General features: G+C 50.7%; 4 protein-coding genes and 2 long non-coding RNA genes across 29 annotated transcripts; 3 read left to right on the top strand and 3 right to left on the bottom strand.

The window, feature by feature from the left end:
• Positions 1 to 19166: 19166 nt before the first annotated feature.
• LOC138819113 (uncharacterized) lies at positions 19167 to 27567 on the bottom strand. The gene is made up of 3 exons (XR_011369313.1): positions 26891 to 27567; positions 20499 to 20601; positions 19167 to 20416 (listed from the first exon to the last, which is right to left on the bottom strand). It is a non-coding gene; the product is annotated as an uncharacterized lncRNA (long non-coding RNA).
• A 29586-nt stretch (positions 27568 to 57153) lies between these two features.
• LOC138819111 (uncharacterized) lies at positions 57154 to 76366 on the bottom strand. Of its 6 annotated transcripts, XR_011369310.1 has the most exons (6): positions 76279 to 76366; positions 68539 to 68661; positions 65824 to 66027; positions 62513 to 64725; positions 62080 to 62161; positions 57154 to 61514 (listed from the first exon to the last, which is right to left on the bottom strand). It is a non-coding gene; the product is annotated as an uncharacterized lncRNA (long non-coding RNA). The 6 variants fall into 6 exon arrangements; XR_011369307.1 differs by having other exon boundaries at positions 57154 to 62161; positions 65824 to 66030; XR_011369306.1 differs by having other exon boundaries at positions 57154 to 62161.
• Positions 76367 to 76603: 237 nt separating this feature from the next.
• Afdn (afadin, adherens junction formation factor) lies at positions 76604 to 199358 on the top strand. Of its 19 annotated transcripts, none has more exons than XM_070010288.1 (36): positions 76611 to 76853; positions 101193 to 101388; positions 104335 to 104447; positions 106131 to 106294; positions 107024 to 107184; positions 113271 to 113428; positions 119920 to 120031; positions 121533 to 121700; positions 124849 to 124893; positions 127939 to 128033; positions 128847 to 129109; positions 134279 to 134348; positions 139450 to 139568; positions 143946 to 144007; positions 144124 to 144329; positions 146384 to 146404; positions 147125 to 147270; positions 147789 to 147883; positions 148340 to 148605; positions 150220 to 150363; positions 152146 to 152344; positions 157372 to 157475; positions 159280 to 159366; positions 164866 to 164958; positions 174177 to 174242; positions 174428 to 174501; positions 175238 to 175356; positions 177131 to 177325; positions 177637 to 177728; positions 178012 to 178197; positions 179995 to 180993; positions 183041 to 183076; positions 189380 to 189514; positions 192379 to 192898; positions 196109 to 196193; positions 197377 to 199358. In XM_070010288.1, exons 1-36 carry the CDS (start codon positions 76749 to 76751, stop codon positions 197528 to 197530), a joined length of 5853 nt encoding a protein of 1950 aa, XP_069866389.1. In that variant the 5' UTR covers positions 76611 to 76748; the 3' UTR covers positions 197531 to 199358. The 19 variants fall into 19 exon arrangements, with proteins under 19 accessions (XP_069866402.1, XP_069866398.1, XP_069866389.1 ...); XM_070010289.1 differs by having other exon boundaries at positions 76702 to 76853; positions 104332 to 104447; positions 106134 to 106294; XM_070010290.1 differs by having other exon boundaries at positions 76702 to 76853; positions 104332 to 104447; positions 189386 to 189514.
• A 1419-nt stretch (positions 199359 to 200777) lies between these two features.
• Kif25 (kinesin family member 25) lies at positions 200778 to 225629 on the top strand. Its single transcript, XM_070010796.1, has 15 exons — positions 200778 to 200855; positions 202301 to 202366; positions 205031 to 205120; positions 207008 to 207146; positions 208589 to 208692; positions 210463 to 210551; positions 211200 to 211239; positions 217331 to 217398; positions 218326 to 218400; positions 220674 to 220823; positions 221868 to 222044; positions 222517 to 222668; positions 223788 to 223955; positions 224192 to 224347; positions 225415 to 225629. The coding sequence occupies exons 1-15, from the start codon at positions 200778 to 200780 to the stop codon at positions 225627 to 225629; spliced, it is 1767 nt and encodes a 588-aa protein (XP_069866897.1).
• Positions 212443 to 212976, top strand: LOC138819106 (paraneoplastic antigen Ma6E-like; the record flags this gene model as incomplete). The annotated part of the gene is made up of 1 exon (XM_070010377.1): positions 212443 to 212976. A coding segment is annotated over one exon (534 nt), but the record flags the coding sequence as incomplete, so codon positions are not given.
• Positions 225630 to 254111: 28482 nt separating the features above from the next.
• Positions 254112 to 255968, bottom strand: LOC138819337 (protein FAM186A-like). The gene has a single exon (XM_070010795.1). It carries the CDS (start codon positions 255966 to 255968, stop codon positions 254112 to 254114), a length of 1857 nt encoding a protein of 618 aa, XP_069866896.1.
• Between the last annotated feature and the right edge of the window lie 19577 nt (positions 255969 to 275545).

The following is a 275545-nucleotide window of genomic DNA, read 5'->3' as shown; positions in this document are numbered from 1 at the left end:
GGCCGGGCCACTCTGGAGCAACGCTGTTCCAGACGGCCTGGTGGCCACGGGCTTGTCCCCAGGGGCAGCTTTGAGCCCGGGGCACACACAGCACCCTGCCCCGCCCCCGTGCCGGCGTTCCCGGGGGCTGCAGAGCTGCAGGCGGGCCGACCGTCAGGACATGCTCACCGTGAGCCCCACAGGCTCAAGGTACGTGGACCTCCCCCCTTGACAGACCCAAGCTGTTCCTGGGTACTGAAGTTATCTACAGATCAAGCGAGAGGCCTGACGTTGCCTCCTGGGTCTGCAGTGAAGAGGGCTCTTGGTAACTGGGTTATGCTAGATTCTAGGACAATGCAGCACAGTGGGCAGCGTGTCCAGTGACCTCTGAAAGACCGTGTGGTGGGTGTCACCTGGGTGCACCGGGGGCGTTTGGTCTGCAGAGCGGCCTTAACCCCAAGTGGCTGGAGACGGGAGACGGCCCCTCACCCTGGGCCCTCTGCTCCTGGCCCTCCCTCCGGGCAGGCCCTCTGCTCCCGTAGCTGGAATCCCAAGCTGCTGTTGTCAGGTGTGAGGTAGGCCAAAGCCACTTTGGCCTCTGGCCGGGACTACAAGGCCACCGCCTTGAGCTGGGCAGGAGAGGACTCAGCTCCCTTCTGCTCAAGGCAGCCAGAGGTTCACCTATGCAGCGCCCATCTGAGACAGCTTTGCCACGGATGCTTCTTCAGTGGATGGCCCTGCCCACCCTTCAGACAAGGGTCCACCCTGGTGGTCAGTGGATGGCCCTGCCCACCCTTCAGACAAGGGTCCACCCTCGTGGTCAGTGGATGACTCTGTCCTCCCCCACAGACAAGGGTCCACCATCGTGGTCAGTGGATGCCTGGTCTACCTTGCAGGAGGAGAGAGGCCCTGGGCTCCTGCTGACCTGCAATTGGCAGTGAGGGGTCCCTGCCCCTTGCCTCCCGTCCAGGGGAGACCATGTCTTCAGCCCGCTCTGCCCAGGCTGGGCTGCTCGGGGCCATGAGCCGCTGCCAGAGCCCTTCTGGTCCCTTCCGTCTGCGATGCACACAGGCATCCGTGCCCTTGGATCTCCGTGAGTCCCGCCTGCCTTGGCTCTTTGGAGCGGCGTTCCCCGCCCCCCCCAGGGGCACGTGGCAGGAAACGACGGTGCAGCGTTGGCCACAGGACCCAGGAAGCCGTGAGCCTCCGTGTCCTGGGACAGCTGACCACTCGAGGCAGACTCACTCGAGGGGTCCACATCCTGGATGGCGCTCCTCCAACAGCCAGTGAACAAAGGAGGATCGAAAGCCACGCTGCTCTCCAGCGTCATCACTGACCTTTTTGCTCCCGTGTGTTGGGCTTGTGTTGAAATCACTGCTTTCTTTTAGTGGTGTGAGGTGTGGATTTTAGCATTTTCTCTTTGGGGGCGCTGCAGAGTTGACTGGGATCACAGGCTCCGTCCAGGGTCAAACAGCTCTCGTGTGAGGGAGATGACGGGAGAGCCAGGTCCCGTGGCTCAGGGGGCCACGCGGCCAGCTGTGAGGGGCGCCCAGCGCTGCTGCAGGTGAAGGGCAGCTGTGTCCAGCCAGGCCCCTGGCCCCGCGCTGGGAGCTGGTGTGTGCCGTGCCGGGGAGGAGCCTCCCTGCAGAGCCCCGGACAGAGCAGCAGCTCATTGCTTTTAGCTGGAGACACTGGAAGGTTTTCAGAAATGCAAGTCAATACCTGGAAACAAGCTCAGAATAAAAACGCGGCTGTGTGTGGTGAACCTTCCTAGAGCAGTGTCTCCCTGCAGCGAGACCTGCCCCGCCGGAGCGGCTGCCCTGCGGGCGGTGTGTGCTGCTCCGTACCACTGCTGTGGATGAGCACACGTGGAGGCCGGGGAGCCGCGCCGAGCATGCCTGTGGTGCAGACAGAGCCCGCCACCACCTTGAACTTGGCTCTCCCTAGCCGTCACCCCTCCCTGGGGGGGGGGAGCCTCAGCCCGCCACTCTGTTCTCGCTCCCCGGAGCACAGACGCACCCCGGGTCTTCCATCAGGACCAGGGCAGCAGGGGGGCGTCTTCACAGAAGACTCAAGGCTGTCGGGCAGCCGCTGCACACCGCGGGGCTGGCTCTCGGCCGCAGTGACGGTCCCCTCCTCCATGCTGCCCTGCCCTCCTGGGCCTGAGCCCCTCCGCTCTGTCCCGGCTCTCCCGAGGCTTGTCCACCACATCTTAGTGAGGGAACCGGAGGCGAGGGACAGAAGAGGCATTGGGCCTCGGTGGGGGCATCGGAAGCGGTGGGGCCTGAGGGGTGCGGGGTCCTCGCGGGCGGGGAAGCTGGGCCAGGCCAGACTCGGGAGCCACGCAGGTCCCAGCTGCACCTTCTCCCCACAGGCCTCGTGTGCCAGGAAACACTGGTCCCGTGGCTCCCAGGACCCAGGACACTGGGGTATAAAGAGGAGTTCCACTGCCTTTCCCAGGCCGGCTTGTCTGAGTCAACGCACGGCCACCAGCTGCCTCTGCGGGTTTCTCACCAAATCACCCTGTTTCCTTAAGAGCTCTCAGCGCAGCAGGCGGCTGAAGCCCTTGTGACACAAATCAGTGTCACAGAAGACCTCTCCTCTGTCTCAGGACTTCCACGAGCTTCAGGGAGAGGCTCTGTGCCCACCAAAGCCCAGGATTGCAGGCTCAACACTTTGAAGGAGGGGAACCGCAAGTTCGCAAAACCCGCAGGCTTCCGTTCATATTTCCGGGAGCCACGAGCCACAGCTCAGCCGCTGTGGAAGTGTACAGTGCCGGCGGGTGGCTGTGTCTGTGCTCTGTGCCCAGAAATGAATTCATACCTCTCCTGGTGTCACTCCTGATGGGGGACACCTGGAACCCAGCACAGCCTCCCCAGGACGAAGGGTAGAGGCTGAGCTCCCAGAAAACTTCCCGGCAGTGTGTCCCCACCGGCCCTTGCTGGCCTGTGGGTCAGTCTCAGGCAGGACTTAGCCCACGCTGAGCATCACGGGCTGGGGGGGGGCGGGGAGATCCGAGGGGCAGCCTTCGCCAGCTCAGCTTCCTGTGGATCTTACTGCTGCCACCCGCACACAGGACATTGTGCCAACTGTCTCCATTGATCAGCTAACCACTCATCAGATGTCTGGGCCGTGGTGAATAAGAAGCTTGAAAGAGGAAGTCCCTGCTTGTGGTTTTGAAGATGTAATTTGGATCCAAGTTTAAATAAAGTCTCTTGACATCTCGCTGGCGGGGAGGAGCAGAGCGGCGCGACGCCCAGGGCTCTGCACCCCTCTCTGGCCGCCCCACACTTCCCGAGACAGCTCCAAAGAACTGCTCACCCCCCAGTGGAGCCTCGGCTCCCTTTCAACACACACGCGCGGTGAGCACCGGCCTGTCCCGCCGTGGGACAGGATTCCACCTGTGCCATTAGGGGAATATATTTAAAGACTCAAAAAGACTGAAGAACTAGTTCTCAGTATCACAGGGCTGCCAGGTTCTCAGCTTAGACGGAGCCTCAGATCGGTGTCCTCATCTTGAATTGTGTTTCCCAGCAACTTCCCTAAATGCCACAGCTCAAATTTAAAATACCACTGCACACGTGGCCTGAAATCACCTTGATAGGATGAAGTTACAGTTGCTGTCTTTAGACTTGAATTACTCCAAACATGAGGCGGGGATATGCGGAGAGGGGCTCCTTGTCCCAGCTTCCCCTCTCCCCGTGTCTCCAGCTTCTAACATCATGTCACCACACTAAGTCAACAAAGTCTCCCAAAAAACCTTCTGCCCTGACCCCCAAGAGGCAGGGAGTTGGGTGGCCTCTGAGTCCACCGGCAGACGGTATGAACTGAGCAGACACGCCAACTCTTGGCTCCTCAAAGAACTGGGAGGCAAAGGCCCAAGTGACTCAGATGTCCACTAAGGAGAGAACTTCAGACCCCAGAGACTCTGATGCCTGCCCCCTGGCTGTCAACCTAGAGGTTTTGTGGCGGCTCTTGATGGAAGAGCTCCAGCACTGCCCCTGGGCCTGCTGGAGCAGATCCCAAGGAAACTCACTCAAAACAGCTTGCAAGTCACGAGCACAGAGCCTGTAAGCCAAGGTTTAAGGGAATGACCCATAGGTGACCCAGCGGAATCAAAACCATCATGGAGAATCCCGCAGTGAACTTGTGAGAGAAGAATTGGCCCAGAACAGAGCTTCTTTATTCAAAGGTGAATGCCCCAGCATATAAAATGTTCTTAATTAGAAAAGGAGAGGGAGGAAAGAGACAGAGACCAACAGAGACAGAGAGAGAGGAGAAAGGAATAAGGGAGGGAGAAAGGAAGAGGCAGAAGAGGAGGGATCGTATGCAGAGGCAGGGAGCCTGGCAGGAAGAAGACATGAAGGTGGAAAGTCAGAGTTCCGAGGGGTCCAGGGAGACGTTGTCAGACGCTGCTGCAGAGAACTCCCGGGGAAGACCACGCAGCTTCACACCTTCCCGAGGTGGTAAGATCCATTGCCTAGAGGCAAAGACACAGAGACATGAGAGGAGACGGAGGGGAATGCAGAGGCTGGGAGGGGAATGCAGAGGCTGAGAGGAGGCGGGGAGGGGAGCTCACACCTTGTGGGGGTAACATTCTCATCTGCTACACAGAAACGGAAAGTAGAGCACTCAGGAAACCTTCCGGAGTCCAATAATCAAACCAAACAAGTGCACTCTCCCACGGTGCTTTCTCCTTAACTTCCCTTAAAAACAGATCTGTCTTCCTTCCTTCCTGTTCTTTTCTTTCTCAAGATGGACAGGGCACACCAGGGAGTGGGTCCAGGATCAGGGCAGGACTCAAGCCCACCACGCCTTCCTGAGAGCCTGGCCCTCTGGGTGGGACTGTGGAGGAGATCCTGTGGGACTGTGGAGATGATCCTGTGGGACTGTGGAGGAGATCCTGTGGGACTGTGGAGGTGATCCTGTGGGACTGTGGAGGTGATCCTGTGGGACTGTGGAGGTGATCCTGTGGGACTACGGGGATGATCCTGTGGGACTGTGGAGGTGATCCTGTGCAACTGTAGAGGTGATCCTGTGGGACTGTGGAGGAGATCCTGTGGGACTGTGGAGGTGATCCTGTGGGACTGTGGAGGAGATCCTTTCCTGTTACATGGGTGTCTGTGTTTGCCTCCAAATCTGTCCCTTCTGCCAGGGTCGTGGAGGCTGTGGAGGGCCTGCTCTCCTCAGCTCTCCTGGAGCCATGGCTGTCACCTGTGCACCTGTCCTGTCGCTGGGGCAGTCATGCTGTTCTCTACACCTGCAGCTCTGAACGGGTCTGGCTGCCTGCTCGCCAAGCGCAGGTCCTGTGCTGCAGCTCTGAACGGGTCTGGCTGCCTGCTCGCCAAGCGCAGGTCCTGTGCTCTGCTCTGAACGGGTCTGGCTGCCTGCTCGCCAAGCGCAGGTCCTGTGCTGCAGCTCTGAATGGGTCTGGCTGCCTGCTACCAAGCGCAGGTCCCGTGCTGCAGCTCTGAACGGGTCTGGCTGCCCGCTACCAAGTGCAGGTCCTGTGCTGCAGCTCTGAACGGGTCTGGCTGCCCGCTCGCTAAGCGCAGGTCCTGTGCTCTGCTCTGAACGGGTCTGGCTGCCTGCTACCAAGTGCAGGTCCTGTGCTCTGCTCTGAATGGGTCTGGCTGCCCACTCGCCAAGCGCAGGTCCTGTGCTGCAGCTCTGAACGGGTCTGGCTGCCCGCTCGCCAAGCGCAGGTCCTGTGCTGCAGCTCTGAACGGGTCTGGCTGCCTGCTACCAAGTGCAGGTCCCGTGCTGCAGCTCTGAACGGATCTGGCTGCCCGCTCGCCAAGCGCAGGTCCTGGGCTCTGCTCTGAACGGGTCTGGCTGCCTGCTACCAAGCGCAGGTCCTGTGCTCTGCTCTGAACGGGTCTGGCTGCCCGCTCGCCAAGTGCAGGTCCTGTGCTGCAGCTCTGGAACGGGTCTGGCTGCCCGCTTGCCAAGCGCAGGTCCTGTGCTCTGCTCTGAACGGGTCTGGCTGCCCGCTCGCCAAGCGCAGGTCCTGTGCTGCAGCTCTGAATGGGTCTGGCTGCCTGCTACCAAGCGCAGGTCCTGTGCTCTGCTCTGAGTGCACCAGTGTGGTCCCTTCGGTCTCTGCACCCCTGAACCTAAGGGACATGCAGCCATCAGCCCCAGCCTTGCTTCTCCACGGGCAGGTGTGCCTTCTCCCCTGAGAACACCTCTGGCTCCACCATCTTCCCCCTGGGTGGAGGTGGATGTGGCTCCTGCTCAGGAGAGCTGGCCAGTTCCGAAGGCTCCGCTCCCACAGCTGCACGGCACTGGGGGTATAGCTCAGCTCCTTTGCTCAGCTGGCTCCTTCACCTGAGCTCCTCCTCAGACTGAGAAGTGAGTGACCACATTCAGAGGTAAGATCGTCACCAAGAAGATAGCACAGAGGGAAAGAAAGTAAGAAACACGCAGAGTTAGGCAAGGTAGAATGAACGGGGCCAATTTATGCATATAAAATAGCCCATCGGAAGATGTGAAGAGAGTGATCACTGGGCACCTACCCAGGACATCACAAGCCCGGGTACCATAAGGACGCGTGCACAGCCAGGTTCACGGCTGCACGGTTTCATGACAGCCTGGCTATGGAAACAGCACAGAGTCTCTACAATAGATGAGTGGATCAAAACACGTGGTACCTACACACAAAGGAATTTTATTCATCAATTAGAAAGAATAAGATTATGTCGTTTTCAGGGAATGGATGGACCTAGAACGAGTCATGTCAAGTGAGGTGAGCCAAGCTCAGAGAGACGGCAATGTGGAAGCTGGCTCTAGGCCTTCACCCACAGTCTGACGGAAGGAGGAACAGTTGAAATACTAATCTCAAAACGAACTCCAGGAAATGGGAGCTTTGGCGGTGGAGGTGGTGGCGGCAGCAGTGTTTCTTTTTACTTTTTTTTTGTCTTTTAGTGTGGCAAGGGACGGTGCGGAAACGGAAGGCGGGTGAACAAGGGCAGTCATGGTATACTCAGTTGACACCACATGGAAAATGAACTGTGCACAACTTGTAGAGGGGGATGGGATGAGGGGCAAAACTGGCAGAAAGCGAGGGGAGGGGAACACTGTCCAAAAAGAAACGGACTCATGACCCGAGTTATGGAATGGTGACCCCTCTGTACAGCATCTTAGTAACAATAAAAGTGTACTTTAAGAAGAGAATAATAAGAGCTTAATGATTAAGAGACGATGGCTAAGAAAGCCTCCAAATCGAAGAATGCCCCGAGTCTCTACATTAGTTATGGTCCTACATGTCAATCAAGATCCACCCAGACGTATCAAGGCAAAGCTAGATAACATTCGTGGCCAAGGGAAAATCCTAAACACAGCCAGAGGAAGGAGAGGCCCTGCCAGCGAAAGGCAGGGATCCCACCGACCACTGCGCCGCCACCAGGCTCCTCATCAAACAAACGAACGGAAACAGCAGCCCACTCACCGTGGAGACAAGCCAGAGGGGGACTGAGACTCCAGTCCGCACGGCTGCGGATGGCGGTCTGCTCTGCCATTCCGGAGTCATTACTAAGAGAAACGAGGAGCTGTGCCTGGTGCTGGTCTCTGGAGGAAGAAGGGAATAAAGGCCGGGCCGTTTGGGGAAGAGGCAAGACACAGAATGCAACAGGAAGCAAGGAAAACTCGAGTGGTTCAAGCTGCACGCGGAGAACGCCGGCCTGCTGCCCGGCGGGGCAGGGGCTGGGCCTCTAGGCTCTGGCCAGGCTGGGCAGGTAGACCCCCGCTGGAACCCCTGGAATCTTCCCGGGGGTCTAGTCAGATGTCTCCACCGTGCCTGGAGAAGCATGGTGGACACGCAAAGAGGAGCGGCAGGTCTTCTCTCACAGCCGCGTGGTGCTTCACGCGGCACGGGACACGTTCGTTCTTGGGCTGACTTCTGAATCTCTCAGCGAGGGGCTAGGCAGCGGCCTGCAGCCTTCGCTGCTCACAGGCCCCAGAGGCAGCCAGAGGCTCCAGACCAGAGGGTGGTCTGCTTCCTTTCCCAGACGGGAATTCCGCCCACTCTCCCGTCTGTGCGGGGCCGGAACTCTCCACCGGTTCACATGCGGGACCCCAAACCACCCTCCTGCCCAGGTTTATCCAGAGGGAGAGCGTCAGACAGGTGGAGAATGTGCGGGCAAGGTGCAAACATTGGGAAGAGCCCAAATGTCAAGTGACCGGGGTTTGGTTTTTTAAAATCCCATTGAGCGGGGCTAGGGAGCTCTTAAGGAACGGTACTCACCTGAAGGTGCAGGTGCAAGGCCTAAGCAAAATGTAAAGGAAGTGGCAGGGCCTGCGTGTGGCGTGATGGGGCTCCGTCCAGCCAGCCCGGTCTCGGGTTTGGTCTCGGAGCAGAGCAGGGAACACAGCAGCCATGCTCGCTGCCGCCATGCTGTCTCCGGGCTGGGCCAGGGTAGAAATTATGGAACTTCTCAGTTAAAAAAAAATCGCTTTGGCCTTTCTGCTGTTTAGTTGCTTTTTTAATACTAGAATATTTACACTTTATAGACAGAAAAAAAGCAATAAAGACATTTTTAACATAAAGTTGTCTTTCCATGAATTTAAAAAATTGAAATGATTTCCCTCGACACCTCGGTAGTCTGCTTGTCTACTCAGATGCTTTGTCCTCGGGGTTATGACTGCTGCGCAGTAAAGAGCTCCAGCCTCTCCCCACCCCCCTTCCCTCCCGGGGTGGTGGGGGAGGGGCGAGGGGCTACGAGAGACATGTTTGGCACAAGATTCCTTTTGTTTTGGCAAAGAATTACTTTTCAGCTTGGCCTCCGTGGTGATTTTACTCATCCAATCGCTCTCTGAAATCCAACACTGACTTCATTCACCACACGGCTAGTGTAGGCGCTGTTTTGCCATAGAAACAAGTAATGGGATCGTTGAAGAAACCTGTCTGTGTCGTTTGCTCTCCTTATCTACCAGCCTTCCAGTGGGGGATTGTGGGCTGTGCTCCGTCGCGCGCACGCGCGTGTGTGAACACCTCGCCTCTCAGTGGCAGGGCCTTGGCGGCCCCCGCCCCTCCCGCCCCCGTTCAGCAGTGCCATCTGCCTGCGTGGCAGCGTCTGCTCCAGTGGCAGCCCCAGGCCCTGCCCCTGCCCGATGACCGCTCTGTCGTTTCCACGTTTCCAGCAGAGAACTTCTGCTCTTCTTCCTACTCAAGCAATGTGCTAGCCAGCTAGCACAGAAATTCTTAGGCTACAAGAAAAGCAGTGTGTTTTTATGCAGATTGGAACCAACAGGCCTGCCCGCCAGCCTCCCTGTTTGGCCTGGGCCTGTGGGACGTTGAAGCCACAGACTTCCTGGGGCACACGGCCGGGCCCTGAGCTCAGACTGCCAGGTGAGGCTGTCCTCGGTCACTCCTCCGGTCACTCCCCGGCACCACAGGAGGTGCGCTCTCAATCTCGGTGCCACACAATCACCTCGTACTGCTTCCCTCCTTCCCGGGTGACCGGACAGAGCCGTGGGGAGGGGGCAAGGACACGTGGCCAGGCAGTCCTGGGCCTGAGATTTGCCCATGGCTGCCCTCCCTGCAGACCAGCGGTGTAACCCCAAGAGCATTCCAGAGGCAGGTTCGGGTTGGTCGGTGTTGGGGGCTGGGGGTTAGAGGAATAACTAGCTCTAATAAAGACACACCTGCCAATGGGCACGGTCTACACCGGATCAGCCAGATTAGCCACTGGCTGTCCCAGCCAGGCCCTCAAGGCATGATGTCACTGCTGCCGCAGGCAGAGACGCCACTGGGAGGGGAGCAGGCAGAGCCACGGGGAAGGAAGAGGAGGAAGAGGGAGAAGGCGAGGGTGCAGGGGAGGAGGAGGGGAGGGGGACGAGGAGCTGGTGAACCCAAGGAAATGCTGCTACTGTGAAAGCGGAAGCAGAGGGCCCCGGAGGGAGAGCAGGGCACTGCCTCTGCCAGGGAGGCGGCCGTGGGGCGTCCCCACCCGTCCCCTCCCCGCCAGCCACACCATGCAGGGGCTTACGGGAGGAGAGGGCTGTCCTGTCTGTCCCCTGGGTTTCCTCCCTGCCCGGAGGGGCTGCCTCTGCTAGTGTGATGCTGGGGCTCACCCCGGCCGGGCACCAGGCGCCAGGGGACCCAGGACTCCATGTGGACAGGCCTGGGTTGCATGCATCACACCCTGCACCCCGGCAGGGCCCTGCTGTGGGTGCACAGCTGCCCAGTGCCTCCCCTGGGAATGGGTGTGGTGGCCAGGACAGGACCTGAGCGTGGCCAGCAGGCCGGGCAGGATCCAGCCCTGTGCTGCGTCCCAGACCCCGGCACCGAGACCGGACAGAGACTCCACGGTCTCCACTCACAGCTCTGACCACAGCAAGGCCAGGCGGGCCTCCACGGTCTCCACTCACAGCTCTGACCACAGCAAGGCCAGGCGGGCCCCGCCTCCCTCCCGGGCAGCCAAGCCCCTGCCATTGTTAGAGGCTGAGTGGCCCCACAGGCCCGCCCTGCTCTTCCTGTTTCCTGGCGGGCTGGACCATCCGCTTCCTCTTCATTTGAAAGCAGGCTTGAGTCAGAGTTTCTGTCCTCACAGCTCAGAGCACCACCTGCTTCCTTTCATTAGCAGAAGATCTGGAACTGTGACCCTTAAAACCAAGCTGGGGTCGGATGAAGCTGAGACACCGTGCCTGGTGACACACACACTGCTCCTGGTAACACACACATACACCACACCTGGTGACACACACAGCATGCCTGGTGGGACACATACACTCACCGCACCTGGTGACATGCACACTGCTCCTGGTGACACACTCACCGCGCCTGGCGACACACACACTGCTCCTGTGACACACACATACACCACACCTGGTGGGACACACACAGCACGCCTGGTGACACAAACACTGCTCCTGGTGACACACACACCACACCTAGTAGGACACCCACAGCGTGCCCAGTGGGACACACACACTGCTCCTGGTGACACACACACTCACCACACACCTGGTGGGACACACAGCACACCTGGTGCTACGCACACAGCATGCCTGGCGGGACATACGCTGCAGGCCTGGCGGGACACACAGCACACCTGACTGCTGCTCCCTAACCCGGCGTCCCCCCCCCCCCCCCGCCAGCCCCGGCCACTCTCAAGGGACAAAGAGCCAGGCATCTGTTTAAAGCCGAACACTGCTGCTTTGAATGTGCAGCTGTAGAACCAGTCGCTGGCTGACGGGTGGTTTCTCAGGCCGGTACCATAGTACGTCCACTATTTTGGGCGTCCCAGGGACATTGTGAATGGAGCTCACTAAGCAAGGCGGGAGTCGTTCAGATGCCGCCCCGCACGCACGCCAGGTGTGACTGCACGTGCTCCAGGTGTGACTGCACGTGCTCCAGGTGTGACTACACACGCTCCAGGTGTGACTGCACATGCTCCAGGTCTGACTGCACGCACGCCAGGTGTGACTGCACGCGCTCCAGGTGTGACTGCACGCGCTCCAGGTGTGCCTGCATGTGCTCCAGGTGTGACTGCACGTGCTCCGGGTGTGACTGCATGCACTCCGGGTGTGACTGCACGCACTCCAGGTGTGCCTGCACGCGCTCCAGGTGTGACTGCACGTGCTCCAGGTGTGACTGCATGCCCTCCACTCCAGGTGTGACTGCATGTGCTCCAGGTGTGACTGCACGTGCTCCTGGTGTGACTGCACGTGCTCCAGGTGTGACTGCACGTGCTTTGAGTGTGACTGCACGTGCTTTGAGTGTGACTGCACGTGCTCCAGGTGTGACTGCATGCACTCCAGGTGTGACTGCACGTGCTCCAGGTGTGACTGCACGCACTCCGGGTGTGACTGCACGTGCTCTAGGTGTGACTGCACGTGCTCCAGGTGTGACTGCACGTGCTCCAGGTGTGACTGCACGCGCTCCAGGAGTGACTGCACGTGCTCTAGGTGTGACTGCACGCACTCCAGGTGTGACTGCACGCACTCCAGGTGTGACTGCACGCGCTCCAGGTGTGACTGCACGTGCTCTGGGTGTGACTGCACGTGCTCTGGGTGTGACTGCATGTGCTCCGGGTGTGACTGCACGTGCTCCAGGTGTGACTGCACGCGCTCCAGGTGTGGCTGCATGTGCTCCAGGTGTGACTGCACGCGCTCCAGGTGTGACTGCATGTGCTCCGGGTGTGACTGCACGCACTCCGAGTGTGACTGCACGCGCTCCGGGTGTGACTGCACGCGCTTCAGGTGTGACTGCACGCGCTCCAGGTGTGACTGCATGCGCTCCGGGTGTGTCTGCACGCGCTCCAGGTGTGACTGCACGCGCTCCGGGTGTGACTGCACGCGCTTCAGGTGTGACTGCACGCGCTCCGGGTGTGTCTGCACGTGCTCCGGGTGTGCCTGCATGTGCTCCGGGTGTGACTGCACGCGCTTCAGGTGTGACCGCACGTGCTCCAGGTGTGACTGCACGCGCTTCAGGTGTGACTGCACGCGCTCCGGGTGTGTCTGCACGTGCTCCGGGTGTGTCTGCACGCGCTCCAGGTGTGCCTGCATGTGCTCCGGGTGTGTCTGCACGCGCTCCAGGTGTGCCTGCATGTGCTCCGGGTGTGACTGCACGCGCTTCAGGTGTGACTGCACGCGCTCCGGGTGTGTCTGCACGTGCTCCGGGTGTGCCTGCATGTGCTCCGGGTGTGACTGCACGCGCTTCAGGTGTGACCGCACGTGCTCCAGGTGTGACTGCACGCGCTTCAGGTGTGACTGCACGCGCTCCGGGTGTGTCTGCACGTGCTCCGGGTGTGTCTGCACGCGCTCCAGGTGTGACTGCACGCACTCCAGGTGTGCCTGCATGTGCTCCGGGTGTGGCTGCACGCGCTCCAGGTGTGACTGCACGCACTCCAGGTGTGCCTGCATGTGCTCCGGGTGTGTCTGCACGCGCTCCAGGTGTGCCTGCATGTGCTCCGGGTGTGACTGCACGCGCTCCGGGTGTGTCTGCACGTGCTCCGGGTGTGTCTGCACGCGCTCCAGGTGTGACTGCACGCACTCCAGGTGTGCCTGCATGTGCTCCGGGTGTGGCTGCACGCGCTCCAGGTGTGACTGCACGCACTCCAGGTGTGACTGCACGTGCTCCAGGTGTGACTGCACGCGCTCTGGGTGTGACTGCACACGCTCCAGGTGTGACTGCACGCGTTCCAGGTGTGACTGCACGCACTCCAGGTGTGCCTGCACGTGCTCTGGGTGTGACTGCACGCACTCCAGGTGTGACTGCACGTGCTCCAGGTGTGACTGCACGCGCTCCAGGTGTGACTGCACGTGCTCCAGGTGTGACTGCATGTGCTCCAGGTGTGACTGCACGTGCTCCAGGTGTGACTGCACGTGCTCCGGGTGTGACTGCACGTGCTCCGGGTGTGACTGCATGCACTCTGGGTGTGACTGCACGCGCTCCGGGTGTGACTGCATGCACTCCGGGTGTGACTGCACGCGCTCCGGGTGTGACTGCACGCGCTCCAGGTGTGACTGCACGCGCTCCAGGTGTGACTGCATGCCCTCCACTCCAGGTGTGACTGCATGTGCTCCAGGTGTGACTGCACGTGCTCCAGGTGTGACTGCACGTGCTCCGGGTGTGACTGCACGTGCTCCGGGTGTGACTGCATGCACTCTGGGTGTGACTGCACGCGCTCCGGGTGTGACTGCATGCACTCCGGGTGTGACTGCACGCGCTCCGGGTGTGACTGCACGCGCTCCACTCCAGGTCTGACTGCACGTGCTCCGGGTGTGACTGCATGCCCTCCACTCCAGGTCTGACTGCACGTGCTTTGAGTGTGGCTACACGCGCCCGGGTATAAGGACAGAGCCCACGCAGCCAGCGGAAGGGAGGCTGCAGGCCCCACGCTCAAACCCAGCCACATCTTTATTCACAGAAAGATAGTGTCTATGCTGAAACTTACATTCTTGCCTGCGGGTCAGAAAAGGTAATTTAGTTAAAGTAACAAGAAATTGTATTGGATATTGAAGAACCTATGAATGGGTAGTGGCCATGTAGAGCTTCTCAAAACCACCGCAGCCACGCCCTGACCAGGCCAGTGTCCTCCAGGAACAGTGAGCTGTTTCCTGGCTCCATCTCTTGCTTGGATTCGGATAATGAGGAATGGGGTGTTGTCCCTGAGTGAGGATGTGCACACTCCCATCCCTGCGACATTCTCCCTAAACCCCCTCCCCCTCCACCATAAAGCCAGAAAATGCTGGAGAGACCGCAGGAGGAGGAACTCGGAGCCAGCCGCCCTTACATGCATTTCAGTAGAATGCCCAAGCTGCAGAGGGTAGACGCCCGGCCACACTGAGGCGAGCGTAACAAAACATGCTTTCGCGGGGGCCAGGAGTGGGACGGGGCGTTGGGGCGGGAGTTCAGAGGCTCTGCACGGCCTCAGAGCCTGCAGCCTGGGAGGGGGGGGTGCTGCGTGGGGCAGGACAGCATGCGGGGGTAATGGGAAGGTGACGGGGGGCGGGGGGTGCTGCATGGGGCAGGACAGCATGCGGGGGTCATGGGAGGGTGACAGGGGGTGCTGCGTGGGGCAGGACAGCATGCGGGGGTCATGGGAGGGTGACAGGGGGTGCTGCGTGGGGCAGGACAGCATGCGGGGGTCATAGGAGGGTGGCCCGCCCTCTTCTTTCACCTGCCGGGGGCCGGGCACCGCCAGTGAGGGTCCCGCCCACATCACACTAGAACGGGGTGACACCAGCACCCAAGACCAGTGCCTAGAAAGGAGACGGGCGCACGGGATTTATCCCCGCGTCCCCTACGGTGCATGCATGAAACGCAGGCCCGCTGCCGTGCCAGGAAGCCATTCCCGTGGTCCACTGAGCCACGTCACAGCCCAGCGCGGCCGCCCGGAGGGTGCGGCAGCTGCAGCCGGGACACCCGCGTCCTCCTCCGGCTGCGTGGCGAGTGGAGGCAGCCTGTGTGAGAAGCGCCCGGCGCCCACATCATCACCTTCACAGCTGTAGAAGAATGACGTCTGAACATCCAAATACCCAGGGTCAGAAGACCATGATGCACATTTTGAGCTACGCAGATCACTCCACAGTGGCAGGTGGAGTGGTTACGCTGCCGTCAAATGCTTCCTAAATGAGAAATTAAAAGCATATGATACACTAGAACACAGAAAGAAGTCACATGTGCAGAGAGAAGGTGTAGTGAGCGCTGGGAGGCGCGGCTGGCAGCACCGAGGAGGTGAAGCCCCACTGCGCGCGGGCGTGGGGGGCGGGGTCCCCGTCACCAGGCTCCTGGGCCAACTCAGCGAGCCGCTCTGACGCCGCCATCCCCCTCCCCATCCGTGATCTGTGGCCAAGCCCATAACCACAGGAAACAACCACAAAACCTCAGTGACTTACAACACAACCTCTGGCTTCAGCACCCAGGCCGGTCCTGTCAGGCTGTTCCCAGACAGAGCCTGGCAGAGCCCGAGCCACGCCCAGGCCGGCGTCGGGCTGGCACAGCTCTGCGGGCTCCCTGGGCTCCTGTGTCTCTGTGTGCTGGTGCAGGAGCCCGCATCCTCTCCCGTGCGGGGATGCCGAGGCTCGGGGCAGAGGGCGATGCCACGCACAGAGCCGCCGTCACACTGCTGTCCCTGGGGACACCCAGAGCCACCTGTGCCCTCAGCCCATGGCCTTCCACCCTTTCCACAGCCTGGAAGCCGGCGCCTCTGCCAGGCTTCTGTTCTAGTAAGGGCGGTCCAGTGCCCAGCGCTGCCCCGGGGGCCCAAGCAGAGGTGAAGAACAGGGGGACTCTGGGAGTGAGTGGCCTCCCTGAGTGGGGAGGAGACGGGAGGGAAGAGGCAAAGTCCACTTAACTAGTACAAAGCTGGAGGTGGAGCTGTGGCTCAAGTCGTGGAGTGCCAGCCTTGAGCAAAAAAAGCCAAAGGAAGCCGGTGCCGGTGGCTCATGCCTGTCATCCTAGCCACTCAGGAGGCTGAGGTCTGAGGATCACGGTTCAAAGCCAGCCCGGCAGGAAAGTCCGTGAGACTCTTATCTCCAATAAACCTCCAGAAAACCAGAAGTGGCGCTGTGGCTCAAGCGTAGAGCGCTCGCCTTGAGCTGAAGAGCTGAGGGACAGCGCCCAGGCCCAGAGCTCAGGCCCTATGACTGACCAAAAAAAAAAAAGTCAAAGGAGAGCATGAAACTGAGTTCTCGCCCCAGTATTCACACACACACACACACACACACGCACACACACACACACACACACACACCAGCTGTGCCCCTCCAGAAGGAAGGTTTAAGGAGGACTTGGGTCCCCGTGTGGCCTTGGTCCACTGGAGGAGGCCTGTTATGTCGGCTCTCCCAACCTCCGTCCAGGTGGCTGCTGGTGTCTCGGGGGCCACAAGCCACCCACGAGCCGGAACCCAGATTCGGAAACAACCAAGAATCTTCAAACACGTCCCAAGGACGGGGGCGGCTCAGCTCTGGGCGTCTCCGGCATCCCCTGGGAGTCCAGGGTGGAGGCGAGGTCTGGGCCCTGGGTTCCACCCCGCCCCTGCTGGCCGGGCCTGGAGAGCCGGGCTCCTCTGTCACAGCACTGCCTGGTGCAGGGCGCCGGCTTCAGTACGGTGGCCCCACAGCAGAACGGGGCCCCGGGGCCCCTCGCGGGCCCCGGGGCCCCTCGCGGGCTGGCACCCGGGCATGGCACCACGTGGTCGGGGTTCGTTCCCTGGGGACAACAATGTCTGTGCTTTCCCTCAGTGTTCTGTGGCCCAGGTCCAGGAACAGATTGAGCAATAGCATAGCTGGCGCCTGTCCAGCGGACCGTGAAGAGCTCACACTTCACCACCCCTGGGACGCCCCGCCTCCCTGGGGACCGTGGGCACGGGTGGGTCTTGTGCAGCCCAGAGGTCAGGAGGGGGAGAGCGGCAGGTGCGCAGACAATGACAGAGTGGCATCTGTCCCTCAAGAGACTTTGCAACTGTCCAGCGTGGTCCCCACCTCTGTGCGTCGACCTGGGGGAGGGAGGAGAGAGGAGAAGCAGGCGGGTGGAAGCTGAGTGTTTCGTGCAACTCACAGCCCCGTCTGACTCCAAAGTCAGTGCCCTTTAAGGTGAAGGGGGAAACATGAACAGGAAAATCGCATCCTTAACGCCACGGACCTGGATTTTCTAAATCCCAAAATGGCACAACTAGACCAAGGTCTACAGATTCCCACCTGCCCCATCACCTGCCCTGTGACCCCCAGACGAGGCGTGTGACACCACCTGGCCCTGTGACCCCCAGACGAGGCGTGTGACACCACCTGGTCCCCTGTGACCTCCCAGACGAGGCGTGTGACACCACCTGGTCCCCTGTGACCCCCCAGACGAGGCGTGTGACACCACCTGCCCTGTGACCCCCAGACGAGGCGTGTGACACCACCTGTCCTTGACCCCCAGACGAGGCGTGTGACACCACCTGGTCCCCTGTGACCCCCAGACGAGGCGTGTGACACCACCTGGTCCCCTGTGGCCCTCAGGCTGATGGAGAGGCGTAGGACAGGAGTGTAAGACATAAGATAGTAAATAATACGGACTCACTCCGAGCTTGTGACTCAGGCCTCGTGAAGAGTCCTTTATCCAACCCTTGAGCTTATTACCATGGCAGTCCTCTACAGATAGAAAATTGTCTTCTTTGTGCTTATTCTAGAGTTTGTCTTCATCAGAAGCACCGGGGCCTGAGACCTGTGGGGCATCCCTGGCTCCTGCCCGGGAGGCTCGGAGCACTGAGAGGGGGCTGTCCTTTGGAGGTGTGGTGCGGTTGAGGAAGTGGGTCCCTGGGGACGCCCTGTCCCCTGCCCCTTCCTGTCTTTCTCTCTACTTCCCAGCTGCTCTAAGGGGAGCCATCTGCTCCACCATGCCCTTCCAGAAAGACCTTCCACCTCCCCAGACCCCAGCTCACCATGGACTGAACCCCATGGAACCGCGAGTCACAGGAACGCCTTCCGCCCTCCAGTCCTGTCCAGCATCTTGTTGCCGGAAACTGGCAGCACAGCCTTCCTTCACACATTTGCTCTGAACAAAGGCATGATCTTGGGACAAAACATCATAACAGGCTAGCATAGAGCTCACCAATGCCTTCCTTCTTATATGGGTGTGTTTTATTTCCCAGACAGGTATGCTAGGGCACACCTGCAATCCCGTCCCTAGGAGGGCAGAAGGCCCCACGTGTCCCTCCCTGAGCGGCCTGCAGTGTGGGGACAGGCCCAAAGCTCCCAGTAAGACTCCCCAGGCAGAAGCGGGGAGGAAAAATGTCCCCTTCCATGACCCCGGCCCCCCGAGGTGAGGTGCCCGCTGAGGGGGGGCGCGTGTCATGGGAAGCTTCCTGGTGTGCGAGACTCCATGGGGGTGAAGGCCCAGAGCAGTCAGGCCTGTGTGGGGTGTTGGGTGGCCCCGGGGTAACCAGCCGTTCCGGGCCATTCCGGGTGCTCCTCTGAGGAGCATGGGGAGGCTCCCCGCGGGGAGCTGGGAGCTGCGTCGGGGAGAAGGTCCGAAGGGCTTCGGAGGGCGCTCGGCCTCCTGTGGTGATGACACTCCGGGCGGAGCCGAGGGGCCGAGAGCACCGCGCTCTGTCCCTCGCAGAAGCGCGCGCCCCGCTGCCCTGGCTGGGCCCGTGTCTGAAGAAGGACCCTGTGCTGTCCCCTGGGACCGGTGGTCAGCACACTGAGCGTCTGGCGCAGTCCTGGGTGCAGACCCACGGTGCTGCGGCGCCTTTCAGAGGAGGCCGGGGCGGGATGCGTGGGTGCCCCTCCGACCCACCGCGCCTCCCACGCTCTCCCACCCGCTCTGTCCCCAGCCCCAGTCTGCGCGGGAGCTTCCTGCGGGCCCGTGTTCCTCCGTGCTCCCTCCGTGTCCCCAGCGGCCACGCGGGCTGTGCACAGCGCAGCCCCAGTAGACCTCGGTCCCGGGACCCGGCCACGGCCCGTGGAAGCTGTGCCCTCGCCCACCCCCCTGGCCCGCACTTCCCTGCTGGTTGGTTGGCTCAGATGCTCCGGCATGTGTTTTCAGTTACTGTTATCATTAGTGTTGGTTATATTAATTTCCAGAGCTGCTACTTTTCTGACAAGTTTAAAATTTAATGCTGACTCTTAGAGCCCAAGTCCAGCGCTTCCTCCGCTTCCCTGGGCGCAGCTCCCGCCTGCCCCACCCTGTCACACCCCACCCCGCCCCGCCCCACCCCGCCCCGCCCTACTGACACCCGCGCACGAGGGACGCAGGGTAAGACGGGAACAGATAGCATTGCCGACTCTTTTAGAATCCACAGAAAGAAGCCACGATGAGAGAAAGCTCTAGAGAAGACCAGCTCCACTGTCGAAAGCCTGCTCTCTGCTCAGCTTTCTCCACTCAGGGCTGGGGCTCTACCTTTCTGCCACACCTCCACTTCCGGCTTCTTTGCGGGTTAATTGGCTGAGCCAGCCTCTTCTGTTCAGCCTTTTCTGGATCGCAGCCTCCTGAGCGGCTAGGATGACAGGTATGAGCTACCGGTGCCCAGCTTGTGGTTTCTCCACAGGTCAGCTGTGGCCTGGGACACTCTGGTGTCTTTGGAGCTTCTGTCCCGCCAGCCAGCCTCCCATCCCTTCCCACTGCCAGACCCTTCCCTAAGGAGCCCGCTCCGTGCTCCTCGAGTGGACTCTGTCCCCAGCAGTAAGGACCACCGTGGCTCTGCGGTAAGGTCCAGCTTGCCCAGGCCCGGCCCGTCTGAGGTGTGGGTGTGGGCGCGGGGCTGGACGCCCGGTCGGCAGCCCTTGCAGTACCCGTGGCCTCACTCTCCGGAAAGGGAAGTCGCAGGGCTGCTTGTAGGTGTTTCCAGAACAAAACCAAGGGTTAGGAAGGCACGCTCAAGCTGAGCAGAGAAGGCAGAGCAGCTGTGGTTTGAGCCGTGGCTCAGGGCCCCACGTAAACCAGCCAGCCCAACCCTGTTTCAATTCCGTGGAGAGAGAGAGTCGGGGGTCAACCTTGTGCTAGAAAGTTCGTTCTTTACGTGGAAGTTAAACATGACTGGATATTCTGTCTCGCTTCATTTTGCTTTGTTGTAAAATCCACCCCTCTTGCCCTGGATCCATCTGAACTTAAAGCCAGCCGTCCCGGGAAGGCGCCGGGCTTGTGCTCAGGGGCGGCTTCAGGAAGGAGTGAGCAGAGAAGAGAAGGGAACCCAGACATCCACCGGCACCACCCGCAAAGGACAATGGCACAGCGCTGCCCGAGGGGCACACGCTGCCCGAGGGGCACACGCTGCCGGAGCCCAGCACAGCACTGCCCGAGGGGCACATGCTGCTAGAGCCCAGCACAGCGCTGCCCAAGGGGCACACGCTGCTGGCGCCTTCTCAGAGATGTCCAGGCTTTAAAAGCCAGAGCCAGGCACAGTGGCACATGTCTGTAATCTCAGCTACAGGCCAAGAGCGTCCACATCTTCAGGCTGGCTGGAGAAGAAATGGCACAATCCCCTTCCAGAGAAGGTCTCCTTTACTGGGCAGGGAGAGCAAAGTCAGGAGGGGCAGAGGTCAGGGGTGGGAGCCGGGGAGGTGGGATATGAGAGGTGGAATCTTACCATGAGTTTCAGGAAAGTGGCTTCTCTGGTTTTTTATCTGCATCTGCTGCCAAAGGGTAGGGTCCTGGGCTCACAGGTCCTCTTCTATCACCGCAGGACGGGGCTGGGGAGAGGAGAGGGGAGAGGAGGTGATTCTGCAGGTCCGCAGCAAAGGCAGTTCTGGCATTTTCCAGACCATGACTGGTGTCCATTTCCAGCACTGGGGAGACGTGGCGCTGTACACCTGTAATCTTAGCCCTCAGGGGACAGAGGTGGGAAGGACGTGAATTGTAGGCCAGGCTACACAGCGCTCCAGGTCCGTCTGAACTGTCTGACAAGACCCTGTCTGCCTTCTGCCTCAAAAATATGTGTCTACACATATATGTGTCTGTCTGTGTGTGTATGTGTTCATTTCATCTGCATCAGAAAAGAAACTTCTGTTTTACGTATAATACCTATTAAACAGAAGTGTCACTGTAGAGTGCTCGCCTTGAGCTGAAGAGCTCAGGGACAGCGCCCAGGCCCAAAGTTCAAGGCTCACTACCGACAAAAAGAAAAATAATACCTATTAAACATTGAATTCATAATTTCAAAACTTCCAACAAAGAAAGCTCCAAGTTCTGATGGCTTTACTGATAAATTCCACCAAATATTTTAAATTGGAATAATGCCAAACTTACAGCCATTTTTATTTTTTTTGGGGGGGGGGTCCAGTCATGGGGCCTGAACTCTGGGCCTGGGCGCTGTCCCTCAGCTCTACAGCTCAAGGCTAGCGCTCTACCACTTGAGCCACAGCGCCACTTCTGGCTGTTTTTCTTTGTGCTTACGTGGTGCTGGGGAATCGAACCCAGGGCCTCGGGCATGCAAGGCTCTACCACTGAGCCACCTTCCCAGCCCCTACAGCCACTTTTAGTACAGAAAAAGATGTAACACTTTCCAACTTGATTTATGAGGCCTACAAAGCCATCAAACTAAACACAGGGAAAGATATTACAAAAACAAAAAGAACAAGCCAGTCTGTCATTCAAACTTAGACACAAGGGAGAAAAAGGAAAAGAGGAAGGGAGGGAGGGGAGGAAGAAAAAAAAGAGAAAGAGAAGAAAGGAAGGAAAAAAGGGAGCAAAGAAGGTGAAAAAAGAGGAAAGAAAGAAAAATAGACAACTATTTTGACACAATGAGATGCTCACCTGCAGAAAACATGTTTGGGTAAAAGCACTTTGCCGTGGGTTCAGCTGCAACTGGGTACTAGAGTCTTAATATCAAACGAGGACCCAAGGCCACAATACCAGCCTTGCTGTTCCCGGGGGGAGTGCTCCGGCCCAGCCCTACCAAGTGCAAACACAGCACTGGCCGACAACCTCCAGGGCCTGGGACCCCGAAAAGCCGAGGACGCACTGCCACCGCGTTCTTTCTCCATCTCTCCAAAAGCAGGTGGATGGGACACAGCTCCTCTCTATGTTCCCGGTGACTGCCCGGAGCAGATTCAACCACCAGAGTCTGCCTGCCCCCAGACAAAATGCAGAGAGAAAATCCGGGGTGATTGACAGAGCAAATTGGATCCCCACTTGCCAATCGGCTTCTCATTTGCAAATATATTAGTAAGAAGCTGCCACAGGCTACTTTCATCTACCCAACTCCCCAGACTCGCAAACAGGGCCTGCAATCATCTTACAACAATAGCGAGGCTGCCGCTGCCCCTTCCTCCCCTGAGCACTGACCGGATTTCACCTACTTCAAAGGGAGAAAATAAAACCAGGCTGAGGAAACAATGTGTTTCAGCCCGGCCCTTCCCAGCTGTAACAAGACAGGACAACAGCAAAAACCCAATGCTCTTTTTTTTTTTTTTTAAATACAGATATGGTTTTTCTGAGGCTAAATCCTTGCTAGGCAGGATAAGAAGAGAAAACATTCTCCACACTGTTAGAAGTCCTTGGTGTCTAGATAATATTGTTAAGATAATTCCATGAAGTGGTTTGTGTGTGTGTGTGTGTGTGTTGGTAGTTTTGTTTTGTGTGCAGATAGTGAGGCTTGAACTCAGGACCTCAGGCTCTGCTTAGCTTTACCACTTGACCCACATCTCCATGTCCAGATTTTTTTGCTGGTTAATTGGAGATAAGCATCGCTCATACTTGTCTGTCCATGCTTGCTTCCAACTTTGACCCTCAGATCTGAACCTCCTGAACAGCTAGGATGACAAGCATGCACCACCAGCACGATATGAAGGATTGTTTGTTTTTTTGTTTGTTCTAACCAGTCCTGGTCCTGAACTCGGGGGCATTGTCCTTGAGTTTCTTCCGCTCAAGGCTGGCACTCTACCACTTGAGCCATAGCACCGCTTCCAACTTCTGTGTATGTGGTACTGAGGAACTGAACCCAGGGCCTCAGGCATGCAAGGCAAGCGCTCTACCACTGAGCCACCTTCCCAGCCACAATATGTGTTTTAAGTAGTAATCAACTGTAAGTCAAGGTAGAAAGGCTTGAAATAGAGTTGCGCTGTGATGTTTAGACTCAGACATCCAAGAATCTCAGTGTCTTCGCAGGCCTGGCAGCAGCAAGCTAGACCGAGCTCCACAGCCACTGAGTAGGTGGAAGAGGGCAGCGGCAGGGTATGGAAGGGGTGGGAGGGGGGGATGGGGGGGACTGTGAGAAGCAGTCAGGCCTTTCTTCCCATTCCTATCTTCCGTTCACTCCCCCTTTCTCATAAAATAGGTCATTAAGTGCGCTCACTGGTAAACAACCACCTGCTCCGTCAGAGGCCCTGTGAACTCCAGAGAGAGCTGGGCTCACTCAGAGGTGACAGAACAGGACAAGCCGGGACAGGCTGTGTCCTGCCGCCCTGAGCTGCCCGCTGCGGGGTCCTGACACAGCCCGTCCTTCCTTTGATCTTGAGAACTATTTGTGACTGTGGAGGAATGTCTTCAAAGGTTTGGGAAGCCAGGCCTCAAGATGGTGTGAAAGTCCTCAGGATGTGCTCTGCGGAAAGCTCCGGGTTATCTCCACGGGCCTTCTGCTCCTTCTTCCTCCGAGGCTGGAGATTTGCAGAGGCTGGCATTGTGTTGTGTAGTACCCCCCCAATCTCCCCAGGGTGGGTGGAGGTTTCAGCTAACCACCGTCCCAGAAGCTCGCATGAGCTCCTGCCCAGCTGCAGCTTGCCGCTACACTCAGTAAGCTAGGGCCGGAAGGGAACACATTCGAGAATGTCTGCGAGAGGGGCTGGGAAGGTGGCTCAGTGGGAGAGTGCTCACCTAGCATGCATGAAGCCCTGGGTTCAATTCCTCAGTACCACATACACAGAAAAAGCCGGAAGTGGTGCTGTGGCTCACAGTGCCCAGGCCCTGAGTTCAAGTCCCAGGACTATCCCCTCCTTCCCACAAAACAGAATGTCTACAAGAGAGCTGGGCATAGGTGCTCACACCTGCAGTCTTAGCTACTCAGGAAGTTGAGATCTGAGGATTGCTTTTTGGAGCCAGTCTGGGCAGGAAAGCCCATGAGACTCATCTCCAATTAAACACTAAAGCACCAGAAGTGGAGCTGTGCCTCAGGTTATAGAGGGTCATACTTGAGCAAAAAGCCAAATTAGAGCCTGAGGTCTGAGTTCAAGCCTCCCACCCCCAGGATATCTACAAGAGCCCTACAACCCCATCAAGATGGACAGCGGCTGGGCAGACAAGCCCCTCCCCCCTTACCAGAGCTTTCTACCTCCTACTGGAAGTCCTCAGGCAGTGAAAAAAGGAAAAAAAATGTGAAGATTAGGAAGAAAGAGATGAAAGTGCTTTTGCCCACAAACCATCAGACTATCTGAATGCACTGACAAATGAACCTGGAACTACTACATGATAACATCTATAAGTCTATCTACCAGTTTACACACACTGCAACAGTGAACATTTGGGACTTGAAGTTTGAAATGTATTTCCATGTATATTAAACACACACACACACACACACACACACACACACACACACACACACACACACACACACACACACACACACACGAAAAAGAGAGCTGTGTGAGGAAAACTACAAAACTCCCAGGAGAGAAATCAAAGGGGACTCAAAGTTCCAAGTCCATGAGTAAGAAAAGTCAATATTGTCAAGATGTCATTTCTTCCAACTTCATATACACAGTCAGTGCAATGCCAACCAAGTTCCCAGAAAGTTAGGTTGTGGATATCAAGTAATGAATCATAAAGAGTATATGGAGAGCCACAAGACCTTGAATAGCCACCACAATATTGAAAAACATAAAGAATAGAATTGTAGGAACGACATTATCCAATCTCAACACTTTCCATAAAGATACAGCCATCAAGAGGATGTGGTGCAAAATCATTGGAACAGAAGAGAAAACCCAGAAATAGACCACAACAATAGCTGACTGATGTCTGGCAAAGGAGCACAGGTCATAGATCGCCTGACCCCATACCAGCCCACTGCCTCACCTGACCCCACCACCTCACCTGACCCCACCACCTCACCTGACCCCACCACCTCACCTGACCCCACCACCTCACCTGACCCCACCACCTCACCTGACCCCACCATCTCACCTGACCCCACCACCTCACCTGACCCCACCATCTCACCTGACCCCCCCACCTCGCCTGACCCCACCACCATCTCACCTGACCCCACCACCTCACCTGACCCCCCACCATCTTACCTGACCCCACCACCTCACCTGACCCTCACCATCTCACCTGACCCCACCATCTCACCTGACCCCACCACCTCACCTGACCTCACCACCATCTCACCTGACCCCACCACCTCACCTAACCCCCCACCATCTTACCTGACCCCACCATCTCACCGGACCCCCCACCATCTTACCTGACCCCCCACCATCTTACCTGACCCCCCACCATCTTACCTGACCCCACCATCTCACCTGACCCTACCATCTCACCTGACCCCACCACCTCACCTGACCCCCCACCATCTCACCTGACCCCACCACCTCACCTGACCCCCCACCATCTCACCTGACCCCCCACCATCTCACCTGACCCCACCATCTTACCTGACCCCACCATCTTACCTGACCCCACCATCTCACCTGACCCCACCACCTCACCTGACCCCACCATCTCACCTGACCCCACCACCTCACCTGACCCCCCACCATCTCACCTGACCCCCCACCACCTCACCTGACCCCACCATCTCACCTGACCCCACCATCTCACCTGACCCCACCACCTCACCTGACCCCACCATCTCACCTGACGCCCCCACCTCGCCTGACCCCACCACCATCTCACCTGACCCCACCACCTCACCTGACCCCCCACCATCTTACCTGACCCCACCACCTCACCTGACCCTCACCATCTCACCTGACCCCACCATCTCACCTGACCCCACCACCTCACCTGACCTCACCACCATCTCACCTGACCCCACCACCTCACCTAACCCCCCACCATCTTACCTGACCCCACCATCTCACCGGACCCCCCACCATCTTACCTGACGCCCCACCATCTTACCTGACCCCCCACCATCTTACCTGACCCCACCATCTCACCTGACCCTACCATCTCACCTGACCCCACCACCTCACCTGACCCCCCACCATCTCACCTGACCCCACCACCTCACCTGACCCCCCACCATCTCACCTGACCCCCCACCACCTCACCTGACCCCACCATCTTACCTGACCCCACCATCTCACCTGACCCCCCACCATCTCACCTGACCCCACCACCTCACCTGACCCCCCACCATCTCACCTGACCCTACCACCTCACCTGACCCCACCATCTCACCTGACCCCCCACCACCTCACCTGACCCCACCATCTTACCTGACCCCACCATCTCACCTGACCCCCCACCATCTCACCTGACCCCACCACCTCACCTGACCCCCCCACCTCACCTGACCCCACCACCTCACCTGACCCCCCCACCTCACCTGACCCCACCATCTTACCTGACCCCCCACCATCTCACCTGACCCTACCACCTCACCTGACCCCACCATCTCACCTGACCCCCCACCATCTCACCTGACCCCACCACCTCACCTGACCCCCCACCACCTCACCTGACCCCACCATCTCATCTGACCCCACCATCTCACCTGACCCCCCCACCTCACCTGACCCCCCACCATCTCACCTGACCCCCCACCATCTCACCTGACCCCACCACCTCACCTGACCCCACCATCTCACCTGACCCCACCACCTCACCTGACCCCACCACCATCTCACCTGACCCCACCATCTCACCTGACCCCCCCACCTCACCTGACCCCCCACCATCTCACCTGACCCCCCACCATCTCACCTGACCCCACCACCTCACCTGACCCCACCACCATCTCACCTGACCCCACCACCTCACCTGACCCCACCATCTCACCTGACCCCACCACCTCACCTGACCCCCCCACCTCACCTGGTGACCTTGATAGCAGTTCCCGTGGGAGGACACAGCTCTGCGCTGGTAGGCCCCTCTCCTCAGCAGGCCCTTGGGTCTTCTGACTCAGCTGGAAGGTGTGTGTGTGAACCTCGCGGTCCAGGAGCCTTTGACCCGGAGCCGGGGACAGTCTTCTAAAGGAAGGTGAGTTCCGGGACCAGCAGCTCCCGACGCTCCCCGGGGGCTCCCAGCCCTCTTTCCCACAGTGTCAGGACAGGAGTGGGTTTTCTGGCTAGATGCTTCGTTGTCAACTGAGGCCCAGATCCCTCTCTAGGAGGCTGACAGCCAGCCTGCTGTCTTCTTTTTCTTTTTGAACTCAGCTGTGTGCTGGACTGGGGCTGGTCATTGTACAACTTCCCGCCGGGAATGCGCCATCACGCTGGGGGAAAGGGCTACCTAAACCCGACTCACAGCCACACCCCTCAGCCACAACAAAACCAGACCTCTGCGCCCCGCTGCTCCCTGCAAAGCCCGGGGTGACTCCGCTGAGTGACAGCTTCGCAGCGCGGCTTCCCAGCGGCCTGGGGCGCGCAGCCTGCCCCCCTCCGGCTTCCTCTCCTGCCCACGCTGCAGCCCAGGCAGTGCCGACCTCCCTGCCACGGGCCCAGCCCAGCTCAGCGTGGAGCTATGGAAGATTACAGGCCTCTCTCTGAGGCTTGATCTACACAGCGTCTTTAGACATCTGGCCCCAGGCCAGAAAGCCTGGCCAGGGCAGAGTAACGCTGCCGTCCCATCCTGCATCTGGACTCCATAGGACAGGCCGGCGGGACCAGCACGCCACCCTGGGCAGGACGGAGGAGGGTCTGATGCCCGGCATGGTGTCCTCATTCCACAACAAGGAAAATATAGCCTGCAGAGCAGACCTGAGTCTCCCGGATCACTGCAGAGCGGAGAGGGAGAAGGCACAGACACCAGACCTCCCGCGGCATCCGCCCGGCGGCCGGCCCACCCCACGGCCGCGCACGCGGGCTGTGTGAAGGAACACCCATCTTAAAGCACTTGGAAACCCCCACAGGGGCCTGCCAGCTGACCCCCGACCCCTTCGAACTTTCTGCCCCCTCTGTTTGTGCAGCCTGGCCTGTCACGTGACCCCCGCCTTGCGCAACCCTGACCTCAGGTCTGTAGAGCCCCTGGGCCCAGTGCTCACACTGCAAAGGAAACTTCCGGAAGGCCGGGCCTATCACACGTTCCCCTGCTCTGCAAGTCCTCTCCAAGGCTGAGGGCTAACTCCCAAACTCCTATCTGCTTATTAAGATCGAAGCTCATTTGGACACACATTTTTCTTGCCTGAAAGAGGCCATTCATCAGAGAACTGAAGGCACCAAATACGAGCAAATGAAAGAGGAAATGGCTGTGAACCAGGGGTGTCTGCATTCCTGTAATCCCAGCTCTCCAGATGTGTGAATTCAAGACCAGCCTGGTCTACAAGGTGAGACTCAGTCTCAACTAAAACAACAACAACAACAACAGTGCTAGTAAATAGATATGCCATGCATGGCAGCCTGAACACTGGAAGAGCATGGAGTTGAAGTGAGGACTGCATAGCTCCAAGGTCAGGTGGTCGAGACCCGGGCAGTCCCCCGAAACCCAGGGAGGGGCGGGAGGCTCCAGGAGGGGTGTCCCGATGTCCAGGAGAGGCCCATGGCCGGGCACCTGCAAACACCACCAACAGGAGCAGGCAGGGTCCCCAGTGTAAATCCTGCAACTGTGTTCTTTTGCCTGTGAAAATGTAGCAGCGAGATCCCCCTCTGAAAAACATACACCAATAAACATTAAATAATGTTTACTGATGGGTCCATGGGAAAACGGAGTAACATTTAGAACCACATGTTCAATTTCTAAAACTTGAAGGAATTTTTATAGACATTTCATTGACTCTATATCAATTTGGGGAAATTATCTTTTTGTTGTTGTTGTTGGTTGTGAGGCTTGAACTCTGGAACTGGGCGCTGTCCCTGAGCTGTTCAGCTTAAGGCAAGTGCTCTACCACTTGAGCCACAGCATCTGGAGGTCCTGGGGTCAGAAACAAGGAGTCACTGGGTCCAGCATGTTCTATAGAGAGGGCAGAGCAAGTCTGGTTTTGTGGTGGTTCATTGGAGATAAGAGTCTCACGGACTTTTCCTGCCGGGGCTGGCTTTGAACTGTGATCCTCACTTCTCAGCCTCGTGAGTAGCTAGGATTACAGGTGTGAGCCACTGGCACCGGGCTTAGGAAATTGTCTTCTTGACAACAGCGAGTCTTCTACCCACTCCTTGGCTCCAACCTCCCTCTTCATTTATACAGGCCTCGTTTGTTATTTACCAGCAATGCTTGCTGGGTTCCCCTGTGACCCACATTGCTTAGATTCATTCCCAGGCTCCTCACACTCTTGATGTGATTTCAGTGGCCGCGCTTTTTATTTTGTCATTCTTCATTACTCATGTGTGAGAATGCATTTAATGTTTATAACCCACAGTGTGTCATGTGACCCATGGCGTTTTTGTCATGTGCCTCAGTGCCCCATGTCAATGGCAGCAGCATTTCTGTGCTTTTGATCTTTGTGTCTGCTACTCTCCGGTGCCATTCTGAACCGGCTACCGCTCCTGATTCGGCTTTTAACAGCAAGGGGGAGGCCTGTGTGGACTTTGATCACCTTGTGGAAGTCCTGTTCTGTTTGCCAACCATTTCTATCATATAGCTGATCAAGTGCTTTGGCCGCATACCTACGGTGAGATCACCCGGCTTTGGTCTTTGTTCTGTGAACATATTTTTCTATTCCAAGTTAAAAATGTGTACTTCTGGTTCTCAGAGAGTCAAGCGAAGTCTTGGGAAGCCCTGAGCATCACATCTACCGTCGGTTGGAAAGGTATTTGCTAAGGAAGGAGACAGGCGTGCCTCCAAGAATGTACTGCCACTGTCATCTGCGCTAAGTGCGCTTTCACCCAGACACCAGGGCCTGAGGCAGTGGCGAGTGGCGGTGTGGAAAACTGTGTGCCTTTCCCTGGAGGTGCTGGGGTCAGAAACAAGGGGACACGGGGGCCAACGTGTCCTGTGGAGCACACGCCATAGAGAGGGGGAGCAAGTCCACAGCAGCACCCCACATCCAAGTGCTGGCAGTGTTTTATTAGTAAATATGTGTTTAATTAATGAATGAGTGAATTAATGAAGGGTTGGGCAAGTGAGTTAGTGACTGAATGAAAGTTCCAGTACGTGTGTGTGTGTGTGTGTGTGTGTGTGTGTGTGTGTGTGTGTGTGTGATGCAGGAGAAAGCAGACATCCAATCTTCATTGGCTCTACAATGCCCACATTTAAATTATTTTTAGTTATCCCTGTCTATTTCTACTTTAAAAATAAAAGATCAAATGTGCTTATCTTCATCTGTGGCCAGAAAACAAAGCACTTCCTTATTTCAAACCGAGAGGGTGACCCTCACTGTTACCCTGAGGCCTCGCTGACAACATGTTTGCTTCGGGCCCCTTGGCCTTGGAGCGGCCAGCCCCGTGGCCGGAGTTCCAGGCAGAGAGCTTCCCAGCAGACAACGACAACGGTTCCATTCAACTGTGAGCTGAGAGGCGCCTGGCCCCTTAGTGGCCAGCGTCCTCCTGCCCGAGTCAGCCAGCAAGGAGGGGGCGCTGTGCCCGTCCACAGCGCCAAGATCACGGAGAGCACAGCGTCAGGGGTGTGGAGATGCATGGGCGAGGCTTGAAGGTCAATGTAGAACCACAACTTGCTGCAGAAGGATCAGGAAAGATCCAGATAGGGCTGGGGGTAGGGCTCATGGGCACCAGGAAGTGAACCAGATAAAGAACAATGTACGAGCACAGGGCCTGGAGTTACACCTCAACAAACCCGGCCTGAGTTGAAAATAGAAGAAGTCAGTGTCTGAAGGGCCCAGCTCGGTGGAAGAGGCCCACCAAGTGCACATGAAGCCTGGGCTCACCGTCTGCACCGAGGATGCGCAGCCCGAGAGGCAGCACCGTGCGCTGGAAAGCTGGCATCTCCCTTGGCACCGGGCAGCTGGGAACTGCAGCCCGAGCCTCGGCCCCCGGCTCAGAGGGAGTCACGGGCCTGGCACCCATCTGCAGCTCAACACTGGAAGTACAGGTTCTGCCAAATGAGTATCGTTTTGACGCCCTTGTACGGCTGGCAAATCGTAAGTCAACCCGTTAAAAGTTGGGGATCATAGGTAGTGACAAATATCAACTGTAACCACGTGACTAGTTATACACAAGAGGTGGAGTGTTGGTATATGCTCATGGATCATCTTGGTTTTCCTCTTTTCTCTCTCTTATCTAACCTAAAAGGCATGACTAGCACTTTACACGGAAGCGTGTCACAGGGGAGTCTGGGATCATGTTGTAGGAGAAAACCCAGTGAAGTTGGGTTGTATGTGATCACCATGGTAGGAAAGAGAGTGATTTCTGGTCATCTTCACTGGGATCAGAAGGGCTTACAGGGTGTGGAGGGGTGTGAGTTGGCCCTGGTTTGTTTTGTCGGCCTGGCTAGGGTGCTGTCCTGGTAGTTTGATCAGACAATTTTGAGGGTTCCTGTGAGCAGGCTGCTGGTAGGTGAGGTCTGTCATCAGCTGCCCTTCAGTCAGGAAGTTGGCATGAGGTAGTGTGGGCGGGCCTGGCTCAATCCTGCGAAGGCCCGGAGGAGAGCCGGGGCTCGGGGAGAGCTCCTCCGTGCTCCCATGCCCAGCCACACAGCCACATAGCCAATTCCTGGCATTTAAATCCCTTCAAACATGCCGGCTGGCTGGTTCCCTGACTGCAGAAATGTGGGGGAAACCAAAAGAACAGACAGCTGAGAGCACAAGGAAGAGAAGGCAGACAAACGCTGGGCAGAGTCCAGGGTTAGGAGCTGGGTCTTCAGGCATTCCTGTGGGGCCAGCGTTCCTGTTACTGAGGCGTGGCATGCATCAGAGAGCAGAGCCAGACGGACAAATGTGACCTCAGAAGTGCTTAAGCCGGTCTTGGTTTCTGACAGGTGATAATTACAGGTTGTGATTACAGTGCCCCTGTGGGAGGGGCCTGTGAAAGGGGCGGGCTACGGGCAGCAGGGATAACATCCACCAGGGCCCCGGCCCCTCCTGCCCTCCCGTCCTCCTTCCTCCCAGGTGACCTCTCACCAGCGATCACCTTGAATCTCCCACTTCAAAGGAAGTGTCCATTGTCACGAATATCCAGCTCTCGTTTTCCCAAAGTCCCCAACTGTTTGGTTTGAATGCAGAGTTTTCTTGTTTATTCATTCACATCAGTACTTGGAGGGATGGATCTCAAGACCTAGGTGCTGTCCCTGAGCTTTTTGCCCAAGGCTGATGCTCTACAGCTTGAACCACAGCTTCACTTCTGGCTTTTTGCTGGTTAATTAGCGATAAGAGTCTCAGGGCCTTTCCTGCCAGGCTGGCATTCCACTGCAATCCTCAGATTTCAGTCTCCCGCATAGCTAGGGTCACAGGGGTGAGCCACCATTTTTATCTCTTTTGGGGGGTCTGCGCTTGGGGCTCTGCTCTTCAGGGCAGGATGTCTCCTTTCTGTGCTTTGGGGTGGGGCAGGTTGACTCTCCTCAGAGTGAGCTGTTGCAGCCCAGGTGGGAAGAATGTGAAGCATGCTGTGTTTGCCCTGGGAGCGTGGCTCCGGGACCCCAAGGCCTCAGCTTTGGAACGCCCTCCACCCAGGCCGCTTAGGATTTCCTGGTCACTGGGACGTCTCCAGCGTGCACAACCTGACTGTGAGGTCCGAAATGAGATCATCAGTGGTTACCTGGCAGCCAGCTTTTGTCCAGGGCCCGGACGGAGTGGAGCCACCGTCGGCAGGGTGAGATGCCCGGCTTTGGAAATGCTGCGAATCTCGGTGAACTGTGACTGGCCTGTCTCACAGATAAGAGGGCCCAGCCCAGTGGAGTTCAACCACCAGCAAAGGTCACAGGGCAACTCGAGGAACGTTGAGCTTGGAATCCGGAAAATAACAATCCTGACTTCTCATTGTAGAAACGCAGAGGGCCAAGAGCTGGGAGCCTGGTCAGTGCCCAGTCTGAGGAGGGGTGTCCCGGTCAGGGCTCTTCCACCAGCGCCCCACCCCCACCCCGGGAGAGAGGGAGAGAGGTCTTACCGGTCACGTGAAGATGTGGGCAGGCTAACGTGAATTCCAAGCACTTCTGGGAGCTTTCCACTGGCCGCCCTTATCAGAGGCTGGCGGGGTCAGTGGGAGTCAGTGTTCTCTTAGTGAGCAGCAGTGATAGACATTTCCATCTGTGCCATGTGGAAAGAATCCGGGGCGTCTGTCAGATGACTCACCTCAGATAGGAGAGGCTGGGGGTGAGGAGGTCACAGAATCTGGAGACACACACATATCCCCAGAACTGTGCTCATCCCCGGGGCAAGTGTGCGTGTGCGTGTGCGTGTGTGTGTGTGTGTGTGTGTGTGCGTGTGTGTGCATGTGTGTGTGCGCGCAGACCACAAGGCCCCAGGGCCTTGGGGATGAGCATTGGGAGCCATGTGCCCCCCTGCCCCCTACACCCCAGCACACAGCGGGAGCAATTCTAGGCACAATGGTTACACCCCAGCGGAAAGACTTGGGAAGGAGCATCCAAACAGAATCTTAGCCCCAGCTCCCTGCGTAGGTGCCATGAGAGTGCGGAACCTTCCAGGGCCCATCCAGGGGGGGCTTAGCACCAAAGAAAGCTTGTGACTACACCCCAAGGGCCAGACTCTGAAATTTAATTTTAGCCCCAGCCCCCCAGTTCTAGCTTTCCTTTTAAAAGGAGATTTAGATGCAGCCCCTGCGCAGCCGAGGCTGAGAGCCTGCTGGAGAAAACACTGGCCAGCGTCAGGGAAGAAGCCGGGAGCTCCACTCCCACAGGAGACACGCACCTCATCTTCTCCACAAGAATCCCACCGGAAGGTTCTGGACCGGCTGATGTTGCCACCAAAGCATGGAAGGAAGGCAGGAAAGCCACCACCGTCCACAGCTCCCGTCCTCCGTCAGGATTGATGTCACCTCCTGGGATTTGCTTTTCGTTGTCTTTTATTTTGGGGTACGGGGGATCGAACCCAGGACATAGCATTCACTGGGCAAGCGCTCTGATACTGAGCAACATCCCAGCCCCACCTGGGACTTGGATGGGGCAGGAATTCCAGAAGGTTCCCTCCGGGGCTGTCTAGCTGACGGCAGCCCGTGCTTGCGCAGGCCGCGCTCCCGTGTGCAGGGCTGGCTCCCACCAGGCCGCCCGCTGCTCCTGTCCCATGGGGCGAGGCCGACGGGTGACACACGGCTCCCCGGCCGTGGCGCCCGCCGCTCCCGGTGCTGGAGGACATTTTGAGGAGTGGCGTTGCAAGGCCTGAGCTCGGGGCTCTTTTCAGCTGGAAGCTTCCATTTTCAAAACAGACTTTAGAAACTCCCTGTGAAAAGGAGCAAGCAGCCCGCCCCGGCTGTGGACGCGGCAGGGCTCCGTGGCCGGCACGCACGTGCCGGTGCCACGCCGGGTCCCTGGTCCCCGGAGCTGGCCTTGCACGCTGCGTCCTTCGGGGTTAGGGCTTCCACGGAGGCCGGGCCGTGGTGCCGCAGGCCAGGAGCCCTGGCAGGATCGAGGTCCCGGCTGGGCGGGAAGCCCGCCTGCCCGGCCTCCTTCCCGAGACCAGACCGGCTCTCAGACACTCCAGGGCAGAGTGTAGAGCACAAAGACGGCTCCAGCCCTCCCCCGGCCGGCCGGGGAACGCTCTCTGCTGGCTTGCATTATTGATGGGCATGCTATAAATTTTTTAAAGACATAAATAATGTATTTATAACAGTGTCAGGTTGTGTGTGTTTACCAATTTGGATGGTGTAAATGTGCCTCAAACAATGTGAAAGCGAACACTGGTTTAAAATTGTTTAAAATGAGCATGATGTTTTAGTATAGAGACAACAGTCTTGCTCTGCAGCACTGCTTATTGTACTGTGTGTAATTTTGCTCACTAGCTTCCTTGCACAGAGAGAGAGAGAGAGAATATGCAATCATGTTGACTTAATCTCTACATTCAGACTTGGTGGTTATGGCGATGGTGGTGGTGTGTGTGCACGCACATGTGCATGCATGCACGTACACACTGGAGAGGAGAGGTCGTGTGAAGGGGTGAGCACGTGACCCTCGGTCCCAGGGGAAGCTCTCCCCCTCACCTGTCAGGGGAGGTCAGGGGCGGACACTCCCCAGCCCCGTGGGAGTTCACGCTCCCAGCTCCCAGGACCTCCTCTGCTTCCATCCCTTGCCCCAGGCACAAACTGAACTCACACCGCACATTGGCAAGGCAGTTCAGTTTCATTCCAGCCCTGAGCACCCCACGCTGGGCCCCGTGCTCCCAGAGGGGAGCATGGGGTCCCCAGGCCAGGCCTGGGAGGTCACCACTGGCACCCATAACGGAAGAGGTTGGTTTCCCACACCATGAAGGCTTGAGGACCCTGCCAGGCGCTGAGGCTGAGGTTGGGGGGTGGGGGAGGGAATTCCCGCTCAAGGCTCCCCGACGGGCGTGGAGAGCTGGGCCGCAGCAACGTGGTCAGGGGCTACAGACTTGGGGTGCCGGTGGCTGGCACGTCCCTGGGAGCCACCTCCCTGGGCCACCCTCTGGGCACAGGCGCAGCCCATCCCAGCCAGGCCCAGGCCCAGTGCTCTAGACTGGAACGGAGCTTGAGCAGCCTGAGCACCAGGGCAGAGCCTGCTGCCAGTGGGCAGCTACGTGGCCGGGTGCCAGAGCCACCGGCCAGCGAGGAGTAGAGGGTCCCTGCCCGTGGAGACGCAGTGAAAAGAACACGCCTTAGCCTGGTTTATGAGTTCACAGCACCGCAGCGGGGTGTGGCTGGTTGTGAAATGCGTGGGCAAGCTGGCTTCCCCGGGCGGGGAGGGGCACACCCAGGCTGAAGCTGCGAGGTCGAATGCCACAGGGCGGAGGGGGGGCGGGGGGGGGGGGTCTGCCAGAAACCTTCCTGCTCAGCACATCGCGCTCCTGCCTGCTTCCGGGGCGAGTCTGAGACCCTGCAGAGTACGCTGTCCTGGACCGCCAGGACGCACCCCGGGGGAAGGAGTTTTAGGCAGCAGGGAACACCTGCATTTTAATTCTGAAGGCGTCTCTCAGCTCCCACAAGGAGGAGGCCCGGCCTCCGGCGCCCAGCCTCACACACAGGGTTTACTCTAAGATCAAGCTCAAAACTTTGAGGGAAAAAAGTTCAAATTTCATGTTTTATTAAATGTTTACATAAACAGCTGCTTGATTTAGTTTTGTACTCACCTTGGCATTCACAATTTCTTGACAATTTCCCCTTCCTTCCTTCCCAGTTGTGGGGCTTTAGCTCTTTTGCTCAATGCTAGCTCTCTACCACTTTGAGCCACAGTGCCACTTCCGTCTTTCAAGTGGCTAGTTGGAGATAAGAGTCTCACAAGGACTTTTCTGCTCAGGCTGGCTTTGAACCGCGATCTTCAGATCTCAGCCTCCCGAGTAGCCAGGATGACAGGCGTGAGCCGCGGCGCCGCTCCTCTCTTCTTCTCTCACAATCTGCATCTCCTCCAGTCCCTGGCAGTTTTCTAGTCTCCAGGTTTCCAGATTGCTGTAGAAAGTTGTGCATCGTATCACATTTCAGTAGAATATCATTTTTGAACCTGTGAAGTCAATCTTAAGTCTCTTTTTTAAAATCAGAAATGCACCGTATTTCAGCAGACACAGCTGAGCCCCTGGGGGCAGTCCTGTCACTTGGGCACATGTCTGTCGTGTAAAGACAGGACATCATGCTGGCTGCCAGCGGCTCATGCCTCCAATCCCAGCTATTCAGAAGGCTGATATCTGAGGACTGAAGTTTGAAGCCAGCCCAGGCAGGAAAGTGCAAGAGACTCTTAGCTCCCAAAGTGGTGGAGTATTAGACTTGAGAGAGAGATAAAAACTCAAGTCAGGGGCTGGGAAGGTGGCTCATGGTAGAGCGCTTGCCTTGCATGTCTGAGGCCCTGGGTTCGATTCCTCAGCACCACATAAGCAAAAAGAAAAAAGCCAGAAGTGGCGCTGTGGCTCAAGTGGTAGAGCGCTAGCCTTGAGCTGAAGAGCTGAGGGACAGCGCCCAGGCCCAGAGTTCAGGCCCCACGACCAGACCCCCCCAAAAAAAAACAAACTCAAGTCAGGCCTTGAGTTCAAGGAGAGAGGCAGAGAGACACAGAGAGAGAAAGTGTGCACAGCTAGTTGCTGCCCTCTTGGGCCAGGGCTATCATGGGCATTGAGCCAGTACACAGTAGGTACCAGAAGTGTTCACGTCACGAACCTCATTCATTTCCACCTTTTTGTCAGGGATCCAGAAACTCAAAAATGCCATACTCACCTGAGGCTTGTAGATTCACCATGCTAGCCTGGGTGGCTGTTACTAAGGGCCATTCATCCCTTCTGAGCTGTGGCAGACCCAGTCCACCCCTGCCTCCCCACATAGGTGGCAAACACTGGTCCCCGCCAGCCAAGTCCTTCCGACTGGCTTCTCCCAGGGGGGTTTTGTTGTTGGTGGTGGCTTTTTGGTTTGCTTGGTCATGAGGCATGAACTCAGGGTCTGGGCGCTGTCCCTGAGCTCTTTTGTTCAAGGCTAGCATTCTACCACTTTGAGCCTCTGAGACACTTTAGGTTTTCTGGTGGTTAATTGGCAGTAAGAGTCTTTCGGACTTTCCTGCCCCGGCCGGCTTTGAACTGAAATTCTCAGATCTTGGCCTCTTGAGTAGTGAGGATTTCAGGTGTGTGCCACTCATTGCCTGGCTTCTCTGAGAGTCTGACAGTAAGTTCCCAGGTGGCCCGGCCACTCTGGAGTGTTGGGATTCCTGCATAACCTGTTTGCCCGCTGCTGGAGAAGCCAGAGGTGTGTTTGTTATTTCAGGAGTAAATTACATAAGAGACTCAGGTTGGCTATTTGGTGTATCGGATGGACAAATCTGGATTCGTGCAGTGATTTTAGCCCTGGTAATAACACAGCTTGAGGAAGAATCGCAGCTACCTCTGTCCAAACTCAGGGAGCAGACTGCCCAGCAGAGGCAGGGCATGGACAGGGCCACGAACTGCCAGAATGCTGAACACCGAACCAGAGCCCCTCCACCAGTCACGGTGCTGGCTGCAAAGCGTGCTGAACACCGAACCAGAGCCCCTCCACCAGTCACGGTGCTGGCTACGAACGTGCTGAACACCGAACCAAAGCCTCCACCAGTCAAGGCGCTGGCTGCGAACGTGCTGAACACCGAACCAGAGCCTCCACCAGTCACGGCGCTGGCTGCGAACGTGCTGAACACCGAACCAGAGCCTCCACCAGTCACGGTGCTGGCTACGAACGTGCTGAACACCGAACCAGAGCCTCCACCAGTCACGGTGCTGGCTGCGAACGTGCTGAACACCGAACCAAAGCCTCCACCAGTCACGGCGCTGGCTGCGAAGCGTGCTGAAGGCCGTGTTTCCTCCTTCTCCTTCTCTTGTCCTTTGCCTTGCACGGGATGCTGCCAAGGGCAGAGGGAGGGCCGGCCGGAGGGACCTAGTGGCCACAGGCCAGCCTGGGTCCGGGAGAAGGGGCTGCCCCAAGAAGGCCTGCAGGTACCCATCCAGATCTCCTCACACCCCACACACACTGCAGGTACACATCCAGATCTCCTCACACCACACCCCACACCCCACACTGCAGGTACACATGCAGATCTCCTCACCCCACACTGCAGGTACACATCCAGATCTCCTCACCCCACACTGCAGGTACACATCCAGATCTCCTCACACCACACACACACTGCAGTACACATCCAGATCTCCTCACACCCCACACCCCACACACTGCAGGTACACATCCAGATCTCCTCACAGCACACACACACTGCAGGTACACATCCAGATCTCCTCACAGCACACACTGCAGGTACACATCCAGATCTCCTCACACCACACCCCACACCCCACACTGCAGGTACACATCCAGATCTCCTTACACCACACACACACTGCAGGTACACATGCAGATCTCCTCACAGCACACACTGCAGGTACACATCTAGATCTCCTCACAGCACACACTGCAGGTACACATCTAGATCTCCTCACAGCACACACTGCAGGTACACATCCAGATCTCACCACACACACTGCAGTACACATCCAGGTCTCCTCACAGCACACACACACTGCAGGTACACATCCAGATCTCCTCACACCACACACACACTGCAGTACACATCCAGATCTCACCACACACACTGCAGGTACACATCCAGATCTAGTTCTCCTGCCCCACAAGTTTTATTGCTCTGTGACCCATTAAGCTTCCACTTCTAATAGTAATTAAGAAAAAAGATATTGCAGGGTACCAGTGGCGCCCACTATAATCCCAGCTAGTCAGGACACTGACATCATGGTTTACAGCCACTCAAGCAGTAAAGTCCTTATCTCCAATTTGTTGCCAAAAAGCTGGGAATGGAGGTGTGACTCAAGTGGTAGAGCACTAGCCTTGAGTGAAAAAAGCTATGGGACAGTACTCTGGCCCCAGGTTCAAGCCTTAGCATCAGCACAAAGGAAAAAGAGAAAAATACAAGCAAGCTGCACACCCATGTCAAGAACTAACTGGAGGGAATGTCAGGCATGCATGGGCGGGGCCCTGGCTGGGTGTGGCGAATCTCAGGGAGATGCCCCACTGCTATTCTGTCACCAGCAGCGTCTCAGCAAGAGCATGAATCACAAAGCCAAAGGCTTAGTGAGAACACAGCCCAGAAATTAGAAGTCTCTTCACGTGGACATGTTTGGGGTAGCAGCTGCGTCATCAGGCAGGGGTGGACCTGGCAGTCTGCACTGGGCCAGGCAGGCGCCGTGCTGGGGACCAGCAGGGCTGCTGTGTGCTCTGGCTCCTATGGCAGGCAGGCAGGAGGGGGCTGGAGCCGCGCCGCTGGCTCAGATGTGAGGGGCATGCAGGAACACAGGCTCCTGCAGGGTCCCAGGCCACGGGGGTCCCACGCACGGGCCAGCTCCCAAACTCGTGTTCTTGCTTCAAAATGGTGAAATCTAATGACTTCGGGGTTTACTATTCAACTTTAAAGCGAAATTCTGGTATGTATTCAGAAGGCTTTTTCCCTTTGGAAAGTTGATCAATACGTACAACTTGGGCTTGGCGTCAGTCTATGAAGTGGAGGGAGTGAAGCAGCACCAGCCCCTCACTCGCTGTGTGGCATGGAGCCAGGCCACGACCCTTGCTGTGCTCGACAGGGCCGCGTCTGGAGTGCAGTTGGGCCTGCTTTAGAGGTTCTGGAAAATCAAATGTATCAGCACACGCAACGATCCATCCATACCAACACACAGCACACCATAGAGGCTTCCCGCAAACATAACAGCTGTTACTTGTTCCCCCTCACCCTCTGCTGGAGCCTGGGAGGGAGAAGATACGGACACAATGACCAAGAGCAGGGACTGCGTCACATTATCTGCTTATTCCTGCCGCCCTAGCTGCATGGGAGGCTGAGATCTAGAGGATCCCAGTTCAAAGCCAGACCAGGCAGGAAACTTTTCAAAATTCCATTTCCAAAATAACCAGCAAAAACACCTGGCAGGACACCAGCCTGCCTAGCAAGCACAAGGCCCTGAGTTCAAATCTCAATACCATAAAAAATAAGAAGAAAGAGGAGGAGAAGGGATGGATTTAGTTGGTAGGTGCAATTTATATGGAAATCACGATAGGACATGGAGAACCCCGGGCTCCCGAGCAGAGCAGCAGGGACAGCAGGCTGGGGGGGGGGGGGGGGGGGCGGGGCGCACTGCTTCCATGCCTGGAAATCCCTCCCAGCTTCAGAGAACTGGAATTCCCAAGCCGCTGAGCTCTCCCTTCCACGGTGCCGGGAACTCTGGTTTTATAGCGCCTCATAGCCAACTCCTTAAGGTGCTAAGGAGCTAGAAGGCTGAAATCGCCCCAAAGGTGCCTGCTCTGAGACCTCAGAGCAGTGCTGTTGGAATGTGAAGCAGAGTCATTGAAAGATCATAAATCTTCGCCCTAGCAAAGCCCTGGTTCAGCTCAGCCTTCCACCTCTCTCAGTCCCAACCCTGCGTGGGCTGACCATGGGCCTTGCTGCCTGGCGCAGCCCTGCCCGGGAGGCCGCTTCCATGAGTGTGTGTGTGTGTGTGTGTGTGTGTGTGTGTGAGAGAGAGAGAGAGAGAGAGAGAGAGAGAGACAGAGACAGAGACAGAGACAGAGACAGAGACAGAGACAGAGACAGAGACAGACAGACAGACAGACAGACAGAGAGACAGACAGAGGGAGGGGAGGGGAGGGAGGGAGGGGGAGAGAGAGAGATCAAACCTAGATCAAGCCACACATGCCCATGTTCGCTGGCTGGACATCGCCCGTGTGCCTGGCTTCGTGGCAGACACACTGGAGAAGCCCTGCGCAGCAGGCCATGCTGTCACCCTCCTGCTCCCGGGACAGGATGGGGCTTGGCCCATGGCAGCGGATCCCAGGGTCCTGGGACAGGCGCCCACCATTTCCCTTACAGCGAGTGGTTAGTATTCCCCTGAGCCAGGCTTCGCGGGGATCCCCTCAATTACTCACTTGCTCATTCAAAAAGTGTTTGTGTTGCTCTCCCCCTGCGAGGGGGGGGCAAGCCCGGTGATGAGAGGAGCAGGCTGTAGAGGCTACAGAGGGCAGCGCCGCGAACCCACTGGTAGCTTCAGGCTGGGCCGGCACAGGAGCGGGGCTTCGAGGATGCTGCGCAGAGAACACAGAGCACGGGAGGGCGCCACGGTGCCCAGCGGACTCCGGATCTCTCACTTGGTGTTTAACTGCATGACAGTTCCCCTGCTCACCGAGGACGCGACGTGGAAAAGTGCATTCAGTAAGAAGTTCCGAGCCCCCGCTGGGGCTCCCTCGGCCCGCTTCCGGGACTGCGGTCAGTCTGTCCTCACGCTTCTTTCTCCACAGAAACGCAGGTGGTAACGGGTAGCATTACCCTCCCTTGACCAGAGTTCCACACGTGAGGTTCCATCTGACGTCCTAGTCGGCTCTTTCCGTTTGTGCGCAGTGACCTTGCGCGCTCTCCGGAAGCGTCCATTAATGATTCAAGCCGCCACAGATGTGTTTACATTGGAGTCATCCTTGATCATCTCCTCCTCTGCAGCTGTCTGCCTGCTTCCGTGGTGGCTCTCCCTCTCACCTGAACTCTTCCTCTTGAGGCTCGGCCGCAGCCTTCAGCCTGAAACAGCCTCCCTCACCCCCCCCCCACCCCGGGGAGGGGGTCAGGTGCTTGGGAGGCCCAAGCTCGGTCTGTCCAGCAGAGACTGCCCTGCCCCACCCATGCCTCTGCCCTCACACAGGACGAGCCCCCCCTCCCCCGCCTCTGCCCTCACACAGGAAGAGCCCCCCCATGCCTCTGCTCTCACACAGGACGAGCCCTGCCCCCCCAAGCCTCTGCCCTCACACAGGACTAGCCCTGCCCCCCCCATGCCTCTGCCCTCACACAGGAAGAGCCCCCCCATGCCTCTGCCCTCACACAGGACGAGGCCCCCCAAGCCTCTGCTCTCACACAGGACGAGCCCTGCCCCCCCATGCCTCTGCCCTCACACAGGACGAGCCCTGCCCCCCTCTCCCTCACACAGGACGAGCCCTCCCACACCACCAGGCTGTTCTCCTGGGTCTCAGTGGATGCCCAGTGTCCCTTCTAGAAACTTCTAGTGCTCCCCCTCCTTCTCATGAAAAGCTCACCAAATCTAGAGTTGGGGAAGAAAGAAATTGGGTCTAAGGGAGAGGGGAGAAGGCAGGAGATCAAGAGCCTTGTGGAATCACCCAGTGAGGGCTCCAGCACGGCTCCGGACGCTTCCTAGCTCACAGCCGCCAAGCCCACACCCAGCTTCCTGACGAGCCCTGGGCTGCAGCCCAGCCAGGGCGGAGGGCCACCGGCACGGCCCGGGCAGAGAAGGGGGCAAGGGCAAAGTCCAGACCGAGCGCGCGCGCGCGCGCGCGCGCGCGCACACACACAGCCGGAGACGCGGGCTGGGCGCCCGGGGCGCAGAGCCGCCCGAGGGAAGCGCTGCAGCTGCTCTAAGACTTCATTCACCCTCCGCCAAGAGGGCCGACAACACAGGGCTCCCGTCCGCCTTCACACGCCAAGGTCAAGGGTGAGGGCGTACTTTTGAAACTATGAACATTTTGGCTCCATCTCTGGCCGCGGAGCCCTCGGTCCAGCGCCCACGTGACCTGCTTCCGCGCGGGAGCACACCGCACTGTCCCGCACCTGGAGCGCCGAGGCCTGGCGCGGCCACCGGTGACGTTCACAGACGCAGAGCGGCCCGTGCGCGCAGGGCCCTGCCTGGCGCACCTGCGCGGGTCGGTCAGCACGGCCCTGCCTGGCGCACCTGCGCGGGTCGGTCAGCACGGCCCTGCCTGGCGCACCTGCGCGGGTCGGTCAGCACGGCCCTGCCTGGCGCACCTGCGCGGCCCCGTGTCCTCACGGCCCTGCCTGGCGCACCTGCGCGGGTCCGTCACGCACGGCCCTGCCTGGCGCACCTGCGCGGGTCGGTCAGCACGGCCCTGCCTGGCGCACCTGCGCGGGTCGGTCACGCACGGCCCTGCCTGGCGCACCTGCGCGGGTCGGTCACGCACGGCCCTGCCTGGCGCACCTGCGCGGGTTGGTGACTCACGGCCCTGCCTGGCACACCTGCGCGGGTCGGTCGGGATCCGCCCAGCCCCCACGGGCAAAGCTGCTCTCCTGTCCCTGCTGCCGCATCTCAATCCGGACCACTTGGTGATAGCTCCCCACTCCACACGTCCCCCCTACACCCTCCCCCACCTTCCCTCTCTTCCTTCATCCATCTCTTTCCATCCATCTCTTTCCCCCATTTATCCCTCCCTTCCTTCTTCTCTCCCTTCCTTCCTCCCCTCACCCATCAAACTGTCTGTGCACCAGTCTAGCACTCACAAGACTCACCCATGCCAGCGGATCAACAGTCTAGAAGGAAGCAACGCAGACCTGCGCCAGTGGGTGTGGCACCAGGAGCGACAAGAGCCTGAGGCTGCCTGGGCCTTCCTGCATCCCGGCCTTCTTGCCAGCTGGTGCTTCTGGCCCTTTCCTACACTTCACCTTAGTTTTGGACAACAGTGCCCCCCCCATTATAAGCCTGATTTATAGAAGGAAAGCAATCAGATTTTCTGTGACAAATTATCCAGACCAGAATGACACAATGGGTTGAGCATGCTGATTAAATGAAATCACAACCAGTCTGTCTTCCACAGGTGTGGCCACTCACCTTTCCACTCAGGTGAAGCCCACTCCTGGGTTAGGCTCTGCTGTAAATACAAAGGCAAACGCAAGCTCCTTCTTAGTTGTGCCTTCATCAGCGTGAAGTCCAGTGTGAGCACGCCGTCACTGCCAGGGCGCGGAGTGCGCTGCGGGGAACAGCGTTGGCTTTGTGCTCTCACTGGTCCCGAAGGAAGGAAGGCGGCTTTGATCAATAAACAACACCCACCGTGCCTGGGCTTCCCCCCACGTGAAGACTGATCGGTATAAAGCCACACGCCTCCTAGTGTCTTCACGGGGCCTCTGTAGAGCCCCTACCACAGAAGCTAAAGGCCAAATAAATAAAAGAACAAAAGCCATAAAGAGCAACCTTGGATTCCCTTCAGATTCCATAACAAAGACACTAGCTTATGCTCTGTCCCTTTAAGTCATGCTGGTCGACAGTGAGCCTCACTGGTGTTAAAGCAGGGTCGTGGTCAGGGCTGACCTCTGCTTGCTTTCCTGCCCTTGTCCCTTGCACTGTCAGGTGGCAATGTCTACGGCACCTGCCAAGTGTGACTTGCCCAAAAGAGCCCCTTCCACACCCTCCTGCTCTTCCTCTGGCCTCCGACGTTGCCAGCTGGGGTCTCATACTAGGTCCGAACAAGCCAGAGAACGCTCTGCTGGCCCCAGCTGGACTTGTGGAACGAGCCGGAACTGTCTGCAGCGGCAGACAGACAATCCCACTAAAAGTGCACATTTGTCCTAAAGTCTTCCCAGTATGAACTCCTTTCTTACCCGGATTCCTGCCGAGGTGGAGTGCCCTCATTCCCAGGAACAATGCAGATCCAGGGTGAGACACAGGGCAAAATACCCGAGACAAACCACTCATTAAGGAGAAAGGCTTGGGGCTGGGAAGGTGGCTCAGTGGTAGAGCAGTTTCCTTGAGCTGAAAAGCTGAGGGACAGCGCCCAGGCCCAGAGTTCAGGCTCCAAGACCAGCAAAAAAAGAAGGAGGAGGAGGAGGAGGAGGAGGAGGAGGGGGGGGGGAGGGGGAGGAGGGGGGCTTATTTTTGCCTAGTGTTCTGGAGGTTTCTGTCCATGGTCAGTTGTCCCAATTATCTCTGGGCCTCCAGAGACACAGTACAGCGCGATGGGGACGTACAGCAGAAGGAACTGCTCACCTCATGTCAGCTAGGAGGCAGAGACAGGAGGAAAACGCCAACACCCCAAGATCCCTTCAAGGGTCCCCCTACCACCCAACTCCCTCCCGTTGGTCTCATCTCCTAAACCAGTACTTCCCACTGGTGTCACAGGCTGATGGCCAAGCTTTGGACGGTGGAGCCTCTGAGGGACGTTCAGATGACAGCCACACTTCCAGTCATTTCTTTAAGATTCTATGTTATGACCTGAAACACTTCACAGTTTTGACACACTACCCTCTTTCTCCAGACTGGCAAGATATTTTAAGATTGCAAAAGGCAGCGGCCACACCTCTGACCAAGAAATAGGGAGCAGGCAAGCTGCAGTTGTCTGGGAAAGGTGGGAAGAGGTCTGGGAGCCCAGCGGGGCGGGGGTTGGGAGTTGGGGCAGGAGGGGTGGGGGACGGGGGTGGGGTGGGGTGGGGGTGAGGGCGTGGGGGGGACACTGCCATGTGCTGGGCCCGGCTGCCGCACTGCATGGGGTCCAAGCTACCAGCGCTGGGTGGTAAGCGATTAGTCTGGCAATGGGCAATGCTGTATGTACGCTTGCCCTGCCCAAGGCCCACAGGGCCCCCCAGAGGCAAACTGGGGTCAAAGGAGCCCAGTCTGCTGGCCAGAGCACTTCCATTGCCGGGGCTCAGAGACCGGACCCCCATCTCCAGTCCTGTTCAAAGACACGGCCCAGGGTCTGGAATTAGGCAGATGGGCTGGTGCTCCCGCTGTTGTCTTCCCAGCTTCTGGCCTAGGTAAGAGGCCTAACTTCCCTATTCCTTCCTCATTTTCAGAAAGTGAAGAGAAACAAGAGTCTAGTCACCTTGTTTTTCAGAGGTATGATCTGAAGACACGGGCCTGCCCGGCGGGGGTGTGCCCTGCTCCGACCTCCAGGTGTGTAAGAGGAGCAGTGTGGTGGACCAACCCAGGAATGGCTACCTTCCTTGGTCCCGGGCACGCTGGGGTGAACGAGGCCTGTGTAAGGCGTCTCCCCATTCACTGGCTGAAGGTGAGCTGCCAGTGTAAACCCCAACAGAATTCTCCAGTGGCTTCCTTCACAGAGCGCAGCACGGAAACACAGATTTCCACTCTGCTGGGCTGTGAATCCGGCCCGCTTCTGGTTGGGGGTCTGCAGTTCCAGAGGGCTCTGACTTCTGTATTAGTTACTTCAAGTGCACCCATCTTCAAAGAATTCACTGGCCCAGGATATTTGAATTAATCATAAAATCCGTCTCTGGGAGAAAAATCATATATTCTTGGTTTTTCCCTCAGCTCCAGGCTTTAAAGCTCTGCTCATCACTCAGGACCAAAAACAAGATTTAAAAATACATCTTGGCCTCGGGGAAGAAGAATAATTCGGGCATGAAAACTGAGCTAAATTGAATAGGGATTCTTCTGTCAGTCTTGCCAATAGAGCTCTCATAAGGAATCTGGGCTCTTTGGAGATAAACAAAGTCTAAGAGTTGATGCCGAGCTTTGACTGGGTACAGATATTCTTTTATTGGTGTTATTATTATCTTTAAGAAGTTTTACAAATTAAGTAATTTTACAAATGCAGTGAATCACTATCAGCCCTCCGTCACTCTCCCGCATCTCTCCCAACCCCTTCCACACCCTTAAGTTACATTCACACATTCTTTTTCTTTGGCAGATGTGGGTCTTGAACTCAGGGCCTGAGCACTGTCTCTGAACTCTTTTGCTCAAGGCCTAGCGCTCTACCACTTTTAGCCACAGCTCCACTTTTTGAGTGGTTCATTGGAGATAAGAGTCTCATGGGAACTTTACTGCCCAGACTGGCCCCCAAGCAGGATCCTCAGATCTCAGCCTCCTGAGTAGCCAGGATGACAGATGTGAGTCACCAGTGCCAGGTTTCAGATATTTTTACTTTTGCTTTTCTCTCCCTTTGACCTACACACAGGCTACAGCAGTGTTCCTGTGGCTCCTGGCACTGTCTCCAGCAGACCATAGATCCTGCTCTGGGGTCAAGGTCCCAGTCTGCTTTCTCCTCTTCAGAGGTGCACATGCATGCTATGAGCAATTGCTCACGCAGCCCCTGACCCCTCCAGGACAGTCATCAATGCCATGCTCGAAAGAATGGGACCTTTGGAAGCACTTACCATAGGTCACATTCAAAAACAGACACTGGCTTTATTATGATATTTCTACACCAAAAGTCCAGCCTCATGGATGCTTCCTTGAGTGGCCATTTCCTTCATTTTACTAAAATGACCTTCCCATTTCCTTTTTCTTCTTCTTCAGGTCAAATGAGGGCTCCCTAGTGAACATGCTGATTATTTCAAACAGTCCTAAGAGAGAGCCTGCTGAGATCATTTTCTATTGAAAAGTCGTGTTTTTTTAAGAGATATTACCTCTTGATACATAACCCTTGTGTGACAAACAGTATGCCAAGGTTTTATTTAGCTCTGTACAGTGACCAAGTTTTAGCTGAATAAACAAAATGAATGACCAAATTCCAACTAGAAAAGTGCACGACTCGGTTCATGTTTAATAGCCATCTGAGTTGGAATCAGGAACCGTGTCTGCCATGGCCTGTGTGAAGCGAATGTTCCCAATGCTGCACTGGCCCGATCCTCTCCACCTCAACGGGCATCTGACCCTGGGTCTCTCAGCAGAGCTCCACGCACCTCAGTGCTTTGACGTGCTTCTCCAAGACTGAAGTGGCCACAAAGACGGCAGTGGAGAGAACGGAAGGCTGCGCTTCACCGTGGACGGATGCAGAGGCCTGGCCTGGGCCAGCACTGAGGGGCAGGCGTCCAGTCCCATGCTGACAAGCCTCCGTGGGACATCTCCAGGCAGGAAGAAACACGGAGTGGTGACAGGGCGTCATGAGCGCGGAGTGCATGGCTACCTAGTCAGCCTTCTCCAATCCAACCTCGGGGGGAACATGAGTCAGGAACTCAGCGAGGCCTCCCCAGAGGGGGCAGAGCCGGAGTCCTGAGGAGTGGGGCCCCACGGGGGCTGTCGGGAGGAGCCTCTGCTGGGAACGAGGCAGCACCGGCGTCTCCCTGGGCGATGGGAACCAAGGCAGGACCGGGCCCTGCAGGGCTGGGGGTTTTGCCGGACGCCCCCACTCCCAGGATTGGGGCTGGCTCTCCTCTGCCCAGCACCTGGCGGCAGCTTTGTTCTGCCCGCCCGCAGCGAGGCAGAGCCCGTTTCCTAGCTCCCCGCTCCAGGCCTCAGGATCACACTCCTCCGATGCAAGCCCAGCTCTTCCCCTGCTGCTCACACCATGGTCTCAGGCCCCTCGCCAGGCCCCTTGCCAACCCCTTTATCACCACTGCGATTTCTGGCCTGGGAGGTGTCCGAAGCCCCCTCCTCCACGTCACCTGCTTCCAAGCTGCTAGGAGAGCCTTCTTCAGGTCTCCCAGCCTCCCTCTGATTCCCAATGCAGCTCAGGCTCTCTGCAGCCGAACTAGCCGTGGGAGCCACTGGATGTGGCTACACCACCATGCCTGGAACGGGAGGCTCAGGCGCAGGCTCCTCGCATCTGGTCAGCTCAGGTGAAGGCCTCGCGATGGGCAGCGCCACAGCAGCCTGCATGCAAAGGAGACCACAAGACAAGACAGGAAGCCAAGAGGCAAGGAGGGACCAGGGCCTTTCTTTATAATGCTCCATTTTTAATGAGGAGGGCAGCTCCGAGGCCAGCCTCTCCATCCCATGACACCAGGGTCACGCTCCGGCTTCTTGCCATCAGCGCGGCACCCACCGCTCAGGGCGGCCGTGGAGCCCCTGCTCGCAGCCCTGCCCTGAGAACAGCCCTGCACCTTCCTCTAAGAACTCCTCCTGCCCATCAGCCTGTTGTACCAGGGCAGCAGCGCTGTGTGTCGTTGGCGAGTTCAGTCTGCAGAGCGTTTCTGGTGGTACTGTCAAGACTATCCCTGAGTCACCCGTGATGTGCTGACGTCAGCTCTGTGTAAGTCTTGTGGCTCTAGTCACTCCAACTGACGTTTCCACATAGCCAGTGTCTGCGCTTGAACTACATCCTAGAACCTGGTTATTAGCCTGTCCTGGTTAATTTGTTGGCTGAATCCACAAGTGCCGCTTGACCTATTTTTGGCTTCCTCTTGTTGCTGGGATGGCAGACCTGGGTCATGCCCAGCTTCCCTCTGCTGGGATGGAGCCTCACTGATTTTCCGGCCGGAGCTGGTCTGGAACGGTGATGTTCCCATTTTCAGCTTCCCGCATGGCTGAGACCACAAGTGTCCATCGCCAGTATCTTCCTTCTTCTTTCTGAGGTGGACTCTCGCTCTGGTGTCCAGGCTGGCGTTCAGGTGATGTCCACCTCTGCCTTCTGAGTAGCTGTCCTACAGCTCTTACCACCATGCCCACAGATACACATGTTCTTTGGCAACTGTGAACCTTCAGCAGAGCAAGATTTAAGTTGTATATGATTGCATATTGCATAGATGATAGAGTATTTTTTTAATTTAATTTAATTTTATTTGTGAACATACTGTACAGAGGGGTTACAATTACATGGGCAGGATAATGCGTACATTTCTTACCAAGCATTGCAGCCTCCTCCTTTGGTTTACCCTTCACATCCCTTCCCAGCCACCCCCCTCCCCCCAAATCACAATCCTTCTCCTTGATAGAGTATTTTTAATTTTTATCATTATTAAAGTTGGTGCCATTTGTTCCTAGCATTTATGCCAATATCAGCAATAGGTATTTTGTTGAAATACCAGAATTGTTTCTGTTTTCAGCCATACCACATTAAAAAAAACACAACTCATTGCTTTAAAAAAAACCAATAAATTCTGTTCCAGGCCAGCCAGCTTGTAGAAAGAGCCAAAAGGTGTTCCAGGCAGTAAATCTTGTGCTTTGTTTGTTCTTTGTTTTCCTATAAACACAAAAGATACAGAAGGTATATGCTAATGGAATATAAAGGAAGCATTAGTAAACTTACACGGGATGGTGTTTGCTTATAATATTCTTCTTTAAATCCACCGCTACTGCTCACACAAGAACTACAATACACCTTAGGGATAACACCAGAAGTTCCTCAGACTGCAGCAAAATAAGGACCCAGGACCGCAACACCTTTGATGGTCTATAATTATTAGCACGGTCTGACGAGTTTACCCGGGGTCTGTTATCACCCAGGCTCAGTTACAGCAGCTGCTCTGGTGCTGAGGACTAACCACGGCAGAGCCCACAGCTCCTCTGGACCCCCCACCAGTAAACACTGCGGTGTGGACACCAGGCCTCACAGAGAACCCTGGGCTGGCGTTAACTGTCATCATCAGGACACGTAGGTGGCGTTTTTGACCATCTTCAGTGGGTTGTGATTGGCACACCAATTATCACTGGTCTTTCCCATGTTTGATGCTGCAGTGGTATCTTACAAATTCACTCAGCTATGCAACTACCAACACCACTCAGCACTTTTGGTGTCCCCCAAACGCCACGCGCCCTTGTAGCCCCTTTCCATCTTCCCGTCCAGCCGGCTCGAGTCTCCTGTCTATGGATCTGCCCGTTCTGAATGCTCCACGCAGACGCAGTTGCCCTGTGCTGGCCTTTGCGTGATTTCTCGCCAAGCATGTTTTCAAGCCTCGCCAAGTCATAGCATATGTGCATATCTCATTCTTTTCTTTAAACACCGAGTTCCATTCAGGGTCCACTGCGAGAATGCACAGGCGGTCCAGAGGCTTCCGGGGCACCCCTGCCCTCACACCCACAGCCTCGCTGCTGCCCACACCCCCTCGGTGGTGCTGCCAGCACCTGGCGGACCCAGCCGCATCGCCACCTGTGCCGGGGTGCGTGTAGCGACGTGGGCCGGGCGGCTGGGCCTCGGTCGCTGCCCTGGGGCCTCGGGTCGTGAGCGCGGCAGGTGGCACCGCCGCCACAGCAGAGTCAGCTGGGTCCCCGCTGACCGCCTCTGGAGTCAGCTGTGCCGCTGCTCCGCGGTCCTGGAGCTGACCCTGTGCTTTGGTGGACCATCTCTCTTGTGCCTCCTTGGGCCCGGCAACCAGGCCCACAGAATGGTCTAGAAAGTCTCCACTAGAACTTCTTAGGACCGGCTCTTTCTGATACCACTATGTATTTGATTAACCTTTTTAGGGAATGGACCAAACTTCTCAAGTCTTTTAGCTTTGTTCCTTGTCTTCAACACAGGCTGAAGGCTGAGCGAGGGAGGCCCCGGGCCTCCAGCCGTGCCAGCAGTGGAGAGGCCTGCAGAGGCCGGGCCGCCAGTGCCCCTCCTCCTCCTCAGGTTTGCTCTCCAGAGGCCAGGACCTCCTGGAGCCGGTGCGGCCTTTGCCTCCCTTCTGTCCTTCAAGCTCTTCTCCCAGGACGTCCTACTTGCCTGCTAAATAGTCAGGTGGGCTATCCCCCACCTTCAATTTGTTCCTTAAAATCCAATTCATTCTCTACTAACCACCTACTAAACCAATATTAGTTAAGAATACACACACACACACACACACACACACACACACACACACACACACACACACACACACACACACACACACACACACACAGCTTCTCTTCTTCCTTTGGTGTTTCCATGTGGACAGTGTCCAGACAGATGCCGGCTCCCAGGGGAGTGGACGGTCAGGCTGCGGCTCGCCTTGCCTTTGCTGGCTCACCTTTGCCAGCAAGTGTCCACAGAGCGCCGTCCTGCCAGCTGCCCGCTGCCTGAGCATTTGGACACATGGTTTCTACATCTCATGTTTCTTGTCCCAGTTACTGAGTTCCGGAGTGGCCACCAATGGCGAATGACCGGCTCTGGTGATGAGGGAGAGGAGAGGCCTGCTCAGGGGTGAGGGTCCTGCACTAGAGGGCTTCCTTATAAATGTGGACACATTCCTGCAAGGGGCAGGTGGGAAGTGGGAGCTGTTCTCAGCAGAGAGGCTCGGGCCCTGAGACCGGAGCGCAGGCCGGTGTTCTCCCCCAGGAGGCTGGCAGCCTCACTGAGCCACACGCAGCCTCAGACCCCCATACGCAGGGCTGAGCCAGAGGCCTGCGTCTGCCAGCCCAGGCGCCGGACCAGGCTGAGCTGGGACAGCCCTGCCCCAGGGAACAGTGACGCGTGGCAGCAGATGTGGCTGCCAGTTAGAGGCTGGGGCTCCAGGCCAATGACAGGACACAGAGCTTACTGCCACAAAGTTTCTAAAACAAAATACATGCAGTTGGCCATGCCACTTCCTGTCTCTCCACTGCATTTCCTAAGTTTTAGAACCACAGATCTGCTTATGGTCAGAAATGCTACAGGAATGATCTCAAGGGAAATACCTGCCTTTGTCAAGTAAAAGACTTCACGGGACTCTGGCTCGGTCATGGCCGCAGCTGCTTCTGTCTGTGCTGACCGACCCTCCTCCGAGCAAAGCTGTTTCCTGCCCTTTCACTACATGGGCCGGTGATGCCAGGATTCATAACCAAAGAGAACCATAAAAGCCTGGCCAACCCAGCCTTCATCTTCAATAGACAGTGAGATATGCAACATGTCAAGGGTGGCCTTGCCCGTCAAGGGTGAGTGTCCTCAGCTCTAATCAAGCCCTGTCATTCTGCTAAGTTACAGTCACTGCTTCTGAACAGAGCCAGTTCCAGTGCCCCTGGGACTGAGTGCCTCTTCCCCACACCCTCTCAGCCCTGGTCTTGAAGCACCATGCAGATGCTAATTAGTGGTTCTCACGCTGCTGTTTGGGTGACCCATTGTCACCAAAGATGAGACAGACAAGGCTCTGAAACAGCATCACCAAACAGGCTGCCCACACCAGCCAGGGCCTCACACTCCTTTTGCCCCAAGCTGTGTCGAGCCTCCTAGCTAGTCAACTGCCGAGAATCTCTAGGCCACCAGTTTTAGAAGCTCATCAGGCCGCGCACTGTCCTCTCTGCATTGTGACTGTGATACACTAAATAGCTCCCTGTTTTCTGGGACCCCTCGTCTGCTGCTCGCCAAGCTCTGGTGGGAGCTGCCTCTAACTCTGCTGTGCTCATGCCCAGCCTACCTTCCCGCCTGCTCCAGCATGCCTCCCTCCCAAAGCTGTGGCCAGACTTATGTCCCAGACGATGCTCAGTTGGTTCTGCTCTGGCTCAGGAATGCACAAAGCCAGTGATTACTGACCACAGCATGTCCCTGGCCCTGAAGACCTCTGTGTGCTCTCGTCCACTGCCACGTAGGCTTCCCCTGAGGGCCATGGTCTCAGGCTGAGCTTCTGAGCTGCCCCTGCCTCACGCCCTGTGCTACTGCTTCCTTAGCAATGGCCCTCCCCACCCCGCCGCGGACGGGGCCTCTGCCTGCTCTTCATGTCACCATTTTCTCTGTGGCCTTGTTCCCATTTCAGATGAGAAACTCCTCACACCGTCGGCTCAGGATCACACAGGGCCAGGCCAAAGCAAGGGGCCGGCTGGGCTAGCTCGGCTCAGAAGTCTGGATCCCTCTCAATCACCTGGTCCAACAGCTCACCAGAGAAAGGCTCACCTCCCGGCTTCCAGGTCCTGGACCAGTCACGTGATGTGCAGAGGTGTTCTGGACAACGCGGCGGGATCTCTGGCCTAAAATGGAGCTCACTAAATCAAATCTGCAGGCAGGCTGTAGCCACTAAAATCAAGAACTGTTCATAGAGCTCAGCAAATGCTCGGTGCCACACAACTGGCACAGGTGGGCTTCTACAGAAGAAAGAAAATACACATTGTGTGCTGACGTTTAATGCTGAGAGCTCCAGGACCAAGCACTGGGCACACCCCATTTTGGATGAGTATGAAAACATGTTTGTCATTGTGAGCAGCCAGCCAGCCCGGGTCCCCAGTGTCCTCCACTCTGTCTGAGCACACTGCCTGGCCGTCCCCGCCCCCAGGCCTCGCCTCTGCCTCGTGGCTGGCTAACACCGGGCTTCCCAGCCACCTCCATGCTGCATCTGCACGCCGTCGGGCCCTCAGTGGTCCTGTAGCCTCTCTGATGCTAAAATGATACCCTCCAAACACATCAAAACTTGAAAGCTGGTGTCTATCTGATCTTCCCCACGAACTACCGGGACACTTTACTTGTATCTCTCTGCAAACACATACTCTTTTCTGCACGCTGAAATGACCGACCATAATCTTCTCTTGATTGCAACATCTATGAAAGCAGATGTCTCCACTCCCAGGAGCCTCCCTGCTGGGGGGGGGGTTGCATTTGTTTACCGTCTAATGAAGGGGTGACAAAATTCCACCCATCTTTTCTTTTGGTATGGACATTTAATTTTATCTTATAGAACTATTTTGCCTTTAAGCCTCCTAAAACAACCATTCTGGGAGGAAATCAATATAAACCAGCAAGACACCCTGGTAAGATCTTTGTTACTTGTGCCAGTTAACCTTCCAGCTGTCCTGCGGAGGGGACGGGCGTCAAAGCAGGCTTAGCCAGGGTGGGCTGCCATGGTGAGCGCGCTCAGTAACCTGTCATGTACAGCTCAGGAAAACCTCCCGGAATGGCTTTCATAGCTTTTATCCTTACAAGTGTTTAATGTTTCAGTGTAGTCTTCTTCTTTTTAATATGTAATTAAACATATTATCTTTAAGTACCTGTACAAAGGAGTTTCAATTCAACATGCCAGCTTATGAGTCTGAGGCATCTTCAGCTTTTTTTTTTTTTTTTCTGTACTGGGGGTTACCCTCAGGAATTCATGATTGTTAGGCTTATCCTTAATAAATATTTATGGACAAAAGAATGGGCTTTGGGCATGTTGTTCAAGCTTTTACGCTCAGTCCCACTTTGCAAAGTAAGAGATTCAGACAAACAATTGTCATGATTATAACAATGTCTTACCTCAGATACTTATTTTTCCCAATTATCTTTCATACAGAATTAAAGTAATTATAATCAAACTTCATTAATTTAGAGTAATGGGAACATTGTCCATCTAACTCACTAAAAAGTTGAATTATACAATTGTAAGAGAAATGTAATTTTTTGAATTTAATAAATGAGGGTATAAGTGCACAAAAGGAGATAAGTTACAGAATAGGATTTCTATGTTCATGCTTTAGCATGATGAACACAAAATTTAAAATATCTGAACAATACAGTGCTGACTTTGGATGCTTAAGGCTTTCCGTGTAGCTGTCTTGTGTTCTGTCATGTCATTCATTCTTGTGTTATGTCATTCATTCTTGAGTTCCATCTCAAAAGGTAGGGAGCATGTTTTAGCGGCTTTGTGAAAAAGCTCTTGGGAAATTCCAGGAACAATCTGGAAGTTTCTACTCAATAGTTAGACTAAATTTTGTGTCCCTATGGGAAAAAAAAAAATCTCTGGTGAAGCCTCAACTGTATTTGGAGTCAAGGCCTTTAAGAAGGTAACTGAGGCTAAGTGGTGTGTGTGTGTGTGTGTGTGTGTGTGTGTGTGTGTGTGTGTGTGTGTGTGTGTGTGTGTGTGTGTGTGTGTGTGTGTGTGTGTGTGTGTGTGTGTGTGTGTGCGCGCGCGCGCGCGAATCCTGGGGCTTGAACTCAGGGCTTGGGTGCTGTCCCTTAGCTTCTTTGCTTAAGGCTAATGGTCTACCATCTGAGCCACAGCTCCGCTTCTGGCATTTTGGTAGTTACTTGGAGATAAGAGTCCCATAGACTTTCCTATCCAGGCTGGCTTTGAACCATGATCCTTAGATATCAGCCTCCCGAGTAGCTAGGATTAGTGTGAACAAGCTATGTGATGTCTTAAGGATTGGGGGCCCAATTTCATAGGGTTAGTGTTCTCAGAAGTGCTGGCTGTCTCCCCACCATGCTCAGAGAAGAGGTCTTGTCAGCACAGGGCAAGCGGATGCCTGCCCACAGGCCAGGAAGAGGCTCCGAGGACGCCTCCCTCCTGGCTTACAGACGTGGGCTTGCAGCCTCCAGACTGTAGGAAATAAATTCATAGGGTTGTGCTTTCGAGTGTTCGCACCAACAGTCTGTGAATGCAGCAGGTCGTAAAGTCATGAGCCTTGGCCTCTGCTTCAGGCTCAGGGGAGGTGGGAACACCAGGCCCCCATTCCTATTCGTTCATCTGCCTCCTCTTCCTCTTCCACTCCATCCCCCTTAGCCCCTCCCACCCTTCCCCACTTACCCCACCCCTTCCCGGCACTGTTAGTTCTGTCGTTGCTTTAAGAGAATGCCCAACAGAACAGCTTCAGGGAGAATGTGTTCTGTGCCCTCGGGGGTAGCAGTCTTTCATGAAGAGGGTGTGGTGGAACAGAGAATCACCCTGGGTGCTCCTCAGTCCAATCAGGTTGACAGCCAAGAACCATCACATCTCCTCTCCTTCGGGTGTCAGGATTAACCTACTGACACTAGAGTGGTTGCCAAGGCCAAAGCCAAGCAGCCAATATGTCAGTTTGGCATATTTCCCATTTAAACTTTGAAAATAGTCAAGAAAGAATCAAAGGTCACACAATGCCTGGCCCTGGATAGCTCTGATTGAGTGCTATCATCATACAGAAGAAGGACAATCTTCATCCATGGGTCCCTGAGGACAGAGCCAAGGCCTCTTTGCTCACCTTGTGCTCCAAGAGCTGGACACAGGTCCTGGGGATGCTGAGCAATGGATCATGGGATGTTTGGTCATATGGGAATGGAGGCGGCATGGAGCCCTGGGCAGCTTTCCTCCTCTTCCTCGTGCTGGGGCCAGGAGAACAGCGGTGAACGCCAGGAAAGACTCACTTATCTTTAACCTTTTGAAGACTGTCAGCGGTGCTTCAAACAGAAAATGTATCTTAGCAGCCAGGCCAGAGATGGTCATTGCCTTGCGATATGGAGCTGTGGTAGGTGACTACCACCGGGAAGGTAGGGAAATATTACCGTGAGGATAACGTTGGCAAATTCCTGATCAACTGGAATATTTCAAAGCGCAGCACTCAATAAAAGACAATCAATGAATCATTTCGTGAAATGTTTATTTGTATGGTTTGCATGTGTCCCCACAAAATTCGTTGGGAAAACAATTCCCCGCCCACATTTTGATAGCATCTTTGGTGGTAAGCGTTTGGGGAGGTGAGCAGGGTCAAAGAGTTCATGAGGGTGGAGCCCGAGCTCGTATTAGCTGCTTTGTTAGAGGGACAGGGGCTGGCCTGCATCCACTCTCTCATCCTGTGGTGTCCATATTGAGACCCGGCACAAGTCCCTCACTCAGTGCTGGCACCAAAGTGGACTTCCCATCCTACAGTGGCCTGTCTGTGGCACTATGCTGTAGCAATGCGAAACAAACCAAGACACTTACACAGCTTGACGATCTTCTTTTAAGGGTGACAGACATCCTATGTCTGTGTGGATCGGGACTGCTCTCTCCCAGTAGACAATGTGCGCCTAGCCTCGTGATAACCTGCTTTTCTCTTCCCTTCGTGGAAATGTTACGCTTGCTGCCTTGTGTCATTTCCACAGGAGCCACTGGAGGAGACCCACACGTTTCAGCAGCTGGAGGATGGCTCTGCTTGTTCTGCTCCTCCATCACTACGGCCTCCGCAGGTGTCTGCACACCGGCTTCCTAGGAAACCTGAGTGGCACATCCATACCCACAGAGTAACCTGGCCCTGTGGGGACTGGCCCTCCCACCCACCTCCTGGGATGGCCGAGAGAGGGCAGTGGCCAAGGGGACCCTGCCCACAGACCGGCAGCCTGCACCCTGCCTCTACTGCTGACCTGGCCAGGTGACGTGTGTGCCCAGCACCTCTTACGAGAGGCTCGGTGTGGGGGGACACACAGGACTACCTGGACTGGCCCGGCACTGCTGGCCTACTGCGGGACTCCATTACTCCAGGTCTGACTCAGTGGCCAGCTGTGCTGTCTCCCTCACCTGATCTGGCCTCCCAGGCAAACACAGTGAGGGGAGCGTGCAGCTGCAGGCACTGATGGCCACTGCAGGGAGTTCCCCACCGCACCTTCTGACAGCACTGGAGGAATTCCAGGCTGAGTGGGCACTGGGAATGCACCGCGCCGCGCTACCGGCCGGGACTCCACCCGACTCCAACCAGACCTGCCCGCACTGTCTAGGCCACACCGTCCAGCTTGCTAGCAATGGCTCCCAGGACACATACTCCTCTTGGATCATTTCTATATATAGTTCTCAAAAGTAGGGAGTTTGTGAGGTGGGAGATCCCCACAAAAGTACAGGGCTGGCCCACCTCCTCTCCAGCCTTCCCCGTCCTCGCTGTCTGCTCCCTACCCTCCTGGCCCAAAGAAAAACACGGGTAGAGCCAGGAGGATGGAACTGACCACACAAACAGGAAGTACAGCCCTCTTCTGGTGGTCTTCTATTTTACCATTTGCTCCGATTCAAGAAATCTCTTTGGGAGGGTGGTTAAGAAAGGAATACGAAATCAAGAATGATAATAGTGATTACCATTCAGATAAGAGGAGAGAAGGGAAAGTTAGGAGAGGGAGGAAACAGGACGAAGCAGTATTGATCGAGCACTTATTCCGTACCATCTTTCTGGACATATTGTTACACTAAATCCTCCTTACTACAGACTTTATCTTCATCTCATAAGCAATTGCAAACTTTTCCTTAAGGCAAAATTCTGCTGGAGTGGCTTCTGGGCCCAGATGCAGGGCCAGGCCTCAGGCTTTGTGTGCGTTCTGCTCTGGTCCCTTCTGTTCTCACGGGGCCCAGGGTCACTGGTGGCCTCTCAAGGGGCATTTTCCAGCAACAGTCCTCAAGAGAGGCAATGCTTCTGATTTGTAATTCCTTAAGTATCTTTTCCTCTGCCTCTCCAGAGGCCTGGGATGCTGTTACCAAGGAAACCTATAGGCCTCAGATGCTTTTGAGACAAAGAGTTCTGACCAGCAAGGCTGGCAGGAGCTGGGTGACGGTCCCCATTGTTTGGATATCGGTCAGCAACCATGGGCAATGTTCAGGAGGGGAAATCCTGAGGGTCTGAGTCCTGAGCGTGTGCGTGTCAAGTTAATGAACAGTCATTAATGAATGTTAACGAGCATGGAATGTTAATGAGCATAATTCTTTGTTATTAAGGAAAAGAATAAAAAGTAGTGCTGTGTGCTATGCTACACAGGAAACAGTGACTCTCGTCATGCAGTAAAAAGTGGAGACTTTAAGACATTCTGGAAATTTCTGGAAAATACTAAAGAACATAAGCCCTGACTGAAATATCCAAAGAATCTCTTCACTTCTCAAGTGACTGCATGCAGTAGTGATATAATCCAGGTGAGAGTTTCAAAGCACATGATTTGGACTTCCCCAAAGAAGATGCTACTCAGAAGGTCTGAGCTGCTTGAATCCGACGAGGAGGCAATGACTGACTCCCCGTGTCGGGGGTGGGGGGGGACGGTGACGATGCCAGGGTCAGCAGGTGAGGGGCGGTGCCGATGCCAGGGTCAGCAGGTGAGGAGACCACAGCGGTGAAGCCAAACCGAGACGCACCAAAAACCTGACCTCAGAAGTGACTTCACAAAGAATGGAGGTTCACTGACAATTCTTACGTTAAATACGTGTTGGCACTATAATGTTTTGGATATATGTATTAAGCAGATGAGTAAGACTAATTTCACCTGTTTCTTTTTTACTTTTTGAAGGCAGCTAAAGTTTCAATCACGTACATGACTCACAGTCCTGGTAGTATGATCAAATTATTTATCATGTTAAAACAAAACCCACTTTCTGAAGGTAACAAATGGTTCTGGTTTTTTTTGTTTTTATTTTTGGGTCCGGTCGTGGGGCCTGAACTCTGGGCCTTGGCGCTGTCCCTCAGCTCTTCAGCTCAAGGTTAGTGCTCTACCACTTGAGCCACAGTGCCACTTCCAGCTTTTTTCTTTTTGCTTATGTGGTGCTGAGGAATTGAACCCAGGGCCTCATGCATCCAAGGCAAGCGCTCGACTTCTGCGCCACCTTCCCAGCCCCCCTTTTTTTGTCTTTGTCATTGTTTTTGTTTTTGAGTAAGGGCCTCACTATTCGTAGTTTAGGTACTTGGAACTCATTCTGCCCAAGCTGGCTTTGAACTTAAGTCCCTCCAGTCTTCAGCCTTTCAAGTGCTGGGATTCTAGGTGTGGACAACCACATCTGGCAAAAATGTGGGATTTTTTAGATGGCAGTACAGGAGGTTGGAGCGGCTTTAATGACTTCCTAGGTTTTCTAAGCTGATTTGTTCTGTGATATTGAAATCAGTGAAAAGATTCTAGAAAGTTCCTATGCAAAACATTCTTACAAAGCAGGAAGAGGTCAGCTTCTGCAGTTAGGAGATGAACACCACCGCCACCTCCACCACGTCTGTGATGTCTGGGGCATCAGGGAGCTGGGGGGAGGGGGAGGAGGAAGGTGCCTGGGTTCAGGCCACCACGCCAGCTCAGAGTTCTACAGGCTAATGCTGCTCACTCAAGCCTCTGCCTGTTTCCACCACTTCTGTACAATGGAGGCAGCGATGGTCCTTCACGGAGAGAACTGAAGGGTTCCATGAAAGAAGAAAGACCTGGGAAGATGCCTTGAAAACTGCACTCTATTAGATACCAGGCCTCTTTCTCCTGTCAACTGAGGCCCACAGAAGGACGCAGGCAACTAAAAACAATGCTGTCCAAAGCCAGCCTGGCAGGAAAGTCGTAAGACTCTTATCTCCAATAAACCACCAGAAAACTGGAAGTGGCGCTGTGGCTCAAGCGGTAGAGCGCTCGCCTTGAGCTGAAGAGCTGAGGGACAGTGCCCAGGCCCAGAGTTTAAGTCCCATAGCTAGCTGACAAACAAACAAACAAAAACCAATGCTATCATTTTAAGTGATAAAGGCAGAATGTTTTCTGAGATGAAATTCCTATAAATTGTAATTGAAAAAATAAAACCTCCTATATTTATCTCACAGAATCAGAGCCCACCTGGTACGTGTGGCTGTGGAAGTAACCCTCCCAACGCAGCTGCCTGTCTGTGTCACGCCCTGACAGCACACACCACAGCACCCACTGCTTATGTTTGCCCTTCACGTATCCAAGTGGGTCAGTCAGGTGCAAACTTGCCAATGAGGGCTCAGCTTAATAAGGAGTTATGTCTTATTTTTCACCTTTGGAATGACTTTACTATGTTCTCTTCTTCTGAGGGCTCAGTATACAGTTACCTGGACAAGTCAGGGTTCCTGGTTTCCAGATGGTTCTACCAGATTAACCATCTCAGGTATCTGGGGGCTAACGGACATCACAGCATGCATGCTTCACACTAGGAGCCAGGAAGCAAGAGGAGGGGAAGGGCAGCACGGTGCCGGGAATTTACATGCCAGACCAGGAACCACCAGCCAGACCAGGGAGCGAAGCTGCAGAGGAAAGGGGACTGTGTGGGCAGTCCTGGGAGGAGGAAGGACTTCCAGGCCCCCATCTTCCCAAGGGCTCCTGACACGGGGCGAGGCTACATCTTTCCTCTCATGCGTACATACCAGGGCAGAGGACAATGAGAAGATAAACCATAGAGATGGGGCGCACTCACCCTTCAATAACTAGATTGTGCTGTAACTAGTTGAGCTGTGTTTAAAGTTTTGAGCTGTGTTTAAAGTCCTATTCTGATTTTGAAGGCTGCTTTAAAAAGAATGTAAGGTGGTTCATTAATTTTTTAGTCCATTAAAACTTCTTATACTAATTATGCATAGGATCTGTACTATTTGAATACACACGTTAAATAATTTTCCCTGCTTTAAAAATATTGTTAAGGTAAAGAAAAATTTAAATCACGAATAAGACTCACCTTGATGCTCTTTGTGTCAAGTATCTGCTAGTAGCCGGGCGCTGGTGGCTCACGCCTGTAATCCTAGCTACTCAGGAAGCTGAAATGTGAGGATCGCAGTTCAAAGCCAGCCCAGGCAAGAAAGTCTGTGAGACTCTTACCTCCAATAAACCACTCATAAAACCAGAAGTGGTGGAGCACTCGCTTTGAGCTGAAGAGATCAGGGACAGCGTCCAGGCCCAACTGACAAAAAATAAATAAAAAAGTATCTGCTAGTGTCAGATACTGCAATCATACCCTTCCTCTCCTGACCAGTCCCCACTGCAACCACAGGCCAGCGCAGCATCTCAAAGCGCAGACTTCTGCCTCCTCCTCACTCCAACCTCCCCCACAGCACTTCTGAAGAAGGCACAGTTCCCTTTCTGCTTCAGCCTCCCAGCTGCCCTTGCGCAGGCTGGTCTGACTCCCACCTGCCCCACAGGTAGAGAGAGGACCCCCCCCGCCCCCACCTCTGTGCAGAAGTCACTCCACGCCCCCTGGGTGCAACCAGGCAACGCCGGTGACCACCTCTGAGAACCGCTGCCATCCACTCACTCTTGGTTCCCAGGACCTGGTCCTCCTTCCTCCTGTATCTTTGGACTCTGTCTCCCATATATGCACGTTCCTCCTCTTCTACCTGCCCTGCCCTTCTTGTGCTGGGACTCCCTGTCCACCCCTTCCTTTCATGGCCTGCTCAGCAAGGGGCACCACTCAGTCCCCTGGCCCTGCTCACACTCCTCCATCCAACTGGTGATCTCCGGTTCTCTTCCTGCACTCAGTTTCCTTCCTGCCAGCGGAATGAGGTTTTTGAGGGTGACAGCGCTGGCCAGGCGGCAGGGGATGAGGTGCTGGGACCGTCCTGAAGATGCCGGGCTGTGGCGAGGGGGCTGAGGAGTGGGGTCCACTAGCTCTGCAGATACAGACGTCCTTACCACGTCCACGGCAAGAGCTGGGCTTCCAGGGAACAAGACCTCCGCCTGCTGTCGCGTCACCAGCTGCAGCCAAAGCTCCCACGAGAGGCTGGGCAGGAGGCAGAGACCAAGCTGCCTGCAAGCCACCGATGTCTGTCTGCACGATCCTAAGTGCCAAGGAGCAGGTGTCAGTACCTCATCTACAGCTGACCACGGCCCTCAGAGTCAGAAAGCTGTCACCTATACAGCGTGCAGAAGCAGCAGGGCTGTGTGTGTCCTGAACTCAGCACACCAGGAGCCATGGTTGATGGGATGCTTGTGTGGACGGAGCCGCGGTCGATGGGACACTTGTGTGGACGGAGCCGCGGTCATCGGGATGCTCGTGTGGATGGAGCCGTGGTCATCGGGATGCTCGTGTGGATGGAGCCGCGGTCATCGGGACGCTCGTGTGGATGGAGCCACGGTCATCGGGACGCTCGTGTGAACGGAGCCGTGGTCATCAGGACGCTCGTGTGGACGGAGCTGTGGTCGATGGGACACTCGTGTGGACAGAGCTGCAGTCATCGGGACGCTTGTGTGGACGGAGCCGCGGTCATCGGGATGCTCGTGTGGATGGAGCCAATGTCGATGGGACACTCGTGTGGATGGAGCCGTGGTCATCGGGACGCTCGTGTGGACGGAGCCATGGTCAATGGGATGTTCGTGTGGGCAGAGCCATGGTCATCGGGATGCTCGTGTGGATGGAGCCGTGGTCATCGGGACGCTTGTGTGGATGGAGCCGTGGTCATCAGGACGCTTGTGTGGATGGAGCCGTGGTCATCAGGACGCTTGTGTGGATGGAGCCGTGGTCATCAGGACGCTTGTGTGGATGGAGCCGTGGTCATCAGGACGCTTGTGTGGATGGAGCCGTGGTCATCAGGACGCTTGTGTGGATGGAGCCAATGTCAATGGGACGTTCGTGTGGATGGAGCCGTGGTCATCGGGACGCTCCTGTGGATGGAGCCAAGGTTGATGGGACGCTCGTGTGGATGGAGCCGTGGTCATCAGGACGCTCGTGTGGACGGAGCCGTGGTCATCAGGACGCTCGTGTGGATGGAGCCGTGGTCACCGGGACGCTCGTGTGGATGGAGCCGTGGTCATCGCGACGCTCCGGTGGACGGAGCCGTGGTCATCGGGACACTCGTGTGGGCGGAGTCACAATCGATGGGACGCTCATGTGGACGGAGCCGTGGTCATCAGGACACTCGTGTGGATGGAGCCGTGGTCATCAGGACACTCGTGTGGGCGGAGCTGTGGTCATCGGGACGCTCGTGTGGATGGAGCCGTGGTCATCGGGACGCTCCGGTGGACGGAGCCGTGGTCATCGGGACACTCGTGTGGGCGGAGTCACAATCGATGGGACGCTCGTGTGGATGGAGCCGTGGTCATCGGGACGCTCGTGTGGATGGAGCCGTGGTCATCGGGATGCTCGTGTGGATGGAGCCACGGTCATCGGGACGCTCGTGTGGATGGAGCCGTGGTCATCGGGATGCTCGTGTGGATGGAGCCACGGTCATCGGGACGCTCGTGTGGATGGAGCCGTGGTCATCGGGATGCTCGTGTGGACGGAGCTGTGGTCATCGGGACGCTCGTGTGGATGGTGGAGCCACAGTCATCGGGACGCTCGTGTGGATGGAGCCGTGGTCATCGGGACACTCGTGTGGATGGAGCCGTGGTCATCGGGACGCTCGTGTGGATGGTGGAGCCACAGTCATCGGGACGCTCGTGTGGGCGGAGCCACGATCGATGGGACGCTCGTGTGGGCGGAGCTGTGGTCATCGGGACGCTCGTGTGGACAGAGCCATGGTCATCAGGACGCTTGTGTGGATGGAGCCACAGTCATCAGGGGACAAAATGCGCCGGCAGACAAAATGCATTATATTACCACAAGTCCTAAATTTACCCCTGCCAGCACACTGGAGATCTAGAAGTTATTTTGAACCCCTTAAACTTTTATATTTTATTTGTTATTGTTTACTGGTACCTGGGTTAGTTTGTTTGGCTGGCACTCTACCACTTGAACTGTGTCTCTACCTGGCTTTTTGCAGGTCATCATGGAGTTGAGGTCTCCTGGACTTTTCTGCCTAACTTCGAACTCTGGTTCTCCTAAACTTAGCCTGCTGAGTAGTTAGGATAGCAGGTGTGAGCCACTGGCTCTCAGATAACCTTTGACTTTGCTGTGAGTCACAATCTGGTATTATAGTCAGATATTTTTTTTGTATGGACATGGGGGTGGGCAGCTGGAAAGCCAGTACTGTTTTGCACTTCATGCTTATCTGTGTGTCTGGTCTACTTTTGGAAGGCTGGCCCAAGCAGGGGCCACCTGCTCTGCATAGTGTGTGACACTTAGATTTGGGCACACTGGGAGGCTTTCTTCTTGGAAAGTCAGTGCTAATATTCACAAAATGTTGATTATTTGGTGATCTACTAAAAAGATAAAGTAGGATTCTAAATAAACTTTAAAGTCTTTGATTTGGGTATGTTCCTATTTCTTACCAGGAAACACTGTTCTTTGAAAAAAATTACATTTAAACCCAAAGATTATAGTTCATTTCTAGACACAGAAAAAGATTTTATACAATTGAAATGTATGGTTTTATCCTCAATGTTGATTAGCTTTTAACTTTATTATTAATAACATATATGTATTCATTAAAAAAAAAGAGGGGAGTAAAATTGCTAAAATCAAATGTCTAAGAAAGGGCCAGGAAGAAAACAGTACCCACATCTTTGCTTAAATCTAACCACTTCAAGAGGATAAAAACCACAGCCGGAAACCACCCCACCCCAGCCCATGACATTCGCTGTAGCTATCCTGTGGGTTACACACAGGGTGAAGTTTTTCTCCAACTTCAATGAGGTTTAGTGAAGGCATAATAAATACAGTGTATCTTGACTATGAGTGGTGGTTCATACCTGTAATCTCAGTACTATCGGGAGGCAGAACCAAGAGGATCAAGAGTTCAAGGCCAGCCTGGGCTGCATGGTAAGACGCTGTCTCATTTAGAGACCCTTGCACATTTGGAGTGTGCACGGTGGAGCTGGGCTGTGGAGGGATCCAGACAGCTCTTTATGTCCTGTATTCTTCTCCCTTCCCCTGCTTACCAGCCGTGGGAATATCTTCTAGGCAAAAACAGAATTTTGCTACGTCACAAAAACTTAGACATTAATATTTCTAATCTTAATGTCAGTCGGGAAGTTTTACGTTCTTAATCTATATTGTTGTAAGGTGAATCATCCCAGAAGCCACATTTTGAAATATAGAATATTGGAGTCTTTATTATACAGTTAACGGGCTGCAGGCCACCCGTTGTTACAAAGGCCTGCAGCACGCAAATCCACATAACACAGCTAGGAAACATGCTCAAGAGGAAAGAAAAGCCAAACAATACCAACAAGACAATTCAGCTCCAATGGAGAGCTGAACTGAACTGGGACGCCATGATGACTGGAGACGAGCCAGGAGACAGGTCACAGAGACACACGTGGCATGGTGTAATGGCGGCTAGGCTGGTCCAGGCCTAAATAGGTCGGCATGGGGGCAGATCCTCAGGAAATTCCCAGTCCCAGGCACTGGACTGACAGACTCAGTAACCTATCAGCCAAGCGCCTGCCCCTGCCTCCAGGGGTCTGGGCATGCCCATCACCTGGGAGGTAGGTGATGGGGGGCGGGAGGGGGGGTTCCTTCCCCCAGCATGAAGACAAGGTACCAGACCTATCATCCACCATGTGGCCAATATGGCACCAGTCAGGCCTGGCCTCCTTACTTCATTATAAAGAAGCAAGATATGTTACTTAGTACTCCTTTTTTTCTTGTCAGGTGTGGGGCTTGAACTCATGGCTTGGGTGCTGTTTGAGCTACAACACCACTTGCAATTTTCTGGGTTTTTGTTGTTGTTTTTCGTTTTTGTTTTTTTAATTGGAGATAAGTCTCATACTTTCCTGCCTAGGCTGGCTTTGAACTGTGATCATCAGATCTCAGCCTGCTGAGTATCTAAGATTATAGGCGTGAGCCATCAGCACCTAGCTACTCCATTTTTGTATGTCTGTTATTGTCCTGCTATCTACACTAGGCTGACCTTGGACTCTTGGTCCTTCTGACTCAGCCTTCTAAGTGCTGGTATTACAGGTATGTCCTACCACACCCAGTTCATATTCCATTTCCAACTCAGGTTTAGTAATTGCATCCTATAAATAGCTTATTATTAAAAATTCTGTTTAACAAATCAGGAACAATCTTCCCCAAAACTAAGCACATATGTTAGAAATATTTATGATGCAAGTAATACTGTCCTTCCTGTCTTCAATGCTTTTCCTTTTAGCAAAAGGAATTGAGAATGTTCACAGCTATACAGCAGCATAGTGCAAAGGAATAACTAAGTCTAATACTATGTTACACTGCTTATTTCATTTTAAAACATATTTGTTCTACAACATGGATGAATCTTGAAAATATGCTAAGTGAAAGAAGTCAATTAAAAAAGATGATCAAGTTTATGTTGTTGGCACATTGGCATCTCCAGAAGAGGCAAGAAAGCAGAGGAAATGTCAGTTATAGTTGCCTCAGCCTGGGCTAGGGACTTGGAAGAGAGCTGGCCAGTGACTGTGGATGAACCTCAGGACATTACTACAAAACAAAAGAATACCTATACTTTGTTTAGACAACAAGCTCCCAGTATAGATTCCCCACACAGGCCCAATAACATTCAAAAGGTTTAAAAGGGTATAGGAAATATCAGGAAGAGCTGGGAATGTGGCTTAGTGGTACAGTGCTTGCCCCACATGCATGAAGGCCTGGGTTTGATTCTCCCGTACCACATAAACAGAAAAAGCTGGAAGTGGTGCTGTGCTAGTTTTGAGCAAAAGAAGCTCAGGTACAGTGCCCAGACCCCTTGAGCTCAAGCCCCAGGATTGGGGAAAAAAGAAGTATCAAGGGCTAGAAAAAGGAAGCACTTCCTCAGATGTGTGTGTGTGTGTGTGTGTGTGTGTGTGTGTGTGTGTGTGTGTGTGTGTGTGTGTGTGTGTGTGTGTGTGTGTGTGTGTGTGTGTGTGTGTGTGTGTGTGTGTGTGTGTGTGTGTGTGTGTGTGTGTGTGTGTGTGTGTGTGTGTGTGTGTGTGTGTGTGTGTATTTCCCCTTCCCCCGCCTTTTTTGCCAGTCTTGGGGCTTGAATTCAGTGCCTGGGCGATGTCCCTGAGCCTCTTGGTGCTCAAGGTGCTTAAGCCACAGCACTTCATGCTTTTTCTGAATGGTTTATTGGAGATAAAGAATCTCCTGGACTTTTCTGCCTGGGCTGGCTTTGAACTGTGATCCTCAGATCTCAGCCTCCTCTGAGTAGCTAGGATTATAGGCGTGAGCCACCCATGTCCAGCTTATATATTTTTATTAGCATACATTCATAGTACAAGAGGGTTTCATTGTAATAATTCCATAGCTGCATATGTTTTGAACAAGCTCACAATGTGTGTTACACCTTTCCTTATCTCTCTCTCCTCCTTCACAGATAGAATTTGGTGGGCTTCATGATGCTATCTTCACATATAATCCTCTTTATCCCCCTAGAATCCTCTCCTCCTCCTCCTCCTCCTTTTTCTTCCCACTCACACCCTTTTGCACTCATACCCCATCATTACCATCAGTAGTAGCAGCAGCAGCAGCATCTTAGGTCTGTATTCCACACATGAACATGTGATCCTTGGCTTTCTGAGCCTGGCTTCTCTTGTTCAACATTATGATCTCCAGTTCCACCCATTTTACTGCAGACAAAAATTTCATTCTTTAGGGCTGAGTAATAATCTATGCTGTACACATTTTGTTCATCCATCCTCTGATTGTTGAACATCTAGGCTGATTCCACAGCTTGGCAACTGTAAATAGTGCTGTGCTAAAAAAGTTTATGAGGCCAAAATAAAGTTTGTAAGACCAGTATAATTTTGGCACCAAATACTAACAAGGATATTATAAAAAGAAAAATTCTTTTTATACATATGGATGCACATTTTATAAAATTAGCAAATCAATAATAATATATAAAAAGAGTGATACATCACGAGATTTTGGGCTCATTCCTGGGAGCAGCAAATTAACATTATAAAAGGAGAAAATGTTAGTCATACAATTAATGATAAAGGTAAAGAATTTAAATCCATTTATGATTTTAAAAAACTCTTAGCTAATGTCAGGTGCCAGTGGCTCACACCTGTAATCCTAGCTATTCAGAAGGCTGAGCTCTGAGGATCACGGTTCAAATCCAGCCCAGGCAGCAAAGTCTGTGAGACTCTTATTTCCAATAAACCACTAGAAAACCAGAAGTGGCACTGTGGCTCCAGCAGTCGAGCACTTGCCTTGAGCTGAAGAGCGCAGGGACATCGCCAAGTCCAGAGTTCAAGCTCCACATCCAAAAAAACCAAAAACCAAAAAACCCCTCTTAGCTAACTGAGAATAAACTGTTACTTCATTATCACAATAAAGAGGATTATTTTAAAGGTAGGAATATAATCATTATTACAGTAGAGAAATTTACAAATTTAATAGTGAAATATTAGTAAATCTTTTTTATTTAAATTAGGAAGTAGATAAGAATGATGATATGTCACCACAGTGATTCAGTATTAAACTGCCAGTCCTAATCAGAGCAATAAAATATAAGGCTTGGTAAGGCAATAAAGTTGCTAAATCTGTGGGTAAAATGATCAGAACTAAAAAGTCAATATAGTTTAGGGAAGTGGCTAGAAACAAAGTAAATATTGTAAAAAATTGATCCTATGCACTAGCAATAGCTGGAAAGGGAAATATTACAACAGATAAAATTTGTAAGAACAGAAAGTATCAGATATGAAAGAATCTAAAAAATTCACAGGGACTATATGGAGAAAATGAGATTACTGAGAAACTTTTAAGATGATCTCATTATGTGGGGGGCTATACCATGTTCATGGATCCAAAATGAGTTAGAAATCATTATACATGTGTAAACGTTCCTCAAATTGATCTAGAAAGGCAATGCTATCTCAAGAAAAACTGTACCAGAGATTCCTGTAGTAATTTAGAGGCTGAAACCAGAACTTGTATGGAAACATGACAAGCCAAGACAATGTTTAACAGAAAGAACAGGGAGCAAGACTTTGTTCACTGGACATCAAAACTTAGTATAAAGCTTCAGGAATCAGGGCAGTGTTTATGTACAATAGACAAGAAGGCTAACGAAACAGAAGCATTAGTTTGGATAGTGACACACCGCAGTTATTTATGGCAAAGGTATACCCACAGAAGAGCAGGGTATGTGTGTGTGTTTCTTTAACACATGCTACTCAGTAAAACAGGGTATCAACATGAAGAATATGAATGGAGCCTCACCCTGAAACTATATCCAAAGTCAATGACAGGTATGCTGTCTGTCTCATGTGAAGGAGCAAACAGTATGACTTGAGCAGATCCTATAAAAGGATATTGGGTAGAGGAAATGTCTCAAATATAAAAGGGAACTAACCATAAAGGTAAAGATAATTAGACTATATTAAAATAAAAACATTTAATAAAAAATTACACAGGCAAGCATGAAGCAATAGACTGCTTATAAAATAGGTAAAGAAGTTTATATCCAAAACATATACATAGTTCCTCCAAATAACTAAGAGAGGCAATTCAACAAGCAAGAGACAAAGATATCTTAAAACAGGACATCCAAATAATCTGCAAGTACATGAAAAGATGGTCATTTTCATTAGGAATGAGAAAAATGTGAACTAAGAAATAAAATACAATTACATATCCACTAGAATACTAAAGACGAATACTAACAGAAGTTTATGATAAAAATGTAAATGGATTCAGGCACTTAGGAAAGGTGGCATTATTTGCTTGTGTGTGTGGTGTGTGCACCTCTGCAATAACAATTCCACGCCTGGGTAGGGACCCAATTTTTTATGTATACGCATGTTATGCATAAGGACATTGCAACACTACTAGATCAGAACTCTTCTTAAAGACAGGCAAAAACTGGAGACCATGCCACTGCTTATGAACAGTGGAAAGACACGAGTCCCCCGAGGAACTGCACAGACACATGGTGTATAGTGTGATTCTATCTTCATAAACTTCATCCAAACTAAGACAAGGTGGCCGTGATGCTGGAGGTCAGGGTGGCATTTGCACTGCGGCAAGGAATGAAGACCAAGGACAGGAGGCAGATGGGCAGGGATTGGGGAGGGGGAGAGGGGAGTAGCATTCTGCTACTGTTTGGCGGGGTTAGGTGTGTTCACAAAGGTGGTCATCAAGTTGCATGCTTCTGTGCTGGGTTCTTTCTTATACAAGAATGTTACAGTTAAGCTAGTCTAATAATCTATTAGTAAAAGGGAGTAAGTAACTGATGGAGAAAGTGCATGTTGCCCAACTTGCCAGTTGTAGTGGGCAGCCTGGCTCCTGGGAAGGAGCACAGGAAACGGACACGAGTTGTGCAAGGACAACTCGTGGGAGCACGCTGCAGAGATGTGAGGATGACACTGCACTGCACACGTGCAGGGTGACGCCGGCCCAAGGCACAGAGCACACATTCCAGCCTGCAGCAAGGTGACCCCGGTTGGAAGCTCTGTAGGTGTGCTGTGAAGACAGGCGACGCACAGGTGACCCCGGCCTAGAGTGTGCTGACCTTCCTAACCTGCTCTCCAACCCCAGACCGGCTGAGGACGCTCGTCAGCTAAGCTGTGGGCTTTTGCAAAAAGAGGAATTCTTTTGCTTTACAACTTACGTGTGAACACTTTTGTGTTGTTGCCCTCATGCTGCCAATCTGTCAGAAAGCTCCTTGGGATGTGCTTTGAGGTGTCAATGTGTAGCCTAACACTTAGTCAGTGGACAGGGAATACAAACCGACACGCTTCACTGGACCTCATCCCCAGCGGCTCACTACACAGGGCAGCCAAGGTACATGGGCGTCACTGTTTTTCACATGAGGAAACTGAGGCATGCAGCAGTACCCAGTGCTGTCTGTCCTGTCTTACAAACGGCACCCACGGTGGAGCTCACTGCTGGGAACATGGCTTCCTGGGCGGTGCTCCCTTCTCTGAGTGTGCTCAGGGAGCCCATCTCCCTGTCAGCTGAGTGGCACAGTGAACTCCCACCCGGAGTAAGATGTGTGATGCCGTCTGTAGTTCAAAAGGCACCTGGATGTTCTCAGCCAGCAATTCTCATGCCTGACTGGCCATCAGACTCGGAGACTTAAACTGTACAGGCTGATGGCCCTGCCCTGGGATAGTGGCACTCTGCTTCTTGAACTGAGTGGAAGAGCTCTGTCCTCGGATTCAGAAATCTTCTGAAATTTGAACAATGGTTCTGGAGTTGATGCTTTTAAGAAATTATTCATCTTCAAGGCATGATAATGATATTAGGGAAAAATACTTTGGAGACAGGATCTCCCTAGTTAGTTCGGGCAAGTTCAAACTGACCATCTTCCTGACCAACCTCCCAAGTGCTGGGATTATTAGGTATGTATCACTGTGCCTGGCTTGTGAGTTCCCATAACTTACCCTCTTTGTGGATGCTATTCTTCCATATATATTTTGTGCTGGTCTTGGGATTGAACTCAAAGCCTGGGCACTATCCCTTAGCTTTTGTGCTCAAAGCTGACACTCTACCACTAGAGCCACAGCTCTACTTCTGTCTTTGTGCTGGTTAATTAATTGGAGATGAGTCCCATGGACTTTTCTTTCTGGATTGGCTTCAAATCGTGATCTACAAATCTCAGCTTCCTAAGTAGCTAGGATTACAGGCATGAGCCAGTAGTGCCCAGCCCCAAATATACCTTAAGGCTTCCAAATGTATTTCAAGCTCTTTTCAGAATGTTCTACTGGTTTTCATCTGGAGCACTTCATTTCTATATTGCTGACTCTAACGGTCTTTTAGCATTTAATGAAGTCAAGTGCACTGGAGTGTTTGTTCTGTCAGCTCATCAGGGGGTCTCGGCATCTCTGCTTACCCTTCTCTCTGGTTCATGAGGACCCTGTCACCGCTGGAGGAATCCCACATGCTTACCAGTTGGCCTAGCATGGTTCCAACCCGACACTGTAGCCTTTGGCACGCTTACCAGGCTCTTGGTTGGATGGCTGTATCAGTGTTTTCTTTCAGGTGCAGGCTGTGCTTGGCTTGCTCCCTGCTAGGAACATGTCTAGCTCAGGGCTCAGCCCATGGCCGTTCCCATCGCCAAGCATGTGCTCTAGACACTGCTCCTCAGCCAGGTCCAGATTGTTTCACACACATTTCCTCTTCACCTCTCAGCCACTGCTGACTCATACACTTTACAGCACATCCACAGCATCTTAGCAGAGGCCTTCCCCAAGAGTTCACTCTCACAGAATCACTGCAAATGTCAAGGGCACTTACTTTTTTTAATATGGAAGACCAGATCACTGATTTGACTTGAGTGTAAAATATTTTTAATTGTTTTTGATGGTCCTGGGGATTGCCCTGCACTTGTCCGTCAAGTGCTCCTGAGTGATCCTCTCAAACCCACAACAGTACTTCTATTTATTTTTTTCATTTTATTTTTGTACTGGGGCTTGAACTCAGGGCCTCGAGCTCTTGTTTCTTTTCCACTCAAGACTGCCACTCTGTCACTTACACCACAACTCCACTCCCAGCTTTTTGCTGGTTAATTGAAGATAAGGGTCCCATGGACTTTCCTATCCAAGCTGGCTTCATACCACAGTGCTCAGATCTCAGCCTTCTAATTAGCTAAGATTACAGCTTGAGCCCCCAGCGCCTGGCATGCGCACCTCTGACATGTTTAAGTTGCCCTGCAGTTTTAAGAGCACTTTCCACCTCCAGAAGGAGGCAGAGGTGTCTGCAGTGCTGAGGAAAGGAAGGAGAGGCAAGACTGGAAAGACCAAGACTCTGCCACAATTCACTGAAGTCTTAATATTTACAAGTGACTTCCATTTTTTACTTAGCCTATCACATGACACTCCACAAATGCAGTGGAAAGCAATTCTCCCACACATTAAAAGCTTTTCCAGGTATGATTCCCTTCTCATGCCTTCTGTAAAGAAACATTTGTTTTCTTTGCATTCCATGGAGATACATTGTTTATGTATTTAAGATTGATATTTTAAAATGTCCCCAGCATCATCTTCAGTTATAAAATGCTGGATAACACAGATGTCTTCCTGGGTTGGTAAACTAGTTTTTTTTTTTTGACACTATGAAAAACAAAAGAAAAAAAATCTATGATTAAATCCCTACTTTAAAAACTTTCTCATTGCTACTTTCCTCTGTAAAACTTTCTTCCAGGAAACTCTACTTAGGTAAATCTAAACTCTATTAGGTAACCTAAACCTACACCTAAATAGTTACAACATGGGAATCTAAGGAAGTGGAGTAGAAAGGTCTGCTCCTCCATTTATCAGGCTAAGTAGAAGACATAGATGGAAATCAAATTTCCTATTGACTTGTACACTACTGTGGGACATGTTATCCTGTGAGCCCACTGGTTGCATGCCCATTATATCCTTTTTTTTGTTTGTTTAAAGAACAGCCTTTGAGTTGACCACCCACTAAAAGGAGTTGTAAGGTGATTTCAAAATTTGATTAATGTACCAAAACATGGAATTTATTGGTGGCTAGAAAATTAAATGGCCTACTGGTCATTAAATATAGTTGCTGTAGGTGGGTTTATGCCTATAATCCTAGGTACTCAGGAAGCTGAAATCTGAGGATTGCAATTTGAAGCCAATCTGGGCAGAAAAGTCCATGAGCCTCTTATCTCCAGTTAACCACCAGGAGCCAGAAAAATCTAATATGAATATAAAATATTAGTTACATATGATTATATACTTATAAATATATAAAATGTTTACGGAGTATATATTATATAACATATAACTAACTTTATGTTATATAATATATATTCGCTGCATTTGTGTCACTTTTTTTTCAACAGGTTTCTTTGTTCTATTTTCATTCAAACTGAAGATCTATCTCAACTACATTCCTCCTCTTCCAAATAGTGTTTGTAATGAATCAGAGGAACAATAGTAATGAATACTCAGAGCCTTTTGTGTGAGCCTAGTATTAACCTAAGCTGGCCTGGAACTCCACATAGAGTCCAAGCTGGCTTCAAACTCTTGACCGTTTGGCTGAGATTACACCCAGCTTTGGGCTCTGCAGGGCATGGCAGGCATTTCATATAAGATAACCCAGAGAGTCCATTTCCATCTTCCGGTGGGTGACACTAAGCTCTCTCTCGGTAATGCTGCAACGATGCCCTGCGGACATCAACTCCTAACTGCAGTTCTGCAAACAAATTCTTGGTGGTCTTTGAGGTGAAGCTCTGGCTCCTGTCATCTGTTCATGTGAGGCTGGTGGTTCTGGAGGCCACCGTGGAGCCCGTGGAGGGGCCTGGAGGCCACTGTGGAGCTGGAGGCCGCCTTGGAGCCCGTGGAGGGGCCTGGCCACCTGTCACAGATGCTCACCACCGGGAGGGCGCCCAGCGCGGGCGGGCAGGCGCAGAGGCCTGGGCGCCGGGGCACGCGGAGGCCTGGGGCGCACAGATGCTGGTTTGTGGGCCGCCGTGTCCTACCATGGGAAGATCGCGACCCCTGGCAGGGCTGCAAAGCGTCCGTGTGTCCGCGCTGGGCAGGGTCCGTGCTGGGCCTGGCGGTGGAGGGTGCCAAGCGGAGCCGGACAGAGCCCTCTGCCTCCCGCAGGGGAGGAAGGGCGCCGCTCGGGCTCCCCAGAGACGGCCTGCACAGGGGTCCCGGGCCCCGACCCCATCCCCTGGCCCCGACGGCTCTCCGCTAATCACGGTGGCGTCTGGCTCTGGCGGGGACAAGGGCACGCGAAACAAGGTCCCGAGAGGGCGCCACACTCGCTCTTCAACCTTGGGATCGCGGGACGCCCTGACACAGATCCACGTGCGGGCGGACCTCGGGCTCCCCGGGCCCCGGACGCAGGCCCACGCCGGGCGGACCTCGGGCTCGCGGGCCCCGGACGCAGGCCCACGCCGGGCGGACCTCGGGCTCCCCGGGCCCCGGGCGCAGGCCCACGCCGGGCGGACCTCAGGCTCGCGGGCCCCGGGCGCAGGCCCTCGCCGGGCGGACCTCGGGCTCGCGGGCCCCGGGCGCAGGCCCACTCGCAGGCGACACACAGGTCGGCAGAGCACTCGGCCGGCCGGTGGATCACCGGCCCCGTGTCTGCAGGCACGCGTGGATGCGGCCCGGGCCGACCTCTCCCGGGACGTGCGGAGGCCCGGGCCCGCGCGGGGGCCTCTGGGCGCTGGCGCCCCCTCTCCGCGCAGCGCACCCCACTTCTGCCCCGCAGGCAGCGCGCCCCCGGCGCGGACCGTGGGACAAGGACGCGGCCCCGCCCGCGCCGGCCACACCCACCTGTCCGTGGTCCCGCGCGTCGGGGGCCCGGCCGCCCCACTCGGGCCCCGCGCCGCCCGAGAGCGCGAGGCGCCGTCTGGACGCGGGCGGGTCGGCACCCAGCCCCCGGCCCGGCCTCCGCGCGGCCCCGCGCGGCGCCGCCCCGCCCGCCCCGCCTCGGCGGCGCAGCAGCACCTAGCGGAGCGGCGCGGAGGTGCGCGCGCGCACGGCGGAGGTGCGGCGCGGGCGCGCGCACGGCGGAGGTGCGGCGGCGGCGGCGCGCACGGCGGGCGCGCACGGCGGCGGGCGGGGCGCGGCGCACGGCGCACCGGCCGCGGCTGAGGCGGGCTGAGGCGGGCTGAGGCGGCGCGGGCCGGACGCGAGAGGACGCGCGGCGGGGAGGCGGCGGCGGCGGCCGGGCGGCGGCGAGGCGGCGGCGGCGGCGGCGGCGAGGCGGCCCGCGAGGCTCGGGCCGGAGCGCGGCCGCGACCATGTCGGCGGGCGGCCGCGACGAGGAGCGGCGGAAGCTGGCAGACATCATCCACCACTGGAACGCCAACCGGCTGGACCTGTTCGAGATCAGCCAGCCGACCGAGGTGAGCGCGGGGCGCCGGGCCGGGCGGCGGGGAGGCGGCGGGCCGCCGCGGGGCGGGGCGGGGCGCGGGTCCGCCGCCCCCTCCCCCTCCCCCGCCGGTTGAGCCCCGCCGCCGGGCGCCGACCCCGCCCTCCCGCCCTCCCGCCCTCCCGCCGCGCCCCCTCCCCGCCGCCGCGCCCTCCCCGCTCCTCGCGCGGCCTCCGCCCGCCGACCGGCACGTTTGTCCCGCGCCTTCCCGCGCCGGCCGCGACCCTCGGGCGGGGGAGTCCCGGGCGGCGTCCGGCCGCGCTCCGGGCCGCAGCCTCGGGCCCGCCCTCCAGCCGGGGCCCGGGCTCCACCTGTGCCCCTACCTGTGTCCCTACCTGTGTCCCAGTGACCGGGGTCCCTACCTGTGTCCCAGGTCCTACCTGTGTCCCCTGGTTCCTACCTGTGTCCCAGGTCCTACCTGTGTCCCAGGTTCCTACCTGTGTCCCCAGGTCCCTATCTGTGTCCCGGGCTCCACCTGTGCCCGGGCTCCACCTGTGTCCCTGGTTCCTACCTGTGTCCCCAGGTCCTACCTGTGTCCCAGGTCCTACCTGTCTCCCCTGGTTCCTACCTGTGTCCCCTGGTTCCTACCTGTGTCCCCTGGTTCCTACCTGTGTCCCAGGTCCTACCTGTGTCCCCTGGTTCCTACCTGTGTCCCAGGTCCTACCTGTGTTCCAGGTTCCTACCTGTGTCCCCAGGTCCCTATCTGTGTCCCGGGCTCCACCTGTGCCCGGGCTCCACCTGTGTCCCTGGTTCCTATCTTTGCCCTGGCTCCTACCTGTGTTCCGGGCTCCATCTGTGCCCCCAGTCCCTACTGGGGTCTCTACCTGTGTTCCAGGTCCTACCTGTGTCCCGGGCTTCACCTGTGTCCCTGGCCCCTACCTGTCCCGGGCTCCTACCTGTGCCCCCGGTCCCTACCTGTGTCCCCAGGTCTCTACCTGTGTTCCAGGCTCCACCTGTGTCCCGGTTCCTACCTGTGTCCTGGCCCCTACTTGTGCTCCTACCTGTGCCCCTGGCCCCTACCTGTGTCCCTGGCTCCTACTTGTGTTCCTGGCCCCTATCTGTGTCCCTGGCCCTTACCTGTGTCCCAGGTCCTACCTGTGTCTTGGCCCCTACCTGTGTTCCTCGCTCCTACCTGTGTCCCAGGTCCTACCTGTGTCCCTGGCTCTTACCTGTGTCCCTGGCCCCTACCTGTGTCTCAGGTCCTGCCTGTGTTCCAGGCTCCACCTGTGTCCCTGGGTCCCTACTTGTGCCCCTAGCCCCTACCTGTGTCCCTGGCTCCTGCCTGTGTCCCGGGTCCATACCTGTGTCCTAGGCTCCACCTGTGTCCCGGGTCCTACCAATGCCCCTGGCCCCTACCTGTGTTCCTGGCCCCTACATGTGCCCCTGGCCCCTACCTGTGTTCCTGGCCCCTACATGTGCCCCTGGCCCCTACCTGTGTTCCTGGCTCCTATCTGTGTCCCTTGTTCCTATCTATGCCCCTGGCTCCTACCTGTGTCCTGGGTCCATACCTGTGTCCCTGGCCCCTGCCTGTGTCCTGGGTCCCTACCTGTGCTCCCATCTGTGTGTCCCGGCCTGCCCGGCCACCTGCCGGTGCCACCCCTGCCCTGGAGCCCCTGGGCCCCAGTTAGTCTCCGAGGGGTGTGTGTGCGTGCGCGCGCGAGTGAGTGTGTGTGTGCGTTCTAGGTGTCTGTGTCTGAGTGTCTGGGTGTCTTGTGTCTGGTCGCTGGCCACAGAGGGCCAAGGGCTTGGACCATTAGCGCTGACCACCGGCAGTTCTCCCACGGCATGGTCTGGGCGTAGGGCCTGGGCCCTAGAGCATGTGGTGGGCCTGGGGCCCGCACTGGATGCGGGGCCCACGGGTCCATACTGGACATGGGGGTCCATACTGGATGCGGGGCCCGCACTGGACACAGGGTCCATACTGGACGCGGGGCCCCACTGGACATGGGGCTCGCACTGGACGCGCGGATCTCGCACAGGACGCGCGGGTCTCGCACTGGACGCGCGGGTCCATACTGGACGCAGGGCCTACACTGGACACGTGGCCGGCGCCCCCGCCCGTCTGGTGCGCTGGCCCTGGAAGTTCGGAGGACCGCACCAGCTGCTGCCCAGGCGGCTGGCCGGGCTGCGGGGAGCGGAGCACCGAGTTCCCGGAGCGGTGGGCGCGGACTGGATTCCAGCGCAGCCGCCGGCTGGTCCAGGAGAGGGTCCCAACTTGGCTGGAACGCGGCGGGAAGTTCATGGGACTGGCGGGGGGGGGGGGGGGGGGGGGGGGGGGGGGGGGGGGGGGGGGGGAAGGGCAGCCTTGTCTCGGGATTATGGGCCTCGGTGGCGCAGGTACAGACTGACCTGGAGACCTGTGGGCCTCCTGCCTGGCCCATGCAAGCTGGCCTGACCGGCCCGCGTCCAGCAGGCCGCCAGCGCGCCCGAGGTGCGGGGACGTGTTCTCCGGGGCTCGTGAGCCCGGTGACGCCCCACGGAGGGCCTCTCTTCAAATGACCATCGTCTGGAGATTTCCCAGGCCCGCCTGAGAAGAGGAAAGAGAGCGCTTGACCTGGTCTTTGGTCTTTTAAAAATGGGCAGTTTAACAACAATTCAGACCAGAAAATTTAATTGGTTAAATTGAATTCTATAAGCATCCACTTGAGACTAACTGATGTCTTAAGAGATAGAAGTAATTATTAAAGTAAAATTGGCCTGCATTTGGAATGCTTTTCAGTTCTACAGGTGAAAAGTTTGTGTTGGCGCTTTCTTTTTTTTTTTTAAAGCTTATATATTTCTTGCTAGTTTTCCTTTTATCTGAAGATTTCTATTTTAAGAATTAACTTTAGAGTTGTATTTGAGGCCTTTCATAATGAATTCTTTTTCCAAAATGTCCACATAAATTTGTCCTATTATCACAACAGTGGCTAGCTCACACTTCCTATTGCTTTTTGGAGGAGCTTTGTGTACTACCAAAATTGCTCTGGTCTTAGAAGTTAAAATTTACATTTAATACACGGTGCCTTTTATTATGATGTAGGTGAACTTAGTAAGGCTCTAAATGAGTATTTCAGGGCCAGTGGTTTCAGTTGGCTTTATATAAGCTTGTTTGTGAATTTTGACATCATCTAATGATTGTTTGCAAATTATTTTTTTAAGTTTTCTACAGTAATCTAGGAGTTACAATAGTCCTTATTAGGTAGGTGCTCTGTAAGTGTTGAACCAGTTACTGTAGAAGTTGATTCACACAAATAAAACTCAAGCCTTGTATTTATTTACTTGGCTAATCTTTCTGTCGATATGAAAGTAAAACACTTTTGGTTGTTTAGGCACAGTGGTCAGTGTCTCTCATCAGAGTTTTAAAAAACCATCGTGTCTGATTGGTGATTGGTATGTTTGATAAATGCTGATAATATTGTGGTTTTCTTGTTTAGAAAAAATGATGAACTCAGTTTTTTGGATTATATTTACTTTAAAAAGTTAGGCATATGTAGCAGCCGCTCTCCTTTGGTTTGCCCTTTTCCCTCAGCTTAACAGAGGGCTTCCTCAAGCACACACGCACCATCGTTTTTCAGCCCTTTCCTTGCTTGGGTCCTGGGTTCTTTCGGAGTTGGAGTTGATTGCATGAGAGTTGACCATCCAAACTGCGTTGACATTTTATCACCAGGAAATTTGTGTTAAGTTGAATTAATTACTACAGGAACCTGTATTTCATAGGCCCTCCTTACAGCTTTATAGTACTCTGGACCTTGTTTTTAGTGTTAAGGCTTTATTTCTTTGGGGCTTCCTCCTTGTTTGATGTCAGAGTACTTCCTGCTGACTATTCTTCCCAGTGCTGCCTCAGAAGAGGGCTTCTCTGGCCACCTACAGGTCTCTGCTGGCCCGACTCCTCCTGGCTGTGGTTGGAGCTTGTCCTGTCCCTCAGCCCACAGAGGCAGGGACTGACAGTCTCCCCCCTTCACATGCTAGGTGCCCTTTTGCGGAAGGACTTCCTCTGTGTGTACCTTTACTCCTGACGACGTAGGCGTACATATTTTTAAAAACATTGAAAACTGGAGGTTAGGCTCATGCAGATTTATGTTTTTATGTTTTATTTAGTTTTGCTTAAATGTAAATTGTGCTAGGAATTGAGTATTTAGCTTTGGATTTTTATAAAAGTCAGTTGTTTATTTAATTTCTTGAGTTCATGGCCTCCTCCTGCCCCAATGTAAAAATAACCCAGCATTTGTGTGGGCTCTTGCATACCTTTTATAAATGGGTGTGTTTTATTTTAATATTTGATGAATCCTGAGAAGTATTGTTGTGAGAGATTAGTATTACTCAGAGATGTGTGTAAAAATAACTTCTCATTTGTCAGTAGAGGTGGAATAGGAAGTTTTCAGGTGAATAGATGATGATTGCATAACTTATTGTACATGAATCCGTATTCCAAACTGATGCTTAGGTTGTAATGATGCTTTATTATTTAGCTTAACTATATTTGAAACAGTTTTTGAAAACAACAGTTGTATCTTGAAGCCCTCATAATGCTGAAAATCTCCTTTTTATTCTTGTGACTGATAAGGAGTGAAATATGTGAATCAGGTGTTTAGTACTCATATGCATCTGTCTTCCCTGTTCTCAGGATCTCAAACTTGCCTGCCTGTCTCAGCCTTCCCAGTGTGCTGGGATTACAGGTCTTAATCACCATACCTGGCTGGCTTGTTTGCTTCCTTCTTTCTTTCCTTTATTTATTGTTGTTAAACTAACTAGTTATAAACTTTTAACATCTCCTTGTCGTAATAACTTTGGTTTGTAAGTGTACGTTCCCACCAGTCTGAGGCATGGCACACCAGATAGTGTTTATATATCTTTAATTGGTGCTGCATCCCTGTACAGTTTCAATTTGTTATTGTGTCAGTGAAAAAATAGTTATATTTTGTGTAACTGTTGACCTAATGATATGTAAAATGTTGTAACCATGGACTTTGGTAGGCTTTTTTTCATTGTAATTAAATTCCCATTGTGATTGAGTAACTGTAGTAGAATATCAGTAAAAAAGGCCTTTCATATTGAAAAATATAGGTACCATATCAGTATATGGTACCTAATTGGTGGGAATCTTAAGTTTGTGGTTAGGTCACTAGGTATTTAATAGAGCAGGTGTAATGTGTTAAGCATTATTGCTTGGCATTCAATGTTAGGTTGTTTCTGAATACTTTTGCTGTGTATGAATTTTGGCATAATGTCTGAAAATGTTAATAAATAGCAGTGATATTGACAGGTATTTACCAATGATGTAAATAGCTTTTGAGAACATAAAATTAGCTAACTCAGGATTAGAGGCATAACTCAATTGGTAGAATGCTAGCCAGTGGGCGAAAACATCAGGTTCCAAGTTTGAGTCTAGGACCAAAAGAAAAGAAAAAGAATTTACCCAAGTTCACATTGGTGGTTGTTTAGGAGTCTTTAGTGCCCCCTCCGGTGCTGCTCATTACGTTGACGAGGCCTCTGATGTATTTGGTTGACCTATGTTTTCACTCATAAGGAAGATACGGGCAGCATTCCACACCTTCCCAGTCCCATCCTTTCTCCTCATGAGTTCTGGAATTGGTGTGGGCTAGCACTGGCATTCTGATGAGGCCTGTAAGGCCTTAGTGGTCTTCCAGTGGGTGATAGAGATGGTGGGTATGTGCATGTGGTTAAAGGTGGGCTTTTTAATTTGTGAGCAGATTTTCTTACTTTCTTTAGTATAGATGAGTACCTGAATCTAAAATGCAAAACCCAAAATGCTCTGTTTTGCATGCCAGAATGATGCCACAAGTGGAAAATTTCACATCTGATCTCATGTGACAGGTCACACTCATACCAAGGCGCTAGAAGAATGTTTAATATAAAGTACGTATAATGTATATGAATCACCAATGAATTTCACGTTCATACTCAGATGCCTTTCCCAAGACTTCTCATTTGTATGTCTATATTACAAAATCAGGAAAAATCCAAACTCAGAAGCTCTCTAGTCCTAGGAATTGTTCATTGGGTTAATGCAGGCTGGGAGGGGGCAAGAGGCAAGTGTGTTTGCTGATCTCACATTGTCTGGCTTCGATTTTATTGTGGCAACAATGAAAACATGAAAGTCGACTCATTATTTTGATATTGGTGAGTGACCAAAACTTCCAATGTCATTTAAATTAGAGAATGAACCTACTTAATGAAATGAAAATAAGTACACAGGTAGAGATTAGTTTCCTCAGTTGATTGCTAAAGTTGAGAAATAGAAAGTTGTGTTCCTACAGATTCACCCATATACATCAGCAATGAAGAGTTGAACTTGGTTGGTTTACTTATGGTTGAAAAAATAAACAAAATTTCTGTATTTGTTCTTGGAAGAAATGTAATATTACAGAAAAGTATGACCTGTAATCCTAGCTATTCAGGAGGCTGAGATCTGAGGATTGCCAGCCTGGCGGAAGTTTGTGAGATTCTTATCTCCAATTAGCCATTCAGGTGGTAGAGTGCTAGCCTTGAGCTGAAGAGCTCAGGGACAGCACCCAGACCCAGAGTTCAAGCCCCATTACCAACAAAAAAAGAGAGAAAAATGTGTCATTTATAAAAAATAATTGAATTTTAGTTATTCTTGATCACCCTTGTGTTGTCAGGTTGACTATACACACTTTGAATAGGACTACCTTATAATGAGGGTGACCATTTGGACTGAAAGTGTGCACTGTTAACTGCAGTGGGAGGGCAGGTATATATCACATCAGGGTTGTCTCCGGTGGCTGTTGGGTACTTTCGGTATGGACTTACTTACACTGTTTTTTTCAGTTTCTGCACTTTTCAGATTTCTCCAAGTTTACTGACTGACCTAGGCAGGCAGAACCAGATCATTTTCACAGAATACTCAGACATGGCTTTCTTTTGGTAGAATGACATCTAAAGTTAGGAACGTATTCCAGGGGAGTGTAGCTCTGTGGTTAAGATGTAGTGGTGTGTCTAAAAGTTAGGAAGATGTGCCTTGCCTCTCACACTCAGTGTCTCTGATTTTCTATAGAGAAGAGTTTGACCCATGAGAAAATGCTCATCAGTTATTCTGGTTTGAGATGTTTTATTGGTTAAGTAGTCCAAGTTGTTTGACTAAAATCTAGAGATCTCTGCTGTTTGGTTTTATAGATGTTCTGTGAAAGAAAACCAGGCAAGTGTTGTCCTTCACAAACTTCTCATTCTGTGGAGAGTGGCCCTTCCCTTGTCTCTTCAAGCTGATGCTTTTCTTAGGGACCTATAATTCTATTCAGTGATTTTTTTTTTCCCCCAGAATGCAAACCATTTTGTCTTGTGGTTCATTTTGTGCTACTGTTACTGGTTTTGTGTTGAGACTTGAGATTGCTGGGTTTTTGCCATCTTGCTTTGAATCTAGTTCTGTATGTTTGGTAGAGAAAAATGAAATGAGAAGAAAAATATTATCACTGAAATCCTCACATATTTAAAACTCATAATATTTTGAGATTTCCTAACTTACTACAAACGTGCTCAGTTTAAAATCCATAGATTGGAGTCCATCTTTCAAATATTTTTTTTAGGTGGATATCTATCACCTGAATAACTTTGGGTGTTCTAGATTCCTAGAACCGTGCTTGTGTGATATATGACAGTTCTCCATAGGTTGTAAAGAACATTTTTCCTTTATAGTAGACTGGAATATATGAACTTTTAAATACGTTTTCAGAATATGTTCTGTTATATTTTCACATCAGTTATATTGTTGACAAAAACTTGAAGTTACTCTTTTTAAGTCATTCGTAAATTCTAGTTTGAACTTAAATACTAGGTTGAGTTTTATTTTTTCCTAAGCTGTCATGACAGACATACAAACAAGACAGTATTTATATTTTTAATTCCAGTTATGCACATTTGGAATTTTAATACTTCAGAATAATCTGTGCGTTTATATTTCAGATTAGCGGCATTTGAGATGAACATATTCAGTAGCAACTTGCTTGGCAGCTAATTCATTGTGTTCTTAATTAATGATGGTATGGATTTAGTTTGACTATTTGGATGATCACTTTATTGAAGTTATGCTTTTTTACCATTTAGTGAAACGTGCTTGTTAGTAAACACATTAATTTGTGAGGGTTAATAAAAATACAGGATTTGTAATGATTCCTCTGTAGAACAGCTAAGCTCTTGCCTATCCAAAAGGAGGAGGAGGCTGCCAGGGGTACCATGGACAGTGATTTCATTGCATTTAATATTTAGAGTTCTGAATGTTTGAAAATGTGGGTTGAATTCAAGTTTGATAGAAGTGACCTTGTTGAGTTGATGGTACAGCTAATGGTGATTTTTATGTCAAGCCTGCTGGTTTTAGTTTAAAAATATTTTTATTACCTTTATGAAATGCTGTTTGGGGACTATCAAGGATAATGAAAATTAAGAGTAGTAAAATAGGAAAGACATAAAAATAAAAAATACGTCATTTTGTTGTAAAAGTATCTTCTTGAAAATGTGGTTGGACATGAAGGAGTCAGTGCATTTTTTTCTACTATAAAGACTACTTTTAGATTATTTAGAAAATTCTAGTAGAAACAAAGGTAGCAGATTACATATTACTTAGTGTTCTGCCATTTAAAGAAAGTCTTCATTGCTTCCAGGCTCTCCTTTTATGATTTTATGATTTTAGAAAAAAAGGTGTAACTATATTGTACCTGGAGAATTATTTGTACTTTAGGCAGTACCAGATTATTTTCTTTTTAAAGATTTTCCTAGTGCACAACAAAAGATGCATGTTGGCTTGTGTTTTAAAAAAAATTAATATATATTAATTGTACAAAGGGGTTTTATGGGGTATTTTTATACAGGCATACATTATGCCTTGATCAAATTCACCCCTTCTGAATCATGTTTCTTAGTCATTGACACTTCTGTCAGGAATCTGCTTATTAAAGCCTACCTGCCATATTTCAGTAACAATTCCAGTACTTCACGTTTACTGGTGCTGCTGTATGTCTGATGCTGTGTAGGTGCTCTGCGTGTGTTATCTTTCATTTCTCATGGCAGCTCTGTGGGGTGGGCACTTATGCTATTCCCAGTTATGGATAAAGAGCCAGAAGCACAGGGAGATTAAATAAATTGCATGAGAGTCTGCAGCTAATCAGCCGTGCACACAGTGATTTGAACCTAGGTAGTCCAACTCTAGAACCTTCTGCTAACTAATGTGTCTGTGAAATCTCAAAATTTAAGGTCACTGTATTGAAAGCAGTGTCTAAAACTTTTCAAGGAAGATATTTTATAAACAAACATTTTAGAACTTAATTCTCAGAAAGAACTACAAGCACCACCCATCTCTTGTTTAGCTCATAATTCATGGCTCATGTACTTACATGCGTTTTGAATATGAATGTTTTGGTTTTCATTTTGACTCCTAAAGCCCTTTAATAATCTTATTTTGAGCTAAATTAGTCTGTGTTTGACATGTTTTGTTTTCTAACCATTGATGCCACCGTTCTTACAGCCATCTGAAGCTCGAGCATGGAGGAAATGTCTGAGGATCTTACTGGCCTTACGGAAGGGCCTCCTGGTGGTGACAGTGATTGTAATTCTTAACGTTGTGAGTTTCAGTGTCTGCCTGTGTAGTATGTCATGCTGGAGGACCCGAGCCTTGCCTGGACCAGACAGACAAAGCCTGTTTGTTTAGTGACTCTGGAGGTAGTGATTCTCCTCTTTGATAGAGCTCAGGTAATATAATTACATGAAGTTTTATTTCATATTAAGTAGCAGTTTTTTCCTAGGTAACATTTCACTTTTAGTAGAATTGCTTATAGGTAATTCCTTGATTATGACTGACTGATCCTTAAAATGTAGTCAGCACATATATGCTACTCCCAAAATGAGAAGGGAATGTCAGATACAAGGGCAGGTGTGGGGTAGACTACTAAACCTTCTTAAATCCTGTAGATTCACTTTTCTGGTATGAGCTATTTTTTTTCTTCTCACAAGAAATAGTAAAGTGAGTGTCTTGGAGGTCAAGTACAGCCATCTGTCCCCTTGTCTGTAGGGATCCACTCCAAGATCCACAGCCATTAACTGAAACAGGGAGTTCAGTGATTAACAGTGGTCATAATACAGTAAATAGTTAAATGATGCATGTATAAAAGCTTGTGCTTTGATGCCATTATTAATGACAGTAGAGTTAACTTACTTGTCAACTTTTTTTTTTTTGGGTCCAGTCGTGGGGCCTGAACTCTGGGCCTGGGCGCTGTCCCTCAGCTCTTCAGCTCAAGGCTAGCGCTGTACCACTTGAGCCACAGCGCCACTTCTGGCTTTTTTCTTTTTGCTTATGTGGTGCTGAGGAATCAAACCCAGGGCCTCATGCATGCAAGGCAAGCACTCTCCCACTGAGCCACCTTCCCAGCCCTTGTTTGTCCACTTGATAAGTGTGTGAACTCATCATTAGGGAGCGAACACCATGGATATATAACAAAAAAGGATGGTTCTCATCCTGGATGGACTTCATTTCTGGGCTTTCCATTGGATATTTTTGGACTACAGTTACTGAAGATAACTGACGTGGTAGAAAATTTCCCAGCTACTTTGGAGGCAGACATTGGGAGGGTAATGGTTCAGAGCCAAGCCAGATAAAAAATTAGCAACACTCAATAAAAAAGACAGGTATAGGGGCTGGGAAGGTGGCTCAGTGGTAGAGCGCTTGCCTTGCATGCCTGAGGCCCTCGGTTCGATTCCTCAGCACCACATAAGCAAAGAGAAAAAAGCCAGAAGTGGCGCTGTGGCTCAAGTGGTAGAGTGCTAGTCGTGAGCTGAAGAGCTGAGGGACAGTGCTCATGCCCAGAGTTCAGGCCCCACGACGGACCCTCCCCCCCCCAAAAAAAAAAAGACAGTATAATGGTCCATATATGCAAACCTGGCTAACCTAGGAGTTGTCCCAAGGGATCTACCTATATTTGGGCAGAAAGTGCAAGATCTTAGCTGAAATATAATGAAAGCAAAAGTGATTTGGAGCATGCCTTCGGTGGTAGAGCACCTGCTTAGAAAGTACGAGGACCCCAGTTCAAATCCCACTACTGTCAAAAAAAAATAAGAGAAACTGTAGCAGTTGAAACCATAAAGGGAGCTTCCATGTTTTTCTTTTATAAATCAAGGACTCAATATTTGATTTTCTGAATCATGTTAGCATACCAAATTATATGATGGGAGGAAAACACATGTACTTACCAAACTAGTGTTAAAATAGAATGTTTAGATGTATATAGCTTTTTTAGTTTAATGTGGCATTTGCTTCTAGATTCATATGTCCAAAATTCTTGTGTAAAGTATATTTTAACTTCAAAAAGTTAACTAATTTTTTTAGAAATGTTTACATTTTTGGTAGAATGATGTTTCAGGTATTTTTATAGTTAGTGATTACTAAATGCACGTGATTGGTATCACCAGTTGATTCTTGAGAAGCACTGAAGATTGTTTATTAAATACAGTGGTCATTGTTTACTTCATGAACTGTTGTCCATGAGCAGTAGAAATGTTAGAGCAGTAATGTGCCTGTATCATAGATTGGGAGTTGTTTCTGAGAAGTTGTTTCTGTTGCTTTTGGGAGGTTATTTTGTCGTGGCTCATCCCTGTTAAAATACAAACATTTAAATGTTTTCTTTGGATTATGGGGATTTATTGTAGGCCAGGACAGTGTTGACTTATTCAGACTAGGCCTTATTGCGGCCCTGTTATGTCTTACTAGCTTTGCTTAGAAGCTGGCTTACAGAGGAAGGGGTGAAATAGCCTGTCCTCTTAAGGAACGAAGCGAGAAGTGGTCCCACTGTGCCCTGAGCGTGCGCGCTCCTGGCAGGATGCTATCCTCGCCTTCTCACGGGGCACGCCCTTCTCTGTCTCGGCTCCATGTTCTCTCATTCTGCTAGCTGCCACTGTACTGTTGAGCATGTGGTAGTTGACACATGCCTTTTTTCTCAAAGGGCTTGAATTTAACATGGAAGATAAATTGAAATAAAATAGGCAAAAATATGGGAAGTGCCTTGTGTGGTGGAGATGTTTATGGATTGCAATCTTCTCCTTCTCCTTCTCCTTCTCCTTCTTCTCCTTCTTCTTCTTCTCCTTCTCCTTCTTCTCCTCCTTCTCGTCCTCCTCGTCCTCCTCGTCCTCGTCCTCCTCGTCCTCGTCCTCCTCGTCCTCGTCCTCCTCGTCCTCCTCGTCCTCCTCCTCGTCCTCCTTCTCCTCGCTTCTTCCTTCTTCCTTCCTTCTTCTTCTTTTTGGCCAGTCCTGGGGCTTGAACTCTGGGCTTGGGCACTGTCCTGAGCTCTTCAGCTCAAGTCGAGCACTCTGCCACTTGAGCCACAGTGCTACTTCCATCATTTTCTGTTTATGTGGTGCTGAGGAATCAAACCCAGGGTCTCGTGTGCTAGGCAAGCACTCTACGACTGAGCCATCTTCCCAGCCCTGAACTACAGTCTTTAAATAGGAGTTATCCCTGGGTTTCAGGTAGGTGCGTACTGTTAGCATCATATGTAGATTTGAGCAAGAGGAGCCCTTGAGCAGATTCCTGTTGGGTGCAAGACAGGTGCAGCCAACAAGGGCCTGTGTCGGCGCTGTGGGGAAGGAAGACCGGTAGAGGCACGCAGTGATCTCCCAGCGAGAGGAAGGCCTTGTCCTGTCTACAGGCTTGACTGTGTGAGTTTTTTCTTTTTTGGCCTGTGACAGATGCTGTTTTTGAGCAGAAACTTGAGTCTTGTGCCAGATTCTATTGGTCTTTGTCTTCTTTGGGCTCATTTTCTCAGCCTCAGTCTCAGCTGCTCATAGCAAAGAACTGCAATCTTACTGTCATAGTGTACTTTCATAATATAGCATGATCACTGGACACAGGGTGTGGCTATGTTTACGTGACTGGCCACGCCGGGAACCAGGGACTGGCTATGCTACTGCAGTGAGTGGGGACCAGTCCTTATGGGCCACACAAACTCACCAGTAGAAAGAGGTGTGGGGAGTTGCCGGGTAGTGTGAGACCTGGCAGTGGTTTGCTGGGGACTGGAGACTTGGCTGTGTTGTAGGTGTCTCTGTGAGGCGCGGGCCTGAGTGAAGCCAACGCGGGAGCTGGGGGTGCGGGGAGAGCGCTAAGCAAGTAAACCTGCACTCGGAGTAATGAGGTTGCTTGAGAAAAGAAAAGTAATCTAGGGAAATCATGCTTCCTGCTACAATATTCGGATTTTTTGTTCTGCTCCTCCTTTTGGTGAAGTCTGTTTTTAACAGTGGGACTATTATCATTAGATTGAGAACACAAAAATGATGTTAATCGGGGCTGGGAAGGTGGCTCAGTGGTAGAGAAGTGGTAGAGCGCTAGCCTTGAGCTGAAGAGCTGAGGGACAGCGCCCAGGCCCAGAGTTCAGGCCCCACGACCGGACCCAAAAAAAAAAAAATGATGTTAATCATAGCTGGCATACTTCCTTAACATTTGTAGACTTCACACTGCCAGTTTACTTAGGTAAGTTTTTAGGTACTTAACATTTGCTGACATTTTGGGTTTACAAGAGGAGTTGGTGGAGAGAGGGCCTGACTCCTGACGGCTGCTTTCTGCAGTGCCTTTATTTTACTGTGGTCTTACTGCTGCCATCACAGACTCTGGATGAAATATAATTTAGGTGATGGTTGGCCCAGGCCAAGGTTCAATACAGATTTTTTAATTTTAGGCTGTGCTATCAGCCAACTGAGAATGGAGTCCAGGCTGCATCGTTTCCCCTTGGCATCTCTCTACAATTGCCAAGACAGGGTGCTATAAGGGAAAATCAACACAAAGCCAGGTCATGACAGTTTTATGTATAGCATAGGTGCAACATATAAGAGCCATTCATTCTTAGGACTAAAAGAATTGGCATTAGAACTTAACTATCTTATCATCCACCAGAGAGGGATTGAAGTAAACTGTTGGGACTAAAGAAAGCTGTTTAAGGATTGGTGGGATATATTTCCTCTGTTGTACCTTTCTTTTTTTTCTTTCTCATTCTCTCTCTTTCTCATTCTCTCTCTTTCTCTTTCTTTCTTTCTTTCTTTCTTTCTTTCTTTCTTTCTTTCTTTCTTTCTTTCTTTCTTTCTTTCTTTGTTTTTCCTCCCTTCCTCCCTCTCCCTCTTTCTCTTTTTCTCTCTTTCATGCTGGTCCTTGGGCTTGAACTTGGGGGTCTAGGTGCTGTCCCTGAGCTTTTTATTTTGGTCAAGGCTAGTGCTCTACCCCTTGAGACACAGCTCCACTTCCAGTGGCATTTTTGTTGTTGTTTCATTCTTTAATGTTTAATTGAAGATTGAGAGTCTCAGATCTCAGCCTCTTGAGTAGCTATGATTAGAAGCGTGAGCCAGCAGCACCGCTCCTTTGTATCTTTCTGAGGCCTCAGAGGAGGACATAATATACAACATGGCTAACTGAAGAATGTGTACGCTTAAGAGACGAATGCATTGTTATGATTTGTTCATTATTTGTTTAGTGCTGTTAGTAGGGCTTGAACTCAGCCTTGTACTCTTGCTTAGTTTTTCACTGAAGCCAGGTACTCTATCACATAAGCCACGTCTGGCTTTTTGCTGGTTAATTGGAAATAAGTCTTTGTAACTTTTCTTCCGGGCTACCTTCAAACTATGATCCTTCAGATATCAGCCTCCTGAATACCTAGGATTACAAGTGTGATTTCAGCATCAGATTTTTCTTTATTCTGGAAGGAAATTCAGATCTGTATGCTTAGCTATATCCTTTGATGTTATTTGTGGAGAAGTTTCCAGCAATATGTTAGGTTTAATTTTGTATGTTTCAGGTTGAATCTGTATTTTATATCTTAAAGTTAAAATTTTCTTGTTGTGCTTTTATTTTATGTATAATTAGTTATATCTAAAAACGGTAGTACCTTCTTCAAAAGCATCTGTGAGTGAGATGTCATGAGCAGTGTAACTGTATAAAAACAGAATCACTGATATTGTGGTTTTGTGTCATGGAATTTAACACTTGATAGCTATCTGTATTCCTGTCCTTTGTGTATAACATTATATCCCAAGACCTTGTTCCAGATCTACTCTTCTTGGCATGTCTGTATGTGTTACCCTGAGCTGTCTACTTTATGGGAGACTTTGAAGAGCGGGAGCTGAGACAATTGTTCTAGTAAAAGAGTCTCTCAACTCCAGTGACTGGCTCCTTTCCTTTCTCAAATTATGTCATTTGAACTGTCAGCTGTTTTCATTGGTTTCAAAATGTTTTGCCCCTAGGTAGAGGCTCTGTGTTCCCCTTGTAAATATTAGCTGTTAAAAATCTTGCTTAGCCACTTGACCTTTCCAAAATTGCTATGTGGAATTGGGCAGCTTACCTCTTTGTTTCCATTTTGCCTGGTACCAGCTGGCATTCCGAGCTGGTGAAATCATTTGGTACACAGTGAAACAGGAGGTAGACAGGGGGTGCTGCACGGCACCAAACGCCAAGTTGTGGCATAGGTTGGTTCTTGATACCACGGCAGGATGTTGAATGCTTGAGGCAAAAGCAGTGATGTTTTTTCCTTTTTTTGGTCTTTGTTTGTAAAATTCCAATTAGAAAGTAGTAATTTCCTGTTTCATGCAAGATTTTTTTTTAAAAAAAGCAAGTAAAAAATTACTTTGCTTTTCACTGCTCTTTTCACTCCTAACCCCCACATGTCTGTCGTATGTCAGATCTGAAATGCCTTAATAGAGTACTTGAGAAACTGCCTAAATTTTAGAATGTCCTGTTTGCTAGTACAAGATAGTAGTAGAGATTTGGAGATATTTTTAATGTAGGTAAGTGGCTTGATTTTTTTTTTTTTTTTTTTTAGTCAAATGTGTTGAGTGCTGTGAGTTCAATTTTGAGTATACTAAAAGGTATAGATGGGAGTGTTTTGATTATAGGAAGTTTCTTTAAGATGCTATTGATTCATTAAGTTTGCTTTGACATCAAAGTTATTGTAAATCTGAATAAATGATAGCCTACCAATTTTTGTGTATATAATTAGTATCATGTATTACTCTTATTCAAACCTAGAAACTTCCACTAATATTTTACGTGCATAAACAAGAATTTTAGCTGGGCACCAGTGGCTCATGTCAGGAATGCTAGCTATTCTGAACGCTGAAATCTGAGGATCCAGGTTTGAATCCAGCCAGGGCAGGAAAATCTGTGAGACTCTTAACTCCAGTTAACCACCAAAAAGCCAGAAGTGGAGTTGTGGTTCAAGTGGTAGAGCATTAACCTTGGGTATAAAAGCTCAGGGACAGTGCCCAGGCCCTGAGTTCAAGCCCCAGGACCAGAACATACACATACACACGCACGCACGCACGCACACACACGAGAATCTGGATTTTTTTTGACATTATAATACTGAGGCAGAGTTCAGGAATATAGTTATTATAACATGAAAACATTTTTTTGGGGCCCGCTTGGAAAAATTTCTGGTTTATAAGGTTGAATGCTCATTTGTATCAACTGCCTTCAATTGCCTTATTTGTGACAGATGGCTTCATATACCATAAATCAGTTAGGAACTATAAAACCACAGCAATATAATGCAGTTCTACCCCTGCTGTATAGATCAGGGACCTTGAGAGAACTCGGGTGTCTTGTCAGGGACACATGGAGTTCTGAGATGTCAGCTGCCCATTCTGTAGCTCTACCTCACTCTCATCTTCTCACATTTTGCACCAGCATTTGTTCTTTGTTCATTGTAAGCCAGATAGCTTTGGCTTAGAAGTTCAGTTTATTGCTTATTTATGGAATCAGATTCTTTGAGTTTTCCTAGAGCATCTTTCATTTTTTTATGAAAATAATTTTATTTTGCTTTTAATGATAGTTTGTAATTATACTTTAATTATTATCATTTTTGATATGAAAATCTATATGCATGTAATTTCATCCTTCAGACTTCAGAATTTTCAAAATTGTATCTTCACAGTGTGTGTGAACTCAAGGGTGTGAACTCAAGGCCTAGGCTCTGTCCTTGAGCCTCTGTGCTCAAGGCTAGTGCTCTACCACTTGAGCCATAGCACCATTTCCAGCCTTTTCTGTTTCTGTGGTACTGAGGAATGGAACCCAGGGCTTCATGCATATGAGGCAAGCACTCTTCCACAAGCCATATTCCCAGCCCATAATTCACTGTTTTGTTGTTTTTAGCTGGTTATGAATCCTAAAACAATATTATTTCTCCCCCAGTATATGTTTCAAGAAATTTACCATAATTCAGAATTCTATCAAGAAAATTAGCCACAATTCTTTGTTCTTATCAAATAACTTGATTCTAACTCAGATTTTCCTTTGTCTCAGGAATTTGAATCGGATCCAAACAAATTCCACATGCTGCAATTATTTTACTTCTCTTTTCATCTTAGGGCATTTGTTTAATGCTGTAGACTTTTTGAGAATACTTGATTAGTTTTTGGGTAGAACATTCCTATTCTTGATTTCCTTTGTCTTGTTCTGAGTAGTGGTGGTTTCCGAAGTGTCTGGCTTTAAAGGCTTCATGTATTCAGGCCAGTTACTTGACCTGCTTTATAAGTAGTGCTGTACATTTCATGTCATACCACGTCAGGTCAAGTGGTAACAGCCTCTCTGTTGTGAGGTTCCTTATCAGCCTTACAATCTGATGGTTCCAGAATTGGCCAGCTGTACCTTTTGACTGGCTAGAGGATTCTTTTGATGAAAACCAGATAGTCTTTGTCAGATTGATTTGTAGCATAACGTGATGTCAACCTCATCTTGTATTTTTTCTGACCTGGACCTAGATAAAAGTGTCTCCCTCCCAGATCCCTGGTTTCTTTAGTGGAAAGTAGAATGGGAGGATCCGGAGCTAAGTATAGAGATGTTTATCTCTACAGGTTTTTGTTTTAGATAAAATCTCATTGAGTAGAGGTTGGTTTTGAATTCCCTATGTAGCTGAAGCTGACCTTGAACTCCAAATCCTCATCTCTCAGTGAGTGCCACTACTTTGGCAGGTTGTCTTTCTTTGTGTAAAAGACTTTTCAGGGATGAAACTAGGAAATGGTGTGTGTATATAAGAATCCATGGGGGCTGGGAAGGTGGCTCAGTGGTAGAGCGCTTGCCTTGCATGCCTAAGGCCCTGGGTTCAATTCCTCAGCACCACATAAGCAAAAAGAAAAAAGCCGAAAGTGGCGCTGTGGCTCAAGTGGTAGAGCGCTAGCCTTGAGCTGAAGAGCTGAGGGACGACGCCCAGGCCCAGAGTTCAGGCCCATGATCAGATTCCCCCCCCCCCCCCCCGAAAAAAAAATCCATATATTTGTGCTGATATTAGAATATCTTTGTGCTAGTATTTCTGATTCAGAGTTGTTACTTAATTTCTTTCATATTATTTTTTATTCACAATATTAAAAATATTTTCAGTGTATTAACCCAACTAATTAATTTTTTCCTATTATTACATAAAATAATGCCCATATTACAACTACAAATAGGATTTTTGAGTGCGGATTAATACTTCTTTGCAGATTTTTTATTTTTTGTGACAATCCTTGGGCTTGAACTCAGGGCTTGGCACTGTTCCTGAGCCTTTTGTACTCAAGGCTAATATGCTACCACTTGAACTAAAGCTTCAGTTTTGGCTTTTTTGGTAGTTAGGTGGAGGTAAGAGTCTCATGAACTTTCCTACTCATGACCCTCAAATCTCAGCTTCCTGAGTTGCTAGGATTACTAATGTGAGTCACTAGCACCTGACTTCTTTACAGATTTTTATCCTTAAAAGAATTAACAGAGAATGTAAAATTTTTAATTGGTTTTTAAATAACTTGGAAAAAAATCTGTTTTCTTTGTAGCAATGTTTCCAGTGTAGTAATACAGATTTCAGTTTGTTATATGTATATATGTATATATATGTATGTATGTGTGTTTGTTTATTTTATTATTATAGAGCTAAAGTACAGAGAGGTTAGATTTATGTGAGTCAGTAATGAGTACATTTCCTTTTGTACAGTGTCATCTGTCTCCTCCCTCTCCACCCATCAGGTGTATAATTCATTTTCGTCAGTGTCCAGTGAGCTGCACTTTTTCAGTCTTCCTCAAGTTCTGTGCCCTCCCCCTAGTTTGTTTTATATTTCCAATGATTGCCTTTGTTAAAATTTAGTTTTTGTTATTTAAAATGATTGCGTGGGTGCAGAGCTGACGTCATCTGATAAAGTGTATGTAGAAGAACTCTGCGCTGTAGGTTGTATTGTGGCTTACACGCTCCTGGAAGGGCTCTCTGGAGGCACAGTGAAGTGTACGTTGCTTTTGTTTCTACCCATGTTGTGCTTCTTCAGTGACAGCATCTCATCCCATGATGCAGGTCTACCAGGATCTGTTTACCTGGTTCCTCATTCTGGATCACGTAACGCAGTAAATAGCATTTTCCATTCAGCATTCACATGTCTATGTATGTATCTTTGGGATAGTGCCACGAAAATGCCAACTATGCACATACATGGGATTTTGCCGAAAGTTCCCCTTGGGTGACACTTTTCCTTGCCAACCCCACCTGTAATATGCAGGCAGACTTCTGGATTTCTGCCACCAGTTGTTGAGGGAAAGCCTCTTATCTTGAGGTGGTTTGCCAGAGATAAACTGATTCCTCTTGTGTATTGAAGGGCACATTCACTGCTTTGGGAACTACTAGAAATTTTTTTTTGTCCATTTTTCTATTAGGTTATTGACCTATTCAAACTTTAGGAACTATTTAGTGTATATTACTATATACCATATTTTAGGAATTTTAGGAACTATCATATATTTTTCTCTGATGCAAGTTGGAAATACTTTTTCCTAGAGTGTTTTTTTTTAAACTTTTGTTGTTGTTGTTGTTTCAGGATTTTGAGTAATGGGTGGGAACTTTCTTGTATTTTCTTGCATGCTTTTGTTTTGTCTCAACAAAGTTGAAAGTTTTGAAAGCTGGGCACTGGTGGCTGTAATCCTAGCTACTCAGGAGGCCGAGATAAGAGAATTGCGGTTCAGAGCCAGCCGGGGCAGGAAAGTCACCGAGACTCTTATCTCCAATAAACTGCTCAGAAAAAGCTAGAAGTGGTACTCTGGCTCAAGTGATAGAGCACCAGCCTTGAGCACAAAGAGACTCAGGGACAGTTATCAGACCCAGAGGTTAGGCCCAAGACCAGGAGAAAAACCAAACGAACAACTTGGAGTTTATCTTGAGGTACAGTACAATGTATGGGCCTAGTTTCATGTTTGCTGCATCTAATTGTGTCAGCATCACTTGAGAAGATGTCTTTTTGACACCAGTTTGGCACCCCCTAAAGCTCTGTCTGTGTGGGGCCTGAACTCTGGGCCTGGGCGCTGTCCCTCAGCTCTTCAGCTCAAGGCTAGCGCTCTACCACTTGAGCCACAGCGCCACTTCCGGCTTTTTTCTTTTTGCTTATGTGGTACTGAGGAATCGAACCCAGGGCCTCAGGCATGCAAGGCAAGCACTCTACCACTGAGCCACCTTCCTAGCCCATTCATTTTTTTTTTTTAATCTTTGGCTTTTCCATATTTTTTTAATTGCTCTTTCTTGTTTGTCTCTTTCCTCATAGGAGAAAAGTAAATAAAGAAATCAATGCCTTTAAATTCCAGAAGAAGAAAAATTCTATGCAGCTTCTTATTTTGATATTTTCTTAAATTTACAAATTAAATCTAAATGAAGCTTTTGTAAGTTTTTTGTTCTGAAGGCAGCTGTCCCAGTGGTGTGGTGTACTTTGACTTCCTGTATGTTTCCATGTCATTGATAAGTCTAATTTTATGTTGATATTAAATTACGCAGCACAGTTTTTTTTAAAGATAGTTTACTTAAGCATTTGAGATGACGTAAACCAGTACTACCATGAAAATAAACATAGGCCTGGTTTTTCATCTGGACCTCTAGAAGATCGTAATCAAGTTAATTTCACAAACTACTTGAAGTGAGCCAAATGATCTTCTAAGAACACTAAATAATGAACATTGTGAAGTTTTTCCCTTAAAGTAATATACTATAATAATATATCAAAAGATAGAATCTCACAAAACTAGTTCTTTAACTCAATAGTGTATGAGGCTGGCCTTGTGCTCCTCCTGCCTCAGCCTCCTCAGTGCCGGGATTACAAGTATTTGGACCGTGTTTGACCATGCTTTTTTTTTTTTTTCCAAGTCATTTTCATTCCCCCAGTATTTATTGAGTACTCATTACTGGACAGAGTTGGCAAGTAGATCTAAGCAGCCCTTGGTTCCAGTGAGTTCACAGTCTGAATTGTACAGAGGCAGGCACAGAAGGCTGTGAGGAAAACCTGTTCATCTTGTAGGGGCCGATTCAGGCCAAGTAGCAGTATCCCCTCTCTTCTTGGAATTAATGGGTGGTAGGAAGTAACATTTTGGGAGTGATCGATCCTTTTTCAACTAAATCTCTTTGCTGGTTATTAGGAAGAGCACAAAGATGTACACTGTCTACGATTTGGGCTAATTAAAATATTGCCATTGAAGAAATAGAGTATATAGAGTCAGTCATGAACAATTTGAAGGGTTTGCGCAAGGTCCCTTTTTCTTTTCCTGTGGCTGGTGCTGGTAGACCCTAAGAGAGGCTGTTTGCCCACTGGACATAGTATTTTGTAGGCAAAGAGAGTGTCACTGTTAGACTAAAAGCTCACTTTTTTTTTTAATAAAGGAGATTTAATTTCATATGATTGTTAAATAACTCAGTCAAAAATGCAACTGTTGAACTGGGCACTAGGATCTCACTCCTATCATCCTAGCTACTCAGGAGGCTGAGATCTGAGGATTGCAGTTCGAAGCCAGCCAGGGCAGGAAAGTCTAAGAGACGCTTGGCTCCACTAAAACTACCAAAAAAGCTAGCCTTGAGCAAAAGAAGCTCAGGGGCCCAGGCCCTGAGTTTGAACCTCAGATCAGCACCAAAACAAACATAAAACTGTTGTGTTGACATTTGTGTCTGTGTTGTATAGCCGACACACATGGACAGGCCTGCGTAGTGGTGAGAGTGGACCTAGCTTCTGGTTCCATTTCGCAAGCGTCCCATTACTTTAGTGCTAGTTCTGTCCCGGTGAGTGTTGGTGGCAGTCACTGAGCTCTGAACCTCTGACTTCTTTCTCCTACCCATCCGTTCACTTCTTCTCAAACCACTCCTGCACCTATTGTAAAGTCAAGTATAATTTCTGTCATCCTCGCTTTAAAAGCACAGTGAGCAGGGTCCAGTGCTGGCAGTTCGTGCTGGCTGGATCTCAGCTCTCCTTGGGAAAGTAGTGTGACTGGTCAGTGTACCTTGGCCTCTGGGTCCTCTTTTTCTCTACTTGGTGATGATAGTACTCATTTCTCAGTTTGGGGAATTAAATGGAGTACTCTTTTTTTTTTTTTTTGGGTACGGTCGTGGGGCCTGAACTCTGGGCCTGGGTGCTGTCCCTCAGCTCTTCAGCTCAAGGCTAGCGCTCTACCACTTGAGCCACAACGCCACTTTTGGCTTTTTTCTTTTTGCTGATGTGGTGCTGAGGAATCGAACCCAGGGCCTCAGACATGCAAGACAATCGCTCTACCACTGAGCCACCTTCCCAGCCCAAATGTAGTACTTTTCATACCTAACATGTAGTAAGTCCTTATTGTGTGTTAACTACAGTATTGTTAGTTTTTAGGATCTGGAACTTTAATTTTTTCAGTCTTAAAGTTGATAAGGTGCTGTGTACTTACATTGATTGGTGAATAATTGACAGTTATTAAGGGAATATTCTTAGGTATACTACATTATTCTCATGTGATATGAAGCTAAATGTTTTATAAACACTTAAGTAGTGTTAGTTGAAATCAAATCAGAGGTAGTTTTTATAGGTTGTTTCTTAGGCTTCTTAGTACCTGGAAAATTTTTGTTATAAACGGCATCATAGGTCCCAGTATAAGGAGTGCTGTGGTGCCGTGGATATGATACCTCTACACCCAGTTCCGCTTGGGTTTGCTGCATTTTGTGTAAGGCTAGCAGGTGAACCATATGGTAAGGGAAAGCATGTTCTTTAGTATCGTTAGGTATATCCAGCCTGTTTTATTTTTACTACAAATGATCTAAACCTTGTTAGCTGAGTGATTGTCATAGAGGTTACTGTGTTCTTTTGTAGTATTTGCTGTGGGGTTGAGTGAGCCTTTGAGGAATCAAGTCATTCCTGTTAACGTTGAGACTGGGGTGATACAATTTTAAAATTTTACACATTTTAAAATTTCTCGATGAAAATACCACTCATAAGTATAAAAACTTAAATTTGTATAAATTTTGTAGTAGTTTTTGTTATATAAAGTCCTTCTTGAGGAGCATGTGCAGGAGGTAGTGGAATTTAAAGTGCAAGATACTTGAATGAATCCCAAAGGAGGGACGCTGGAAGATAATTTTATTTTGTGCCAGTACTCGCATCTTGATAGGCTTTTTCCGCGCAAGCCCGTAGCTGTTCCACTTAGTTATACCTTCCATTCTGGCAAAGGAAGGGAACTCTGGGAAGCAGAAACACAGACCTGGGAAGGAGAGCTGGGAAATACTGCCCAAGAGAATGTTTAGCACAGTGCCTGGCAAGCAGTAGTGTTAATGTTAAATAGAGCTTATTGTGAGGTTCTGGTTCAGAAGCTTCTTTCACACACACGGTTGCAAAGGACTCAGGGTTACCAGGTGAATGTGGTGACGTTTCTAAGACCTGTCAGCTTTGTTTAGCTGTTTCGCCCAGTCAGAGAGGCAGCTGCTGGGATGGCCAGCCCCCACCCTGAGATGTGGCCCCACAACTCCCAGAGGTTGTGGTTTAGTGTTGTGGGATCTATCCCCCTGCCCATCCAACCAGAAATGGGCCTTCCTGCCTTGCTTTCTGCTTTAGCTGTGTATGGCTTAAATGTTTATGTGTTTCCTGTGGTTTATATGTTTACTCCACCCTAATGGACTGAACTTCATGATTCCAATGACTGGACCTCTTCACCTCCCTGGTGCTAGGGATCGAACCAGGACCCACCCCTGCGTGGAATCTCCAGCCCTATGTGGTAGTTTAGACACGGGTGTGGGTATCTACTTCCTCCATGGTTATAAAGACCTACTTAAAGGATGAATGCATGCTGTGGTGTGCCTGGCTCTTGCTGTTGTTGATGCCACTGCTCTATACTCAACTGGTTATAAAACATGAGAGGTGAGGCGAAGAGAAAATGTAACCAACTTGCCTCATATCATGCAATTAAACTTGGAGACTAAAATCCCGTCTCTTAATTTCAGTCTCAGATGTTTGTGAGAAGCATTAAAAAAGTGATAACCCTTTTTTGTTTATTATTGTTATGAAAAGTGAATCTTTTCAAAGTATGTTTTTCCAAAAATGTGTCATTTTGTTTTAGGATTTGGAGTTCCATGGAGTGATGAGATTTTATTTTCAAGATAAAGCTGCTGGAAACTTTGCAACAAAATGTATTCGCGTGTCTAGCACTGCAACCACTCAAGATGTGATCGAGACCCTGGCAGAGAAGTTCCGCCCTGACATGCGCATGCTGTCCTCCCCCAAGTACTCCCTCTACGAAGTCCACGTCAGCGGAGGTATGTGTTCGCAGGGGCCCCTGACCCGGTGGGTCATCGGGGCCCCAGGGCACGCCAACCACTGCCAGAGGGCGTAGTTGACAGGTTGGAAAATTCATGTCTGGGGAGTGTTCCGGAAAGTCCTTGCACCTGCATTTATGGAGCTTAGGACGAATTTATTAGTTTTATGTATGATTATTTCTCCAAAATACATAGCATTACATTTCATAATTAAGATGAACACATCTAGGTGTCCCATTTATAGATGATAGGTCACACTACCTGCTTTTTAGTGTGCAGATAATGTTACAATTGGGATTTGTTATTGTTTTTATGAGTTTGTTTTTTTTTTCTTTTTAACTTTTGGTTGTACTGGGGTTTGAATTCAGGACCTCAAGCTTTCTCGGCTTGCTTGTTCAGATGGCACTCAAGTGTTGAGTGCTTTTTGCTGGCTTTTTGCTGGTTACTTTGGAGATGGAAATGCATGGACTTTTCCTCCCAGACTAGCTTTGAACTGTGATCCTCCAGGTTTCAGACTCAAGTAATAGATTATAGGCATGAGCCATGGGCTCATTCTGAATTAAAAAGGAAAATGAAATGGAACTATTCAAAGGAGAAGGAAGTAGTCTGCCCCCTTACACCCAGGCCCTGTACGCCTTCTGCACACCACACTGGTGTGTCCCCTGAGACCTGGGCCTCGGTGTCAGGAGTGCAAGCATGCAGCTCCTTTCCTTCTTCAGGGTAGTTTCACTGAGCCCCGGCAGCTGTCGTACCTTCCTCCCCCATAATGTTGGGCATGCTAGAGGCAAGCATTAACACTCCAGCCTTGATATCTCAGTACTGTTTAAGGCATCACCCAACCAAGGAAGCCTATTTGTTATTTATTAAGTAGGTAAATTCAGACTATTGGTAAGTATTTAACAGCTAACAATGTGGTAGATGTTTGAAAAAATAGCACATAAAATGAAAGGAAAGCTAAGTTTTCATTTCAGTTTTGATCACAACTGCTACTGACAAGGGCGTGCCTCCTGGGCCTGCTGGAGCCTTCAGTGGTCCTCTCCGTTGGTCTCCCGCCCGCATCCATTCATGACTGTGTCAGGCCACATGGATTGAGAAGCTGCTGCACAGTGCACCAGGAGCCGCTGGGAGCCAGGGTTCCTGAACACTTCATTTCTCCACACATTACCGGGCTTCCTGGCATGTCTTAACTGCCAGCTTACATGGCTAAGGCCTGGATTCCACCCTCATACCAGCTACAGGGAAACTACATGTTTATTCTTTTAGAAAAAGTTTTCCTCTTAGGGATTTGGGTTAGCTGTGGAAGGTAAAGGTGTGTGACATCTCTAAGCAGAAGGCATCGTGGAGTTGGGAGGTTATAGACCGCTCAGAGACCTCCAGTTCACAGGTGACTCTTGGCTCTGCTCCAGGAATAGCCGCCTGGTTTCCTCCATCTTCATGTTCGTTCCTAAAAGTTAGCTATGACTCCCGAGGGGGTTTGATCTTGTATAAATCTTGTGAGAAAACACTCAATAATTTTTTTATGAAATGAATTCAGATTCATTAATTCTGTCCTGCCCCCTCCTATTTATTTATTTTTGCTTTATATGTTTTTATTCAGTTATTTTTAGGTGTTTTTATATAAATGTATTTTATGTTTTTGCCCAGGCTGGCTTCCAGCTGCAGCTCTCCTACCTACCTCTACACATAGCTAGGATTACAGAAGGCTCTCACTATGCCTGGCCTGTATGTTGAGTTGTGGGTCTCACTACTTTTTACTGAGCAGATAACAAGCCACAATCCTGCTGATGTCCACTTCCCAAGTATGTAGGATGATAGGTGGGCCTCAGCACCGTTCTTGGTCTCCTTTTTGTGTTAATGTGTCTCCTATTTTTAGTTAATAGAATAATAATTTTGTTTTATTCTTGTATTTGGTACTTAGCACTGATATTTATATGTAATATTTATTAAGAGCCAGTAAGTCTCCATGTCCTTTTAAATACTGTCCATTCTCTTTTTTTCTTTTTCTTTTTCTTTTCTCTCCTTTTCTTCTCTTTTCTTTCTTTTTTTTTGCCAGTCTTGGGGCTTGAACTTGTGGCCTGGGTGCTGAGCCTTTTTGCTCAAGGCTAGCGCTTTATCACTTGAGCCACAGCTTCATTTCTGGATTTTTAGTGATAAGTTGGGAGAATCCACCTTGGCTTTAAACGGTGATCCTCAGTCTCCTATGTAGTTAGGACTAGAGGCACGAGCCAGCGGTTCTTGGCCTTTGTTCATTCTTGCTTCACCCTTGTTCCTTCTCTATGGTTAACCTGGAACTGCTCTCGCTGCCTGGTCTTATTGGCTTCCTTGTAGCATTTTCTGATAGGTACTTGGACCATATTTGCTAACACTAGTTCATCACCATTAACATTATCAGGTGGATTGTTTGCCTTTTGTTTTGGTAGTGCTCATTTAATATTTAAATTGTGGGTATAGTATTAGAAATGCTAGACCAACTGAGAGAATTCTGGGTCCTCTGTTTGAGATTGTAGTGAGTATCTCTGTGCTCTGTGGTGTGCTTTTCCTCCTGCCTGTCTAGCTGATGTCATAACCATGAAAGGCAAGCTGTCCTGACCTTCATGACATAGGCTGGTTGTACTTCCAATCTTTTCATTGAGTCATCAACTCCAAAGTACTCCTTTGTATTGCCTATCCTAATGATTTCATTGCAGTATATTATTATGCACCACAAAGATGCTTACTCTCTTTAAAAGGCCCCTTAAAAGAAACTTCTGTTATAACTAGAACCACATTAGCAACCAAGTGCCCAGTTAATAAAATCTGATTTAAAGTGATGAACGATTTCAGTGTGTTGGCAGGTTGCTGGAGGACTCACGTCTATACAGTATACATCACAGGACAGGTTATTGTACTCATGCCATGGAATAACCATGCCTTGTGTTTTTTCTTCCACTTCATGTGTTGAAGAAGAAAGAAGATTGGACATTGATGAGAAGCCTCTAGTCGTGCAGTTGAATTGGAACAAAGACGATCGGGAGGGCAGATTTGTCCTGAAGAACGAGAACGACGCAGCCCCTGCTAAGGTGGGAGCCTTCACTCGGGTCTGACATGGCTGTCATCCTGGCCCTGTCTGGCTCTGGTGGAATAAGGCAGGGGCTGTGAGAAGATTGATGTTTTGATGTTTTGTCATAGCAGCTCTTACTCCTTTTTGCTTCCCTTCCTAAATGCCTTTCTAAAAAAGAATGGCTTTTCCTTCTCTTATTCTTTTATTTCACCTGGTAGTCTCAATGTTGCGCCTCATTTTTTCAAAGAAGTTTTCTATCTTAGTTTGGTTTTTGTGTTGGTACTACGACTTGAACTCAGGGCCTGAGCACTGTCCCTTTTTTGCTCAAGGCTAGTACTCTACCACTTGAGCCACAGTTCCACTTACAGCTTTTTAGTGATTAATTGGAGCTAAGAGTCTCATGGGTTTTACCTGTCCAGGCTGGCTTTGAATCATGATCTTTAGATCTCAATCTTCTTAGTAGCTAGGATTACAGTTGTGAGCCACTGGTGCCCAGCTTACAGATATGTAATTGACCTTGCTCACATTTCAACAGATGGATACACACTTGGAATGGTTTCCATTGTTTGCTGGCCATGTTTAATTTCAATTTGTGTCAACTAATGCTGTTCTCTGAGCTTTGCTGTGGACCACAGACCTAGGTGGACAGGCTGGAACCTGAGTAGGGCCATCACAGTGCTGCTAGAGGAGAAAAAAATGGGATATTGATTTTTTTGTTTCCCATTTTGTCATGTAGAGATCACTTTCTCTGAATGGTAACTTTTCTTTCCCAAGACAATGTTCTTTTTCATATTTTTAAACTCTTTACCTGTTAAGTTTTTACATACTGTGGCTCCGTGTCATCTGTTGAAATATAAATTAAGAATAAGTGTATGAATGATTTCTAGAAAAGAAGGCATTTTTGTAGAAGCACAGTGTGTAAGAGCTTTGATTTATAAAAGCCAGCTTATTGTGACTATTCTTAACATTTCCATTGAGCTTAAAAGAAAAATGCCTGTGGAGGAGGTGGTGCTTTAGACTTCCTGTTTTCATATTTTCATTAGGTCCCTTTTACTCAGGTGTTTGATGGTAACTTGTTTGGAATTTTATTTGCTGAAAAATCAAATTTTCATGATTATACTAATTTTGAGGGTTTTTTCATTTTTATTTTTTTGCTTGCTTATTATAAATTGAGACAAAATTTTGATATGATGGAATGCATAGTTTTGGGTTTCTTTGGTGGTGTTGATGGTGCTAGAGGCTTGAACTTAGGGCCTCATGCTTGCTAGGCCTCCCACTTGAGCTATGCCTCAGGCCTAAAATGAGTAGATCTTGACTTTGCAGTTCACTTGGTTTTAGTAAATGCATATATCATCATCACCTCATTGTGGTACAGAACATTGACATCACCTCAAACCTTGTTTCATAGCTTTATGTTTGGCTGTAGCTTGTGAAGTGAACGTAGCTCGGTTATGAGGAGCCTGGGTGATTCCTAGGTAGTGGCCAACAAGATGACAATGTTGGGGGGGGAGGGGAGGATTGGGTGGGGGGACGGGGGGGGGGAGAATGGGAAGGGATGGGAGGGGAAACAAAGGAGGAGGCTACAATGCTTGATAAGAAATGTACTCATTATCTTGCCCATGTAATTGTAACCCCTCTGTACAGTATTTTCATAATAAAAAAAAAAGAAGAAAAAAAAAGATGACAATGTTAATTTTATCAGAAGGTTCAGAGCAATGGACCTGAGAAGCAGGAAAAAGAAGGTGTTATCCAGAACTTCAAGAGAACCCTTTCGAAGAAAGAAAAGAAGGAAAAGAAGAAAAGAGAAAAAGAGGCATTGAGACAGGCATCGGATAAAGAGGATAGACCTTCTCAAGGGGATGATAGGTAACAAATTTGAGAATTGTGCTTTAACATACATTTGCTATATCACCAGGTATATTAAAACATGGACATATATCAGAAGTTTAGGGGATGGAGGCATAACTCAGTTGGTAGAATACTAGCCAGTGAGCAAAAGCATCAGATGCCAAGTTTGAAAACTGGTCTCAGATAAAAAAAAAAAGTTTATTGAACTCTGAGGTCTGGGCACTGTTCCTAAGCTTTGGTGCTTAAGGATAGCACTCCATTTTTAGAAACAGCTCCACTTCTGGCTTTTTGTGAAGATAAGAGCTTCATAGACTTTCCTGCCTGGGCTGGCTTTGAACCTTGATCTTCAGATCTTAGCCACTTGAATAGCCAAGATTACAGGCGTGAGCCACTGGCGCCTGGCTTAAATGGGATTCTTAAGTAAATAAATATTTCTTGTATTTTGAATGTTGTGGTATAGTATCATTTATTTGCTGTTAGGATTAAACTGATGAAAATTATTGAAATGCATAACTTTCTTTTTGAATATACAACCACTAAGTTGTATAAGTTGATGAAGTTTAATTTTAGTTGCTGCTTATATGACTAGCTTTTTTGTTGTTGTTGTGAAATCATGGTAAAAACAGATGATAAATAGTATATAACAGATCTGTCAGGGCACAGATGACATTGTCACTAGTTTTTCTGTGATTTTGTATTTTAATGGGAAAATTTTTTAAATGTCATTGATGCTCTTTTTCCATGTAGTGAGAATTCTCGTCTGGCTGCTGAAGTTTATAAAGACATGCCTGAAACCAGCTTTACTCGAACAATTTCTAATCCTGAGGTAGTAATGAAGCGGCGGAGACAACAGAAATTGGAAAAGAGAATGCAAGAGTTTCGGAGTTCTGATGGGCGGCCTGATTCAGGTACAGGTTGCATCTTTTTTTCCAGATTTTTTGTAAAGAGCATTGATTACACTTGTTGTATATACATCAGTCTTTCTTAACTAAAACAGTGGGTGAGGTAGTATACAGATTTGTGCTGTATGTGTCCTGCAAAGAATTCTGTTCACATAGAAATAACATTGATAAGATGTAGTCCCCCAGGTTGGCCTTTTTTTTTTTTTTTTTTTTTAATGATACATTAGCTGTACAAGTTAGGATATCACTGTGACATTTTCGTATAGGCATGTAGTATATCCTGTTCAAACTAACTTCCTCTGTTGCTCTCACTTAGCCCATTGCTTCTTAAAACAGTTTTAAGGTTTCATTATTCTGTTTTCATATGTGTAAGTAAATGGCTTCAGCCATATTCATCCTTATTTGGCTTATTTGCCCTCTCTACCTCCTGGCCCTCCCTTCATACCCAACAGAACCTGTCTTACTTTTCTGTAGTTCATTTTGTTCTTTGGTCTATATAAATTATACTAAAGGGTTTCACCATGGTATTTCAAACGGGCATACATTGTATTTTAATCAGAATAACTATTTTTTCCCTTTCATCATTCTACTAACTCCTGTTGATCAACAACTTTCATTGAGATTCCTTATATTATCCTCATACTTAGTTTCAATGTATTTTGAACTTATTCATCTCCATCTTTGTTTTCCTTCTGTCTCCCTTCATCCCTCTAAACAGTCCCCAGATGAGAACCATGTTCTATGTAAATGTGTTCTTGTTAACTTATGGATATGTGTGTATATAAATTTTCATGAACATATATGTCTTGTAGGTCTTTCTGGAAAATTTCAAATCTGTACAAAAGAAGATATATATGTATCCTATGTACCCTTCACCAACTAAGGAAGAAACAACTAAGACTTCTTTTCCATTCCAGAATACATTGCTCTCTTATTCTGAAACTTAATATTTTGAAGCACATTACAAACTGTTTCATCTCTAAATGTTTTGGTACATTTTTCTTGAAGGGTGAAGATTCTTAAACAAACAAAGCAAAATTGATCCCAGTACCATTATCATATATAAAAGAATTGACAGTAATTCTTTAATACTATCACATACTTTGTCTTCTTACTTTTGAGTTAAGATCCAAATTAGACCTATGTTGATTTATTTTTTGTCATTCTGAAATTTCCATTTTTACTTTGCTTCTTTGTTTTGTTGGTTTGATTTATCTTCAGAACCAAGATCCTTTGTCTCACTGATTTTACTTCTAGTCCTTTTGATCTATTCACCATTTTCCTATCTTCTCCATTACCTTGATTAAATTTAGATACAGTTGCAGATATAGATACTGGGATAGATGTGTATATCAGTATTTATATCTGTTGGTATACATATAGATATAGAAGGGATGAGATACTTGAGTATCCTCTAAAGGTAGCTCGTGACTGTCAAAAATTCTAATGAACTCATGGATTTAAAACTCTTCATGCTTTTTTGATTTGCTGGGTTAATGTCTAGAGTCTTGGAGAGGCTTCCATTTTGCTCCCAAGTCCTAAATAGTCCCAGTGTTTTTGGGTAGTTTTCTTAGTGGACAGGATTCTGTTCAGCTGCACTTGTAATATCCAGGCTAAGAGAGAGCTACTGGTGTAAGGAGTTCTTCCTTCATTTAACGATTGTGATTTTAGAAGATCTAGATATCCTTTACAATAATAACATTCTTGCTTCCTAACAACCTTAGTATCATTGTTTGCCTTTTTCTTTCTATGCTACATAATAATAGTATCAGCATAAAAATAGAAGTGTTAGAATTCACTTACTGAAAACATTTTAAGATTTTGTGAGATTGTGTATGGGTATAATCTACAAGTACATTGAATTGCTGCCTTTTACAATCACATAATTCTTATTTGTGTGGCAGTATATACATATTGATTTACACTTAGGTTTGTTTTGTTTTTCACTTTAAAGATTTTCTCCTTTAAAATTTAAAGCTGATTGTTTTAAAGTTACATCTCCAGGGTAAAGTATAGAGATAGAGAAGTCAGTGGCAGTGCACAGCACACTGTATTTTTACGCTTTATAAGTGCAAGTACACTGCGTACTGCCTATCCATTGCCAGCATATCTGTATTTGTGTAAATGGCCATACACTGTGTATTGCACTTCACTGGCCCGCATGCACAGTACACAGCACTTCCACTTGCCAGCAATCAAGAGTTACCGAATACATCTCAGTGAGATGGGTATTATAAAAAGAATTGAAAGGCCAGGTGCCGGTGGCTATTCAAGAGGCTGAGATCTGAGGATCACAGTTCAAAGCCAGCCCTGGCAGGAAAATCCATGAGACTCTTTTTTTTTTTTTTTTTGGGTCCGGTCATAGGGCCTGAACTCTGGGCCTGGGCGCTGTCCCTCAGCTCTTCAGCTCAAGGCTAGCGCTCTACCACCTGAGCCACAGCGCCACTTCTGGCTTTTGTTACTTTTTGCTTATGTGGTGCTGAGGAATTGAACCCAGGGCCTCATGCATGCAAGGCAAGCACTCTCCCACTGAGCCACCTTCCCAGCCCTCCATGAGACTCTTATCTCCAATTAACCACCAGAAAAGCAGTAGTGCTATGGCTCAAGTGGTAGAGTGCCATCCTTGAACAGAAGAGCTGAGGGACTGTGCCCAGGAGTTCAAGCCCCATGATTGACAAGGAAAAAAAAAAAAAGAATTGAAATAGTTGACTTTACTGTCTGAACTGGTACTGGTTTTATATATTTTTAGCCATTTAGCATGAAGTTTTTACTTAGAACTAGCTTGTAATTGAACCCAGCAAAGATAATACATATTTTATAGTTAGACATTCACAGTAATGTAGTTTCAGTTGCTTACCAAAAAAAGGGTAACTATTGGGGTTCCAAATAACTCAAGCCCTGTCTTATTGATTTATTCATCCCCAAAAGTTTGATGTCGCCATCAGCTCCATCTTTCTCTTTGTAATGTTAACATTGAAGAAAGTTCTTTAGAATTGGACAGTGCAGTGCTGCCTTTGTACACTTGAGAACTTCTTTGAGAGTTGTAGGAATTTGGGTGTTAGGACTGGTAGACCTTTCTTAGGCCTAATCCTGTAATATGGTGAAGAGGCGTGTTTAATTTGCAACCTCCTCTTTGGAATCCAAGCCTGACTCCAGGGTCATTTTTAATAGTATACATGTGTGTGGCAACAGGTTTGGTCTGTGCAGAGGAGCTGTGCTCATGCTTGTGTTCATGTGTAGACATATGTTTTATCAGCCTATGATCTACATTCAGGAGGCAGAGTCTGTGGACTGTGTGCTATGAGATACATCTGCTTCTGCCACCTAACAGTTTGCTGAGGATTCAGAGCTGTGTAGTGCCTTCCAGAGCAGGTGTGGAGATAGTCTGAGCTGTGAGCAACATTGACCTCACAGCTTGCTTTCTCCTCCAAGACTTATCCCAGCCCTCACGGCCTGAAGCTGAGTCAGTCATTGCACGGAAATTGTGATAGTGTTGGTGACTAAAAAAAAAAAAAAAAATCTTCAGATAGCTGGGTGAAGTGATGCATTCCCGTTACTCTAGCATGCTGAGGCAGAAGGATTGCAGATTTTAGGTCAGCCTGGATTACATAGTAAGACTGTGTCTCAAAAAAAAAAAAAAACAAAAGCAAAAACTAGGAGAGCAAGGGACTTTTGATTTCATTAGTATTGTAGGAGGATAGTTTTGAGACCTCAATGTTTAAATGTATTTTCTTATCCTGTCAAGGATTTGAAAGTACTTACAAATGTATGTATCAAGAAAAAAGAAGAAAAGATTAGGAGAAGCAGAGAAAATATAAACCAAAAAGAAAGAAAGCCAAAATTTTAGAAAGGACAAGTGGAACATTCAAATACCTGTTTGTGCTGAGCACGTACCAGATGTGAAGGGGAAGGAGCCTGTGCCGTCATCACAACCATCCTGGCTTTCTTGAGGAACATGGGAGTCCTGACAGAGACAGCCAGCTCCTTGTGTGCCTTTTTCTAAGTCAGTTAATGTGTTCGTGATGAGATGGATTAGAATGCAGCATTTGAGGGTAGTTTTAAGAAAATAGGATGCTCTTTGAATAGGTGCTGTTTGATAGGCTTTAGAGTTTTAAGCTTGAGGTTGATAAGCTTTCAGTTTGGGGTCAGGTTCAGATCCAGACAGATGACTAGAGGAACAGAGGATGGTCTTGAGGTTTATGATTAGAAGTAGCACATTCACAATTGTATTGTCATGTCCATAAAGAGCACTGGGGTCTCTGGTCTTCCATCTTTTATGAGAGGGCCATAAAGAAGAAACTGAAGAATGTCCACATTGTAGAATATTAGGACCTATGATCGACTGGGTTTTCCCAAAGAGAAATTGGAGAGATGTTATGGGACTGTGAAGTGAGCAGTTACTTTTGAGTAGAAGATGGTTCCATCATGAGACGGTGGCAGGCAGGATGTCCCACGAGTTCTGATGCTGTGACTCACACACTCTTTGTATGTCTGAGAAGCAGGTCAGGCGTCCTGATTCAGAGTGGACTTGTAAAGCTTTCTTAATACACAGGCGTATTCATTCTTTGATATCTTCAAAGTGTGGTTGGCCCAAAGATGCCCTGTCTCAACTGCTGGTGGGCCATTTCTCTTTGGGAAGTGCAATAACAGGAGTGTAAGAGCTGTTGAAGAGTTGGTTCTTGTCTACCACAGTGCTGTACACTGTCTGGTTGTAGCAGGTCACTGCAAGTAGGGAAGGACATGAGTCTTGTGCAGGGGTGCTGTTGGGACCCGGTGTTCTTCCTGACCTCTGTGTGTCTGTCTTCAGAATGGGGTTGGAGTAAGGCATCTGTCGCTTTGGAACTGAAATGTATATTTGTACAGATCGATGTTAGTTAATGCTCTCTTTGGCAATTTATAGGTATGTATCTTTGTTGAGATAGTACCATGATTTTACACTTTAGAACTAGAAGTCTTTTTAATTAGACCCATACCTACTGTATTTTGTATCAGAATGACTTAATGCTCCATATACTAAAACCACATTCCATCAAGTAATAAAAATAATTTCATTTAGTAACCATCATTTGGCCACATGGATGTGAGTTTTATGGCGGCCTCACCTTGATGTACCCTTAAAAGAAGTGCTGCTCAAAATAGAAATACCTATAGAACCCATGCTGATTGTCTTTAGTGACTTTCTAGTAAATTCTGTCCTTAAATCTCTCTGTAGTCTGTAACATTGGGATCACTAAAGTTTTGTCTTAGCATTTAGCACATACCCTTTCTATATTATATCACATGTCCTTAAACATTTTTTATTGTTATTATAAAGATGATATACAAAGGGGTTATGGTTATATAAGTCTGTTAAAGAGTACATTTCTTTTTGGACAATATCATCCCTTCCCTTGCTTTCTTGAGTTTTCCCTCCTTCTTAAAGAATACTTTTTTATGTTTAAATAGTTGTTCAGAGGGGTTTCAATTCAATGTGATAGTTTATATATATATAAAATACATCTTGAATACCAGTTAAGCCAGCAAGCAAACTGATCAAGTTTTGAGTTGCTGGATTCAAACCTCACTATTAACAAAACAAAGAAACCACCAACAACCCAAAAACCAGAACCTCATTCTAGTGGCAAATCCCTCCGGAAGAATCTAGACTTAAGCACCTGAGTTCTTTTGCCCCCTAGTTCGCTTGTTAAAAATAAGCTTCTTTAGCGGGGCTAATCATTAACTTGATTCAGATTAAGGTTCAGAAAGTAGAAGTGGAGGAATTAGGGCTGGGAACATGGGGGTAGAAGAGCGCTACACCACAGAGAAACTCCAAGCCTTCCCTTTCCTTTGGAGGTCAATCAGCTTGCTGTTGTCAAAGCTCTTCTCCATGAAAAGAAGACTGACCTGTCAGTCAGGATTGTTGCCCATAGCAGAGTGTCACTAGGTCCGCAGGTGGCTGCTGATGTGTGTCATCTCACAGGAAATAGCATGGAGTTGGTGGTGTAGAATTTGCTTTTGACCTGATGCAGCTGGCATGCATGCGGTTGTAAATATTAACTATTTCTGTCAACTGTTTACAATAAAGTCATGCTCAAAGACGTTCATTTTTCCAGGGGGAACATTGAGAATTTATGCAGACAGTTTAAAACCAAATATTCCCTACAAGACGATCCTGCTGTCGACTACAGACCCTGCAGATTTTGCGGTGGCTGAAGCTTTAGAGAAGTACGGTCTGGAGAAAGAAAACCCTAAGGACTACTGCATTGCTCGGGTGAGTAACTGCCATGTCAGTTGCTCTTGCCAGTGCACTGTACACTTGCAGCCAAAAAGAGATCCTGTTTTTTTCTTTTCATTTTGTTTGGTTTTGTTTCAGTTTATTTGATTCATTTACTTTTTTAAGATTATCTTTAAGCGGTTGTACAAAGAAGTTTCAAGTCAACGTGTCAGTTTATGAGTACATTGTATTTTGATCAGTGTTACCCCTTCCATCACCCTCCCCGATCTTTTCTAACCTCACCCATTCCTTTAAGACATAAGTACATGGAATAGTACTGTTTGCCTACCCTTTCTCTCTCCATCCGCCGTCCTGAGTTTTTAAAAGTTAAACCTAGACCCAGTTTCTCCCCACATTATCACTGAGAGTCTGAGAAACTGAAGCTATGTGTTAGATATTTATGAAAACAGTGTCTCTTCCTTCACAAAAATAATATATGTTCCTTTATGAAGTAAATATGAAAAGACAAATGAAGAAAACAGGCTAAAGTTCTACTTTGAAAGGAAAGCTACACCATTAGCATTTTGATAGACATCCTTCCAATTCTTATTTTGCTTGTATAGTTTGTTAATCAGGGTTCTGTAAAACCAATGGAATGAAAGAGAGAGAGAGTGAGAGTGTGTGTGTGCATGCATGCACACGTAAATATGTGCACTATATGCTTCAGAGACAGAGAACTAGCAGATGCTTGGTTCATGAAGCTAAAAGCCTCAGAACAGGGTGTTACGCATGAAGTCTGAGTTCATAGCTGAAGGTCTTGAAGTTCTTGGAGAGGTGCTAGTGTGAGTCTCTGCTGAGAGACTGAAGAAACTACAGTCTGAGATTCATGGTTGATGGCCCCACTGGGGAGGCACACGGGTTCACTAAGAGTAGAGCTGTTCTCTCCAGCTGGCTGAGAGTCTGTGAGCCCCTGGAGAGGCAGTGGCATGAGATCATGCTGAAAGGCTGTGGAGTCTGATGTCCATGGGTGATGGTCACAGGAATTGATCCGCTTGTTCAGGAAGAGTGGAGTTTGTACACTGGCTCCTCCTCCTTTCCATACAGGCCCCTAGCCTTTTGGACAACATCACGCACATTCAGGCTCAGTCTTCTTCACTCAGTTACGCAGACATGCTTTACTGATCTCAAGGCTTCTCTTAAGCCAACCAGATTGGAATCACGATTAACCATCTCGCATAGGTAATTTTATTATACTAAAGTCTGTAATACCAATTGTATTGTCTAATAGTTACCTATACGTTCTTAGAGATAAAGATTCCATTTTTTTTTACTCTAGCACTCAAGAAACAGTGGTGTTTTATATTTCAGGAAAGTCTAGCAATATTCTATTGAGTTAGCAAATAATATGGAAAATTTTTAGCTTTAATTCAGTTATAATTACATACTTATTTATTGCAGTTTTTCTGTCAGAATTGCAACTGGCAGTAGCTTTTAAAGCAAAGATATATTCATATCCCTTGTCTTAGCAAGTAATTGTTTAATACTAAAATAGAATAACTATTTAAAATTTTTTCCTACAGTGTAACTGAGGAATAAAGTACAACAGACATTTGAAGCCTATAGTTCCAGGAGTTTTGATATTTCAATTCTATGAACATTTTCTCCATCTTCAGTTTCCTAGTGCTTCTTTGTGACCCATCCCCATTCTGTCCATCACTCTAGCTTAAATTTTCTAAAATTTTTATATGAATAGCATCATATGCTAAGTACTCTTTTTGACTGGTTTCATCCACAAGATGATTTTGAGACTCACATTCACCACTGTTGCTGGTTTTTAAGAATTCCTTGTGTTGTTAACTAGTATTTTAATATATGGATATACCACAGAAGTAAATCACATGCCAGTTGGTGTACTTTTGGGCTGTTTCCACTTTTGAAGTTTTGACTCTTTAGATAAACCGGCTGTGATTGTATGTGTACAAGTGAACGTATATTTTCATGAGTAGTTAACCTAGGACTGTAAGGATGTTCTAACATTATTCTAGATCCATCCATTTCCCTGCAAATCACATAATAATCTTTCTCTTCCTTTTTTTTTGTCGGTCATGGGGCTTGAACTCTGGAGTTGGTCGCTGTCCCTGCGCTCTTCGAGCACTCTACCACTTGATCCACAGCAGTAAATCTATGTGTTCATTGTAGAGGCCCTTATACCTTTTCATTAGCTAAAGATGGAGTTAACACAAGAACTTGCTTGGGGTTTTACTGAAAAAGGAAAAGCTAGTACATCTGTAATCTTATGTTTATAGCTCAATTTTTAGCTGAGAAAGACAGGAAAACAGATGCTTTCCTCACTTTAAAATGACGATAAAGGATAAAACTGATAAAAGGCACAATATCAAAGATACTGCAAGAGATGATGAGGGCAGAGTTTTCCATGGGATTTTGCAGGTGTGATTAGTGGTTGCTGAGTGACTAGATCAGAGAAAGCCTGTAGTGAAGACACCACAGCGAAGCAGGCAGGTGCCTGTGTGGCCCCACCGCAGGGCCACCCCGGAGTTGGAGGCTTGTTACTTGCTAAGGCGTTGATGAGAGTTAGACTGAAAAGAAAAGGGGTTGCAGATTTTTGTAAGAGGTAGCAGCCTTTCTTTTCTATCCCAGCAACATTATCATTGCCCAGCTAGAGGAAGGCTGAGAGCGTGGGGTGTCAGTGGGAAGCCGTAGACAGCTGAAGGCTTTTTTTTCTCAGAAGGAAAAGACTTGAGGTAGACAGACTTCTAGTTCATTTTCTTCCTGGCAGGTCAATACAAAGTACAGAAGAGCCCTAATGTAATACAGGCTTTACCAGATGATGGTGCAGCAGAATACTTGCAAATACTTTCGTGCACATTAGAGACAGAATTTACCTATAAGACCGTGGGTGTGGGGGATGTAACAATATGTTCCCTAAACATAAAATTGGTTCTCAACTGCTATACAAATATTCTAAGTCAAAGTAATATCAATGGATAGTAGTGAAGACAAGATTCTTGGTACTGGCCATCTTCTAGCTGGGTCCCCTATTCAGTTCTAAACACTGAGAGAGAGCGCGTTAAGAATGCCTCACATCACCCCTGAAACCTGGTGTTGTGTGTTTGCCAAGGGAATGTGTTTATATCAGTCTATCTCATCATCAGTTCTGTAAGATTACATATCATTCAGCATATGATAGTGAACTTCCTAACCTAGTTCTCTCTCACTGATGGAAATTTAAAAAAATTAAAGAATACATTGATCCATGTTCTCTCTGATATGTAGAAATTAGATCTAAACTATACTGGGGTGTGATAAATTGTACAGGATTCTAGCTAATTGCACACAGTGAGACCAAGAGAATTCTCTTAAGAGAGAGACACAAGCTCTTAAGACAGACACACAAGCTGGGTGCTAGTGGCTCACACCTGTAATCCTAGCTACTCAGGAGGATGAGATCTAAGGGTCACGGTTCGAAGCCAGCCTGGGCAAGAAAATCGGTGAGACTCTGATCTCCAATTAACAACCAGAAACCCAGAAGTGGCACTGTGGCTCTGAGGTGGCCGGGGGAGGAGGGGGGCGGGAAAGAAGGGAGAGGGAGGAGAGAGGGTCTGGGGGGGGGTGCACACAAAGACAATGCCTATGTACCTCTTCATATTTAATTACATATATATATGTATATATATATATACGTGTATATATATATATATATATATGAACTCCAAGATATAGAAACAAGAGCTTTTTTTAAAAATTATTTTTTGATGATTTGGTATTCTTTTCCTTATGTATGGTGTATTCAAGTGTCTATTTTCAGGAGGGTTGGGAGAAGGTATAGAACTTGAGGGAAAAAGGTTGAAAAATTGTCCAGTGGGGCTGGGAAGGTGGTTCAGTGGTAGAGAGCTTGCCTTGCATGCATGAGGCTCTGGGTTTTATTCCTCAGCATCACATAAAGTAAAAAGAAAAAAAGCCAGAAGTGGTGTGGTGGCTCAAGCGGTAGAGCTCTAGCCTTGAGCTGAAGAGCTGAGGGACAGTGCCCAGGCCCAGAGTTCAGGCCCACGACCGGACCCCCCCCCCCAAAAAAAAAAAAAAAAAAAAGAAAGAAAAATTGTCCAGTGGAGTGTAGCTCACTGGACCTTGATGAAAGTGAAATATACAAATTGTGGGTGGAGACAGGAGGGAGGGACTGGGAGAGATGAGGGAACAGAAGACACTGTATGAAAAGAAATGAACTCATTACCTGACTCATGTAATTGTAATCCCTTTATACATCACCTCTATAATAACAGTGAAATAAATTAATTTAGAAAATGTAATACATTGATTAAGGTCATGAATATGTTAAAGCCCTATGTACTTTGAATCTTTATTGACAGTCACTTTTAGGTTATCTGATTTTTTTCCCCCCTGTAGTGGAGATTGAATTCAGGGCTTCATGTTTGCTAGATAGACACTTGAACTATGTTCCTAGACATTGTTTTTTTTTTTTTTTTCAGGATTTATTATTTTGTTATATGTTTTGTGAACAAAAAACCCCAAAACAACAAACAAAAAAGGAAAAGAAAAGCCCAAACATAGCCAGGTGCCGGTGGCTCATGCCTGTAATCCTAGCTACTAAGGAGGCTGAGATCTGAGGATCATGGTTCAAAGCCAGCCCGGGCAGGAAAGTCTGTGAAACTCTTATCTCCAATAAACTACCAGAAACCCAGAAGTGGCGCTGTAACTCAAGTGGTAGAGCCCTCACCTTGAGCTGGAGAGCTGAGAGACAGCGCCCAGGCCCAGCGTTCAAGCCTCATGACGGACAAAAAAAAAGCCCAAACATGCATGCTACCCACCAGAGGAAGCTCATCTCTTTCTGGTGCAGGCCATACTATGTTAGTGTGCAAAGCCCTATCTACTCCTCACCATTAAATGTTTATGACCTAACTACAAACATGGAAGTCGGGCGCCGGTGGCTCACACCTGTAATCCTAGCTACTCAGGAGGCTGAGATCTGGGGATCACGGTTCAAAGCCAGCCCGGACAGGAAAAGTCTGTGAGACTCTTATTCCAATAAACCACTCAGAAAACCAGAAGTGGCGCTGTGGCTCAAGTGGTAGAGCACTAGCCTTGAGCTGAAGAGCTGAGGACACGCCTAGACCCAGAGTTCAAGCCACATGACTGACCAAAAAAAAAAAAAAAAAAAAAAAAAAAAAAAAAATGGAGCATGAAGGCAAACAGAGGCAACTACCCAGGTCTCAAATTCATGATCCTCCCTCTCTTCTCTCAGGTATTAGGTTACCCTGCTGGATTTCTTCAAGAGTCTCTGTTGTTTTGGTTTACTGCTATATTATTTTCTGATCAGTTTTCTTTGTATGCTGAGATAGTAAAAATAAAGAATTTGTTGTAGTTATTTCCTGAATTAGAATTTTTTTTAATTTTCTTTTTTTTTTGGGGTCCGGTCATGGGGCCTGAACTCAGCTTGGGCACTGTCCTTCAGCTCAAGGCTAGCGCTCTACCACTTGAAACACAGCGCCACTTCCGGCTCTTTTCTTTTTTTGCTTATGTGGTGCTGAGGAATCGAACCCAGGGACTCTGGCATTCAAGGCAAGCACTTTACCACTGAGCCACCTTCCCAGCCTCATTGTTTCATAAATTATAGCTGTTTCATAGTCTTCACTTCTTTTATTCAATTATTTACTAAATATGCTGCTTGGATTCAAAAGTTAGAGCTGTCCCTGAAAGATCTTCCTGTGCAGCTGGAATCGCAGGCAAGATCCACTGTGCCTGGCCCTGCCGTGTCCTTCAGGGCTTGTCCTGGGGCTTCCTTCAACTCAGGGCCTGCATGCCGTCCCTGAGCATTTTTGCTCAAGGTTAGCACTCTAATATTTGAACCACAGTTCTGCTTCTGGGTTTTTTGCTGATTAATTAGAGGTAAGAGTTTCATGGACTTTCTTGCCCTAGATGGCTTTGAACCATGATCCTCAGATCTCAGCCTCCTGACTAGCTAGGATTACAGGTGTGAGCCACCAGCACCTATTTCATTGTACCTTTCGGAAGCTTCAGCAGAGGACACAATGCACACACCATAGCTAAACTGAAGAATATATACATTAAGAAACTAATAAATTTTTAAAAATTATTTATTTTACTGTGCTCGGGCTTGAACTCAGCCTTGAACTCTTGCTTAGCTTTTCATTCAAGCAAAGTGTTCTACTGCTTGAACCACACTTTCTCTTCTGGCTTTGTACTGGTCAGTTGGAAATAAGAGTCTTGGCAGTTTTTCTTCCCAGGCTAGCTTCGAACCATGATCCTCCAATCTCAGCCTCCTTGAGTAGTAGGATTACAGGTGTGGGTGAGCCACTGGCACCCAGCTTCCAGTGACTTTTTAATTCATTCAAAAGTAGTACTTCCAAGCCAAGTAATACATACCTATGATAACAGTAGCACTGCAGAGGTAAGACAGGAGAACCTTGATGCCGAGGCTAGCCTCAGGATGACAGAGTCAAACCACGTTGGCTTTTGGAGTGTATTTACTGTTAATGTGATTTCTCTGTTAGGTCATGCTTCCTCCTGGAGCTCAGCATTCTGACGAGAGAGGTGCTAAAGAAATCATTCTTGATGATGATGAGTGCCCTTTACAAATCTTCAGGGAATGGCCAAGTGACAAAGGTATTGTTTCTCAGATGATATGGAAAATTTGTACCTGAATGTTTTTTGATAGCTCTTTGCTGCACTGTTTCCCACCTCCTTTGTACACTTGGGGTAGTGTCTTGGCAATGGTGCCAGGCTCAGCTCATTTGAGTCTCCTGCCCAGAGGCTGTCACTACAGATGGAAAGCCAGAAGAAGCAGACTTAGCGATTGAAGATAGCTGTTGCCAATTAGCAGTGAAACACTTTACATAGATGCTATATGTTAGTTGGACAAATGTGTTATGATAGGGAAGGTAATCAAGGCTGTAAAGATGGTAATCTATTAAGATAGAGGTTGATTGTTTCTTATGCAAAATGCTTAAGACTAGAAGTGTCTGTGATTTTGGATTTTTTTTTCAGATTTTGGAATATCTTCCCATAAACAATAAGATACCCTGGAGATGAGATCCAAATCTAAATACAGAATTCATTGATGTGATATAGGGTGTTTTTACTGTGAATGCATCTTGCCTGCTACCTGTTTTAGGAGTTAAGTTGTCCATTTGTGTCATGTTTTGGAATTCATTGTGGTGATCAGTTTTGATTTTTGGATGAGGGATGTATGCAGTCTTATAAAGGATTTATACTTGGCACTATTCAGACAATTTTTTTCTGTTTCAAAGCAACAGGAGTTTAAAGCTGTATTTTTGATGAAATACAGTTTTCCTACTGTTGGAGTCATAGCAAAAGTTGACTTGCTCAGTAAGGTGCAGGTGCCTTTGCATTAATGAGGACACAAAAATGGATTGCCAGTTAATCCTATCAATATTGAATACAGATTTTTTGGGGGGGGTTCGGTTGTGGGGCTTGACCTCTGGCCTCAGCTCTTCAGCTCAAGGCTAGCGTTCGACCACTTGAGCCATAGTGCCACTTCCGGCTTTATTCTTTTTGCTTATGTGGTGCTGGGGAATCGAACCCAGGGCCTCAGGCATGCAAGGCAAGTGCTCTACCACTGAGCCACCTTCTCAGCCCTTGAATACAGATTTTTACAGTACCAAAAAATACTAAGTAAGCAGATTGAATACTTGCTTAGCACATTTTCTAGATAGAACAAACTTCATTAAAGAAAAATTGGCTTCAATTCTGAATTCTGTTGTAAAACAAATCACATCAATGAAGAAGTCTTCGAGTATATGAACTTATGTGAGAATATGTTCCATGTGTGGGAATATGTTAACTGACCACCAGGTTATCTATCAGAATAAGCATTCATTTACTCAGAAGCTGATTGTGTGTTGCTTTTAATTATATGATATCTTTGGGTAACTGGCTGTCATTAATTAAAAATAATCTAGGCAAATGGCTTGTTGGAGTTTTTCAGAGTCACCAAAAGACTAGTATTTCCTTCACTGAGTAAAACTATAAATTGGGTGAGCTTTTGCTCAGTTATTCTTTAGCAGATGCTGTTGATAATGTTTGGACTGCTGTGCAGCTGGCCACCCCTACCACTGATTGATGACTGCTACTGTTAACATTCTAGGGATTCTAGTCTTCCAGTTGAAGAGGAGGCCACCTGACTATATCTCAAAGAAAACTAAGAAACACGCCGAAGGGAAGCCACCAAAGGGGAAAGAGAGAGCTGACGGGGCTGGCTATGGCTCCTCTCTTCCCCCTGAGAAACTGCCCTACTTGGTAGAGTTAAGCCCAGGTGAGAAAGCTGGTTACTTATACCGGGAGCATGATGTACAGAGTTTAGTGTGAAATGTTCCTCCTCATATTTCTAATGCATCTTAAGCATTCATTTATTTAGAAAAATATAACTGTCATAGATGGCATTTATTTAAACATATTTAAGTACATGTACTCCTGAGTAAAATTAAATTCACTTGGACAAAAATGAATATTATACAAGATTTAAAAATAATACATGAAAGCTGGGCACCAGTGGCTCATGCCTGTAATCCTAGCTACTCGGGAGGCTGAGATATGAGGATCATGGTTCAAAGCCAGCCCAGGTGGAAAAGTCCATGAGACTCTGATCTCCAATAAACGACTAGAAAACCAGAAGTGGCGCTGTGGCTCAAGAGGTAGAGTGCTCTTCTTGAGCTGAAATGTGCAGGGACAGCGCCCAGGCCCAGAGTTCAAGCCCCATGACTGAAAAAAAAAAAAAAAAAAAGAAGTTTTTAGAGTTTTAAATGTCCAGATTTCTTTTTTAAGGAAAAATGACCAAAATAACTTTGGTACAATAGTTCGTTAAAAATAGTAAACGGGTTGGGCAGGTGGCTCAGTGGTAAAGTGCTTGCCTTACATGCATGAGGCCATGGGTTTGATTCCTCAGCACCACATAAGCAGAAAAAGCCCAAAGTGGTGTTGTAGTTCAAATGGTACAGCACTAGCCTTGAGCTGAAGAGCTGAGGGACAACACTCAGGTCCAGAGTTCAGGCCCTACGACCACCACCACCAACAAAAATAGTAAACAGACTGGCAGAGTGGCTCAGGTCGTAGATTGCTTGACTAACAAGTGTGAGAGCCTGAGCTCAAACTCTGGTACCACCCAAAATACATACATAAATACACACGTACATACATATATATATTCATAATATCATTGAAAAAATAGTGAACAGTAAACTGAAATTTTCTCTTCCTGGGGTATTGTGTACATGAGTGAGTATGGGAGAAGGTATGGAGGACAGGGAATCATACCATTGTCTACAGTGAATATGTCCCAAAGGAGTGTCTTTAAATTTAAACAGTGTGTCTAAGCGATCCATCTTGTGAGCAAACTGTTATTTGATTTTTAAATAATGATTTCATATTAGTCTTCTAAATATATTGTTTTCAGAATATTGCTAGGTTGTCATAATTTAGCCATCAGATAGGGAAATACATTGACATTCTTATATAATATATATACACACACATTCCCATGTAGTGTTTGCATATATGTACTATATGGTGTATTTGCTTATCATTTAGCCAAAATTATATTATTATTTAGTTAAAATGGAATTATGTGGCCTGAACAATTAAATATAATGAAGATAGCACTTTCTTCTCCCTACTTAAAGCCCAATTAGTAACTGTAGAAAAATTACCACAAAAATGAACCAGTTGTGTAGATTATATATAGTTCCTGGGCAGGAATATGTTCTTCTCTTCCTTGGTTTTCAGTGTTAGTTTTACTTCTAAGGTTGGTTAAGTTTCACACAGTTGACTATTAAAATTAGCTGAGGTTAGACCTGGTGTTTGTGATCCCACAGTGCTGGGAAGACTGCGGGCTATACTCAGAAACTAGGGTGGGAGTGTGTCGATTTGGTGTTGATAGCAGTGTGGCTATAGTAGTAAGTAGAGTTACATTCATTTATATCCAGGTCTTTCTTTTCATTGATTAGCAGTTTGTAAGGAATATATCAGTGTTATTTGCTCCTCTCTTTTCTGGCTAGGAGGTTCATTTGAATTTTTGTTTTCTCACTATGTCTCAGTATTACTGTATAAAGTCTGAAAACCACTGGCTCTTGTTTGTCTGAGGGAAGGAAGAGAGCCACTTATTTTTTCAGCTTAATTTTTAGGATCATTTTTGGACATTGGGTACCTTAAGCACTGGAAACTTGGTTTTCTCCCAAATTTGAAGTTATGGAGATTTAATAGTATTGGCCAATAGGGAAATTTATAAATAGAATAGTACAGAATAAATTTCAAGTGAGTAGAAGAAAGTTGATTTTGGTGGGTAGCATCAATAGGCTGAACATTCCTTCGCTCCATTTAGTACTTATATATATCAGACTCTTTTGGGGGTTAGCAATGGAGCACTAAAAATGAGATTTATCCTTAACCTCATATTCTGATGAGTTGCCATTTTGCTACTTATTATATATTTGTTACCTCTCAGGTAGTCAAACACAGAGAAATTTTTTGTAGATGTGGTATACTGTAGTCCATAGGTAAATAATAGTTATGCTTTTTACCAAATATTTGCAACAGCATGTATTACATGCTTACTGATGTATTTCTTGACACTTTGCTACCTTTTCCCATCATTTATTGAGCTCCTTTGTGAGCAGAGCATTAGATGGAAAGGTACATAAAACTATTCCTGTTGACAGGTGATGTATCTACCAGGCAACATTCACAACTCAGGGCCAGTGATGGTCTCTGATCTATACTCCCTCTCAGCTTCTCTGGGCTGCCTGGGGAGAGCGCCCCTCACTGTTGCACAGATGGTGGGCTGCTTAAGGTAGAGGCAGGGACTGGTAGCAGGCCCCAGTGTGAGGCCAAAATCTTTTCACTGGGTTCTGAGACCCTTTTAGGTTATCATTATTACTAAAGCTCCAGTCTGCATGCTGAATAAAATCTGCACACTGGTTTGTCAGGAATGGGGAGGGACTGTACTTCTACTGGGCATATTGTCAGCCAGCTGTGTGTCCTGGGCATGGAGGTCCCAGGATGGGTAGGAGGCATCTGAGGTATGGGTATACTTGCACTGTTTTCTGGAGAAATGGAAGCCTGGGTACTGCTCTGTCCTGCTCTAAACAGAAGTCATTGAGGTGGGATGATGACCTCCTGTATGGCTAACTCACTGTTGCTGTCCTGCTGCTTGGTGACTCACTATTGTCTTGCTGTTTTCCTTAACGGTCTACACTGGTTTCTAAAACACTGACTGGGACACTGCAGTAGTCTCACCTGCACAGCTTTGAAAGCTGATGGGTAAAATGTACCTTTTCTTCCTTTGAAACATCTCACTGAAGCTCACCCTCTGCGTCTCTTCTCCTCCTTTCCTCTCCTGCGTGTTCTGCATGGTCTCTGTCCTGCCGGTGCTGCCTTCACCTGGGTCCTGGCATGTGTCTTAACCCCAGGGAGAAGGAGTCACTTTGCCTACTACAGCTATCACACTTATGAAGGTAATGCTATGCTTAATACTTCATATTTTTGTAACTGGGCTCTAATAGAACCTCATGGGCAAAATAATGTTCTCTGACCACATAGACACTATGTGCCTAGAAATTGAATGTGCTGTCCTTCTCAGCAGTGTCCCCGGTTCAGAGCTCACCTTACCACTGTGCTTCTCCGTGGCGCGCCCCTCAGGCGGAGGAGAGGCTAACTGAAAATGGGGAGGAAGTGGTCTTAGCCTGTCCCTGTGGTCTGTGACCCTTCACACTTGGAGGGTAGACTTGGCATTTCTCATCCAAAAGGCTGCTGAAATTTTGGGATGCTGACATCATGCCAGAAGTAGAAAATTCCATGCTTGGCCTCATGTAGCAGTCAGAAATCCACACTAAATACATTGCATATGACATTCTGCATAGGCTATCTGTGTACATGAATGTGACACATTAATGAAGTTTATGTTTAGATTTGGGTCCCCTCTCCAAAATATCTTACATGTATGCAAACAATCCCTGATCAAATTAAAAAAAAAAAAACAAATAGAACCCAGTTGGAAGTCTGAAACACTTCTGGTCCCATGTCTGCTGTAGAGCTTTGGAGACTGCCTGCCTGGCATCCCTTGCATGGAAATGTCCTCCAGAGATGCCCTGGTTCTCCCCAAAGAAAGGTCTTCAGGGGTCGGGGCTGAGGGCATCTATTTGTAGAGACCTTGTTGGGGATGGAGAATATGTTAAATGAATTTTGAAGGGGATGGTTTTAATATTCCAACCTGTAAGGTAGGTGATCAGTTGCTTCTAGCAGGAGCTAGAGCCGGGCTGCCACGGGGAAGACAGGAGGCACTTAACTGTGACACCTTTCCTTCCTCCCATCCCCTACCCCATCCTGGGCTTTAGCTCTGGTTTTTCTTTCTGTTTTAAAATTTTATTTTTTATTTGTGCCGGCCCTGGGGCTTGAACTTGGGGCCTAGGCACTGTCCCTGAGCTGCTCTTGCTGAGGGCAAGCACTCCCCCACGTGAGCCTCCAGCTTTTTTGTGATTCATTACAGATAAGAGTCTGATGCATGTTTCTTCCTGGGCTTGTTTCAAACCACAATCCTCAGAACTCAGTCTTCCGAATAGCCAGAATTATAGGCATGAGCCACTGGTTTCTAGCTTACCTCTGGTTTTTCTATTGCAGTGAAGTGGTAAGAAAGGAAAGACTGAGAAAGGAGTTTGCATTTCTCCCTTTTTTATTAAGCATCTACTTGCGTACACTAGAGAATATTAATGTGAACTTTCTTCCCACCCCTAAGCAAGCGTGTCACCTTGCATTGAAACAATTGTTCTTGCTGCAACCATGGTTGCTTATTTGCTTTTTTTTCTTTATAAGTTGTGTAATTTATATGACTACGTTCATTATACAGTTTCCTTCCTTTTTAGTGGAATTATTTGTTGCTAATACTTGAGACCGTATACTTGAGTACATTCAGAAAGCCAGGTAAAGCCTAGGCACTGAGTGGTTCAGACACGAGGAAGATTAGTCAGACAGTGGGAATCTCTGTAAGATATAGTACATTAGAGATAAAAGAGGATCACATTCTCTGACTGCCCACGGCAACCAGAAGAGAGGAGTGAACATTCCAGGATGAGGACTCTCTGCCCAGGCCTGGAAAAGCCCGACGGTTTGTTTTGTTTTGGTGTATTTTTTGAGAAAGGGTCTCAGTAGGTGGCCCAGTTTGGTCTTGAACTTATGATCCTCCTTCTTGGTCTCCCAACTGCTGGGATTACATTGTGTATGCTATCATGCCTAGCTTCTCACATGGTTCTCATGCTTTGTTTGGATCAAGAATTTCTAAGGCTAGAGTTGCAGATTAATATTGCAGCACAGAGACCCCATGCTCAGTGAATCCACTTCAGGCATTGGTACTCTGAATTATATCAGTCTCATCTGTCCTTTGCCAGTGTCCCAGACTTCTGAAATGTTTCAGAAACAGAAAATACTACCAAGATGTTACTTTGTATACTCTAAATCTTCAGATTTTTAAAAAAAACTTGCATATTTCTTTGTCTGTAAGAGTTCAGAACACACCATGGCTGAGAAAATTTAGCATTTTAAAACTGTGTATACTCAAAAGCCCTCCAAAATGTTTAATCTCTGAAGCTCTTGCAACTTGTGTTCCTGATTCCAGTTAATCAAAATCTTAATAAGTGGTTCTGAATTTACTTGGGCAGTTATGAACTAGGTCAAGGAGACTCTTGCTTACCTTTTGAGGAGACCTGGCTTAGTACATATATGACTGAATATGTAGTGTGTTACAGCGTGCAAATCTGTGATTGTATCGTAACGCTTGGCTTCTGGAGGTACATTTTCTCGTGTGACCTCTGAAATGAGGAGCCTTCAGTGGACATCCTTTTGCACTAGCTGGGGTGCAGTGAGTGAGAAATAAGTGTGCCCAGTGTAAGTGAAGCTAGAGGCTGGCCGCGCTGCTTCCCTCCTTCCCTCTCCTTCCCCCCCCCCCATCATGCTCATGAAAATTAACTTCCCATAATTCAAAACAGTATAAAATAGCTGAAAAAAGAAACGATAGACCTAGTCTTCTGCCTGTCCTTTATCCCAGGACTGCTTGAAGAAGCCTAGCACGAGTCATAGTTCCGGAGACTCCTCCCTGGCCTCCATCTCAGGACTGTGGTCCGGAAGGTCTGGGCATAGCCAGCCCCTTCCCTGGATGAAGGATCTAAGTGGAGGGGAGGGTCTACATGTCTTCTTTGATCTTCATATTGCCACTGTGACTACATCTCACAACCACTAAAAGGACTCAGGGCAGGGTAGTAGAGTCTAAGATTTGCTTTTATGTAACAAAATGTTGGGACTGATGATTGTCTTGGCAGTGTGTATTAACTGTGCTTACTTGAAGTTTTTCTACCCAGTTTGATGAATTGTATGATGTAACGTAGAGGGTTCTTTGAGAGAGATTCTGAGGAATGAGAACTGAAATGTCACTTAAGGTCACTCTCTGTTCCAGGTAATATGACAAGAATGTTAGACTTTGCAAATGGTGTTCTCTTCTTCCCTTCTCACAGATGGTTCTGACTCCAGAGACAAGCCAAAGCTTTACCGCCTTCAGTTAAGTGTGACTGAAGTTGGGACAGAAAAGTTCGATGACAACTCTATCCAGGTGTGCAGTTATGCTACAGCCTAAGCTTCCTACTGTAGTTATTACCCACAGCAAAGTAGCTCCCACGCAGACCTGTATGTAATTATAAGTGGCTCATTTACTCTGCTTAGTGTGGAGAGGAGTGTGCATTTGTGTTCACACTTGACCCACAGAAGCTCCGCTCGGTTAGGACATTCCTCCCTCGTTTCCTTCTGTGAGGTGGTGGTCACAGCTTGTAGGTGGGTTTCAGGGTGAAGGAGAGAGCATCTGACAGTCCTACGCCTGGGCCCAGTGCAAGGCAGCTGCCTCAGGCAGTGCTGGCTGCACACTGTTCTCACGTACTTAAAGCAGTGGGCATGGTTTATGAAAATGTGAGGACCACATTTGGCACTTGGAACTACCTTCTCTTATTTCATGTCGGTAAAAATGATAGGGGTTTCAGTTTCACTGTTCATTCTTTCCATGGCAGTGAAACAAGTAGGGATTTTTACTCATAGTTGTCTGTAGAGCTTTATACTGTCTTATAAATGATTGAGATAATTAGACACTAGCTTTTTGTTTGTTTTTATGGTGCTGGAGTTCATTTGGTGGGCAAGCACCATATCACAGAACTGCATTTAAAAAAATGCAGATTGTATAAGATGCCTTAAATTACTAGATGCCAAAAATGGGTAAGAATTTTGACAGTATTTTGTACTGTAAGGAGGAAATTCATTTAAGAAAGCAATGGAAACCAGGACTTTGTTGGGTCTTCGTTTCTTATGGATATATTGATTATAGATAGAAGAGAAACTTGCTTTGCGTGTTGAGGATGGGGCTGTCTTCTGTTTTCAGTTGTTTGGTCCAGGAATTCAGCCCCATCACTGTGACCTTACCAACATGGACGGAGTGGTCACTGTGACTCCCAGAAACATGGACGCAGAGACCTATGTGGATGGCCAGCGCATCTCCGAGACCACCATGCTGCAGAGCGGCATGAAGCTGCAGTTCGGCCCCTCACACGTCTTTAAGTTTGTGGACCCCAACCAGGACCACGCTCTGGGGAGGAGGTCTGCAGAGGGAGGCCTGACCATCAAGGGCCCCAGACACAAACCAGGGTGAGTAGGACTATCAGCCGGCAGCGCCACAGTTGGGGCTGCATTTTAGCTGTATTTATGAGGATTTGAGTTAAATGTAAATGCTTTGGCTTTTACTTTTTTTTTTTTTAGATTTCCAGTTTTAAAAATCAGGTAATAAGGACATTTCTTTTATCACAGTGTTGCCTTCCCTTGCTTTCTACAGTTTCTCCTGACCCCCTCAAGTTACAGAGTCTGCTTTCAACTCCGTGTTCAGTGAGCACCACTGCTGCAGTTGGTCACCCTTTCTCCCTCCATTTCTGTGCTCCCCTCTCGCCCTCCCTAGAAAGTGAACTTACATACAAGACAAAAGCCAGAAAACAAAAACAGGGACAAAAGAGAAAAAAAACCACAAAATAATAAAAAACATCTTCTTTCTATTTCTTGGAGTTCATTTTGAAAATATTATTTTATATGATCATATGCACATAGCTATTGAGCTTTTGTGATCCTCTCCTAAGAGTATCCTCCTCTGTTCACACTCTGTATCTAGAATCTTGTATAAATGATCATGTTTAAGTGTATTTTTCTGTCCTTTACCATCCACTGTGTTTACTTATAGATTTATAGGCACATTCTAATTACAACAAATGAAGGAAACCATGCAACCTATGTTTCTTTGGGTCTGACTTACTTCACTTAATATAACTCTTTCCAGGTCTTTCCATTTCTTTTTTTTTTTTCGTTATAAAACATTTAATGTTCACCTACAATACAATGTAAACCTTTATAGGTCTTTCCATTTCTTTACAAATAGTACAATATCATTCTTTCTGATGGATGAGTAGAATTCCAGTGTGCATATCTATCATATTTTCTTGGTACGTTGGTCCATCAAGGGGCATCTGGGTTGATTCTGTATCTTGGCTATAGTAAACAGTGCTAAAACGAACTCTTTCCAGGTCTTTCCATTTCTTTACAAATGGTACAATATCATTCTTCCTGATGGATGAGTAGAATTCCAGTGTGCATATCTATCATATTTTCTTGATACGTTCGTCCATCAAGGGGCATCTGGGTTTATTCTGTATCTTGGCTATAGAAAACAGTGCTGAAATGAATATCATTGTGCTGATCCAAAATCACAGCAAATCAAAGAAAGACTGGATAAATGGGATTGTATCAAACTGAAGAGTTTCTGCATGGCCAGGGACATAGCTAGCAAAATAAATAGAAAGCCTACCAAATAGGAGAAGATTTTTACTAGCTATGCATCAGACAAGGGCCTCATATCTAAAATAAACTCAGAGCTCCAAAAATTAAACGCCCCCAAAATAAACAACCTAATTAATAAATAGAAGAGGAAATAAGAATGGCCAATAGACACATGAAGAAAATGTTCAACGTCTCTGGCCATAAAAAATGCAAATCAGATTGAGATTCCACCTTATCCCAGTTAGAATGGTCATTATCAAGAAATGGTCATTATCAACAACAGATACTGGAGGGGATAGGACCAAAAGAGAATGCTGCTCTGTTGTTGGCGGGAGTGTGAGCTGGTTCAACCACTCTGGAAAGCACTATGGAGGTTCCTCAAAAGACTACACATAGAGCTCCCCTGTGACCCAAGAATCCCACTCCTGGGCATCTATCCAGAAGACCACAAACCAGGCCACACAAAATAGAAGTTTTGAACTGTTTGTCAGGTATTTATACTTAAGTAGTTTTTTAAAGTTAATACACTAAAAACAATACCTGTTCCTTTTTAAAAAAAAAAGAAGAAAAAGAAAGGATATCCTGGGGCTGAGAGTGGGATTCAAGTAGTATAGTGCTTATCTAGCATATGCAAGGCTCTGAGTTCAGCTCTGAGTACATCCATAAGCAAAACAAGAACCCATGATACTCTATATAATGACACTATGTAATAAGCTTTCAAAAATCATGCCCGAGCATGATTCATTGACTGAGGTGAGGGTCTCATGAACTTTTTGCCTTGGCTGGCCTTTTAACAGTGATCCTCCTGAGAAGCTGAGATTACAAGTATGGACCACTGTGCCCATACCTAAGTTTTTTATTGTGGGTTCTTTTCCGCCTTGTAACCACTAACAAAACAGATCTCATTTAAGAATTCAGAATACTTTAGCTCCACCTAGTGCTTTCCTGAGGTCTCACAAGTGTTTTGTGACTAAGAAGCTGAGAATATGACTTCCTTTTTGGTAATGATAATTTTGAAATCCTTTACTGTTCAACCACTTTGTTGCCAATTTGGCAAGTTAGTAAGGTATTAATCTTGGGTAGATAGCTACAGTAGTTCTTCCCTTATGGCAGTTGGTACAACCTAAAACACCAACAGACAGGTTAAGTTTTCTGCCCAGAGAGCACAAACGTAAACCAACAGGTTTGGTGGGCTTTTCTTTCTCTGATATGAATACTTGGTGGATTATTACATGTAGTCACTTAAGTAGGGAAGCAGTTACAAAGTTCATGGGTTGTGTAAGATCTATTTCTAGCTTCTTACTTTGTGCCACACTTAAGCAAATGACCACATCTCCTTATTTTTCTAAAAAAATCAACAATACCTTTACTATGTACTTCCTATGAGAATTCATTCCTTTCTCTTTCTTCCATCCTTAAACTAAATGTGTTTCTGGGCAAATAACCTATATACTCTTAATTTTTTGGTTAATTTATATGATTATATGTGTGGGAGGAGTTTATTATTTTACCATCACACATATTTACACAGTATCCCCATTAGTCTCATTCTATTATATTCTCTCCAAGAAAGCATTCCCTACATTTAAGAGCATGTGCTTTTAAATGGAAATTCCAAGTCTGTCTTCAGATCCTTATTTATGTTCAACAGGAGGTAGCAGAATTTGAGTTATTTTGCTAATTTGATTACTTGTGCATGCAGACTATAGACATTGAGCTTCCATGTCATATATCCTTGTTATGTTCTGAATGCTGAGATAGAGATAGGATTCTTAGAGTCAGAAGTCAAAATTGGATGATAATAAAGTAATTTATAAAGTCACTTTGGACTTGTTTTTTATATGCAGAATGTCAAATTAAAACTTAAGTACTTTTGGAGGAATAAGTTGAAGAGCTTTGTCTGGTATAAATTTGCTATTTTATAGTGTTAGTTATCTATAAGAGGAAGGTAGGGATGATAATGTATATGTTTTAGCTTTGATAAGTGGCAAAGAAGATGAGCCATATCACATTACTTTGTCAGATATTGGCAAATACCTGAAGTAAATCGTATTTAAGCTGATAAAAGCCAGCAGAACATTTCCATGAATATTTAATTTTAAAATTTGGTGATATATTGCAAAAAATTAATTATCTTTTTACTTTTTTAAAAGTTTCAACTCAAAGTTCAGTGCTATTTTGCACTAAAAATGCTCTGTTTTCTTAGTGATAAGGTAGAGAAATTTATACCTGCTTTAATAATTTGAATTTATAGATCACTTCCTTAATGGATTGAGTGTAAATAAGAGTCTTAAGTACCATGTTGCTTTAAAATTAGAGCATCTATGAAGAGATTTAATTCTTTATTATAATTAGAATACTTGCATAGCAGACCAGGACCTTTAATCCTTGCTTTATCCTCATTGCATTCTAGGTAGCTTTAGGTGTTTTTCTTTTTTAGTTAGGACTAGTAGGTTATATTTAACTTTTTTTTTTAATGATTCTTTTTTTTTTTAATTTATTTTTTTGTGAACACACTGTACAGAGGGGTTACAATTACATGGGCAGGTTAATGCGTACATTTCTTATCAAGCATTGCAGCCTTTGTTTACCCTTCACATCCCTTCCCAATCCTCCCCGCCCCCCGCCCCCCCCCCCCCCAACATTGTAAAGCTCGTTTTTGACATGACAACTTGTACTTCTCATTGTTGCAACAGGTCCACCTGTATCCTTAAATGACTTGTTTTTCCCCATCTCCTCTACAAGTTATATAGTGAAAGCAGGGGTTATACTGTGGGGGAGGGACATACAAAGCTACAAAGAGATAATCTTATAAATGCGTTAGAAACAAATGCATGAAAGGAAAAAAAAACATTAAAATACATATCTAAGGATTCATTTTCCTAACATCACATTATCTGACCTTTTCCGCTTGACTCATACATACACTAGATATTGCAAATAAGGGAAACCATGGCACCTATGTTTCTTTGGGCCTGGCTTAAAAAATTATATTGAACTTTTTTAACCAAAAAACTAGTTTGCCTCTACTTTTTTACTATTCAAAATGAGGTTCTGTTTGTATTCCAGGTTTTTCAAAATGATGTGTGTGGAAGTTTTGGTATTTTGAGATATCTAAATAATCTTTAAGACTATGATATCTCTTGATTTGATTACTGGCATTATCAAAAGTTTCCTCTTTCTTTATTGAAGCCTAAGCAGTAATGATCATGTACATTAGCCATTCCGGGCAGGGAAGTCCGTGAGACTCTTATCTCCAATTAACCACCAGAAGACTGGCAGTGGCACTGGGATAGCCTTTAGGAAAAAAGCTCAGGGATAGCACCCAGGCCCCAAGCCCAAGCCCCACCACACACACCCACCACACACACGCACGCGCATACGCACGCACGCAGAAAGACAGGTAGCTTATTATTGGGTTTACCTGTGTAATAGCCATAGATTGGGTCACGAGTACTTCAAGTCCAGCCTTCCCTTATTTATGTGCTATTTGCAGCCTAGATAAACTTAAATGTTCATTCTCATTATTAAATTCTGGTTATGGAAGAAAAAGATCTAGAAAGCTGGTGTGGTAGCTCACACCTATTATTCCAGTTTCTTAGGAAGCAGACATAGGAGGATAGTTGTTTGAAACCAGTTTCGGGGGAAAAAATGGTTATTGAGGTCTCTCTTAAAACAAAAGTTGGGTTTGATGGTGTAAGTATATAATCTCCATTATACGGAAGGCAGACACAGGTGGATTTGGGCCCAAGGTTAGCCTGGACAAAAAAGTAGAACACTTGCTGAAAAATAAAGCAGAAAGGGCTGGGAATCATGTAGATGATCCTAACGAAGAGTGTTTCCACAAACTGACCATAGTTTCTTTCTTCTTGTTCAGCCTGTGTGCTGAAAATGAAGTCACTTATGGACAATCTGGGGTGTTTACCTACTGGCCCCTGCTGCGTTTCATCTGTTATTTGACAGTCTATTCTGTGTGTTTCTTTTTCTTCCCAACAGAGCTGTGCAGGAGACAACCTTTGATTTGGGAGGCGATGTCCTCAGCGGGCCCGCACTGCCCTCAAGCAGGGTAGGTGACTGTGTGTGTGTGATGTTGTCACAGCACGGACTTCACAGTGGGCGTGCTACTCAGTTGTGCCACCTCTTGGGATACGGGAAAGACAGAGGGTAGAATGCTCCTTTTTCCTGAATCCAGGATATTGTGTTTTTCCTTCTGTGCTGGGCTTCTCCTTGGTGACATTGTGCAGAAGGTAGTGCAGTCCTGTTAAGGTAGCTCCGTATATTCAGGGGCCTTCTCAGATACTGCCCTGCAGCTCACCCTGGAGTTTCTGTGTAATCGGGATAGTTCTCCAATAAGAAGCCACTTCAGAACAGCAGCCACTTTACCTGTTCATGGTAGGTCTGGTTTGAGCTCACTGGGGCAGTTGTTGGTCTTCTAGCAGCCACTTGGGGGATTGCATTCAGCAGTCAGATTTCTGACTCAGCGCAGCCTTCCTTTCCGCGCCCTGTTGGGTTTTTTCCCCCAGGGCCCTTATCCCTAGGTCCTAGTTGTTCTCCACAAGACCCTTAAGCTTCCAGTCCTCCTTGCGGGTTAGAGCTGCAGCAACCTAGCATCAGTTCTCTGCCTTCCATTGCTTGAAGCAAACCCAGGTGCACTCAGATTTCAGGGAAAGAGGAGCCCTGTGTGACTATGTGCCATACAGCCCTCAACAGCGCCCATGTGTCAGAGCGACCCTTATCCTCCTCCCCACCCCACCCCAGCCACGCTGTCCCCAACAGCACCTATGTGTCAGAGCGACCCTTATCCTCCTCCCTGCCCCCCACCCCAGCCACGCTGTCCCCAACAGCACCCATGTGTCAGAGCGACCCTTATCCTCCTACCCCCCCACCCCACCCCAGCCACGCTGTCCCCAACAGCGCCCATGTGTCAGAGCGACCCTTATCCTCCTACCCCCCCACCCCACCCCAGCCACGCTGTCCCCAACAGCGCCCATGTGTCAGAGCGACCCTTATCCTCCTACCTGCCCCCACCCCACCCCAGCCACGCTGTCCCCAACAGCGCCCATGTGTCAGAGCGACCCTTATCCTCCTCCCTGCCCCCCACCCCAGCCACGCTGTCCCCAACAGCACCCATGTGTCAGAGCGACCCTTATCCTCCTACCTGCCCCCCACCCCAGCCACGCTGTCCCCAACAGCACCCATGTGTCAGAGCGACCCTTATCCTCCTACCTGCCCCCCCAGCCACGCTGTCCCCAACAGCACCCATGTGTCAGAGCGACCCTTATCCTCCTACCTGCCCCCCCAGCCACGCTGTCCCCAACAGCACCCATGTGTCAGAGCGACCCTTATCCTCCTCCCTGCCCCCCAGCCACGCTGTCCCCAACAGCATCCATGTGTCAGAGCGACCCTTATCCTCCTACCTGCCCCCCCAGCCACGCTGTCCCCAACAGCACCCATGTGTCAGAGCGACCCTTATCCTCCTCCCCCCCCAGTCACGCTGTCCCCAACAGCACCCATGTGTCAGAGCGACCCTTATCCTGCACCCCCACCCCACCCCAGCCACGCTGTCCCCAACAGCGCCCATGTGTCAGAGCGACCCTTATCCTCCTCCCCCCCCAGCCACGCTGTCCCCAACAGCACCCATGTGTCAGAGTGACCCTTATCCTCCTACCCCCCCAGCCACGCTGTCCCCAACAGCACCCATGTGTCAGAGCGACCCTTATCCTCCTCCCTGCCCCCCACCCACGCTGTCCCCAACAGCACCCATGTGTCAGAGCGACCCTTATCCTGCACCCCCACCCCACCCCAGCCACGCTGTCCCCAACAGCGCCCATGTGTCAGAGTGACCCTTATCCTCCCCACGCCCCCCCACTCCAGCCACGCTGTCCCCAACAGCACCCATGTGTCAGAGCGACCCTTATCCTCCTGTCTCCTGTCTGCCCCCCCCCCCCCCCCCCACCGCCCTGCTCCCAGCCACACACTCTCTATTTTCCTACTCCTATATACAGGACAGTTTCTTGAAAAAGAATCATCCAGAGTGGCTGTGTCTTATCACCCCCTCCCCCCCTTCATTACCCCTCTGGCTCCCTTCCTCCCTGGGCATGGAGTCTTCCCACGCTTGTTTTCTCTGTCCTTGTTATGGCACCATTTGCTGGACTACCACCTCTTGGTGCACCCAGCATTCTCCTGTTGCTTCTCCCACCAGATTGTGGCTTCTCCCCCGTGGTTGTTGGTGCGGCTCTCTCCTATGCTCTGGAGTGTTAGATGCGAGACGAAAGCCCCTTCTCTCTTGTCTGCACTATTCTTTTGGGACCTTGCCCTGTTGCCTAAGTTTACATTATCTTTTTTTTGTTGTTGCATACATTTGACGCTAGTCTCTCCAGAATTAAATTCCCAAGGGCCAAATTTGACATGAAAATTTAATGTCACTAAATCAGACTGTTTCCTATCTTAAACGTATTTCTCCCTTGATCGTTCCCTGTCTTGATAATATCACCATCCACAGCATTGCCCAAGGAAAAGCTGTTTCAAGTTGCTCTGATTTCTTTTCTGCACTGCATGCAGATCCACATTCTGCTCTTTGCATCTGCCTCGCTGGTCCGCATGTACAGGTACAGCATCAGGAGACCATTCTGAACAACAGCCCCCCTAAAGAGTGTTTACCTGTTCTGTCATCGTCATCTTTGCATTGTAAGAGTATGTAGGTCTAGTTGGGCACCAGTGGCTCACACCTGTAATCCTAGCTACTCGGGAGGCTGAGATCTGAGGATTGTGGTTTGAAGTGCTTTGGGTCAGGAAAGTCCATGAGCTCAAATCTCTAATTAACCATCAAAAGTCAGCAGTGGTGAGTAGAGTGCTAGCCTTGAACAAGAAAGCTCAGGTAAAGCACCCAGGCCCTAGTTCAAGCCCCAAAGACTGGCACAAAACAAAACAAGAGTGTACAATCCTGTTGGTACCCTGCTTTTGAAGCCCCAGTATCACAGGCTTTCTGGTCTGGCATGTGCCCATCTCTCCTACCTGAAGTCTCTTTCTGCTTGGCATACTTGCCCTTTACTGGCCCCTTCTCCTGAAGAAGCCTGAGTTGTTGAAGCATCGAATCCCACCGCTCTATGTAGGTTCATTGTGTTACCATCAGTGGCCTTCCTCCCTGCTTGCTGATTGAATGGAATATGAGGATCATTCTGGCTGGCCAAGATCATGCTTCTTGGGTTATTGCTGTTCCTCTGGGGCTTCAGAAAGTACCTAGCATGTAATGATGTCTCGACAAGTGTCTTGTGCACAGTGAATATGTACTCAAGGAACAAATAGAACTACTTCTCATAAATGTGTATCATCAGCTCAGGAGATTGAGACCTGAGAATCACGCTTCAAAGTCAGCCTAGGCAGGAAAGTTTGTAAGACTCTTATCTCCAATTAAGTGCTTTAAAACATAAAAAAGAAGCCAGAAGTGATACTGGGGCTCAGATGGTAGAGGAATAGCCTTCAAGCCCCAGGACCAGCACCGGAAAAAAAAAATACACACACACACACACACAAATAAAATAGTCAACGTGGAAGGCTTGGTCAATAGAGGGAAAATGTAAACTGGAAATGATTTCATCCATCATTTACAATTGACTTTTAACATTGACTGTGGGTGACGGGGGTGGGGGCAGGGAGGAAGCAGTGTGTTTATGGTAGACTTCCATGGTTAGGTAGACTGCTCTCTATTTACAAATCTTTGTGCACTGCTTCCTTCAGCTGTTACTTTGTGAGCTTTTTATAGTCATTCAGAAGCAGATTTTTGTAATATATAAACATGAACTTTCCATAATTTATCCATTGCCTTATTGTTAATCATTTCTAAGCATTTCCCTTTCAGTTTGCTATCCATTGACTAGAAACATACCTTATGAAAGTACTTACTGTGTATGAATGAATATATATATTCTTAATACATATATTAAAATATATAGTGAATAAATGCATATTTATAAATACATATTTACAAGCACTGTTGTCACAGCACTCTATGGAAATTTTAAACAATAGAGCATTGGCTTAATGAACTATTATGAGTGGAGAACAAAATGTACAGTTATCATAATTCTATAATATAAAAATGTCATAATATTTACTACATTTGAAAAAGGAGTTGTAATTGTTTTCTGAACCTGGCTCCCACTGTGTAGATGAGGCTGGCTTCCATGTTCTGAGTGCTGTGATTATAGGCTGGTTTGAAAATTGTATTTTTTGAGGTGGGTTGTGTAATCCTATTTATGGAAAAAACAAGAACTGAAAAATTACATGCAAATAGATGCCCAGTATTAATTTCTGGGTAGTAACATAAGGATTTTTAGTTACTTCTTACATAGGCTCAATTTCTACATAAGCTCAATCTGTACAAATAGGTAACACATCCTCTGCCTTCAAGAGGTTAGGAGTATATATTTTAGAAGTGTTTAAATATATTGGGCAGTTTATAGGTGTGGTTTTCCTTGGCACTGGTAAGTGCAAGAAATAAACTAGTGAATTCATTAGATATTGAGCTATAATGCACAGGATTCCAATCTGTTCTGAAGACTGATGAACTAAAGACTTCAACGTTATATATTGTGTATATCTTCTTCTGAGCTCTTAGGCTGTCTGAGAGATCTTATGGAAATAGAGTCAGTATTATTTTTCTACTTGAGATATCATTATCTGTGTATGTACACTTTTTTTTGGGGGGGGGGCTGTCCTGGGGATTGAACTCAGAGCCTGAGTGCCAGCCCTGAGCTTCTTTTGCTCAAGGCTAGCTCTCTACCACTTGAACCTTAGCTCTACTTCTGGCTTTTCTGGTGGTTCATTAGAGATAAGAATCTCACGACTTTCTTGCCTAAGCTGGCCATCCTCAGATCCTGGCCTCCTTCGTAGCAAGGATTACAGGTATGAGCCACTGGCACCCGGTCCTTTCATACACTTTTTTTCTGAAGCCAAGTCCTATCTCTTGCAAATCGAAATAGCACTGTTTTTCATGTTATTCTTTAAGTCCCATGTGCCCTGGTGGATTTTGCATTTCTGAGTCACTGGCTAGTCCTCCTGCCTTCCCTGCATGGCAGGCCCGCATCAGATATCTGTCTGCCTGCGGCACCTGAGTATAAAGCTTGCTTTGTCTCTGCGGCATTCTAACCACTGCTTCCCTGGCACAGAGCACCACCAGACTGGACAGCGACAGGGTGTCCTCTGCCTCTAGCGCAGCCGAGCGAGGAATGGTGAAGCCCATGATCCGCGTGGATCAGCAGCAGGACTACCGCAGACACGAGAGCAGGTAGGGGTGCTTCCACTCTGATCCCAGGAGGGGTTCCTAAGATGTCCAGGAAGCTTGGGACAGCATTACTGACAAATGTGTCACAATAGTCACAGTATTTTCAAGACCATTTCCTTTCCCGTTTACTCATTGGGGGAAAAGTGCTTCCTTGATGACTGTTGTCTTTTACAGACCCTGTGTTACCAGGCTGATCCTGGAGGCACATGGGATAGAAAGTGTTCTTCCATATTGACTGCTCTGAACAAAATATAAATAAGGGAGTTTTTATAGTGTTTTAATATTGGATCATTTCTATAGTTAGAGAAAACTAGTCATTTCACCCATTTGTAGAAGAGATTAAAAACATGCATGAAGCCAAAAATGACTTTGAAGGACACTCTCTAGTCCCTTTGGGAGACAGTATTATTCTGCCTCATCTTGTAGAGGCAAGTGGACGGTGAACTTTTGTTTTATTCTGATACTGCCTCGTTTGCAGAAGTCTCTGTCCCCTATTTCCTGAAGATTTTCAATTTGTGTCACTTTAGTAAATCAGAATTCACTGTCCTGTGACATCTAGAACTGTTTAGATGTTGACAGTAAAGTCATCATCTTAAGCATAGTAGTTCTGTAACAGATGATGAGTACCAGGTACTACCCTTTTGACATTACAGACACATCTGGCTCTGTACATGTGCTCTGGCCCCACAAAGACATAGTCAGAGCAGAGAGTGCATATGACTTGTGCATATTGGTAGTGGGGAACTTGGAGAATTGATGTTTGGCACTCTTCATATTTTGGAAAGGCTGTTCTGACTGTTCCCTGGTAGAAGTCCAGTAGTCAAGGCTGAGAGTGGGCACAGGTGTGACATGAAATGGTAATCATTAATTCTCACCTTCCAGCAGAGGGCACTGTGAAGTGTAGGATGTTAATATAACTCTTCCATAGTATTGAAACTGGTATATTCATGAAGGAGTTTCAGGTGTTTCATTTTATTATGAAGAGCTCTGTGGGTATATGAATTTTCTTAGCTCTCATAGAATTGATTAATTTTTCTATGTGCTCATTTGGGATGGTAAAGTGTAGGATGTCCAGAATGGTAAATTGGTATTATAGTGAATACTTATATGTAGTTATAAAGTGATTGCTTAATGTTGTAGTTCATAGCTCATAAATATTTGAATGAGTTTATCTTGAGTTTGTCTGAATTCAGTTAGGAAAGAGAATGATAGGATATATAAGATTAACAAACATACAGTTTAAGTGATACATCCAAGTAAACATATGATGGTAAATTGCAGAAAATCAATTTTACATGGCACAGTGGATCCCATTTATAACCTCAAGAGGCACTGGTGGCATGATCACTGAGACACACTCAGGCAGAAAGCTTGATACACCGGCTGAAGAATAACCCAAAGCACTCTAGGAGCAACTCAAGCATGAGCACATTTCCTAAGCCCCAAGTTCTTACTCTTGAACCACACACACAAAAAACTATATAGACACACTCTAATTGTTTAAAAGGTTAGATTGATTTGTGAAGGCAGTAATTATTGAAAGTGCTGCTCGAACTGTAAATGTTACTTGACTGGTATTAAGGGTAGATCAAAACTCATAAACCATTCTTCCCATTCCTACCTCATTTTCAGTTTATCAAATACACTATATTGAAATAAGCAATACTTAATTTTATTCATGTAGTTATAAAATTTGAGTCACATTAATAAATAATTTTAATAAATTTTAATAACTAATTAATAATAAATTCAAAGAAGAAAATCCTTTTGAATGATGAGAGTGAGTTTTCTTTTGTCACTGACTTTTTCTTTTACTTTTTCGGCTACTTCTATTACCAGATTTGTTCAAATGAAGGATCATTTATAAAGGTTTTCCAGATCCATTTTATGGGACATTAAATGGAAAATGCCTGTGTAATTTTAGGTATCAATAAATATAGGAGTACACACACACACACACGCACGCACGCACGCACGCACGCATTTAAATAATGTTCTGTTTATAAGAACATCTTTGCTTTTCTAGTTGTTCCGTTAAATCCAAATCATTAAAGAGTGGGAAAAAAACTTAGAAGAAGAATATAATTTGGTGAAAAGAACATTTTGCTTTTAATGATTTTAATAGTTGTAGAAGAACGTTATATGTTCTTTTTTTCATACTCATCTTTTGGTGCTTAGAAAAATACGGGGCTAGAGAGACTGTTTGCTGATGATGAAATAAAAATTATTCCAGTCAGCTGATCTGCAAGCCCATTAGCTCATTTCACTTCTGAAGAAAAGCCTTTTACTCCTGATTAGCTCCTTCAGCAAGGGCAGGAGTGTTTCTTCTTACATGGCAGCCCATCATCACTGCTGACTAAACTGAAGTATGTTGCTTCTGAGAGGGGCCACACTTGCTGTTCCTACTGAGTAGGCTTGCTTCACGTGCCCTATGTTGACGACCTGCTCATCAGACCCGAAGGTTGATTTGAATATGTACTGACAAGAGTTAAATATGTAAAGTCAACATTTTAATTAATGTATATTTTCTTTCATTGCCACTACTCAGTTTTTAATGAAGCTTGCAGGAGGAGAGAACTCATGTTCCTCGGCTTTTGAAATCAGGTTTCTACCTTTCTTAAAGACAAATTTTTTTTTTTTTTTGGGGGGGTCCGGTCGTGGGGCCTGAACTCTTGGGCCTGGGCGCTGTCCCTCAGCTCTTCAGCTCAAGGCTAGCGCTCTACCACTTGAGCCACAGCGCCACTTCCAGTTTTTTCCTTTTTGCTTATGTGGTGCTGAGGAATCGAACCCAGGGCCTCATGCATGCAAGGCAAGCGCTCTACCACTGAGCCACCTTCCCAGCCCAAAGACAAATTTTTAAGAATTTCTTCTATCATCTCTGCTAAAGTTCAAATAAAATGAACATTATTGAAATTGTTAAGGAAGCTAATCTCTTTGTTTATTTGGCTCTTGTTAAAATACACATACAGCTAATAGCAAACTAACTTAGAATGACAATTTAGTGGCCCTTATCACATGTCTAGGTAGCAGGATGTTTACACTAAGTATGCATTATGTTGACTTACCTATTAAGAAAACAGGGCTGGGATATAGCTCAATGGCAAAGCACTTGTCTAGCAAGTACAGTATCCTGGGTTTGATCCCCAATACCAAAAGAGAAAAGACAAAAAAAGAAGATAAGGATAGCTAACACCAATTTCTAGCTATTTCACACGTTATAGTAAGTCTGTGCTTAGCAGTAGCTTTCCGATTATTTTTTTGTCAGTTGTGGGTCTTGAACTCTGGGCCTGGGCACTGTCTCAGCTCTTCAGCTCAAGGTGAGCACTCTACCACTTGAGCCACAGCGCCACTTCTGGGTTTCGGTGGTTAATTGGAGACAAGAGTCTCATGGACTTTCTTGCCCAAGCTGGCTTTGAACCGCGATCCTCATGTCTCAGCCTCCTGAGTAGCCAGGATGACAGGCGTGAGCCATGACGCTTGGCATTCAGATAGTTTTTTAACTATGATCACAGCGCAAGATTGTTTTTACTCTGGTAGACCTGACAAATGCCTAAGTACATGCTCATAACTGGAAGAGGAATTTTGTAAGATGTGGCCTATCCAGTGTCCTGACTCTTGGGTCTTGCAGAAATAGAAATGTCCCTAACTTTTGAATTAATTTGTTCACAAAACCTGGAAGTACACAATGGTAGCTCTTAAAATGTCTCAGATTAGTCTCTCCTTAATTATATTTTTGACAGTTTGTTGTTTGTATAAAGTCAAGCTAACTGATGGAAGTGATCTTAATTAAAAATTATCTAAAAAATGATTGAATAGATTTTTTTCCCCTTTAAAGGTAAACATCACTATGAGCTTTGGAAAAAGATAATATTGAATGGCTAAACAAAATCTGTGTGACACTCTGTGTCCCTTAGAGAAAGATGTCCATATTCTAGGAAATGCTCTCTTCCATGCATGTTCAGTTTGTAGCTCCCTGGTTCTAAGAAATGCTTTCTTCTATGCTTGTTCAGTTTGTAGCTCACTGGTTTGGCTTCACTGGTGTCTCAGTAGTGTCTTTTCACTGTTACCCGAACCAGGGCTTGGCAGGTGCCAGACAGCCTGATCATCATCCTAGACACAAAGCACTCATTAATAATCCAGAATCATGTGTAAGATCTGCTTTCTTTTGGAAGTCTATACATCAAGGAAACAGACTTCTGTGAGGAATTGGGATAAGATCACTCCCAGTTAATTCATCTAATTGGTTGAATAGGTTACCAATGAGGCAAAGGGTTTGCTATCATTTTACATGGGGACAAAACGTACTTGTTAAAATCCATGCAGGTTGTTGCATTGTTAGCTTCTTGACTTTATTTTAAATGTTGGTTTTTCTTGCTTTAGAACTCAGGATGCTGCCGAGCCTGAATTGGTACTGCCTGCAAGCATTGAATTCAGGGAAAGTTGTGAGTAATTGTAGTTTCAGTTCTCTTGTTAGTGAATTATTTATTTCTTGTTGCATTTTTTACTATATGATTTTCATGGCTTTTGTTCTTTTTTTTCTTCTAAAATCCATTTACAGCTGAAGATTCATTCTTATCTGCCATTATAAATTATACCAATAGTTCTACTGTCCATTTTAAGTTGTCTCCTACATATGTATTATACATGGCATGTCGGTATGTATTGTCCAGCCAGCACAGACCTGACATCAGTCCTACAGAGCGTACCCACAAGGTCATTGCAGTGGTCAACAAGATGGTGAGCATGATGGATGGCGTCATTCAGGTACGCGCTAGCCCAGCAGGCTGCTGCCCAGAAGTGTGGCTGCCTTTCCCTACACTTCACACTATCCTGAGAATAAAAGTTAACAGAGAATAAAGAAAAATGAACTGGGCACCGGTGGCTCACGCCTATAATCCTAGCTACTCAGGAGGCTGAGATCTGAGGATTGCGGTTCAAAGCCAGCCCGGGCAGGAAAGTCCGTGAGACTCTGATCTCCAATAAACCACTCAGAAAACTGGAAGTGGCGCTGTGGCTCAAGCAGTAGAGCGCTTGCCTTGAGCTGAAGAGCTCAGGGACAGTGCCAAAGCCCAGAGTTCAAGCCCCACGACTGACCAAAACAAAATAAAATGTGTAGCTTTGAACAGTGAATGGAAATGGGAACTTTATTCTTTACTGTAAACTTCAGAGCAAATGAAGACAAACTGTGTGTGTTTATGACAATAAGGTCATGTGGAAGACTATTAACATTGTAACAGTAGTTCTGAGAAAGTGTAGACACTATTGTGATTTTCTTAGTATTTTCTTTATTGAAACAAAATTCAGATAATGTCAAATTAACTGTCCTTTTTTGGATAGGATCATTTCTGTAACACTATGTATGTCAACTGCTGAGCAGCTTTCAGCCCCAAAACATTTCAATTGCTTGAGTACAACCTCCCTTCCCCTGTCTCTGGCGCTCACCCTCTGCGAAGGCTCCTGCTCTTTCCTGATGAACCCACTATGAATGTTTAGTACTTATTTTATAATCTCATATATAGTATAGGAATTTTGGATATTATGACAAATGTCTCACTTCAGATTAAATTCTGACCTAAACTTATTTTGAAGATTCAGGAGATAAGGGTACTTGTTAGGATGGTTTTATTCCTTTAAGTACTATGTTGATATACAATTGATAAAATTGATAAAGCTGTTTTTCATACTTAGAAAATTTGGAGATTTAATCTTGAAAGTCTTTAACCATAAATTTGTAGGCTCTTTTTAAAAAGCTTTTCTCTTTTGTCCATGAGTGCTTTTACTTAGCTATGGAGCTAGTAATGATAAACACTTCAGTTAGATGGTTGGGTTTTTTTCCTCCTGGTTAGATGATTTGAGGGAAACTATGGCATTCTTTTCATTCCCTGAGGTGTGTTTTTTGTTGTTTGTTTTGTTGTTGTTTTTTAAGTTTTGGGTTTTTTTTGAGGTGGGAACTTACTCTAAGGCCCATACTATGCTGATCTCAAACTCAGTGATCCTTTATACTACAACCATTATTTTACTAGGATTATAGGCTTTGTACTACAATGCCAGGTTGCGCAGAATTATTTTAAAAAGCAAAAATTTTCCAAAAATGCTTCTTTCATGTTTGAGTGATTAGCACAATATGCATTTGTTGGTGTTATAATTTTCACACAAGCTAGGAAATAGGCAAAGAGGAATGTCATTTTATTTGCATGCCTTTTTGTTACTGTGGTATCATTTTTCTAAGCAAATGTGAGTTTCCTTTTTATTTGTCATCTAAAGCCATTGTCTGTCTCCTATGTTGTATGAACCTGAAAACCTCTTCAAGACTGTCACCGTTCTACCACAGACTGCCCTTGGGAACTTGTCCTTGTCGGTACCTGCTCTTCTGGGCAGTTGCCAATCTCAAAATGACTTTTCAACTTCAGATTAGATTTAGAAAGACAGATAATTTACTCCCTTTAGCATAAGTATAGGTCTTTAGACATTTTTAATTGCTCAGAGCTTTTACTTTGTTTCTACTGGTCTTTCCTGTCTCTTTCATTCTTAAAATTAATTCAGTGGAATAAATTCTCATTTAAGTAGTGAGCACAGTGTCATTTTAAAAGTTCATTCACTTATCGTGCCAATGTTAAGAACATAAGACTAATGTTTTATGTTATATACTTGCAAAGATGCTTCAGAATCATAAATGGAAATGTAATTTGGAAATAACTAAATGTTGTACTTTCATGTTGTGCCTTCATGTTAGTGTTTTGATTTTTTTAACTATCATGATTGTTTACAAGTTTCTTTCTCTCGTTCTGCTTGATTTCCCCTCGTCTGTTTCTCTCCAGGAAGTAGACCAGGTTGATCAGGTAGGATATACTGCTGGGAGCTAATCCTAGCTGCGTTGGCTTAGCCGAATCTCTCATGCTGCTTCCATGTCCAGTGTGACAACAACTGGACTGAACAGTTCATAACACTCATTCAGCAACTGAAACATGCAGTACTAAACCCCTTTTTGACTATGCAACTTGTATCAGCATTTCATAATTTCTGCTTAATGCACTTCAGTGTGGATATGAAATGACAAAAGTTCTGTTTCTTCTCTTTATTATTTATACTTGGTTCCTATTCTTTGGATCTCATCTGAGGTTGCCTGGCCTGCACATGTGGTCGGGAGAGGATGCAATAGATCAGTACTTGATACTGAGTTGCTGGCATCTAAGCCAGTGACTACAAGTATCAGGGTGGCTGTGGGTTAACCATGGACTCGTGTGTGTATGCTGCACAGATTACCAGATAATGCACAACCTACAATTCGGTGTTACAATGTATGGTATCTCCATTTCTCCATTAATGATGGAAATTGCAGCTCATTAGACCCATGTGACTGTCTATACATGTCCTAAGAAGTGGTTGTTTGCTTCCAACTGCTCAATATACACTCAAATTCCTTTGCAAGTATCTGGTATCTGTGGTAAATACCTGGGTGAAGATGGCAAGGTACTGATCTGTCTTTGCAGCTTTTCAGGATCATTCTTGTTTATTTTTGTTATTTTCATGTTACTTATGGAAATGTGTTCTGTCCACAGAAACAAAAGAATATTGCCGGAGCCCTTGCCTTCTGGATGGCGAATGCATCAGAACTTCTCAACTTCATCAAGCAGGACCGAGATCTTAGTCGGATCACTTTGGATGCCCAAGATGTTTTAGCACACTTAGTTCAGATGGCATTTAAGTATGAACGGCAATTTTTGTTTGTTTTATGCTAGTCCTGGGGCTTGAACTGAGGGCCTGGGTGCTTGTCCCTGAACTTTTGCTCAAAGCTAATGCTCTTGGGCCACAGCATTTTTTATGGTGCTTAATTGGGAAATAGGTCTCACAGTTACCTACCTAGGCTTGCTTACAACTGCAGTCCTCAGATCTCAGCTTCCTAAGTGGCTCAAATTGCAGGTGTCAGCCACCAGTGCCTGGCTTGAATGGCAAATATTTTAGGATGACACTATTCTGTAATGAGTTAAAAGATATGTTCTTATGTTAAGTTTTTAAAGCTAATGGTAAAGCTTCTTAATCAAACATGAGTATTATGAAGCATGAGTGTTAATTTAAGCATATTACATTTGATGATGTTTCAAGAATACTGAGGATACAACTTTTATTATTTTAATGGAAACTATTTCTAAATCATTTCACACGTTTGACAAATTAGCATTTTGTCATGCTGAGTTTTTATCATGGCTGTTTATATGTTTTCAGGTACTTGGTTCACTGTCTTCAGTCAGAACTTAATAACTACATGCCAGCCTTTTTGGATGACCCGGAAGAGAGCGGTCTGCGGAGACCGAAGATAGGTTAGCTCATTTTTTGTGCTCGCTCTCTCCTCACTGTCCTGTGTAACCTTGTCTTCAAGTTTCGTGTATGGAAGAAGTGTGTCATAAATACATGGAATATTTTCATGCATCTAGCTGTCACTAAAAATACTTTTAAAAAAGTACTAATAGTTATGTTTATGAATAGTTCTCCTTTTTGTTATGCCATGCCAGTCATCCTTAAAGACTTTTGGGTGAACTTACACTGGAAATGTGTTTAGTTAAAAACTTTGTTGTTTAAAGCCATATCACTGCTATCTAAGGTTGACATTTTTAAAGTAATTCAGCAGTTATTACTAAAGCTACTTGTTACAGTTTGTACTATAACTCTGTAACTGTAATAACTAGAGTTACCATCACTACCTGTCAAGACCTCCTGTAACTCCGCAGGTTCTTGTTAACATTTGGTCCCTACTTTCCCTCCTGTGTCCTGGGCAGATGACGTGCTGCACACGCTCACAGGAGCCATGTCCCTGCTGCGGCGTTGCAGGGTGAATGCCGCCCTGACCATCCAGCTTTTCTCTCAGCTCTTCCACTTCATCAATATGTGGCTGTTCAACAGACTGGTGACCGACCCGGACTCAGGGCTGTGCTCCCACTACTGGGGAGCTATTATCCGCCAGCAGTTGGGACATATTGAAGCTTGGGCTGAAAAGCAAGGACTAGAGCTAGCAGCTGACTGTCACCTGAGCAGAATTGTGCAGGTGTGTTCATGGGTTTCCCATCCCAATGTTAATAGAATTATGGCATATCACCATGGTGAATGATATACTCACCATGGAGCAATACTTTATGATGGGCAAGTACTTGCATTTAGTAAAACCTCCACTGAACTGGTGAGACAGGAGTACCTGGGCTGCTGTAACAAAGCACTGTTGCTCCTTATCTCCTGGTTCTGGAGGCGAGTAGTGGAAATCGGGGATTATCTCCTGATTCCGGGGGTGAGTCATGGAGAGGTTGGTTGGGCTGGTTCTCTCTGAGGGCACTAGGGCCTCTCCCTCAGCGTCTGCTCTTCTGGTGGAGAGCAGACTTCAGTGTTCTCTCCTGTGCATTCATCCTCATCTCGGTCCCATCTTCCCCACATACACGTAATTGACCACTTGTGTAAGGACCAGTCAGACTAGACCTCCAGATCTCATTTTAACCAGATTGTCCTGGTAAAGACCACATGTAAATGAGAAAACTTTCTGAGACGTGAGAGTAGAACTTGGAAAACATTAGAACTTTTGAGGACAGATGACCTGTAACAGGTAGGCAAAGCAGTAAAATATAAATATGCTTGGAGAATCCTTTATGCTGACATCAGCAAGATCTATTTCAGAAAGCCGCTACTGAGAGATAAAAATGGACAATAATTAACTCTTCAGAGTAGAAGCTGGAAATGGCGCTGTGGCTCAAGTGGTAGAGCGCTAACCTTGAGCTGAAGAACTGAGGGACAGCGCCCAGGCCCAGAGTTCAAGCCCCATGACTGACCAAAAAAAAAAAAAAAAAAAAAGAGTAGAAGCTAAGCCAGATCCTAATGTACCAATGGCACCGAGGAAATTTTTCAACTATCAAAGACTACAAACTGCTATGTGCACCTGAGGAAAAGGGGTATCTGTAGCTTTAAGACAAAATGTTTTAAAATTCTTTTAGTGTATACTTTGTTTCCTATTTCCCCCCTTTAAAGGGATTGAGACTGGTTAGTTACCATGTCTTATGGTGAAGCTGTCAGATCCCTGTGATTAGTAACATGAATTAGTATGTCAGTGCTTAAACTTTCAAAGAAAACTGTTGTCACAGGTTATAAATACTACTAATTGAATTTAATCATATACATGTTTTAGTAAAATCAAGAGGGTGTCTGCCAGGAACTGGAAGCTTACACCTGTAATCCCAGCTGCGCATGAGGCTGAGATCTGAGGGTTGCAATTGGAAGCCAGCCCAGGCAGGAAACTGAGACTCTTTTATCTCCAATTAACCATCAGAAAGACAGAAAAAGAGATGTGGCCCAAGTGGTAGAGTACTAATATTGAGGAAAAAAAGTTTAGGGATACACCCTGGATATGAGTTCAAGTCCTAGAGCATGCATGAAAAAAACCCAAAAAGTATCAAGACAATGCTTTTGGTATATATAGCATTAAGTGTTTTTAGTTATGTATTGAAGGATTAGTTACTAGCTTTATAAAAATTGCATAAAGTACTTTGGGGTGCTGAGAATTTAAACCGAGGTCCTCACAGAATCTAATAGGTCTTTGTTCTACTATAAGCTGTATCTTCAGGCTCTCCCCCCAAAAAAAATACTTTCAAATTGTATTTTATGTCATTCTTTTGAATAGGCAACTACTTTACTTACTATGGATAAATATGCACGTGATGACATTCCAAACATTAGTAGTACCTGCTTTAAGTTAAACTCTCTGCAACTTCAAGCCTTGTTACAGAATTACCACTGTGCACCCGATGAGCCTTTCATCCCAACGGTAAGTGAATGTTATCTCAACTACAAAAATGTGGGCATGTTTGCACAAGGAAATTTGGATGAAAGAAACAAGAAAAATTTAGTTAACTAATTTGCTCATTTGATAGCTTATTTTATATTGGCTTATAATATCTTGCTGTGGATATCAAACATAGAGTTTAGTGCAAGCAGGGGAAAGTAATAGACATTTTAAATAGAAAGGGATTCAACTCTAAATCTTAACTGTGTCAGGGATCAAGCCTTTAATTCACTTTATATCTGAACTATATCACTATCAGAGCCCGCTGTGTCTTGGGGATTGTTAATTAAATTGAGTGGATGGATGAACCAGCATTCCATATTGAGTTTTATACCACTAAAAGACCAAGTACAAAATAACCTAAACCTAGAAATCACCACTCAGTAGCATGGAATATCAGTAAATCATGTCATAGTATTTTTTTTTATTTTTTATTTATTTTTTTTTTTGGGTCCAGTTGTGGGGCCTGAACTCTGGGCCTGGGCACTGTCCCTCAGCTCTTCAGCTCAAGACTAGCACTCTACCACTTGAGCCACAGCACCACTCCCAGCTTTTTTCTTTATGCTTATGTGGTGCTGAGGAATCGAACCCAGGGCCTCATGCATGCAAGGCAAGCACTCTACCACTGAGCCGCCTTCCCAGCCCCATGTCATAGTATTATAAAGGAATACAACACTGCAAGGAGGAAGAATGAATTATAGCGTAATAAAATATTTTTACCTCAAAAACTCCATATGCAAAGTATACATATGCAGACTCGCTTCATTTATTTGAAATTTAGAAACAAGACAAAATTAATCTTATTGGTTATCAGCCTGGATAGCCATGCCCTTGGGGTTAAAAAGGGAATGGCAGTAAAGAATGGATAGCTTCTGTGGGCCAATACTATTTTCCTAAAGTAGAAGTGATAACTGAGTGTGTATCTCCATTTTACTGAGCTGCACAATTGGAACCTAAAGTTCATAAATCCTTCTTGTGTGTCTTGTGTATTAATGATAGGCTCTGTGTGTGTGTGTGCATGTGTGCGTGTGTGCACACGTGCGCATGTGTACATTTACTGGTATTAGGGCTTGAATTGAGCTTGGCTTAGGTGCTCTCCCTAATCCTTTTTGTTCAAAGCTGGCACTCTACCACATGAACTATAGCTCTGCTTCCAACTTGGTGGCGGTTAATTGGAGATAAGAATCTCATGGACTTTTCCTGCCCAGGCTAGCTTTGAACCAGATCTTCAGAACTCAGCCTTTTGAGTAGCTAGGATTACAGGTGTGAGCCACCAGTGCTCAGCAATTAATATATCTTTAAATGTAAATTACCCACTGTACCTTGATATATTTTCAAAATGGGCAAAATACCATGCAAATATTTTATCTTGACTTTTTAGATATTTTAACATAATAGGAGGTTTTCCCAATGTCACTAAGCATTCTCAGAAAAAATGATTATTTACTGATTAACAAATATGTTAATTATGTTAAGAAAAACTGCCTTGGAAAAGGGAAGCATTTCTTTTTGTGATTAAATGTTTTTTATGTGAAGCTATGACTATTTGAGAATTCCTATTTTACTTCATATTTAAGGTATGTGACTTTACAAAGAGCAGATTTTGGGTGTAGTTTTGAGTGTTCCCACCTGTGGCCTGGATAGACACCTCTCAGTCATGCTTTACTAGGATAGCTTGCTGGGGTGAGCAAATAGCCTCTGCCATCAGGAGTCTCACGTTCGCGTTAGCGAGCATCTTGTGACTCAGAGCTTGTTTTCTCATAGGAACTTATAGAAACTGTGGTGGCTGCTGCTGAGGATACGGCTGATGAGCTTGCCCGCAGTGACGGCAGAGACGTGCAGCTGGAGGAGGACCCGGACCTGCAGCTGCCTTTTCTTTTGCCAGAAGATGGCTATTCCTGCGATGTTGTGAGAAACATTCCTAACGGCTTACAAGAATTCTTAGATCCTCTGTGCCAGAGAGGTAAATGCCTAGCACTGTGGATCATTCCAGAGTCTTGAGCTGCAGCCCAGGTGCAGCTGATTTTTGCACCCTCCCTGCCTGAATGGCTGGCCACTCCTGTGGGGCGGCCCCTGTTTCTTGAGGAGCCTGTGTTCCCATGACTCAGGTATTTCATAGGACATGTTCAGACACAAGCCTTCCTGGTGTACTGTGGCCCTTCTATGAGCATTTGCTTTGCCCACATGGTATTATAGTAACAGGTCTTTTGGGTGTCCTCTCTCCTAGCATTTTATGGTAACAGGAGACCTTTGTGCCCCTCCTTGCGTTTCATGAACCTAGTCAACCAAGTCATCCACTTAGGGTCAAGCCATGCTCTTTGCACTGGTGCTGACTAGCAAAGCAGTAAAGAGGCATATAGACTACCGGAGTTCCAGTCCTAATTCTGCTACCTGCCAGCTGTGCTGTTATAGACAGATCACACCCTGTGCCTCCATTTCTTGATGGGCCAGGAGGTCACTGAGGATTGGATGGGCCTGTGTGGTGACAGCTCTGTGAGTGCACAGTGTTGTGCAGCCACCGTTGGAGCCACTGTACCGGCCAGGTGCACCAGCTTCTGCTACGCTATGTACCACATGCACTGCGTGGTGGGCCTGCTATGTATGGAAGGGCTCGTAGCACTGTAGATGGAATCTACCTGAGACACTCTCTGAGTTCATTTGACCTTTGCTCGTACAAAACACTGATTGAAAAAACTCTTAGCCTGGGCACAGTGGCTCAAATCTCAGCTTAAGAGGCCAGATGTGGATTGTTGTTGGCACCAGTTCTAAGTGAAATGTGAGACCCTACCGAAACGAATAACTAGAGCAAAAAGGCTTGAAATGTGACTCAAGAGATGGACCTCTGCCTAGAAAGTACAGACCTCTGAGTTGAAATCCTCATGCCTCGAAGAAAACCCCACAGTTACTCCCAGTGTATGAGCTTTTAAATCAATACACATTTCAATTTCTACTCTTCTACTTTTTTATAATGCGGAGAACAGCTCAGTGAATAAAATAATGGATCCAAATATAGGAGTTTGTTTAAACAAAGACTAATAATAGTACATGTACTGCAGCCTGGACCTCCTGCTCCTCACCTGGTCCCAGGTAGGACCCGTACCAAAACCGGGGAGGGACATCACTACTACCCCTGCTCCTGCACAGGGCTTCCTAAGTCACCTCACCTCAACCTCACCTCATCTCCTCTGAGCACTGAAGCAGCTCAGCTACCTATTTTGAAAACAACACATGGAGACATGCTCCTAGGCAGATAAACTTAGGAGTAGGATCATTTTCACTTCAGTGAATATTTCACTAACCACAGTACATGTATTTTATATCTTCAAAGGTATCAAAAATTTTTATAGTAAAAACAATTGTTAGCCAGGCTCCACTGGCTCATACCTGTACTCCTACCTACTCAGGAGGCTGAAATCTGAGGATCGCAATTCGAAGCCAGCCTGGGCAGGACAATCCTCTCCAATAAACTACTCTGAAAAGGCCAGAACTGATGCTGTGGGTCAAGTTAGCCTTGAACAGAAGCTCAGAGACTATATCAGGTCCTGAGTTCAAGCCCCAAGACCAGCAGAAAAAAATAATTGTTTCAAAAATTGTTTCATGAAGTGTGTTGTTTTCAAAATAGGTAGCTGAGCTGCTTCAGTGCTCAGAGGAGATGAGGTGAGGTTGAGGTGAGGTGATTTAGGAAGCCCTGTGCAGGAGCAGGGGTAGTAGGGATGTCCCTCCCTGGTTTTGGTACGGGTCCTACCTGGGACCAGGTGAGGAGCAGGAGGTCCAGGCTGCAGTACATGTACAGGTTCCAGCAGGGACACTCCGCTGAACTAGCCTTCTGAGTGTTCTGTACTCTGCTGGTGGTTCCTGGCTGGTGGGCCCACAGGTTGCAAGGGTACCACCGAGTTCTAGAAAGGTCTTTGCATGAGTTCCACACCTCAACAATCTAGAAGCCAAAGCCAGCTTCAGTTCCCATCTTCTCCTTACAGCAGCAATCTGTTGACAGTCTCTTCACTCCCTCTTGCTCTGCTTAACCTCCCACTATTAATGTGGTTAGGACTCTTGAGTTCTGTTGTCTTTTCAGTGAGGTGTGAATTCTGTCATCACAGGTGTGAGGTGTGGGTGTTCTGTTTCACAGGGAGATGAGTGTTCTATCTTCACAGGGAGTGTTCTGTCTTCACTGTGTGGTGTGAACTTCTGTTTTCACAGTGAGATCTGAGCACTGTGTCTTCACAGTGAGGTGTGAATAGTTGTCTTCACAGTGAAATGTGAGTGGTTTGTTTTCACAGTAAGCTCTGAGTGCTGTGTCTTCACAGTGAGGTGTGAGTGGTTTGTTTTCATCTTGAGGTGTGAATAGTTGTCTTCACAGTGAGATGAGCTGAGAGAGGGTTCTGTTTTCACAACCAGATGTGACTGTTCTGTCTTCACAGTGAGGAGAGTGTAGAGTGAGGTATGACTATCTGTTTCCACAGTGAAGTGTGACTCTTCTGTCTTCACAGTGAGATGTGAATGCGCTGTCTTCAAGTGTGAATGTTTGGTCATCACAGTGAATTTTTGGTCTTTACAAGGAGCTTTGAGGTTTTGATCTTGAGCTTGGATGGGCTTCTTTTTTACTCACACTCACAAGTATCTACCACTTGCCGAACTCTCTAATATTATGAAAAAATAAATAGGGAGACTTAACTTGCTAGTTCTAAAGCAAATTATTCACAGCATACAAGCCCTAGCCGGCTTGTCATATTTTTAATACAGCCAGCATTTACCCATGTGGAGATACTAATGTCTTAACCTGATGAATTGTTAGTAAGTTCGGTATGCTTGCTTGTGGGCAGCCCATGTGAGCTTCTTGGAACCCACACGGCATTTCTCACTGCCTTTTCAAAGGCTTATGAAGTGTTTGATGTTTACGACCACAGTGTTTTAAATCTTTATTCTTTCATGCTGATTACAGAAGTACCATGAATTCTTAATTCGTTTTGTTTCATTTTATAGTTCAGTTCTGTGAGAAAAGATTATAAAAACCAGCCTGGACTTTTAAAGTGTGCTGGGGTGCCTGCCTTAAGCAATAATAAGGTTTTCATTAGCAGTGTGATTCAGAACATATTATAGAAAACTAATATTTGGAAAAATATAAGACTGGAATATGAAACTGTTGACGTTTCAAAAACCTGGGAAGGTTTGTGAGTCCCTAAAGCAATGGAAGGAAATGTAGATTGTAGTTATAGTTGAATGGAATTGCATTTAGATAGCGAGCTTTTCCACGTAGAGTAGTAAAAGTAAAATTATTTATGTATTTTTAACTGAATGTCGTGTGTGTGTGTGTGTGTGTGTGTGTGTGTGTGTGTGTGTGTGTGTGTGTGCGTGTGCGTGTGCGTGCATGCGCGCGCGCCAGTCCTGGGGCTTGAACTCAGGGCCTGGACGCTGTCCCTGAGCTCTTTTGCTCAAGTCTTACACACTACCACTTGAGCCATAGCTTCACTTCCAGCTTTTGATGGTTAATTGGAGATGAGTCTTATGGAGGGGCTGGGAAGGTGGCTCAGTGGTAGAGCACTTGCCTTGCATGCTTGAGGCCCTGGGTTCGATTCCTGAGCACCACATAAGCAGAAAAAAACAAACCAGAGTGGTGCTGGGCTCAAGTGGTAGAGTGCTAGCCTTAAGCTGAAGAGCTGAGGGACAGCGCCCAGGCCCAGAGTTCAGGCCCCACGATTGACCCTTCCCCCCCGCCCCCCCCCCAAAAAAAAAGTCTTATGGATTTTTCTGCCCAGGCTGGCTTTGAATTACAATCCTCAGGTCTCAGTCTCTTGAGTAGGTAGGATTATAGATGAGAGCCACTGGCGCCAGGCTAAATACACCTTTTTCTATCTCTTTAAACCAAAGTAATATTGTCCTAAGTGTTCAAAGATAGTTCAGATAACTGAGGGTGGCCAAGACCTCATCTGTGCCAGCTGTGGCTGTGTCCATGCACTCTCCACACAGCATGGTCTTGGTAAGGTTCAGCTGGTAGCAGCAAGGGGAAAACAGCCATTTTGTAGAAAATATAAAATGATGCAAGGCCCACATCACATGATAAGTTGGTCAAAAAAAATTACTGAGAAACACAAAGTAATATTTGACTATAAATGAAAGTTGACATGTTTAAGAAATTTGCCATTTATAAATAAGCCATTTGTCCTTTGTGAGAATGTCAGAAATACTCTTATTTTTTTTTTCTACTGGTGCTGGGGATTGAACCCAGGCCTTATACATACTAGGCAAACACTCTGTCGCTAAATTATAATTCTACCCCAAAAATAATTATCTAAAAACATAAAATGATTCTAAATTTTATCTGCAAAATTTAAATGAATATGACCTTAAATTAAAAGTTCAACAAAGAAATAATAAGGAAACTGCCCAGTCCCAGAATGATGTACAAGTCAGATAACGTCTTTAAGACATTTAAGAAGTATGATGTGTGCCAGGTGCAAACGTTGTTTGGGTATCATTCTCCGATTCTCTTCTTCATTCCGTTCTTTTACAAAGTAGATATTTTGAATGCCATTGAAGGTCACCTAGTCTCCTAAATGTTCTGAATGACATTGCGGCTCTCCTCATGCAGAGTAGTAAGTAGTCCTTTAAGGAGGTAGTTCCAGAGCAATTCAGTAATTCCTCACAGAAGAAAGAAAAAAGTTCTTTGGACACAGAAGGAAAGACCCAATTTACACTTCTCACCTTGGTTCTGAAATCCTGTTGGGTCAAAACAAACGTAATTTTAAATGTTTAGTAAATTAATTTTCATAAGTGACAAAAATAAATGTCATTAAGATACTAAATCATTGGCTTGCTATGATGGCACATGCATGTTATACCAGCATTTGAGAATCTGAACTAGGAAGATCATAAATGGTGAGCTCCTCAAGTGTGCAGTGGGAAAACAAGGCGCATGTCTAGGTATATGTGGGCAGTTGAAAACCATGAGTTGAGTCACATGCCTTTTCATTTTGTAATTTGTTTTCTACCTAGGATTTTGCAGGTTAATTCCTCACATACGATCGCCAGGAACCTGGACAATATATTTTGAAGGTGCAGATTATGAGAGTCAAATCATACGTGAGAATACAGAACTGGCAAGTATTTTAAGAATGTTAGATGGGTTGGAATACAAAATAGATTCCTAATCACCTGAAAATTTAATGCAAATTCATTCTTTGCTTACACTGAAAACTGATGTGAAAGGAAAAATTTTAAGGTCATTTTTAAATAATTTGATTCAAACCTCTTAAGAGGATGATGTATGTCTATATATATGTTCTTTCTGCCTACTCATGTCTATATAGTTTTAGGTCTAAACAAAAAGTACTTTAAAAAATAAAGAATACTTATGCTCACAGTTATGTCAACTTTCATATATATTGTCAGAATATTAATCTGTAGTCTTAACAGACTTAAGAAAATAATTTTGAAACATGAGAACTATACGGTACAGTTTGACACAAAGTTCTCTTTTAGTCCTGCATTATTTGTTTTTAGACTGTGAGTGGACTGAATGTTTCTCTGCCTTTAATTTTGTGAAAATCTGCCACCCAAAAAGTAAGGTAAAAGTTAATGTGCCCAATTTAAGTGATAAAGTGAGCATTTTAGATCAGTGAAAACTGGACGTTATGGGAAGAATTAGTCAAGCATTCATAGCACAATTCTGAAATGTGTGCACCTTGAGCATTCTAGTTTTTCCTCACTTTCAGACATATACCTGAAGATACCAAGAGTCAGGTATTTGGTATGGTTACCATCTTGGGGAAAATTTTACTTGGTTTCACATAGTTTTAGACAAAACATACATAATAGGGTTTTATTTATTGGTTTAAACTTAGGGTCTTTTGCATTCTAGGCAAGTACTCTACCAATTGAGCAGTGCGCCCAGCCCAAGGATGCTTTTTTTTTTTTTTTTTTTTTTTTTTTTTTTTTTTTTGGGTCCGGTTGTGGGGCCTGAACTCTGGGCCTGGGCGCTGTCCCTCAGCTCTTCAGCTCAAGGCTAGCGCTCTACCACTTGAGCCACAGTGCCACTTCCGGCTTTTTGCTTATGTGGTGCTGAGGAATCGAACCCAGGGCCTCATGCATGCAAGGCAAGCACTCTACCACTGGGCCACCTTCCCAGCCCCCCAAGGATGCTTTTTTGTAGGTTAAATTCAAAGTAATTTATTTTGGTTTCTTAGCATAGTTTAGATTTGAGCATAAATTAGAGCCATGTTCAAAAATTAAATTGATATTTGTTCTTTTGCACCAAATATGTGATCACAGTTAATTCCTAATAAAGAAACCATATTGCTGACATTTTTAAATTGATCTCTGTAGCTATTTTCAGCCAAATCTGAAGTAACAGCACCTACTTCTTACCAGGTTTACTAGAAAAACAGGTACTTTCTTAGAATCACTGATTGTTCATCTTCCAAATTTATCAAATTGCTAAGGAGGCAGATTTAAAATTGGTTTTGATTTTGGAAAAAAAAAAAGAATATCTAATTTATTGTCCTCCAAGTAAGTAGTCTTATTGGCTTGCTTACTTGCCTTCTAAAGAACTATCTGTGTAATTACCACATTTTCCGACTTTTCCTATATTTGGTTTGTAAATATAAAACTATACATATAGTGAGAACGTTTTTTGCTAAAGTTACATTGCATTTCCCTCCAAATACTTCACAAATTACTATCTGATGAAGAATTTACATTTAATTACATAAGCTCCGCTTCTCCAGACTTTTAATATGATGGGTGACTTTATTTCCATAGATACCACCATCATGAAGAGTACAAAGTTGTGGGTGTCTTTTACTCATTCTCTTTTCCATTTAAAATGCAGTCGACTCTAACTTTGTACCCACATGGAAATACCTTCATTATGGCCAGAAAGTAACCTCTGTGTTCATTCTTTAGGCTCAGCCTCTGAGGAAGGAACCAGAAATCATCACTGTGACCCTGAAAAAGCAGAATGGAATGGGCCTGAGCATCGTGGCAGCAAAGGTAGGGACAGTGAGCCCTGGAGGATGTGCCTACCCCGAGCCAAGCCAGCAAGGGTTAGGGCTGCTGTGCAGGTGCTCTGTTCCCTGCGTGGAGAGCGAGTGTTCAGCTCTGCTTCTGGGGAAAGAAATGCGCTGCATAAAGGAAACCACTACACCGCTGGAGTTCACTGATTAATGAGCTCCTGGGCTGTGTGTTACCTTGAGACCCAGCAGTCTCAAAGAAGCTATGTTAAAGGCAAGAGTTGTCAGCACAGTAGGGGAAGGATCATATAGCTCTGTCACCTCACCACAGCAGATGTCAGAGCTTACAGCCTAAGTGCAAGTAAGGGACATGGGAACCCAAGCAGGTTTCAGGCTCTTATCTCTAGGCATTCCTTTCTAGAGGATGACTGCATATCATTCTGCTCCACTACCCTCTTATAACCCTTAGAACCTGAGCCCCTTCACCCATTACTGTGTAGCAGATCTTTTTCTGTCAGCTATAGGAAACTAATATTGTCACTTAAAGCTTCTTTCAGAAAGTTGGGACTGTAGCGTGAAGTTTGCTTGTATTGTTCTTCAGCCTGGAGACATAGATATTTTCATTGGAGTGTGATTTTTTTAAGCTAATCTTAATTAACATTTTAATCAACTATGCTAATATTTGGCTTAAAGTAATACTTTAGCAGCTATCTAAGGAATATATGGCTAGCAAGCACCGTTTAGCAATACGAAAAACCTTCTGAATTCCACATTGCTGATGTATTCTGAGAAATATGCTTACATTGAATTATCTCTATAGAGTTTTAAAGTCAGGTATATATGTACCAGAATTGTGTTGTTATGCATATGAATTAGAAATAAAGAGACTGTCATTCGACACCATTTCCATTGCTTTGGAACCTGCAGTGGTTAAGGTTGTACTAATAAATAAGCCCCTCCTCCCTTCTGATTTATAAACTTTCCATTTCACATGAGGCCTGGGGGCAGCGTGAAGTCAACATTGCATGAAATGTATGCAAGGTGAAGAGCTTGTCATAGTCTAGAGTCATGGCTCTTAAAACTAGAAGCAGGTGGCAAGCACGCAGGCCTTCTTCATATGAGATGCTTGTGTATTGTTCCTGTTCTTGGAATCCACCTGAGACCGAGGTCAGAGGATAGCCAGTTCAAGACCGGCCTAGGCTGTATAGCTACATCCATTCTCAAAGAAAAGTAAAAACAATATCATTTTAAAAAACACCCTAGTATTCTACTCTGCCAGGATTTCCCTGTTAGCTCATACTTCCTGTCATTGTCCCAGAATCAGAGCAGGTCCCTTTTTACTTTCCGTTCTTTACATAATGAATTCCATTGTTAAGATTTTACTCTCTTTCCCTGTTAGTCATCTCTGTAGCATTTTCTTTCTACCATCTCCACTTCCTAATCCAGTCCCTGCTGTGTAGTAGAGAGAATTATTTGTTGACAAAATTGAATAAGATTTTTCTTTAATTTTAAAGAATGGGCATTTTCTGTCACGTATTTTTGAAGTTTAATAAATTGTCTATATATTTAAATAACACTGTTAGATAGGAGGAAAATTTTATTCATACCAAGATCCAGTAGAAATTCCATGACAGCTTTAACATTTGAATGATTTTGAATCATAGGATGTGGGTGGTAGGCAGACATGGGTCATCTTGGAAGAAATGGCATTTTAGCTAATGCCTGAAATAAGTACCTAGAGAGAAGGCGTGAGAGAAATGTGTGATGGAGAGAGAGACGGCACAGGCAGGTTGCATGCATGCCCTGTTTACACAGCCACCGTCAGAGCTCTGGGTGGACATGTGGACAAGCTTGCACTTCCTTGTGTCTGCACTTGAGAGAAAATGACAGAGGAGACGGTGATGACACTGACATTGGGGAAGCTTCCTCTGGGCCCATCCCGAGCAAGAGTCCGGGACTGTGGACAAGCTCTTTGCAGGATGAACTTGTGTGTCCGTCATCTAGGAAGTTCTAAGTCATGTGGAGTCACCTGTGACAGGCACTGGGTAGATGAGAGCCTCCTATCCTCCCCAGGCCAGATTTCTGCTTGTCCCTGTCATCCTGATCACAGGCCACACTTCACATGATTGAGAAGTATGAAAAGAAAGTGTCAGCATGGCATTGGTTTTCCTGTTTGCCTATAGAATCAGTGTCTATTTTTCAGGAGGGAATATATATGGTGTGTGTGTGTGTATGTATGTATGATGAATATGTATGATACATGTACATACACACATGTGTATCCACACCTATTAGGATCAATTCCATGTACTCCAGTAGATACACATAGAGGACTTAAATCTGGGTATGTAGCTCAGTAGTAGAACATCACCTAACACACACAAGGCTCTGGAGTTGATCCTCATTACTGCGAGGAAAAGCAAAACAGCTTTAGTTTCTATACTTCCTATTATGTATATAGTTCTTTTGCAAATCACTGTTTTGCTTTGTTTTTTAAGTCTCTCAGTCCAAAACAACTTTCTTTGTATATATTCAGGTCTGCATTCTGGTTTCTGGTCTGGTGTACTGATACACAAGAAGCCTCATTTCTTTACATTGTAGAGGGAGGAGGGAACTTGGGCTTCACTCAGACTCCTTGTCTTCTCCTGTGTCCTCTGGTTGTTCTTCTTCATGTTGACCTCTGTCCTTGTTGGGCTAGGACAGAAAGCCAAGCTTAAACAGCCAGCCTTTGTTCATTTATGTGAAGGTGTAGGCTAAAGAAAAGGGCATCGCCCCTACGCTCTGTTTTCCCCAGGGTATGTCAGGCTGAGATAATGAGCAGGTGGCAGGTGGAGAAACCTGCCACTGTAAGGAGCCCTGCTTGAAAGCTGGGCGTGGGGGGGGGGGCAGGGGGAGGAGTGGAAGAGGCACCTGGCTAAGGTGCACACCTTTTGCTAGAAAGCCTCGGTGGTGGTACCCCAGTCCTGGGGTGGTGTGCTCCTGAACTGCTTGTAGCTGGCATCTCCCTGCGTGTGCCCTGTGCTGTTGCATGGTTGTGGCACACCAGGTGGTAGCCCTGCATTTGGTCACTTGTACCCCAGCCTCAGCTGTCACTCCTCTAGGTACCACTTGTTTGTAAGCAAGGAGGCCTGTTAAGGAAAACAGCCCTCTGTACCTGCTTTGTAGAACAAAGCTGTGTCATGGATGAAGTGATGAAATCCTTGCTCCTACTCAGCTGTAAGAGGAGGATATAGTAGGTGTTGAGGTGGCACAAGTACTGATCTTCATCAGCCTCACAGAATCTTGAGGAATCTGCAATGCTACGCAGACCAGGTTCCTTATGTTGTTATGAATAGTCAAATAAATGTAAATAAGAAAGTAGTAGCTAATTGATAAAACAATATTTACTCAAGAAGAGATTGGAATGTTCGTTGTGTGCAAAGTAGAGTGTGATTCTTCACTTTTCAATCTTTAGTTTTTTTCTTGTTTCCTATATAAAGAAAGGTATTTCAAAAGATTCGTAGAAGAGATTTGAACAGCGGTGTTAACGGTGTTCGTAACTGTAACACAGTTAGATCATAGAATTGTGATAATAGAGTTTGGTAAGAACAGAGTTAAATAGACACAAGGCTAGAGAAGAAGTTTTTTCCAACCAGATGTGCTATGCAGTCTTTTCAGGACCCACCGTTCTCCAACTTCTGAGGTAATTTTTCCCCCTGCCATCTCTCCCTCAACAGTCTACTTATTCCAGCCCCTCTGGAAAGAAAGGGACCAGGACTGCTGATCCCTCAGAGCAGGGTGCTCCCCAAAGCGTTGACGGAAGGAGCCTGAGCAGGAGGCACGGCCTCCTCCTCTTCTCCTGAAGTTAGATAGCTTTCACTTTGTTCTTATTTGGCCTCTCCAAATCTTTTCCACACTAATAGTGTACATAAACTTAAAGGTAGAAGTGGTAAAGAGCTTATGAAAAGAGAACAGTCCTAAGATAGTTACTTTTTCAGCTTAAAAAATAGGTTTAGTAAGACAAAGCATAGGTTTAATACTCATGAAGTCTTTACCTAGCAAAATGTGTTGTTCTGCCAAGAGTATCTGTAATCCTAGTTAGCTGCTTCATCAGAACATACTTCTTGATCACTTGAGAGATAAGGCAGAAAAAAAAAAAGGAGTGAGGAATGGCATTGTAGATCATTGTTTATGCAGGGATTCTTGAATGTCGAGTGTGGAAACTCTGCAGTGGCGTCATCAGGGAAGGCGAGGCGGGTGACACAGTGTTGAGCTGAGCTTGAAGGACAAGTTGGGCTTGCCAGGTTAAAGATGGCAGATTGGAACTCTGAGAAGTGAAGCCATGTAAAGACTCTAAGCCCAGCCTGGTATGAGTGCAGGCAGTGAAGGCAACCATGTTTGAAGGAGTTGAGAGGCCTCAGGAATAGGCCAGTCAGCAGTTGGCCAGTGTTCTCTTTTTCTGTTGTTGTTGGTCATGGAGCTTGAACTCAGGTTGGGCACTGTCTCTGAGCTCTTTGTTCAAGGCAAGTGCTCTACCACTTGGAGCCACAGCACCACTTGTGTTTTCCTGATGGTTAATTGGAGTCTTAGGGACTTTCCTGCCCAGGCAGGCTTTGAACCACGATCCTCAGATCTCAGCCCCCTGAGTAGCTAGAATTACAGGCATGAGCCAGCAGCGCTGTAAGTATGCAGCACTTGGCAGGTTTGTGTCCATACTGTGCAGGCAGCCATAGGACAGTTAGTGAGGATTAAGCATGGCTATTGTCCAATACATTTCATTCGTAAGAACATGTGAGGTTACTGATGGCCCCTGAGTTAGAGCCTTGTGGATGGTGAGACTCGACAGAGCTGTGCATTTTATTGTATGTGAAAGGCAGCCCGTGAGTGTTCAGATGTGGCATGATGACGTTCAGATGGCTCCCCTCTGTGGAGTATGGCTGACAGCCTTTCAGCAGCACTCACTTTCCAGGTGAGAGAGAGATCTGGTAGCACAGGTGGCTGAGGCCCGCTGTGGCAGGCATGTCATGCTGCTGGGGCCTACCCCACTCCAGTTTAGACCTCTGAGAAGCCATATTTCCTCTTGAAGCTTAATGAAGGGCTGACAAGTTCTAACATTGCGGTCAGTGCTGATAGTAGGGTTAATGAATTCAACGCCATGGTATGTATACAGGGGAACTAAGGAAATGAACCCTGATTCTGTCTTGAGTAGAGGGTACATGGAGGTGTCACTAACTGATGTCTGGACCTCTGGAGACAGGGAATCTGCAGAGGGGCAGGGGTGGGCTCCTTACACTTGAGATAGAGGGAGGTCCTCTTGGACAAGTGGGCATGTTTTCTGGCAGAACATTGGATAGCGGAGCTCAGAAGGTTAGAGATAGAGACAAGTTTTGGTGCTGACATACGGTGCTGTAAAAGAAATAATAATGGTCTGTTAAGTGGATAGTGTGCCTTTTTCAGATATGAAATACTATATTAATTAGCCTGTTCTTGAAATGAGACAGATGAATGAATAGTGGTCACTGTTTTGTCCAATTACTTAATGTAGCTCATTTTCCTCCAGCGTATTTGTCACGTCTGTGATACTGAAGGAAGGCCCAGCAAAAGAAAGCAAGAGTTACCTCACGTGTGCACCCTGCAGGACAGCATGGTGCAGGTGAGAGGGGCGTGGGTCCTCACAGGTGGTAGTGATGGCGCTGACTTACCTTTGAGATGGCTGGTGCATATTCAGTGCAGGGTAGGTCACTGTTAGGACTGCCAGCCTTGCCTTCTGCCTTGGTGCCTGGGCGCTAGGGGCATGCTGCACCTCTCAGATACTGTCTCTTCCAGGTACCTCTGCAGGCCTGTTTCCTTCCCTTGAAGGCTGGTGCTGGTTGTGGTTATCTCATGTACTAAGAAAGGAGCTCTGGGAAGCACTCAGTCTTGGTCCTGGGTCACACACACAGCAGCAGTGGCTGTCTGTGTCCTTGTGGGTCTCATTTCCTTTCAGCCCTGTTTGTTTTCCTGTCAGCTGGTACGCCTTCCTATGTCTGTGTGCTTCTGCTATTTGTTCTGGGCTTGTGTCCAGTGTGGGCCTTTTCTCTTTTTTAATTGGCATAGAGCTTAGCTGCTGTAACCCTGAACTGTTTTGATGGTAATTCCCCGCCTTGATTTCTACATGGTGGTTGATTTTGATGAAGTCCAGATGATCTGTGTACAGTGTCGGCATGCAGTTTTCTTGCTGAAGCATTGGTTTTTTTGGGAATTCAGCATGCTGCTTCTTACTCATCTGCCGGACAACATGATGCTTCCTGTTTAATTTGGGCTTTAAAAATATAAACAATTCCCTTTTTATTTTTCTAGCTCTTTTTTAAAGCTTTATAAAGTACAAAGTGATTAAAGAGTTGACTCATTGCGTAAGTCTGAAAGTTGCGTTGGTTCTAGCTCATGTCGATAAATGCTGTACAGTGTCCTAGCTTCCAGCTCAGCAATGTGGTGATCCTGGGCCAGCTGTGTTGGCTGTTGAAAACTGAGAGGACTAGACGACTTTTTCATCTCAAGACACTGTTGTAGTCCTAGGGATGGAAATGTGGTTCTCTGTGGTTGGAAGGACAGCATCGGTGGTGAGTTTCCTCAGGTCGCTGTCCTCCATGTTCTTTGCAAACTGATGTTTTAAGAAGGCTTCTCTTCCCACATCTGCTTGTTTAAACTTGCTAATGATTAACTTGTTCTTGCAGAACCATTTAACCAGAGCTTATAATTACACACCCAAATAGTTGTTGTTCTCTCCGTTTATGTTGTAAATTCTTAAGTTTCATAAAAATATAAAGCATATGTAAAATTCTGCAATTTATAGTATGGTGAAAATTGCTTTAAATATTGGTAAGTGTTGCCGTGTAATTGGCCAAGGAGGCTCAAGTAATTTTTTTGGCTATGTTAGGTAGTTTTACTGTGGGTGTTCTCTCAAACTGATTTTATTTTAAGCACACATAGAAGCTGTTCATTTATAAAGTACTAGGAATATTTTATCTGAGAATGAATGCCTAATTAGAACCTTAAGATGTTATAGCTTTTAATCTAAATACTGATTTTTAGTTTTGAATCTAAGCTTAAACCAAAAGATTCCTGTGCTTTAAAATATAGGCAATATTTATAGTGTTTATTCTTACCATTTGAAAGTCTAATTCTTAAACACACTGTAATTAGTCCTTTGAAAAAGACTGGAGACCTCCTCTCTGTTGTTCTTTTATAGCCTTATTACACTGTATCAGAAAGACTTGGCCAAAGAAAGAGAGGCAGGATGTTCCGGTTCCTTTGAAAAACAGTGGGGAAAAGCCCACCACGGTGGCAGGCAGGCAGGCAGGCAGGCAGGCAGCTTCTGGGAAAAGCCAGGAAGGTCTTTCTCTGGCTATACAAAGTGACACAGTGTCCATAGTGGCTCTTACGTAGAAATTTGGAACAGTATTTTATATTTTGTCCCAAAGGCAAAATAGCAAATTATATAAAAGACAATTCTTTCACTGGTTTTAGGATTGTGGCCTAAGTGCTGATTTCTTGCATCGAGACACTAACTCCCATTGCACTATTAAAATACATAATCATACGGTAAGTTGTTAGTCTTGTGAGTGGTTGGGAGGAGAGTATTTGGTGGTGAGTTTCCTCAGGTCTCTATCCTCCCATGTTCCTTGCAAGCTGATCTTGGTAAAAGGCTTCTCCTGCCACTCACTACCTGTCACTCGTAGAGCATGACGCCCTACCCAGCCCCTCTTCAGGCAGCAGGGCTAGGGCTTCCGAAAAGCCCCACACATGTAGTACTTAGTGACCCTCTGTGGGTCTCTCCCAACTGTGAGAATCTAAGGAAAGCATTGCACATTTCTACCTTGTGAAATTAACGTTCCCTAAGGTTGCACATAGCTTTGAGGGTTTATGAACCCCCTGCAAGATTCTGTGGGCCCAATTGCAGAACATCCTGTCTGGTTCATTTCCTTCATTCTGTGAAGAGAGGACAATGGAAGATGAGGTGCATTTGTTTTGTATGCAATGCGAAAGGTAAAGGAACAGAGCTGGAGTGGAGGTTGGCTCATGGAAATCAAGCTCAGTTCCTTCATTTACAATACTGTCTGTTAGGATAACTTACTTTGAGGTTCCAAGGGAGAATTCACATAAAATTTGAATTATTAAATACTTTAGAATGTTTTTTAAATCCTAGTGTGGACTTTGGTGGTTTGTCTGGCTGGAAATAAAGTGGTAGAAACCCTGTGAGAAGGGCAGGTGAGTGCAGCCGTGCATTGCACGTGCCTTGGGGTTTCAGTGTTCCTGGTCTTGTCAGCACACAATCACTCCATTGTTGGCAGCTGGGGAGTCCAGGCTGGGCCTCTACCTGAGAACAATAGGACTGAGCCTGTGCTGTTTGGCAGGCACATTTTCCTCCTGTTCCTTGTGTGTGTGTGTGTTTTTATTGTGTTTAATGATGTTTTTATGCCATTACTCATACGTACACCCACATACGCTTGGGTTTGATGCCGGGATGTCTGGAGCTCCTGGAGACTGTGTCTCCTCGCGCGTGAGGGAGACAGACCTGTACCCTTAGAGGCTTCTGGAAGGGTTGTGAGGAGAGTCGAGAGCAAGCTGTGGGGTAGCCCTGTTCCTCCTCCCTCCACCTTCTCATCAAGCCTCGGACCACAAAATCGGTGCGTGTCTTTAAGTCGGGGTTGAGGCGGGGAGTGGGTGCACTGTATAGCTAGGAAGTTCCTTCTCATTTCTGGCATTTTGTTGTTTTGTCTTGTCTCACTCTTTCTAACTTCATACTGGTAAAATGTAGATGTTTGTTCTCTCCTCCCTCCATAATCCAAACATTTTCCTACCCTCCTGACTCTCTCAAAGGGAAGAAACCTCTCCACAAGGTTCATTTTAAGATTGGGATATTGAGCCGACAGGCTGCAGCCTCTGCTCAGTGTCGCCTGTTGGTGCCGTTGGTGCTGTTGGTGCCGTTGGTGCCCGTTGGTGTCAGTCTCCGTGTTCCTACGGGGGCAGTGAGCGCTGTTGCTGCTGCTGCGGTACTGCATTGTGTTATCCTCCTCAAGTGATTTAGAAGGAAAATGTGTGTGTTTGGTTTGCTTCCGCCCTGGGGCTTGAACTCAGGGCCTGGGCCCTGTCCCTGAGCTTTTGTGCTCAAGGCTAGCACCCTGCCACTCAAGCCACAGCACCACTTCCAGTTTTCTGGTGGTTAATTGGAGATGAGTCTCTCGGACTTTCCAGCCTGGGCTAGCTTTGAACTGTGTTCCTCAACTCTCAGCTTCCTGTGTAGCTAGGCTTGATTATAGGTACCTGCCTGCTTCTGATGTGTTTGAAGTGAAAAAGTATTGTCTGTGATATTTAAGTTGGGTTAAGTACATTCCAAATTTATATTTAGCAGAATTTGTCATTCCTGATGCCCTTGGAAATATATGTATAACTGCTTTCTAAAAACTCCCTTTATTTTTGAAAGGATCTGGCTTGTTCAGTGAGAACTGGGCAGTCCTAATTGATTTTTGCTATTCCTTTAAGTTTACAAATAATTAAAATAAAACCCAATTGTGTGTTTTTAAATATAGCATGTTTAGGGACTTTGAAGCAAATAGTTATTAAAATTATTTACCCTTATATATTTATTATGGCCTATTCTCAATTTCAGTGGTTCTGTGTTTTTTCATAGTTAAAATCAGTGTGATGTGAGTGTGTATATATCATAGTAAGCTCTTGTTCGGTGGTTGTCTGCATAATTGTGATTAGTTATCATGTGTGGTTCCTAGTAAACTCTAAGACTGAGGATGTTTCTGTTTTAGAGTAGCTGCTCAGTAGAACAACAATGTGAGGCACACAGGTAATTTTAAAGTTTTCTGCTAGCTACCTTAAAAAAAAACAAGTGAAATTGATTTTTATACTATGCGTTATTCAATATCCTCAATGTTACTTTAGTATATAGTCAGTATAAACGTTATTAATAAGGTATTTTACTACACTGTGTCTTTGAAATCTGGCTGTGTTAGGAGATTTCATTTCATGCTCGCACTATTTCAGGTACTCGGTAGCCACAGTTGACTAGGTGTCTGCTGTGTGGGGCAGCCTTATCGTCAATCCATCTCACCAGGACCCTTTCACCTATACAGCCTGAATATGCAGCCTTGACGGGCTTCTGGGTCCTATTTTCCTTCTTACCTAGGGAAGGGATAAAATTATAATGAGCTCTGTGTGTGTATGTGTGCGCACGCGTGCAGGTGCATATCTGCATGCGTGTGAAGTATGAGCTATTAATAGGGCTAATTTTTAGTTTCATCTTACGAGGCTGGGTTTTATTGTACATTGTTAATTATAAGTAACAAAGTGGTTTTCTATTTCTCTAGTAAGTTTTACAGAGTTTTTTAAATTCTGGGTTAGCACCCATTATCATTTCTTTAAAAAATTAAAAAAAAAAAAAAAGAAAGTTCACTACCCTTTCTGTTCAGATGGAGTGTGCTGGTGTTGAGAGCTCTGGATAACTCAGGAATTGCTATGGCTAAGCGGGCTAGGCACCTGTCCAGTGGCTGACCAATCCCAGTGGGATTCAGGATGAATGGGAGCTTCCTGTACACAGTGTGGCCAAGCTGGTAGAATGGATATCCTGCAGTTGGACAAAGGTTGTGTTTAAGAGTGAAAGTAGCCATATTTACTTGATGGATATGGTTAGAAATTCTTTAGGGCTTTTCGTCTCCAGGTACTCTTGTATAATTTTGCTTTTCTAAAAGAATTACTAGTAGAGTTGTAACTTTTCCATCTAACAATTGTACTGACAACTTTTTACAGTCAGTTGTGGCTGTGAGCTGCGCATGAAGTATGCTTAGGCAGGACTCACGTGGCAGAGGTAGAAGGAAGAAGGGCCCTGTTGTGGTGGAGCCAGGCAGCCAGGTGTTCACGGAGCAGGCGTGTGCATGCAAAGAAGGGAGGGCAGCAGGGAAGGCAGCCTGCTCTTAGAATGTGGGTGAGGCAGTCCACGGCAGAAAACAACCCCTGGGTAAGTAGGGTAGGGTGTGAATGCATTTGGAAGATCCAAAGTATCCAAAGAGAAGTTGGTACTGGATCTAGTTACTTTACTTGCTAATAATCTGTCTTCTCATCTTTCTCTTCTAAGAGTTAAAAAAACACATACTCAATAATGCTTTTCTTGACTTGTAATAAGAATTGGTAATTTTCCTAGACTCCAGTGGATTATTAGAGACCCCAAGGGCTCTAATAAATAATCATGAGTACTTATTTCCTCAAAACTTCGGTTTGTAACAAGCAGATTACTTATGAACTCAATTTCCTTAGATTTAAAAAGAAGGAATTATAACCTAGGAGTCCAATGAATTCCTATCACACAAAAAAAATACCATTTCTTAAATCCTGTGTGTTTTTCATTGTCCATTACTGAAGTAAAGGGGTTCAGTGTCCCTTCCTGAAAAAGGTATGTTTGGTGCCATGGTCTCAAATGCCTAGTGTGTCTAACTTTGTAAAGAAGACATTTTCACAAACATATATTGCTTAGTCATATATAATATGGGCACATATTATTTACTTGGGGGGGGGGAGACACGGTCCTAGAGCTTGAATTTAGGGCTTGGGTGCCATTCCTGAGCTTTTTTGCTCAAGGCTAGTGCACTACCTACCACTTGAGCTTAAATTGTGTCTAGCTTCCTGCTCAGACTGGTGTGTCTAGGCCAATATATGTCTCTTCCCCCGGCCCCCATCTGTACTGGTCCTGGGATGAACTCAGGGCTTGGGCACTGTCCTTGAGCTTTTTTGCTCAAGACTAGCATTCTTATCACTTGAACCACAGTTCTACTTCTGGCCTTTTGGTAGTTAATTGGAGATAAGAGTCTATGGACTTTTCCTGCCTGGGCTGCCTTCAGAAGAAGGACCTTAGATGTTTGCTTCTGTGAATAGGGTTACAAACTTGAGCCACTAGCTCTTGACCCACACCCTATTCCTCTTTTGGACTGCACACTGTAAACAGGACAACAGACCTGTGCCTGTAGGCCCAGCTGTGAGTTGTGAAGGGATCTTAGGCGCTTTTCTGCCAGGGCCAGCTTCAAACCACAGTTCTCTGGTCTCAGCGTCCAGGTAGCTAGGGTTACACATTGATACCCTGCAGTGCCTAGCTCCTAAGTCTGAAATAAGGCACTTACTAGGTTGTAGTTTACTGTAAGGCAGCTTAATTGGAAGCTACCATGGAGAGGACAGAATACCCAGTATTCCAGAAGTTACATCCTATAATTGTGTAAGTAGCCATAATACAGGGTGTCGTAACTGCCTGACCCAGGGAAACAAAGTTCTGTAGGCACTCCAGTGAGAAAGAGATGTCCTCCTTTCCTCCTCTGAGAGAGCACGTGGGGTCAGGTAAGTAAGTGTTCTGCCGGTGAGAAGATTTGGCAGCTCTCAGCTCTCAGTGAGATTAACCGCAGTTGCGGGGGGGGGGGGGGGGGTTGGGTCTGTACTGGAACTTGGGCTTCACAGCTGGAGTGTGTTGTCCAGGAGGTGACGGCATTTTATAGGCAGCAAGCTGCTGCTACTCAGCTTTGCTTTTGGAGAAAGTTTGGGGAGATGAGCAGATCAGTCAGTGGAGGAGCTTTCCCATTTGCCAGAATGTCTCCAAAAACAGGTAACAGACAGTGCATTACTCTTACATGTTCAGGAGATTTGAGAGAGAAAACAATTCTGTTTTGCCTTGTAAGCACTATTAATGAGGTTCCCAGGTGATCAAAGTATGTAAAATGCATATATGAAATAACATCCTAAAACCATTATTGTATGCTGGTAAAAATTTTATACATTTTTCCAAAATGAGGTATATAATAGATGGTTTTATAGCCGTGAACTAGTCATGTACTGTGTGCTAGTCTTCCATTCTCTGGATGCTTACCACATACGTGTCTTCTTTCCCCAACCCTAGCTTCCCGTCCCAGGGGAAAGGGTGTCAGGCCTTAAAAGTGAACTTCGTAAACTTAAGAGTTGTTAATAGGTTAAAGGGTGAAAATGGGAACAAGTTGCAAGGGAAAATGAAGTCTTTCCAAGATACTATAAAATTTTACTTTAATAAGTCATTTGTTGCTACCATTATACATCTCATTTTTTGAAACCCTCTTACAATTTTTCTTGAATGATACAGTGTTTCATAACTTACTCAAATATATATGGATCTCCCTTTGTTGTGATTTAAAAATGTATATACACAACTGTTGGCATTGTGCATATGATTGCTTCCTTTAAAGTTCTGATAAGTGATCTAAAGTTGATTTTTTTGTTATGGTTGTAAAGTAGAATATTGATGATTTCATAATTATGGTATCTAAATCTCACAGAATTTTATTTTATAACAATTCTATGTGGATGGAGCTTTGCTTTAATATTTAGCTAGGGTATGAATTACAGTGGACTGCTTTCTGCGTGGTTCTCTTACTCCTGTGCCCCCCTTATTGTTAATAAGAAGAAGTTCTTCTCTTATTTCTTCTATTTTACTATGTGCATGCAAGGGCATAAGGATAAAGTTAATTTCTGTTCCAAGTCTATTATTTATTAACTGATGTTAGGGGTAACTGGGTTTTTAAAAGGGTATTTGTTCTTTGAAATTTACCATAAAGTAGAAATATCCTATTAGTTTAGAAACTAATTTTTATTGTTTGTTGTTTGTTGTTGTTTTTTTTTTTTTTAACCAGGAAGAGTGTTAATTCTATAGATACCATTTTTCAAGCTCTGTTTTCATGTGAAGATAAGACCTAGGACTTTGTCACAGATATCTGTGTACATGGGCTGGCTTTCTTGCATATTGCATTTCTTATTGTGCTCTCAGTATTCTTACTTTTTTTTTTTTGTGAAAATACTGTACAGAGGGGTTACAATTACATGGGCAAGATAATGAGTACATTTCTTATCAAGCATTGTAGCCTCCTCCTTTGTTTCCCCTTCCCATCCCTTCCCATCCTGTTCCCTCCCCCCACCCCCCCCCCCCCACCAAAGTTGTAAAGTTCATTTTCAACATAATGACTTGTACATCTCATTGTCGCAGTGGGTCCACCTGTATCCCTATTTAAACGATTTGTTTTTTCCCTTCCCCTTCACAAATTATACCGCCATCAAATACAGTGAAAGCAGGGGTTATACCGTGGGGGAGGGACATACAAAGCAACAAAGAAATAATCTTATAAATGCATTAGAAACAATCGCATGAAAGAAAAGAAAAATTTGAATACAGACCTTAGGGTTCATTTCCCTAACATCAACGCATCTGACCTTTTCTGCTTGACTCAGACATAGACTAGTTATTGCAAATAAGGGAAACCATGGGACCTATGTTTCTTTGGGCCTGGCTTACTTCACTTAATATAATTTTTTCCACGCCTTTCCATTTCCTAACAAATGGGACAATGTCATTCTTTCTGATGGAGGCATAGAATTCCATTGTGTATATGTACCACATTTTCCTGATCCATTCGTCTACTGAGGGTCATCTGGGTTGGTTCCATATCTTAGCTATAGTAAATAATGCTGTAATAAACATAGTCGTGCTGGTAGCTTTAGTGTGGTCTTGTTTGTGAACATTTGGGTAAATGCCCAAAAGTGGGATTGCTGGGTCATAGGGGAGCTGTATGTGGAGTCTTTTGAGGAACCTCCATACTGCTTTCCAAAGTGGTTGAACAAGTTTACACTCCCACCAACAATGCAGTAAGGTTCCCTTCTGTCCACATCCTCTCCGGCATCTGTTGTTATTAGAATTCTTGATTTTAGCCATTCTAACTGGGGTGAGGTGGTATCTCAATGTTGTTTTGATTTGCATTTCTTTTATGACTAGGGAGGTTGAGCATTTCTTCATGTGTCTATTGGCTCTTACTTATTTTTGTACAGGGTGCTGGTCAGGACAAACTTGGGATCTATGTCAAGTCTGTCGTGAAAGGAGGAGCTGCAGATGTGGTTAGTATTATTTCCAGAGAAGCACACTTCTATGTGTCATGGATTGAACAGATGACATGAGCGTGTCATGGTGCTTGCAGTAATGCAGCACTCTGGGACTGGCTGGAAGAATGAATGTGACTTATGTTTTTCTCCCTTTTTTTTCCCCTGACTCATCTGCACACCTTGGGGGTGGCACGGCTCAGGATGGACGTCTAGCTGCGGGTGATCAGCTGCTCAGTGTGGATGGACGGAGTCTTGTTGGACTCTCTCAGGAAAGGTACAGACTGGTTTGTCCAAGGCTTCGGTTTAACATGTTTGATGACATTTTGCATTTACTTTTTAAATTGGGAGACAACAAAATCATATTCAAACCCTGCTCCTATTTTTCTTTTATCTTTGCTGGTCCTGGGGCTTGAACCTCGGTGCTGTCCCTGAGCTTTTTTTCTCTAGTGCACTACCACTTGAGCCATAGCTCCACAACACTTGTTCGGTGCTTTGTTGGAGAGGAGTCTCATGGACTTTTCTGCCTGAGCTGGCTTCAAACTGTACTCCTCTGATTTCATCATCCTCATGAGCTAGGATTACAGATAGGAGCCAACAGCACCTGGCTTTTTCTTTACTTTTTTAAGTGTAAACCTCTTAGTACACAAGCCATTTCATTTCTCATTGAATGTGTTTTAACCAAAAGAGTTTATTTTGAGCACGCGCGCGCGCGCGCGCGTGTGTGTGTGTGTGTGTGTGTGTGTGTGTGTGTGTGTGTGTGTGTGTGTGTGAGAAAATGAGTATATCTTGGCTTGGGATTTTGTGAATTTTTGAATATTATCTTACTATTCTTACTGTGATACCATGGGATATGTTTTCATACTTGTGTATTTCATATTCAGAGGAAGGATTTAGGCAAAGGTAATCTGTCTGGAAGTTAGAACTATTGCCCAAATAGCAGTGTTGGTTATTTTGACCACAGTTAATGAATGTGTTCCATTTTTCTTACACTTAGAATATTTTCTTCCTAGGGCAGCAGAACTCATGACAAGAACGAGCTCTGTGGTCACACTTGAAGTAGCAAAGCAAGGTGCCATCTATCACGGCCTGGCCACCCTCCTCAACCAGCCGTCTCCCATGATGCAGAGAAGTATGGACCAGGAACAAGGGCCACTGGCTTTTACTGATTCCCTACTGTGACATGTATTTTGTAGTTATAATCTCTCTCTGTTAGTCACAAAAAAACCCTGTGGAATTGGCTCAATTCCAAAATCAGGAAATTGATAATGAGTGTATTAAGCAAGCAGTCAAGGACTAGTACTGGATCAAGGGTGAGACAAGTGCCATCTGGCCACGGAGCCCCGGAGCCCACGCTTGCTTTATCAGCCTCTTCTCACTGTCGGCACAAGCTGCACTGTGGGGAGCCCTCTGGGAACTGGGCATTTTGTCAGTATTGAATATAGGGCTAGTTGGCTCCTCTTGAGCTTCCATAGCTTAAGAGCTAGGCAGGTGTAGCTGGTGTAGAATAGGCCCTCAGCCAGTACAGACAACAAACTGAGTTTTGATAGGCAAGCTCAGAGTAGTCTTTAGAAGTGCAGGCCATTGTTTATCAAAGGAAGATATTGCTGTATAAATGGATATATACACGTATACATGCATTTGCATATCAGTGGCTATTTCAGTCATATTCAGTCCTGAATATGCTGAAATAAGTATGATTATCATGTTATATATAATTTGTTTCCAAGTAAAAATTCAGTTTATTTCTGGAATAGGTTTTATAGGTATAATGTGAGAAGAAAAATCTCAGAACAAAATCAATGAAACTCTTGGGCTTTTAAAAAGAACTGGTTGAGAAACCTTAAGTTACCTTTGACCTTCCAGGTCAATCTAAATGATACACTGTTTAACCTGTGCATTGCCTAAAAAGTATGGTCTTGGCTCAAGCCCATTTTCTCTCTAAGTTAGGATTTGGGGAACTTCATATTCTTGAACCTACTGCTGTAACGGATAGCAACACTTCAACAGCAACAGCAGAGGCATCATAACAGCCTGAATATGAGCTAGAAACCAAGTGGAAAAATAGGTCATCATAGCAGAATCAGCAAGAAACCACAGTGGAAGGCTAGAGCAGAGACATGCTGCCACTACACCAGGTGATAACTCAGAATTAAGACAAGGGCTGGGAAGGTGGCTCAGTGGTAGAGCGCTTGCCTTGCATGCCTGAGGCCCTGGGTTCGATTCCTCAGCACCACATAAGCAAAAAGAAAAAAGCCAGAAGTGGCTCTGTGGCTCAAGTGGTAGAGCGCTAGTCTTGAGCTGAAGAGCTGAGGGACAGCGCCCAGGCCCAGAGTTCAGGCCCCACGACAGACCGAAAAAAAAAAAAAAAAAAAAGACAAGTAGCTGAGTGCTGGTGGCTTACACCTGTAGTTCTGGCTGTTCAGTAGACTACAATCTGAAGATCATGATTTGAAGTGAGCACGGGTAGAAAAGTCCATGAAACTCATCTCCAGTTAACTATTAAAAGGCCAAACGTGGCGCTGTGGCTCAAGGGGTGGAGTGTCAGTGAGAAGGCCAAGAGATAGTGCAGGGCCCAGAGTTTAAGCCCAAGGACCAGCACCAAAAGAGAAACAAAGAATTAACAGAAATGTGTTGATAGTTCCCTTTAAAAATGGTTATGTTATTACTTAAGCAGGCAAGCTTTTAGCCCATCAGAAGATAAGCTTGCTTTGAAAATGTATTTTTCTCACAGATGTCAGTATAGTGAAATGTTTCCAGTATTCTCAGGATATTTGAAAACATCTTATTCTGTTGGGAACAGGTTTTATGAAATTTAAAAATTGGTTAATTTGTCTATTGAACCAAAATACAATAGTCTTAGAACCAATGAAGAGAAGAGGGGAGTGAACATGCTTTGTTTTCAGTTTCAGATCGTCGTAACTCAGGTAAACCCCGACCAAAGAGTGAAGGCTTTGAGCTCTATAATAATTCAGCTCAAAATGGCTCCCCAGAGAGTCCTCAGCTACCTTGGGCAGAGTACAGTGAACCAAAGAAATTGCCTGGTGATGACAGATTGATGAAAAATAGAGCTGATCACCGTTCCAGCCCCAATGTGGCAAGTAAGAAAAGCATCATTTTTTTCACTTTCTTTGTATATGTACAGTCAAGTATTTATTACCTGTCCCTTTACCAGAAATATTGGCCAGGTCATCATCTTACAACAGGGTCTGGGTCTGGGTTATGCTGGTGTAAGACCTGTGGGCATGAGGGAACCAGCTTCTCATAGGCCTTGTTTGTGCACTCTGCTAGACAGCTCACTAGCATTGTGCTAATTCATGAAATATGACTACCGTCTCTGAAGAAAGTTCGTTACAAAGCACTGATTTCCTTATTTACTAGGGAACTTCTTTTTCTTGACTGTTCCCAACAGATCAACCTCCCAGTCCTGGCGGGAAGAGTACATATGCCTCTGGAACTGCGGCTAAGATCACATCTGTCTCCACTGGAAATCTCTGCACTGAGGTCTGGGAGAGAAGCTGGAAGGCTTGGCCGTGTAGTACTGGGGCTTTCTTAGACTACCTGATCTTTCTCACCAAATTAGCATGATTACAATTCCTAAATCTACACCATTAACCTCTCAATTTTTAATATAGTAATTAGGTGTGTTTCATTTACAGTGTAGTTTAATTTTTGAAACAGAACTTAGCATGTATATTAGTTTTGAATTTGTAAACCAAATCACTAGAGATTAGTCTTTTGCACAATTATAAAGAGCTCACCTTTCTTTGTTCTTCACATTTTGCAGGAGCAGACACCTCCGCCTAGACCTGAGGCCTACCCCATCCCCACCCAGACATACACCCGGGAGTATTTTACCTTCCCAGCCTCCAAGTCCCAGGATCGGATGGCTCCTCCTCAGAACCAGTGGCCAAATTATGAGGAAAAGCCACATATGCACACAGATAGTAGTCATTCCGGTGTTGCCATTCAGGTTAGAAATGAGGGGTTCATCAAATTTCTCTCAGCCTTCAAAGGCAGACCACTCAGCAGAATAAAAGCAGTGATTTCTAGGAACAGTTGCTTTTATTTCCTTCACAACAACAGGATTGTCTTATTTTTTCTTTCATGGTTTGGGGTTAAAAGGAGAGATTAGAATATGCAATAAGAAGAGGGATTCTGTGTTCTAATGTTTGGTTAGTGACATGTTAGTAATACAAAGCCTGAGGCCGCTTCCAGGGTGCTTGTGAGGGATAAACGAGACTTTGCTGACACTTGTTACCCTGTGTCAGTCCCACCGGAGGGACTGCAATAGGGTTAGGAAATGAGGCCGATGCTCATACAGTGCACTCACGCTGCCGAAGAGGCAGGCACTACCAAGTGATGGTCTCCAGGTTCTGTCACCGCTGCTTTTGTGGAAGAGCACCAGGGAAAAGGCTGAAGCCAGAGGGTAAAGAGAGAGACAGACCTGTGGGCTCTGACAGCTCTGGGGCCTGTGGAGAAGCCTGGAAAGCTGCTGAGGCGCTGATTGGTAACAAGGGCAGTGTCAGGCTGGTCAGGCAGGGGAGCATTCTATGCTGTGATTGGGAGTTCCAAAATTGGTACAATCTAGGATAGCACTTAAGGATAAAAACCCTGCCTTGGCCTGCTTTCACTGTATTTGATGTTGGTGTAATTTGTGGTGGGGAAGGGGAAAAAACAATAGGGATATAGGTGGACCCATTGCAACAATGAGATGTACAAGTCGTTATGTTGAAAAACAAACTTTACAACTTTGGGGGGGTGAGGACGGGGGGGGAACTTTACAACTTTGGTGGGGGGGGGGCAGGATCGGGGCATGGGAAGGGATAGGAAGGGGAAACAAAGGAGGAGGCAACAATGCTTGATAAAAAATGTACTCATTATCTTGCCCATGTAATTGTAACCCCTCTGTATGGTATTTTCACAATTAAAAAAAACCCTGCCTTGGAAGTAGGTGATGCAGGGATTCCAAAGGTAATCAGTCTTCTATTAGCATGTCCAGGAAAAGACTTTAGAGTTGAAATGAGCCATGATCTATAAGAGCAGAGAGGCGCTGATAGGAGTCAGTGTGCAGGACGTGATCCTTTGGCCTGGTCTCCCACTCTATGCTGCCGCCTCCTAGGTGGCCCTGCATCGACCTAGTTCTGTGAGTGCTACATGCTTTCCCTTACATTGCCAGGATGACACACACTTCTGATAGCCAGCTGGGGAGGCGCCAGCCAACAGGCGCAAAATTATGGGGTCAGCAGCAGATGCAGGGTTTACATTTCCAAGATTGGAACAGAAACATCTCAGATAAAATAACTTGTCTTTGGATAAATGGCTCTATCAAAGAGCTCATAAAGCTATTCCTGAGCTCTAGAACTCATTCAAAAATGGCTCTCTGAATGGATAAAATGGTGAAGGTGTAGTAATTAGAACAACTGGACTTCGTCACAGGGGTTACTTAGAGATGTTCTTGGTGCAGTTAGACTCATGAGTACAGATGTGTCAGCCCTGTTGCTGGCCCCACTGCAGGGCTGTACAGATGCACTTGTGTTCTGCTGTTGGTCCGTGATAGGCCTGAGCGATGGTAGGTGCAGACAAGAAGTGCATCTTTTCTGTCTTTGGGGCAGATCCCATCTGACCACCAGCTATAGAGCAGTCACAATCTTAGCCCAGGCACTCCTACAGTTTTCCCTCGAGTCCAGGGAAATGGCACATCTGAGCTTTTGGTAATTTCTTGTGGTGAGTGGCTGAAGTATAGAAGTTTCCCTTTTTCTGTTCCCAGCGTATTACCCGTTCCCAAGAAGAGCTTCGAGAAGAGAAAGCTTACCAACTTGAGAGGCACCGAGTCGAGAGCACCATGGATCGCAAGTCTGATAGCGATATGTGGATCAATCAGAGTTCCTCTGTGGAATCCAGTTCCTCCAGCCAAGAGCACCTGAACCACTCCTCCAAGTCGGTTACCCCTGCTTCCACACTGACCAAAAGCGGACCTGGCCGGTGGAAAACCCCAGCCGTGGTGCCACCCACACCAGTAGCTGTCTCTCAGCCCATTCGAACCGACCTGCCTCCACCACCACCTCCACTCCCTATCCACTACACCAGCGATTTTGATGGGATTCCAATGGACTTGCCTCTCCCACCGCCTCCTGCCGGCCAGGTGGGACCGCCGTCGGCTCAGGTGGCGGCCGCCGAGAGGAAGAAACGGGAAGAGCATCAGAAGTGGTATGAGAAAGAGAAGGCCCGCCTGGAGGAGGAGCGGGAGAGGAAGCGCAGGGAACAGGAGAGGAAATTGGGACAGATGCGTACCCAGTCCCTGAACCCTGCTCCCTTCTCTCCCGTGGTGGCACAGCAAGCAAAGCCAGAAAAACCTTCTACACTCCCACGGCCTCAGGAAACGGTTATTCGGGAGCTGCAACCTCAGCAGCAGCCCCGCACAATCGAGCGCAGAGACTTGCAGTATATCACCATCAGTAAAGAGGAGCTGTCCTCTGGGGACAGCCTGTCCCCAGACCCATGGAAGCGAGATGCCAGGGAGAAGCTAGAAAAGCAGCAGCAGATGCACATCGTGGATATGCTCAGCAGGGAGATCCACGAGCTGCAGAGCAAGGCAGACCGCACCTCGGAGGAGAGCGACCGCCTGCGGAAGCTCATGCTGGAGTGGCAGTTCCAGAAGAGGCTCCAGGAGGCCAAGCAGAAAGATGAGGATGACGAGGAGGAGGAGGACGACGATGTGGACACCATGCTGATCATGCAGCGCCTCGAGGCTGAGCGAAGAGCCAGGGTAAAGGGGAGAATGGCTGGGTTATGTGCAGCTTTGCTTCCTCTCCCAGCTTCTGTGTGTTTGTTATAGGGACAGCTGGAGCCTTCGGTTGTGAGGAAGGGCCTTCCCCATTTACTGTGGATATTATTCTTGGCTGAGGTTCTACAGAATGAGCTAGGGCGTTAGGGCTGGAATGTTTTGAGACGTATTTTGACAAGAATAAATATAGTTTAAGTGGAGCTTTATTGTTTTAGGTAATGACTTCACATAATTATTCTTCTCAGGAACACTTCACTTATTAGTTAATAACTACCCAGGAACAATCAACTTGTTGATCAGGGATTGGCAGTTTTTGTTGTTTTTTTTTCTTAAAGGTCCCAATGTTAAACACCTGAGGCTTGGTAGATGGTGTGTATGTACCACTCAGCCCTGCCTTAGAATGGGAAACAGCCAGTGTGTCTGTCACACAATGGGTATGGCTGTGCATGCCGATGAAGCTACACAGAAATGTGGCAGGCAGTCGTGACCCTGGTTTTGATGTGAGCCAGATAGTAGATGTCAAGATCAGGATCATTTCCAGAAACAGAACCTTTGTAAACTGAAATGTCTGTTGATGTAGCAAATGTTTAATTAATTGTAGTTGTAGCGTAAAAATACCAAAAACTTTTTATCTTGTTTATCTCTCCATATTATAAATTTTTTTCAAATAAAAACTTTAAAAATTGAAGTTAGTTTAGTACAATAAATTATTAAAATGATTTTTAGATGAAAGCCAAATTCTTTGTTAACCCTATCAAGAGAGTTAACTGGGTCATTTATCGTTATTAATTCTGGCATTTAATACTGATTGTGGAGAGTGCCATGCTGCCATGTTACAAGTTTCAGTAATACTTTTTCTACCTACTCAGCACAGTCCTAATGAGAAAAGATGACCAAGAATTTGGGGGGTTTTTTTGGCAGGGACAGAGGCAGGGGTGGGAGATAGGGAGGAGGGGGCTCATTTGAGCTCTTGGGCTGTTTATAACAAGGCTCAATAGCTGTTAGACAGCACTTTTATCTTTTGACCTCATGAGGGAATTTAACTTAGGTAATTTTTGATGAAATCACCAAAGCCAAAATAGTGGTCCTTTTCAGTTTGCTCTGAATTTTTCCTGCAAAATCTCTCTCAACACACCTACTTCTGATTATCGATCTACTTCAGCTTGAATGTATTCATAACTGCCCAAAATTCAGATGGAATCTTTTGGAGATTCTTAAGTTTCTTAAGTAAGACCAAAACATAATTTGTAATTTTGACTATTACACTGCTTCATTAGTATTTTATCTGAAAGAACAGCTATGGGGTCAGTGACAGAGACTGTAGCCTGAAAGGTAGGCTGAATAGCTCTCATCCACTTCCTGGTCAGAGCTCTTGGGCTCCCAGTTCTATATGTTTCACTTAGTGGCACCGGTGCTGACGTGTCTGCTCTTGCTCCCACCAGTCACGGAGCATTACGCCACAGCTAAGTGTGCACAGGGCCTCGTGCTGCCCACGCCCCCCCCCCCCCCCCCCCCGCAAGGCAGCGGTGACTTTACTATAGTCACGCTTGGGGGCCTGCTCTCTATGGCAAATGAGTATAGCCGTGTCCCACAGTGAAGCGTGAGTACCTACACCATAGCCCTGCCGCCATTAACCTCTTCTGTTTATCATAGCTCTTCCAAATGATTACTGAATATTTCAAAGGATACTAGCACAGACTGTCATAAATATGCTGATTTAGTAAAAAAGGATTTGTGTTATATGTATGTTAATAATTTCTTCACATAAGACAGCTAAGGGAAATTTTGCTTTCTAAGTTTTCATGTCTTTTACTAATGAAACTCAAGTATTTAATACTGTGTAGATATTTTCTCTTTCTGAATGCTAGAAGTTAGTCTGAGGTTCCCTAGTTTTCTCATCGGGTATCCAGAAACAGATGGAGCATGAGAGCAACAAAGAATGCTGGTGGCGGAATGAATACAGGTCTAAACCTAACTTTTTTTTTCACACTTCACTTTCTTTTTTTTTTTCCTTCTCTGTTACCTGCAGCAGACTGCTATGCCAGCAATCTCTGTTCTAGATTTGGTATGTTCTTGTTTCTTTCCCTTTGGTACATTTTTCCTGTCTTGATTTTCTTTTCTCTTTTGGTGGTGGCTGTTTTATGTTCTCAGTAGATCAGTTCTCCAGGGTCTCCTAGGTGAGGAGACTAGCCCTGTGACTATTTAGAAGCATGCCTTTGAATGTTACTAGATTTAGTTACTCTTTGCTTTTATCTGTTAATTTTAAGTGTTACTGTTTGTTTATGGTTTTGATCTCTTCTCAGTTTTAGTCACAATTTTATTCTGTGTATTCTTTTGTAGTCATAAGTATATGAGCAAATGAAATAAAATTTCATTCTTGTTCCATTAGAAATAGATTTTAAATATTCAATTGCTATAAACTCATTTGAAATGGTACTGCTCCCATTTTTTTAAGATGTAACTTTTAAGGTTTACTGTGTATTGATAGAGTAAGGGAGATCTTTAATGAATATGCATTCTGTGGTTTTTTTTTAATGATATCACATGGATTTTAGTTTAGTTGGTCAGGGTACCAATTTATACTCTGCCAAAAAATACTTGTAGGTATCTTCTTCTGTGAATTTATTGTGTTGTCACTGTTGAAGAAATGTGGTTGATCATTTAGTGCTCCTTGGGTTTAAGTAATGTTTCCACCTGAGAGACTTAATTCTGACTGATCTAATCAGTGCCTGTTCTAAGTGACATAAAGCCACTATCAGACAGATTCAAATCCTTGAATCCCTAGGTGTGCTAACAGACATCCATAATCTCAGGATCCAGAATTTGAGACTAGTCTGGGCCACATAGTGAGACACGTCCCAAAAATAAAAGAAATCTTTAACCTTAGTTTTACTTTAATGACTTTGTCACCAAACAGTACTCCCTTTTTTTTTTTTTTTTTTTTAACTTCACATATCTTGGAAGAAGATTGATTCGCAGAGAAACATTTCTTACCAAAGTCTCTCCTCCTTGGCTATCTGATGGCGTATTTTCTGAGCTCTGCATTTTTCTTTTGTATTATTTTATGTTAAACATAATAAATAGATATTTTCCTTTCCCCCTTTGTGTATGAAGGTGTCCTTATAAGTCACTGGAAGATAATGATCAGGTGAGAGTCTCACTATACATGCAGGCTGGCCTGCAGCTGGGCATCTCTCCAGCCTCAGCCCTCAGGTGCTGAGACTATAGACACCTACCACTGCGCTCCACTGAGAGTCAACTCTTGTGAGAGATCATTTAGCAAGCATTGTTAGCGTCCGTTGTCCAGCAGGTACACTGACCCGAGACACTGCCTCACAAAGGTGGTAGCTGACTCTTGGTCCAAAGAGAGATTTTTGTTTTGATCTGTTGTTTTGAGACACTCTTCCTTTATGGTCCAGGCTGGCCGCCAACTCTAGATCCTCTGTCCCAGCCTCTCAAGTGGTAAAATCACAGGTGTGCCCTACCACCTACCACGCCTGTCCCAAAGAGTTTACCGGGTTCCATAAACATTGTAACAAAGAATAAGAATGACTGTATTAAGATTTATATTCCAAAAGAAAAGGTTTTCTCTTGCTTTCAGAGAGTATTTTGAATGTTAGTACTGATCTTACCCATGTGTAGCTCAGTTTCCCAGTGCATGTTTGAATTTTCTATGGAATCTTAAGCAGTCCTTAGACCCCCCTGGGAAGGATGAGCAGGCGGAGGGAAGTCCGGTGGCTAGCAGTGCTCTGCTGTGCTGTGCTCCGAGGGTGTAGGAGGCACGTGGGATTGGGGGGGCAGGGCAGCCAAGTTCCAGAGGCCCAAGGCTGCCTCGGTGCTTCAGTCTGGGCCGGCTTTCTCCCTGATCTCCCTGATGTGTGGAGGACAGTACTAAGTACTGGGTCCTACCTCCAGCCAGTCCTGTTTGGTGTAGCTAATACCTCCAGAGGGGCAGTGACCTTAGTCTGTCCAGGATGCTGGAAAAAAGTTCTGGCTTGGTTCATGGTGAAGTAATACTTAGTGAGGGGAATGTAGTTCTAGGACCAGATCCTCAAGTTCCCAAAGATGTGTGCCTTCCTAATTGTCCAGAGATAAAATCAGTGTTCACTTCTCCCTGATTTTAATTACTAAAAGGGTCTAGGAAGCTGTTCAGACCAAAATGCATCTCTTTAGGAAACCCCCTAGAGCACCAGGTAGTGGTCACACCCTGTCCACCCAGCCTCTCTCTGAACTCCAGTGGATGAGTCATGTCGTGGAACCCTGCCCTGACTGCACAGCCTCTCTGACTGTTGTATCCTGTTCAGTTATGGCCTGGGATTAGACAATGTCAGCCACAGGTAGAGCCAAAACTCTGCCCCGCTGGAGTCTTACAGGCAAGCTCCCAGTCCTTGCACTGGTGACGGGTTGTGTCATTCGTGTTTTTGTCTCTATTACTCATTTCTTTCCAATGCACCTGTTATGTGAGTAAAAGGCCAAGCTTAAGGTCTGTCACACAGACCAAGTACCAGCTAGCATTCTAACTACCATCAAGTCTTATTTGTGCCCTTCCTGCTACACAGTAACACCCCCTTTTCATAATGTGGCAGTATTGGAATCATCTTTCAGTTAGAGGCCCACTGATATTCAGTGGTCTTGTCTCAGGTTTGACTTGTTACCACGTGGTCCTTGAGGCTCTGACTAGTATGAGAACTCAAAAGTTTTTATCATGGGCTGCTGCAGCGACAGTATATGTTCAGAGACTTCCATGACTCTTCTGAGCTGGACTCCACATACACACACACACACGCACACGCACACATGCTACACTTCTGCACCAGACATAACCCTTGGCACCTCCTAGACTTAGAAGACATTGAATCCAAAGTTCACCATGGCCTTACCTGGGGGCAACGCTACAGGAGGTGGCATTGAACTGGGAGCGGTGTGTTCATTTTAAGACCAGCAGGTATGCATTATGAAGTAAATATAAAACTCACATGATAGACAAGATCAGAGTTACCCTGTAGGAGCAGGTATAGCCTGGGCCTCTGAGCCTAACCTGCTGCTACGGGACTTATCTTTTACCGGGGTGTTATATCAGCTGAGTTTATGTCTTTTAACTTCTGAGAAAAACTTATTTATCTTTAAAAAGGAAAGAAAAAGAGGGAAAGGGAGTGCGGCACGCTGCAGGTGGCCCCTGCCCATGTGTGCACAGTGCTGCTGTGAGGGTACATCTGACTATAGATAGGGGAGTGGCTTCTCAGTGGCTCTCAGAGCACCAGAGCGCTAAAGGAACCGTGATTTACTCAGGCATGTTTAACGGAAAAAGAGTATAAGCAGAAAAAAATGAAGGGAAGGTGTTTTGTTTTCTTTTAAAGAGCTTTAAGAGACTTGTGCACTCTGCAAAACTGTCTAAAAGAAAATGGTATTATGACCCCATTTTATATTCACATAGTTTAAATGAAAAGGCAGTAAGACATTACGTTTTGTAGTATAAAATTACGAACACACAAATCTCAAACTGCAAGGTGTGTGTGTGCATGCATGTGTACACTAGTGTGCACTATGTGCACTAGGCCTAGGGCTTGAACTCAAGACCTGGTTGGCTGTCCCTGGGTTTTCTGCTTAAAGCTAGTGCTCTACCCCTTAAGCCATGACATGAGTCTCATGGACCTTGCTGCCCAGGCTGGCCCCAAACCATGATCCTCATATCTCAGCCTCCTGAGTGGCTAGAATTACAAACATGAACCACTTGGTGCCCCGCCATCCTGCACAAGTCTTTAATCTGAAAATAACTTGGTGGTTAGGGATGTGGACTTCCAGGGTAGCAGAACTTGGTCTTCACTGACATGTTGACAGCAGGGTCCTTCAGCTAGACCTCGGTTCTGGGTGTGATGCTCAGGCATGATGGGACTTAGGTGTTATATATTAGCCTTTAACCTTCACTGAGCACAGCACAGTACACTGTGGTCTAGAGTAAATTAAGAGAACTTTTTTTTCCCCCTCTCCTTGATGCTTTAGAGGTGGGAGGGAAGTGAGGAAAGGTTTTTCCTTCTCCTTCTTTATGAATGAGAATATAGCCGGGTGCTGGTGGCTCATGCCTGTAATCCTAGCCATTCAAGAGGCTGAGATTTTAGGATTGCAGTTAAAGCCAGCCCGGGCTAGAAAATCCATGAGATTCTTATCTCTAATTAACCACCAGAAAACTGGAAATGGTGCTGTGGCCCAAAGTGGTAAAGTGCTAGCCTTGAACATAAAAGCTCAGGGACAGCATCCAGACCCCGAGTTTAAGCCCCATGACCAACCAAATAAATAAATAAATGAGAATACATATAACAGCCAGAGGGTTACTGCTTAGATACCTTAATAATAATAGCAATAGTAAATTTGTCTTTATTTTAAAAACAGTAACAAATGAACTAAACTCAAGGAGAAGTCTCCTTGCTTACAACCAGCCATCCAGATCTAGAATGAAGAATTTTTAGAAAAAAAAAATGCCTGTTTACAGATTTATAAGATAGCATTTTTACTGAATTCTAATTGTCCTGTCTTTATATTTGGCTTAAAAGAATTAAATTGTACATTATTTTCTTACTCAGAACTAGGTTTCCATTAGGTCTAGAAGTCCAACATGCTGAAATTCATCTGATCATTATTGGAGTAAGGAACCTCTGATACTATTCTTCCTTAAGTTGCTTTCCTATAGGATGTTTCCTGTCCTCTTGCTGTTTGAGGTGCTGTTTGTCTTCCTACCGGAGCTCTAATAACCATAGTTGGCCATACAATCCTTCCAGGTGCAGATCAGATAGGGTGCCATGGGATTCTCAGAGCAGGGTTTGTGGCTCCTCTGCGGTCCCTTGCTGCCAGACCTGTCTTGGAACCAGTTTTCCGTCATGGCCTTGTTCCTTAGTTGTGCAAAGGAAAAAGTCAAATTTCTTTTTCTTTTTGAGAAGACAATTTAAATTTTTTATTTCATTATTGTTTATAGATACACAAAAACAGTGCCACAGGTTATTCCTTGCCACCAGATACAATGTTTTGTTCTTTAGAAAAGTCAGGAGAGAAATTGTTAGATTTTTGTTTCAAAGAAGTAGGTAGCAGTCCAAATGGAGAAGTTAGTATCTTAAGGTTCAGCTGTGAATATTCAGAAATGGAAGTGTATCCTATAGGAATTTTAGGTAAGAGACTGAGCTAAATGACTTAGAGTTCCATTTTCATCTGAAGGTTTTTGGTCACCTGTCTTGAGGATGTGTGCATGTTCCTATAGCTCAGTTCCATGACTGAGAATAAATGGGGAATGCAGCACTTTGAATGTTGTCACAGACTGATCAGTAACCCAGGTGCTTTTGGAAAAGATGGTTTCAATCTGTAATGCATAGAGAAATGACCAGGAGGACAGAGGAGCCAGAAGCCAAGTAGAAGGCACATGCAGAGCATGTGAAGATATGTAAGTGTTGGGATGCTAGCGGAAACAAGTGGCATCTTTTTTCTTGTTTCAAACAGGCAGAAGTTGAATGCCCAAATAGAAAATCGGGTCATTAGTTCTGGGCTAGCATAAGAACTGTCAGACTCAGCATACATTAAGGCAATGTGCTGGGGAACAGGGGATTGTAGTCCTGAGGGCCTTGAGGGCTGCAGACAGAAACAAGCCAGAATGAGTCCTCTGCAGGCCTCAGGGCCAGGCTTCATGGCTCAGCTGGGTTTTCCAGAGCTGGGAAGGAGTTCCTGAAGTCCAGGATGGCATCTGCAAGTTGATGCCAAAGGGCTCACAGGAGCAGTGAGACCTCACTCTCCAAGAACAGCTGGGACTGAGACAGACACAGGAGTCCCACCTGCATTCCACAGGAGAGGTGACTCTCACGCCTGGTGAGCTGTTCTGGAATGCCGTAACAGGGGCCGTCTACAGTAAGGTCTTAATTTACAGAGCTGGCTAACAAATTGATTCTAATAAAATCACTCTTTGTTCAATGCATGAATGTGTGAGATACATTGTTTCTTTGAACCATGATTAATGGAAGAGTGACTCTGGCCCTGTGTAGACCACGTATTTAGGTAATTTATTAAAATTATATAGCTATAAGGTGTAAACTTTATCATCTTCCAGCGGTAACATAGCTTAGTATTTTGTAGTTAACTCGTGTCTCGTGTGTGTGTGTGTGTGTGTGTGTGTGTGTGTGTGTGTGTGTGTGTGTGTGTGTGTGTGTGTATAACATAGCTTAGTATTTTGTAGTTAACTCATGTGTGTGTGTGTGTGTGTGTGTGTGTGTGTGTGTGTGTGTGTGTGTGTGTGTGTGTGTCTGCTTGTCTGCTTGTCTGCTTGTCTTAGTGTGCGCTTTTCTGTCTGCTGGTGCTGTTGGCCGGGTGACCGTTAAAGTCAGTTTGTTGTTAGTTGCAGGATGAGGACCGCAGGCGTCAGCAGCAGTTGGAAGAGATGCGCAGACGGGAAGCAGAAGATCGATCAAAACAAGAGGAAGAGCGCCGACGTCAGGAGGAGGAGCGAGTAAAGCGAGATGCTGAAGAAAAGGTTATGGTCCTCTAAGGGCAGCTAAAATTTTCCCAATTAGCCTCAACACAATTGATTGGCTAGGGCAGAGGGGGCTAGAAATTGTGTATATCTAGGATGCACAAGACAGAACAGGGCCGAATCTCCCAGCTTTTGTTACTGGACCAAAAACTCTAGCCCCATCTGGCCCGCCTACCTCTCTTCTGGACTGTCTCCAGGCTCTCTTGCCTTCAGAGACTCGAGTGCCAAGGCTGCGTAGCAGTGAGCTCTGGGGAAAGGGTCTGTTTGCACGAGGCTCTGCTTCTGCGGCTTCTTGAACAGGAGCAGCTTGTTTTTGTGAAGGGGTTGCTTGTTCAGTTTCTGTTTGAGTGTGAGGCAACAGGACATAGCAAGACAGTTTGTTATCTCAACACTTTCAAATAGATTATTTGCTAAAATTACTTTAATCTGGTTGATGGTAAAGACAGGAGGTGACTGAAAAACACATTGTTATAAGGAAATCCAAAAATTCTGGCTATTAATGTGTGTGTGCTTTTAACTTAAGTGATGAGTGGAATTTTAAAGTGACAGCTGATTCTGCCATTCTGAGACATAGGAGCTTGGGAATGTAGTTCTCAGACCTTTCTGGCTCTGAGTTTTTAGTGGGGGCTTTGGGTGCGGAGGATGCTGCCTGAGCCTGTGTGGGCCTGCTCTGCCCTGGGGCATGATGGGTAGCTGTCCAGCTTGAGAGAAGCTGTATTTCTTGCTTACCTCCCTTCCATGAAGGTAGAAACTTTGAGTGTCACAACTTCTAATGGGAAAAAAAATTAGTTTTTATTAACAGTTCTTTCCTTGAGAGTCTAATAAACTATGCTAAGAGAACCTCCTTCTCCTCACAAAAAGAAGAAAAAAAAAATTTAGGAAGCTCTTTGTAGTGATGAGATTGATTGATCTACAAGACGATCCAAGTAAGATGGAGGGATGTGATGTGTCTCATTTGGATGAGAATAGAGGGCTGGTGTGAAGACCCAGGCTGCATCCAGATGCTGCAGTGCTTTGGTGTGTTACAGACCTCTACCCTCCGCTAAGTGTGTTGTGCTTTGCCTGCAGTAGCTGAGCAGTTTGGAAGGAATGGAGATTTTGGGGGTGGTTAGCACTGACCCGTGAGTCTTACCTGTGGGATGTTTTCAGAACTTGAGCCACTTGGTTTCTGGTGCTGTGCTGGTGCTCTGCGTGTGGTCTGTGAAATCCCCTGGGGCTGCTGGGGAGGGACTTCTTTCCCAGGTCACTGCCTGCTCATTGCTCACTGCTCAATGCTCACGTGTGGGCCAGTTCTGGCTTTTCTGGAGCCTCAGCAGAGCAGCCTGTTCATTGCCTCAGCACTGTGTGCATGTGCAAAAGACCCAGGCTGTTTTCTGTGTTGAGAAATTCTTGCTTAATCTTTCCAACCTATGTTCTTACAACCCATGCTCTGTGAATATACACATGTTCTAGTAACTGCTTCTCTACTCACATGGTCACTGTAAAAAGAAGCTGAAACTTATTTTTACTACAGAATGTCCAAACTTGATAGTTTTGCTTTGTTACAGCAAATGTGCATTCATTTTCTCAGTAAAGTCACTTTGGTCATGTAATTGTATCTGCTCTTGGTGTAACTGACAGGTTCAGTTTCTCCCTCCTACAGTATTATGGAGCACCTTTTTCTCATATACCTTCAAGATTCTTGACAGTGCCATTTAAAAGCCACAGGCGTCAGTCTAGATTAATTACCTAACCCAAAGGAATAGTGACTTTGTGCAGACATGGACACAAAAATGTCCTTCTTTCAGGATTTCCCAACATACAGCAAGAAAATTGGGCAAGAAATTGGGTCTAGGGTAGTGAGTAGGCCGGCATTTACTCTTCATATTGTCTCCCTAGAAAGTGAGGCAAAGACATCACGTGTTCACCTGTGTGCACATGGACTGTCACCTTATGTATATGTGACCACCTGTGTGCATCTGGAGGCAACAGGGAGAGAGTTCAGTACAGTGTGAAAATAGGAGCTAAAATTTATTTCAGTGCCAACAGGTTTCCTAATTGAATTTCTTTGGTTAAATGAATTTACAGTTCACCCTACTCCATGTCATGGCGTTTGTCATTTACTCCAGTTAAGGCAGGGTATTCTGTTTGCTTTTTCATCCTTTTTCATATTTTTTTCCTTGTGCTCTAAAACTCTTGTCAATCTTTAACAAAACTGTGCTGTTACCTTTTTAAATGTTAAAAGAATTTAAATACTGTCAAATGTAGTTTGTGCACATGTATGTCAGAAAAAAATGTACAGTATGTGTCAAAATATATTTGAACATAGTATCTTGTTGCTGTTGCTGTTAATGCTTGGCTGGAATTTTCTGTCCATCAGGGAGTTTATTAAGATTTGAAATACAGGTTAAGAACTGTGGAAAGCATATTTGTTAGATCGCTGCCTTGGGGAAATGAGTGATGTTTCTTATAATTTATGATTTCCTATTTAAACAGAGCAATGAAAGGTAAGTTACCCTACCAAAACAGAAGAGGAGAGAGGAAAAAGAGATGGAGAAAGAGGAAGAAGAAAGGCAAAAATTGAGAGGATTCAAAGTCTAGTTGCATAAATGAAAGGAGACCTAAAGAGCTGGTTTGTTCCATTCTCTGAGTGCTTGATGTCAGCAGTCAGGAATATTAGGTGTGACCTCAGAGATCTTAGAACAAGACTCTTTCTGGTCTGACCTGCCTCTGCCGCTCAAGTAATTGTGACGTCCTGTGGACGTGTTGTCAGTGTGGTGATGGGGGATGGGCAGTGCACCTGTCACTGCCTCTGAAGGCCCAGGGGGTCCAGTGATCTCCTCCTGACCTCTGACTCTTGTGCTTTTGTCTATTCCCGCCTGCAGAGGCGACAGGAGGAAGGGTATTACAGCCGCCTGGAAGCCGAGAGGCGCAGACAGCACGATGAGGCAGCACGCAGGCTGCTGGAGCCGGAGGAGCCCGGGCTGTGCCGACCTCCGCTTCCCCGGGACTACACGCCCCCCTCCCCCTCCCCCGCGCCCAGTGCCCCTCCCCCCCCACCCCAGCGAAACGCTTCCTACCTCAAAACACAGGTCCTCTCCCCAGACTCGCTGTTCACTGCCAAGTTTGTTGCATACAATGAGGAGGAGGAGGAGGAGGAGGAGGACGGCAGTCCAACAGGTCAGGATAAGTACTCCAGCGCCAGGAAGTCTCATGAGAACCTTCCTCCTGCCACTGTCAGGCCACAGCAGCCCCCCCGCCAGCCACGCCCAGCCTCCGATGGCATCTTTCTCTCCAACTCATTCCAGCTACCCTCAGCCAAAGCCAACAGTACCGCTCACAGAGCAGGCCAGCCCCCACTCCCTCCTAACAAACCAGGCTTCTACCGTCCCAGCCACTACAAAGGTAGCGGTAAACAAAGGAATGGCAAATCAAGCCTCTCTTGCCTTGATGATTGGATCTCTGCACACCTGCCACCTGGTTCGATCTGTGGAGGTCGGAGCCTTGGCATGTGGGCTTCACTTTATTGCCTTCAGTATGATCATCTCACTCTGCCCCCCATGGTGGTGTCGGGGCTAATGCTCTGTTGATGAACGTGTAGTGCTCCAATTTTATGCTTTAAGAAGGTGCATCTCTCTGATCAGTCCTCTGTCATTCCCTGAATCACCCAAAGTACTGTTGGTCTTGGTTTTCATTCTCTGCCTCTTCACATAATTCCAACCTCTGAGCAAATGCCTTTGTACATTTTAGGGTCTCTAAAGATACAGGTCTATACTACTGAAGGCGAGTAGAATGTTTGGCTCTGTGCCAGCTGCCCCATTTGGTGAGCTGTGTCTTTCGGGACAGCTTCACTAGGTGGTGAAACATCTGCTCTACTGGTTAAGAGCAAGCCTTTTTGGCTGAATGCAGACCGCCTTGCTCCAGAGGCCAGACACCCTGGTTATCTGGAACTTTCTCTTCCCTTGGTCCCTTCCTGGTTGCATTCATTTCCATTACCTTTTCTCCCCAGCAGACAGAAGCACCAACAGCAAAGCCTTAATGGGTTTGCACCTGCTGTTCACTCTTAGCACCGTTTGACTTGACTGCTGGAGCACAGAGGTCCTGTCATGGGCGGGATGCCAAGGCTGCAGCCCAGTACACAGGCCATAGCTGCCTACCGCATAACTGAATGTTATGTAAGGCGTAGCTAATGGGTTACACTCACATTGAGATTTCACATTAATGGGGTGTAAATTAAGTGGACCTGTAGCACCAAACCTCTTCAACACAGTAGCAGTAGTTTGTGTTTTAGAGAATGCAAATGATCCTTAGTTCTGTGTTGTTCCACATCAACATTAGGACTCAGCAGTTGTGCCAGAAGCTGACTTTTCTAGGACTTAGGGTAGAGTTTGGGCAGAATTCTTCATTCCCACCTGAATCAGTGCTTAAATTAACTTGGAAGGCACAGTGGGTTTTTTTTTTGGGGCGGGGAGTTCATCACTCTGGAAGCCAAAATTATATCTTGTTTTGTAGAATCTATATGAACAAATATAGAGAATTTGGTGCCTTTTAAGACATTTATGGAAATAGAGTAAATTGTGAAGTATGGTGTTATCAGCCTTGTGTCTGATTTTATAAGCAGAACCGTAGATACTTCCTTAATGTTGTGACACATGTTTGGTAGTTAGGACTCTGTTCTAGCTGTGTTGGTTTTCAGTCACACTCACACTTCCTCTGACTCACCTAAAACGCCACTTCGAAGCAGGTTACAGCCTGCATCTGATTGCCCCGCAGCACCTCCCTCCCCGCAGAGCACCTTCCAACCTCCCCTCACTTCCCTCACTCCCAGCCGCCCCTACTCTCCCCTGAGCTCTGCTGGGCATGCTTCTGCAGATGGGGGACACGGCTTCTTCCACAGGACCATATGAGGAATGATCCGATGAACAGTACGATCCTAGACTTTAACATAACAACACATTGTTTTAAAAGATGTGTTTGTGTTCCTAAAGCTCTTTGGAAATTACTTGGAATTGGAAGTATCCATGTATAGTCAACAGAAAGTTTCTGGTATTCTAACTAACTCTAAAAGCTCTGACAAGTTTGAAGATGCATTTCTGCTAGTGGAAGAAGCCAGTATCATTCTCAACAAAGCTCAAAAGATACAGCATAGTATTTTTTAAACCAGATAAAATGAAACAATTTGGAATCAAAATTGAAAACAAACCAAACCTGTGGAAGGTGGGGGTCGTGGGGGTGGAGAAGTGTTTCTGGTCATCTTTTGAGTCTTCGCTGAGCATGGTGCCCTCTGCCACACAGAAGCTCCCAGGGGGTGAAGTGTGTGCTGAGACCCCGGGCTGTCCCGGAAGTGCACACAGGCTCTTCCTTTGGAAGAAAAGTCAGCCTCCTTTCTTGATGTCATGGAATCATTTTGCCTACTTCATATGCTAATATGTGCTTTTGAGTAGCTAGTACTGTAGTGTATTTTATAGGTAAAGGTCTTTTTAATTGTGAGATTTTCTTTAGGCTTAATATTGCAATTAGCATAGCATTAATACTGATTTTTAAATGCATTCTCGTTTTGGTAATATTATTAGTGATGATATTATCATATATTTGGATGCATTTAAAACCTTTTATCTCCATCATCTCTCTTGGCCCTCAACAATCTCCTCATGAACAACTCAAAAAAGTCTCTAGGGCATATGTCAACCTGTTGGTCGACATCGTCTTTAGCCGTGGCTGGTCGAGGCTGGCCCTCGGCACAGCTGGTCAGGCCGGGGCTGGCAACCACTCCCTCCTGCTGCTCATTTGTCACAGGTTTTATATCTGCAGTGCCAGGAGGGTTTTTGCTTTGCTTCTCATAGTAGTCATTTATCTTGAAAAAAAGAAATTCAGTAATTATCCTGGAAAAAGAATAGAACTTTAATCATGTGCTTCCATTTTTTTCCTGGTGCTGCAGCTTGAACTCAGGGCCCTCGAGTTCTTATTGGGTGTTTTCATTCATAACTGGTGCCCTGCCACTTGAGCCACACCTCCCATTCCAGAATCATTACTGCTTCATCTCTGGAGCTATATTTGTTATAAGATCTCCTAGTGGGCTGGGCAGGTAGCTCAGTGGTAGAGTGCTTGCCTCACATGCATGAGACCCTGGGTTCGATTCCTCAGCACCACATAAGCAAAAAAGAAAAAACCGGAAGTGGTGCTGTGGCTCAAGTGGTAGAGCGCTAGCCTTGAGCTGAAGAGCTGAGGGACAGCATCCAGGCCTAGAGTTCAGGCCCCACAACCAGACCAAAAAAAAAAAAAAAAAAAAGAACTCCTAGTGTCAGTGTGTTGGACGTTTTGCTGATCTGTTTAAAAGAGGTCTTCTGTTGATTTGTCTTAGAACTTAGGGTAATTAGGCATGTGAGCTGACTTGTGTTTTCTCAAATGCCTCCATATAGTTTTCTACACACAGGTCGCTCCACTCAGCAGAGTGGTAGCAGATTGGTAGGCCTTTCATCCAATATGAAGAGCCTTTTGCTTTGTTGCTGAGTGATTAAGTATGTCTTTACGTTTCCCTGTGGGTGGTGCATCTTTTTCGCGAGTGAGGTTTTGGCAATAATCACTCTCGCTTGTGCTTTCTTTTCTCTGGCGAAGGACCACAGTCACACCCGGGGTCTGCTGGGACTGTGGCAGGAGCCCACGATGCTGCTCGGGACCCAAGAGAGAAGCTGGCTAGAAGGTACTGTACCCACGGTGACCGATGGCCACGCTCACTACGTGTGGATCGTTGTCAGTGCCGGTGATTCCCAGTGTACCAAGTCACGTGGGCATGTGCATATCGCTAATACAGTTGTGTTTCCAATGGTGATGTAGGTACGAGGCTTCTTGGCCAGGACACTGGCAAGCTGCATATCATCAGAAAGGACAGGTGCAGTGCCAGGATCAGGGTCACTGGGGCCACCCCAGGGTGCCGTGCCACAACAGACCCTCACACCTGGGATTTACTTACAAGTGTCCTTATCAAAACTGTCCTTACAACACTGACACCAAATCAGTCCTATTCTGTCACCTATTAAATTATCACTTACTAAATTAAGTATATCTGTAGATGAAACTCTACCTTACAGTTAATTTATTTCACTGGTGTGAAGTACCTTCTTGCTGAAATTACACTCACTAGTTTTTTGAAAGTTAGATAAGACTGAGGAAGGTTACTGCTTTATAAAGGAGAATGTTTAGGTAATTAGTGAGTTAACTAGTTGGTTTAATAAGGTTAATTAGCATAGTTATTTCTTAGGGTTTACTGTATAGCCCAGACTGGCCTCAAACTTGTGATCTCCCTGCTGCAGCCTCTTACCTGCCAAGATTATAAGCAGGTGCCACCACACCAGGCCTATACATGGATTAATACTTCAGCTGGGTGCTGGTGGTTCATGCCTGTCATCCTAGCTATGCCGGAGGCTGAGATCTGAGGATCTCGGTTTGAAGCCAGCCTATGCAGGAAAATCTGTAAGACTCTTTATCTCCAGTTAACTGCCAGAAAACCGTAAGTGGTGCTGTGGCTCAAAGTGGTAGAGTACTAACCTTGAACAAAAGAGCTCAGGGACAGGGCCCAGGCCCCAAGTTCAAGCCCCAAGATCCACCCCCCCCCCAAAAAAAAAATACAGCTTCAGTAAATTTAGTCAGAAATCATGTGAGCATGTAGGCTGTAAAGTTCATGTTGTTAATACAGTTCTGTTTTAGCAATGACGTGGACATAGTTCTGTTTCAGACAGCTCCAGTAAATGTAATATTGCAGCATTCAACAAAGAATGAGTCTCACTGATAATTTTAATGAATTGACCGTTAACATAGATCTACCAAGTTACAGGCAAGGTACTTGTATTTTGACAGATAATCTTTTGTATTTCTCTCTTGTGTAGCCATGATGCAAACTTGGCTGGAAGTCCTGGAGCCCCTGAAAACCTGACGTTCAAAGAGCGCCAACGCCTCTTCTCTCAAGGTCAAGATGTGTCGGACAAAGTGAAAGCCTCTCGCAAACTAACAGAGCTTGAGAACGAACTGAACACAAAGTGAGAAGAGGGGGAGGAGGGCACCTGGTGTCTCCCTGAGTAAGCCCAGCCAAGGCTTTGCAGCTGTGAGCCTGACAGGCACGGGGGAGTTATACTTCTGAATTAATTCTGTTTCTAAAATGATTGTGATTTAGAGATGTTCCAATCCTAAGAAATCTTATTTGCTCTATCAAGAAGTTAGCCTTTGTATGATTTGAGGCCTGATGATTCTTTGCGGTTCTACTCACTGTTAAGGGCCTTTTATTCTTCTTGGTGTCTTGGGCTCACAGGGCAGAATGAAGGGCAGTAGAGATCAAAATAATGGGATTGTCCTCTCCCCATCTTCCATATCATCCCAAGGAACATAAACCAAGAAGTTCTGTTTCTTTTGCTTCCTAAAATCTTCAGTTGGCTGTGTGCACTCCAGTGCCCACAGCCAGCCCACAGCAGGAAGGGTGGCTGTACTCTGCGCCTGCCGCCCTCAGGGCATCTACCCAGGCCGCCTTATTTCCTGTCTGTGCCCAGGCCACTGGGGGGGCCTGCTTCCTGGGGCAGGATGTGCCAGCAAGTGTGAGCCTTCCTGGTCAGTTCTGATGGTTGATTAAGTTAAAAGAATGATTCATATTTTAAAATTTCTACAGGACAGAATTTTGTGTGTTTAATCTTAGAGGATTTTGGTTTTCTAAATACCAGTTTGTTGTTAGACTAATGGGTGCAGTAAAAATTGAAGATGACTGGTTGTCAGGTGTTTTGATGGTCTAAGAACTCTGTAATTCATGTAATTCATGTTCCTGTGGGACTGTGCTCAGAAATACCCAGCAGGGAGTGGGAGGCCCTAGGGTGACACTGAAGATAACTGTTGCTCTGAAATTTGAAAAGAAACGTTTATACCGATACGCTGTCAGAAAAGAAAGGAATTTACTTTTATACATCGGCAGCGTAAATATTACAAGCGTTACTCGTGGCAGTTCTAGCTGTGTCTCTTTTATAGTATAAGAGTTATTTAATTTTAATTTGTGAATTATGAGTTATCACTGTCACGCCTTCAGCTGTAGGTGTGTGGCTGATGGTGGTGGGTCGGACCTCAGTTTTGTTTATATGTGTGATGTTAAAAAGATAAATTTCTTTATGATTTTAAGCACATGTCCTATTTGACAAAGCCCTACTGTGGGTCCAGATGATCTTTCTGTACCATCCTATTCTCTTATTTATCAGGAAAAATATGTGCACTTTCAAATAAAAGAACAGAAGTGTTCGCCACCCTAAAAACCACTTTTAATAAGAGTTGTATGATAAATTGTTGAAAAAGTGAAAGTGTAAATATTTTGTACGTCTATCAGGGTTATTTGAAAGTGTGCTTTTGCCTTGTCCTCTGTAAGTAAGAGAGTCACGTGGGCCTGAGAGTTGATGAAGGATTTGCCCCTAGCCCCGGGAATGCAAGCTCCTCCCCGTGTCTGGAGAGCACTGGCAGCCCTGGGGTGGTGCCCACACTTCCCTGGAGAAGAAGATGCAGATGATTGTAGGATGACAGGTGTGCAGAAGGATGTGCACACATCTGTAAGTCTGCATCTAGCCCATGGTGAAGTAGATTTGGCCACCTCTGGACGATGAGGTCAAATGTGAATATGTGTAAAGGCACATTTCATAATGTGCATTACTATGGAAGAACATCCAAACTGCTGTAGTTTTCCATTTCTACTGTATTTCAGTTGCAACCTATTTTTAATAAACTTTGTATGTATTTAAGACTATTTGCTATTGTTTTCAAAGTGCTGACAAAGTTTATATTTGTATTACCAGCCTTCCTCTGCCTTGTTTGCACCTGTCACTCATTAAACTATGCTTCAGTGTCAGTCCTGTGTCAGTCCTGTTTTCCATCTGGGAAGAGCTCTTCACCTGGTGACACAAGCTGGTTGGAGCGCTTGGTGACTTTGACATGGTCTCAGGTGACTCCTGCTTTTGCACTTGCCCAGTCTCAGGTAGCCACTGGGATCAGGTCTCGGTTACAACCACCTTGTCACAGCCACTTTGAAATTCTTAAGCCTGCCTAATGATAAGCAGGTTGCAGGTGTGCTAACACATAGGAGTCTACTAAGGTAGATGATGTGTGAGCAGGTGTGTGCTTAGGAGTTCAGTGAGGGCGGTCTGTCAGCTGGCCAAATCAAATTCTGTGTCCAGGCCAGGCCTGTACAGAGTGGACCTGAAGGGCCAGGTCACCCTCCAGCACTGCCTTGCTCAGTGCTCCCTCTGCCTTCCAACGCCGCCTTGCTCAGTGCTCCCTCTGCCTTCCAACGCCGCCTTGCTCAGTGCTCCCTCCGACGCCGCCTTGCTCAGTGCTCCCTCCGCCCTGGGCCTTCTCAGGTGAACCGCGGGGAGCCGTGGTGGGGAGCACTGCTGGTGCAGGTGGAGCCAGGCGTCGGTTGAGGCGTGCCCGTGTTGGGGTGTCCGACGGCGGGCGCTGTTCTCGGAGGAGGAGGAGGAGGAAGAGGGCCTCACGCCGGACGGCGGGGCCACGCAGGACGCGGCTCTGTCTTGATCCAGGGCCGGGAGGAGGGGGGGGGGGTGAGGGAGGGGGAGGGGCCCGAGGGGGTATGCAGAAGGTCGGCCTGTGTGGCAAAGCAGGAGCAGAGGCCGTCCCGAGTAGGGCCGGAACGTAGAGCTCGGCAGGAAAACCTGCTGGCCGGGAGAGGCCGAGGAGGGGCTGAGGGCGCCCAGCGCTCCGCTCCCAGGAGAGTGGGAGCCCCGAGGAGGCCTGGCTCCTTGCCAGCCGCTGGCCGCTCGCCACGCCCCCGCCACGCCCACTCGTCCCCACATAGGCAGATAGCCGCTCGCCACGCCCCCGCCACGCCCACTCGTCCCCACATAGGCAGATAGCCGCTCGCCACGCCCCCGCCACGCCCACTCGTCCCCACATAGGCATAGCCGCTCGCCACGCCCCCGCCACGCCCACTGGTCCCCACATAGGCAGATAGCCGCTCGCCACGCCCCCGCCACGCCCACTCGTCCCCACATAGGCAGATAGACGCTCGCCACGCCCCCGCCACGCCCACTCGTCCCCACATAGGCAGATAGACGCTCGCCACGCCCCCGCCACGCCCACTCGTCCCCACATAGGCATAGCCGCTCGCCACGCCCCCGCCACGCCCACTCGTCCCCACATAGGCAGATAGCCGCTCGCCACGCCCCCGCCACGCCCACTCGTCCCCACATAGGCAGATAGACGCTCGCCACGCCCCCGCCACGCCCCCTTGTCTCCCTGGGAACGAAAGGAGATGAGGCCTGGAGGCGGGGCCGTTGAGGTGCGGGGATTCTGGGAGAAGCGGGCGAAGCAGCTGCAGCATCAAGTGCAGGTGCGCATGAGAAGAGCCTGGGATTGAGGTCTCCCTCTCCACAGGCCTAGGGAGACAGGAGATCATTTGGGGGGGTCTGGGTTACTGCACTGAGCAAACCTGGGCTTCCCGGGGGTGGCAGGCCTGACTGTCCCCCCAGGCGCTCCCGTCCTCCCTCCCCCCAAGGCGCTCTCCCTCCTAGGAGACCCCTTCAGCTGATCAATGGACCAGCCCTACACAAGAATGCAGTGGTGTCATTTGCAGGAAACTGGATGGAGCTAGAGATCATGGCCAATGAAATAAGCCAGACAAAGTCAAATATTGCCTGTTGTCTCTCATATGTGAAATAAAGTCCTTAAGAATGAATGACAGGGATGCAAATCGGTTCTGTCCAGGGATGGAGAGGGCAAAAGGGATGTGAGGATGGGAGTGTGGTCTTTGTTTTTCTTATATTTTTAATTTAATTTTGGTCTTTGCTTTTCTGCACGTGTATGGAAATAGGATCACAGAGCATGTTCCAAGAGAGGAACAAAGGAGCAGAGTAGCTGGGTGAATTTGAACAAAGTGCGTTGAGTGTAAAATGGGGGGGGGGGAGGAAAAGAAGCGGCCTCCCTAAGCGCAGAGGCTCCCGTGCCCCCAGCTGGGCAGATGCTGCATGGTGGGGGGCCTCCAGTGCCGAGCCACGTGTGAGTGTTGGGACTCCCTTCCTGCACCTATCTTCCCGCAAGAGTAGGCCAAAATTATTGGGTCCCAACGGCTCCCCCCCAAATTAGCTGTTGAGCCAAGGCTCATGTCAGAAGAGGCACGCCCTACTGACTGCAGCCCTGGTGTGGGCAGCCCAGGAGAAGAGGAAGGAGCCCAAGCCATCCCAGAGGCTGTCCTGCCTGAGGCCGCCTCCTGCCCCACCCTGTGGCCATGGCTGGAGTAGCAAGAACCTTTCTCAGGAGGCAGTGTTTCTGAGGTGTGTCTGTGTGCCCAAACTTCTGCTTATAAAGACAGCGCCCACCAGACCTTAGGGTGAAACATCTGTTCGCACTTCGGCCCTGGCCGGTGAACGTTTACCGTGCTCTGTCCCTGCAGACACTGGCCTGCCCCCACAGAAATCCTGCCCCTTGACCTATGAAAACTTTTCTCCCCAGTAGCTTGTTATTTTCTGGAATGTTCCAGAATGGCTGCTTTTTCATCAACCCCCCAGCCAGCCTCTGAACACCTTTGCCATCACGGAGTTCAAGTCCTGGGGACTGCATTTCTCCCTCCCCTGCTCCCCGTGTGCCATGGTGGAGGGTCACGTGGAAGGCCCAGCCTGCACGGGCTGGCCTGCGCAGTCTGTGTAGGAGTTCTAGGCCCCGCACTGGCCTTCTGTGCTGCCTGGCTGAGACTGCTCCATCCTCTGAAATCCATTGTTCCTGCTCAGCCGAGTGCCAAGTGCTGTGTTGCTCATTTTCCTTTTTGGATCCTTGGTGTAGGTCAAAGAAGAAAGAATAGTTGAACTGGAAACAGAAAATGCCGTTCTTCATTTGAAGTTGGCAGAGGTAACGCGTTAAATGCCTTGTAGGTATGAGTGATTTCGTGTGTGGAGGCTGGAGGCGCTGCAGGGTGGGGGAAGGGCAGTCTGGATGGCAACTCAGGGCGGGAGCATGGGGGCCCGAGGCCCACTCGGACACTGTCCCTGGTCATAAGGCACACCCCCAGTGGGTGTTACCTTCCAACCTACACCTTGCGGGGGGCCTCCACTCCATAGCCTCACCATCACACTCCTGAAACCACAGGGCTTAGACCTCAGGCCAACCTCCTGTTCCATGGTTCAGGCCTGGCCACTCACCCCTGCATGCCAGGCGGAGGCCCTGAGAGGCAGAGAGAGGTGGATCATGTGGCTGGGGCAGCCGTGGGGAGACAGCGCTTCAGCCCATCTCCAGGATGCAGACAAGCTCCTCGTTTAATAGGAAGCAAGGGGCATGCAGGGCTGAGGGCTGGGCCGGCTTCCGTGGCCTCTGGGTCCTCAGCAGGGAGCAGTCAGTACTGAGCGGCCCTGCTGGCCCCACCGAGGCAGCCTGCTCCCGCAGCGCTTAGAACCAGAGAGCCACAGAACAGTGGCAGAAATGCTTTTCTCTTGCTTTTAATTTGTGGAGCCTGCAAAAGTAGCTTTTAAACTCTAATGACCCCCCTCCCCCAAGCCCAGGAAACAGACCCCAGAGGCAGCTGTGCATGTCTACCCTCAGTTCTCCATTGTCCCTGTGATCAACAAAGCCATTCATTGGCCTGTACCTCCTTCCTCCTCACCAAGTTTAAGGCCATTCACTGGCCGCTTCCCAGCCTCCCCACAGAGCTGTGACGAATCGGACTGGGCTCACTTTGGGGATGTGTTGGTGGTGAGTGGTTTTGTGTCGTCTTCCTTTTCTTCTCCTCTGGACAAATGGAGCCTGTCACGGTAGCCTCTGGCCCAGGACAAGCTCTGTGGCCGGCCCCAGCCCGCCGTCCTGGGTGATTGCTCAGCTGAGCCTCGCGGCACACCATGCAGAGACCGCCAGTGCACAGAGTGCCCACCCTCCCCCTGGGTGCCTGCAGCCCCGCATTGAGACCAGGGGCTCCCAGCCTCTCACGGGCTGCAGCTTTTTCGTTTTGCCCTGTTCCCTGGCTTCTGTTGGTGCCACAGGCTCCACGCTGCTGCTCAGACCACTCCAGACTGAAGTCGTGAGTGGGCAAACCAAACATTCCGAGGTTTCTGTAGGCCTCGCTTCAGGGGGACAGCACACCACTGACCTGACGGGGGACAGCACACCACTGACCTGACGGGGGACAGCACACCACTGACCTGACGGGACAATACACCACTGACCTGACGGGACAATACACCACTGACCTGACGGGGCAGCACACCACTGACCTGATGGTGGGCAAGGGAGGAGTTCTGTTTCTGTGAACACGAAGGGGGCTCAGGCATGTGTCCAGCGCACTAAGAACGGTCTCTCTGCAGCCAGGGCCCTGTCTGTGCTGTGTGGGAAAGAACCCCAACCCTGAGGGATGGCTGTAGTAGCGGCCTAGGGTGAGGGTCTGGCGGAGGTGGGACAGGCGCCATCACAGAACACTGGAGTGGCCTTGGCTGTCATGACACAAAGAAGAAAAGGAAGCTCCCCGGGGCACAGTGAGCTCCTCTTCCCCTCCCCTCCCCGTCCAGGGGTACAGTGAGCTCCTCTCCCCCCCCTCCTCTGCCTCCCCTTCCAAGCCCCCGAGTGCATCCCCCCCGCCCTCCTCCTCCGCCTCCCCTTCCAAGGCCCCACAGTACATCCCCCCCTCTGCCTCCCCTTCCAAGCCCCAGAGTGCATCCCCCCCCCCGCCCTCCTCCTCCGCCTCCCCTTCCAAGCCCCAGAGTGCATCCCCCCTTCCACTGCCTCCCCTTCCAAGGCCCCCGAGTGCGTCTCTGGCCTGTCCAGCCCACGTTCTCCCTTTGCACTTCTTCCTCTTCCTCTGATTGCCACACTCCTCTCACATCCGTGCTGGAGACTTCAGGGTGGGAGTCTTAATCCTTACATGGGTAGGGGCTGAGCCTTGTGGCTTAGGGACTTTGATTTGCCTCAGTTTCTCCTTCAGCCAGATGAGTTGAAGCAGCTCTTCCCTTACTGCTTCTCTAGTGTGTCAACAAGCCCACCTGTGACCCCGAGGTGCCAAGGAGATAAATGACTGACAGGGGCTCCAGAGCCTTCCTCCTTCCCCCCCTCCCTTCCCCCTCCCTCCCTCGCCCTCCCACTTTCATTTTTTTAAGGTAGTACTGAGGTGATTGAATTCAGGGCCTCCTGCTTGTTAGACAAGAACTCTATCATTTGAGCCACCCCCAACCCCTTTCTGTTGAACCGCTTCATGCTTCTGAACAGTGCCACATGGCGTGTGTGCATGCACTCATGCTTACGTGCCACACACACACGCACACACTCGAACGCACTCGTGTGCACACACACGGCCAGCACAGCTCACCCACCTTGCCCCCGGGGTCTTTCTGCCCCATGGGATCTGCTCTGGGGGGGTCTGGTGCTGGCTCCACCCCCCCCCCCTCTCCTGTCCACTGGCCATACCTTCAGGCATTCAAGCTCCCCACCCCCTCCTGGAATCCCCTGCTCTCTGCACCCCCTTGGCCTGAGCTCCACACAGGGTCATTACTCCACAAAAGCTTAACTCATCTTGTATTGTCTTCTATATGATAGTACCAAGAAAGGATCAGCAGGAGCAGCCACCGGGAAGCTGAGCTCAGCAGACACCGGCGGGTGCTCACCCAGCTGAGACACCTGACCCAGGTAGGAGCAACGGGCTCCTCACCCGGAATCCTCACCCCGCAGTCAGTGCAGACTGGTGAAGCCCTGCGTCTCCCTGAGCGGCCTCCTTCCTCCAGGAAGGAGCGGCAAGGCTGGGTCAGGGAGGAGAGAGGAACAGGTCAGAGGAGGGTATAAAATCAGGCCTGGTTTACCATTGGCTGTTAGTAGATCCCTCTGTGGGGTCTGCTTTCCAACACGTCCTGGAAAAAAATCTCAGGCTGCGTGTGTGTGCCGACGCCTCACACCTGTAATCCTCACACCTCTCAGGAGGATGAGCTCTGTAAGATATGAGGTTCGAGGGGCAATCCAGAAAGGAGTCCACAAGACTTCATCTCTAATTAATCAGCCAAAAGAAGTACTGGAAGTATGGCTCGAGTGGTACATCACTAGCCTCGCAAACAAGTAGAAAAAGTGTGAGGTTCTGAGTTCAAATCCCAGTACTGTCAGAAAGGAAGAAAGAATGAAGAAAAAGAAAAAGGAAGGGAAGAAAGAAAAGGAAGAGAGTAAAAGAAAGAAAAATCTGACTCACACATAGGGAATCTTGAGCAAAAATGGGAGCAAAACCATGCGTGGCCATGAGACATAAGGTTTGGTGTAGTTGTGTAACAGCTTAACTTTAGGAGCCAGAGCTGTTGTTGCTTTATTATTGAATGGTAGAAAATGAGTTTACATATCTGAGATTAAGTGACACGATGAACAGTCCCTTTAAACTCAGTGGTTTCCAGAAAGAACAGCTGTACAATTGTTATTCTCTTTAGTGTATCTGGCAGGTTCCCAAGATGAGGTCTGGTGGGATATTTTTATGCCTTTGATTAAGAACATTGTTTTACCTTTTGTTGTAAACAATGTGACCACAATAAAAATAAGGAAGACTAAAATCATTACTACACCCCAAACACCATCTGGAAAATGATTTAGCCTGCTTTCTTTGTTGGTCAGAGTGAGAGACTTTAAACTATTTATTTGTCCATTTAAGGTCAACATACACAGAACTTGTTTCAAACTCTGCCATTTGAGTGAAATAGATCTTTCTTTTAAGAAGCTGTATAACTTATCCATAGTCTATATAACAAACATTTCTCTGTACTTTTGATATTTTATTAAAATATTTCCCAAACATGAAGGAATCTGTTTTTACAGAAAAAAAATATTTAAAGAAGTTTTATTTAAACAAGATTTTACAGAAAAAATATTTTAAGAACTGTTTAAACAGTTTTTAATAGGAAAATGTAAACAGACAGCATCTATTTAACCTTAGCTTCACTGTTCGGCTTTAAGCGTTTTATAACTGCTGAACCACGGCACACGGGCCTTCCATTCTACAGACAGCTGTGTTCTCACAGGAGAAAGCACTGGAGTAATTCCAGGGAGGAAGAGACACGGTGAGCAGGCGCTCCGCTGCATTGTTCCCAGAGTTCCTCAAAAACTTACATACTGTGCTCACACTGGCGGGAACTCAGCATAGTGGGGTTGCCAGGAGGTGGTCTGGACAGGCCGTCAGAGCTCTGCTCCCGTCTGACGCACAGACACACACACGGGGCGAGGGCTGCGCCAGCGTCAGGAGGAAGTCCACGCCAGGGCTGAAGGGCTGCGGAAATGGCTAAGTATACACCAAGTATGCACAAAGTGCGCACACGCACACGCACACGCACACGCGCACACACACAGAATTGCTAGAATACACAAAGCCCCTGCCCAGAACTATTGAGTCAGGGCTTCAGGCTCCTGTGGGACGAAGAACTGCCTCAGACAGGTTTAGCTCACACAGGTGAGCCTGCTCTCTGTGAGCCACCTTCCTACTGTGCAGCCCCGCTCTGATGCGACTGTGCTCTCCCGGACGTGTCCACTCTGCAAGTTCTCGTTCCACAGACTCTTAAACAAGATGTCCACGCGTGCCGTGCCTCCTCCCAGAGGCTCCTGAGCGACTGCCGGGACCAGTTGCGGGCTGGCTTCTCCGACGTGGCGGCCGCCGTGCGGAGCGTGCATGTCAGCGGCGAGGCCCTGCAGGGTGAGGCGTGGGGCCCTGTGTGGGGCCCCAGTTCTTTCTTCTGGGTCCTGGCCGGTACCTTGCCAAGGGAGGGAATAAATGTGGTGTCAGAGGTGTTGGCGCAATGACTGTGCACATTCTGCATCCCCCCCCCAGCCCAATTCACCGTGGGTTCCTCTCCCTTGCTTACCTAGAAAAGATGTTTCCTTGCTTTAAAAATTATCGGCAGAAAGCCGGGTGCGGTGGCTCACGCCTGTCATCCTAGCTACTCAGGAGGCTGAGATCTGAGGATTGCGATTCAAAGCCAGCCCAGGCAGGAAAGTCTGTGAAACTCTTATCTCTGATAAACCACCAGAAAACTGGAAGTGGCGCTGTGGCTCAAGTGGTAGAGCGCTCGCCTTGAGCTAAAGAGCTGAGGGACAGCGCCCAGGCCCAGAGTTCAAGACCCAGGACTGACCAAAAAAAAAGAAAAAAGAAAAAAATTATTGGCATGTGCTAGCTGTCCAAGAAGGAGTCACGGTGACCTTTCCACACGCGGGCGCCGTGTGCCCCAGTCACGCCACCCCTTCCGTCTGCTCCTCCTTTTTCTTTTTCCTGGTACTAGGTTTGAACTCTGTTTCTCAGCCTTGCTCTGCTTGCTGGCTCAGCTGGCGCTCTGCCACTTGATCTACACTCAAGCCCAGATTTTTGCTGATCATTTTGGAGACAGAGTCTCTTGGACTTCTCTGTCCAGATCACCTCTAGACCCGGGTTTCAGCCTCCTGACTGGCTAGGACTGGGCACGAGTTGCCGGCAGCCAGCTGCTCTCCCGACTGCCTGAAACAGTTTCAACAGATGTCAGCATTGTTTTCCTGCATGCACATGGAACGCTCATCCATACTGCCTGTCCATTCACCCTCTTCCCCACCGGCGCCCCAGGGGCTCTCGGCGGAGCTGGGGCTGCTGGTGGCCCCCGGAGCGGCATTATCGCTGTGGGCACAACCCACAGAGGAAAGTCACCGTGCCCAGCTTGTGTGGAGCCCCTGCGGCACTCAGCTGCCCTGTGTGTGTGAAGTGGTTCCACCCGCGGGTCCTCACCGTGCAGTGTGACCTTGGACACGCCGTCCTCACGGGGGGCGGGGGGGCAGGGAGGGGTGGCCTTGGATGCACCATCCTCACCATACAGTGTGACCTTGGATGCGCCATCCTCATGGGAGGGGGGTGACCTTGGATGCCCGTCCTCACGGGAGGGGGGTGGGGGGGACCTTAGACGTGTGGTTCTCACCGTACAGTGTGACCTTGGACGCGCCGTCCTCATGGGAGGGGGGTGACCTTGGATGCCCGTCCTCACCACGTGGTGTGATCTGGGATGCCCGTCCTCACCACGTGGTGTGATCTTAGACGTGTGGTTCTCACCACGTGGTGTGACCTTAGACGTGTGGTCCTCACCCTGCGTGGTGTGACCTCGGGCGCTGTTCTTGTAGCTTGCCGCCTCAAGACCACTCATCTGGAGCAGTCCCTGCGAGACCTGGGCGCCCGCCTCCTCCAGGAACAGCAGAGAAGGAGATCCCTGCATAACCGCCTGGTGGTGAGCGCACATGCGGTGTGCACGCGCACCCTCTCTCTGGCAGCTCAGAAAGGGTGCTAGACGGGTCCAGGAGTGAGATTTGACCTGAAGCCATCCAGGGATGGCAGCCAGTGGAAAGAGGGGCGGGTCCCATCAGCTGGGGAGGCACGGCAGGGAGAGGCCGCCTGGCCACGGCAGCCTCGGAGCGGAGCGAATCACGGTGTTGGTGGTACACAGCACAAGGCTCCGGCTGCAGTGGAGCCGGGCCAGGCCACGTGGTGCCCCAGTCAGCATCTCCGAGCCCACACAGGCAACCTGACAGGGCAGGAAGAGGCGGGCAAGGCAGGCTGACTTCCCAGACGCTCTCTGAGATCAGCGGTGCCTCTCCCTGCGCATCCTCCCTGTGGCCTGTTAGCAGTTTCTCTCTGTGCCCACCAAGGAGGCCCCTGCGCCCACATCTTCCCCTCCCCTTCCTCGGGCCTATGCGCTTTCCCATCCCACACGGCTACAGCTCAGACTCAGGCCTCTATGGCAAGCACAGGAGCCAGCACTGATGCACCTGCTCCCAAGACGGCTGCCCCAGCCCCTCTGAACCCCGAGGCTGGCCCTGGGCCAGGTGTGAGCCGGTACTGAGCTCTGTGCGTGTGTCCCAGAACAATCTGCTCTTTCCTCATCTCCTTCTGTGCTTCAGCTTAGTGACACAAGAGGATGGCTAAGTACTTATTGTACAGCAGGTACTTGGTTAAGCACTTTGGTGCATTTTTCTAATCTTCTCCACTGCCTTGCTTCTCTGGATTGTTCTAGAGACAGCATGAGGTTTTCAGCAATAAACGATGATCATCTGCTCAAAGCTTTCCACAAACTGAAAGGGCAGAAGAAACTTTCCTAAGTGGGAGGCAAGTCCAACATGGGGAAACATGACTGTGGAAGATTCTGGAAAGCTGTAAACCAAGCCTGGGTCTGCAGCCGAGCAGTCTGCTCTGCTCCCGACCCCTTCCACACTGCAAAGGCAGCGTGCTCGCTGCCCTCAGCCTCCCCGCACAGCCCAGGGACCAAAGGACCCTTTGAGCAGCCAGCAGTCAGCCTGCGGACGCCACTTGCCTGGTTTTCCAAAAGCAGCTGCAGCTGCACCTCATTCAGAGTTGAACGCAGGTGTTCCAGCCAAAGGCATGGCTGTAGAGCAGATGGTGGAGTTGTCTCCTGCAGGAAGGAGGGACCCTCCTGGAGCACAAGGGACAGTTGAAAATAAAAGCATTCGATTTCCCTTCCAGGGAGTGAACAGGAAAGGGTGGGAAGCAGCATCTAGTTCCCACCAGGCATTGAGAGAGGTTGCATGAAACCTGCGGACAGAATCTCTAAACAAGAGCAGGGCGCGGGCTCTGTGGAGCACACCGCTGATCCCTCTGGACGAGGCTTGGGGCTGGCCCTGCCTGGGCCAGGCGCCAGGGGCTCCTGCAGGGCACCGTGATGCCCCGGGGGTCTGCCTTGACTCTCCCCTGGGTTCTGAGTGACACTGAGACACCAAGCCATGGCTTTCGCGGCTGCAGATGGTATGACTGGAAGGGGCTGGCGGGAAAGGGTCCCCACGTATTCCTGCAGTCGGAGCCGTGGGCTGAGCCTGACTCGGAGGCACAAAGCCGGACCTGCGTGTGACACCCACACAGCACTGCCCTCTGACCGCAGGCGGCTCCCACTACTTTTCTGAGCACTCAGGAGTTAGGGGGCGGCACCCCAGGAGCCCACCTGTGGTTCCAAGGCTGACAGTTAAAAGCTCTCTCTGGTCCATTGCAGGAGCTGAAAGGAAATATCAGAGTGCACTGCCGGATCCGCCCCTTGCTGCCCTTTGATAAGGAGTCTGACAGGGAAACGTCCGGGAAGAGGTATGGGCTTGAGGCGGGGAGGCAGGCTGGTTTAGGGACCATGGTGTGGAAGTGTGTGAACTCTCGCGTCCCGGGGTCCCCAGAGCCTGGTGTCTGGTGCCACACTACCTATCTGCTCAGTACCAGGCCCGTCCGGGCATCTGCCATGGGAGACACTCTGTTCTGCCTGGGGCAGGACCGCCCCCAGACCCTCATACCTTTGGGGAAAGGGGGCATTGTCCGGTCCTTCACAGGCACCCTCGAGGCAGGGAGGTAAAAAATTGAACCAGCCATGCTCACCTAGGAGGCTGAGGGGGTGGTTGTGGGCGGCGCAAACTTGTTCATTCCAGTGTCCGCTTGTTCCCTCCCCATCGCCCTCCCGGCCTCCGCCCGCGAGTCCTCCTCAGCGGTCCACGGGCATGAGCACCCCCGTCTGCTCCGTGGTTAGGCCCCTGCCATCCGCTGGGCTCAGCCCCCGGCCCGGCCTCCGTGGCGCTGCCTCGTTGGTCCTGGCTGGCGTTGTCACAGTAGCGCTCAGCGTGGTCCTGGGACGCAGGTCGGTGGCCCTGCACAGTGCTCTGTTTTGGACGGTGATGGAAATAATGGTGCTCAGTGCTCTGGAGTTGGGAGTTGGGCCCCCAGTGAGGTCTGCTGTGCTTACCCCTGCAGCTCCAACCCTGGAGAAGAGGCGGCCCGCGCACTGGACGAGGTGAGTAGCTCCCGGCCCCCTGCGGCCCTGGGGCCACCCCCGTACCCCGCGGAGCTCAGAGACAGGTGGCCCTGTGGCAGCTTCCCGCCCTTCCAGGCCCTGGCAGCAACACACAGTGCCCCTGTGCCCTGGGCTGTGGGAACCAGGTGGCCCGCAGCTGTGAGGGGCTCCGGCCACAGAGAGTGGGGCAGAGTTCCGCCAAAAACATCTGAGGCCCAGCCCGTGAGTGCAGACCGGGAGGCCGCCCAGGTCCCGGCAAACCTGCAACCTTGAGTCTGAAGGGGCCTCAGGCCTCTCAGCCGGGGCAGCGGGCAGCGGGACAGTGGGGCAGCGGGGCAGCGGGGCAGCGGGCAGCGAGGACAGCGGGGGCAGCGGGGGCAGCGGGGGCAGCGGGGGCAGCGGGGGCAGCGGGGGCAGCGGGCAGCGGGCAGCGGGGGCAGCGGGGGCAGCGGGGGCAGCGGGGGCAGCGGGGGCAGCGGGCAGCGGGGGCAGCGGGCAGCGGGCAGCGGGGACAGCGGGCAGCGGGGCAGCGGGGGCAGCGGGGGCAGCGGGGGCAGCGGGGGCAGCGGGGGCAGCGGGGGCAGCGGGCAGCGGGGGCAGCGGGCAGCGGGGGCAGCGGGGGCAGCGGGGCAGCGGGCAGCGGGGGCAGCGGGGGCAGCGGGGGCAGCGGGGGCAGGGGGCAGCGGGGCAGCGGGGGCAGGGGGCAGCGGGGCAGCGGGGGCAGCGGGCAGCGGGGGCAGCGGGGGCAGCGGGCAGCGGGGGCAGCGGGGGCAGCGGGCAGCGGGGGCAGCGGGGGCAGCGGGGGCAGCGGGCAGCGGGGGCAGGGGGCAGCGGGGCAGCGGGGGCAGCGGGCAGCGGGGGCAGGGGGCAGCGGGGCAGCGGGGGCAGCGGGGCAGCGGGGCAGCGGGGGCAGCGGGGCAGCGGGGGCAGCGGGCAGCGGGGGCAGGGGGCAGCGGGGCAGCGGGGGCAGCGGGGGCAGCGGGGCAGCGGGGGCAGCGGGGGCAGCGGGGGCAGCGGGGGCAGCGGGGCAGCGGGGGCAGCGGGGGCAGCGGGGGCAGCGGGGGCAGCGGGGGCAGCGGGGGCAGCGGGGCAGCGGGGGCAGCGGGGCAGCGGGCAGCGGGGGCAGCGGGGGCAGGGGGCAGCGGGGCAGCGGGGGCAGCGGGGGCAGCGGGGCAGCGGGGGCAGCGGGGGCAGCGGGCAGCGGGGGCAGCGGGGGCAGCGGGGACAGCGGGGGCAGCGGGGGCAGCGGGGGCAGCGGGCAGCGGGGGCAGCGGGGGCAGCGGGGGCAGCGGGGGCAGCGGGGGCAGCGGGGGCAGCGGGGGCAGCGGGCAGCGGGGGCAGCGGGCAGCGGGGGCAGCGGGGGCAGCGGGGGCAGCGGGCAGCGGGGACAGCGGGCAGCGGGGCAGCGGGGGCAGCGGGGGCAGCGGGGGCAGCGGGGCAGCGGGGGCAGCGGGGGCAGCGGGGGCAGCGGGGGCAGCGGGGGCAGCGGGGGCAGCGGGGGCAGGGGGCAGCGGGGCAGCGGGGGCAGGGGGCAGCGGGGCAGCGGGGGCAGCGGGCAGCGGGGGCAGCGGGGGCAGCGGGCAGCGGGGGCAGCGGGGGCAGCGGGCAGCGGGGGCAGCGGGGGCAGCGGGGACAGCGGGGGCAGCGGGGGCAGCGGGGGCAGCGGGGGCAGCGGGGGCAGCGGGGGCAGCGGGGGCAGCGGGGCAGCGGGGGCAGCGGGGGCAGCGGGGCAGCGGGGGCAGCGGGGGCAGCGGGGGCAGCGGGGGCAGCGGGGGCAGCGGGGGCAGCGGGGGCAGCGGGGCAGCGGGGGCAGCGGGGGCAGCGGGGGCAGCGGGGGCAGCGGGGGCAGCGGGGGCAGCGGGGGCAGCGGGGGCAGCGGGCAGCGGGGGCAGCGGGGGCAGCGGGGGCAGCGGGGGCAGCGGGCAGCGGGGGCAGCGGGGGCAGCGGGGGCAGCGGGGGCAGCGGGGGCAGCGGGCAGCGGGGGCAGCGGGGGCAGCGGGGGCAGCGGGGGCAGCGGGCAGCGGGGGCAGCGGGCAGCGGGGACAGCGGGGCAGCGGCCGGGCCAGTGGTGGGGAGCGGGAGGCAGCTTCTCCATGCCCTGGGGGAGCCGTGGGGATGGAGGTGAACACGACCCTTCCCAGGGACATCCCAGCCAAGGAGGGCAAAGGCCGCCACTCCAGAGGGCCTGCCCCCAGGCAGCACGGAGGCTGCTCTGGAGATGGCCAGCAGACAGCCTGGTGTCACAGCAAAAACCTTTTGTCGGCATGGTGCCGAGGCAGGAGGAGAAGATGAAGCCTGTGATGCCCGTGGTGCAGGACTTGTATCCAGGGCAGATGAATCCTGTGAGCGGGGAGGAGCTCGCCAGGAAACTCGGAACTGATGTGGCGTAGCGGGGTGGGGGAGAGGCAGTGTGGAGATTCAGGGGAGTTCAAAATCCATGCTTGCGGACGTGTCTTCATGATGCGCCATGCCTCTGCAAACCTCCTCTTAATGTGCCCGCCTCCACGGCTGCCCTTCCATGTGCCCGCCTCCACGGCTGCCCTTCCATGTGCCCGCCTCCACGGCTGCCCTTCCATGTGCCCGCCTCCACGGCTGCCCTTCCGTGTGCCCGCCTCCACGGCTGCCCTTCCGTGTGCCCGCCTCCACGGCTGCCCTTCCGTGTGCCCGCCTCCAGGGCTGCCCTTCCGTGTGCCCGCCTCCACGGCTGCCCTTCCGTGTGCCCGCCTCCAGGGCTGCCCTTCCGTGTGCCCGCCTCCACGGCTGCCCTTCCGTGTGCCCGCCTCCACGGCTGCCCTTCCGTGTGCCCGCCTCCAGGGCTGCCCTTCCGTGTGCCCGCCTCCAGGGCTGCCCTTCCGTGTGCCCGCCTCCAGGGCTGCCCTTCCGTGTGCCCGCCTCCACGGCTGCCCTTCCATGTGCCCGCCTCCACGGCTGCCCTTCCGTGTGCCCGCCTCCAGGGCTGCCCTTCCATGTGCCCGCCTCCAGGGCTGTGACAGAGCCCCGCCCCCTCTCCACGGCTGTGACAGAGCCCCGCCCGCCAGCCCTCCACGGCTGTGACAGAGCCTGTCCCACCGGCGCTCACATCCACAGCTGCCACTGGTTTATCTTGTGCACTGAACATACATAATCACGCGGTGCTACTAATAGTTACAGATATGTGTATGTATAAGTTCTCTCCCTCCCTACAGTATGTGTGTGTGTGTGTGCATGAGTGTGAGGGTCTAAGCAAGTGTGTGAGTGAGTGGTATGTGAGGGGTGTGTGTGTGGTATGTGTATGTGAGGGGTGTGTGTGTGAGTGGTGTGTGTGTATGTGAGTGGTGTGTGTGTGTGAGTGGTGTGTGTGAGTGATGTATATATGTGTGTATGTGAGTGGTGTGTGTGTGTGAGTGGTGTATATATGTGAGTGGTGTGTGAGTGTGAATGGTATGTGTGATGTATATATATGTGTGTGTGTGTGTGAGTGGTGTGTGTGTGTGAGTGGTGTGTGTGTGTGTGAGTGGTGTGTGTGAGTGTGAGTGGTGTGTGTGGTATGTGTGTGTGCGTCCGTGGTACTGAGGACTGAATTCAGATGCACTCCGGCAGGCGCACCTCACCCTTGTGAGCCTGCGACCCCTCAGGTGACGTCCCCTCCCGTCCTCCATCCCAGTGACTGCCTCCCTTTACCCCCGCCTTCCCTCCTTGTGTTGCCAAGAGGACAGGAATGCTCTGCTGTGCTAAGATGCTGGTGGAGATGGAGTCTTGCAAACTTTATTCCCAAGTTGGACTCAGCACGTCATTCCCGACCTCCAACCCCAGTAGCCAGGACCATGGGCTTGGGCAGTGGAGCCCAGCTTGGCCGCACCTTTGGGCCCTTAATTTGTATGTGCTGAGGCCTTCTTGTGGGGGTGGGGACAGGCAGACTAGAACAACTCACTATGTTTGGAAAAGTCAACATTGCCGCTAGAATCATTTTGGATGTCTAGACACCGCTTCCACATGGATGAATGCTAAGCACTCGTGGAGACCGCTGGGCTCTCGCTTGTTTTTGTGGCTTTTCGTGCTCCTTGGCCTTGGGGTCAGACACTGCAAACATTGGCATTTTTGCTTGTTTTCTTTATGGCTAAGGCTGGGGCGTCTGCAGACAGCACAGCCCTGGGGTGACCCCTGGCCACGCCGGGGAGCACGCAGTCCCTCGGGGCCCTGGGGGAGAGTGCGCAGAAGGGGTGGGCCCACTGCAGCCAGCAGCTGGGGACGGGGAGGGCTGCCCGGCCCTCCGGCCCTCGCCCGCCCATGGAGCCCCTGTTCTGACGGCACTGTCCTTCCCGCCTGCGGCTCCAGCGCTGGGGACAGGGTGTGCCCGCGACCCTCGGAAGACGCCCCAGCCCGCGGTGCTGGAACCTGCACATTGTCCCTCAGGCTACCCCAAGGCAGGACAGAGCTGCGGCCCCCTCTCCACCTCCTCCACCTCCTCGCTGTCCATGTGGCTGTGGACAGACAGGGCCCCACCTCCTCCCGAGACTACCATTGGAGTGAGGAAGGCTCCTTGGCCTGGAAACGCACCCAGAGCCTCAGCAATGGCTTTCTGTCTGCCCCCTGCCCCCTGCCCCCTGCCCCCTGCCCCCAGCCCCCTGCCCCCTGCCCCCAGCCCCCTGCCCCCTGCCCCCTGCCCCCTGCCCCCAGCCCCCTGCCCCCTGCCCCCTGCCCCCTGCCCCCTGCCCCCTGCCCCCAGCCCCCTGCCCCCAGCCCCCTGCCCCCTGCCCCCTGCCCCCAGCCCCCTGCCCCCTGCCCCCAGCCCCCTGCTCCCTGCCCCCTGCCCCCAGCCCCCTGCCTCCTGCTCCCTGCCCCCTGCCCCCAGCCCCCAGCCCCCTGCCCCCTGCCCCCAGCCCCCTGCCCCCTGCTCCCTGCCCCCTGCCCCCAGCCCCCTGCCCCCTGCCCCCTGCCCCCAGCCCCCTGCCCCCTGCCCCCTGCCCCCTGCTCCCTGCTCCCTGCCCCCTGCCCCCTGCTCCCTGCTCCCTGCTCCCTGCCCCCTGCCCCCTGCTCCCTGCCCCCAGCCCCCTGCCTCCTGCTCCCTGCCCCCATCCCTTGCCCCCTGCCTCCTGCCTCCTGCCCCCTGCCCCCTCCCCCCGCCTCCTGCCTCTCTCTCCACCCTCTGCCTGCTCCTGGTGACGTAGTTCACTGGTGACCTAGAGGGTCTCAGGTGGGGACAGCCAGCAGCAGAGACTGGGTCCATGTATGTAGCAGGCAAAGCCGAGGCTTTGCCCCAGCCAGGCTGGCTAACCACCAGCGGTCACTCCCGCAGCCCCACCTGTGCTTCCCATGGCCCCGCCTGGGCTTCCCATGGCCCCGCCTGGGCTTCCCATGGTGGCGCCCCTGTCTGAGCACCCCGAGTTCACCATGGGTGATGTCGGCTCTGGGTACCCGGGCGCCGTGGCTTACCCAGGCGGTGATGTCGGCTTGGTCCCCCAGGACGGCGGTTGCCTCTGGACGTCCCGTGTCCCCCAGGGCCGGGGTGGCGCCGGACGCCCCTCCCTGCCCCCACGGTGCACCTCCTTTCGCCATGCTCCCGTTTTGTCGTGACTTCGCCATCTGTTTTAGAGCTAGAACCAGTCTGGGTTGGTGTTTTCCTTCCTGGAGTGGACGGAGCGACACCTTTCTGCTGAACTGCTTTTGCGCCTTGTAGGCGGCATGACTCTCTCTGAATTGCCCAGTGAGGGAAAAGGCTGGCATGGATCAGAGGTGAACAAAGCAATAACGCCTCTGCACGGGGACTTGTGGCCTGGCTGGAGTCTGACCCCCTCATCTGAACTGTCCTGGGCCCCAGCCCGGACGGCCCAGGGCTGCGTGATGTGGGCAGCAGGCTGCCTTTCCCCGCCCTGTCCCCGGGGTCCACACACACCTCTGCAGGGCCGGGAGTTTCAGGCCACAGCCTCTGTCTCTAGGCTCAGCTCTGCCCACGAGCAGCCGGCCCAATCTGTCGGCAGAGGTTCTTGTGTTCCGGCGACACTGCTGAGACCCAGGAGCGGCCACCGGCCCAGGCCCAGATGTCCCTCACTGGCCTTGTTCCAGGACGAATGAAGCGCGGGGGTGCAGTTGTCTGCTTTGTCCTTTCTGTTAGGAAACCGTCTCGGTGACATGGTGCCGGCCCGGCCAGCCCGCCTCCAGTAGGACATACACTTTTGAAAGGTAAGCATAGAATCTAGAATCGAGTTCCGCGTTCAACACAGGGGCGGCGCCTGGGGGTTAACACGTGTGCAGTTTATCCAGCGAGTCTGCTCATTCCAAGTATAGATAACGTCTGTGCTAATCTTCAGGGCGAGCCCACGTTTCTGACAGTGTGGAGGTTTGGTGGCCCGCTGCTCTTACAGCTGACCTATCCCTCCAGCCCTGGTTTTGGCTTGAGATGGGGTCTGGCTTCCTGCCCAGAAGCAATTGGCCGATTTCAGTGTTTCTGTCGTAGCTAGGCTGAGAGGAGCGTGCCACTGGGACCAGCTGTGGATTGAACGGGGTGCTCTCAACTTCGCTGGCAGGTCTGGCTGAGAGCCCCAAATCCTCCCAGCCTTGTTCTCCCAAGCAGCTGGGCTTACAGGCACGAGCCCCCGGTGCCCAGCCGAACCGCACGCTTATATCCAGTTTGCTGATAGGGGCTTTATCATGAAGATGGCGGTGTAGCACAGCTCTGCCGGCATCTGGTTGCATGGTGTCCTGAGTGGCAGAGTCCCAGGAGGCACTGGCATAGAAGAGCTAAACGTGCGGTAGGGCTGTGCATGCTCAGGTCCCCCGCAGGGGCCCAGGCTCTGCCCTCGTGACCGCTGCAGTGCCGTGGACAGGCCGTGGCCCCGCTGCCCGCAGAGACGGGCCTTGGGCTCGGCGCGGTCAGCAAGGAAACCACGGAGCTCACACCAGCCCAGAGCCTCCATGGGGCACAGGCTGTCAAGCTGCCTGCGGACTGTGTGACTCACTTCCCGCATCTGCCCGTGTCCCAGTGTGGGGGTGCGTGGATAGGATCGCGGGAGTCAGCCTGCTGGGGGAGAGCAGGAGAATCTTGGTCCGACTGGGGACCCTGCTCGGCTCTCTTCCTCCTCCATCAACGCCACCTTTGCTTTTCCGCAGAGTCTATGGGCCAGCAGCGTCCCAGGCAGCCGTGTTTGGGGACGTGCGACCCCTTCTCACATCCCTCTTAGATGGGTGAGTTCAGGTGTTTCAAGCCCGTTTGCCGTGGTTACACGGTGCCTCCACGCAGCGCGGTGGCCTTGTCCCCGTGGCCTTCAGTGGAAGAGTCACTTCCGGCTGAGTGAGCATGCCCTGTGGCCCACACCGTGTTCTGGTCCCGCTGTGCCGTGTGTGGATGGCAGCCTGGGGTGGCAGCTGCTCCCCCGCCCCTGGGATTCTTGGTGAAGTCTTCCACCTTTGTGAATAGACCGCGGGGAACATGGGCGTCGCTCGGGACAGCGCTTCACTTTGGGAATCAGCTCCTCTTCTTGGCAAAGCTGGTGCAGATTGAAGAGCAGGGTCCCACTGAAGGGGTAGGCCGCAGCCAAGCCCGCCGAGCAAGGCTGTGGCCACCACGTCACTCGCTGTGTGCCGGAGGCAGGGCGGGTCTTGGGAGGGCTGTCACATGCGGAGCGAGGCTGGTGCGTGGAGTTCACACGCCGCTGTGTCTGTGCCCCGCCGCCCTTCCTCCCCTGGCTGCGAGGCCTTTGCCCCACTGCTTTTTGATTTTTGTGCTCTGCCTTGGTGCCGTCCCTCAGCTCTTCAGCTCAAGGCAAGCGCTCTACCACTTGAGCCACAACTCCACTTTTTGGTGGTTAGTTGACGATAAGAGTTCACAGACTTTCCTACTCAGGCAGGCTTCAAAACACAGTCCTCAGATCTCAGACTCCTGAGATTACAGCCAGAATTACAGGAGTAATGAGTTGGTGGCTCATGCCTGTAATACTAACTACTCAGGAGGCTGAAATCTGAGGATCTCAGTTCAAAACCAGCCTGGGCAAGAAAGTCTCTCAGACTCTGATCTCCAATAAACCACCAGAAAACTGGATATGGTGCTGTGGCTCAAGTGGTAGAGCACTAGCCTTAAGCTGAAGAGCTGAGGGACAGCGCCCAGGCTCAGAGTTCAAGCCCCACAAGTTCCAGTTTCACAAGGAGTGAGCCACTGGTGGGTGCCTGGCATAAACTATTTTTGTGTCCTGACCTAAATATTTATAATTCTTCCACTGAAGATGGCAGGGGAGCCTTGGCCAGCGTGTGGTTGCTTCCCTAAGCTGCTTCCAGAGTGGGGCCAGGCGCCATGGTTGGACCATTTTGGCAGACTTGCCCACAACAGACAGTGTTAAATTTGGTACATCCTTTCATCTGGGTGGCTAGAGACCTTTCCTGAGCCACGAGTCTGCTGGGGCCACAGGCTTCCTTTCCCAGAGATCCGGAGCGGTGGAGTCGGAAGGCGGCGGTGGACAGGGCAGGCTGCTGTTCTTCTGGGAGGCCCTCTGCCCTGCTGTGTGGCTCTCCGGCCTCTGGCAGCTGCGCTGCCGGTGGCCTCGGAGCCCGGGGTGCTGGCTTTACCGCTTTCTGTCTCACTGAATTGGATGCATTTCCAATGTCCAAACCTGTTCAGAATCACCTGACCTGAACCATAGCTGGTTTGCCAGGTCAAAGTGTCTCTGATGGCTGTAGACAGATATCCCGCAAGAGGGCCAGGCCAAGACCCAAAGAACATGACTTTCTATCAAAAATTCACATCTATCACGTCGTCCCAAACAATCTTCTCACTGATGTTTGGGGATTGATAAAATGACCGAAAAACACTTCAGGGGTTTGTCAATAGTCTTTGTCTTCTGTGCAGCGTACTCCTGTCAAATAATGTCAGATTGCAGGATGGAGTGTGGTGTGAGCAGAGAGCTCAGCACAGGTAGACTACTGCAGGATCACCTGGATAACAAAACGCATCGCCATCTTAAGTAAGCTGGGGCCGGCCGTGCTAGGCACCAGTTGTGAATATGGTGAAGACAGACAGTTTTGGATCTTGAAAAGAAAAGAGCAGACTTTTCCCTCAAACATGATATGCAATAAGCTCTCATGTCTGGGGTTGTGTGCTTCGTTGGATGCTAGTGAGCAGCTGTGAGGGGCTGCTGCTGCGGTGAGGCTGGTGTGGGTCACCAGAAGGCAGAGGACACCAGTGTTCTCCACAGGGAAGGTGTCCGAACACCAAGAAGTCCCAAAGCGTGTGTGTGTGTGTGCGCGCGCATGCACATGCATTCGTGCACTGCATGCATGTGTAGTTTAATCCAGTATTGCAAGTGGCTACATTGAGTGGGCAATTGTGGTTGAACGAATCTAACTTGCACAGGGGAATGCAAAATGACGCGCACTGAAGTTTTATGTGCAAGTGAAAACTCCCCCAGAGCCGCCGTGGCCCTGGCCCCATTTGCGCTTGGCTGCTACAAGTTTGTCTTACTTTTCAGGTACAATGTGTGCATCATGGCATACGGGCAGACGGGCAGTGGGAAGAGCTACACCATGCTGGGGCCACGTGCTGTGGACTGGCCCGCACTGCCGCCAGATGCGCCTCGTGACCCCGGGGTCATCCCCAGAGCTGCAGAGGAGCTCTTCAGGTACCCCACTGGCCGGGCCGGGTCCCCGCAGCGCTGGACGGGCGGCGTGCGGGCGGCCGCGGGCACAGGCTGCGCTGGAGGGAGGCAGGTGGACTGCCCCCACGGTGCCGCGCTGAGCACTTCTGGACGTCCAGCCCACTGCAGTGGGGGCGGGAAATCGGATGGGAACAAGTTGGGAGGGCCTGAGTTAAAGATCCCCCGTGCAGGGGGTTGAGGCCTCAGTTCTGCAGAGGGGGAAACGCCCACTGGCCCTGGGGCTCGAGCTCTGGGACGGGGCGCTGGCCCCGGGCTGCCTTTGCTTGAGGCTCGTGTTCTACCACCTGAGCCACGGTGCCATTTCTGGCTTTTTTCTGAGTGGGTTGTTAGAGAACAGAGTCTCACGGGCTTTCCTGCCCGGGAGAGCTTTGAACTGCGAAGCTGAGTGGCTGCATGACAGGTGTGAGCCGCCGTGTTCGCAGTGCTCTTGGCTCTCCTCCCCAGGGAGAGGTGTCGGTCAAAATCCGAAACACCCTGAAAGTCTCGACAGCACATGGCTTCCAGGGATGGCTGCACAGAGCATGCGCCCTGCGTTCTCAGGCCTGGCGTCCACCTGCTGGCCCAGTCTTCCCTGAGACACGCAGGTCCACCCCGGAGCAGGCAGTGTGTGTGCAGGGACCCCCAAGAGGAGCCAGCATCCCCACGGGCCCGTGGCAAGGGCACCTCCAGCGTTCCCAGGCCTGGGCCATGGCAGAGCGGGCCTGGAGGCCTCTGGGTCAGCTGGGTGCTCGGCCCCTCCCCTGGCAGGGGTGGAGTCCTGAGGCCCCCCCTTCCCCCAGCGCTCAGCTAGCGGACACCACCAGTGACACAGCAGCGCAGCAGTGACACCGCAGTGACAGCTTCGCTCCCCGGCGGCCTTCACCTCGCCCTTCGCTCCATCGCTGGCTCTGTGCGGCTGTGAGCGCACAGGTCCTGCGTCTGACCCCGCGCTCTGCCAGGCCGTCACCGACGCTTCCCCGGGCCTCAGGGAGCGCAGCCTGATGGTTCCATCCTCCCGGATTTCCCCAGGCTCATCGCAGAAAACCCACCACGAAGCCCGAAGGTAGAAGTTTCCATAGTGGAGATTTATAATAACGACATCTACGACCTCCTGGCCAAGGACGGTTGCACGGCGGTGACCGGCGTCAGGCGCGGAGTGGTGACCACACCGGAGGGACGGACGGAGGTGCCCCTGCTGACCTGTGTGTGAGTCCTCCCGCGGCCCGGGCAGGGTGTGCTGCACGCCGGTGCTGGTGCACGCCGGAGCACACAGCCTGGGCGGGAGAGTCCCAAAGAACTGCACGTGGAGCTGTGGCTCAAGTGGTAGAGCACCAGCCTTAAGCACAAAGGCTAAGGGTCATTACCAGGCTGAGCTCAAGCCGCAGCTTGGGCACATACACAGAATGCGGGTGCAGCCAGGCGTGAATAGCAGCGTGGCAGCCTGGACGGTTTTGCAACCATGTTATTCCAGGACAGCCCATTAGAGCCGCCGCAGGGCACTCACAGGAAGTGAGTGTGAGTGAGTGGGGCTGTGGTGCCGCCACTGCTCCGTCCACTTCCCTGAAGTGGGGGCTCGGCCCACCCGAAAGGCACCTGAGCACCAGCAGAAGCGCCCCGGGAGCCGACCGCGCGGCTGCCCCGCAGGCTCAGGCGGGCTGTGGGCTCTACCCCTCTGCAGGACCGTCACCAGTGCCGTGGAGTTCGTGGGCCTCGTCCACGGAGGTCTGCAGCTGCGGGTGACCCATCCCACGCTGGTGCATGCAGACTCCTCCAGGTCACACCTAGTGGTCACGGCCACGCTGACCACGGCTGCTGTGCCGGGCAGCACTGGTGAGTCGCCATGGGTACCAGGTCCGTGCGTGGAGTGGATGGCCATGAGAGAGAGAGAGAGACGATTACAGGGTCCAAGGCCAGGACCTGAGCCTGTGTGCCACAGCCATGTCGGAGCCCACACCCAGGAGGCCCCGGGAGCCCAGGCTGAAGGCGGGGGGAGCGGAGGAGGGCGGGAGGAAAACAGGGTGCGTGCACTTAGACTTCATCTTTCACAAATGAAGCTGTCCGGAGCGTTTCATTGTAAGAGAAGGCACAAACTGTCGGTAAAACGTTCCAGGCCATCCGGGCAAAGGCCTGTGAGGTCCAGGCCAGGCCCTGGCACTTCAGCTACCTGAGTGACCTTCCGGGCACCCCGGAGGGCAGCTGTGCGGGTGGGGGAGGATGGGAAGCGGCGTCTGCAAGTTCGCAGCACCGCACGCCACCCTGGGGCGCGGGCTCCGGCCTCCACCGCCCGCCACCCTGGGGCGCGGGCTCCGGCCTCCACATCTCCCTGCAGGGACCCTGGCCTGGAGGCCCACACCTCCACTAGCTGTCACATCAGGCCACTGTGGGCACCTCTGAGGCCACGTGTGGCCTCTGTGGACATCCTCTAGGTTGCAGGGACAGGGTCGTGGCATAGTCGTGACCGGCCCCCGTGGCTGTGCCCAGGACTTGGCCCCCTGAGGGTCGGGCCCGCGGGGCCCAGGACAGGCCTGTGAGCAGCCGCAGCCACCGCAGCGCGGCGGGAACAGCGTGGGCTTTACGAGCCCCTCGGTCGGGGCCGACACGGGTGCCGTGGAGTTGGTGCACTTTTTTGTTCTGCACAGTATTTGTTGTTTAGGGGAAACAATAATTTTCAAGAAGTTTGCTGAGAAACAGCACAGGGAAACTGTCAGTGGGGGGCAAGGAAGCGCCCCCCGCAGGTGGCCGTCTAACACAGGCGCCCCTTTGCTGGGACGGGGCAGGAGCTGGCCCGGCCACGGCGGGCCCTGCCCCCCTCCTCTTCCTCGTCTTCTTCACTCTGGCAGCCTGGCAGCTGCCCCGTCTTTTCTCCCTGAGGAGGAGCGGCGTCCTGAGGGTGCAGTTTCGGCTCTCTGCCCTGGCCTTTGCGACCTTTGCGACCTTCATTCCCACCAGGCCCCCCGCCCGGCCCAGCCACCCGCCCGGAGCCGGCGGCGCCCGAGAGGAGGCAGCGCGTCCTGCAGCGCGTCCTGCCGCGGTGCGGCCTAGCCAGCGTGCCCGGCCGCGGGGGACGGGCGCAGGCGAGGCTGCAGCTGGTGGACCTGGCCGGGAGCGAGTGCGTGGGTGAGCGGGGGGCGTGGGCGCCCCGGGGCAGATGCAGCTGGCCCAGCTTTGCAGGCTCGGGGCGCCCCAGCTGGCTCCGTGGTGGGCGATGGTGGGGAGGAGGTCCCACCGCTCCGTCCTGGAGCCAGGCTGCTCCTCACTGGGCCCCAAACCTAGAGCCGGCCCCCGGAGCCCCGCACGGGCCTCCTGGCTCCTGCGTGGCACGCGGCGCCGTGGCTGAGCGCTGCACCCTCCAGGCGCATCTGGGGTGACAGGCGTGGCTCTGAGGGAGGCCTCATCCATCAACCGGAGCCTCGCGGCCCTGGCCGACGTCCTGGGGGCCTTGTCCGAGGGCCGCAGCCACGTCCCGTACCGGAACAGCAAGCTCACCCGTCTGCTGCAGGACTCCATTGGTTTGTTCTTCCCCAAGGCCCGGGGCAGAGGGCTGGGGGTGGGGGGCGCCTGGGGGGCTGCGCCCTGCTGTCCCCACTGCCCGCTCTGTGGTCTGTGCAGTGTCACCCCATCTCCACACCCCACGCCCTCCCTGGGCAGTGTCTGTGCTTCACAAGCTCATCCCCGCCTCTGTCAGGCCTGGAAGGTTCCTGGGATGAGGAAGGCTTGAGTGATGGCGGGTGCAGGGGTCCCGGAACCCCCGTCCCGGGTCTCTGAGCCCAGAGCGGTGGCCGCACCAGGCGAGGCCGCCTGCAGGCAGCCTGCGGTCCCACCTGCCCTGGCGTCTGCTGCCTGGGCCTCCTCTCCCTCCTCTGCCCCGCGGTCCTCCCCTCCTCCCTCCTCTGCCCCGCGGTCCTCTCCCTCCTCCCTCCTCTGCCCCGTAGTCCTCTCCCTCCTCCGCCCCGCGGTCCTCTCCCTCCTCCCTCCTCTGCCCCGCGGTCCTCTCCCTCCTCTGCCCCGCGGTCCTCTCCCTCCTCCCTCCTCTGCCCCGCGGTCCTCTCCCTCCTCCCTCCTCTGCCCTGCGGTCCTCTCCCTCCTCCCTCCTCTGCCCCGCGGTCCTCTCCCTCCTCCCTCCTCTGCCCCGCGGTCCTCTCCCTCCTCCCTCCTCTGCCCCGCGGTCCTCTCCCTCCTCCCTCCTCTGCCCCGCGGTCCTCTCCCTCCTCTGCCCCGCGGTCCTCTCCCTCCTCCCTCCTCTGCCCCGCGGTCCTCTCCCTCCTCCCTCCTCTGCCCCGCGGTCCTCTCCCTCCTCCCTCCTCTGCCCTGCGGTCCTCTCCCTCCTCCCTCCTCTGCCCTGCGGTCCTCTCCCTCCTCCCTCCTCTGCCCCGCGGTCCTCTCCCTCCTCCCTCCTCTGCCCCGCGGTCCTCTCCCTCCTCCGCCCCGCGGTCCTCTCCCTCCTCTGCCCCGCGGTCCTCTCCCTCCTCCCTCCTCTGCCCCGCGGTCCTCCCTCCTCTGCCCCGCGGTCCTCCCTCCTCGGCCCCGCGGTCCCGCCGCTCTTTGCAGCCTGTGTCCGGCTCGTTCCTCTTTCCAGGAGGCGATGCGAAGCTGCTGCTGCTGCTGTGCGTGTCCCCGGGGCGGCGGCACGCCGCCGACACGCTGCAGAGCCTGGGCTTCGGGGCCCGGGCGCGGCAAGCCCGGCGGGGAGGGGCCCGGAGGAGGCCTCCCTGCTCCCCGGACGGTGGCGTCTCCCCCTCGGGGCGGGCACCACGCTCTGTTCCTCGCCGGGCGCGCGGGCCCGAGAAATAAACACCGATGTGCCGAATGGACTTGGGAGCCCGTGTGGCCTCCGGCCCGCAGTGAGTAGGACGGAGACCCACGGGCGCCGGCGGCTGGGGAAGAGCGGGAGTCCGGCCCGTCTGTCCCCGGCCTGCAGGACGGGCGCAGCGTGAGGCTGCCGGCGGCGGAGGCCCCGCAGAACCCCTGCCCACGGGCGCAGTGACCCGGCCCCCGAGGCCCCGCGGGTTGAGACCCAGCCCATAGCTGGGGTGTGAGCCCCGCCCGTCCGCACGGCCTGCCTGCCGCGCGCCGCCGTGAGGACTGGCTGGGGAAGGCGCGGCACCGAGTCACGCACACGGCTGGGGAAGGCGCGGCACCGAGTCACCGAGTCACGCACGCCGCTGGGGAAGGCGCGTCACCGAGTCACGCACGTGGCTGGGGAAGGCACGGCACCGAGTCTCCCTGCACTCCTGTCTCGGAAGACACTGGGCGCTGCGTCCGTTCCCAGCAGGCTGGCCAAGCAGCCGGCGCGCACACAGGCCTGCTGGGCACCGAGGGCCTGGCACGGGCGGTCAGTCCACAGACAGGCGCCGCGGGCTCCGTCCCGTCCTCCTCCTGCCCCCGCCGGCCCCTGGATCATGGGGCGGTAGCTCGGTTCCTGGTCTCTCTCGCCAGGCTGCCCTCCTGCCCGCGGGGCGTGGAGGCTGCTGGGACAAGGTGGCCGGAGAACAGCAGAGCGCCCGGGGCCCGGGCTGGACCCTCCCTGGCGGGGCCTGCAGGGCAAGGCCCGGAACGAAGCAGGGGCGCTCCTGCCCTGCGGCTGCCCCTCAAGGGGAAGCTGGGGCTGGCTCGCTGCCATCAGGATGTGGACCGCGGGGTCAGTGCCAGGTGTAGAACAGGTGAGAACAGGCGTGAGTCGAGATGGGGCAGCAGAGGACATGCAGGTCAGCGAGGGACATGTGGGTCAGCGGGAACATGTGGGTCAGCAGGAGCACGCAGGCCAGCAGGAGCACGCAGGCCAGTGGGGGACACGCGGGTCAGTGGGGGACACACAGGTCAGTGGGGGACACATGGGCCAGTGGGGGACATGCAGGTCAGGAGGGGACATGCGGGTCAGTGGGGGACACGGGTCAGTGGGGGACAAGCGGGTCAGTGGGGGACACGCGGGTCAGTGGGGGACACGCAGGTCAGTGGGGGACACACGGGTCAGTGGGGGACACACAGGTCAGTGGGGGACACACGGGTCAGTGGGGGACACACAGGTCAGTGGGGGACACACGGGTCAGTGGGGGACACGCGGGTCAGTGGGGGACACGCGGGTCAGTGGGGGACACGCGGGTCAGTGGGGGACACGTGGGTCAGTGGGGGACACGTGGGTCAGTGGGGGACACGCAGGTCAGTGGGGGACATGTGGGTCAGTGGGGGACATGTGGGTCAGTGGGGGACACGTGGGTCAGTGGGGGACACATGGGTCAGTGGGGGACACGTGGGTCAGTGGGGGACATGTGGGTCAGTGGGGGACATGTGGGTCAGTGGGGGACATGTGGGTCAGTGGGGGACACGCAGGTCAGTGGGGGACATGTGGGTCAGCAGGAATATGCAGTCAGCGGGGGACATGCGGAGGGAAGGCCTGTGGTCCTGGGGGAGCCGCAGTCCTGGAGAGCCTGGTGGAGCTTTGTCAGCACCGGGGTGGGTGCAGAGCCAGCAGCCCTTGCCATGGCCCTGGCCCAGACTCTGGAATCCTTTCTCTGGGCCAAAGGGGACAGGAAAGGACGCCAAGGCTGCTGTCAGGAGGAACAAAAGCACCTCAGTGGGAAGGAAGTGGAGTCTTGGCCTCCCAGGGTGGCCGTGGAGACACCAGCTCTGCTGACCTCCACACTCAGCGTCTCCCATCCCGGTGCAGGGCCTAGGGCAGCTGGCTGAAGGTCCAGGCACGCTGCAGTAGTAAACCAAGCCTGGGGTCGGGGCAGGCTGCGGGATGCCATCTAGGCCGCAGCAAGGGCCTAGGTCCTCTGTCATCTGGACACTGGCCCTCTGGTGAGGGCATTGCTCACCAGGCAAGAACCTCTCACCATAGGCCATTCATCCACGTTCATTCACACTCATCCACGTTCACCCACAATCATCCACATTCACCCATGTTCATCCATGTCCATCCACACTCATCCACATTCATTCACACTCATCCATGTTCATCCATATCCATCCATACTCATCCACGTCCATCCATGTCCATCCACGTTCATCCGTACTCATCCACATTAATCCACGTTCATCCACGTTCATCCATGTTCGTCTATACTCATCCACACATCCATACCTATCCACATCTGTCCACATTCACTCACACTCATCCACGTTCATCCACATCTGTCCACACTCATCCACATCCGTCCACATTTGTCCACATTCATTTGTTCACTCTGTCCCCTTCACGGGACAGAGGCCTTCACGGGAGGCCTGCCCCGCGGCAGGCATGGCAGGGCAGTGGGCTGCCGTGGTAAACGTACAAGGCTCTGTCCAGGAAGACTCCAGGATAAGGACGGGACAGAGGTGCACATATGTTTGCCCTGCCACGTGGGTCACAGCACTGGGTTGCAGCACATATGGTCTGAATGTGTCCCCCAGGTAACACGTCGGGGCTCAACTCCAAGATAACAGTTCATGAGGTGGGGCTTCAGGAGGGCCTCGGCGTGTGTCCCTGTGTGTGTTCCTGTGTGTGTATTCATGTATGTCCCTGTGTGTCCCTGTGTGTGTTCCTGTGTGTGTATTCATGTATGTCCGTGTGTATGTTCCTGTGTGTGTGTCCCTGTGTGTTCCTATGTGTGTGTTCCTGTGTGTGTTCTTGTGTGTGTGTCCCTGTGTGTGTGTTCCTGTATGTCCCTGTGTGTCCCTGTGTGTGTTCCTGTGTGTGTATTCCTGTATGTCCCTGTGTGTGTGTTCCTGTGTGTGTGTGTCCCTGTGTGTGTCCCTGTGTGTGTGTGTGCCTGTGTGTGTGTGCCTGTGTGTGTATTCCTGTGTCTTCCTGTGTGTGTGTGTCCCTGTGTGTGTCCCTGTGTGTGTTCCTGTGTGTGTGTGCCTGTGTGTGTATTCCTGTGTGTTCCTGTGTGTGTGTGTTCCTATGTGTGTGTGTATTCCTGTGTGTTCCTGTGTGTGTGTTCCTGTGTGTTCCTGTGTGTGTGTTCCTGTGTGTGTGTGGCCTTGGGTGTGTGTGGTCTTCTGTAAAATCAGAGGGTCCCCCAGAGTTTCCGGGGTCTGTGTGTCATTCCTGGGGTGTGACAGTGATCACCCTGTGCTCGTGGGGGTCCTGGCCATCCCGCAGGGGGCGCCCCAGAGCTGGGCCCAGGTGCAGGCGGCCTGTGCTTGTTGGCCAGGATGGGCCTGAGGCAGGTGCTCCAGGTGTGAACTCAGCAACTCAAGGACAACGGGCCACACCTGGGGCGGCCCCGCCCCCACGCCCAGCCCCGCCCACGCCACCACCCGCAGCGCCTGTGTGAACACCGTCAGATTCCTGCCACGCCGAGCTCCCGCATCTCCTCAGGACAGACGGAGATCGACCAAGCAGACAGCAAGCAGACAGCCCAGGTAGGAAACCATGATGCTTGAGAAGCCATGTCTCTGCAGCACGCCGAGCCTTTCTGACCAAGGAAGACCTGGTGGTGTTTTGTGTGCGCGCGCGTGCGAATAGCTGTGTGTGGTAGACAAAGAAAATGCTTGTGAGCTGGCTGCTCCCACTCGACCTGCTGGCTTCCCAAGCCTGTCCGGGGCCTTTATCCTCTGGAAAAGCCCCGAGAAGTCACGGGGACCCCAGGTGGAGCATGTTAGACAAGCAGGGGCGAGGGTTTGTGCTCCACAGCGGAAAGGCTGGCCACGGAGGGCTGGCCACGCCAGTGTGGGCAGGGGAGGGGAGGGCTGGCCGCGCCAGTGTGGACAGGGGGAGGGGAGGGCTGGCCACGCCAGTGTGGGCAGGGGGAGGGGAGGGCTGGCCACGCCAGTGTGGGCAGCGAGGGGAGGGCAGGGGAGGGCTGGCCACGCCAGTGTGGGCTGGGGAAGGAGAGGGGAGGGCTGGCCACGCCAGTGTGGGCTGGGGAAGGGGAGGGGAGGGCTGGCCACGCCAGTGTGGGGAGGGGAGGGGAGGGCTGGCCATGCCAGTGTGGGCAGGGGGAGGGGAGGGCTGGCCACGCCAGTGTGGGCAGGGGGAGGGGAGGGCTGGCCACGCCAGTGTGGGCAGGGGGAGGGGAGGGCTGGCCACGCCAGTGTGGGCAGGGGGAGGGGAGGGCTGGCCACGCCAGTGTGGGCAGGGGGAGGGGAGGGCTGGCCACGCCAGTGTGGGCAGGGGGAGGGGAGGGCTGGCCACGCCAGTGTGGGCAGGGGAGGGGAGGGGAGGGCTGGCCACGCCAGTGTGGGCAGGGGGAGGGGAGGGGAGGGGTGGCCACACCAGTGTGGGCAGGGGGAGGGGAGGGCTGGCCATGCCAGTGTGGGCAGGGGGAGGGGAGGGCTGGCCACGCCAGTGTGGGCAGGGGGAGGGGAGGGGAGGGCTGGCCACGCCAGTGTGGGCAGGGGATGGCAGGGGAGGGCTGGCCACGCCAGTGTGGGCAGGGGGAGGGGAGGGGAGGGCTGGCCACGCCAGTGTGGGCAGGGGATGGCAGGGGAGGGCTGGCCACGCCAGTGTGGGCAGGGGGAGGGGAGGGGAGGGCTGGCCATGCCAGTGTGGGCTGGGGAAGGAGAGGGGAGGGCTGGCCACGCCGGTGTGGGCTGGGGAAGGGCAGGGGAGGGCTGGCCACGCCAGTGTGGGCAGGGGGAGGGGAGGGGAGGGCTGGCCACGCCAGTGTGGGCAGCGAGGGGAGGGGAGGGCTGGCCACACCAGTGTGGGCAGGGGGAGGGGAGGGGAGGGCTGGCCACACCAGTGTGGGCAGGGGGAGGGGAGGGGAGGGCTGGCCACGCCAGTGTGGGCAGGGGGAGGGGAGGGCTGGCCACACCAGTGTGGGCAGGGGGAGGGGAGGGCTGGCCACGCCAGTGTGGGCAGGGGGAGGGGAGGGCTGGCCACGCCAGTGTGGGCAGGGGGAGGGGAGGGCTGGCCACACCAGTGTGGGCAGGGGGAGGGGAGGGGAGGGCTGGCCACGCCAGTGTGGGGAGGGGAGGGGAGGGGAGGGCTGGCCACACCAGTGTGGGCAGGGGAGGGGAGGGGAGGGGTGGCCACACCAGTGTGGGCAGGGCACCTTGGTTTCCCAAGGCTGCTGATTAAACTGCTCAGAAGTTACAGCCACTACTCCATGTCCCCGCGCCGCTCTGTGTCCCCGCGCTGCTCCGTGTCTGTGTCCCCGTGCCGCTCCGTGTCTGCGTCCCTGAGTGTCATGTGGCCCTGCGTGTGAGACTCTGCCTTTCTGGAAGAAACGAGAGGAAGCTCCTGTCCAGGTCCTTGTCCGAGGAGGGCTGGAGGAGCGCGGAATGTGGATGGGGAGGCCGCAGGGCTCGGGCGGCACCGCCCCAGGGAGAGCCGCGGGGACAGCGGGGCGGCTGGCTGAGCATGGGCCTCTCCCCCACTGAAGGGCCAGCGGAGGCCGGGCGGGGACTGGTGTGGGGCTGGGGCTCCCCGAGGTTCCTGTCCAAGGTGTGGAGCTGGCCATAGTTGGGCGGATCCCAGCCCTGGTGAAAACCCAGGACTTGGGGTGCCGGCCCAGGGCTTGGGGTGCCGGCCCAGGACTTGGGGTGCTGGCCCAGGACTTGGGGTGCCAGCTCAGGGCTTGGGGTGCCAGCCCAGGGCTTGGGGTGCCGGCCCAGGGCTTGGGGTGTCAGCCCAGGGCTTGGGGTGCCGGCATTCTGTTCCTGCCTGTCATGTTACTGCCTGCTCCAAGCCCAGACCCTCTCACCCCTGCCCAACCGGGGCTTCTCCCTGAGCCTTGAAGGCTCTTCACCCTCTGCTACCGCGTGGCCCTGTGCCAGGCCTGCCCGTGTCCACGTGGATGCGCCAGGACGGAGCTGGCCCGCTTGCGGGGCTGGCCCTGGCGTTTCTCCTGGGGGCAGGCCCTGGGGTCTGCGGGCCGCGGTTCTCAGGAGTGGGGGTGATCCCCTGTGACTGGAAGTGGGGAGGGGACGGAGGGTCCAGGAGTGGTGGTGGGCCTGGCAGGGGAGGGGTGTCCTGTTGCTGGTGCTTGAGACCTGGAGGAGACAGGAGAAGTCCAGCTGTGTGCTGGGGGGGAGGGGGGAGGGGGAGGGGGGCACAGGTGTGAGCGCATGCCCAGCCGCCTCCCCCGCCCGCCTGGCTCGTGGACCTCCCTCAGCCCCGCCCCGCGTCTCTCCTCCAAGGCCGCCTGGCTCGTGGACCTCCCTCAGCCCCGCCCCGCGTCTCTCCTCCAAGGCCGCCTGGCTCGTGGACCTCCCTCAGCCCCGCCCCGCGTCTCTCCTCCAAGGCTGCCTGGCTCGTGGACCTCCCTCAGCCCCGCCCCGCGTCTCTCCTCTGAGGCCGCCTGGCTCGTGGACCTCCCTCAGCCCTGCTCCGCGTCTCTCCTCCAAGGTCGTGGGGCTTGAACTCTGGGCCTGGGCGCTGTCCCTCAGCTCTCCAGCTCAAGGCGAGCGCTCTACCACTTGAGCTGCGGTGCCACTTCCAGTTTTCTGGTGGTTTATTGGAGAAAAGAGTTTCACGGACTTTCCTGCCCGGGCTGGCTTTGAACCGTGATCCTCAGAGCTCAGCCTCCTGAGTAGCTGGGATGTCAGGCGTGAGCCACCGGCACCGAGGGCAACTCTTAGAGCCCATTTCAGTTGTGTCTTATTATCTGCCAGTACTGCGGCTTGAGCTCAGAGGCCGTGGGCACTTGTAGGCAGGCCCTCAGCCCTTCTTGCTTTTGCTTTTAGATGAGGTCTTGCAGTTTGCCCTGGACCATCCTCGAACAGAAATCCTTCTCCCTCCACTTCCCGAGCAGCTGCCAAGACAGGCATGCACCACCATGCCCGGCCTTTCTAACTACCCCTTTGGAGCCCTGCTCTCACCACCCGACTCCGTTCCCAGCTCTGCTTTCTCTCGTATTCCAGCAAGTTGCATTAAATATAAATGTTATACATACGTATGTGTCACCTGTATGTTATGTGTGTCCGCTATGTAAATTTGACTCCCTAGATAGAAACTGAGCACGCTGCTGTCCACTTCCAGTGGACACCTCCAAGGGCGTTGGCTGTGAGGGGAGAATCAGGGCCTCACACCGCTCACGCTCACCGCGGGGCTGTTCCCGCACACGGCCCCAGCGGTCCCCGCGCCCACGCAGTGTCCTGACGCAGGGCGCCCCCTGGTGGCCACACACAGCTACTCCATGGCGTTGTCTTTCTTTGGGGCTGCCTGGCACAATGGTTTTCTGCTGGACTCCGCCTCTTCTGACAGCAACCCACTGACCTTCTCCCCCTCCCCCCTCCAGCGTGTGACTGACCCGGTCATCTTGCCCAGTCACAGGCTCAGGACGCACAGAGCAGGAGCACAGTGTGGGCCCCGTCACCCCCCCCATCACAGGCTTAGTGTCCTGCAGGCATCCCGTTCCTGCACAGCATTCCAGAGAGTTCTCTTTAAGCAGTCACTGGGCACATGGGTCGGTTGCTGTGTCTGTTATGTTGTGGGCATTTATTTACTAATTTAAAAGGCAATATGAGTATTCACGTTCTATCGCGATAGTTATGTTTGAAATGCATCACTTAAATGGATGAGCTCCATGAGCATCCAGAGTTCGCTGATGTAGCCTTTGTCGTTATGTCTGTTTTGTCAAAGGAGGAAACTTAGCTGAGTGCGGTCCGGTTCGCCCGTGACTCGGCCCTGAGGGAGGGCTGGTTCTCCCACGCCAGCCCTGGTGTCCTGAGCCCTGTTCCGTGTCGGCCCACGCCCTCACCAGCTCCCATCATGCTCCAGTGCGTCTCCACAGGCGTCCTGGCACAGGCCGCACCACAGGCTCTGGACCCCGAGAAGAGACGGACCCCGGCCTGCTTGCTTACTACCTCAAGCTGAGCAGTGGTATCCCATCTGCCCCAACGTTGACTGGCCCATCCTTAATGGGATAGGCAGACGTGGCTGTGGCCTGGAGATCTCTCACCGTGTGCAGAGCCGGCCCAGCCCCGTCTCTGCGAGTGGACGGCCAGCCCCGGACGGACTTGTCTGGTCTGTTGGGCTGCACAGGGGCCACGTCCAGAGTGAGGCTCGGCCACACCCATTTAATTCTGCAGAAAGTCCTTTGCTCACCTGCCTGTCTCCCGTCCCCCTCCCTCTTACCCTCCCCCTTCTTTCCCTCTTTCTTTCTTTCCCTCTTTCTTTCTTTCTTTCCCTCTTTCTTTCTTTCTTTCTTTCTTTCTTTCTTTCTTTCTTTCTTTCTTTCTTTCTTTCTTTCTTTCTCCTCAGAGTCACACCATGAAATGTGAACCCAGTGCAAATGCAATTGTCTGGACACATGGTTTCACATATCCCATGCTTTAAGGACTGTCATAGGTTTTGCCAAGTCAGCACACTTGAAGTCTCCCCCTTCCCCCCCCCCCCGTATGTGGATGATGACGAGGCAGCCAGCCCCCGAGGGCTGCAGCCTGAACGAGCCCCTCCCCCCCTCCTCTCCCCCCCCCCCCGTCCCGGGGAAAGGACACCGAGGCTGTGTGTAAGGACGGCCACCTCTGCCAGCTCACACACCAGGTCCTGGGGCGAAGAGGCCGTGAGCGGCCGCTTCTAAATGGGCACTCCCGTGAGCGCAGACCTTTTCCAGACGGAGGCCGGCTGGTGGTGTGCCTGCTGGACCCGGAAGCTCAGGCACCTGGGCTCACCTGGCACCGCATGGGTGGAGCAGTCTTGGCTCCAGGCTCTGGCGGCATCCGACGGCACCTGCTCAGCTCAAGATCAGACAAAGCCTTCTGCGGTTGCGCGGCCTCTCCCATGGCCTCCGGACCCATGGATGTGGCAGATTACTGCCTGCTCTGGTGCAGTAACCCAGCCCCTGCCTAGGTCCCGATGTCCATCCCAAGCCATCTTCCCCGGGCCTGAACACGTCGTCTTTTCTTGATTTAAAAGATGCTTCAGCTTTGAAAGAAAATGTTTAAATTCACACCACTTTTCCTTTGGAGAGGATCTTGGTGGAAGCGCGGGTGGCCCACAGGTGGTGGCTTGAAGGCCTCCCAGCTCCTTGGCCTAGAGAGAAGGGACGGAGCGGGACACCCTGGGACTCGCAGACTGTGGCCAGGGACAAACACTGCCTCGCTGCTTCAGCCAGGGCGGGGTTGCCACAGCCTTGCAGGAATTGGGGTGCGTGGTGCTGTGGCCTGTGATAAACTGGGTCCCCTCCAGGGGGCAAGGCGGGGTAAGGACACTGGGACAGAGGCCTCCATGTCTGTCCCACGCCTGTGTCATCTGAGGGCGTGGTCCCTGTGCCACAGTAAGAAGAATGTGGAGTCACACCTGTGGGACCGGGCTGCGCCAGGCCACCAAACAGTGTAAGGCTTTATGCCTGAAACTGCTGCGTGCTGTGGAGCAGGCCCAGTGTGCAGCGCAGAGGACGGTGCAGACAGCCTCACTGCGTGCTGTGCAGCAGGCCCAGCGTGCAGCACAGAGGACGGTGCAGACAGCCGCACCGTGTGCTGTGGAGCAGGCCCAGCGTGCAGCACAGAGGACGGTGCAGACAGCCGCGCTGTGTGCTGTGGAGCAGGCCCAGCGTGCAGCACAGAGGACGGTGCAGACAGCTGCGCTGTGTGCTGTGGAGCAGGCCCAGCGCAGAGGACGGTGCAGACAGCCGTGCTGTGTGCTGTGGAGCAGGCCCAGCGCAGAGGACGGTGCAGACAGCCGCGCCGTGTGCTGTGGAGCAGGCCCAGCGTGCAGCACAGAGGACGGTGCAGACAGCTGCACTGTGTGCTGTGGAGCAGGCCCAGCGTGCAGCGCAGAGGACGGTGCAGACAGCCGTGCTGTGTGCTGTGGAGCAGGCCCAGCGCAGAGGACGGTGCAGACAGCCGCACTGTGTGCTGTGGAGCAGGCCCAGTGTGCAGCACAGAGTATGGTGCAGACAGCCGCGCTGTGTGCTGTGGAGCAGGCCCAGCGTGCAGCGCAGAGGACGGTGCAGACAGCCGCGCTGTGTGCTGTGCAGCAGGCCCAGCGCAGAGGACGGTGCAGACAGCCGCGCCGTGTGCTGTGGAGCAGGCCCAGCGCAGGCCCACAGTGCCGGTACAAACACCTGCGCTGTGTACCACAGCAGGAAAAGCGATGGCGTCTGCCACACTGGGAGCACACTGGAGACTTCTCACCAGTTAGGAGGCATTCCGAGACCCCGAGGAGCCACAGACAGATGGGAAAGGGGCTCTGGGCTGGGAGGGGCTGGGGCTGATTGGAGTGGTATTGGGGTCCGCTGCGCACCCATGTCTTCAGGTCACAACTATGTTTTGTCTCCTCAAAGGTGCGGGGAGGGCAGAGCTTGTGTGGAGCCTGTGTGGCGTCCCTGACACAAAGAATCAAACCCAGACACTGGGGGAGGGGATTGCATCTGTCTGGCCAGCAGGGGGCAGCCTGAGCCTGAAAATAAGTGGCTGTGTGTGTGGGGTGGGGGATCGGGGCTGTGTGTGTGGGGTGGGGGGATCGGGGCTGTGTGTGTGGGGTGGGGGGATCGGGGCTGTGTGTGTGGGGTGGGGGGATCGGGGCTGTGTGTGTGGGGTGGGGGATCGGGGCTGTGTGTGTGTGGGGGGGATCGGGGCTGTGTGTGTGGGGTGGGGGGATCGGGGCTGTGTGTGTGGGGTGGGGGGATCGGGGCTGTGTGTGTGGGGTGGGGGGATCGGGGCTGTGTGTGTGGGGTGGGGGGATCGGGGCTGTGTGTGTGGGGTGGGGGATCGGGGCTGTGTGTGTGGGGTGGGGGGATCGGGGCTGTGTGTGTGGGGTGGGGGGATCGGGGCTGTGTGTGTGGGGTGGGGGGATCGGGGCTGTGTGTGTGGGGTGGGGGGATCGGGGCTGTGTGTGTGGGGTGGGGGATCGGGGCTGTGTGTGTGGGGCGGGGGGATTGGGGCTGTGTGTGGGGGGGGGGATCGGGGCTGTGTGTGTGGGGTGGGGGGATCGGGGCTGTGTGTGTGGGGTGGGGGGATCGGGGCTGTGTGTGTGGGGTGGGGGGATCGGGGCTGTGTGTGTGGGGTGGGGGGATCGGGGCTGTGTGTGTGGGGTGGGGGGATCGGGGCTGTGTGTGTGGGGTGGGGGGATCGGGGCTGTGTGTGTGGGGTGGGGGGATCGGGGCTGTGTGTGTGGGGTGGGGGGATCGGGGCTGTGTGTGTGGGGTGGGGGGATCGGGGCTGTGTGTGTGGGGTGGGGGGATCGGGGCTGTGTGTGTGGGGTGGGGGGATCGGGGCTGTGTGTGTGGGGTGGGGGATCGGGGCTGTGTGTGTGGGGCGGGGGGATTGGGGCTGTGTGTGGGGGGGGGGATCGGGGCTGTGTGTGTGGGGTGGGGGGATCGGGGCTGTGTGTGTGGGGTGGGGGGATCGGGGCTGTGTGTGTGGGGTGGGGGGATCGGGGCTGTGTGTGTGGGGTGGGGGGATCGGGGCTGTGTGTGTGGGGTGGGGGGATCGGGGCTGTGTGTGTGGTGGGGGGATCGGGGCTGTGTGTGTGGGGTGGGGGGATCGGGGCTGTGTGTGGGGTGGGGGGATCGGGGCTGTGTGTGTGGGGTGGGGGATCGGGGCTGTGTGTGTGGGGGGGGGGATCGGGGCTGTGTGTGTGGGGTGGGGGATCGGGGCTGTGTGTGGGGTGGGGGGATCGGGGCTGTGTGTGTGGGGGGGGGGGATCGGGGCTGTGTGTGTGGGGTGGGGGGATCGGGGCTGTGTGTGTGGGGTGGGGGGATCGGGGCTGTGTGTGTGGGGTGGGGGGATCGGGGCTGTGTGTGTGGGGGGGGGGATCGGGGCTGTGTGTGTGGGGTGGGGGGATCGGGGCTGTGTGTGTGGGGTGGGGGGATCGGGGCTGTGTGTGTGGGGTGGGGGGATCGGGGCTGTGTGTGTGGGGTGGGGGGATCGGGGCTGTGTGTGTGGGGTGGGATCGGGGCTGTGTGTGTGGGGTGGGGGATCGGGGCTGTGTGTGTGGGGTGGGGGGATCGGGGCTGTGTGTGTGGGGTGGGGGATCGGGGCTGTGTGTGTGGGGGGATCGGGGCTGTGTGTGTGGGGTGGGGGGATCGGGGCTGTGTGTGTGGGGTGGGGGATCGGGGCTGTGTGTGTGGGGTGGGGGGATCGGGGCTGTGTGTGTGGGGTGGGGGGATCGGGGCTGTGTGTGTGTGGGGGGATCGGGGCTGTGTGTGTGGGGTGGGGGATCGGGGCTGTGTGTGTGGGGTGGGGGGATCGGGGCTGTGTGTGTGGGGTGGGGGGATCGGGGCTGTGTGTGTGGGGTGGGGGGATCGGGGCTGTGTGTGTGGGGGGATCGGGGCTGTGTGTGTGGGGTGGGGGGATCGGGGCTGTGTGTGTGGGGTGGGGGGATCGGGGCTGTGTGTGTGTGGGGGGATCGGGGCTGTGTGTGTGGGGTGGGGGGATTGGGGCTGTGTGTGTGGGGTGGGGGGATCGGGGCTGTGTGTGTGGGGTGGGGGGATCGGGGCTGTGTGTGTGGGGTGGGGGGATTGGGGCTGTGTGTGTGGGGTGGGGGGATCGGGGCTGTGTGTGTGGGGTGGGGGGATCGGGGCTGTGTGTGTGGGGTGGGGGCATCGGGGCTGTGTGTGTGGGGTGGGGGGATCGGGGCTGTGTGTGTGGGGTGGGGGGATCGGGGCTGTGTGTGTGGGGTGGGGGATCGGGGCTGTGTGTGTGGGGTGGGGGATCGGGGCTGTGTGTGTGGGGTGGGGGGATCGGGGCTGTGTGTGTGGGGTGGGGGGATCGGGGCTGTGTGTGTGGGGTGGGGGGATCGGGGCTGTGTGTGTGGGGTGGGGGATCGGGGCTGTGTGTGTGGGGTGGGGGATCGGGGCTGTGTGTGTGGGGTGGGGGGATCGGGGCTGTGTGTGTGGGGTGGGGGGATCGGGGCTGTGTGTGTGGGGTGGGGGGATCGGGGCTGTGTGTGTGGGGTGGGGGGATCGGGGCTGTGTGTGTGGGGTGGGGGGATCGGGGCTGTGTGTGTGTGGGGGGGATCGGGGCTGTGTGTGTGGGGTGGGGGGATCGGGGCTGTGTGTGTGGGGTGGGGGGATCGGGGCTGTGTGTGTGGGGTGGGGGGATCGGGGCTGTGTGTGTGGGATGGGGGATCGGGGCTGTGTGTGTGGGGTGGGGGGATCGGGGCTGTGTGTGTGTGGGGGGGGATCGGGGCTGTGTGTGTGGGGCGGGGGGATCGGGGCTGTGTGTGTGGAGGGAGGGGCGGTGCAGCACTGGTGGCGGGACACAGGTCTGTGCCAAGGAGTGCAGGGGGGAGGGAGGGGCGGTGCAGCACTGGTGGCTGGACACAGGTCTGTGCCAAGGAGTGCAGGGGGGAGGGAGGGGCGTGCAGCACTGGTGGCTGGACACAGGTCTGTGCCAAGGAGTGCAGGGCAGCTGTCTACCCCGCTGGTCACCCAGGATGGGACACATCTGGGCCTCTGGAGATGGTGGCATTCACCGCGTTTCAGTACTGGCTGTCCCCCAACTCCCGTTCTCTCAGTGATACAGAAGTTGCGGGTGTGATAGTTACAGACTGGAAGTAGTGTTTGGCTAGCGCATTTTTGCTCGCATAACAATAGTCCTGATTTTCCCCTTTGTAATGTGGTCTTCTCTAACCAAACATGGAGATGGCTCTCCTCTCTCGGCTAGTACGTCGGGGGTTCATTGCTGAAGGTTGAGCTGTGGTCCGGCCGCTGTTGAGCGTGACGTGGACACGGCGCTGGGTGCCGTGTCCGCCTGGGCTGCTCTCGCAGGACTCGCTCCCGTTCTGAACGTGTGCGTGGAGATGGGGCAGGTCTGTCGCTGAATGGCTGCGGGAATCGTCTTCATTTCTAGGGTACTTCCAAGGTTCTGCTAGCCCAGGTGGCCGCCCCTTTCCCGGACCTGTGACTGCTCCTGGCCCTCGTCTAGTCTGTGGCCATAGGATCGAGGGTCTTTGGTGTTCAGGCAGCACTGAGCATGCTCTGCTCCCGTGGCAGGGCTGGGGGGCCGGCAGGACTTGGCCCCGTGTGGTCTGTGGGTCAGTAGTGAGCCTCCCATCTCCGTGGATGGCCCCGGCAGAGGGCTGCAGATGCGGGGGGGGGGCGGGGAGGGACGAGGCCCTGTGTTCCGGGGCACACGGCATTTCCCAGGTGCTGTGGGAGGGGCCCACGGCTCTCCAGCCGTCACAGGCCCCGGGCCCTGAGCTGCACAGAGACTGGAGCGTGGTCCTGTCCCTCCAGCCTCCCGAGCTGGAGCAGGGAATGGCCCCCCAAGGAGGAGGGGCAGGGCAGCCCGAGCCGCAGGTGCCTGCAGGATGGGCTGCCGGCCGTCCAGTCCCGCCGTCCCAGGGCAGCTCGGTGGAGGGTGGGCTCTGGGACGGATGCCGTGACGCCGCTCCCTGCTGTCTTGGGTTTTTTGACACCTGGGCCAAATTGTTGTCCACCCAAAGATGCAGGGAGAGGGGAAAGGGCTGTGGGGGAGACAGGGTGTGGGGTAGAGGGGGGATGGGGGAGAGGGGGCATGCGAGAGAGGGGGAGCTGGGAGAGGGGGGCGGGGGAGAGGGGGAGGGGGGTGCTGAGGAGGGGGGGCGTTGGGAGAGGGGGTGCAGGGGAGAGGGGAGAGGCAGTGTGTGCCAAGCCCAGAAGGGAAACCCAGACTCCAGTGACCTCCCCCCCCCCCCCTGCAGGCCAAAGCTTGCTACCATGTCTGGACCGAATGCACGCAGCCCGCAGGGGCTGCTCTGCACGCCAGAGGTTCAGGCATGGGGAGAGCCAAGTCCTTGCCCTCCAGAACCTTCCTTCTGGGCAGGAAGGCATATATGACGGTCTCTGAGGACAGAGGCAGCTCCCTGCCTCGGCTCCTGCACCCCCCGCCCGAGCGGCTCCAGACACAGGGGTCACGTGAGAGCCTCTGAGACAGGGCTGGGCCGGGGAGAGCCAGCCACTGAGCTCAGCAGGCAGCCAGGGGCAGAGTCCCACTGGGGGCTCTCTGAGGCCCCGGGAGGGCTGTGGGTTATGGCACAGGATGACGAGGGGGTGGACAGAGCAGGACGCGGTCCCTGTGGACACAGCGCAGGATGACCAGGGAGTGGACAGAGCAGGACGCGGTCCCTGTGGACACAGCGCAGGATGACCAGGGGGTGGACAGAACACGGTCCCTGTGGACACAGCACAGGATGACCAGGGGGTGGACAGAGCAGGACACAGTCCCTGTGGACACAGCGCAGGATGACCAGGGGGTGGACAGAGCAGGACACAGTCCCTGTGGACACAGCGCAGGATGACGAGGGGGTGGACAGAGCAGGATGCGGTCCCTGTGGACACAGCGCAGGATGACCAGGGAGTGGACAGAGCAGGACGTGGTCCCTGTGGACACAGCGCAGGATGACCAGGGAGTGGACAGAGCAGGACACGGTCCCTGTGGACACAGCGCAGTATGACCAGGGGGTGGACAGAGCAGGACACAGTCCCTGTGGACACAGCGCAGGATGACCAGGGGGTGGACAGAGCAGGACACGGTCCCTGTGGACACAGCGCAGTATGACCAGGGGGTGGACAGAGCAGGACACAGTCCCTGTGGACACAGCGCAGGATGACCAGGGGGTGGACAGTGCAGGACGCGGTCCCTGTGGACACAGCACAGGACGACCAGGGAGTGAACAGAGCAGGACGCGGTCCCTGTGGACACAGCGCAGGATGACCAGGGGGTGGACAGAGCAGGACACAGTCCCTGTGGACACAGCACAGGATGACCAGGGGGTGGACAGAGCACGGTCCCTGTGGACAGCTTCTCAGCACATTCCTTCAATTCCATCTCCATTGTGTTGATGTCCAAAAAGTGGTTGAGATGTTTCTTCTTGGGTGGCTTTTTTTGTTTTTGTTTTGTCGGTCGTGGGGCTGACCTCAGGGCCTGGGCGCTGTCCCTCAGCTCAATTTGAGCACTCTACCACTTGAGTCACAGCACTACCCCTGGCTTTTTTCTGCTTCTGTGGTGCTGAGGAATTGAACCCAGGCCCTTATGCATGCAAGGCGAGCGCTGTACCTCGGAGCCACCTTCCCAGCCCCTTGGGTGACTTTTGATTCTCCTTTAAACAATGTCTGTGATGGCAAGCAGGAGGAGGGGTCTCTGGCACCAGGTCCCTAGGACTGGCGCGTGACAGGGGCCTGGGGCCTGGGTGAACTGGGCTCCATCCCATCTGGTCTGCGCCCTCCAGTGGGAGGCAGATCGGGAATTCCATGTTTGATACCGGTCTCCGGGTTGGCTAACGACACGAATCTGCCCCTTGCTTGCGGGCTCTGGCTGAGGAGGGTGAGGGTGAATTTGAGATCATCCAGGCAGCATGGGGTGAGATCTCCACTCAGGGTCTAAAGCGGGGGTAAGGTCTGGCCACGCCCTCCGCAGGGAGGTGCCGGTGTCCCGGGGCTGTCTGTGGGTCCACAGGGAATGCTTTGGAGGAGGTATTACAGTCCCAGAACGGGGCGCAGGCCAGTGGCCTCCACGTGCCCCCTCCCTCTGCCAGGAAGATGTTCCGTGCCCTGGGGCGCACTCAGCGCCTTTTATTGATATTGACGTGCAATTAGAGAACAGATCTCTAATGAGCTGGCACGGCAGGCCTGTTCAGAGGCGCTCAATTAATTACTGGGTGACTCCCTGGGGCGGCGGGGGTGCAGGCCCCTGCCTCCCCATCTCCCGGCCCGGCCTGGGGTTCCCTCACATCACATTTAGGACAAGACAAATTTCCAAGTCAGATCGTACAAGGAATACGATTCTCTAATTTTGTTCTGCGCAAAACAATGAATCGGGCGGTAAATGGCTGGTTTTCCTTTACTGTCTACAAGTTTCTTAGTATTTCGTCTTTTCCTCTTTAAAGAAAGTATTTTTTTTCCCACAATTTCCTGCTAAAATCTAGGTGTCTCTAGAGTTTAATGTATGAAAGGATAACTATAAAATTTCTCGGGTAAGCTGTGAAGAGGTAATCACTGCTGCTTGTTGACGGTACTATGTGGGGGTCGTTTTCCATGATCAGGATTCATGGACTGTGGTGACATTCTACAACCTGGGCCATGGCTCCGTGAGCTCCTATGTGGCCTGGGTCTGGCTCTACGGCAGCTGGGATCTCTTGTGTTTCCTTGGGCCCTCCAGCCCACACCCAGCTGCTCGGCCTGGGTGAGCCTGCGGGCTCTGGTGCGAACACTTGAACCCAGAGCAAGGGCCTGAGCGGCCCCGGACATGCCTGGGCTGCTGGGAGTGGAGGCTCCCCGGCCCCCAGTGCTGGGCCCGGCGGGAGAAGCTGGCAGAGGGGATGAGGCAGTGGTGAACGGTGTGGTCCTAGAAAATGGAAGGACTGTTCAGAAAGGCCAGGTGGCAACAGAAATGGTAGTCTGGAGTTTGGGGGCTCCCTGGGACCCCCTAGCTGCAGGGGGGGCAGTGGCAGGGAGAGCGGCTGGGCCCAGGGCCTCAGAAACGCCATTACTACTCAGATCCCCCGGAGAAGTGCCACTGGGTCCCCAGGGCTGCCTGCTCAGCTTTAGGGTGACAGGGGGGGCTGCCCGCCATTTCCACGGGGGTGGGGGAGACGTCAGAAATGCTCCATGGCAGGAGGGGGAGGGATCCGGAAGAGCCCCAGCCGGTCATGCCTGGGCCAGACGCACCTGCCGACAGTTCCCAGCTCCTACATACCCGGTCTGAAAACCAATGCCATGATTTCCTCTTTCGGGAAGACAGGCCTTCCCTGCCCTGCCCTCCTGTCCCCATCTGCGGGCTGATTCTGGCACACACCCTCCCCCCCAGGTGCCCTGCCCCGAGGTCTGACCCCAATCCCATTCTCTCACAGAATCTCCAGACCAGTTTCCATGGACAGGCAGGCCGCCCGGGACATCTGGTCTACTAACAAAGTGGCCTCAGTCTCCAAAAGTGTCTGCACCCTGATAGACGGCTTCTCTTGCCTTCTCTTGTTCCTTCTCTTGTTCCTCGCTGGTGTCAGGAACAAAAACCAGACCCAATGCTGCCCTCAGTGCCCACCAGCCAGTGCTGAGGCATGATGGGGGGTGGGGAGAGGGCAGGAGGGGGAGGGGAGGGGTCTAGGACCAGGACAGAGCGGGAATGCAGGCAGAACTGTGGGATGGAGGCAGCGGGGCCAGGGCTGGCACTGGGGTGCGGTGAGACATGGCAGACCTCCTCGCAGGGCCTCTGGGATGGTCAGGAAGCACTAGCCCAGCCTGAGGAAGAGATGGGGGGGGGCCTTCCGCGTCTCCTCCCTGGTCCCGGCCCCGGGCTCCTCGCGCGCAGGGGAGGGCCGGCACTGGGTGTGAGGGGCAGTTGGGTCCTCTGGCTCCTGTGGTCCCAGCCCCCACGGTTGTGAGTGAGGGGTCGGTGCTTGCTCAGAGGTGGTGTGTTATTAACTTGAACAGGAAGTCGTCTCTGTAGTAAAACTTTTCACTCTCCTTTTTTTTGGATTTGGAACAAAGCCAAACTCCGCCCTTCCCACGCCAGCTTAAATCTGGGGAGGGAGCCCTTCAGCCCCGGGAAGGCGGGCTGAGGGTGTGGAGGCCGCGTGCCTCTCCCGTGGAGCGGGGGGCGGGGGAGCCCTGGGGGAGCCTCTCGCCCTGGTGAAGCACGCGGGGCCGGAGGGTAGCTCTCACCCCATTTCTGTCAGCTGTCAACCCCTGGCCAGGTTGTGTCCTGCCCTGCACAGGCTCCGGTGCCGGCAGGCTCTTCCCACACCCCTCACCCAGAAGCCCTCTGTGGGTGCTGCTCAGGGGGCCAGACACCTGGAAATTTGTTTTTAAGCTCCTAAGCCTGAAAACATGGCTTTCCTCTTGCCGGGAGCCCCACCCAACCCCCAAACTTCTTTAATTATAGGTGGCATGAAAAATACCAACAAGCGAATGCCTCTTTTTCTCTTAACAAGATAAGGCAGGAAGGCAGATTAGCACGTAAGATGTCTGAGGGAAGAAGAGTTGGAGTTGTCTGTCCACAGGCCCTTCCAGGCTCCCTGGGGCCAGCCCAGAGTCCTGTCCACCTCCGTAGCTCTACTCTGGCTTTTTGGTGGTTAATTGGAGATAAGCGTCTCATGGACGTTTGCTGTCTATGCAGGCTTTGAGCCATAATCATTTTTATTTTTGTTTTTTTTTTTCCGGTATAATTGGTGTGGGTAGCAATTCTAGCATGCTATTGATTAAGAGAGTGGAGAGTGGATTTCTTTGTCTTGTTCCTAAATAGGGGAAATGATTTCATTTTTTCCATTAGTTTGATGTTGGCTGTAACTCTGTCATATGCAGGTGTTGTTAAGTTTTAAGCTGTCCTTTCTATTTCTACTTTCTTCAGCGTTCTTCTCATAAAAGAACGCTGAATTTTGTCAATGGCTTTTTTCTGCATTGACCGTGATCATCATAGGAGGTCTGTTTGTGTTCCTGGTTATGTGATGCATTTATTGATTCTTGTTCCTGGTTATGGGATGTAATGCATTTATTGATTTGCATGTGTTGAGCCATCCTTGCATTTCTGGGATGAATCAAACTTGATCATGGTGTATGATATTTTTGGAGACATTACAGTTATTCACACTTCCTTTCTTCTTTCCCATTTCCTCTTTCCACCTAAGTAGTTCTTTCATTTTATTTCTATTCCATGTTTATCCATATAAGTAATTATGTAATTATGTATACATGGTGTATATGTGCAAGAATTTTACTAAGAACTTTTATTCAACGCACATCAGCAAAATTGGTCTGTAATTCCCTTTTTTGTTGTAACTCTGATTCTTGGATCGAGTATAACACTTGAATCATAGAATGAGTTTGATAGTGTCCCTTCTTTCCCTCTATCATGGAAAAGCTGAGGAGTGCTATTAGCTCCTTTTCTGAAGGTCTAGCAGATTTGGTTATGAATTCATCTGGCCTTTGAGTTATGTTTGTTGTGAGCCTTCATTACTTTTTTGGTTGCACTGCTTGTTATAGCTCTGTTTACATTGCTTATATATTCTGCTGGTTCCGTTTTGGGTTTTTTTTTTTGATAGTCAGGGGCTTGAACTCTGGGCCTGGATGCTGTGCCTGCGCTCTTCAGCTCAAGGCAAGTGCTCTACCACTTGAGCCACAGCGCCACTTCTGGTTTTCTGGTGGTTTATTGGAGATAAGAGTCTCATGGACTTTCCTGCCTGGGCTGGCTTTGAACCGCGATCCTCAGATTTCAGCCTCCTGAGTAGCTAGGATGACAGGCGTGAGCCGCTGGCACCTGGCTGTTGGTTCAGTTTTGTTGGGTTAATTATATCAAAAAATTAGCCTATTTCTTCTAGATTCCCCAGCTTATTTGAGTATAGGTTTTAAAAAGTCCCTCATGATCCTTTAGATTTCTTTGGTATTTGTTGTGATATTTCCTTTGCCATCTCTAATTTTGTTGATTTGAGTCACCTCTCCTTTAGGTAATTAGCTAACTGCTTATTCATGTTATATATACTTTAAAAGAAACACCTTTTAGCTGGGTGCTGGTGGTGGCTCATGCCTATAATCCACATGCACACCCATGTGTGGAGGCTGTCAGGGGAGGCTGCATCAGCGAAGGCTGTGTCCCGGAGGCTGGGCCGGATTTGCACACAGCTGTCTTACACGGGATCACCCCAGGGTGGAGCTGGAAGGAGCTCTGGTCTCTCCCTCTTCTGGTGAGCACATGGATCCCACCACAGGGACCTGCCCGTGTGAACTCATCTAACTCCAGCCGCCTCCCAGCGACCTCGCCTCCACCCATCCTACTGGGGAGAAGGAAGGAAAATTTTGGACAGATAGCAAGCATTCAGTCATAGCAGATGCATGCTGTTGCTTTAGGTCTAAACATTAGGCGGCGATTGAGAACGGATACACACCTCGACAGCCCGCCTGGGCACGGCAGCCAACTGGTCTCAGGTTTAAATCCCGTCTCATCAATGTCCTCTGGGCAGGGTGCATGGTCAGCGTGATTTCCCCAAGTGTGAGAGCTGTGTTGACCATTTGCTGCAAGTAAGTGTGCTTTCCTGCATGTTCACACCAGGTGAATGGAGTAGAATCCCACTCACTTTTGAAGAAGGTTTTATATGTGTAATTGCCCCATCTACGTGCGACTGCTATTTGATGGAAGCATCTAAGATACAGATCCTAGTATGACGTGACGAGAAGCACAGACAGGCACTGCCCTTCTTGGTCACTACTGGAATCTGCCACCCCAAGAGTCGACTCCATTTCTTTCATTTCAGTGAAGCTGAAAAGGACTAAGGTGAGACACCGCGTTAGTTTTGAGTTTGGGCTGTCTGTTTCTCAGATACAGTTACCTCCCTCTTCTGGATGGGAAGCTTGGATGGCCGCCTCCTCCCTCTTAGTGTCAGGGTAGAGGGAAACACCCCAGAGGCCCCAGCTCAGAGGCTCAGCTCCAGCATGTGGGATTTGGAGGCTGGACCATAGCGCCTGGCCTGCCAGTGCAGCGTCCGTTGAGGGCTCAGTGAGTGAGTGCTCTGAGCACATGATGCTCTCATGCCAGGACCAAAGCAACGGGCCCTGCCAGCCACGTGAGCCACGAACATCCTCTCTCCTTTAAGTTGTTTTTCTCTGGTGGGGTCGTAGCTATGGGAAGATGACCAGCACACCCAGTATCTGCTTTCACATACATAGAACATGCACATCCGTGCAGGTGCACGGACATGTATAGCACACAGGGAATTAATGTAACATGAACACATGAGATAGAGGAACACGTGTGCACATGGGTACACGTGCAGACTCACATGCAGATACATGTGTGCATACATGTACATGGGTGGAGAGGTCTAGGGCTAAGGTCTGGAGTCACAGAAGTTCTCCGTGCATTTCTTGCTTGCTTCTTGCCTTTTGTGTGATCTTTGGCATGGGGTGGGATCTTCCTGCGCTTCCAGGTTGTTACGGGTGGCGTCTGAGGTGTGCGAGGAGCTGCTGTGGGCCCCGCGTGAGCTCCTCATCCCAGCAGTGGACACAGGCCTGCTGTCGGCCGGCCGGACTCAGCCGCCCAGGAGAGTGGCGAGGGTTCGTCTCAGTCCCATCTCTTCTCCCCAGTTCTTCCCTCGAATCCAAAGCTTGGATGGTGCCATGCTGGCCTGCGGTGAGGACTGGCGGCCACACAGCAAACCACAGGGGCAGCAGACAGACACGCGGGAGAGGGGGCGGGCAGCCTGCTGTGGCGCAGTGGAGAAAGTGACTCATTTTCTGTTCCCACTCAGACCAAGGTAGAAACCAACAGGACTAGCTGAAGTAGCTTCCTATTGAAGAAACGAAAAGCAAAGCAAGGCAGGGATTCAGTTTCCAGGGCAATCAACTTCTTGGGTTAATAATTCAGGAGCCGTGGCCCTGGCCTGGGGAGGCCCCAGGCAGGTGTCCATCCTCGGCTGGTGACACGCCACAGAGAACATCCCAAAGCACACGGGGGCCTGCCCACCTGGAGACCCAGGACAGCAGGAGGCCCCGGAGGCATGGGGCCGGCCCGGGGAAGGGGCTAACCGAAGGGGCTGGGTAATGGCCAGTGAGCATCCTGGTCCTAGACTGAAAGCACTTTAGCCAGTTCTTATTTCACAGGACTCTCTAGCGCCACCTGCAGGGTCTGGTGAGCCTGGGTCAGCGTGTTATCTGTGAGCCTGGGTCAGCATGTTATCTGTGAGCCTGGGTCAGCGTGTTATCTGTGAGCCTGGGTCAGCATGGGATCCGTGAGGCTGGGTCAGCGTGTTATCTGTGAGCCTGGGTCAGCGTGTTATCTGTGAGACTGGTCAGCATGGGACCTGTGAGCCTGGGTCAGCGTGTTATCTGTGAGCCTGGGTCAGCATGGGATCCATGAGGCTGGGTCAGCGTGTTATCTGTGAGGCTGGTCAGCATGGGACCTGTGAGGCTGGGTCAGTGTGTTATCTGTGAGCCTGGGTCAGCGTGTTATCTGTGACCCTGGGTCAGCATGGGACCTGTGAGGCTGGGTCAGTGTGTTATCTGTGAGCCTGGGTCAGCGTGTTATCTGTGAACCTGGGTCAGCGTGTTATCTGTGAGCCTGGGTCAGCATGGGACCTGTGAGCCTGGGTCAGCATGGGACCTGTGAGCCTGGGTCAGCATGGGATCTGTGAGGCTGGGTCAGCGTGGGACCTGTGAGCCTGGGTCAGCATGTTATCTGTGAGCCTGGGTCAGCGTGGGATCTGTGAGGCTGGGTCAGCATGGGACCTGTGAGGCTGGGTCAGTGTGTTATCTGTGAGCCTGGGTCAGCGTGTTATCTGTGACCCTGGGTCAGCATGGGACTTGTGAGCCTGGGTCAGAGTGGGACCTGTGAGCCTGGGTCCGTGTGGGATCTGTGAGCCTGGGTCAGCATGGTACCTGTGAGCCTGGGTCAGCATGGGATCTGTGAGGCTGGGTCAGCATGGGACCTGTGAGCCTGGATCAGCATGTTATCTGTGAGCCTGGGTCAGCGTGGGATCTGTGAGGCTGGGTCAGCATGTTATCTGTGAGCCTGGGTCAGCCTGGGATCTGTGAGGCTGGGTCAGCGTGTTATCTGTGACCCTGGGTCAGCATGGGACTTGTGAGCCTGGGTCAGAGTGGGACCTGTGAGCCTGGGTCCGTGTGGGATCTGTGAGCCTGGGTCAGCATGGGATCTGTGAGCCTGGGTCAGCGTGGGATCTGTGAGGTTGGGCCAGCTCACACCCTCACATGGCTCCAGCCAAAGAGCTCAGCCGGTGCCAGCCTCAGGCCTGCCCTCCCGTAGATCCTCATTTTTTCCTGACACAAACCCTTTAGTCTCTGATCACACCTTGCTGGCTCCACCCTTGCTTTGGCTGCTTTTCCAGTCAGGAATGATGGCAGGTCAGTCAGGCCTTCCCTTCTTGCAAGCTTTTGTGGGTCGAGGTGCTCCGTGGAGCAGGTCCTCTGCTCCCTGTGGGGCCAGGAGGCCCCAGCTATGGCAGATAATGAAGTGCTACCCCGTTCCAGTCACCATCATATGGGTGGATGTAGGAACGCCTGATTGTCACATGATTTCATCTCTTTATTCAGTGCCAAGTGAACAAATCACTACAATGCCTGCTGTAGTAAGTGGGTTTGACTGAGTCCAAGATCCGCCACATCTTTTCTGAGGATCTGTGCCCTGTGCAGGGAGACCTGAGGGCTTCAGATGTGTGTGTGTGTGTGTGTGTGTGTGTGTGTGTGTGTGTGTGTGTGTGTGTGTGCGCACACACATGCATGTACAAGGGGTGAAGCTGAAGCAAGACTATCAGGGAAGGGTGCCATGCCCCGGAGCGGTTGATTGCACAAGCGCCGCATTGTGTCTAGATTGTCTCAGACAGGAAAACCTGCACAGACTTGATCCTGACAGCTGAGCGGACTCACCCGGCCCACAATCACCCAAGAGGGCCCGGGCCACCCCCGAGGCCTCTCAGGACCAGCACAGCAACTGGAGCGGGTCTCTACTTCTCCCTCTGCTGTAGTAAGAGCAGAGACATCTTAAAAAACCAAAATTACCGGCTTGCCAAAGACCAGCATTTATTTATGTGTGCTTCCCCTCTCCCTCCCTCCTACCCCCCCCTCCTTCTCACCTTAGCCCGTGGTCAGACCGTCAGCAGGTCAGGATCCGTTCAGGTAGACAAAGAACTTTTGTCTAAGTAGCATTCACTTCAAACCAGATATCCCAAACCTCCATTCAGTCCAACTCTTGTTCCAGTCTAGAAACTCCTCACTGTCCCCCCGCAGAACGTGTGTCTTCAGGGGATGTCCCCCTGGCTGCTCAGCGCTGCTCACACACACGCTTGTCTACTTCATTCAGCATTACACTGTGGGAGCCATCTGGCTCAGCGTCATGGCCGCCTCTTTCCTCCAGTGGTTGCGTTGGGCTCGGGACATCAGGAGATCATTGTTCATCTTCACCTTGCTTGGTGCATACGTACGGGCTGGTTCTGGTTTGGGCTTCATCCACAATGGCTCAGTGAGCTGTGCCCGTCCTTCAGCAACGTGTTTCTGTTGGGTTTGCATCTGGTGGTGGCAGAATGTAAAAGTCCAGCTGTAGCTCGTGTTGCTGCATGGCTTTTCAGAGCAGCTGGACACATTCACTGGCTGCTGGCCGCAGAGCTGGCCTCCTTCTGCCCTCTCTGTCCTCATCAGCGTCTGACAGAGTCTGTCTTGAGTGTTGCCTAATGGGTATGCAGCGGGATGCCACCACAGAGATGGTGCCATCGTGCGGATGTGCTGAAGGTGTTCTCTCCAGCTATGCCACACTGTTGCAGACCTTGCGTGGTGGTGTGGCTGGCGGCAGGCCCTGACGTCACTCACATGTGTGGGCAAAGCACCTGGCTTTGGTGTTGAATGGGATCAGAAAGGCCAGAGCAAGGCCACTGTAGATCTCAACCCCTGAGCCACAGCACTGAGCACACAGCCTTTCCCTCCTCTTGTGGGTGGAGCCAAGTCTCTTCTGCAGGAATGCAGTGCTGAGGAATAGAGATGGAACTATCCATCCTTCCGGTGTGTGTTGCCGGGTGTGTGCAGTGCTGTCCTGTGGGCTTTGATTTGAATTTCCGTGTGTAGCCACTTGGCTGCCTTCTTTCACGTGGCATCTGTTCATATGCTTTGCTCACTTCCCACCAAGTGTTCAAGCCGTCTGTTGGTACAGTCGTGGCATGTTCACGACAGGGTGTGACTCTCATCGGCTGGGGCCTGGGGCAGTTTCGTAGCCTTCCCACCACAGGGCGTCCACCCACCCCAGCTGGGCGGGACTTCCCCATGTGCTGGCCTCTCTCAACACCCTCACACACAGGAACTTCCGGGTCCTCACCAGAGGGCAGCTCCCCAGGGACCTGGGTTTAGACAGCACTTCTTTCTAGGGACTTGGCTCTCTGGTGACATAGACAGGTGCACAGAAGGGAAAGAAAGCACATGGCGCTGGTGGGGTGTGTTAAGAACCTGAACTGAGTGAGGCACAATGAAACAGTAGTCGACTTGAGCCCACAAGGCATCCAGAATCAGGCAAGGAATCAAGAAGTGGTTTGGGAGCTAGTTCACCATGGAGTGCAAGAGACAGATTTTTTTTAATAGTTGGGACAGAGAACACACGCACAGGAGACATTTGATGGTTCGTCCACAGGCTGCGTCGTCGCTCATCACCAGGACCCTGGTTATGGTGAGTCGCTGCCATCTTCTGATGCCAGCTGGCCGTTACAGTCTCCCTCGTGTCTGCCCATCAGCCCCAGCTGAGGGCACGGTACGGCCTGGGTCCCATGCCGGGCAGAGCCCCAGTGCCCCCAGCCTGCACCTCAGCTAACGGTCACACGTGTCAGCGCGATGTCAAGTGCAAGCAGATCCGCTCATTTAGCAGCCACCTGGACAGCTTTGTGTCTTTCATCATTTTATCTCAAAACGTTAGGCGTATGCAAATGTAGATACAATACCACAGGCAGCGCGGCTGCTCAGCAAAGGGGAACACTGCTGGGGGAGTCTGTCCTGCGCTGGGGGAGTCTGTCTGTCCTGTGCTGGGGGAGTCTGTCCTGCGCTGGGGGAGTCTGTCTGTCCTGTGCTGGGGGAGTCTGTCCTGCGCTGGGGGAGTCTGTCTGTCCTGTGCTGGGGGAGTCTGTCCTGCGCCGGGGGAGTCTGTCTGTCCTGCGCCGGGGGAGTCTGTCTGTCCTGCGCTGGGGGAGTCTGTCCTGTGCCTGGGGAGTCTGTCCTGCGCCTGGGGAGTCTGTCCTGTGCTGGGTCCCCGGATTTCCTCAGAGGCGCTCAGTAGGGGTGGCACCTCTGGTTTCATGCTCTTCTAACCAGGCTGCCACCTTACGCCCTTCCTGAAGAGATCTGCAGGAGCAATCCTCCTCACGAAGAGATTCACATGCTTCAAACTTCAAGAACTTTAAAACCTGGAGGAAAACCTGGCCCTCTGAGCCCATAGATGCAAAGCGACTTGCGGGTCTGTCTTCCTATTCTTGTCTTTTCCTGGGCAAATCATCCTCCTTCTCACCACTTCCTTGATTTTAAAGTCTTCAGGGGAGTTCTGTTTCATCTCAAGTTCCAATGCATGCATAATTCACAAACCTGCTCACCTATACAGTGGTCTCAAGAAGCATCTTGTGGAAATGGCGCATTTTTCTTTTACTGTCAACTGTGTGTGTGGAATTGAGGCAGCAAAGGGGAGAAATGTATCCCAAGAACTTCCCCAGCTTTCCTATGGTGGCTTCTGATGATTTACAGCTACATTTGAATACATGGAAGCTGACTACAGGGATTGGCTGGTGGCAGGCGGTGTGCTGGGCATGTGCTCCAGGGATTGGCTGATCACTGTGCTGGGCGTGCACTCTGGGGATTGGCTGATCACTGTGCTGGGCATGCACTCTGGGGATTGGCTAGTTGCAGATGCTGTGCTGGGTGTGTGCACCAGGGATTGGCTGGTGGCAGATGCTGTGCTGGGCATGTACGCCAGGGACTGGCTGATCACTGTGCTGGGTGTGCACTCTGGGGATTGGCTAGTGGCAGATGCTGTGCTCGGATGTGCACCAGGGATTGGCTGGTGTCAGGCACTCTCCTGGGCATGCACACCAGGGATTGGCTGGTTGCAGATGCTGTGCTAGTGTGTGCATCAGGGATTGGCTGGTCCCCGGGTCCCCTCCATTCACCTTGTCACCCAGTGTTGCTGAGTGCTGACAGGGCAGAAGCCTGTTTCTGTGGTGATGGCATCAGCTTCCTGCCCGGGTGAGTACGAGCTGCCCGAGGCAGGTTAGTAGAGGAAGGGAAGCTGTGCTAGCGACAGTTTTCACTTGGTCTGCATTGCGTGTACATAGTGGCTCTTCGGCACCTGGGCCTCGGAGTCCTTTCCAGAGTGCTCTCGAGCCTCGTCCTTCACCAGCATGCTGTCTCCCCCAGGGACCCGAGCTTCCCCAGCTCTCTCCTCCCTCCCTCCTTCCTCCTCCCCTTCTCTCCTTTCCTCCTGCCCTCCTTCCATTTTTCCCTTTCTTCCCTGCTGCTTTTACAAGAGCTTTGCCCTGACTGGTCTATACAGAAAGGGCTGAAATTCAGCGTTGACCACCCTGAAAAGCAGTCCTCTGACCACCAACGCCAGATAAAAGCAAGAAAACCACAAGGGAGACCTCTGGCGACAACCTCTGTGCGGGAGGAGCCGAGCCAGGCTTAGCCAGTGCCTGGAGCCCTCTGGGAACTCTGGCAGGAAGGGTACAGCGAAGAGAAGGTGCCCGCTAGAGTGCCCATGTGTGCACAGGCATGCGGGTGTATGTGTGGGGGCATGGGTACATGCACGTGCACGCCATATACAGGGCTGTACATGTGCATATCCATGTGCATGGCGTGCAGACATGTCTCAGATGAGGGCCATAGCTATGGGTTGGCCTCAGGCCTGTGTGTGGGCCTGGGTGCGTCTCTTTCTGAGGACAAGAGAATCACTGGAGGTCCCAGGAAGATCTGTTGTTGTGACATGACCTGTGGAGTGGGTGTTGAGGCCACAGACACATGGGGGTCACAGCAGTATCCACTGCCAGCTGTGGGCATGGTGAGCAGCTGGGGGCGTGGTGAGCAGCTGTGGACCAGGTGAGCAGCTGGGGATGTGGTGAGCAGCTGTGGGCCAGGTGAGCAGCTGGGGATGTGGTGAGCAGCTGTGGGCCAGGTGAGCAGCTGGGGATGTGGTGAGCAGCTGGGGGCGTGTTGAGCAGCTGTGGGCCAGGTGAGCAGCTGGGGATGTGGTGAGCAGCTGTGGGATACAATGAGCAGCTGTGGGCCCAGTGGGCAGCTGAGCTGGGGGTGTGGTGAGCAGCTGTGGGTGTGGTGAGCAGCTGTGGGTGTGGTGAGCAGCTGTGGGCCAGGTGAGCAGCTGGGGATGTGGTGAGCAGCTGTGGACCAGGTGAGCAGCTGGGAATGTGGTGAGCAGCTGGGGGCGTGTTGAGCAACTGTGGGCCAGGTGAGCAGCTGGGGATGTGGTGAGCAGCTGTGGGCGTGGTGAGCAGCTGTGGGCCAGGTGAGCAGCTGTGGGCGTGGTGAGCAGCTGTGGGCCAGGTGAGCAGCTGGGGGTGTGGTGAGCAGCTGGGGATGTGGTGAGCAGCTGGGGGTGTGGTGAGCAGCTGGGGGCGTGGTGAGCAGCTGTGGGCGTGGTGAGCAGCTGTGGGCATGGTGAGCAGCTGGGGATGTGGTGAGCAGCTGGGGATGTGGTGAGCAGCTGGGGGTGTGGTGAGCAGCTGGGGATGTGGTGAGCAGCTGGGGGTGTGGTGAGCAGCTGGGGGCGTGGTGAGCAGCTGTGGGTGTGGTGAGCAGCTGGGGGTGTGGTGAGCAGCTGTGGGTGTGGTGAGCAGCTGTGGGCGTGGTGAGCAGCTGTGGGTGTGGTGAGCAGCTGGGGGTGTGGTGAGCAGCTGGGGGTGTGGTGAGCAGCTGGGGTGTGGTGAGCAGCTGGGGGTGTGGTGAGCAGCTGGGGTGTGGTGAGCAGCTGGGGTGTGGTGAGCAGCTGGGGATGTGGTGAGCAGCTGTGGGTGTGGTGAGCAGCTGGGGGTGTGGTGAGCAGCTGTGGGCGTGGTGAGCAGCTGTGGGTGTGGTGAGCAGCTGGGGGTGTGGTGAGCAGCTGGGGGTGTGGTGAGCAGCTGGGGGTGTGGTGAGCAGCTGGGGGTGTGGTGAGCAGCTGGGGGTGTGGTGAGCAGCTGGGGTGTGGTGAGCAGCTGGGGGTGTGGTGAGCAGCTGGGGGTGTGGTGAGCAGCTGGGGGCGTGGTGAGCAGCTGTGGGCATGGTGAGCAGCTGGGGATGTGGTGAGCAGCTGTGGGCGTGGTGAGCAGCTGTGGGTGTGGTGAGCAGCTGTGGGTGTGGTGAGCAGCTGTGGGCGTGGTGAGCAGCTGTGGGTGTGGTGAGCAGCTGTGGGTGTGGTGAGCAGCTGTGGGTGTGGTGAGCAGCTGGGGGTGTGGTGAGCAGCTGGGGGTGTGGTGAGCAGCTGGGGGTGTGGTGAGCAGCTGGGGGTGTGGTGAGCAGCTGGGGTGTGGTGAGCAGCTGTGGACGTGGTGAGCAGCTGTGGGCGTGGTGAGCAGCTGTGGGCGTGGTGAGCAGCTGGGGATGTGGTGAGCAGCTGGGGGTGTGGTGAGCAGCTGGGGGTGTGGTGAGCAGCTGGGGATGTGGTGAGCAGCTGTGGACGTGGTGAGCAGCTGTGGGCGTGGTGAGCAGCTGGGGATGTGGTGAGCAGCTGTGGGCGTGGTGAGCAGCTGGGGATGTGGTGAGCAGCTGGGGGTGTGGTGAGCAGCTGTGGGCCAGGTGAGCAGCTGGGGATGTGGTGAGCAGCTGTGGACGTGGTGAGCAGCTGTGGACGTGGTGAGCAGCTGTGGGGCAGGTGAGCAGCTGTGGGCATGCTGAGCCCTCCTGTGTGGGGGAGGAGGTCCAGGCCAGTTCCTGGCTTCCAGCCCAAACATCTGCTTTCCTGTGCAGTGTGTCTGGGGACAGCCCATTTCCTGGGAGGGCAGGGTACCTGTGCCCAAATCTGAGAAGAGGGCACCAGGCACAGAGAGAGATGCACATGTTGAGGGTGGACACGGGGTCGGGCTGGCCAGGGTGTCCTCCCTTCCTCTCTGTTCCTCAGGCTGGAAGCAGCCACACAGTAAAAAGGGCCTGGACAAGCGAGCAGGTCGAGGACTGCAGAGCAAGGAGCCTCTGAGTGGGCGTGCACACACACACGTGCACACACAAGCACCTCAGAGCTCTGATGCCCAGGTGCTTGCATTGTAGGAAGCCAGCTGGCCTATGAAACACTTATGCAATCTTTAAGTATAGAAAATGTGGACGGAAAACTTACCTCAAGTGGAAAGTTAGTCCCACAGCCCAGGGTGCAGCCCTCCAAACCCTGTGCACCAAAGCCAAGCACAGAATGCTGCCAGACCCTCAGAGAAGAGCAAACAGGGAGGCTAAGATCTTGGATTCAACATGTGGGAAAGAAAGCAGTCTGGAGTAGGACCGTGGGTGACAGGTATGATCATGGCAGCCACAGTGAGGTGGTCCTGAGGAGGTCGAGATACTCACACCACGGAGAGACAGAGGGCAGAGGGGAGCAACCGACAGACCCAAAGCCAGCGCCTTCGAAAGCTCATGCCATTCTTTACCGAAATTGAAAAATTAACCCTAAAATGGCAGCATCAGTGACCCCAAATAGCAAAAGTGATCCTGACCAAAAACAGCAGTGCTGGAGGTATCACAATACCAGACTTCAAGTTATAATACAGAGCCGTTGCATCAGAAAGACCGAACAGGCACGCTGGCCAAGAGGACAGGACGGAAGACCAAGGGCTGCAGCCACACAACGGCAGCCATCTTGCGTGTGGCCAAGGAGAAGCCTGAGAGAGCAGATAGGCCCTCCGGCAAACAGTCCTGGGAAAACTGCTATTTGCAGTCACAGGCCTGGCCCAGACCTGGCATCTCACTCTGTTCAAAAGCCAATCCCAAGTGGATCAAAGGTGTTAGTGTAAGACCTGAGACTAAAACAACTGCATGAAATTAAAACATCCCCACACACAAGAAACAGTTTCCATAGTAGAGAGAGAACCTACGGTATGGGACTCAACACGTGAAGACTGACGTACATGCACCAATAGTAAAAATTAAAACAGCATTAAACGACCATTCTAGAGCTATCAATCCTCAGAGCAAGAAGAAATAGGATTCTTTTTGTTTTTACAAATGAAATGTCATCAAGATATAGGAACTGAGTGTAGGGCTGTAGGGAGGGAGTCTTTTGTGTGTTTGCATGAATATGCATGTGTGACTGTGCACACATTATATATGTACCTGGTTGAACAATGTGTGTGCATGCTTGTATGCACATCAGCAACGTATGTGTGCATGCTTGTATACACATTAGCATGCACTCACAGGTGACCATGTACTGAAGCCTCTAAAACCAAGCTAAATTCTGAATAATAATCATAATAATAATAATAGATATCTGGGGAGGGTTCTCTTGTTCCCAGAACTGGCCTGACATTACTCACAGCAGGTCTTCTCCTTTGGGGGTAGAACCCAGCCCAAACCTGTGCATCACGTGTCATTTGGTGAGAAGGGAAGAAAGCTCGCTTTGTCCTCTGTCTCTCTGAGGGCTACACAGGATGACATTGTTACAGAACCTGGAAATTCCTGTGTTTACATTTTGGGGTGTTTTCCAAGTACCCTGTTACTGCAACCATGACCTGCCCTGGCCTGATCCCCCAGCTGCTCACCGACCCATGGCAGAGCTGTGGTACCTGGTCCTGGGCACTGTTTCTGGGGAAGCTTCAGTCTCTTGTCCACAGAAAAGCCAGTGGTCCATGTTCCCAGGGAAGGACGGTGGAGACTAAGCACCTGCGTCTCTGCGGGCAGATTCAGTTAACACCATGCTCAACCTGAGCCCCAGCATGGTGAGGCCTGGCCTGGAAGAGGCCCTGCCAGCCTCACCCAGCTCCCATTGGAGTCAGCACTTGGTCTTTGCTCTGAGAATCTCCCCAGCTCTCCCTGGAGATGAGGCGTGATTAGGGGGGAGAAACAGGAACTTGGAAGCAATTTAAGCATATTCATCTTGTGAAGTCCTCTGATGCAGTACTTCAGAAATAAGGGACAGCCAAGTTAATCAGCTCATCTGAGGTTTTGGGAACTCCCCAAGATATGGTCAAGGGTCCAGGGTGTCCTGCCTGGAGGAGGCTGCTGGACCCTCCAAGCCAGCCAGCCAGGGGACAGACACAGGGGACTGGGACCAAGAGCTGGCCTTCACAGACCGCCTGTGCACTCACAAGCGATCAGATCGTGGACAGGGACTGAGACGCTCAGGGCAGAGGACAGAGCCACTCACCACAGGCCTTTGGCAAGCTTCCTCCCTGCATCTCACCGCAGGACATCCCGTGTGCACACCGAGGGCGAGGGGGGCACTGGCTGTGAGCCCGTGGGAGCCAGACCAGCCTCGTGCACTCCAGAGCCAGCCCCAGCGGCACTGTGCCCAGAAGAGCCCTCCATCCACTCTATGAGACGCTCAGGATTCTCACACCATCAGCCCCAGGGATAGGAATGCCACCCTGGGCTGTGCCTGGCCTTCAGTGTCTTTGAGACCTCCATGGAGGTAAATATAACCCTGGACAGAGACGGGACACGGCCACCTCAGCCACGAAGGTGGGACACCGCTGCGTCAGTCCCCCTCAAGGGCACAGCTCACCCCTCAGGAGCACTGTGGGCCCCGGTGGCCCCGGCAGCCCCTGCACACGGGGCCCGGCAGGGGCCGTGGTGCTCTTCGTTCACGCCCTGTTTCCTGTGGGTATGAGCTCTGATCGATGGAGCAGCTGACCCAGAGCAGGGGAGGAAAGGTGGAACATTCCAGTCTCCAGGTGCTGGGGTGTGAGGAGAGCACTCTGAGCTGTCTGGGGCTTCATGTGCTTCCTCCTCCAGAGGCCCTGTCCCGGAGGCCACCGCGGAGAGCAGGCTGCTGTGTGGCGCAGTTAGGCTGCGATGTCTGCATGTCATGATTCGTGGCAGAAAAGAATTACGATGCAATGGCGTTGCTGGGCCACGCGCTCACGCCGCCCTTCCCTTCTCCAGGGCATCTCGGCCTCAGCTCAGCCACCCCCCCCCCCCCACCATGGGAGTGTGACCGTGGACAGAAGCCAACCCACAGAATCAACGGAAACTCAGAGGGGGCTGTGGAGGGCCTGGGCAGCGAGGAGGGGAGGGAGGCGCCCAGCTGAGTGAGCTGAGCTGTGCACGTGGCCTGTGGAAGGCCAGGCTTCAGAGGCTGAGATAAGACGCTACTTCTAAGCACACACGGAATCCTTGGCAAGAAATTCAGTGGCTGGAGGTGCTCTGGAGAAGCTGAAAAGACCAAGTTTACACAGAGCCTTCGGGAAAGTTCCCTAAGACACAGAAGGGGTCTTGCAGGAAGCAGGGAGGCAGGGGAGGCCGCGGCGGGGCTTCACCCTGCGGCGTCTCCCGCTGCACGCACAGGCTCACCTGACCAAAGGGGCTCCACGTGTCTGTCTGTGTCTCAGCCTCTGTGGCGGACACCGCCCTGGCGGCCATGCTGCCAGCGCAGCCCGGCCTGCAGAGGTGCTGCTGGCTGGGAGAACTGGGCTGGAGCTGTCAGCTCAGCTCTGTAGACACACATGGGAAACGCAGTTTTAAACTTCCAGTGTTTGCTAAAAAGGAAGCCACAGGGCGAGGGGCTGGGGGAGGGGCGAGAGGGGCAGAAATAGCCAAGGCTTGTAGGGAATCTTCCAAATAAGATTGAGCTCTTGGCTCAAACATGGTGTGAGGAGGAGGAGACCTTAAACCTTGGCAGAAATCACACCTGTGCATGAAGATTCTTCCTCTGCGTACGACAGAAGCAAAACTTAGATTAGCTCAAGGGAGAGGAAAAAGAGAGAGGAGAATGTATCCTCTGGTGTCACTGAGGATTCTGGGAAGAGCACTGACTTCCGGCATGGCGAGGTCCGGGTGTGTCTGGTCTTAGCTGGTCCCCTGCCCGAGCCTCGTCCACCGTCTCCTCTGCGCTGCTGCCGGACTTCCGATCATGTGACCTTCGTAACTGGTGATCTCAGAACCATCAGGTCTGTTTGTGTCAGTTTCAGCAGAGGAAGCCACGCGGCTCACCGGGGCAGGGGGCGGGGAGGGGCGAGGGCTGGCACCCTGTGCCCAGCCTCATCGGGGCCCCGGGCAGTGAGCGGTGGCTACTGTGGGGTCACACCGAGGGGACAGTGCCCTCTGTAAGGCTCTGGTTCAGGAGGACAGCTGGCACTCACATGGAGTGCCGAGTGCAGGGGCCTGGCGGGGGCGAGGCTCCGCGGGAGGGGCTGCTGCCCAGGACCCTCCCAGCCCATGGCAGCTCCCCCCACCCCTGCCCCCTCCGTGTCCTGCGCTCGAGCCCAGCGTGGCAACCTAGCGACCTCAAGGCTTTGCAACTGGGGCATTTGGAATTACCGTTCTAGAATTGTGTTTATTTTATGATATGTATGATACATAAAACATTTTCAGTTGATTTGCTAGATATGTTCATGAAGAATGTGACTTAAACAGGGCAGGGGACCTGGCGCAGTGCGATCAGGGCTGGATGGTGACCTCACGGTCCCATCGAAGGAGGCCTTGCATGTAGAAAACGTTTGATTACATGAAGTCACACTGCTTCTGTGTGATCTCTAGAGTTGGTACAGCAGAGGGTACAAAGGCTCCCTTGGTCCGACCTCACAGCCCAGAAGTGAGGAAAGCAAGCATGCATGCATGTGTGCACACATGGGACCATGCATGCTCCTTGGTGTGTACATACATGTTTGTACATGCATTGTGCAAGTGTGATGCATTTGTACACATTTAGCATAGATATCTGTGCTATACACATGTATTTGTGCATGCACATCAGTCTGTGTGAGCACACATGAGTGTGTGTGCATGTGTGCACACAAATGCACACATGACCATCATTTCATATGTGTGCATGTGAACACGCATGTCTGCATGTGCACTCACACCAGTGTCTCTATGCTCATGTGTGAACACATGCTTCACATGCATGTGTGTGTATGTGTGCATTGGTGTCTGAGCGCTTGAGTTCAGAGAAGATGAGGAATTGTAAAGTAGAATGTAAAACAGAAACATATTTACTCCTAATACATTTCATAAAACAAAAAGAAACATATACTCGTTGATATTTTAAATAACGATTCCTCATATCATTTTATTTCAGTTTAGCAAATGGCTCAAAAGTGACCAGCATCTATACCTTAGGTGAGGTTTGTAGCTGGGCCATGGCTCACGCCTGTCATCCTAGCTACTCAGGAGGCTGAGATCTGAGGATAGCAGTTCAAAGCCAGCCTGGGCAGAAAGGTCCACGAGACTCTTATCTCCAATTACCCACCAAGAAGCCAGAAGGTGCTGTGGCTCAAGTGGTGGAGCACCAGCCTGGAGCCCAGAGGTGGAGGGACCGTGCCTGCTTCCAGAATTCAGCCCCCAAACCTGCACCAGAGGAGTAAGGCTTCTACTTCACCGCAGAGTGAAGAAGGGGCTCCGGGCCATCACAGCAGCCGTTGTGGATGCGGACCGGCGGAAGAATCCGTGCTCTTTCAGTGCACAGAAGAGAACTGTCCCGAGCCCTTCCTGCAACGAAACCAGAGCTGTGCCCCGGTGGTTGTAGGGCTTGTGGGGTTCAGCACGCAGGCTGGCACTGGGCAGCACTGGCCGCCCCCATGTGTCTGTGGTGCGGAGTGTGGGCTGTCCCTCACCATGCCGCCGCCGCCCGCTGCGCCCGCACGGGCTCTCTGCGCGTGGGCTGCTGTGCCGGTAGAACACGCTGGAAGAGCAAATGCCTCGAGCACTCGGGTCACACTGCCTGCCGCAGCCCACTGCGCTAGCCACCCCAGCTCTGCCCTGGCTGCAGCTGGAGGGGTCTGCTCCACCTCTGCGGCCCTCCCCCGCTCCCCGTCCTCCCCTCCCCCGCTCCCCGTCCTCCCCTCCCCCGCTCCCCGTCCTCCCCTCCCCCGCTCCCCGTCCTCCCCTCCCCCGCTCCCCGTCCTCCCCTCTCCTGCCGTCTGTCTCTCCTCCTTGCCCTCTTCCCTTCTCAACCTCCTCCCTTCCTCTTCTTTTTCCTTCTTCTTCGCCTTCCCTCTTCTTCCTTTTCCAAAAGTTTTTAAATCCAATGCATTCTTTTCATATCATTTTGATATATATATATTTGAATTATGAATTCTAAAATTTCCAACTCTTTACAAACAAAAATAAATAAGTGCTATACTTTTCTGTTCAAGTATGTGGTTCAAAATCAATCTCTCTCTCTCTCCCTCCCTCTCTCTCTCTCCCTCTCTCCCTCTTTCCCTTTCTCTTTCTCTCCCTCTTTCTCTTTCTCTTTCTCCTTCTGTCACCCCATCTCCCATATCTACCTGCGGGCCCCGGGCTGCAGACTGCTGCTTCAGTGTTTTCTCCCTCCCTCCCTGCCTCCCTCCCTCCTTACCTCCCTCCCTCCCTCCCTGACTCCCTCCATACCTCCCTCCCTCCCTCCCTGACTCCCTCCATACCTCCCTCCCTCCCTCCCTCCCTCCCTCTCTCTCTTTCTCCCTCCCTCCCTTCCTCTAATTCACACACACACACACACACACACATGCACGCACACACACACACACACACACACACACACACACACATGCTCCAGGCTGCCCAAGTTCACTCTGGCTAGGATGGGAGAACACACAAGTACTGAGTGACGGCAATTGCTTTGGCAAGATAGGAAATTTCCAGACTCAGATCTGGAAGACAGTGATTTCAGAGCCCCCCCTCCCCCGCCCCGCACACCTCCAGCGGAGCAGCCATCTATAGTCAAAGAGCAGAAGAAGCGTGGGGTTCCCAGAAAAGACTGCGGTGCCTGAGGGGCGTGGGAGTGTGCCGGGAAACGCGAGGGGGCGTGGGAGTGTGCTGGGAAAGGCCGGGGAAGGGCTGCGCTGTGTCCTTGGGTGGACAGTTGGGTCCTGCCCATCCTGGGCGTTGAGTGGCACGGAGGAGAGGATCCCCAGCACTGGAAGGGAGGGAGAAGACGCCTCGGGAATGTGGGGTTTCTCCATGGACTCAGCTCAGCAAAGATGGCCCCTAGAAGTGTGGCTGGAGCAGACTCGGTGAGCCGGGAGGACCGGATGACACCTCTGCCACTTCCCAAGCCCAACCACCCATCTTCATACACTTAAATTTTTATTTTTACTTTTGTCCATCATGGGGCTTGAACTCTGGGCCTGTCCCTGAGCTCTTCTGTTTAAGGCGAGCGCTCTACCACTTGAGCCACAGCGCCACTTCCTGTTTTCTAGTGGTTCATTGGAATAAGAGTCCTACAGCCCAGGCTGGCTTTGAACCGCGATGCTCAGATCTCAGCCTCCTGAGTGGCTAGGATGACAGGTGTGAGCCTACTGGTGCCTGGCTTTGATCCTCAGATCTCAGCCTCCTGGGGCTGGGAAGGTGGCTCAGTGGTAGAGCGCTTGCCTTGCATGCCTGAGGCCCTGGGTTCGATTCCTCAGCACCACATAAGCAAAAAGAAAAAAGCCGGAAGTGGCGCTGTGGCTCAAGTGGTAGAGTGCTAGCCTTGAGCTGAAGAGCTGAGGGACAGCACCCAGGCCCAGAGTTCAGGCCCCACGACCGTACCCAAAAAAAAGAAAAAAGAAAAAAAGAAAAGATCTCAGCCTCCTGAGTGCCTGGCTTTGATCCTCAGATCTCAGCCTCCTGAGTGGCTGGGATGACAGGCGTGAGCCACCGCGTCCGGCCTTTCATCCATTGGCGTCCTCTGTGCACACGGCCTCTCTCCTGAGCTATGCAGGTGAGATGTTGTAATCAAGTGGCTCCATTGGCAACTCAGGCCACAGCCTACACAGCGCACAGAAATGCAGCAGGAGCTCCGGGGACCCATCAAGCCAGCACTGCGTGAAAGAGATTTCCTCCTTTCCGCCGGTCTGATGTGGCCTCCTCTTCCAAACCAAACACCAGGTTTTCCTTTTCATCTCTGTGCAACAATGTTACTGTTGAGTTTGGACCACTCTGGCTACATTGTAGCACTTGGGCCCTTTCTGTTACCCTTTATAAATGAGACATCGGACTGGGAGATACAAAGTAACTTGGCCACCAGCCCCACGTAGGCAGCAGGGTGGGGGTCAGAATTCAGCGCCATCTCCCCATTCACTGCCCCCCCAGGGCCTGGCCCGCTCTGCTGGAGATCAGAAGAGTTGTGATTCTTGGAGCCAGGCCTGAATCCAGATGCTCTCCAGTGCTGTGAACTTGAAAAGGGCAGTGCTGTGTGTGCACAATCTCACTTTTATAAAAAGGAAGTGCATAAAAGGAAAAGACGGGAAGGAATGCACCTGTATAAAGCGGTCATCACTGTGTGTGGGGCTGGATGACGGACGATCTTGTATTCGTATCCCTTTCTACTTTGGGGAGGACCAGCCGGCCAGTTTTCACCCCACGCGTGTGTCCCGTCCTTATCCCGGCTTTGCACCTTTGCCGGCGTTTGTGGCACTGGGGAAGCATCAGCCATTTAGAACCCCGGTGGGGGAGGGCCCATGGCACACTGCGTGTCCGAGTCCCTCTCAGGCTGCAACGTGGCACTGGATGGTGAGCTGGGGCGACGGAGGAGCCTAAGCTATGATTTCTGCAACCTTCATCGAAGCTGCAGTTAAGCAGGCCTCCGGGGCTGGCGGGACGTGGACAATACACTGGGCAGAGGAGCATTTCCCAACCATGCATGTCCCTGCCAACTGCAGGTGAAGTCCGACGTGCCGAGGCTGGAGGCCCGTGGTGGGCGGTGGGAGGCCTGGGCGTGGCTCGGAGCAGCCACTGCGTGCGCGGAGCAGCGCAGGGACAACCTGGGGCTGGGCCTCGGTGCGGGTCACTCGCACTCTCAGAAAAGGCGATGTGGAGCCTGCTCCGCACATGGCCTCACTCCTCAACCCCAATTCAGGTCATCTTTCTAGGCCCACTGTGCTGCCCGAGGCCGGCCACCTGGGGGGAGCAGGCCGACTCCGTGGTCCGGACCCCCCCTGCCCAGCAGGGGGCACCACCGTCCGCGTGGCTAGATGGCTCTACGGCCAGAGAAAACAACTGAGTTCTGGCTGTGAGCCGCTGGCACAACCCACCGAGAAGACTTCGGACGATGGGAGCTGAGGAAGAAGACGCATGCAAAATTGAGAGTTTGACAAATGGCATCTGTGCAAATGACTTGATTTTCCAAATTCCTTTCTTTCCCTCAAGTTTGTGTTTGTTTCAAGAATCAGAGTAACGGAGGGCACACAGACACAGATGTCTGTGCAAGGACCCCTTTAGCCCCATTTTCTCTTGATTTTCTTAGGTTTCTACCCAGGGTCAGGACTCTCTAGTCATCAGCTTTACAGGCATCATAATTTCATGGACAGCAAACCGTTGAGCACACTGGAGCAAATCCACTAGAGTGAACCGAACATACTCCCTGTGTCACCTGAAAAGTCTGTCATAGGAGCCTCCCGTCTGTCCTCTATAGACCAGGCCATTCCTAGCAGAGAAGAAAAGCATGAGCAGAGGAGAGCAGTCCCAGCCGGGGGCAGGGGCCGCCCCGGGGAGACCTGCGGCCTGTGCACATCGGCAGCTCTGCCAGCGCCCGTCTGTGGTGGAGAGGAGGCAGGGGACCAGCGAGCTCCAACGCTGGCCCCGTATGGAGGCTGCACTGATCTGAGTGGTGATGTGGTGGGCCAGCCACGCGCCCGGGAAGCGGTGATGCAGCAGACCAGCCACAACCGTCCCCAGAAGCGGTGGTGCAGCGCACTGCCCACGGCCACAGGAAGTGGTGGCAGCGTGGGGCACCAGTGGGCCTTGCTGGCAGTTTCTGGAGAAGACATGTCATGGAGGCTCCACCACTCCTCCCAGAGCGGCGCCCAGCACACGCCGGCCGACGTCGTGGGACCCTCTATGGGTGAAGATCCCTCCTATAAGAGGGTACAGCGGCGCTACCGAACCAGACGTGTGCATCCGAGCCTGGGGATTGGAGGAAACACAACAGTACCAAAGAGAAGCAATAGTCCTCACCGACTCGAGGACAGAAAGTGTCTAACCATCCGGAAAACAATGCAGAATAATGATCCCGAGGAAACAAAGGAGCTGGGATGACTGGCTGCGATGACAAAAGCCCCGTGAGATGTTGAATTTCAAACCTCTCTCCCCATCGTCTCGGCCGGGACAGGCCGGTGACTCCATGGGCCTCCAGCAGCCCTCAGACCAGCAGAGCCCGGCCCCGGAGTGCCATCTAGACGTGAGGGACACCCATCAGTACTGAGCCAGAGCTGGCTGCAGTCTTGCACCCAGTCTTGCACCTTGGGGCCGTCTGCCACAGGGCTGCATGTGCGCTTGGGTCTGGTTTTCTCTGAGGTCCGGCTATTGCTGGTCTGTGCTGTGGTGTGGGGTGTGCATTTGGGTCTGGTTTTCTCAGGTCCGGCTATTGCTGGTCTGTGCTGTGGTGTGGGGCGTGCATTTGGGTCTGGTTTTCTCAGGTCCGGCTGTTGCTGGTCTGTGCCGTGGTGTGGGGCATGCGCTTGGGTCTGGTTTTCTCTGAGGTCCAGCTGTTGCTGGTCTGTGCTGTGGTGTGGGGCATGCGCTTGGGTCTGGTTTTCTCTGAGGTCTGGCTGTGCCCGGTCTGTGCCCTGAGTGGCTCACCTTGTGTCCAGTACGTGTGGGAGGAGGCGTCTCCTGGGCACCTGTCCTGGTTCTCTGTTGGCTTTTGAGATGTGCTAATGGCATCGCACACCTCAGCCTGGGGGGTGCTCCATCCCCCCTTCTGGTGGTGGGTGCTTTTTGTTCCTCCTGTTAGGACAGACAGTATCTCTGGCACCATTCAGGGTCTGAAGACTGTGTGTCTAGCCTCTAGGTGGTGTGAATGTGCCTCTCACAAGAGCCTCTCCTGAGACCTCTTCTGCCTGCTCAGCTCGGCTCTGGGCAGGCGCTGCATTCCCGGCTGGTTGGAAAGGAAGGGGGTGGTGGTCATAATGAGGTCACCGCATTCCGCATGTGCTGGCTCTGTGGGTGTGCAGAGCGCAGGGAGGCTGGGCCTTGGGTAGGGACAGGCATGATGCACCTGAGTGACCACCTCGGGCAGCAGGGAAGGGGTGATCTGGTGCCCCTCCCATCAGGTTCCCTTGCCAGCTTTCCACAGGCCCTTAGCACGTCTCCGAGCCCTGGCCTGCGGCAAACCCATGGCGATGCTCTTGTGACCCTAGGGGCTGGGTACAGGCCCCTCCTCACCCGTGTGGGGCGGCCCGCGCACGCCCTGCGTCCAGGGAACACGCCCCCCCATCATCTCCTGAGCTTTCTTAGCACCCAGGCTCAGCAGTCAGGGGGCCTGGCTGCTGCTGCTGCTCTGGGGCAGTAACAGCTCCTGGCAGAGCTGGCGGGTGCTGCTGGAAAACTCCAGTCAGGCTGGAAAACAAAGCCTGAGCCCGGAGCTGCCCCCCCCAGCTTGGGCATGCCCCTCCCCCCAGCCTGGGCGTGCCCCCCTCCCCCCCCAGCCTGGGCGTGCCCTCCCCCACCCCCCTCCCCCCACAGCCTGGGCATCCCCCCTTCCCCCCAGCCTGGGTGTGCCCTCCCCCCTCCCCCCAGCATGGGCATGCCCTCCCCCCTCCCCCCAGCCTGGGCATGCCCTCCCCCCACAGCCTGGGCATCCCCCCTTCCCCCCCACAGCCTGGGCGTGCCCTCCCCCCGCAGCCTGGGTGTGCCCCCCTCCCCCCCAGCCTGGGCGTGCCCCCCTCCCCCCCCAGCCTGGGCGTGCCCCCCTCCCCCCCCAGCCTGGGCGTGCCCCCCTCCCCCCCCAGCCTGGGCGTGCCCCCCTCCCCCCCAGGACTCCGGCTCTGTGCAGCAGAGCAGAGGCCTCCAAAGCTTTGTGCTGAGACACATGCTCAGAAAGAAAACCGCAGATCCCCGTCACACACTGCCGCTCGCTCTGTCTGGCATGGCTGTCAGATGGAGCCGCCTTCTTGGGGATGTTCATGTCGGCCTTCAGGAATCTTCCGTCATCAGACATGGCACTCACTGGCAAGTTTACTACAAGTTCTTAAAATAATCCACCATTATGTCTACAATGATGCTTAGTTACAATAATTAAATACCATTACAAGAAGCCACACTTGGAGTGAATTTGATTTTCAATCCTCCTGAATGTAATCTCAGCCTAGTCTGCCACAGCCGCATTATTCTTCCACAAATTGGAAAGGCGGGAAGAGCAACACTTGGTGGAAGGGTGAGCCCAGCACCTGAGTGGCTGGCTGGCGTCTCTGCCTCCATGTCCCCTGAGGAAGGCCCCGCCCGGGCAGTGCGGGGCCCTCGGGAAGGAATGGGTTCACCGGGGTGGAGAAAGTGTGGCGTGTCCACGCGCACATGCGCGGTGCGCGCCGCTGCTGCCTCGAGCTGGGGCGATTGCCTTCATGCGAGTGCACCCGCGCCAGCGGGGCCGTCAGTGTTCTCGTTGTTCTCTTAGCCATAAAAGCAAAGCGGATCCCTGCAAATAACAGCGGGACAACGCTGAGTTGTGTGCGCTGGACCCGGGTTCCAAACATAGTCTGTGCTCTGGTCTTCCCCCACAGACCTGGCCAGGCAGGGACATTTGCCAGAGCAGGTGGCTTAGGCTTACTGGAGATGGGGGTCGTCTGTGGCCAGCCCAGGCGTGAAAGCTTGGAAGACTCCATCTCAGTCAGAGCTCAAGCACAGCAGCCCACGCCTGTCACCCCAGGGATGTGGGAAGCACACCCCTTCAGAGGGGCTGAGGCGCCACCTGTGGCCGACCGGACGCCCTGTGAGCGTCTTCAAGGTTCTTGCTGAGGTTTAATTCGCTGTGTGTGTGTTTCTTTTTGTTGTTGTTTTTTTTTATCTTTGCGGGTGCTGGGGCTTGATCTCTGGGCCTGGGAACTGTGCTCAAAGCTAGTGCTCTACTACTTGAGCCAAAGCTCCACTACCAGCTTTTTCTGTAGTTTAGTGAAGAGAACAGTCTCGTGGACCTTCCTGCTGCCTGGGCTGGCTTCAAACCATGATCCTCAGATCTCAGCCTCCTGGGTAGCTAGGATTACAAGTGTGAGCCACTGGTGCCTGGCTCATCATGTATGTTTTCAAATTATGAACTACTTCTAAGTCAATGACAATTCTCATGCAAGTGGTGTGTGTGTGCATGCATATGCATGCACATGTGTGTACATATGTGTGCATGTGCATCTGTGTACTCGTGAACCCAGGGCCTCAGGCTCATTGGGCAGGCCCTCTACCACTTTATGCCCCAGACAGTCTGGACTTTGATCTCCTCCTGTGCTTTCCCACATCTCTGGGGTGACAGGCGTGTGCTGCTGTGCTTTAGCTCTGACTGAGATGGAGTCTTCCAAGCTTTCATGCCTGGGCTGGCCTCAGACAACCCCCGTCTCCACCTATCCTGTAGCCAGGACAATAAGCCTAAGCCACCTGCTCTGGCAAATGTCATCATTTTTAATACCATGCCGACCCATTTGTGCAGTAAATCCATGTGGTCTGGTCACATGCTAGCCTACAAAAATTAATTCTAAGTAAAAGAGTCTACAGTAAGACGGCCCGCGCAAAATGCCTGGCATTACAGGATGAGATTCTGCAATTCACTGGCACAAAAGAGACAGTGCCCAGAGCCCAGCATGCTTCTGAGTGAAACACTCCCTCAGTGCATTATTAACGTTCAGAAATCTGAGTAATCTGAGTAAATCTGAGAATCAAGGCTCCGATTCCATATTTTAAGCTGCATCCATTGTCTGAGCCTTAATTTATCAAGAAAATAAAAACAATGGAAATAAGAACACCTTTTATCAGAGTGGCCAATCTTGCAACTGTGTTTGGACATGAAGGCCACTGTGACTGGAAACTGGGGCTCTGTTTCTTTCCTGGCTAGCTGATCCCTTTGTGCTCCCCTTTCCGAGCGGGCTTTGCTGTGGCAGCCTGCCCCACGCTGTGCACTCACAGAGCTGTGGCGATTTCATCCACGCGTGCGCATCCGGTCTCCACGGGGCAGGTGGAGGTGTGGGAGAGGTGACGTGTTCCTGGCACACTCAGGAAGTGAATGCCGGGGCTGGGGCCCTCCATGGGCATGAGGGACTGCTCTCCAGCTGGCATCTCATTTCGAAGGGGTGGCACGGAGTGTGGACACAGGGGCGTGGGCTGCTCTGGCCATCGTGGCTGGCATCCCTGTGGAGGAACCCAGAGGTGATGCAAACAAGCGCAATGTAAAGCTCCTCCATGTCTTGTGTGTTGAAAGCGTCACATTTGTGCCAGGCAGTGGTGGCTCACACACACCTGCTATTCTAGCGACTCCAGAGGCTGAGATTTGAGGATGGCAGTTTGAAGCCAGCCCAGGCGGGAATGTCTGTGAGCCTTTTACTTCCAATGAACCACCAAAAAGCTGGAAAGGAAGTGTGGCTGAAGTGGTAGAACACTAGCCTTGAGCAGAAAAGGCTCAGGGACAGCTCCCAGGACTATTTTGGAAAGCTGATAACCCTCAAAACACAAAGTGTGTCTGAGTAATTTGTCTTGAAATAGTAAGGTAAAGAAAAATCAATTTCCTTTAGGTTATGGGTCTTAAGACATCTTGAAGATGTCTTGGCGTAAAAGCGCAGAAGACCTTCCTTTTTAAAAATTCCCCCATCTCGGGCTGGGAAGGTGGCTCAGTGGTAGAGCGCTTGCCTTGCATGCCTGAGGCCCTGGGTTCGATTCCTCAGCACCACATAAGCAAAAAGAAAAAAGCCGGAAGTGGCGCTGTGGCTCAAAGTGGTAGAGCACTAGCCTTGAGCTGAAGAGCTGAGGGACAGTGCCCAGGCCCAGAGTTCAGGCCCCACGACCAGACCCCCCCAAAAAAAATTCCCCCATCTTGGTGCTTCCTGGACGTTGGCCCCTGGGAAGGCTGCAGGTTGTGTGTGGTACACAACCACCATAACCACCACCACAGCCTGCACTGCTGGCAGAATGCAGCGACTCAGAAGACAGAAAACTCCAACAGTGAGTAAACTACAGACGACCAAGACTGATTGGCTCCAAGATGAAGGCATATGGCTGGGGGGAGGGGGGAGGGGGGACGAAGGCCAGCGGGGAGGACAGTGGGGGGGACGAAGGCCAGTGGGGAGGGCAGTGGGGAGGGCAGCAGGGGGGACGAAGGCCAGTGGGGAGGGCAGCAGGGGGGAGGGGGGACAAAGGCCAGTGGGGAGGGCAGCAGGGGGGACGAAGGCCAGTGGGGAGGGCAGCAGGGAGGGCAGCAGGGAGGGCAGTGGGGAGGGCAGCGGGGGGGATGAAGGCCAGTGGGGAAGGCAGCGGGGGGGGGGCAGTGGGGGGGATGAAGGCCAGTAGGGAGGGCAGTGGGGAGGGCAGCAGGGGGGGATGAAGGTCAGTGGGGAGGGCAGCGGGGAGGACAGTGGGGGGGATGAAGGCCAGTGGGGAGGGCAGCGGGGGGTGCGGCACAGTCTTTCCTCAGATTGGGTAGACCGAGGCAGCAGCTCAGTTGCTTTGGAGTCAGTCCACATTCCTGAGGCCAGTGCTGTGCTGAGTGGAGCCGGGCTGGGCTAGCACAGGAGAGCCGGCCCTCGCCCTGACTCAGGGGTGGACGGGTCCCAGAAAACCCTGGATTCTGAAGCGGGACCGGGAGCCGGGGGCGAGGGCAGCAGGGGGGTGACGCTGGGGGTCGGTCACACCTCACCGGCCGGGGAGGACGGGGGCGAGGGCAGCAGGGGAGTGACGCTGGGGGTCGGTCACACCTCACCGGCCGGGGAGGATGCAAACGTGGACGGTACCCGGGCTCCTTGCACGCCAGCGGGCTCCCACACCAACCCCAGTGCAGTGTCAGGCACACGCTGGGGCACAAACCTGGCAGTGGCCATCTTATCCCGGCCGGAGAAGCTGAGTCCATCTTCCAAGTCTGGATCCCCCTGCCCTTCCTTACTCCACGGGCCTGAGACTGGCTGCCGCGGCTGCCGCATCCCGGCCTGCGCCGCTCCGGCCTGCGCCGGGCCTCACCTCGGGGGAAGAGCCGCTGCTCCGGTGCTCGAGAGACAGGTGGCCGCTCCCTTCCCAGCCAAGTGCGCGGCGCTGTCTTCACACCTTTGGTTTGAGGGCGTTGCCTTGTGTGTTCTGGCCAGGGGGGTAGGATTTGGGGTCAGGTATGGTCATGTGATTATGGTGGGATTTGGGGGTCGGGGACATTGACTGTGTTATCATGGTAGTGTTTGGGGGTCAGGGCATTGGCCGTGTTATCCTGGTGGGGTCTGGGGGTCAGGGGTGTCTGTGGAGTAGTCGTGATGGGGTGGGGGTGATGGCCGTGTTATCCTGGTGGGGTCTGGGGGTCAGGGGTGTCTGTGGAGTAGTCGTGATGGGGCGGGTGACAGGCGTGGGCCGCACTGTAGACATCTGGAACACAGGGAGGATTTCGGGTCACAGATGGGGTAAAGTCTTGGGCCCCGCAGCATGGACTTGCTTGACTTTTCAGGTGCGTTGTGATTTTCCTGCTTCTGCAGCATAAATAAATCTCCCCACCTGCGCCCCGTCTAGCTCTGAGCTCCCCTTTTCACACACCCTCCCGAGTAACCTGGAGAGACTCGGGCCGAAGCTCCCCGGGCCGGCGCCTGGGTCTCCCGTGTGGCCTGGCACCACATCAGGGCTGTGTGCAGTGCCATCCATGCCCAGGATAGCCCTACAAAGGTCCGTTCTCAAAGGTGCCAATGATGCTCTGTTCCCTTTCAGAGCCTGGAAGCCTTTCACTGAAAGTCCAGCCAATTATCTCCTGCAATTCTAACCCATTTGTTGAAGAGAACTTTGCATCCTTGGCTGGGTTTAAAAGCTGCAGAGCCCAGTGCATTCATCTCCATTCTACCCTGAGGACTCTGATAAGAGCTCCACTACGACAGGGCCGCGCCAGCTGGAACCCAGCCCCTCCCTCACGGGGCAGTTCACGCTCGGCTCCCTCAGAAGTGCCACAAAATGACGGCCGGAGTGGGCGAAGCACAACGAATCCTAGTTTCTTTTTAGATCCCATTTGCATTTTTAGAGAGAGGCTGTCTGTGGAAGCTTCCTGAGCACGGGGCACATGGGCCCCTCCCCCCTTCACTGCAATTTATCATAAAAGGCTCCTGCTCAGAAGACCTAGGTGTCCTGCTACCTGCCAACATGGAATATGGCCGGGAGTGGCGTCCCAGGGGGAGGCTCCCAGCATGGTCTGCACACAGCCTTCTGTGCGACAGTTCTGTGAGGCTCCGGCTTACACCGGAATAGCAGGGGCCCTGCTGCCAAGACGGGGGTGGTCGTGGGCAGTGGCAGAGCTACTTTGCCTTCCCCAGTTCTCACTTTCCACCCGCACAGCCTCCCTCCCCTGGGTGTGACTGCCAAGTTGTGCTCACAGGGACGGGGCTGGGGCTGGCCCCACGGAGGCCCCTGTGCCCCGGGCCCACCGGGCGGCCCTGACCCTGCAGCTGCCGGGGCAGCTCCTGGCCCTGGGGCCTCTGTTCTGGCTCGTTGATGCCCAGGGCAGAGGCTCTCAGGCCCTGCAGGTGAATTCTGGGTCTGGCTGCTGTTGCTCCAGCCATCCAAGCTCCTCCGAGCATTTCCTCTGCTGGTACAGAGTCAGCGGGGCCAGTCCTGGGTTCTGGCCGGTGCTGCTGCTGAGGGTCCCAGACCAGGGTGATCACACAGCCACCCACTGCTCTGGAAGACTCGCTCTGTGTTCTGTTTCTTGTTCTAGGGTCCTGGTCACCCTGGAGTCTGAGCAGAGCTGGTTTGGAGCCCTGGGGATCTTCCTCCGTGGCAGTCCACACTGCTTGGTGGTGGGGCACTTGGTTCTCCTTTGTAGCCCCTCAACTGTGTCTCTGGGCTGTTCTGCTCTCCTCATGCAGTGACGGGAGGGACAGGCCAGTTCGGCGTCACCTTGTGGCCCTCTCCTATGTCCCATGTCCCCATGAGAAGGGAACACGGGACCCCCATGGGGAAGGCTCCCTGATCTTAGGGTCCCTGGAGCCTTGTCTTCTTAAGCTACCACGAAAAGCACGGTGGCCCGGCCCACCTTCCCGGCCTGGACAGGATGGGCTGCAGATGGCCAGCGTCTCACTGGGAGGAGCCCGTGGGCCAGGGCGGCTCCCCCCACAGTCAGGTGACTCACCACCATCCCATCCGAACTGATGTTTAACTGGAGAAGTGGCCCTTTCTGCAGGAGTCTCAAGCATTGGTAGGAAGCTGAGTCTGAGTCTCTGGCACAGGGCAGCCTCTGCCCCGGTGCTCCAGATGGCCAGCAGGTGACGGTCTCTGCACAGACTCGTGCCTGTGGCCAGCATGGACAGCACTTACAGGGTGGACACAGGAGCTTGGATAGCTCAAGTACACGGCTCCATCTGCTTGCTGACCCCCCTCTGCCCAGGAACAAAGGAGGAGCAATGTGACTGGACCAAAGCCTCTCAAGGTGCTGATCCTTCAGAGGCCGCTGGCCTGTGGAGAGACCGCGGGAGCCGCTTCCACCTGCAAGCTGGCTTTTATTTTTCCAGTCCAGTTGTGCTGGTCTCTAACGGCAATCCTCATACCTCAGCCTCCTGAGTTGCTGGGGTTACAGGTGTGAGGCACCGGCGCCCAACACTGCCTCATTTGTTAAAATGTGTCTGAGCCCCACAGGCTGGGGTGCTCTGGGCAGCGGGGGGCAGGTGGGACAGGCTTGCCCTACGCCTCTCTGTGAGACACCAACGCCGAGCGCAGAGGCCTGCGGTTGGGGACGAAGCCGAGCGCAGAGGCCTGCGGTCGGGGGCGGAAGCGGTCCCTGCCCGGGCCGTGGCTTGTCACGCCGACCCCAGTAGAGTCTGCTTAGCATGGGAAACCATCTATCAGACCATGATAGGGGCCTCGAGACCTATCTCTGAGTTTTGGGACTTCACCGAAGTCTACCTCAGAGAATGGGGCTTTACAGAAACCTATCTCCAAGTTTTGGGACTTCACCGAAGTCTACCTCGGAGAATAGGGCTTCTAAGAGGCCTACTCCTGGGAAAAGGCTGGCAAAACCCCTGGAAAAGATGTGTTTCTGCCTATCTTTTCCTCATAAGAGTGCCTATTAATCTTTTACTGTTTCTACTGCTCATTGTACTTACTCATTGTCAACGTTCCCTTATTCAAAGCTCTTTAAGAGTGTTGACAACTCCAATATCTGATGAGTGTCTTAAAAATATGACTAACTAAATATAAAAGTATTGGGGGTTTCACAAAGTCACTCCAGCAGAAGGAATTGTAAGAGATTTACAAAAAGTTGTAGGCGCGGCTAGAACAGAAAGAATGTATGGCAATTGCTGAGATAACTACTTAGGAGAAAGAACTTCCTCATTTACTAAGAGACTTGCTAAATCTAAGTCTCCTTGGTGCTTACTATTAAAGAAGGAACAGGAAAGATCTTAATGGGACAGTTAAGGCCTCTATAGAAAAAAGTAGTGGTTA

This window comes from Dipodomys merriami, unplaced genomic scaffold, assembly GCF_024711535.1.
Source record: "Dipodomys merriami isolate MVZ:Mamm:240054 unplaced genomic scaffold, mDipMer1.0.p SCAF_8, whole genome shotgun sequence".
Classification (NCBI taxonomy): Eukaryota; Metazoa; Chordata; class Mammalia; order Rodentia; family Heteromyidae; genus Dipodomys; species Dipodomys merriami.
Note: the sequence above shows the minus strand (reverse complement) of the source record. Positions and strands in the feature narration are given on the sequence as shown.

What these genes read in the sequence shown, in the direction of transcription:
- Afdn (XM_070010287.1), top strand. Translation starts at nt 76,749, where the DNA reads ATGTCGGCGGGCGGCCGCGACGAGGAGCGGCGGAAGCTGGCAGACATC. An exon ending in AGATCAGCCAGCCGACCGAG is followed by an intron (nt 76,854 to 101,192) that starts GTGAGCGCGGGG and finishes ATTTTGTTTTAG; the next exon opens with GATTTGGAGTTCCATGGAGT. An exon ending in TGATGGGCGGCCTGATTCAG is followed by an intron (nt 107,185 to 113,270) that starts GTACAGGTTGCA and finishes TCATTTTTCCAG; the next exon opens with GGGGAACATTGAGAATTTAT.
- Kif25 (XM_070010796.1), top strand. Translation starts at nt 200,778, where the DNA reads ATGAGGCCTGGAGGCGGGGCCGTTGAGGTGCGGGGATTCTGGGAGAAG. An exon ending in CCCTGCATAACCGCCTGGTG is followed by an intron (nt 208,693 to 210,462) that starts GTGAGCGCACAT and finishes GGTCCATTGCAG; the next exon opens with GAGCTGAAAGGAAATATCAG. An exon ending in GGCCGGGAGCGAGTGCGTGG is followed by an intron (nt 223,956 to 224,191) that starts GTGAGCGGGGGG and finishes TGCACCCTCCAG; the next exon opens with GCGCATCTGGGGTGACAGGC.
- LOC138819337 (XM_070010795.1), bottom strand. Translation starts at nt 255,968, where the DNA reads ATGCCCACAGCTGCTCACCTGCCCCACAGCTGCTCACCACGTCCACAG.